The 241,849-nt window shown below is 39.0% G+C and overlaps 3 protein-coding genes across 5 annotated transcripts; 1 reads left to right on the forward strand and 2 right to left on the reverse strand.

The window, feature by feature from the left end:
• Positions 1 to 68,476: 68,476 nt before the first annotated feature.
• Positions 68,477 to 115,908, reverse strand: MCM9 (minichromosome maintenance 9 homologous recombination repair factor). The gene is made up of 12 exons (XM_062488759.1): positions 115,599 to 115,908; positions 111,460 to 111,773; positions 109,733 to 109,814; positions 108,611 to 108,811; positions 106,304 to 106,429; positions 104,950 to 105,069; positions 82,137 to 82,311; positions 79,660 to 79,862; positions 78,340 to 78,543; positions 76,815 to 76,897; positions 72,214 to 72,359; positions 68,477 to 69,983 (listed from the first exon to the last, which is right to left on the reverse strand). The coding sequence occupies exons 1-12, from the start codon at positions 115,906 to 115,908 to the stop codon at positions 68,477 to 68,479; spliced, it is 3,471 nt and encodes a 1,156-aa protein (XP_062344743.1).
• Positions 85,647 to 96,878, forward strand: ASF1A (anti-silencing function 1A histone chaperone). Its single transcript, XM_062488758.1, has 4 exons — positions 85,647 to 85,805; positions 89,311 to 89,426; positions 93,859 to 94,035; positions 95,843 to 96,878. Exons 1-4 carry the CDS (start codon positions 85,697 to 85,699, stop codon positions 96,053 to 96,055), a joined length of 615 nt encoding a protein of 204 aa, XP_062344742.1. The 5' UTR covers positions 85,647 to 85,696; the 3' UTR covers positions 96,056 to 96,878.
• A 5,801-nt stretch (positions 115,909 to 121,709) lies between the features above and the next one.
• On the reverse strand, positions 121,710 to 193,449 carry FAM184A (family with sequence similarity 184 member A). 3 transcript variants are annotated; one of them, XM_062488760.1, is made up of 18 exons: positions 193,282 to 193,449; positions 167,062 to 167,916; positions 163,884 to 164,019; positions 161,239 to 161,420; positions 160,394 to 160,591; positions 156,961 to 157,083; positions 152,448 to 152,609; positions 150,545 to 150,670; positions 150,210 to 150,356; positions 135,826 to 136,038; positions 134,681 to 134,834; positions 134,145 to 134,272; positions 131,850 to 132,034; positions 131,217 to 131,363; positions 128,096 to 128,213; positions 127,306 to 127,410; positions 123,519 to 123,721; positions 121,710 to 121,791 (listed from the first exon to the last, which is right to left on the reverse strand). In XM_062488760.1, the coding sequence occupies exons 1-18, from the start codon at positions 193,447 to 193,449 to the stop codon at positions 121,710 to 121,712; spliced, it is 3,432 nt and encodes a 1,143-aa protein (XP_062344744.1). The 3 variants fall into 3 exon arrangements, with proteins under 3 accessions (XP_062344744.1, XP_062344745.1, XP_062344748.1); XM_062488761.1 differs by lacking the exons at positions 131,217 to 131,363; positions 193,282 to 193,449 and having other exon boundaries at positions 167,062 to 167,715; XM_062488764.1 differs by lacking the exons at positions 127,306 to 127,410; positions 131,217 to 131,363; positions 193,282 to 193,449 and having other exon boundaries at positions 167,062 to 167,715.
• Positions 193,450 to 241,849: the final 48,400 nt, after the last annotated feature.

The following is a 241,849-nucleotide window of genomic DNA, read 5'->3' on the forward strand; positions in this document are numbered from 1 at the left end:
GTGAAATGCCTGACTCCAGAGTTGCGGCATTGGAAATACCCAAGGCTACTATGCGCAGACTTTAGTAAGTAGAGTTCATAATAAAATCATTATCTTCCCCTACTTGTGTTTGTGTTAGTAAGAAAATGATGTGGAAATAAAGAAGAAACATGTCATCCGTTTGAACGATCAGTTCCACCGAAAGATCCACAGTAACATCAAAAAGTTTAAGCCACAGGACTGGGAACAAAACGCTCCTGTCAGCAATAATTCAAACCCAGTAAGAAGCACATCCCCTCTCCATGCTGCTTTGAGTCTGCTCCAAATACTTCAAAAGATAATTCTGCATAGCAGCCCTCCTGTTACTGTTGCTTGCAACTGCAGCCCAGTGGTTCCCCATGTAAACTACTTTCTGAAGAATACCCTGACTTAATCAGCAATCCACATCACCAGACAAAAACAGAAGGAGAAAACATTTGGATAGCATCTAACTTCAGCACAGCCATGACAAGATTACAAAATTCACACCCCCCAAAAGAAGAAAAGTAATGCTTCAGACAACATTGTAGATTATGATGGACATAATAGTTTTGGGGAGATGAGGTGAAACAGGATCAGGTCTGTGTTTGTGTGGAGACATTCATAATCAATAAATAAAATTGTGTTCAAACGTTTCCTGCTGACCCAGTGCATTGTTAATCAGTAGCTGATGATCACAAAACAGCTTTTATCTCTTCGGAAAGTTATATGTTTTGTTTCAGCACAAGTCATATTTTATTTATGCCTAGTTTGGTATTCATAATGTACTCAGTAAAACAGGCCTCAGAAGTACTGGCATGAACGTGTAGAAATGCTGTATGTTGTAATTTCGTGCTCTTTCTTATTGGTATAAAACCCTTGCATACTCACCAAAGACCTGACATGATGTGCATTCCTCACCAGCTTGTTTTAACTTCAGACTGTCAGTGGGTGTTCTGTAGGTAGAGTTGTAGAAACACAAACTTTAAATGTTACCAAATACTGGATAAAAAACCACAAATGGTAAAACTGCAGGACTGTCAGGACCTTCACACTCTTGCTAAAAGTCCATGAATGATAAAAGGTCAGAAGCATTTTCAAGAAGCCAGAACTACTAGTTTACAGCAGAACACCAAAGCAGGAACTAGACTTTTGTAAAATTGCAAAACTTTGAAGACACATACAAACAGCTTAGTTCAAGACCTCTTGAAAAGGACTTGGCTGTGTGTAACATTTCTAGAACACTCTTTTGTTGGATTAGCTTGAGTACTTAGCATATTTACATAGGAGGATGTGGTGAGCCCTGAGGAAGCTGAATTTAAAGACGGGGAAGGTACCTAGCTGCAGCTGAGAAGAAAAACTCCTGATGACTGCTAAGCTGTGGAGTTTGTGGTTCTGTCCTGAGATGCAGCTGCAAGAATCCAGAGGCATATCATGACTTCAAGAAAGCTATGTGCTTGGGAAAAGTGTGGTAATTGTTCTTTTAATAAATGTCACTGCAGTGGTTTTATGTAATTTGTATTACCATTCATGGAAGCTTTACAGTTTCTTATGTATCTCCTGTCTAGTCATGAACAATACCACAAAAGAAAAAAAAACAACATAAAAAGCCCAAGATCCAAGATGAGGGTGGCAGAACACAGCCAGATAGTCTGGTTGAATCCACTCTGACCACATGGCTGTGACTTCCAAGATGTCCCCACTGGGACATCTGTGCTTTTACTGCACTACTGCTCAAAGCAGAAAGAAAAAACAACTGTGCTTAAGTTTAAGCAGTCAGATAACAAAACTGGAGACACTTTCATTGTTATGATTGGATTTTAAGTTATTTTTATAGAAACTGAATGTAATTAGTAAAGCTTTTTCACTATAAATGACCGCAGTGTATCTGTCTGGAAACCAGGCCAAACTGAAGCCAGTAGTTTTAATCTATAAATAAATTTTAGCTTGCTACTGCTTTATTCTTAATCCAGAAATATTTTACAGCTGTAGTCTGCTTCTGTATACAGTTCTAGACCTGAAGCAGTATTTATTTTAGATTTTCAAAGATCTCTTGAAAAATTATGATGACTGGTCTGTACCTCCTGAAAAAAAAAGAAAAAAAAAGACAAAAAAGAGCTTGTACCATTTGATGCTGCTGAAGCAATCCCCTATTTTCATGTGGCTCTCTGCATGGCAATGCAGTGGGTTCTGAGGAAACCCCAAGTCCCTCTTCTTAACAAGTTTCTCTTGTCCCATGTGCGAGGCCCAACCATGCAGAGGTGGTGGGATGTGGGGTGTAATGGCTCTGGTCCATTTCCCGTGCCTTTGTCCCTCTGTCCCAAGGGAGCATACCTACACAAAGATGGCTTGCATGAGAGTAGAAACATGGAGTCATTAAGGTTGGAAAAGACATCTAAGATCATCCAGTTCAACTGCTTAGCTTGTCACGTCCTATATGCCTTGGGTTGATACAAATTAGAAGCATGACAATCTGTGTTCCAGTGCTGCCTCACTCAAGAGGGATATCAAGGTCCTTATACTCATAGAAAACAGTATGAGGGGAAATTCATGTAAGGTTACATGTAAATAAAACTGCAAGTGGAAACAGCCTGCATCCCCAGGAAATTATTGTGAAATATGATGCTCCAGACAGTGAGTGGACTCAGTTTCTTAGTGTCTGAAAAGCCTTCTCCCCACCTCTTTTTTTTTTTCTAATACAAACTCCACCTTCTTGGCAGAATGAACAGAGGGAAAAAACAGTAGAAAGTGACAGCTTAAGCACTGGTGCTAAACAGATGCTGTCTCACTAAGGTCAGCTGGAACATGTCTTATCTTGTGGTCTGTGATCCAGGTTGAGAAATCACATCCCTTTTTTCCCCCTCAGTAAAAACATAATGCTTGAAGGGGAATTAAGCTGAAGCATGACCTGTAAAAGCAGCATTTTCCTTTGATTAAAACCAGAAATAAGTTCATTTTTTCTTTTACATACTTGTTTTCACATTTAATAAAATTAAAATATTATTTAAAAAACCCAAATGCAAATATGTAAACATAGTTCTAAGAGAATGCAGACCATTTCCCCTATCTAATTAGGACATTAGGCATGTGTGCATTCTATCAAAAAACAACAACAGTATTTTTGCAAGCATATCTACATTGTAACTTACTTTGAAATTAAAATCACAAATTTGCTGTTATTGACTTGCTTCACTAAGTACAGCAATTCTTTCTCTCCACCCGCAACTTTTTCAGTTGAACACTGTGTCCTAGCAAAATCTTAGCAGCCTTTAAGAAGTCTTAGAACAGCACCTCCTGTTTTCCAAAAAAATAATTATGTATGCTACAAAGCAAGATGTTAAACTGTATTGGTAGTCACTATAATTAAGAACAGATTAGCTTACATAAGGAACTGCACACCTGCTGGTAGGGGCTGGCCTATAAAACACTGAAATGTTTTGTTCAAAGTGCATGGAGTGCGCTGCACAGCATTAACAATAAGTAGTGTCATCTAGTATCTGCAAAGTAGGCATTGTGAAATAACACTATGTATACAATGTTCTTATTTTTGCCTTTTCTACAAACAGATGAGAGTGCACATGTCTCACAGAGAAACACAGGCTGATAGCAGTTTGAATCTGCTTTGCACTGCGCTTTTACTAACGGCTTACACCATGGGAGAGAATCAAATTAAGAAGCTCACTGTTACCATACCTATAAACATAGCTGTGGTTTATTACCAACATCCTGAAATTGCAGATTCTTCTTAATGTTCCAGCTTTCAGAGTCAGATTTTCACCTGCAAAATTATTTACATCATTGCTAAAAGACCCCTTGGTGTCAGGAATTTTTCACCTTTTTTGTGTGTGTATCATATTAATTTAAAATAACTCACAGAGAATTAAATCAACTTTGTGTTATCAACTCAGATAGCACAGGAAGAACAAATGCAGGAGTGGCATCCAGTGGTGTCTAACCAGTGACTTATGATGATAAACAGGAATTTCCCAGGTATATTTTTCTCAAGGGGAAATTTATTGAGTTCTGCTATTCTATTTTCTCTTTCTTCCATCCTCCCTTCTTCCTAAAGGCAGTAGAAAAGAAGAGGAAATATAAATGGTTTGGGAGGAGATGGAGAGAATATGTAAAAACCAACAGGCCAGAGGTAGGTATTCTCCCAGGCTACCAAGTTTGGTTCCTATAAAGTTGAAGTACCTGTACCAGAGCCTCCCAGAGCAGCCAGGGAGCCTCTTCGCTTGCACTCACTAACACATCCAGCTTCTTTGCAAGACATGATTTCACTTTATTTTTTTAAACTCTTTATTTTATTCTACTGCTTGACTTTTTCACAGAATCACCAGTTCTCTTGTTCTTGAGCCCCCTTGAGTCACCTTCACTTTCTGTGAACACACTATGATTTTAGGAGCACTGATACTTTCTGTATTTGTTTCTCTGTGCTAAAACTTATGCTAAAGCCCAGGAAGCCCCAGCAGTGCTGCAGTTCAGGGTTTTGATCCCCCTGCCTCTGAAAATGCTCAAGTTTTTATAGCTGGCGTTTTGCTTCAAGGCAGATTTGTTTTAACTCCATGTTATATACAGACAAATGGGTGCAGAAGGATGATGCATACAAAACTGGATGATATCACTATGCAATAATTTGCAGGGTTTTTAAAGCTTCTTTATGTATGTTAAACTCCACCTCAAATGTGAAGTAAATGCTGTATTAGAAGCACAAAACCAGCATTTATCCTGACCTCTTTAAACCTACCTGCTTTAAAGGTTAATCAAAAAGCACCCCCATGTATGCAGTCACAAAAACAAAGGACCAGATCATGTAGTTCAGGTTCCTGGCCTTTTCCTGCCTCAGTGTTGAAAGGAGTAAATCCTGTTTTCCTTTTGCAACAAACATCCCCGATAAATTATATAACTTTGCAGTAAATCAGAATTTTAAATTATAAGCAACTGTTACAGGAAGGCCAAACATTCTATGGCACAACCAGCCAGCAATACAATGGTGTATTAATACTTTTCTTCTAAGTGGCCATCACTATCTGCTTATAGCCTAAAATGTGTTGTTTGTTTATTCCAAGTCAGAAATGCAACCTATGAACATTACCAGTCAGAAAATTGTCTGGTCTCTTGTGTTTGAGCCAAACCCAATATTGCTGCAAAGGGATGAAATTTCAGTAAAGTCAATGGAGTTATGCCAGTGCTTAGTTTAGTCAGCTCAGTACTGTCATATGCCCATACGTGTAAGTCAGATGGAAAAATTTATTTCATGCTGTAACTATAAATACTATAACTTAATGAGGCTCCCTAACCCATGTTTTTCTCCATTGACTTTTATTCTACAAAAGTCACTGTCATTGATTCTACAATAATTCATTACATACTATATGCTAGAATAATGTATCACTAGTATAATACTTTTTTTTCTCTCAGCAGTGAGAACTCCACAACTAAAATTACAAGGTATTCTATTCTATGCTGGAAGAATAAAATCCAGTTTAATTGGGCACTTCTATACTCGCCCATCACAACCTCTGCAGATCTCAGAAACAGCCTGTGCCCTGTACAATGCTCAAGGACCAGTGGTCATCAGCTACAGCACTGCTGGGAACTGCCCAGTGTGCAGGACAGGCAGCCTTAGAAAACACTCTGGGTTTGATATGCCTGGCTCTGTAAAGCATAATTTGCTTATGTCTTGTGCCTTGTATCTTTCTCACATGTAGAACATACATTTTTAGATAAACCCCTTTTACCCAAGAAGGTAGAAAATTACTGAAATGCACAAATTTGGCTTCACTGGTTTGTGCTGACCAGCAGCGCCTACCAGATTTGTTTTATGGGACCTCAGGGTTAGTATATGATGTGTATGAATCCACCACAGTATCCTTAGACTGTTTTGCTTTTGACTTAAAATTAACACAGACAAGAGTGCTTATTAAAAGTAACTTCTTGCAGCTCTGGCTTGGCTGTAAGATCATTCTACTTTTAACACATTACTTGAGTGACCAAACTGATCTGGGAGGAGTAAACATGTAACCTGATCTTTGGTCACTTAGAAAACAGCAAGAAATCAAGCTCCTAAGTGAGCATGTAACTTCCAATATATATGAGTAAAAGAAGCATAGAAGTTTAAGTACTGCAGCTTGAATTGTTGGGGACTGTCCCATTCATTTAGGAATCCCATGGTTTAAAAATTGCATATCATGTAGTTCATTGCTGTACCATTCCAATATTGTGAGTAAGAATATCTGGTTAAATCAATTAAAATGAAACTGAAGAAACACAATTGAATTTCTGTTTAGTGCAGGACAATATGGTAAAATATGCTTTATACTTTGACCATTTACTTCTTGGTCTTACTATTTTCTGAGCCAAGCATCATAAGGCCAACCCACACCACGAGAATGTCTCCAGGGCTTCTGAAGGAAAAGTAATTGCCATCTGTTTACAAGGTAAGAAGCTTGAAAGAGGCAAACAAAACACATTAATAGGAAAAGATAAATAGCTTAACTAAAAAATCTCGATCTGGCTGCATCTTTCCAAAACAACATTATGCACACGCTTCCAATGTGAAAATTACAAAAAAAAAAATATCCTGAAACAGGAGATAACAAGCAGTCAGGAATCCAAAATGGAGAGCAACAAAAATGTATTAAGGAAGGGAAAGAGGCAGTCATACATACAACTCCCATCTGCACACTACTCCAGTGAATGCTCCATAAAGTCAGTTCATTCATGGAAGTCCTTGCTCAGTGACACCCCTGACAATATGTTAACTGAGCCTTTCATGGTCTTGGCCCTGCTGGAACACAGCCCCAGCAGTCACCGTGACAAGATCTCTTCTTAGCACAGCCACTGCAGCTAACGGATAGAATAGGAAAAATAAGAAAAATAAGAAGACAGCTATAATAGAGTATATTGAAATACATGAAAATACTCCTTGTCTTTCACTTCCATGTTTGAAGGTGGTTGCAGCAAGGATAAACTCTCAAAATTTGGATTGAAAACACAAGAAAACCATGCATGCTGCATCATATTAAGGTGGAAATCAGGAACTAATTTTAAAAATTATAAATTGAATGATGAATTTCCAAAACACATTTGCTGCATTTTTATGTTACTGCTTTAGGATGTTACTGGTGGGCAGGAGCACATAACCTCTGAAAGCTGACTCTAGGAGACCTCTAGAGTAAATTGAAATATCTGAAGCCCTAGAAGTACGTTACAAACTCTAAAGGCTCTACAACATAACCCTATGTACTCAGTGCTATATATCTTTGAACTTACACATTCCAATTTAAGTAAACCAGTCTCCCTTGCAACAGAGATAAGGAAATTGAGCTGTGTAAAACAAAACTGAGGTGGTAAAAACTACCAACCATTCCACTGGAATCTATATTATTATTTGTTGCATCATGCTTTAATTGCTGAAACTGCCTCTACAAAAGCATTTAAAAATCACCAGAAAAAAAAAAAGCCACTATGAGGCACACTGAATGTTCAGAATAAAACTTCACCTTGAAAAATATACACATCAGTTCTGAAGCACAAAGAAGTTCTAAAATACCTCATGAATCATGAACATTTTGTTTCCATCATGTACATGCTCCCAATGTAAAAAATACAAAGAAAAAAATATACTGAAACCCTCTTGGAGCTCACCATCATGAACAAAACAGAATCTGTTGGGAGTTCAAATTTGCATGGACTGAGAGGAAAAGAAAATGTTGCAAGATTAGTTCCCTCTTAAAAAGAGCCGATAAGTTAGTAAATGCAGTAACTTCCATTGAGCTGGCAAGTGAGCCAAGTTGAATAAGCAGATCCAGATATCTAATTTGAGAGGCTGTGAATTGTGTTTCCTTGTCTAATGAAGTCACTTATTTTCCCTCACTGCTTTTTTAGCATACTTTTCATATGACTTTCAAATATAATTTTACATTAAGTATATATAGGTACTCAAACTGGACTATATGGTGAAAGACCGTTTGTATTTAAAATACAAGTGAACAGCCACTGAAGTGGATGGTTTTTGTAGAGTCCTGATCAGTCATATCTCCAGCTGCAAGGATTTGTCACAGAAATTCTTTTTGCTGTCCCAAGTAGTGACTGCAATATAGGGTTTTACAGCCCCTGAAACTCAGCCACTTCAAACATTTCCACAGCACAGGCCTCAGGCTGCATAGTGCAGGTCCTCCCTGCCCAGTGGTGATTCCATAAAGAGCAGCGCAATATGGACTGACAAGTTCTGAGGTTGGATTTACCAGAAAAACAGGAGCAGATAGAAGAGTTACTAGTTCCATGTTGCAGAGGACAAGGGCTCAAGGTCCTTGTGGCACTGGTCAGTGGGGAAGCTCTGCTTGATACATATGCAGGGTTTGCAAACGCACTTGCAAAGGCTTGAAAGGTGATTTTGTAGAACCATAGAATCACAGAATGGTTTGGGTTGGAAAGGACCTTAAAGATGACCTAGTTCCAACCCTCCTGCCACCTTGCACTAGACTGGGCTGTTCAAAGCTGTCCAGCCTGGCCTCAAACACTGCCAGGGATGGGATATCCACCACTTCCTAATATCTAATCTAAACCTGCCCTCTGTCAGTTTAAAGCCATCACTCTTTATCCTATCAGTTTAACTGAGTGGACCTCAGTAATGACTCCAATGATTGTATGAAGGATGAATAAGCATGTTAGGATCATAGAATAAATTATCAGATTAGTTGTGCAACTGAAATCATACAGTTTACCACCCCAGCAGAGGAGAGTTTTGAAGGAATTCAGGGTAAGGTTTTCCCAAGCCCTCATCCCCCATATGGTGAGCTCTTGCAAAATCTGTCAGAGAGAGAGTGTTCTCACAAAGAACAAAAAGCCAGATTTCTGAATGTGCTCTTCCCTCACCCACATCCTTATCTGCTCTATTTTTAAATACAAAGCTAGCTCCATAGAATCTCCTGAGATTTGTCAGCTGGTCACACTGTTACAGATTAAACACAAGAGTGGCAGACTTGGCTGGACTTGCTGCTCAGCACAGCAAAGAGGGAGACCTGCCCCTGCAAACATGTCACGGTGTCAGGAAGTAGCATTTGCTGGACCTGGACAGCACATGAACATGATGCAAGCCTGCCCCTGTTCAGGAGACATGACACAAAGCCTTTCATCATATTTCAGATTTGATGAAGGCACTGCCAACAGCTTTAGCCCTGATCATCTACTGCAAATGAGTAGGCAACTGATTTACTGGCTTGCTTGTATCTGCAGAATAGCTGCCAAGTGCATCATCAGAGTTATTCATGACAATCCGTGTGTGGGTGTGTGTTGAGGCTTTCAAAGAGATGGTGTAAAATATCTGTTCCTTCAGGCCTTTATTGTATAGAGCCTCTCCTCAAAATCTTTCACTCTCGTTCTGCCTTGTGGTTTCAGACATCACTTCCAAACTTGTGGGAGTGAGGTCTGCTGTGGCCATTTCAAAGATGATGAAAACTGAGCACACAGCAGCCCACTATGGAGTTGGGGAGGGAGTCCAGGCCTCTCCAGTTTTAATGTTTTCCTGTTAGACAGTGCTGAATGTGCATACTGCCCATAGATTTGTTTATTCATAGCTCAGTGAACTGATGTTTTGTTTAAAATTGATTTTGTTGCCACAGTGCTGTCACTTCTATTAACCAGTTTCAATTCCTTGAAAAATAAACAGGGAGTTTATATCCAAGCAGTTCAGTTACCTCTGTGCTGTGCATGGCTGTTAGAAAAAGTATCAAATTATAGATAAAATTAATGCCCTTTTTAGAAAATTACTGTTTTCTTAATGCAATTAAATACTATTGTCTGAACCCTTTAATACTACTCAGTGGGCTAATAGAGAAAGAACGGTTATATTAGACAGAATTTTTTTATTAAAGACAGCTTTAGTTTTTCAAACAGCACAGGTTTTTCTGGCTGGCAGAGTAGCAGCTTGCCTAGTGAAAACTGTTTTCCCTCGGAAATAAGAGACAGGTATAGGATGTACCCAAGAAAAGACAATTCCTCCTGGCTGACCTAGGCAGAAGTATTGGCTTGGGTCTCTGAAATGAGTTCTTTCTACTGCTGGTAAGTTCAACAGCTACACAGATGGACTGTTTTCTTGTTTGGGTTGTTTTTTGGGGTTGTTTTCTTGGGGTTTGGTGGAGGATTGGGGGGTCGGGGGTGGGGGGGGTTGTCTGGATTTGGTGTTTGGTTTTGGTTTTGTTTTGATTCCCCAAAAGAAAAAATAGGGAGGTTGAAATTAGCTGCAAGCTCATAACAGATTTTGGAACCTTAGCAGATGGTAATGAACAGATTCGTGGGAGATATAGTAAAGAAGATGATTTTCCACATCTGCACAATAAGAATGATGGAAATTAAGATGACAATTCTGAAATAACATTAATTCTCAGACCAAAATTAAGGCATAGTTAGTTTTTCAGAAATAAGAAACAGGCTCCTGGTAGGAGGTCTGAATTTTCATTTGCCTCTTGAACATCATGAAGTATGCTGTCTGTTCTCACTGAATAGTAACAGTCAAGTGTAATGTTCTGGATGCTACACAGAAACATATATATGTACCATGAAGTACTAGGAATGTGACAGTGTCATGTTTTGGAGCTTTCATGTCCTCTTCAAAAACTCTTCAGTTCAGAAACTATTCCAACTTTTTTTGATGCAGAAGTTTTAGGCAGAAAAAATAAATAGTTTGATAAGCCTTTACTTGCTTGCTTTCATGAGGTCTGGGAAGAAAGAAAGAAAGAAAGAAAGAAAGAAAGAAAGAAAGAAAGAAAGAAAGAAAGAAAGAAAGAAAGAAAGAAAGAAAGAAAGAAAGAAAGAAAGAAAGAAAGAAAGAAAGAAAGAAAGAAAGAAAGAAAGAAAGAAAGAAAGAAAGAAAGAAAGAAAGAAAGAAAGAAAGAAAGAAAGAAAGAAAGAGAAAGAGAAAGGAGAAGAGAAAGAAAAGAAAAGAAAAGAAAAGAAAAGAAAAGAAAAGAAAAGAAAAGAAAAGAAAAGAAAAGAAAAGAAAAGAAAAGAAAAGAAAAGAAAAGAAAAGAAAAGAAAAGAAAAGAAAAGAAAGAAGAAAATGAGAAAAAGAGTGAGAAGAAAACTCTGAAAACATGCAGATTTGCTTCATCTTGGAGAGGGTAGGAGAGAAGTTTGGAGAGTAACATTATACTAATTCCTCTTTGGAATAATTTATAAAATTGGATATGCAGATAATTCACATACTGTAAGCAAAATTGGCCTGGAGACCACACAACCCAGCAGACTGCAGAGCTTCCAGAAAGCCCAGCTGTTCCTGCCCTTCAGAACACATCCTTGCTCAGTGCTTTGCTTACAAGCCGAGGTCTTTTTTGTCATTGTAAACAAAGAGAAATTCAAACCAAGCAGCCAAGCCTGCCCACTGTCTGTACATAGGGATTTCTGAGAAAGATGAAGAACAATCCCAGCTAGTCTGAAAGCAAAAGGACACTGCTTAAAGACAGTTATTTCCTTCCTTCAATTTGCATTGTCCTTACTCTTACTTGTATATGGATCATTGTTAAATTGAGAGAAAGATAAAATTGAAAGCCATGGATAAAACCTAATAGACATATTCCCTTCTGGGCATTAACATGAACAATGAAGAAGTTACTTTGGTTACCTTGTTTGTGATCTGTCCTTGTTCTCATCAGAAAGGCTTGCAATTCCTTTTACAGAGTCCCCCTCCATAGTGAAACAGTGTTCAAACACAATTATGCATTTCCAAGTGGCAAGATAGCAACCACATGTTAACAATTTCATTCTCAAGACCTAGATGCTGCAAGTGAAAAATCATGCCTTGGCTTTCTGCCTGCTTCTGTCTGGCTTAATTAGCTCATCACACCAACAATCTCAGCTAAAATGATTCTCAGTAAAATGGTAGGGGGGAGCTGCTTGAGCAGAACTGGGTGAAGCTTTACCCTAGCAAGATCCAAGAAGAAAGGATCAAGGGCTTTGGCTCAGCACCTTCCTTGTCCAGACACCATTTGAATTTTTGGAGACTGAAAGCAGGATTCGGAATAAAACCTGATGCCTTCTAAAACTGCAGTAACTGCAGCTACACAAGTTCAGACACTGGTTTTGGGGGATTGTTCCAGTCACCGTAGAGAAAGAGAACCATGTAAAACTGAGAGCAAATCTTTAGCACAATCTCCCAAAGTGCTTTAGATTTAGAATCACTTTGTAGCAGTGAAAATTACATTGAAAAGGAAGAATCATAAGTATTTGCTCCATTGTCCTAGCTTTATTTTTTTTCCAGTGACTGTGTGTCATCAGCTCAGTCATAATAATTATATTTTCCCTACCTTTTTACTACTTGGTAGTGGCACTACACAGCATAGTAGCCCCACTTCTGTAGTATATTCACCAGCACAGAACTCATGTTTCTGTGCTCTGCCTGGAGGACTGTACAAAATAAAGTTTTCCATGGTAATCAAGTCAAAATGACATGTCCCCATTTCCTAATGCTACCCTGAAAGTGCTGAAATAGCAGTAAAACAAATACTTAATAGCATTTATGGTTTAAACACACTTACAGATACTAAAGCTTTTACAAAAACAAACTGCACTTCACAACTATCTTGCTGGAATTTTACAGTGTCCACCACAAAGATTTTCCAGCTATGGATTAATTCTAGTTCAAATTTAAACTTGGTAATTTAAGGCATAAAGACTGAAAGTGCATCCAATTAGCATAGTCAGTTTAAATGGTTTGATTTTTTTTTTTTCCCCAATTAAACACATCATACATAGATCTCCAGTGAAGACATGATGGTTTATTCACATCATCCTGCAGCCTAAGAGAATCCCATGTGTTTATTCGGTGCAGGGCTGGTTTACTTCAGCAGAGGAGTGCATATTAGCAAACTGAAAAGGAATGCAGCGAGCCATCTCCTATAAACACCATTTGGCTATTTAAGCCTACACTGCACTAGAAATAGAATTATATCTCACAAACACCACCAAATGCCAGAGCATATAATTTATCCACTGCACGCAAATTATTTTCAAATCAGATTTTATCTGTCTCTTACTATATAAAGATGGGAAAATATTTTCATACACATGGAACACTTCTGCACTGAGGAATTATATCACATTGGAATCAATTTACAGGCAATGCATTGAAGATCAAACTACAAGACAGATTCAGATTTTGACCTGGATCTTGCTTCTGGTTCAGTGACTGACCTCAGACACGTTCCCCAGCATTTGTTTTTCACATTGCCTTTCACTGAGACTTTGCTGGCTCTGCTTTCCTGTCTTATACCACTGTTGCCTACCACTGTCCTATACCTTCTGTTGCCACCTCTCATATCTCCTGCTTGCTTAAACACAGCCTCTGGAATGTTGTTTTCTCCAAGCTAACAACAAGCATCTCCAGTATCTCTTAACATTCCCACAAACTCCGTTCATACAGGTGAAGACCATGCAGTCAGGTCTGTAGTCTGCAAACCTTCTTACAAATGCTCCCTTCTTTTGGCCAAGTAAGGACCATAATCCATTTGAGTGCCTCAACATGTAAAGATGATTCAAATTAAAAAATAAAAAAAGAAGAAAAAAGGAAAAAAAAAAGGTTACATTTGATGCAGGCAGATAATGAAACCTTAGGACACAACCCTGTCTAATCCATCTATTTCAAATTGCTTGTTTCAAATATACTTCGGACTGTGTACAGTTTTGCACACAGAAGATATGCTCTGATCTTTTATGCCTCCTTCTTTAGTTAAGCTAGGTTCTCGCACCGACAGCAGAGCTATTGTGTGCATGACATTTACTGCTGGAAATGGATGCTGTGTCTTGGCAATGAATGGAAAATCTGAGCATTAGCAATGAAAAGATATCTTCAGAGTATTCTTGGTCTCTTGTTAGTCATTCAACGTAGAGGAATTCAGCACAGAGGAAACACGCTGGGTGAATGTCAGTGTTCCCAGCTCTGCCTGAAGAAAGAAAAATCCTGCTATAAAACAGAGTATGGGCACTGAGCATGACAAGATCCAGATTTTCAGTGCACACCAATGAAAACCTTCCTGACAGCAGAGTTCCAGCAACCCAGCTGGGGTTAGTTTGGGAAACGTGCAGTTTTCCACATAGGAAAATAAATTGGAATGTTTGTTTTCAGGTTGTATGGAAAAATCTAATTGTTCTGACTAATTTGTATTTAGATGCAGCTTTGTAGCCTGCAGCAAGAAGACAGTCAACAGGCTGGAAAGTATAGTGTCATCTGAACCAGAATTTTCCCATTTTTTATAACCTCCCTTAAGAATGGTGTCCATGGTCTGTGTCTGACTGGATTCCCAGGAGACAACACAAGCTCTTTGTACAGGTACTGCTCTCATGCTTTGCATTTGCTCACTCTTTCACCAGGTATACCTCACTTGCCAACTTCACCTGAGTCTGCTTTACTGTCTATCTGGATCAGTGTCCTCTGTTGAGACAGCAAACCCATTCCCAGGTGAAGACAATTCCCACCATGCAACCTTTCAAAAAGTAATTCACAGCCTGGGTGACATCCCAAATGCTGAGTGCGTGCCTGGCCACTGTGTGCACAGACTGGCACCACAAGGGGACTGGAGCCAGCGCCAAGCTCTGCCTGCCACAGACTCTCTCTGGATCTGATGCATGCGCAGGGGTCCACAGCTTTATTCCTTGCAGTGGCTTTGCAGGTAACAACCTGAGGATGTACAGAATAAGCCACAGAACCTATGCAATTTAAAACTAACCTGGGTTACTCACAAAAGCATGTAATACACTGGATTTCTAATTTAGGATATGTATGTCTTTCAATCCAGAGCCAAATAAAAAGAAAGGGCTTAGACCAGGCACAAGATGGTTGTTGTTATCTCCCTGCCCTTAGCAATGCCATGAGGATGATGCTCTTCTGACTGATGTGTTGTGTAATGATATTTTGCATATGATTATTCATGCAATTAGATGGACAGGTGCTGTCTAAAAAGATCTGTTGAACATTTATGTCCTGTGTTTTCTCATTTTATTAGTCTTGAAAAATAGGGAATATATCCAGCCAGTCAAGGTGACACTCAAAGTTGCTCTTTTTGCAGTACCATCCATTATAAATGTTACTTACAGCAGCTGTATTTAACTTCATGCTGGCAACATAGATTAAAAAAGAACTCACATTTCAGTTGTTTACAGATTCGAAACTAAGGATAATTATTTGGCTATGGGAAAATGATCTACCAACTTATCTAAAACCTGCTTCCTTCAGAGTTTCAAGAACTCAAGGAGGGAGAGGGAGGAATTTAGTGAAAATTCTTTGCAGTTCTTAAAGAAGACTAAACTTAAGCAGAAGCAATCAAGGATCTGACTTTCAGAAATTTCTATTTTAATTCATGTTAAGAAAGATTAAAAGCTTTATGTCATTATTACAGTATACCATTACACATGAGCTTTTTGTTAGACAAAATTTTCCTGGTGAATCATGATGAGGTATAGCTTTGGCTCTTAAGTTATATATAATTATTTAATTACATTTTTTCGCACATTTTTTTGCTAAACAAATTCTAGTACTCACTGAACAGTGTGTTTACTGCATGATGCAGTTTTAAAACATGCAAAAAACAATTCTGCACACAAATGTTTCTGTGGGAGAGTTAAAGCTGTAGTATTTTGGCACCAGAGCAACAGTATGTGAAGCAAGGTTTTGTATTGGACAAGCAAGAAAATGTGGTTATTTGAAAGAAGTAATTTAGGATAAATAAAATATTTACACAAGACAAAATCTAATCAAGGTGCTTGTTTCAAGAAGTGTATTTACATGGGTGCTAGTATACTAAAAAAACCCTCAAAGGACACACATGAACAGAAAATGAGACAAATGCATTTACAAATCACGTTACAGGTCAGTGAACAAAGGATGTTGCCCTTGACACATAGTCACTGGTCTATAAAGAGAGATGTGTGTTTAATCTTAGCCTGATTTCCAGTGGACAGACAGCATTATTTTGCAAAGCCTGTGGTATCACAAGGCCTTACATCAATATTGCCACATCTGTAAAGTAACAATTCCCTAATAGATAACAGGTTCCAGACTTGGTGATTTTTACTCTTAGAACTCCCCAGAAGGATACATGGGAATATTAATGGAAGGCAGCACTGCTGCCTTTTTGGATGCTGCACTCCTGTTCACTTTGTTGTCCATCAAGTGCAGCATGAATGGGCAATGCTGTGCAGCTCCCCAGGACACTGCAGAGAGGAGAGAGAACCATCAGAGAAAATTACATCAGCTGCCCTGCATAGCATGAACGATAGAGCCAGCAGGGCCCAGTGCACCTTGCTTTATGCCATCATGATGCCATTTGATGGAAACCAGATGCTCTGGTCATGTTCTTCACACTATACCCAGCCCCGCCACCAGAACATGCAGACAAGACCCAATGCCTGATGCTCTTATGCTTTATTTTGTTTTCAGTAATTTCATGTACTTATGTAGATTGATGTTCTTGTAATTAAAAGAAAGAATCACTATCAACAAATCTCTCAGACCTTTAACAAAATTTAAACTGGTTTCCATGAGCTATGGCAGCATTGACAATACAGTATTAAACCTAGTAAAAAAGACTTCTAAAAATTTATCTGGCCATTTCACAAGGAAACACATCTGAATACATCTTTAGTGGCACTCTAGTTATTCAGAAACTTCCTGTCAGAAATTAATTCTCTTGGCTTGCTCTACCAGAGGAATTGCTGCATACATGCCAAATCAACAAATCACGGGGTAATTCATAATGATGGCTTAGCAAGTGACTGATAGAAAGTGTTGAATGTGTAGGAGGACTAGACTAATCTTAGAGAAGAGAGGGATAAATGTGCAACACTCCATTCCTAGATCTGCATTATTAGTGCCCTAATTGATGCCTAACATCAGTGGGATAACACTTTTTTATGGTGTTTTTTTTGGTTTTGTTTTTTTGTTTTTTTTTTTTTCTTTTTTTGCTGAGGAAAACAAATCAAGATCAGTTTGGATGTGGCTTTGCTCTCAGCTGAGATAGGGGTGGATCCCTGGCTGTCCTAACAGATAACCTGTTCCTTGAGCTGCACAGGGTCCTGGGGAAGTCCCTGCCCCCAAAACTTCCCCACAGCTGCCTCCCAGACTTATATTCCAGGGGAAAAGTTGCCCCTTGTGCTGCCTGGATGCCCACTGGAGCATGGGTGGCCTGGCAGCAGACTGAGCCAGCAGGCAGAGAGCCACATCATGAGAAAAGTCAGCTCTGAGCCAGGCTGCCTCCTCACTTGCTTCTTTGCTGAACTTGAAAGCAAAATGGACATCTTGCTGTGGAAAACCTCAATGCCAGTGCATGAAGTGTTCTCCCGCTGGAGACGCCTGCCAAGAAGCTCCCCCAAAATGCTCCCGCGGCCTGGCAGAGCCACTGTGGCATAGAAAGATGTCCAGCCAAACGAGGGACAAGCTTTATACCCCTGGAGCAGTGGGCTTTTTGATGGGAGTCATACTGCTCCTGGGCCAGGAAATGCCTGGGAACAGTGTTCTTTCCTCCTCAGAATGCACATCTGCATCTTGTCTGCCTAACTGGTCTGTCTCAAAAAGTGATTGTCACCCTAAATTCTCCCAGGAGGAAGAGAATTTTTTTTAATTTGTAGAAACAAAAGAGACTTCAGAAAAAAATCTTCTGTGATTATTTTTCTGGAGCACGCACAAAAGCTGTTGTGTTTGGCAATGAATTTAACAGTCACTTGTGTTGTTCAACTCTTTACCTTTAAATAACACTCCTTAATACTCCTGTTCTGTTTTATCTGCCTGTTCCATGATGCTTCTGCAGGAAAAATTACCTCATATATTTGCACCTCCCATATTTGCACATTGTAAAGTTCATAATCAGAAAATAAACAGGAAAAACCCTTTGAATTTTGCACAGCCTAAAGCATCTCTCAAAACAAGAGCGCTGAACAAAACCTTCCTGTCATTTTATTTTTTACTTCCAGGGCTAGGTTTGGAGCATTTTTTTGTACACATATCAGTGTACAGTACAGGAAGTGCAGAAAGGCAGGAGCTGCAGTCTGCTCAGTAGTGGTAAGACTCTATAGGTCCAATCTAGAGAAAACCATGTAGGAATCCCAAGAAAGAGATGTTGTTTTACATGGACTGCATGTCTATTACACCAGTAGCTTTCTAGTTTCTTTCTCCACTTCTATGTTCTACATCATTCCTCTTAGTACTGAAAAAAAAATCAGGCTTAGGATCTAAATCCCGGGACTCCTGTGAAAGTTTTAATGCAGACCTGCATACAAGCCAAATGTGAAGCCAAATGTGATTTCTATGATTCTGTGATTTTTTGTTCTTTGTTCAATTCTCACCTTTTACCATGTTCTTCATAAGCAGTTATACAGAAGTGCAGGATTTGTTTTACACCTCAAATCAAATTTCATTTTCAGCTGCTTCAGAAAAGGAACAGACCACTTGTTCTGAAAGTCATCTCCTCCTGCTGCCTTTGCTTCCTCAGCACATTTCTATCCTGAAGCAAAGGGCCCTGCCATTTCTTCTGTGTGATCTGAGGTGGTGAAAGTGCTTTGTTATCTGATTGCCAAAAAATCCCAAGTCGGCAAACCCAGGGATCTTAACTAGCTCAAAAATAACTTAACAGACCAGGCTCCTGTGGAGAGCTGCTCCTTCTCCAAAGGATTTATGTCTTTCTCTACAGATCACAAAAATATATAATGGATCAAGAAGATAACCACAACTATAAAGAGAAAAGGTATGTACTCTTACATCCTATTCTAAAACGTCCTACATACAAAACTATTTACTGTAATCCCTACATGAAACATTCACTAGTTTTATACACTGTTGTAGGAACACCAGAAAACATTTCTGCATATTAAACAGTGTTGAAGCTTTTGCTTTTTTATCCTGTAGCTAGTATTTTATGGGTTTGCATGCTGAGTCTCTTCTTTAAAATTATTCTGTGCAAGTGGCTGACAAGTGTATAATATCTGCACAGTGAAAATAAAGCATCTAAAATCATGGAGCCATATTCTGCACACACTTAGTGTATTGCAAATCCCAAGTAACTCTGCTGACTTCATTGCATTTAAACTAGATTTATAATGAAATTCAGAAATTGGCCTGTACTTCCACTGATTAAGCTTCAAAGTCATTTGCTTATGACCTTTTCTGAGTACAAAGACATTTTAGACAGTGTTACATAAGTATCTTGCTAGATACAGTATGACTTCAGTTAAAAAACAGTGATGGCAACAATTACAGTTTCTCCTTCAATCTTCTTTAGTACTGACGGAAATAGAAAAAATACTACCTTTTTTGAAACCTCTACAATATTATTTTCACTTATGATCCTGTTCTCTGGCTCAAAGAAACACAAAAGGTAGATCTAAAAGCAACTTACTTGGTAATATAGTCAATCCCCTGCAAAATATCATGTTTGTTTTTTTTTTTCTTTAACATTATTGTCTTCAGCATCCTCTCATATGTCCTGAAGAATACAGCTTCTAGTATTTCTCAAGGAACTAATCTACAGACTTGCCAGGATCTCAGTATGCTGACCTGGGAACTGTGAAATAGGAGCCCAGTCCAGGGCAGTATCTTTCTCTTAGCAGTAAAAAAAAGCAGGAATGAAGTAAGACAAGCCCCAAACCCTAAACCAAGACCAAGCCCTTGAGATCTACCTGAGACAATACTATCAATGCTACCTCTAGAATTGTATTGCTTTGCACTACCCCAAATGTTTGCCCTCTGGAAAGCACTCTCCATAGTCTCTGTCATGGAGCACTGAATCCATCTCATAGCTTCACTAGGTGATAATAGACCCACCAACATTCCTAAAAGGATAGATAGGCCCTGAAAAAAAAAAACAACTGAAAAACAAGCCCTGGCTTGTTTTTGACACCTCAGATGCACAACTCATTCAGAGCTGGAAGCAGTTTTGATGTGGAGTTTTGCAGTGCCAGTGTAATGGGGTGGTGCATTCAAGCAGAGGTTGCACAGCACAGGGTTTGTAACAGGATTATAGAAAGTGGAGACCAGAAAGATCATTAATTCATACATGTAAACACATACTTCATTCTCTGACTCCCTTATTTTTTTCCTAGTCAGTGATTGGTAGCAACTTTTCAATCTGCATGGAAAGTATTTTGAACTTGGGAAGTCCTTTCAGCTACATGGAAAAGGAATTACTCTGTGTTATGCTTCCATTCATGCTACTGATCAAGTTGGACTAATCAGAATCACAGAACAAGCTGTATTGGAAGGGACCCTCAAAGATCATTGAGTCTCACTCCCAGCCTGACACAGCATCATCCCAAGCTTTTTTCAGTCACTTTCCATGGCAAAATAAATTGCTGCTACTACAAACCCATGTGCATTACATACTGTGTGTTTTTACCCCTTCACCTCAGCATTTACTTTTACCATGCTATTTAATTTGGTCTCAGCATTTATTCACTGCAGGAAACTATTAACACATGAAACCTCCCTTTTTACAGATATGATCTCCTAATTAAACACATAGTTAATTATCTCAGCCTTTATAACTGTAATTAATTCCAACCAATTAACCTTTATTTTCCTTCTATGCTCAATGCATAGGGAACTGCTTTGGGTGCTTGCTTATCCCACTAAAACCCTCTCCCTAAATACTGTCTCCAAGTAATAGCTCTCCAGAAGTTTGAGGAAGGAGGGACTGGTTGTCTCCACAGGAGCTTTTTGCTCTCTAGCTCTGCAAGTCCTCCAAATCCAGAAGCCTGGGCCAAACAGAGAATAGGCTGAAGAAAGATGCCTCCTATCTCAGCTTCACAGTTACTTCTTCAAGTCCTGGCAATGTGAGCCAAAAGTTCCCTGACACACAAGAAGCAAGAAGGGCTTAGGAAATACAAATGGCAGACAGCTCCAGCCAAAACACAAAATGCTGCTTGAATTTTGATGGAAGAATTGTATCTCACATGTGACAGGTGTCCTGAATATGAGTTAAGAAAGACTTGGAACTTGGCCTTTGTGTGTCTCCAGTTAAGAGCTGCCAAAGCTCATCTGACAGGACACCTACAATGACACAACCAATTCAGAACTACAGAATTATTTAGGTTGGAAAAGACCTTTAAGATCGTCAGCTACAGCCATAAATCTAACATTTCCAAGACCACCAGTTGAAATTGATTACATTTCAATTATTGTTATTTTTCTGCTTCTATTTTGAAACCATTTAGAGCTACCCACTGCAGCTGATGCCTGATCATAGCAGAACTACAAGCTCAAGCAAATTAACTTAATCTGTGCAAAGGAGAGCTGATGGTTTAAGATGGGGTCTGTCTACAGTGAGTAATTTAGTGTGCAGTAGCCAGAGTGAATTTGCAGCCCACAAACTCATCCTGCACAAGGCATTTTCATAGTCACTGGGAAAGCAGAGTAAGTTACTGTAATATATATTGTATACTAAGAACACCCATAAAGAATAGAGTTCAAAGTTGCTAATGAACTATATATTCACATCCTAAGTGAATATATCCACTACGTATCCACTTATTTGTTCCATGTATTAGAGTACAACCGAAATTAGAAACCATATGAGTTGGTGAACCCCATGTTTCCTTTTGTGCCACGGCAAAAATAAAACCAGAAGCACTAATAGGTTAAGGTAGCAACAGGAGAGGAGGGACCTGAACTCCAGTAATCCACACAAGCACCAGCACTCAGTTCTTCTCCCACCCAGCTTCTCCCTTTGTTCTCCCCTGCACCAAAGCTGTGTCTTGCCCCATGGCTCAGGTGTCCAGCCCTTTTCCCTGGTTTGGTCACTCACTTCCCTGCTTCTTCAGGGCTGACTGAAGCCCAGCAATGGCCCCAGCCTGGCCCAGCAGAGCAGCCTGTTTCCTGCATGCCTCCTAACTTTCCACTGAACTGCCCTATGATCATCACAGTTAAACAAATAAAAGAATTTCCAGGTTAGATAATTTAATTATCTTTGATTTAATGCTTGTCAGAAGTTTTTTCCTCCTGATATAACTAATGTGAAATTCCAGGAAATGATCAGTTAAACCCAAGGAGAGTCTGAGTGGACACTTGTGTTGGCTGGACACACCAATAGAGCATCCATCCAGGACAATCCCAGCATACATCACCATGTTAGAGCATGCTGCTTGAAGTTTTCATAATAATGATTTCTGCCATATTCTATATCATAATATTCATTTTTTTTCTCTGCCTCCTGAAACCACAGTCATGGGATCTCACCGGTTCCTGGCCCTGTGGGAGAAGGGTGAGGTGGGTACCCCACACTGGGTACCCCATGGAGGTGTTACATATGACTTGGCCTCCAGCCTGGGATATGTGCCTCTCCAGATGCCAGTGCCAGGCCAGGAGTCCTGATACAGGAAGCGTGGCCCTTGTGGCATCTGCTCTGCTTCCCAGGCTTAAAAGCAGGGAATGAAAGGAGAATAAAAGCCCTTCTCCAAAGCAGACTCTTCCTGACACGCCGTGTCTGTATAATCTCAGTCTCTTGGCTAGGGCATGTGGAGCAGTGCCAGCAGGAATACCAACACAGGGTTACTCTTTCTCACCACCTCCAGCAATACTGCTCACCAGAGATGTATTTCTTTTACATCTGTAAGATAATTTCCAAAACAAAAGATTTAAATGCATATTATTAACCTTATTTGGATTCTACCCAGAAGAACTAAACAAAAGCCTTTTAAATAATAAGATAAAAATAGCAAAATCATACTATTTTATTTTAGAAATATTTATTTAAAACTGTAAGAAATAACTGTTCAGAATATTCAGGCATGTACCAGAAATTCTATCATTTGGGAGCATATTTTATGGGGTTTTTTTGAGACTAACCCTTTGATTATATTTATTTTCTGCTCAGTTTCTCATAAGCCTGGCTGCTTTTCCCCTTTCCTTGCCCCTCTGTGTTTAATCACATTCTCTTTACAGCTTCCTCCTCATTCTACTTGGATGTCCTCTTCTGAGGTCAGTCATGCCTTCACCTTCTCACTATCTGCCTTGCTTGGTTGTTTGCTCAGATAAGATTTTCTTGCTAGGGGATCTCTGAACTGATGGCCCTCTCTGCTCCCCTCCAGCTCTGCCCCCAGGAGCTTTGGAAAACTGAATTAATGAGTGTGGACAGTATAATTTTGAAAGGTGCCAGGCAATTTACATAAGATGGAAAGATTCACTTTTACAGCATCGAAGCATCTGCAGGAGTAAAGACACCTCTTGGTCTGAAAACAGAGCTCTTTTACAAGAGTTTTTGTGCTTAACTTTTTATAATGTTTTGTTCTTTAAATTACAATAAAACTGAATTCTGATATTTGAAACACTGACTGAGGAGGCTGTTATGTAAAAGGGGGTCAGAAAAGGGTAAACTGTTTCCCTGAATGTCCAGCAGAAGGATAGGGTTGTGTCCCACAAAAATCAGGCCAGTCATGTGTCCAGGAGGCTTTTGTTTCCTGCCTTTATTCTTCCACATAATGTGCATTTTACGTGCAAGGTAGCTCTCCAAACACCATTTGTACTGATTCGTGCTGCTATTCTATAGGAAATGATGACTGCTGTGCAGAGTGTTTCCAGCAGATTAATGGCTGGATGGGAGCAAATGGTGGTCCATAAGTAAGGTGAAGGTTATTAACTCCAAGCAGTCACTAAATCTTTAGGAAATGCCCTGACCTCTGTTGCTTATTGCTATACAAACGGGGAAGAAAAATCCCAGACATTTTTTCTCTATGACATAACCACCACTGGTATGCATAGAATATATATTAGTACATCCTTTGGCTCTCTCTCTGTACTCTAGTCATCATAATTTGCTATTTTGGAGAAAATACATGCTAATGTGCTTGGAAGAGTGAGGGAAGGAAACCATAATTGCTTTGAAAACCACAATCAGAAATGAAGGCTCAGTTTCTCATTTTCTAAAGTGTTTTTACTTCCCTTAGCATCACTTTTTAAATTCTTATTATTGTTTCGGACTTTAGTCTCCAATCCTTGGAGCCATTTACTCCATTCCTTCCCGTGGGTAGCTCCTGTTATTTTTATCTTGCAGGATTCACCAGAGTACAGCCATAGGATGTTTGTGTGCCAGATGTGTGTGCAGAGGAGGAAATGAGGGCAGAAATGCATCATCAGCATTTGGAAGGGATGTTGTGGCACAGACAACCAGCAAGTAGCTCTGGATGTAAATGGTGATGGACAAAGTGGGCAAAACTCTGCTTCAAGAGGGAGTTATAAAAGTGAGAAGCTTTTAGGAAAGGTAGCTTCCTAATTCTTAGTGCTTCACTGATGTCTTTATTGTGCAACCTTTTCTCCTGTGTGCATTTCATCCAGTGTGTGCTCTTCCTACTAATGCTTTATGGACATTTGATTGCTTTTAAGAACCTCTCAGAAGACTTATTCAGCATATGTGAGGACTAATGAGATTTCAATGCCCTGTGTCCTTGTTCCTCACTAGACATCACAGCACAAACTATTCCAAGGAATTCTTTCAGAATGTGATACCATGCTGCTGCCCATAAATCTAAGGACAGCAGATGGAAAAAATAGAACTGTGATGACACCAAGTGATACAAGTTAATTAAATAAGGCAGAGGAGTATTTTAACAAATGCTATCCCACCACACAAGTCAGCAGTATTTTAAAGATATTGCTATTGTATTTCCATCAGAGTCAGCAGTAGATGCAACAGCCCTTGGATAAGAATCCCAGCCTCCTGGCAGGCTATTGAGAAGGAGATGGAGGCAAAACCAGTGCCTGAAATGACTTGGAGGATGATGAAAGCATTGTTTAGTCCAGCCCAAATTCAGGTACTGATGATACACATTGGAAAATATCTTGTCTTTAAAAGCTTTGGTAGCAACATTTTTGACTGAAGGCAAACACTAGGTCTGTATTATTAGAGCAACTTTTGTTTCAGGGTCCAGGGAGAGTTGCAAGATCTTACATATTTGCTCCATTCATTTATAGATGTAACTAAATTGCAACATAGGCCACTCTCTCTATCCTTTTTTTTGTTAACCATCTTTTCTCTTTTCTCAAGACCATTCACAAATGCTAAATTCACTGACTGTGAAACTTGCATTTTTACAGGTGCCTGCATGGACTTAGAATCATAGAACCACAGAATAAGCTGCGCTGGAAATGACCCATCAGGATCATCAAGACACCCCTGCACAAGACACCCCAAGAGTCTCACCATGTGCCTGAGAATGTTCTCCAAACATTTCTTGAATTCTGTCAGGCTGGTACCATTTCCCTGTTCCAGTGCCCATTAGTCCATGCATTCCCAGGGGCTTGTAAACCACAGGATGAAAGTTGGTAATCTCTCCCTCTGTAGTGACCTTACATGAGCCAAGAACACCTCCACTGTACAATCACTCATGGTTTCCTTAAATAATTTCTATCTTCTGCAATCAAGATGCCTTTGCACAAAAGGTGATCCACCTCAGCCACAGCACTGCCTTATTACTATCCTTATAATTTTCATTTGTCCACTGCCACTGTTTTTGCCAGGCTTTCTACATACTAATCAGCACTTCAACTCACCAGCCTGCAGAAGCTGTTGCCTTTAGTCTTCAAACCTCTATCCTCTGTGTTCACGAAACAAATCTTGCTAATGTGACCCTTTCTGCCATTATAACTCCATTAATGAGTTCCTCCAAGAAGGCTAGGAAAGTGCTGAGAGATAACAGGCATCCTATCTACTGCTAGTTACCACCTTGAACAAATTGCTTGGCCTGTGTTGTTTGCCAAGACCACTGATCTTACCACACCTGAGAAGTTTTTGGGAGCCAAGTTTATCTGCATCCACTGATTCCACAGCAGTGCTTGGTGCACCACAAAGTGCTTTACTAAGGCAGACCTAACAGCTCCAAGTTGATTGAAAAGGACATAATTTCACTGATCAACCATCTCTGGTGATTTGTGCAGTTTAGCATTTCACTTTTCTTAGGCACTAACAGCACAATTTACTTTCCTCATTCTTTATTTAAGAATAATTTTTTCTTTCTGCACATTATATAACCCATATACTTTCCTGAACAGAACAGCTTCTTGTCCCCTGGATCATTTTGCTCAGAGCCAACCAATCTTTGGATCTTTCATTTTCACTGATTTCTGGATGGCACTCAATTTCTTTGCTACAATGTAATCCTCATCATCATCATTCTGCTTGTGGTTTTCTATATTTTGAATATTATCTTGTCTTTAGAGTGTCTTTTCCTGAGATCATCAGATGTTCAGCATTGGTGTTCTGGGGTCTGCTGTGTAGTGCTTCCTTCTTAGTCCTTACTGCTTTGAATATCTCCCTCACCTTGAAAAATCTGAAGATAATTCTGCAATTTCAAAGTTCCTCAAAAAACAGTTTATTTCCATTTTATCTGTTGGCTTGCATTTAATGTAAAGTTTTAGGGGTTTAGTTTGAGCATAACAATGCACATGTAGATGTAATAGAAGCTTTTGAAGAGAAACAATCATTTACTTACTGGGTTTTGGTTTTGGCTGCAGTTACTCCTGCAAGCTCTCAGCACCTGGGTATTTCAAACAGCACATGGTACACAAACATTTCTCTCAAACTGCTTTCTAGACCCCTTGCAGCAGAGCCATTTGGTCTCCTGAAGCACACAGATAATATAAACGGATTTCATATAGATGAGGCACACCACAGACACAGAACAGCTAAACTCTGAGCTCTTCTAGGACCTTTGCAACTTCTTTCAAAACAGAAACTGTGCATGACAGAGACAAGGGGCTTACCAACATCAAGCTTCATTATCTCATAAAAAAACAACAAACAAACAAAAACCAAACAAAAAAACCTGCCCAAAACAAAGCAACAAAACCTAAAAAACATCACATTACTAAAATTTCAGAGAGACTTCGTAAAATAAATAAAGGTTTTTGCTTTGTATGACACTGCTCTGTATAAACTCTTAGTAGAACATCTGAATTACACTGAACATCTAGTTCAGAGTAGGCATGACTTCTATGAAAGGTACAGCAAAGAATCTAAACTTACATGGACTGTGATACAAAACCCATTTTGTGAATTAGAAGAGCACTGGGCAAAGAAACAAGGACAGAATCATGTGGCAGACCAAACGCATTATTTATTATTTAGTAGGGCTTCTGTAATACAATTCTGTACATTGACTTATTTATGAAGTGAACTAAGAAAGAAATTGAATTCTTGTGTGAAGAAAATGAGGTTTTATATTCACCTACTATGCCAGCAAAAATTGAAACTAGCAAACATGAGCTGAAAAGATACTGTAATGTTCTCAGTCACTGCTTAAGAAATATTGACTGCAGCACATCAAAGCAAATGAAGGAAGTTGTATACTGTAATGGTGAAACATGACACCCAGCTTCTGGTTTCTCAGGTTGCCAAAGAGATTGTGCATTAAAGGCAGCAGGAATGAGAGCTCCCTTTTGTGTGAAACTCATCCTCCTCTTGAGCATTCATGGCAAACCATGCACACCACTGCCAGGCTTGGCACTGACCGAGATTTGGGCTGGCATCACCAACACTAAGCTTAAAAAATCCTTTAAAATAAAATTTGCCACCAGGCAGCCAGAAGGTGACTCAGAGTGCAAGATCTGTTCTCCACACTTGTCTGACCATGAGACCCTGCTGGTACTGTCAATGGTGATGCCCAAGAGCACTAAATCTAATGGTAGTTTCTCTTACACTAAGCCTTTTAGAGAGTCACAGGAGGCAGGGGAGACAAGATGAATAGTGGCATCGAAAAGCACCCTCTCTCCTCTTCACATCAGAGTGTCCATGTAGTGTCTCTCCTAGAGAGCAGCTTTCTGGGTTCCCACTGTCTGGCATTGTATTCCTCATTCTGTAGCTGAAGTACCTAACCCTCACAGTTCACTGAAATACTGAAATGATGTCCAAGGTCTGTATATTTCAGTCTACTTGGTCTCAGAAATGGAAATTAGTCCCTATTACTAAGGCTACCATTATAAGGCTCTGCATTTTGCAATTCTTCACATAAACTACAGGGACTGTCTTGGGCCTTCACATGTCACTCCATGATTTAAATAAGTGTGTTTAGGGGAGTATTTTACTTTATTTAACCTTAAGCAGAATGAATCTTTAAAGTGATGCTGCAACAAAACCTGAAGTATCACTGATGAGCATACAGCTAAAGAATTTATTTTCCCTATTATTCTTTTCACTCACTAAATAATAATAATTTTTACTGTCTTTTTTTTGGCCACTTTTCAGGTTAATGGCTCTCTTTCCTTTTCTAAACCTCACTTTTTCTAGAAGTGACAACAGAAGATTTGCTTGAGTAAATGGAAACTTAAAAACGGATCAGACACATGTTACAGAAATTAAAACTCTTTGGGTGAGTGGAAAGAAGAGTGCCACAATTGATTTATCAGTTTTAAAAGTGGTGGTACATGGCATCAAGGGCTTCCAGATGGTCAGACACGGAGGAAAACTCAGATGCAAAGAAGAGGCTGAGGCTCCGCTCTTCTGCAGCCTGAAAAGAACGGCCCCTCTGTGGCTTTCTCTGTGCTGGCTTAGTTCCCACATTACCAGCAAAACAACTGCCTAGCAACTCAGCTTTTCCCACAACATTTCCTGTGTGCCCAGAAAAAAGAAAAAGGATAGTACCTAATATTCTCTCTGGATAATCCCCTTGCTTCAGAGCCACATCCAGCCCTCTGTACATATGGGAGCTGTAACCAACAAAGCAACTGCTATCGTGACAGAGAGGACAGGCAAATTCAATCCAGTCCCCGATCCCTGCTGCAAGTTGTGCAGGTTATCTGCTCATCAGACACACAGCAAACTTGCTGCTTCTCTCCACTGCAACATCTCCCCAGACAAAGGCAGGAAGCCATGGCTGTCAGCAAAAAGGTACAGACATCCTTCCTATTGAGAACCCTGTTTTGTGAACTGCCAGGGAGCTCTCTAGCACACACTTCACAACTGTTGGGAGAGTCCATGTGAAGGCGTAAATAATTCAGCACTTTAAAAAAAATTGGGCTGGCTTGAAGACGTGAAATTGCTTTTTTCAGTTACTGCCTTTAAGCAACGTCTACAGTCATAGAGCAGATTTACTAATAGTTACATTTTCTTATCTGACATCACAGCTGCAGCAGCGTCCTGCAACTCAATATTTAAGTCACTTCCCTCACAGTTTCAGCACCAGTGAAAAAAGAGCTGCCTTGAATCTTCTGCAGCTGTTTCTGAGCAACATGCTGAGGGGACTGCAGAATACACAGCTTTGCCCATATGTCCTCTGGAAGCACAAGCTTCTGATCCCTCCAAATGTTTGAGAAGCACTGTAAATAAGCTCTAGCCAGCATAATTAAGAAAGAACTCTTAACCAAACACGCAGAAATTAGGGCAGCAACTTACTTGCAGTCTTCATAACTTCCTCAGGAACATTGTCTTTTCAAATGAGTGCAACAGGAAATTGTGGTGATTACGGGAGAGCTGCACACGACTGCAGCTCAAACCACGCACTGCAAAGTGCAGAGGCAGCCAGCACTGAACTGGTAACAACAGGCAGCCACCTCCCCTTCTTCTTGTGCTTTGCATGTAAATCTTAAACTGACGCCATGTGGAGGGAAGGGACTTTAACAAAGATCTCGTAGAAATATGTCTGTGAAATGCTTTATTACTCAGAGCTCTGTGCTCAGAATTGCAGTGCTTACCTCTGTGAAGTGCTTGGAGACCTACAGAAGAAAAGCATCCTAGGACTGCTACCGTTGAACACTGGTTTTATCTGGACAGGAGATCCCGGTCTTTATTAAAGGCAATACTGACCCTTAGTTCCTCTTTGTCACACGGGGATGAACTCGGACCTCTCTTGCCCTGCCTTTTGCTGCAGCGTGGCAGAGATGTGCACGCTCGAGGTTTAATAGGTCCACAGACACCTCCACAAGCACTTGCATTCTCTGCTGAGGCAGAACAAACATCGTCCGTAAGTTAATCGGGACCCTGCTCCTACCTTCTTAAACAGGGTTGCATAGTAGGGCAGACAGCTCACTGAATCTGTGCCAGTGTCCCACAGCCTTTTAGACAGGAATTATAGTGTCTTTTCTTGTTTCTGAATTAGCATCTGACAGATGCAGAAAGCTGCCACTAATATCCAGTTTAGAGAAATATGCATGTAAGACTGGGAACTCATGGAAAAGCTCTGATAGCATCAGATACTGCAGGCATGTGGCATGTCTTTGATAACTGGATTGCCTCACCAGGGTTTATACTTTCAGCTCTGCATTTTTGTCGGTCAGTTTAGTATCCACTGAATAGTTAGATAAGGTAGAGATTAGCAGCAGAGCAACAAATTATTCATGCAAGCGGATGAAAAATTGACAACCAAGTTATAACTGCAAGGACAGTTGAAAAATCTTGCAGAGATGTTGTGGTTGCCAAAGACATCAGAATTACAGAAAAGAGCAGTTGTACAGGACTGCTGAAGGGCAGGTCTAGCCTACAGAACCTGTGTTTCTGGGCATGAGTCAAGAAACTTGCAGAATTCCTCAGGAACTCCATCTGACGCCGCAGGGTTGGTGAATAGGGAAAAGTGTTTGTTTGCAAGCTGAGTCAGCTCCATGACACAGACTCCAGGAGGTCCTGCTTACACAGCTACATGTCAGACTAAAAATCACTGGAGACACACATGTAAAAGGAAACATCTGTGCCAGCAAGTGAGCAATGCTGTCTTGCACAACATAAGTCAAAAGGGAAGGAGAAGTTTTACCTAGCTTCAGTGAAATCCATCTGGTTTCTTTGCACTTTTCTCATTTAAACATAGCCAGTCTTTCCTTGCTGCATCTGCAGGTAGTCTGAACAGCAGTGTCTGGAAAAATATGGTTTGAACTTCCATAGAACCCCTGCCTGCACCAAGCACACCTGCTGTGTGGGTTATTTGACACCCCAGGTGATTTTGCCACTTTTTGAAGAGCCTGAAAATGCAGAAAAGAGTAAGCATTTCCCCACTACATCTACTACCATCTTATCAGCAGATAACAGCAGCAGATGATTTGACAAGAATGGTAGATATTACTCACTGGCTGAAGTGAAGAGGCTGGCCCCTGGCAAGTCAGACACCTCTGAAATTGATCCAGAATTAAAGGTCCTTTTGTCCTTGAGTTTCAGCTTCCATTTCCTGACTGGGTTCTTCTTATTGCCTTAACCCTCTCTTTCCTTTTCAAGTGACTCTTCACTTTCCAGCTTCCTCACTTTCCTCTTATTCCTAGGATCACACAATAGTTTCTGTTGGACTGCACTTCTAAATGTCATGTAGTCCAAACCATGAACTGAGCAGGGGCATCTTCCACTGAACCAGGTGGCTCAGAGCTCTGTCCAACACAACCCTGAATATTTCCAGGGAGGGTGCCTCCACCACCTTCTGAACAATCTGTGCCAGTGTTTCACCATAAAAAATTTGCTCCATATATGTAATCTAAATCCACCCTCTTTCAGTTTAAAACCATTGCTTCTTGTCCCATTGCCACAGGCCCTACTAAATAGTTTGACCTCCTGCATGACCTCCTCTTACTAGGAAGACTTCTAGTAAAAATTTCTTTAAAAATAAAAAGCCATTTTGTATTTTGATTGTCTCCCTTTCTCCCCACGTTCTTGCCTTCAGAATGGACTGTATAATGCAATCTTTGTGATTGCTCTCTCCCTTCTCTCCTCATTCCCCCACCTTTTTCAGGTATAACCATCATTTATCTTTCTTCAGTTTAACATTGCTGACCCTCTGTGGAAGTTCATCCAGCTGTCCTGTCCTCTCTCTCAACCCATCACTCTGGCCAAGGATTACCAGTTATTTTGAACTGTACTGCTGGAATGCAACTGACCTGCAGTGTGAGAGGGGAAAGAGGATCCAGCTGCAACATGCTAGGGACCAGCTTCCCAAAATAATCTCGGCTTTCAAATGACTGGCTTTCTATTTAACTTCAGAGTTAAATAGAATTCTTACAAGAAACCCTGACAGCTAAAGGAAAAGGCACCTGAACTGTTACAAGTTCAGTTCACAGGGAAAAGATGCCAACACAGCTGCAGAAGAGGTACCAACTTTGGCCTCAGCATGGGATGGGGTTCTCTTAATTCCTTGTGTTGGAAGTGTTGCTCTTTGCATTGAATATTTACACATTTACTGTGTCTCTTCTTGCTCTTGATGTTTAAGCATTCATGGGTTTGGGGAAACCCATTTACTGTTTGAATACTTGATGATTCACAAGAGTAGATGGAAGAACCTAAGTGTTCTTCTCCTCCCCTAATCTAGACAAGTGGTCTAGTCATAAAGTTATTGCCTTTCTCTAATTACTACATAAAGCTGTCCCATTTTGCAATGAAAATCTTAAAACTACCTCCTAAAGCATTTTGTAGCTAATTTAGGCATTCATAATAGATGTGAGTTCAAAAACTCATGGCTAGAAAATGAACTTGAACTTACACAGGTGTTTGAACTATTGTTTAAGGGGCAAATTATCGTGTACATTGAACTAGATTCATTGAATACCAAATGTACCTGGTCTTACCACTGAGTTCAGTGTATATTTGCTTAAAGTAGAGATCTCAGTGTATCTTAGCTACATGTACTAGGTAACAACAGACTGTACACAAAACATACACTTAACTCCTGAGGGAACTTCACTGCTGGAAAATTGGCATGGAGGAGCTCCCTTTTGTGCTGTACAGAAGTACTGCAGGGGTTTTGAAGACATAAATTTTTAACTCTGATATACAAGTCTTTGTTTTTCTGATGCAATACTCTTGAGGCTAAATGAAACTCTGAAATATGTTTCCTTGCTGGGAGATACACCTCCTCATGGGATTAATGGGGTTTACACACTGCTGCTTTCTCTTGGGATCCAGACAATTGTTCCAGATAATTATTGTTAAGATAAATACTGATCTAGCTACCACTGATTACATTTGAGTAATGTTAAGACATTACCTGCTTGTGGATCCCTCCACTGCATTTATACAACTCCTTTCACTTGGTGAAACACCTTGTTGTCCTCACCCAAATAAAGGTTACTGCAAATACAGCTGGAACAAATGGATCAAATTCTTTGGAATAAATTTTTCTTTGGAATAAATTCTTACCGTTCTCTGAATGATCAGATCAGCTAAACCAGATCTCGAGCTCAGGTTTATAATTTACCTCTGGAAGTAGAGACTGTAGAAATTCACTGGATGCAAAGACAAATATCTGTGGACTAAATAATAACTCTTAAGAGTCTGCATTGATAAACGCTGCTTGAAACAAAAGCAAACCACAGGAATTCATATTAAAATCATGGTTCTCCAGAGCTGATAGTACTATCTATAGTAAATAGGGGTTTATACAAGCTTACTTTTGGAATGGATAAAGAATTGTTTTGGAGTACAGCCTTTTTGTAATGTGAAGTTCTTTCTTTACATTAGCTATTCTCATTAATGGATGCATTCCTGAGCAACATTTTAAAAATACAGTTATTGCTTTGTACTTTGTCTCTTTAATTCAAACCATATGGGTTGAGTGTGGGGGAAAAGACAGGGATAAATTTAAAACCAAACATGGCATCAAGTCCTGCACTTTTTAAAAAAAGGGAATGATTTTCATTTGAAATACCCTTCTTAAAGAAAAACTTCAGAAGATATGAATCACAGAAATGTTTCAGGACTGCTCCTCCATTCATGATAAAGATTTGTTTCCCACAGAATAACTGCTAGTTCTTTGCAATCAATAAAAGACACCTCCTTTAAAAATTCAAAATTGATTTTTGGAGAGTTAAAAGACAACATCCAAACAATTCCTTGTCATCTTTTCGGAAAATTTATTAACACAGCTGGAAATAACCACTCATTCAACAGGAATCCCCATAGTGCATCTTACAGAAAAAAAAGAAAGAAAGAAAGAAAGAAAAGCAGAAAGGTTTGTCTCACTAGAACAATTCAAGCATTGTAAAGGAATGGTTAAAAAATTAGTGACTTTTAGAAATGTGGCCACACTAACATTGTGATACAAAAATATGTGTAACACAAAGAAAATCCCACTTCTTTTGTTCACCTCAGCAAGAACGAAATGTGGAATGTTATATTTCTGTTATTTCACTTTGCTGGTTGCATATCTGTTTATTTTGACCTTTCTCAGTCTGAGCACGAGTTCAAATTCCAATGTTTTAAAACATGTCTTTATGCAGAAAGTTGTCAGGAAGGGCCACACTTCTGTGGTTTTGCTTTTCACAGACTTGTTGTTAATTGCATTGTTTTCACTGACAACTTAAGTTTCTGTGCTTTTCTAATTTCTTGAGACCCATGGAGACCGCATGAGAAAGAGGGAGCCATTGATCCTACTCCATATTGTCTGTGATTATAAATCTTTTAATTTGGTCCTTTTCACTTGCAATTTACAGAAAGCAGTGCAACTCACAGTATTCCCCGGGTTTCTTTTGAGTGTAACTTCACTTCAAAGGCATACTTGATTGTTACGGGCAATTCTTGAAAATTCAGGTACCAAAGAGTTTTGGCATCCCATACTTCTGTTTCTTCCTATAATATTTGATTCAGTAGAATAACTCCCTTTTAGTGGGAGGCAAACACGGAACCTAAAATTGTAGAGAAATGATTCAGAGAAGACACATATATTAAATAGCACTCCTTTATTAATATCTGTGAGGGTTTTTTACGTATGGATTTCCTTAAGAACTTATGAAATGGTATTGAATTACTGGGGTAACCGCAGAGTTGGAAATCAAATTTGTTTCAACAGGAATATCCACTTCATCTGATGACAAAATGTTACCTATGGAACATATTCAGGTGCTGAAACTTTTTTATGGTGTAGAACATCCAACAAAAATATAGGTAGGACCTATTGTCTTATATATAAAATCCTCTTTCTAGGAAATGCAGAATTTAATGTGAAATGTGAATTTAATGTGAAAAGCTTATACTCCAATTAAACCCACTCTTTCTCTCAACCCACTATTTTTGTCAGAACTTAGGTCTACAAAGAGACATAGCAAAATATTTACAGGCATAGAGAATCTCAACATTACAACTAATTTCAAACATTAAGAAATACATTTTGCATTTCTAAATCCAGGCACGTTCTATATTTCTCTTCTCTAGTGAAGGACTACATGGCTTTTGCAGAATCAGAGCTTCAGATATCTTTTACCAGTTAACAGTACCAGATAAAATTTCCACCCCAAAGTCATATGGTCATAAAATATTTGATGTTTCTCTTGTTATCTTTCATCCAATTTTTCAGTCACGTTCTCTTTATCATTGTTCTCTGAGATTCTTAGTATTGGACAATATTGCTTCAAAGTGAGGTTCTTTGAATATTAACAAGTGATCACACCAAGGATTTAAAACATAGATCATCAGCATTTTGGCATCAATAGCTTGCCTCCCTCATCCACTCCCAGTGACAGTAATTTCTGTTTTTTAAAGATGCACTTTGCATTTCAAACTCATAGTGTATGCTTCAAATTAAGTGAAAGTTATTCAAGTGACAAAATGTTTTAGTACTACTAACTAACACAAAATGATGGCATAAATAGCAGTGCATGATCCTGTAGTGGCCAAGATGAAGTAATGAATTTAAAAAGCAGTCTTGCTGCAGCCTGAAGCAGCTTCTCTCTGCTAACACCCCAGTACATGGTATGTCAGTGTTGTCTGCTGCCATAGTTTTGCCCGAGTAAGAGGCTGACCTTTGAAATCATGATTTCTCAGGTATCAATATAAATGAATACAGGAACACCTATCCAGGCCAATTCACTCTGGGCCTGCCAGTTATTATATTTCAAGGTAGAAGTAAGTCAGAAATAAAGAAACACAGGGTGCTGTGACAATCACTGGCAGCTCCCACTGCTAACACTTGGTTGTAGGGTCTTTTTGCAGCTGCTGGGAAACAATTCAGGCTGGGAGTGCAGGAACTTCCTGTCAGTGAATTTTTTTACCAATTGTAAGTTATTGATTGAGTGAATAAATAGAGAATCACAATAACTGTTTATGTTAAAGTGTTATTGCCAACCTTTTATTTATGGAGAATTCGCTGTGTGAAGTAAAATCAATTGCAAAGCAATGGGCCATGAAAAGAAACTAGAAAGTGCAGGATGTGGGAACAGTAAGAAATGTGCGTATTGGAGTCAGTCAGACTCAGTTAATGGCTGGACCTGATGATCTTAAAAGTCCTTTCCAACCTAAATGGTTCTGTGATTCTATGTGCAACTGCTAGAGACAGGCACTCTGCCTGAGGGCAATGAAGTCCTCAGAGCCTAATTATAGATACAAAGAAAGACAGGAAAATTAACTACTTTTAACTACTGTACGTTTACTTTTGTGGTTTCCTAGTCAGTGCTCACTGCAATGTTAAGCCCTATAATGTGGTCCGAGGGGACCAGGAATGGAGCTTGCAATGGATAAACTTTTAAATTGTTGTTACAGGAATTACTGTACCAAATCCACCTGAACAATGGAGAAGAAGCATTACAAGGAGCAGTGCAAGAGCAGCAGTGACCCCACCCAAGCTGACTTTGGTGCCCAGTGACCCCACACAACAAACCCACAACAGCTGCCCTACCCTGAGTGATCACCATAATCGAGGGAGTAAGAAGCCATGGACTAAATGAACTCTGTGGACATTAGTGGACACCTTATGGACATTTTACAGGCATCATCCATAAACTAAAGGAATTACATCTGTGTATTATACCAAAGAATGGAAAGGGGCATGGTGGTTAACAACAATGTATTAGATAATGTGAGATCTAACCATCATGTAAATGGTCTGGAATAAGGGGTGGAGAATGTAATGGTTTTGGCCAGGATAGATTTCATTTTCTTCATAGTATGCAGTGTGAGGCTGTGTTTTGGATTTGTGTTGGAATCACTACTGATGATAGGTGGAATGTTTTTGTTATTGCTGAGCTGGTCTTACACAGAATAAAGTCCTTTCTGCCTTTCTCTCCACCAGTGAGTAGGCTGGGGGTGGACAAGCATTGGAGAGGAGACATAGCTGGAACAGCTGATTTCAAGGACTTATTCCTTTGAGTCAGAAGGGTTATTCCATACAACATGGCATCATGGCCAGCATACAAATAAAAGAGAAAGAAGAAAGAAGGGGCAGGGGACACATGCAGAGTGATGGTGCTTGTCTTCCCAAGTAACCACCACACATGATGGGGCTCTGCTTTCCTGGGGATGTCTGAATACCTTCCTGCCTGTAGGAAGTGGTGAATGAATTCCGTATTTTGTTTTGCTTGTGCCTGCACGGCTTTTGTTTTATCTATTAAACTTTATCTCAACCCACAAGTTGTTCTCATTTTTACTCCTCTGATTCTCTTTCCTGTTCTCCTGGAGATCTGTGGGGCCATTATTTCTGTGTATGGCCAAGAAAGATTATCAAACTGAAATGCAAGTCACTTCTAAAGAGAGTCCCACATTGGTAAAGTCCTTTCATCATCTGGTTTAATGGCCAGATGACCAAAAGCCCGTACCCAACAGCTGTAAAAGCCACATTTATTTCTTAATAAATTCCCCGAGTCTGAGGACCTTCTCTGTAAACAATTTTACTAGTAGTGTTATAAGTAAAATGCCATTTGGGAATTCTTATTCTACATTGGCAATTTGATCAGAAAAGGACTGTGAAACAACTTACCAGAGATGATTTAGCAGGGCAGTGATAAAAACAACCATGACAGAAATCAGGTCTGCTGGTCCTTTTCCTTCTCTGTTTCCTAGAGCACATGATTGGGAAGATTTATTACCAAAGGTATTTGCTTGCAGACCAATTACTATTGCTGACTCCTTTAGGGAATCAGCTGCTTTAAATGTACCACCAGCTCTGTCCTACTGAAAAGAGTTACATCTACACAGCATAAAGTGAAAAAGATTATTCTCTCTAGAGGCTCTGGAAGCAATTGCCCAGTTCTGCTCTCAAGGTCTGTGTTGTTACTCTCTGGTGTGAAAGGGCTCTGCAGGACATTGTCTGCTGTCCCAGGGACTTTGGAGTGGGAAGCTACTGGGATAGACACGGATCTCTCCTCTCACACAGATGAGAGTCACATTAAACTTGCTGGAATCAGATAAATGCTTCAAATCAGAATTTAGCTTTTGCACTAAATTGGGCTGACATGTGGGGCAGTGGCATGGTTTAACCTAATCATTGTAAGCAAAACTTGGTTGCAACCACACATAGCTTGAACAGAAAAACTGAAAAGAAGAGAGAGGGGAAGAAAGAGAAAAGAAGGAAGGAGGTATACATCAAAGAAAAGTGGTCATCATAACACATGTATTTGTAAGTAGGAAACACTGGAGCCAGGCAAGAAAAGAGCCAAAAAGATAAACCAGAAGCCAAATCCTCTGCTTGTAAAAAAGGGCAAAAACATCAATATTGAACTGGTATGTCCATATCTTCCAGCTGCTGGGGTCTGCCCAGGAGGAACTCATGACCCCACTGCAGAGCATGGGATGGCAGGGGTACAGCACAGCTGGCAGGAATACCTTCTGTGCCAGACCCAGCAAAAATTCCCAACAGCCTCCTTCCTACTTCCTCCTGCAGCTCTGTGTTCCATTTCCACTTAAATATCAAGTGGGGGACTTCATTGCAACTATTGCAACTAATTACAAACACAAAGATAGCGGGATTTTCTGTGAACAGCCTGGAAAGACCAAAGTGACATTTGTTTTATTTAATTTAAAAAGCTGTTATTTTTCTCAGTTCCAAGAAAATAAAGTGATGGCAAGAAATGTGATGTGCAGATTGCCTGAACTGGTGTTAATTATTTTTTAATCACTGAAAATTAAATTAGGTTTTAAATAGACATTATTAATTCTTGTCTGGGTTGTCCAAAGACAGTGTAACAAGCTAACAGATATTGAATTGTAATTACAAGAACGTATAGTTATATCAATTTTAGAGACTACAAGAAAGATATACTGGCTGCTCAATACAGAATTTGATCAATTTACAGCACAGATTATTTAAACAAAACAAGTCTTAAAACAAAACAATTTTATGTAAAATATCTTTCATCCTAAATTATTTTGTTTATTGCATTTCATTTTTAACTACCTTAGAGGGCCTGTTTCTATGTTTCTATGCACTGCTGTCATGGTTTAACCTCAGCCATCAATTAAAGACTTATTTTTCTACCAGTTTTACAAATCTGATGGGTTTTGGTCATGACCATCAGGAAAAAGGAATTGTTAGGTGTCTGGATACTGATAACAGCAGCCTCGGACGGTTTAGTCAGCACAGCTTGTGTGGATCCATTCTGCTCCATAGCACTTCCATGGTCATAGAACTTTGTGGAGTACATGGATGCCTGGTTTAGAAAATTGATCCCATTTTAATAAAAATAATAACTCTCTATTTAATGGCATTAGATTATTGAATTTTGAGGGAGATGAACAGCAGTCTGCATCTGGTTCCACAAAAGTCAGTGTCAGTATTTAATATCAGGCGTAGGAAACAGACTGGTCAGACTCAAGTAATTCTTAGATCTCTGATTATAGTACAGTTGAACAAAGATGAGTACAAATGAGATACTCAGGAGATTCAGTTTTCAGTGCTTTATCTTCTTCAGACACTGAGAAAATAGAAAGAGAATAAAGCACTGGAAGTGCTCCCAAGAACAGGACCCTCTGACAGTGCCTTTCATCAGTTGTATGCAAAGAAAGATCACTCAGAGAATCTGAAAGCTGATCTCCTAGGTGAGCCTGATATCAGCTGGCAGCCATCAAGGATCATGCTAGAGACCTTGTTTCCTACCTGGATCTGAGGTTAAAGTAACAGCAAACACTTCCATGGCATGTCTGGGATGTTTTTTTTGCCTATGAAATGCAATTGTGATATGCCTATTAATTCCCTTCTGAACTCTTGGAGAATGCCTCCACAAATTTCGTTCTCTGTAGAGGGATTAAGAAGGACCCATCTAGATTTCTCTAGATTGCCACCTGTACCACACTATGTGAGTAATGTCACACAAGCCATGATTCAAAGTGCATGGGCAACAGCTGACAAATCCAGGTAGATACTCTGCAAAGACTTCTGTAGTATCTGGGCAATATAAGTAAGAGGGAGAAAAAAAGGAGGGAAGGAGAAAGCAACCTTCTTTTCTCCCACTACCAATCATATATCACTCCTGATCACTCTTAAGACCTGGAGAAAAAATCTGCAATGAACTGGGCATTGTGTGGAATGACACTCAATCTACAATGGGGAAGATATATCCATTGTCTTCTGGGGTGCCACGATGCCAGAGGCACTGCGTGTGACAGACTAGAGCACTAATTTTCTCTGACAAATCCCTCTGCAACCACTGCAAAAACCAGCAGAGGCCAGATTAATATCTAGGAATGCTGCAATTTTTCTGGTCATTATTGGTCTAGCACATATTTAACAAAATGCAAAGCCTTCTGAATTTCTCATTAAAGGGTACAAGGGTATTCTCAGAAGATGAATAAGAAATACTGGTATGTAACAGATGCAGTTTTGAAAGTAGTCCAGCATTAAATTCCATCTGAAAAAAACCCCAAAAAACACAAAACAAACAATCAACAAAAAACCCCAATACATTTCTACAAGCAGAAAGAAAGTGGAAAAGAAATGCTTTTTTTTCTTTTTAAAAAATCCTCTAACTGCTGACCTTGAGCTTCACTGAAGACGTGTGAAAGACAAGAGAAGAAACTTCATCTAAACAAATATAAAGCTGATTTGCAGTCCATTTGTTGACAGCCCCGTAACGCTGTCTGGCAAACAGATACCAATCTGGATAAGAAATCTGTTCTATTAGCATGGAAAGATGGCTACAGATGGAAGTGGCTGTGTGGAGGAGCCCAGCCAGCCAGTGACAGGGCTGCTTTCCTTAGGAGGTCCAAAGATGGAAACAAAATGATGGGCCCAAAATTTTGTTTTGTATCAAAGCATGTCATGATTTGCAGCCATCTGCACCCCACTGTTCTCATGAGAGACAGCAACCTTTGACATGCCAGGTTTTGCTAGAAGAAGAGGAGTGGCTAATTGGATTCCTAATCCATTAATACTAATCTTTTCACTGAAGTACCAGCAAGTGTGATCTATATCATCTTTGCTCCCTCTGCTGCTTTGTGAGGCTCTGTAAAACTGGAGCACAGAGCTGGTTGCTGCTGCTCACACTCCACTGGTGTGGTCTCCAAAGGCTCTGCATAACCTGAACTAATGACCTAAGAGATGGTGCAGAAGTCTCTGACCAAATTCAGCCATATAGGGACAGGATTTACTTGTTGGTAAATCCATGCTCTGGTACTTTGGAAGAAGTAATGCATATTTACATAGGAACTGAATTTGGTGTACAGTTTTAAAATTCCTGTCCGAGTGTTATTTATTGCAAATCACAGAAATGAAAAGTGGTTTGGGACTTTTTTCCTAGGTAGGGATGAGCAGGTTTTATAAATGAGCTTGTATAATTAAACTTTTTTCCTTTGTTCCTTAGATGGAAAGACGAAAATTATGCAAAGTATATTGCAGCTTTACTCCTTTAATAATTCAACCACATATTGGTAATTTCATTATGAAGCTGCATTTTGTTCAATTTCAGTTGTTCAATTTTGAAAAATTCTTGTTCAAAAGAGCAAGCAGGGATACATTGGAAGCATCCATGAGCCCAGATTATGCAAGGCATGTGCACATAGATAATCTGAACCCCTCAAAATTACTCCCATTCTGCTCTTTCATTCATTCCCACAACTAGTGAAGCACAGTTTGCCCTCAGTTCTCATTCTAAGCATAGGAAAAAAATGTTGGAGGAGAGAAAAGATGCTATTATAGTTCAAGATCTACAGGTAAAATGTATAAAACAGAGCTAAATGTTTAAAAACACCATACATTTAGAGAAGTCTCAGATGATGTCACTGAAACATCCATGTTGAAGCAAAACTTTCCAGCATTCACTTGAATGTCTGAGGGTTTATGGATTTAAGAACTGATTTTTAGAAGGATGTATCACTAACAGCAGTCACATTTGGGGAGCTCACAGTCTGAGAATTCTTTTTTGTAGAGCATTACAGTGCTGGCTCACCTGAAATGAGTTAAAAAGCCTGAATAATGAAGGGAGAATATGAACAAATAACAAAAAAGGGAGATGAGGGTACCCAAGCCAACACAAGAAGCCATATGCCAGTGATGAAATAAATGCTGCTGGTCACATCTGCAGGGGGAAGCTGAGGCAGAAGCACTGGCTAAATGGTCTTGGAACATGGTCCTGTATGTAACAGACCAGCAGCTGTCTGCAGTGTCTCCAGTGTGGCTTCCCCTGTGCTATGACCTGGTTGTAACTGATGACAGAACTACCAGGAAATCTCAAACCAGGACAAGAATTGAGGTTATTCAGACAAGCCTGCGATAAGATGAGGACAGCAGCAAGGTCAGCTGGATGGAATCAGACTACAAGAAAAGCTTGGTTTCCTGTCTTGGAGCAAAAATAGTAACTTCTACACTGCCAGCCCCCACTCTCATTTTTTGTAAGCAAACTGAAGTTCTCAAACTACAGTCTCTGCAGCAGTTTAGGGATTTCCTGGTAGAAAGTTGAAAAGTAGGTATCCTTATCTGAAGCTAGAAATGTGCTACCTGCACATCCACAAACAAGTTTTTATAACTTTTAGAAATGACACATGCTCCAGCAGTAGACTCACTGAGCTGGAAGAGCAGAAACGGTGGCACTGGAGACACTCAGAAATGCTGCAGCCTGGGCCACCCTCAGACTGGATTCTCTGAGCATCCCCACAAAGGAAGTTGGGTCTCTGTTATGAGTGACAGTGACTGATGTAAGAGACACTGACTGACACAGCACCAGGTCTAGGGTCATGACTGAAATAAAGGATGGGGCATACCAGCACTCTGTCCTGCCAGTCTAGAGGTGGCTGTGATGTTCTGTGACTTTAGCAAGGTCATGGGGAATTTCTTTCTTCAAAACACATAGCAGTGCTATGAAGGGAAGACCTAGTCAATCTGGCATGGAGCTCCCACTCTCAGAGGGAGCAGGAAGAGTGCTCACAAATGTGCGTATGGACTAGAATCTCTTTCTGCCCTAACACCTAAGCTGGTTTTGAAGGTTTAAGGGGTCTTTTTTGGTTGTCTAGGGAAACCAGCACTGTTTGTACTCTGAGTCCCATGGCCAGTGATAGACCTGGTTTTAAACTAGATACTTGCATGATGTTAGCAGGATAGCTGTGGAAGTGCAGAAACCAATGTGTGCTGCAACATCTACCTGAGAAGCTCAGAAACTTGTCAAACTGTTAGTTTTAAGATGGCTTTGGCATGACCACATAAACTGCAATAACAATGTATTTTGCCACAGTCCTGCTTATTCCTGCTTATTCACCTTTTGGTAGTATCCTTCTTGTTTACACAGAACACAGTATGTCCTGCTGTCCTTTACCACAGGAGTGAATGTAATATTAGACATTTTCATCAGCCAGCATTAGATAGCCCAGTACATACTTAAACCCCAGTGCTGCAAGCCTGGGATATTCAGTTACTGAAAAGAGCTTGATTGCTTTTTATGCTTGTCTCTTATGTCCACCAGTCTCAGTTGCAATTTAGCTATTTCCCCAGCTGAACAATGCTAATGACTTTGAAAGGCAGTTAAGTGGAAGATAAATTTCAATTAGCAGGTAAAACCCTTAAGGTAAGCTGTGGTAGGGCATTTTTTCTTTTGTTTGTTTGAACTGTTCATACAAATTACTATTTATAACTGTGTGGTGTACTGTGAAGAGGAAAGAATGTCCTCCTTCCCCAGTTTCTAGCCACCTCTACCAAAATTCAATTATCTCCCACACCTTCCCAGGGCATTAGCATAGAGCTGAGGGGAAAAAAATGTAAATCACAGGATCATTAAGGTTGGAAAAGACTTCCAAGATCATCTAGTCCAAGCTTTGACAGAGCACCATCATATCAACTAAACCGTAGCACTAAGTGCCACATCCAGCAGTTTCTTGAGCTGGAAGGATGAAAATACATTCTTCCATAATGCTGCCATTCCTAACTGGGCTGCCAAGTTCTAGTTGGGCTTCCAGATCTAAATGCTTGAGAGGGCAGCAGAATGAGTGCTAGTTATTATGTGTAATGGGTATGGTTTCATGTGATCATCACTGAAAAAATTGCTCAAAATCCAGTACGAGGTTTTAGCCACAGAAATTCCATTGGACAGACACAAGAAATTACTACTCTCCAAGAGGAGCAAACTGCTAACACTCATTGTGCAGCAGTCTAATTCACAGCAGTATCAGAATAACTTGAGGATTATACCTCTGCCTCCTCATGTTACAGAACACAGTCCAGACTCTAATTCTGGGGATGGAGGGAACTTCTAGAGATTATTTCATTACAGATCAGAGTGAGTTTTTGCCTTTGATGTTGGCTAATGTCCTTTTTTCCCCCCAATCTTCTTTTCCTTATACTGGCCACAGAACTGAGCAGTGAACACACACATGACACTGACTTCTGTTTTCTGGTTTAATAAAAGCCAGAAATTAGAGTATAGTTCAATAGGAGGTGAGGCAGACAAAAGCATTTGCAAAGAGAGGCACAAAATGGATGAAAGGGCATATACAAAATTCCACCATGCTGGAGTGCAACCTGTGCTGTTTTGCAGGAAGCAACTCCAGGAAGGACTCCATGGAGAAAAATCTTCCGTGTGCTGAAGAGGGTGAATTCATAGAGTTGTTACTCTCCCTTTTCCTCCTGTCAGATAAATGAATAGCAGTGAATGTAGGAAACTGTATTTGTGTGAAGGACTCTGTGTCCTGGCCCATGGAATGATCAGATAAGTAACAGGAGCTCTAAAAAAAGCATATTTTTAGAAAGTGCGTCATCTGAACAGATGCAGTGCTGTTAAAGTGCACTGGATAAACTAGGTTTTATTTTCTACAGCATCTCTTTAAATACAGTAACAAGAAGTCATCAGGTTCATGGGTGCATGCCCACTGGAATGTTTTGCTGCACATTTAATAACTCCACAGCACGAGGTTCCAGCTACGTTGGCCAAAACAAACATAAAACAGTTTTTGGTTCCAATCCCACATATCACCTCTGGGAATTACGCTGAAACTTCCTGTTTTCCCCACTACCTGCCATGCATCTCACTGCCTACAAATGCGAGCTAGTGAAGAGCTTTCAGCTTTCCTTCCTTGGAAGGAAACCAAAGAGCAAGAAAACAGCTTCAGACTAACACAAATGGCTGAGAAGCCTGTCTGTGAAATATGGGCAGGAAAAGGGGCTTATGTATGAAAAGGACATAATTCATCCAGGATTCCTTTTCAAAGCAGCAAGGTCCTCTCACTGAACTCCAACACAGCAGTGCACCCCAACAGCCTCCTGTGTCTTCACAGACATCTCCATCATACTCTGAGCCTGCAGGCACTGAGAGGAACAGCAGTGTTGTCCCTGCTCTGTGATTTTAGACGAAAGTGGAAACAAACATTTGCCTTGCTGAACAGTGATACTTCTCCATATACAAATACCTCGATTGGGCTCCAGGTACTGCATGTTGTCTGTTCTTTCCTTGCTTCTGTATCAGCACAGGGGAAGGAGAGTCTGAAATTCTGGGGTGGCCACTTATGATACAATCATTGAATCACAGAAATCATAGAATGGCCTGGGTTGGACCTTCCAACATTGAAGATCATCTAGTTCCAACCCCCCTGTTGTGAGCAGGAACACCTTCCTCTAGACCACCTTGCTCAGAGCTCCTTCAACCTGGCCTTGAACACTTCCACAGATGGGGCATCCACAAGTTCTCTGAGCAGCCTGTTTCAGTGCCTCACCGCCTTCACAGTAAAGATTTTTGTCCTAATATTGAATCTAAATCTACCCTCTTTCAGTCTGAAGTTGTTCTCCCTTGTGTTACTACATGCTCTTGTAAATAATCCCTTTCCCCTTAACAATCACCATTATTGATTTTCTACAGAGTAGATTTCCACTTTATTAAAAAAATATTATAATGTCCAACAAACCTTTGGTGAGCAGTGGGATGCTATTCCACATCAATTCAGTCAGTAGTGAGGGAGTGTAAAGTCTCAAATGGTTTTGTGTTTCTTCATGTAGTAAACTTCAGTTTGACTGGGCTTCAGAGGCTGCTACTTTGCTGTTTAGGACCTGATGTCTTAAACATGCAAAACCTTGTGCACAGCCTGGGGACTACCACCACACAACTAGCCTAAAAGTTGGGCCACTTTTCAAATCGCAGAATCATAGAACATGGTGAGTTGGAAGGGACCCACAAGGATCACTGAAGTCCAACTCCTGGCCCTGCACAGGACACCCCAAAAATCACATCATGTACCTTTCAAACACCTCTTGAGTTCTGTCAGGCTGGTGCTGTAACCACTTCCCTGGGAAGCCTTTTCCAGTGCTCAACCACCTTCGGGGTGAAGAACCTTTTTATAATATTTAATCAAAACCTCTTTATTTCCTTACTTTAAACAAAGGAAAAAATTTATTAGTAGCAGTGAAAAATTTCACATGCTCAAAACATTTTAAGGCAGCTTTGGCCCCAAAAAATCATCACCATCTTTCCCTATAGGATATAAACCTCATGAGTATTTTTAAATCTGCTCCACTTTTTCGGTCCCCAATTCAGAAAAAAAAATAGGACATTAATTTATGGCCTATTTTCTATTATTAGGAACCAATCAGTTTGCAGTAATAACAGATAACAGAGTCCAATGCCATGATAACAGGAAAGACAACATATTGACATTCATTGCAATAAAAATACATCCACAGAAAACTTTTTTACAGCTTCTGGGAGGCAGATGGTTGCTATACCAATACAAACAAATACAAAAAAAAAATCAGGTAGAAATTTTTTATTTTCCTGAACACGAAAGATTCTTTTAATCACAAGAGCAATTGTATTTCTGTGGTGGGTTGACCCTGTGTGGGTTTCAGGTGTACACCAAAGCTGCTCTCTTTTGCCTGTGATGGTAACTGGTGAGTGATTTGTCCCTGTCCTTATCCCACCCCATGAGCCTTTCTCTGTGTTGGTCTTGGGCATGTTCAGCATCTGATGGAGCCCCATGTCCAGTCCTTTTCTTTTGTGAACTTCTGAGCCTCTCACCTGCTTCTCTCCAGAGGAGTACTTCCAGTTCATTTGCTTCCTGCTCCAGCAGGACTCTCTCCTGACCTAAGCAGATCCATTTTGGGGTCCTCCCCATTCATTCCCACAACCCGTCAGCCTCTGTCCCTGCCCATTGGAGCAAGCACTTGCACTGAGACCTCTCTCTACCACCTCAGGACATCTTGCAACTATTTCCCTTCTCCCAGTTTTCGATTTTTCTACAGCATCTACTCTTTCTGTAATGGCCTTGTTCAGCTCACTGACATACAAAACCTGGGCTAGATAGACCTTTGGTCAGGTCCTCCATCACTGCTTTAATGCATGTCTGTCCCTGAGCCTTCCAGGTCCCTTCATTCTGTCCCTGCATACCTGCAAGCATTTACAAGAAAAGAAGGGGTACAGAAATTCTGGCCTTTGTTTTCTTCAGTCTCTCCCAGCATGTCTGGTAAAAACTGTCCTTCTCTTTGGCACTCTTATAAACCACTTTGGAAGTGGTGCCTTTGTTGGGGATCCAGTTGGCTGCACTTCCCCAGGAGGAAGGGATGTGTGCCAAGGAGCGTGGCCAGGCAAGGCTGAAAACCTCCCTCTGAAACCTCTTTTATCTTTGCTGAGGGCTCCAACGAGGGACATACCCATGTGACTGGCAGTCCTGAATGCAGGGGCATTGCAGGAAGTGAAGAATGCTTTGCCAGAGTGCTACCCACATCTCTCTCCCAGGGAGGAAACCACCAGGCAATGGGGGTTAAAGTGACTCATGCCCTGCTCGTGTATTTCAAAAATTCATCATCTGTGCCTCTCTTGAGGCATAAAATAAAATGTTATTCACAATACCAGTTTCTAAAAATATTCCCTTTAAGGTCCTGAAGGGAAAATAATGCTGAGTGTCAATGTAGATAAGTTTCACAAATCTGAAATCTCCATATTGTAACCAGGGAGCCTGTGATGTGAGTACCCTTCTCTCTGTAGCACCTCAGTTACTAGAGGTATTTTTTCTTCACTACTAGATAAGTGAGTAGTTAATGATGTTTTACCACTGTCCTACTAATATAAAATGAACTCTTTAAGAGAGTTCCCTGATTTTTGATAAAGCTACCAAACAAGGACAAACTGACTGATTCCTGGCAGGTCTGTCTGGAACAAATAGTGGAGGCAGCTCTGTTGTCTGCAGACTTGCTGTGTTCCTACATAGGAATTCTCTTTACCAGCTTGACTAAATTACAGCAGAATGCTACCAAGGAATTTACAGTTACAAGGAGGTTTATAATAAAGAGAATAATGCAGAAAAAAAAAATAAAGTGACTTTTTGAAGATTACCAGCAAGCAAAGTCCACAGCAGAGGCATTGCTGTGACTGTAGATATTGCAGATGCAACTAACCTAGCATTAAAAGTTTCCAGCAGCCTAGCAACAGCATGACAAATGTTCAGAGCCCCACACTGATGCTATTCTGTAAAATCAGTGGCAGCACTAAGAGTAAAACTCTGAGGCTACATCTCCAGTAGTAAATAAAACAGGCTAGACACTTTTCTGTAACCTGAAGCAATGCAGCATGGCCTGGCACATGTTCACAAATCTAAACTGTTCCCTTTTGCCTCCAGACATGATGGTCATATCCGAACCATCCATTAGGAAAGGTCTGAGGCATCCAATCCTTTTTGTTTCCAGCAATATTGCTAGCTGGCATGGACCAAATCTGTTCCACAGAGCATTGTAGCAATTAAACAAAACACACGATTGCAGACCAGTGCCCAGGTCCTGTTCTACTTTCTAGTATAGAGACATAGCCTGTGGGTATTCTGTGGCCTTCTAAAGCCTTTTAAAAGCCTCTCTACTTTATCAGTTTTAGTTGCTTACCCCAATGGATCCTCAGACCTTGCCTGAGAAAACAGGAGTGCTTTACATCTCACTCATAAATAGATAAAGGGCTTCTCTCACTCAGAAAGAAACATCGAGCCATGAACAATTCTTAGAGCATCACACATCAACCATATCAAACAACCAAAGAGGAATCTATGTTAGAAAACAGAGCTAATAACCATGGTTGCCTAGTCTGTGAGAAGATTTGGAAATGAGAAGTAACTGGAAGAAGTTAATAGGATAATTTTGGTGAACAGTCCCCACTGGATCCCGGGGTTAGGATGTGAATATCTTTGTAACAGCATGGACTTGTCATAATGATGAGCTCCAGCAGAGAAATCCCCTCATTCACCCATTCCTTCTAGGGATATTACAGGTGCATCCCCAGCTGTTTTGCTAAACCCAGCCATACTTCACAAGGGACATCTTCCCTCTCTGTGATGTGAGGTGATGCAGCTTGTTGGAAAAACATATCAAAGGTGCCGTGCATGTGGTTGGTTTGGCTTTTTTTTAAATCACCATTTTGCATATTCCTATAAGCTCTAAAAAGTTATATAGAAACCAAGTAGAAAACCTGAAATGTTTCTGAACTTTCAGCTTTCTGTATTTCTCTAGACCAGAAATAAGTATGGATAAAACACAATTCTCTCATTCTCGTGGTGTTATTGCTAACACACAAACTGATGACTGGATTCAAAGCTTGCTGAATTTAAGAAGAGCTTTAACACCACGAAAATGGCCTCAGCTTCCTGACTATTGCTGTGCTCGTTTTGAAAACCTCAACATTCATGAATCTGTGGGCTTCTGAGACTTAGCGCTTAAAACTAGCGAGAACAATAATAAAAAAACTGTGTGTCTAATTGCATTTATTAAGGGTCAGTTCAGTTTTGAATCTACCTTTTGAATCTGCTGGGAAAAGAAATGTACAATTGAATTAGGATTCGATGACAGCAGTGCTGATGCCAGAGGCACAGCCCCTATCCCCTCAGGAAGGGCAGGAGCTTCTCCGCTGAAAGGCCTGATGTGCATTAGTGCAATGGTTTGTGGGCTGCTGAAAGCTTTTAAATTACATGTTTCCAGAGTAAGAGGGTATGCATGGGGAAAGAAAAATGGAAATAAGAAGGGAAAAAAAAAATCAGAAAATACTCTGTCTCAGGGTGCTTGGGGTTGGAGAGCAGGCTGGGGCTGCCTGCACAGGTGCAGTGGCATTTGGGGACACAAGGATCACAGGGATCCTATTCCAGCTGTGCCGTGTGTGGGGTGAGTGTGGAGCCCATGTTTGGCACAGGCTGAGGTCAGGCCGTGGGAATATAAGAGAAGAGGAGGCAGATCAAAAGCAGGGTCTCTTCTATGTGTTTCTCCCTCAAACCCCATGCTCAGAGGGCAGGGTTGTTGGACTGGGTATTTCAGATACAGTGAGCTGGAAAATTGCAGTACTGGAGATTACACAGCTGCAAATTAGTTAAGAACCAGGCACAGAGCTCTAAACTAATGAAAAAGAGGAACAACAATAGAAAATAGATGCCTAATGAAGTGAACATTTACCTTTTTAACACTGATCTTAAGGACTGATTGGATGGTGGAAGCAGAAGTGAGGGAAAAGTTATAGAAGAAAAATGATCTTGAGAACACCTTGATTTTTCGAAAGAATATTCCTTATGGGCAGGCATGATGTAAGACCGAGTGAACTTGAGGAGCTAATTCTGAAATTAGCCCAGCTGAAAAGTACTTGAAGAGTGAATTCAGCTGTGGTTTGAGAGCACAAGGACTTCCAGGAATTAATCTGAGCTCTGCCTGTCACCAAGTCAGAGGGAGAGGAGCTAGGAGGTAAGCAGGCTTTGAGCTGAAAGTATCAGATGGAAGTCTTGCTTCTCTATTCTCTGTAAGACAGGCTGACATCAGAAAGCACCACATTTAACAGAAATAGTTTGTGACACAACTTTAACACTTTTAAAATGCAGAAAAAAATCAGAACCTAACGGTTTAGTAATTACACTTTGCAGTGTGACAAACAATGTTTCAATATTTTCATTCCCAGGCAACAGTAAACATCTTGAAAAATAAGCCTAAAGCACTAAACTTACACCTAAATTAGTGGCTTGCTTTTGAGATATCCAAGGTGCCCAGCTATCATCCTGACTACAGAGGAAGCTCTTGGAAGTAAATCAAAAAGGATAGTGGAAGAGGGGAACAAAACAGATTGTTGGAGGCAGATCCTGCTTTCTGATTGTTTGGGCCCAACACAGTCACCATGCAGTCAGGAGTTGGTGATGGGAAGCTCCAAATTGCACAAATGGCTTTCAGCTCTCAATTTTTTATTTTTTTTCTCTTTGGTAGAGTAGAGCGTGCAGAAATGGAGCAGCCGGCAGCAAATCAAACATTTTACTGTCTCCTTGTCTGCAAAATGAACACTGACACAGCCTCCTGCATCTGGGGCTGCCTCAGCACGAGCAGAGCCGTGAAGGAGTGCAGGATGACATGAATTCTTTGGCAGAACAAGGAGGCACATCGGGGGCACTCCCACACCTCTTCAGAAGGACATTCATCACCCCCACAGCTGTCTGGACCCCTTTGTGCACAGAGAGCAGCTGATGAGGGAGTGCACAGCCAGTCCTCAGGAGCTTGCTCCCGTTATGTCTCACCCGAGATAAAGAAGAAACCCCATCAGACTGGGTTTTAGTGGTGTGACATGACCAGGAGCAAAACACCATCTGTCTTCTGTCTTCATTGTAATAAAAGTTGAGGGCAGCAGACATGGCTTTTTACAAAGTTCCCGATGCTCAAAAGCCTTGGCAAAATCAAGAAAATTAAGATGAAGCCAAAAGGGAGAGCCGAGCGTGGTTTTCTGTCCACACTTCACTAACTTGGCATTTCTGTCACTGGGATCTGCTTCTCCACAGAGACAAAGGTTTAAGTGCTGTGAAGAAGGTGCTGGTTTTTTTCCTTCATTTTAACCTAAACAAAATGTATTTACTGGAGGACATCTGTGAGGGCAATAGCATACCAATGGCATCTTACACCACATATTAAATGAATACCTGTTAAATTAGTAGTTAAGCAGTAGCAGAAGCAAGAAAGTGGCATCAAGATTTGCAGCTATTGTTCAATGAATTTGAACAACGAGGAAGAGAGTTTAAACTTACATAATCTGCTTCATCTGGGACCAGCTGACTTGACTAACCAGAAGATGAAACAAATGAAATGGAATTTATATAATGAAATAAGCTTTTCTCATTTGCTGAGCTGGAAGAAGTTTCACATGGAAATTTAGGAAAATGTACATTAATAGTTCCTATTATTTCATTTATTTTTTTCTAGAAAAGATGAACAGAAATACTTTAAATAAATGGCATGCAAAAAATTTGCCAATTTCTGCCTTAAAATTTAAGTTGAAATTAACTTAAATATATAAAAATTGTTTTAGAATATTAGGACAGTCTAAAAAAATATCATTCTGCAGTGACAAATTCTGACATAATTTTAGTATTGAGGATTGTTAAGAGAGAAAGAGAGGAATTCCTAACAGAAGGGAATTAAAATCGTCAAAGGATTTATATGTTAACAAATAGGATTCTACCAAAGATCATCTATTTCAGAGAAAAGTACCATCTGTCACCCTCACACACAAAAAGCATGAGAAAAAAAAAAAAAGAGAGAGAGAAAAAGAGAGAGTGTATATATAAAAAACCAGATTTTGGAGCTCCCTCTGCTGGAAGCAGTTACTTTTCTTTGGCTTTCCCTCTGTGCACCTACCGCAAACACTTAAAAAACCCACCACCTTTTCAGCAATAAACAGCACATTTCATTTTACACGTGATACCAAGGAAGAAGAGATTTCTTTCCTCTCTACACGAGAAGATCAAATGCACGCAAACCAGTACTGCTTACTCCACAACTGGGAAAAAAAACCTACAAGCAGGACTTAAAGATTGACTGTACTACAACTGGGATTTCTTTTGCTGTTTTTCCTCTCTTTTTTTGAACGTAGGAATTCATACTTACAAAGCTTCTCCCACCACAACCATGGTCCTCTTTTTTCTCTGTACCAAATCAACAGGGAATCAGCAAATTACTGTTTAAAAGCACAAAAGGGCATTCTCAATAACATCTCCCCAGGAACAAGCCTTAAAAATACCATAGCAAACACTGTATGACTCACGGTAGTCATGCAGCAGAGCTGACACAGCTGCGGTAAATTCACACCTAAAATTGTATCTGTAAGTGTAATTGGGCAGTGCCCCAAATGCCTGGTTTAGCTCTAGGAGCCCTGCAAGACTAATATTTTGGGATTTTTTTGGAGCACGTCAGAAGTGTGTCAGCTCAGGCAGAGTGCAGTTTTAAACAGGTGTCTTACAACAGAATGAAGAACTCAGCAGAAGGAGATTTCTTTACCAAACACAAAATGCATTTAAGTGCCTTCCACAACGGGGTCTTTTGTCATGTTTTTATCACCTCTGTCCTTTTTTCTTCCAGCCTGTTTTCTGCAGACAGGCAAGGCTGCTCGCTTCGGCTACCCAGTGCATCAGCTGCCCTGCTCAGAGCATCACCATTTAGCTCAGTGGCTGCCTAACCAGGCTGGTGTGCAACACACTTGGCACAGCTCACTGGCAGCCCTGGGTATGCTCAACTTCACAGGGATTTAAAAAAATCCAGTATGTTCATCATCTGGGATCCAGCATATACACATACACATGTGTGCATTCTGCCAGTGCAGAATGGATACAAACCCACAGTGGAAGAGGTAAGAAGTGAAAAAGCATTCCTGGGGACATGCACAAGTGCCTGCTTCCAGGAGACAGATCCAGGATGAAAAAAGCTGTGTAAAAAATAGGTCATAAAAGCACAGAGTCATAGATTGAGGTTACGAGGGCAGCACAAAAGAAAGTGAAAAATGATGTGAGAAGTGGAAAATGGGGTCAGTGAGAAGGAATTGAAGGTGGAACAACAAAGGCTGGAAGGAGGGACAAAGGAAGAATGCCACCACAGCTTACAGTCCCTTTCCTGAGAACTCCCCTCTGTACCCCTGCATCAACCTACACAGAAAGGAACATGAGAAGTCACTTGTTTCTTTTCTAGACAAGAGTGACTTCTCTTATGCTTTTTAGCTTTTTGTTACTTTTCATCATTTATTCCCACAAGTACTAACCCTCCCTTTTAATGTTGGGTTTAAATACTTTGCTGCAAACCTGAAAACTCTGTGTGGTAAGTTTTGGCCATTAACATTATTCACTGCTATATTGTAAATATTGTCCAAGATGTGATGATACCAACAGATCTAACCCACTGCCAGCAGATGCACTGCTGCTACAAATTAAGAGAGAGTGGCTTAAATCAATACACTACTAAACAGACCACATTCCACTTTAATAATTGCATTAGACTGTTGAATTTATAATATTATTGTAGTGACACTGGTTCTTTGAATATAAGATCATGTCTGATAACTTCGTTCAACTTTATTTAGTTCACTCTATTCAAGATGATTAGTAATAGGGATGTAATCTCCAGGACAGCTGTTAAAGACTAATATTTATTTCTTGAGTACAATTACTTACAGAAGATAGACTTACAGAAGGGTCATACTACTGCTTAAGGTTAGGGGTCAATGTGCATTACTTCTGGGAATTTCATCCTTTTATCCTTCCTCTCCCTTTAAGTGTCAAATGCAAAAGAAATATATAACTACTAAAAGTATCACCTTGACACTTAATCACAGGAGAAGAATGAACTCAAATAGTGAGAACAGGACACATAGAGTGAGTCAGAAGAGAAGACTGCACTTTTCCCTTTAGTCAGTACTGATTCTCCCTGGTGGGCAGACCAACAATTGATTCATATCTTCAGGATACTATTTTCACTTGCGGCTGCCAAGCTGGGTCCATTCTTGGGATCCTCTTGGATACAGCTGGTGGCTGCAGCTGCCAGCAGCTGCTTCAGCAGACTGCAGCTTGGAGCACCACCGCACGGCCAAGAGAAAGCCCCAAGGAACAAAACCTGCTGTTCCCAAACAGGTGTTTTTTTCCCAACCTCCTGACCCAAGTTCTATTTCCAACACACAAGCATGGTTCAGAGAGTTATATTTTGTTGTGCTGCCATTTCCATTACATCTGGCTTCGGTAGTTATTTTGCCCTGCTCAATCAAATCTGTGGGTGGGATAGCACAGGAAACGGATCTGCCTGAGAGAGCCTGAATGTTAATTGATGGACTGACCTTTAAATCCATGGAATCATAGGATTTTTTGGGTTGAAAGGGACTTTAAAGATCATCTAAAGATCATCCTGCCCATGGCAGGAGCACCTCCCACTAGACCAGGTTGCTAAAAGTCCCATCCAACCTGATCTGGAATCCAGGTATATATGTGGGACTGTATTCTACTTTGCTGCCCCCAAAAACTGTGGGTATTCTTCAGAGAGGCCATGGCATAGGGAGGATGCCTTATTTTCAAGTTCTGCTGGGAATGGTAGCTGTTCAGACTCCTAACAGATCAACTGAGCCTTCACTGGTTATTTTTGAAAACCCAGAGGAGGCAAATACTGCCAGTTCAGTGGCTCAGTGGTTGTTGTTGTTGTTGTTGTCATGTTCAGGGGGCAAATTCCTGGTAGTCATATTAAACAGCAACAGCTAAACTTGATTTATTCCTCATCAAGAATTCCCTGTTTCGTAGACACCAAAATAAAAGGGTATCTACTGGGACACTAGATATTGACTAACAAAAATAAGGATTATACAGAAAGTGTGACAATATGTGTGACAATAGGTGACAAGAATTCTTTAAGGAAGTTGGTATCAGATGCTGATATATCATCAGCTTCTGTTTGATTACAAGTATTGGAAGATTACACAGTGTAGAACATACTTTGGAAGAAAACAATGGAGAGTCCACATTATCAGCAAGTTATCAGCTCACATGAAAGAGAGATGCTGTCTGCTGGCCTTTATATTTTGGCAGGTTTATTTTCACACCAGTTCCTTAAGAAACATCCAGTTCCAAGAAGCTGAAAGAATATAGGGAAAAAACACCTATTTTAACTCCAATCATTTTTGTCATCAATGCCCTAGATTTTATTGTCTGAGTGAGCATACTCTGAGTAATGCAGTCTAAAAATAAGGCCATACAAAATATTTAGTACCAGAAAATAAAAATCTTTAGTGCAGGAAGAACATATTAACTGCTATTCTTACTGATTCCATCAAGCTTTTAAAACTAAACTTAGCTGGGTTTGAGTTACTTTTCCTTTCCAGTCTATTTCTCACATGTTCTCCACTATTTTCTCCCCAGAAGGTCACCAGCCTCCTCACCAGAACATTCTGCAACCTGAGGCAACAGAGAAAGCACAAAGTTTTCACATCCCAAGATGTTACGAGCTGCAGTGAAGGAAACGTGTTTCTTGTGACCTCCCCTTACAATATCATGGAAGAGAAGCTTCCTAGTGGAGTCACTTTCCCCTCAATTCTCCCATCAGACTTCAGCCATAAAGGCAGAAAGGCTGCTTGACACTGTTAAGTGTCGAATTTACTTTCCCCAAAAGCAAAAAATGATGGTGAGCATGACAGGGACTGTGTAAGAATAATCTTAAGAAGGAGTATTGTTAAACAAGATCTCACTTTAGAGGGAGTGCTCTAACCCCTATGTTTCAGGGGATTTCATAGCTGAATTCCTGACAGAACTTTGTAGTGCTGCCTTCCAGAGGTGCATCCATATTTTGCCCGGGGAATCAAGCACATGGACTAATGAAAAGGAATTGTGCATGTTAACTTCTAAACAGGACAAAGATGGGATGCCTTTGGGGCATGTTCCTAGACCCAGGACATAGAAAGTGCTCCCATTTCCTATAATTTAGGCATATATCCAAGTATCTAAGTAACACCTGCAAATTCATGTTGTATGCACCTCAAAAATGTTCTTTTGCATAACTTTTTTTTTTATTATTTATCTAGTCAACTCCTCCAAATTGCAGCCAGAACAAGCCATCTATATGCTTGCAGAATATCAGTTCTGAAAGCCACCCCTTTCTTCAGCTTCTGCTTGGTCTTATAATTGAGATAATACAATAAATACTTTAATTCTGACTGCCACTTCATTTTCTGTATGAATTTCAGCATACTGGTTTTGATTAATTTAAAACCCAGTGTGTCTGCTTCTGCTCTCTCTTAGCAAACAGACATTCCAGATTCAGAAACAGGCAGTTACATTTAATAAACATGTAATGCTCATCTCCTGTACAATTTAAACTGACACCATGAACCCAATTAAGCTTTTTCGCATCAAAAACACTCTCAGTTTAGGGAGGGTGGTGGTTCTCTGGCAGTAATAGGAACCAGATATTACTTGTATTGTTTGTCTGGTTTAAACATCTCAAAGAGAACATTTAAGAGGCTCCAACAGTGGCAGTTTGGACAAAGAAGTAAAATTAAATTAGGCTGAGAGTCTATCAGCAATATCAACCTGGGGACATTGTGAGTTCATGAAGCAATTGTTTTCACATAGTTTAGATTCCCTGATATGAGTTCAGCACATTAAGGCTAAAAATAAAGATTATATCTGGATTTTTTTAAAACATGTATGTGATGTTTGGATTAAATCCCTGAATTTTCTTAATAAACTAGATAAGGTGCTTCCTATAATTAATCTTTTAAAATTAGTTAGAGATTTGAAGTTAAAATATCCATCACTCATGAATTCTAATCACAAAGCCTGTTGGGAACATAATTTTAACTTGGATATATGAGGAATATGTTTAAAACAAATCACACTAACTCACTCACATTCTCAAAAGAAACCACGTTATCTTGAGTCCTGAACCATCAATAGAAACAGTTCATTGACTCAGAATGGGAATTGTTCAGTGAATGAATAATGAACTGTTTAAAATCTGCAACTTGTGTGTCTTTGTACAAGGCACACAGCTGGCAAATACACGGCACAATGGGATACAATACCTAAAGATTTATCTGTACTGGAATACCTCTGTATCTGTAGGCACCTATGATACGTGTGAAAGGAAGGGAAGCTCTGGAGTGAACCCAGTGGTGCACTGTCCTCTCCCAAGACAGGCTAATGCTTGTTTAATTTAAAACCTTCAGTGATGACACTGCCACAGTCTCTCTATGGTCACTGACGGCTGAACTCTGCACTGAAATCACCTGCACAAGCTCTGCTCAGGGATCTGCTGGTGGGCAGATCTCCAGTGTCCTCAGGCTTGCACCTGGATGTGACACACAGCCACAGAGCCACTAAGGCTGGAAAGAACCTCCAAGATCATCCACTCCAACCTTTGACCAAATACTAACCACCATATCAACTAGACCATGGCATTGTCACGTACAGTCATTTCTTGAACACTTCCAGTGGTGGGGACTGCCACTTCCCTGGGCAGCCCATTTCAGTGCTTAACCTTCACCCTTTCAGTGAAGAAATTCTTCCTGATATCCAATCTGAACCTCACCTGAATGTCTGGAGCCTGTGCTGAAATGTCAGGTACAGGCTCCCCAGGCCCTGCTCGTGCTTGGGGCCACACCTGAGTGCCCAAACCAGCAGGCAGATCTGGTTCCCAGCACAGCCTGAGAGCCAAGTTCAGCCAGCAGGGTAGAACTGCCTGTTGGGAGGGACTGCCAGCAAAGCACTGAAGGCCCACTGATCTGTTGAAACTGCTGAAAACTTTTAAACTGAAGTTAAAAGCAATCAGGGTTGTGTTACAGATACAATCCAGATGCTGGAGTTTCAATTTACACCTCATATTAGTGCAAGGCAAAAGCCTTGATAATTCTGTCCCCAGACCCCAGAGGTCCCAGCCCAGTCTTGCTGATGAGCTACTGTCATCACTTCTGGGTGTGTTAGATAAGTGTGGGAGGGAGCAAACTGGCTGAGTTCTGCTTGTTCACCAAACAAGCTTTTGAAAGGCAGGGAAGCTTGAGGGTTTAGTAACTGTCTCCTTAGCCAAAACATTCATGAGCCACAGGAAAAAAAAGCTGGGGAGTGATAGCTACTTCACCAGAAACCAGGAGCAAAGAAATACAAATATTACCAGGTACAGAAGGTATGTTACTATTGTCTAAACTTGGAAGAAGGAAGTTGGCAAAGAAATATAATACAGAGCAGTTGGCAATACTCCTCTAAAGATCTTGCATTATAGTAGTGGTCAAAGCTGTTTGATTATAACTCAGAAACTTTAGTGGGCTGCTATCAGAAAAAAAGAGAATAACTTGTTTTGTTTATGGTTTTGTTTTTGGTTTTTTTTTTTTCCCAGAGAGAGAAAAAGTCTCCCACCATAATATTCAAGGAGAAAGTTTTCAAGAGCATTCAGCTCAAACCTGAATTGCTACCAATTAAGCTCATGTTAGTCAGCTTAATGCCCGTGCTAATGCATAAGCATATTATTGATGAAAGGATGAGAAGTACCAAAGCCATCCTTGCCTTGGACACTGCTGACAAGGAGATTTAAATTGTGCAGCTCTCAGTGATAACACATTGTGCTGAGTGGGTATTTATTGTCTCTCCAGTTCCTTATCCTGAAAGAAAAAAATAAGGATAGAAGCAGTCCATAACTACATTAGCAAAGAGATCTGGAAAACACCTGTCCAGCTCATTCTGCAACAATGTGGGTTTTCAGTCTGAGATTTTGAGAGTAAAATAATTTTCAGTAAATGTTCCTCCTTGGTCAGGACAGTTTCTTGCCCAGAGCTGAGGAAGGTGGAATGCCCAAAGGTCCAGGTCTGTCTGAGTCCATGGCAGGGAGAACTGCTGAGGTATATTAGTTTTGGGGGTTTTTTTGCCTGATTATAGAACCATAGAATTGTTTGGATTGGGAAATAACTTAAATGTTATCTAGTTCCAGCCCCTCTGCATATGGGCAGGGATTATCTTCCACTAGGTCATGCTCCTTAAAGCTCCATCCATTAGACTTGGCCAGTTCCATGGAAGGGACACCCACAGCTTCTCCGGACAATCTGTGCTCACCACCCTCACAGTGAAGAAGTTTTTCCTAATATCTAATCTAAATCTATCTTCTTTCAGTTTGAAGCCATTGTCCTTTGTCCTGTCACTACTGTGCTTGTACCAAGTCCCTCTCCAGCTCTCTTGCAGCTCCTCTTTAGGTACTGGAAGGTGCTCCAAGGTCTGCCCAGAGCCCTCTCTTCTATAGGCTGAACAACCTGCACTCTCTTAGCCTGTCTTCACAGGACAGGTACGGTCCAGAGAAATCTCATCATCTTTGTGGCCTCCTCTGGACCTCTCCAAACAGGTCCACAACCTTTGTAAGCTGGGGGCCCCAGAGCTGGAAGAAGCACTGCAGGTGGAGTCTTGCCAGAGTAGAAGAGAGGAGGGAGAACCACCTCCCTCCACCTGCTGGCCATTCTTCTTTTGATGCAGCACAAGAAGAAAACACTCCATACCTGACTCCATGCTCCAGGTTCCTTCAGTCCACTCATAATATTGGAACTAATTCTAAAAATAAGAAAACATGCTGTCACCCAGGCCAGGCACTCTGTTTAAATATCACGTCTTAGTTTGGAAAAGAGTATTTAAGGTCAAAGTATCTCTTCATCATGGCTTACTCGGAAGTGCAGTGGTTTCAGGTAACAAGGGCAGTGATGACATGCAATATATAAAGGAAGAGTTTAGCATATCCTTTGATAAGTTGAGATTCTTATAATTATACTATGATTATTTCTTCAAAATTACATTTTTAGCATGTCAGGAGAGTATTCCTACCCAAGGAAACGTGATATTATTTTGCTGTTGTGATTCCCAGGACCAGGGAAGAAGCAGTGCAGACAGCCACTGTGTTCAGTGACCAACGAGTATTTTTCTCAACAGTTGGTTTCAAGGACGTTTCCCCTCCACCAAAAAGAAATAATTGAAATTTTGGAGCTCCCTCTGCTGGTTCTATGGAGAGGGTTCTACGGCAACTTTCAGGTAATCACTTTCCCTTCTCTCTGATTGTTCATTATCATTTAAATAATTAACTTCAGGTATTGCTGTATTAAAAAAAAAATAAAGCTACTACACTGCTTATTGGATCACGTGTCTGTGGTAGCTGATGTTATATTGGAGAAAAATCTGACATTCCTCTAACAAGAGAGAAAAGGTTCTTCTCTTGCAAATGCAGTCTAATGCATGCAAGTGTTTAGTGGAAGCATATATCCCTATCACTCCATTTTCCAAAAGATGCCTAATATGTGTGCATCCGTGTTATGTGACTGCTTTTATACATGTTACAGTCTGCCTTACAAAGTACAAACAAGGTAAACCAGAAAGCCAGCACATGTAAAAACACTGCATCCTTTATACACCTTATTTAACTGTTACATGGTTAAGAATTTCCTTTATTTTTATTAAAAAAAAAAAATTCTTACTGTCACGTATGTAAATGGCACTACAAGGTTTCCTTTCAGAGTTTGCTGCTCTAAGATGGCTCACTGTGCCACACAACACAATCACATGGGTACTTCACGTGCACCTGTTTAAAAACCAGCCAAACAACAGAGAGAACACAGACATCAGGAACAGGGTTTTTCCAAGGCATTGCTCAGGTTTCATTGTCTTCTTCATTACCTTTAAAGAGAGCTCAGGGTCCTTAACTTTAAAAGGTAAAATTTCATTATATCCAAGTATTTTCTGAATGGATTCTGAATGGTGTCTGAAAATAGATTGTACAACTTATCTTCCTGGTTTTTTGTAGCTAACACACTGGTTTCACAGTTAAGCTGCCATAAGTTCCAACCAACCTGAGCTCTGCACATCAACGGTATCCTATAAAAAAAAAAAAACAGTGGAGGTACACAGCTCTCAACAGGGCAAATAAAATACTAATGGGAGAGCAATAATGTAATTACAGGAACAGCTGATTAAAGCAAGATAGCACTTAACAGAATAAGGTAATTCCAAATCTAATCATTATATTAGATTATATCATCATTTCAGTGACACCACTGGGAGGTGATTAGAGATGGAACTTTAACTTTCAACTTTTTATCAGTTTAATTACTAATATAGAAAAAAACTTTCTATTTTCTCTATGTTCATTGAGAGAACAGCTTATTTTCAGTTCCAGTTTTCTTGAAGAAAAGGTCTCTTTCAAAAGATTAGAAAGGTACTTTGTTTTGAATATTGACAGCTGGATAATGGACCTGTATGTACATGCTGCTGAGCTGAATCTTGTGAAGGTCATTACAAAAATTATCCCACTGACGTCACTGGAAACATTCTTTCTGATTCTGGCAAAAACTGGAATGACCCACTAGTGACTTCATAGTTTTCAATCTTCCCAACATTTTATGATGTATTTAAAATAATTTTGGCTTGGCTCTTTGTTATTTGTTTAAACAAGAAAAAGATCTTTCAGTGATGCTGTTAATCACTAGCTATAGAGTATAGCAGAGATGTCAGACATAGAAATTCAGAAACTATAAGCCAGACACTGTAAAAGCATTTTTTACCAAAAAAGTTAACTTGCTGTAGGGAAATTCATTCTACCTCTCACTACAAAAGTTTCTGAGGTCAGTCTGTGATCCAAAAGAACCACTTAAAATTCATAGCTGTAAAGCATACAGACCTATGCATTCAATGACATTTTTACACCTCCACCTCACCATGAAAGTGGGAATGGAGTAAAGCTGCTGTCCTACTGGTAGTCTTGAGTGGGAGTGAAGCTGGTGAAGCTCCATGATTCCTTCTAGTAGAGCTGTGCTTCCAGACCACTGAGATGGACTAGAAGCAGAGCTGCAGGTGCAACTGCTCAAGTTTCTGACTGCCTCTCTCATGTTGAAGCTGCAGAAGTGTTACTTTTCTTCCTTGTGATGTTTTGTTCTGACAGATGAACAGTGGCTTGTGGTGAGTAGATGCCTTGAGTGGAGAAGGAAAATTCTTACAGAGAAAGATAAGCAACATTTCTGGAAAAATGTGGTGCACTCACCTAGGATTTGGCAGTGAATATAAGCAACATAAGGATGCTGCTGAACACAGAAGATGACTACATCAGGGAACTTGCAGCTCCCACTGTTCTTCACCCCTGCTTTCAGTTGCCAGGGAGAGCAGAGTTAGAATAATGTTGACAGCAGTAACAGGATGATTTGGAACCTGGTACCTGCTACTTAGAAGGTGCCAACACCTTGTGAGTGATAATGGTCATGTAGGTATTTCAGGTACAAGCTTTTCTGTTGGGGACTGTGATGACACATACTTCTTCCCTTGCCTTTTTACATGTGGGAACTCTCTTATGCCTATTTAGTTCAAGTTAGGAAATGTTACTGATTGAAAACTCACTGCTCCAAAGGACATCTCTTCCTAAACTGCATTGCAACAATACATCTTATTTGTACAATAACACTGGCATTTTTAAACAATATGCTCTTGTTATGCATATATTGTGCATGTAGTTATACAATGATATATACAGAAATATTATGTGCACAATTGTAATTGCATGTATTGGCTCAGAATAATAAAACTTAACAAAAAACACATTTTCATTCTTTTCTAAAATAGCTGTGCTCTTCATTATGTAAAGGACAACATTATTCCTTTGAACTACTAATATTCTTCTGTCTAACAGGAAGAAAAGTATTGATAAGCAAAGGCACACCAGATACCTAAGGGAGATGACATAATTATTATTCATTATTAATGAAGCTATTGCCTCATTCACATGAGCTACAGAGCACTTAATACTCTATCTACCTCATCTTCCCATCAATAAATACATTCTCTCTAGAATGGGATACTATATATCCTCACTTGGGACATCTGTTGACATGGAATCCACTAATCCGAAGTTTCAGTTCAGTTTGACTTTGCCTTGTCTTTGACTTTAGCTTACTCGGTTTTGTAATCCTGATGTACATCACATTATGATATTTAACCCATTAATCTATGTATCCAACAAGAATCACAACACTCAGACCACTTAAGAATAATATGAACAACAAGCAAGCTCAGCCATGTAGAGTTTTCTTCTGCTTGCCAGCTATTTAGAATGAAAAGCATTCAAAAGACTGGCTGGAGGTTAGCATAAGAGCATGTCAGTAGAGTAGCTCAGCCATATGTGGCACACACTCCCTTCTCAGTTCAACTTCTGCCACAGTTTTTGTGGCATGTTTACCATTTCCATACTGCTGGAAAGAACTGAAGGCTGTTTTTGCAAGACGTTTACATGGCAAGTGATTCCTATTTTGGGTGTTTTTACAAGCTTAAGAACTAGGTATCTGTCCCAGAAGTGCCTTAAATAGGATGGGCACTACCTCCCAGGGGATCTTTGGAGGGAGCTGCACCAACACTGGAGGACCAGGCAGTGACAGGAATCCTGCATTTTGGAGAAAGGTGGCAACAAGGGTGTGGGAGGAAGAGAAAGATGTGAGGAGGCACCTCTAGAGGAGGGTAAGAAACCAGCGGCAGTAGTCACAGGCCATGTCTGATAAGGTCTGACAGTGGTCTCCAGCAAAACTTGACTATAAGAAGGATATAAAGCACAATTTTGTCCTCCTAAAGGATCCTGCTAGATCATGAAACGTAACAAATACCCACATATTCTGCTGTCTTTATAAAGAATTTCAGGTGATCCTGAAGGATCAGAGATGATTAAGTGTAACTTAATAATGCAGCTGTTTAAATTAAAGAAGTCAAAAATACTAGAAGAAAACTGGATATAAAATCATCTGCTTTCTGTCTCACTGCCTTTTCATTTTGGGGAAATTTTTCATAAATGTCTCTGGATTATACTGTTTTAAATGTCAGTTTTGCAGTGATGCTTCAATAGACAGGTGACAAATACTAGACTGCTGCATCCTGAGACTCATCTGCAAGTGAGATGATAAATGAAGAGATGAATTAAGGTGAAATGAAAATATTACTAAAAAGATTTAAAAAAAAAAGGAATTAAAAAACCCCAAAAACAAATAAACAGGTAAAAAGCCCAGTAGAGATGTGGAAATAACTGGAGGCTGTATAACCAGGAATAGTTTTGTAGTTTGTCTTCATCTTATGAAGACTGTGGTCATTAGCATCTAACCCAGAAAACAAGCCTGAGGCACAGGTGATAACCTGTTTCTGTAAGTGGGAAGTAGAAAGGAAGACTCCTTAGGAAGAGTCTTTCAGCAGGAATTTTCTGCTATGAAAGTGAGGAGACAGGTCATCGGAGAGATCCGTACATCAATCAGTGTAGTATGTAATCACAGAGAACAATTGCTCACAGCTTCCCCTTCCCAAGTACTGGCAAATGAGAAGTGATTCAGGTATTAAGCAGAGCTACCTCATGATGGTTTAAAATATCATATCATCTAAGCTCCTAATTCAGAGGGGTGTGGGTCTCCAGTCGAGTCTTGATTTAGCCAAGGTTGTAAAAGTACCATGCATGCAGCAGGATTTAAAAAATTATCATGAAGTATTTTTTTACACAAAAATATAACGAATATATAATTAAAATGTTGAGGATTTTTGCTTTCCACCTCCTTTTTGACTCATCAGCATGTCTGCTTGGGCTATTCAGAAGACTATGGGACATGATCTTCTCCCACACCGACTTGATGAAATCTGGTTTCAGCCAAGGTAATATCTAACAGCATTTCACAGCTGCTCACAAATGAGGGCCTGACCAACACACTGCTAGAACCAGTGGCTTCTGATGTTTGGTTCAACTGAATACAAGGACAGCTACATATATATTCAACTTCCATGAACACAGCTTAATAAAATACTAGTCTATTCAGTAAAAATCGATAGACCATAGACTCAGAGAGGCAAGTGTTAAAACAGATAATGGCTCAATGCATGGCCAGGAAAACAGGCTGAAATGAAGTGACTCATCTGCCCCTTGACTGCACATAGTGCTCAAAAAAAAATTAATCTGTAGGTTAGCTCAGCAGACCGCCACAGCCTTGGTGCTTCAGATCCTCCAATCACTGTAGCACTCAAAAAGCATTAAAGCTTGTGATTACTTGTGGGGGAAGTTGGTTTATAAAGGGAAAGGAAAGAAGTTAGCAATGTTCCCTGCCAAAACACTGATAAATGGGTTCTGTAGCAATGGCAACAGTTAAGGAGAGAGTAAATCAGCAGCAGGTATCATTTTCTTATTACTGTGAGCTCCTCATTTATCTTGGATGCTCTGAATTCATGCTATGAATCAGAAGCAGTACCACAACAGTAGTATTTCAACTGGTCTGGTAAACAACGATCTCAGCAGTATCTGCTTTTCCAGATTTATTCTTTGGTTACTTACCCTTCACACTTGGGTGAGTAGGACTTGTTTGCAGACAGTTTGGAAAGGTAATAGTACTTTTCCTCTGATAGTATAGAAAAGATGGGCCTTTCTGCAAGTTCAGTGGAATGTCCCTGTACCTTATTTTCTTTGCTTCCAACTGGGAAACAAGGCCCAAGTGGCCTTCTAGGCAGAGTGACCTCAAAGTGGCTGGATTTTTCAGTCTACTTCTTTGATTCTTTTGGGACTTTGTTCCATTTCCCATGTTACACAAAACAGAGAAGCAGAACCCTAAAATCTCAAAAACCTCTGCTCAGTAAAGAACAGAGTAAAACTGTTCCATTTCATAATGTAGTACACTGACTAGTTCTAATCAGGGGAGTCTGAAAACTTCATTTTTTATGGGTATACTATCTAGCATATTATCCCACAAGAATTAATCACCAGTAAAACACTACCAAAAATGACAAATTCACTCTTCCTAAATTCTACAGTCTATGTTTGGATTTAGCTGCCTAAAACATATCTAAATGGCAAATAGCAACCCAACCATGCTCTTTCCAGAAAATCTCCAAAGTCTCCAGGGCATTAGCAAACTTGTCCTAACATGCTCAAACATTGTTTTGAGGGTTGGAAATAAAGACTTTGCTAGTAAAGACAGTAGCTATGTTCTGGCTTTGCACTGGCCAGCTACTAACATCCATCAAACCAAAGACCTAGGAAAGAGGATTTCTGACTGTAACTGAGACAACCATGCAAGCGGCTGACGCGAAGAATTCAAGTAGGAACACCATCAAAAACGTTCATAGGGCCAGAATTCTTTAACCTTCCTTCAGTGCAGACAAAGCACCCTGTAGGACATCTGATTTTCATGGGCAGTAGGTCATGGATGCATGTCAACCTCACCCAGGCATAGGTATGAGAAGGAACATGATAGTGTGGCTCTGTGCTTTGGGAGAGAGGTGAATAAACTCCACTTGTTTTGGTGCATGGCATGTTTCCAGTGGAGGAACTACCACACAGTCAGTCTGGACAGCAATGTTCCTGTCATTTTGGCAAACTCTGAACAGTAAGCCAACACTATCCTTAGTTTTCTCATTATTTCACTGTACCACCCCAAAATACTTGGGCCTCACACTCCCTCAATTCTCTGAAATTCTGCAGTATTTTAACTCACTTGGTTTCAGAGGAACTACTTCCAAACAAATCAAGAGAGAACCAGATCTTTTCTGCTAGAAAGTTTCCCAAGGGGTTTACTCTGCTGTAAGCAACCACTCTATTCTCTGTTAACCTTGCAGGCAATAACAAGAATATTCTGTGGAGAATTCAAACACAGAAGAAACATACCAGGCAGGACACTAGAAGAAAATTAAGGCTTACCTCTCTCTGTAAACATGTAATACATTAGTAGATTAACTTCCCATTAGACAAATGGATGACACAAGATGCAGCATGCCTCAGAAGACAAACTACGTATCAGATGCAGTAAAACTCTAATCATAACTAAAGTATCCAAATAAATATTATCTGACTCAGAACAAGCTACACTTGGGAAGCTCCTCACTGTGCTACTAGGTTTGAAGTGTAGTTTATCTGCTAGGGCTTAATGCCTGCATTAAAGTTACCCTGGCTACAGACAACTCCCATTCAATCACCTGAAACTTGTTGTCTCTGCAGTGAAGAACTATGTGTTTATTACAGGGTTGGGTTTTGATAAAATGACCCAGAATACAGATACAGACACCAGTGTATTTAACACCAAAACTAAAAAATAGAAACAAAAAAACTCTCGATCCATGTTTTCAACACCAGCTGTGTGACAAGCAGTACAGAAATCAGAGATGAAGCAAAATTGTCATGATATTGATAATACAGAAACACCATAGCATGATGATAGATCACAATATTGGTAACTATGCTGAGACAAATAGCACATATAGATGAATAAAATAAATGACATAGCTTGAGCACCATCATTTTCCTAAAGTGGCGCAGTCACTTGGAAGGACAATCTGAATAATGTGCAGTTCTAACCATTACATGAAATAAAGGATAAAGTCAATTAAGACTGCTCTTCTGCCACGGTCCCTCATTCTGGACACACAAACATAGCTATACAAGTCTTTAGGATTCATCAGCTCAATCAAAACAGTGAACTGAGACAAACAGTCTTGGGAAGAGTTTAGAAAACTAAAAGACAAATCGGGCCTGCAGCACACGCAGTCCTTGCTTATGTGAAGTAAATGGCCCTTAAAGAAAGTATCTTCACAGGTCCAGGATGATTCTATGAAGTGCTTTGAAAACCATGGATACAAGTGTTAGAAGAGTGAAGACTCAGAAGAAACTGCACGTTAAATAATTGGGAAGATACATGTTACATGCTTGGATTTTTCCTAATCTCTTTATCCCAATCAAAGTCTAATGTAGCATCATCCAATTCTGCTATGGAGAAGAGAGATGTCTTTGTGACCACTCTGGCTTTACTAGAATTTCCCAGTGCAAAACTCTTCCTTTTGCTAGGATTGCCCATGTGCACCTTCAGTGATGGGCTGTGGCATTCCTTGCTGGTGTCATTCCTAATGGCAGGTGAGGTTTCTGATTTTGCCTCAGGATGTGATACAAAAGAGAATGTTGACAGCTTAGCTAATGTGCTGGAGTGCACCTTCCCTGTGCTTGGACCACCAAGTTTGTCCTCTCTCTCCCTTTGCTTCTCAGTGGGTGGAGGTGACACAGCATCAAACCTGACACCAGAGCGTATCGTTGCATTTTCTTGGATCTCTTTCCCTAAGGCCTGACTCTGCTGCTCTTCTTTACCTTTATTATCAATTGATCCTTTTTCCAAACTACATTTTCCTAAACGAGTCGATGTCATCTTGCTTTTCTCACGTGGGGAGCATTCTTCTGGGAGCTGCTCTCCCTGGAGCTTCTCTCCCGGCTTACAAATAGTTTCACTTGGAAAAAGAGAAAATTCTTCATTTGTCTTCTCTGAAGAATGACCAAGCTTTGCTCTTGATCTGAAAGAAAATTTAGCTAGTTTAGCAGCTGGGGGACTTTCACCTTCTTGCTCGTGGGAACTTACTACCTTTGTTTCCTTCACTACCTGATCTTTACTCCTTTTTCTTATGGAAACTGCAGTACTTCTTGCTGCTATTGATATGCTGTCCTCTTCTCCTGGCACAGCAGCTTCACTTCTTGAGAGATCTGGCAGGCCAGAGGCAGGTAATTCTGAAGGAAGGGCCTTTGCCTCAGGATCCTGTGTACTTGTAAAGAATCCATATGACTTCTCCCTATGCAGCCTCTGCCAGCTTCTAGAAGCATGCTGTCTAATAACTGAATCCTGCACACCAGCACTCGGTGCTGGGTCTGCAATACTATCCTCTGAAGAACAGTTGTGTTCTTCAGTCCTTTTCCTCCTTAACTTGGAAACTTTGTCCTTTTGTTTCAGAGGAGCATGCAGATCCACAGCTGCTAGTGACTCTCTTACTCCATTTTGCTTACTTGGTATTGAAGCAGATCCTTGTTCATAACTTGAAGTTTTTGAAGCCGAGTTATTCGGAGATATGTTGGCCACTGGAGACTTCCTCAGAGAATTTTCTCCAGCATCAATGCTGCTCCCTTCCACACTGTCAAACCATGCCAGACTGTTTGTATTTTTGTTATTACCACGTGCTTGGCTGCACAAGGGTTCTAGATGAATATTCCCTTCATAGCTGCCTTCAAGCAAAGGTGTCTGTGGCCCAGAGTTATCCTCTTCTTGATTTGAAGGTTCTGACTGAGACCTTTGCTTTGACTGCCCAATTGCATCCTCATTTGAGCACCTTGTGGTAGTACTGAAATTTGCTTCTTCAGGCTGTTGCTGGCATGAATTTTCCTTTTGCAATCTATACAATGAAAAAAAATAAACAATAGTAAGTTAATTTTCTTCATTTTTCTTTCTTCATTGCATTAGTGATACATAATTTGCATGACTGGTGGAAAGCTACAAATAATGTAGGTCACAAAAGTATATTATTAATTTTCACATACAACTCTGAAAGCTGGTGTTGCAGACTGTGATCGTTCAACACCTTAGACAGTGAGTGGCAGAATTTAGTGTCCCCAGTAGAAGATAGGCAGATGGACAAAGAAAGAAATAATTTAAACTACATTTCCTTGGGAAACCAACCAAACAAACAAAGAAAAAAAAACCAAACAAACAAAAATCCCCCCAAACAAATAGCTTTGCATTACTTACAATCATTGCTAGAGGCCCTGACAGATTTTACATGTTCTGTAAGTCTATTTTCTAGAACAGGAACGTAATTAAATCTTATCCTGAACTAGGTAAGTCTCAAATGAGTTATTGGAATGGAGAACCTAGATATTACTTGGAATAGCGGTTGTTTTTTGATTTCTCTCATAATCACTATATACACAACATATTAAAAATGTGATAGGATGAAAGCATCTCAAATCACTTATAGAATTTAATTATCACTGTCTGTGGCTATCAATATTATCAGGGCCCTCCAAAACAACAGAGGTGCTTGAGGGTTCCCTCCAATCTCAGAATAGCTGATGTTCTGTCTATTGTACCTAAACACGTATTTTCCAAGGCAGAGAGCATTCTGTTTTTTTGCTAAACAGTGATACAAACCATGAGTGAAAAGGAGCCACCTTCCATCCCAAAAGTGACTGCATTTGTCTAGAAGAAATTATTCTTAAGCATTATTAACAGTTTCTCCACTCTGGGACAGATATAACTCTATACAGACATGTTTAGAACAATTACTACCATTGTTTACTAACATGTCTATTCTTATTTTTTTAATGGAAGGTGGCAGAAATTATATGACTCATCAAGAAAGGATGAGATATACGATACATGCTTGTTTTATTGACATATACTTTAGGGGGAATGTATGGAACAAGTCTTCTAATACAGAATGGGTTGTTTTAAAGAGGACATTCATTTTGTATTCCCTAAGATGCTTAAGAGAAGGAAAAAGAAATCAGCTTAATTTGCAGCACAGGCCATTTGGTGGGATATTGGGAAAACCTTTATAAGCCTTGGGTGGGGCAATCATGGAACAGACTACAGAATGGCAAAAGAAAATCCTCATCATTAGAAGGCTATAGAGCAGACAATGTGAGCTCCTACCAGGAAGGTCAAATGCAGACTTGATCCTCTCTTTGTATTTGATCTCCCATCCCATCCTACATTTCTATGATACCTATGAATTACCTCTGATTCAAAACTAGGTGTCTGTTGAAGATATCCCACTTTCATCTGTTTCTGATGACTCTGGTTATTTAACACATCATTACTTTAAGTTACAAAATAAGTCTCAAAAATATTCAAAGGAAAAGAGAATTCTCCCTGCTGTTTCCATTATTTTCAACACCATTAACCTTTTATCTTCCTTTAACAGTAAGAAAAAACAACTTTCTTTAAAGCCTAATCTCATTTCAGGAATAAAAGGTGGTTGCCTTTTTTTTTTATTTTATTTTATTTTATTTCCTTCCAATTCTATGGGTTTTCTCTCAGGTTCAGTGCATTAGAAGTTTCCTGTTAATAACAACAAATAGCTGAAAACTAGAGATATGACAGTGAAAATTCCAGCATGTAAAGAAGAAAAATCACCCAAAAGAACAGAACGTTGATTCAGGCTTACATTTTCCATTAACAGAAAGGGAAGGATCTTGATAAGCCCAATACAAAAGGCAGCTTAAAAAATCAGAAGCAGATAATCTTAAAATCATCTTTAAAAATCAGAAGCAAATCTGCTGTATTTTACTAAACAAGTAGCAAAAAGTTACATAAAATTATTTGCTCAGCTACAGAATTTAGAATTTCGACTCTAAGAAGCACTTTTGAAACATATCTGAGCATAATACTGGGATATGAGTTGGAACTCATTAAAGTATTTGTAAATTCTATAACCCAGAGGCAGAAATGATCTTGTGATGATCTCAGAGGGCTACTTTAAAACTATCTCCCTGATTACCCATGTCCTCTAAAGAAAGAGTGCCTTCCCAATGTCAGAACTATTTTTAGACCATCTCCAGATATTATTGTGAAACAAATTCTGTTTCCCTTCTGAATTAGTTTGTTACTTTGTGTTTTATAACCTGTCAAGTCTTTGTAGCTCTTTGTGCAGAAGATCTTTCAGCTCCAGCCGCTCCAATATGATTTCACACTGTGTTCGGTATTGCTCCATTGGATTTTCTGGAAATGAGGTGTGTAAGGCATTGATGCCTCCAAGAAGTGCACCCCCCTATGGAACCAAGGAGATTAAAAAAAAAAAATAGGAAACTACCTTTATTATTAAGCAGCAAAATTAAACAACAGAGACTATATTATTTTGAAATTCTCCCTTAGATATTTTAAAGCTTAAGGTAGCAAATATTTGCTAACTGTATCCACACAAACAACCCCATTAGATCTGCTCACATGGCCAAAATTGCTCATAAACATAAAGCAATTACATGATCAAGCCTGCAGTTTACTCATACTTATTTTTATTGATATGTGGAATGGGAAGCCCACTTAAAGCTTGAGAACATCATGACTGAAAACCAAAATTAACATTGAAGATATTTTCCAAATACCTTGTAAAAATTGTGCACATGTGGGGAACATTTTTAACTGAAGAAGTTCTGACTGGTACAAGTTTTTATTAGCTTTGCCTAATTTCTTAAATGAAAAGACCTGGATATTAAGACTTGTCAACACAGGGTAAACTATTGTGCAGAAATATTTCTGAATAGCACTTTAGGAATAACTTACTATTTGTGAATAATTACAGTGAATTGTAAGTGATTTTAATCTGGGACAATTTTTGCTGTGCCTTGTAAAAATGAAGTAATTTTTATTCGGAACAGAGCATCTGCAGAGTGATTTGTTCAACAACAAATAATCTAGAATAGCTCTATAGTTAATTTCTCTTCGGAAAAAAGCACTTCACACCACAAATCATCTATTTTGCCACAGATCAGTTAGCATTTACCATTCCTGTCTAATCTATAAAGCACAACACAACAAATGAACAAGATGCCCAGTGCCATGGGCACAGTAGCAGAAGTCAGTGAAGTCTGTAGATCCAGAAATTGCTACCTATGGCATCACATAGATTACATGTTTTCAATTGTGGTAATTTCTGGTTGTCCCATTTCTCAATGTTAAAATATTCTATTTAAAAAATAACACTGAAAAGCAACACTCTGTGGCTAATTAAAGCTCCCTAAAACTACAACATGCTAAATTAAGGCCGTCCGTGCAACCTTTAATGCATCCCACTGAAGTTTTTTCACCCATCATTTCAGGAACTGGAAGATTCATAGGCAAATGAGGCAGGAACTCAGTCTCTTGGTTAGAACAATTAAAAGCAGACAAGGAGGACCAGATTCCATCTCAGATGCTATGTTCCAGTTCTTGTGATTCAGAAAGAACCAGACAAGAAAAGAAAGAAAATAAATCTCTCAGTGGGATGTGGTGTGTGCATGGAAGGAAACTGAAAACAACAGGAAAAGTGCTCAAACACTCAAAGTGCTACTACTCTGAAACTGGGGCCCCAACTATCTCTTGGGGGTCTGATCTAGTGGACAATTTCATCTGGACTGTACATAATTCAGCCCCAGATCAGAGGAGTAGCATCATCCCATTACTTGGCAAGGACTGTGTGAAGATAGGTGAATTGATATTTCTGAAATATTCAAGGCCACTGGAGATGAACTGCAAAGAGAAATATGTTAAGAAATTGAGAATATTACCTTTAGAACAGCAAGCAACAAACAAAATATTGAGCTAAACACTGACAAAAGATGCTTGCTTTCGGACTGAGTTCTGTCAACCTGTGACTAAGGACCCAGTGGAAAAAAAGAGGACTATGTGGTTATATATCCTGAGATATACAGCCATGAGCTATAACAATGTCTTGGCCTCACTGACATTTCAGTCTTTTATTTGGCCATCACAAGGAACTTCTTTTAAATACTGTGTGTGCACATGAAATTCCAAATGAATTTAAGACACCTATGAAGTTTCATTCCTGTGCTGGTCTTCTGAGATACCTGCCCCTGTGAGATTCTGAGATGCCATTTTGAATAAAGGAAGGAAACCATTTGACAAAACCACTGCAAACTGAGGAAAGAGGATCTAAAACAGAGAGAGCAAGTATTACAGGGAAAGTCAGTGGAAAGAAAAGGTGTAAAATGCCTAGGGATGGAAAGACAAATTATAAAAAGGAGTAAAAGGAGAGGGATTGGAAAGAGAATAAAACAAGGATGGAAACGACCAAGAAAAGGGAGACAATGCTAGTAAGAGAACATGAGGCAAAGAAAAGATCCATCCAGGGGCGTTTGGAACATGCTTACAAAAACATAGTAAAGAGAAATATAAAGGTGAATTAGAGCACAAAACAAAACAAAAAACTCCAATGAAATAAGTTGATGATGAAAATGTGATAATCTTCCTTCCCATGAGAGCTCACAACAAATGCCCAGTCACAGAACTGCAAACTTTAATTTTATACTGGCAAAAACATGGTTTATTGAAGTTGCAAAGTGTCAAAGAGGAAGTTTGCCAAGCTAAAAGGTGGCAGCCAGTCCTTCCAGAATGGTACTGGCACTTCCTCATTACAACCTCATTCTAGAGACTGACAAATAGGCAGGAAACGAAATGTATCTGTACAAAATGTATCTGTACAAAATGTAGGGTTATTTTTTTCTAGAGAAGGAATCTATTTCTGAAAATAGACTTTTGCATGCTACTTCTATGTATTTTAATAAAACAAATAAACCTCTTTCTTCAAAAAGAAACTATTTCAGTGATTATTTGTACATTCCAGGAGAAAAGTAAAATCTAACCTTAAATAGCAAATCTCAAATTTGCATTTTCCTCGCAAAAAATTAACGTTTGCCTGGTTGCTCATTAGAAGCTTAGAGTGGAGCAAAAGTGGAGCAAAGATGATAACCATACCACGTACTCCCAGGTTATCCTCTGCAGTCATAATTCAGGCAAATTTCTCACTGATTCTTATCACACAAAAATTTGTTACACAATGTTGTGGGTTGACCCTGACCAGGTCAACCTGCAGCCCTTGAGGGCAGGACTCTATAAAAACAGTGACTCACAGTTAAAGCAATCCTTTTACATTTACTTCTGCTGATCAGGTAGAAAGACACATAAGGGATAATACACATTCATTATTATTATATACATACTCTTTCACATTTCACTTTTTGATGTGTTACCAAAAACCCCCCCTAGTATTTCATATTCTTATATTCAAAACCCTATTAATTTGGAACCACTGTCCCATCAATTTTCCATATAGTTAATTACAGGTTTAATTACAGCTAATGAAGACTATAGTGGTATCTTCTGCAGTTTCAACAGCTTCATATTTTAACTTTGATGCAGTGCTGTCATTGAAAAGCTGAGCTCTTCAAAACAGTGCAAGATAATTGCAGAACACAGTGAAATAATCTTTTCCTACTTAATAAGGTCAGGCCCTGTAGTATTTTTGATATATATTCCGTTTGCAGTGTTGTGCAATAGATTACCTGTGGCACAAACTGCAATTAGTCTCTCAACCCTCACTGAAAGGACAAGGGAGATCACAAGTGCCTACCTGCCATATGTGACTTTGTCTCCCAAAAAAAGGAGCATATCTACTTCCACAAAGGTCTTTCATTGAACTAATAGGTACTCTGTAAAACTGCTTTAATTTGAAAGTATTCAAATGAACCTATAGAAGAACATAGGAAATGCCATTTTGGACCAGACCAGTCAGCTGAGTAGCAGAGTACACCATCTCTGACAGAGCCAAACCCAAATATTTCAGATGTGCTAAAAACCCCCATACATAAAACTTTGGATAATCTGCTTATGGTATTTTTTTCCTACTTCAAAGCATGAAGATTCATTTATTTTAAAAATACTCTGTCTGAAGTAATAATGTCTATATTATTTTCCACATTTCTACTAAAAATAGCCTTCTTCTCAGATTCACATTTCTTTTACTAATTCTAAATGTGCTGCTTTCTCAACATCCTAATAATAATAATATTACAGTAAACTAAAATCTAACCTTTCACATTTTTTCAATGCCTCTTTGCATAGAAACATTACATAAATCCATGTGATAATTGGAATGCACGATTTTCAGTCCAACAAAACTTTTGGAATTTTAAGGTTTCTAAGAATAAAATTAATCTTCTAAATGTTCTGAGTTTTACTATTACTACCAACATAGTTTAAAATTCTTTAATGGCAAAATAAATTGTAGGTCTAGGAAACTGTTTGAACTTGTTCCAAAGAATGATTTGGTTCTCTCATACCTAATTAATGAGTGACTATATAACATCATGGAAGAAAAACCTGTCAGAGGCTATTAAACATGGTGATATACATACAATTTCTGTCTCAAAATGTCTTTAAAATGTAGACTACCAAAAGCCAAAAACTTCACTTAGACTGCGAAGTCTATAACAAAAAAAGGTAGCAGGCGTTTATCCTATTCCAGATTTTTCAGTATAATCTCTGTTTAAGGATTTTAACAATCAAGATGGACTAAAAAAGACCTTGTCAAGGTCTCTGATTACCTACTTTGCATGAATCTATAAAATCCTTTCCAAATAGAAGAAGGGAGCTGGCACATGTCTACATGTAAAACTGAACCGCTTAAATGTGGAATTGCAGCAATAACAATGTCTACAAGAAACCTTACCTGCATAGAAGATTCCATCACTGATACCACAGTTACAGCATCTTCCAAAGTCACAGTATCCCTAAACATCAACCGGGCATGAGCTATCAAAAATAAATGGGTGCAAGGGTTACCAAAGTTAAAAAACAATTTTTGTGGTTTTTTTACTAGAAGGAACAAGGTATTTCTTCAAATTTCTTCAGCCCTCACTCATGCATGGGCATAACTTAAAAATAAATACAGTAATTTTGATTTCAGTGTCAATTTCCACACCAACTGGAAGGATTAGCTTTTCTAGAGAACAGTGGGGATGTAATTTTCAAATTGCATTACAGTGACAGAATAAAGATGCTTAAAATTCTGCAGTAAAAAATGTAAAGTGCTGGATATCACAACAAAGAGTGTGATATGAAACATCCTTATCTACACAGGCACATATCATCACCATAGAGTAAAAAATAAGGTCTAATTTTCATCACAGATCAGAAAAAATTTATTCATCTACCTGGTCTGTGTCAGAGATTTGGTATTACTGAAAATATTTTCTTCTTCCTTCTCTTTCTTCAGTCACCAAAATGAAAGTGATTTTTGTAAATAAATACAATGCAAATTTACCACATGAAGCCTTTTTCCTAACTGGCCATGGAAACACATTCAGTTCTTATTCAACAATAGAAAGACAGGTTAGTTAATACTAAGAACAAAATCCTACTAAAAGCCCCAGTCTCATGAACTGATAAGAAGGGAAGAAACACTGAATGGGAAAATAACATGTGAATCTCAAAAAGTTAGGAATGCCTTTTGCTTAAATGGAGAATGTATTTCCCTCAAAATAGAGAACAAAACATAAACACCTATATTAGGAGGCACTACACTGCCATTTATGCCTGCTAAACAAAATATAGTACATTCTATTAAATTCCTTCTGAAAACATTTGATATGCCATTTTATAAAATAAAACCATGTTAAGACAGAGACATACTGCTTCCTTTGGGTTTTTTCTTATAAATGAAATATGACTTGAACTCAGAGTTGGAATTTTTTAAGTTTATGGCAAAATACAGGCTGGATTACTAAAACTTCAGGAAACAAAAAATATGTTATCTTTTATGTGATATTAATTTCAGGATTATAAATGCTTTAAAAAATATGCTTATTTTGTTATATTAATTTCAGAGTAGAAGCAAATATTTGACTCAAATGGAGCCAAGTAAATCCTGAGATTGCCTTTCATAAAGACATGCAATTTCTGAGATTTTTCTCTTGAATGTGACTCCTTGCAGAAGTTTTAACATTTAATATATACACGAGAATATCAAAATTAAAACTGGTTTTGATAGTCTAAATGTAACACCCTTTCTCACACTCAAAATCTCCAACCCCCAGGCTCTTGAGACGAGAAAGACAAAACAATATGAGAATCACCTATCCCTACCTCCATGGAAAAGCTGCTACTTGGCTTACTGGCTGTAATTATACTCCACATATATATAATTTCATAAAGGCTAATTGTTAGCCCAAAAATAAAAAATGCTAAGGCCTTACCTTCTGCGAGGCGTATCAGACTCTCTAGCAGGCGGATGGTGGTGCGGGCAGCATTCCTGCAGTCGCTCTGACGCTGCATTTGATAGTAGCGAACAAGGATCAGGTTGCTCTCATCAGACAATTTTGGCTGGATGGTTTTTATAAGACAGAAGTAGGTCTTCATCCTTTCCATGCTCCAGAGCTTTTCTGATTTGCTTGGGCAGCCTGTGTAACAACACCCTTGTCAGTAATTCTGTAACAACAGACATCAAGCTTCTTCCTAAGCACTCCTGTTAAACAGACAGGTGACTATAAAAGACACATCACTGCACTTTTGGGGCATACTCGCTGTCTGTACACAAGGCCTCAAGGACTTGGTCGAATTCCAGTGCAGAATTTTACACACTAGTCCCTCCAGTATCAAAATCCATAGTAAAACCTCCAGTAATTTCAATAGAACTGCTGTCAGCCTCACTGCCCACCAGATGGTACAGGCAGCGCCAAGTGCTTTGGAACTTCTTAAAATGAGAGATGCTGCATGGGTGTATGCACCTCCTCTGGCTGTTTTACCTACTCTGCTGGAGCCTACCTGCCATACTCTGAACGTTTTTGTGGGGAAATATTTTGGAAAGGGAATAAAGCTAGCTGAAGAAGCTTCCTCTAACCACTTCTTCTGTAATGGGGATCAAAGCCATGTTCCTTGACGTGGATGAGGAAGGGGCTGGTCAAAACCAAATCATACTGCCTTCCCTCATTCCAGAGTATACAAAGCTCCACATGGGGAATGCTATCGCTCATTCTTTGAGCCCTGCAGCACATGTATCTCTGGTCTGTTCTGCCTGAATCAAGTTTCTGATTAACAGCAAGTATAGTTGCAAGGTGTATAGGATCTGCAGATCCAACACCATCAAGTTGTGAGATGGAAACAATCCACTTACTGAGCAGCCTGGGCTAAAATCTCTGATAAATGAATCAGGAGTAAAAGCAGAGTGTTCTCAGCTCACTCCTCTTAATTAATTAGTGATCTCTGTCTTACTCCTACTTGAAGAACAACCATACAGCAGAAAACCACCATGACAAAAATGCAAACACTGATTAATTTGAAAGATTCAAGAATAACAAACTAAAAGCTGGAGGAAAATTAAAACAAACAAACAAACATACCTCCAAAGAAACAAACAACAAACCAGAAACCAATCAACAAAAAAACCCCAAAAAACAAAACAAAACAAAAAAACAAAACAAAAACAAAAACAAAAAAAAGGAACAAAAAAATCCCAAAAAACCAAAAACCCCAACCCAACAAAACACCTTATGATTAAAAAAGACTACTACTCTTACCTTTATTTTGCAAGATAAAGGATGAAATTATGTGGTCCCATTCCTCATTCTTTGTATCTAACAATACCAAGACCAGGTCAAATCTGCTCAACAGGGGACTGCCGAGAGCTATGTTGACAGAGACAGACTCATTGGGGTCATAATGGCCTTTAGGGTTTGTTGCTGCCAGGATAGTTGTCCTCGTGCTAAGCTTGCACACCAAGCTAGAGAAAGGTATGGCAAACATTATGGTTGAATTAAATTGGGTAGGGAAAAGGATTACAAAGTGTTTAAAAACTTTTGTGGTTTTATCCTGTAAAGAGCACATCTTATCTTGAAAGACTATAAGAGCTAAACAATGTACACAATTTTTGTATTAATATTTATTATATGCATAGCATTTTTCGGTCAGAGGATAGCAACTAGACAGACAGTGATCTGGATACCAAAAGTCACCAACCAACATTGCCACAAATAATCTCTATATACAGCTAGATCCTTAAACAGTGAAAACCAACACTACTTATCAGAATAAATATTACACTGTGGCTCCGTACAATATACAAACACTTTTGAATGCTGGAAAGCAACATTTTAGCTTAATTCACTTTTTAAGAGAACAAAATTAAATGCGACAGAAATGTATGTTTTATTCCTGTATATAAACATGAATATGAACCCAAGGTAACAGTGATGGCAGCCATACCAACTGAAACAGCCATTTTCTTCTCTTAACCATGATGTCCTGGCATGTGCTTGTAGATGTGGGGAGAGATTGTTTTTACTCTAGTAGTCCAAATGCACTCCTTTTGGGTAAGGCAGCAGCAGAAGCATTCTAACTTTGGTTTGTCACAGAGCTATTTCTAGTCAGCTCCTGAGTAACTGCTGCCTCACGTCCAAAGTTCTTCTGTAACTGAGAGGAAGGACCACAGATCTTCCCCTTGCTTATATCCAACAGGTAAAACACTTACTCTCCCATGCACCAAAATAAGACCTAAATTAAAAAGGTGCTTAACCTCTGTGTGCTAAATTACTACTCAAAAAATCCTCATTATATGTAGTCCTTAAAAGTGACCAACTCGGCATATATGCGGAAGTTAGCAAACTTTGTTTGGGTCTATCAAATCCAAACAACTGCAACAAGGAACTCAGCTGAAATATGTCCCTGTCTTGCCAAGGAGACAGGACCATATTGATTCCAAGTATTTGTGCCCAGCTGGCAAAGACTGGTAATGACCCAGGTGAGAGCAACATGACCCTGAGATTAGCTCAGTTCGTAAGTACATGGTGCTAAAAACACCAAAGTTGTGGGTTTAATCCCCATACAGGCATTCAATTAAGAATTATATTTGATGATCCTTGTGGGTTCCTTTAAAATATTCTGTGATTATTAGTCCACTGTCTGACGAAGAGGATGGAGATGCTCAGAATAAGGGAAGGACATGATCAGTTAGAGGAGCCAGGATGTGACTGGAACAAGATCTGAGTAGAAGGTAACAAGAAGGAATGTGAAAAGAGTGATGCTTTTGAGTAACAGAGATTTCAGAAATATCAGCCAGGAAATATTTTGCGCCTGAATAACTGCTGCAAAATTTGGGCCTGAATAAGACTGACAAATTGAAATATGAGCTCAAAGATCCAAGTGATGGGTGCAGGTAGTGGGGAGGTTATAAGTAGATTTGAACACACACTACTCTGAAAAAAGAAAGGGGAGAACTTAAAGTAAGTAGGAGTTTATATTTATGCCACACCCAAGGTATAAAATTCAGCAGCCCACAAATCTCTTGGAAAATACAGAAGCCTGGAAATCTCTTGATGTGCTTCGGTTACCAAGCAATATTACTGTATTTTACAGGACAAGAAGACATAGACTCAAGCTGTGCCAGAAGAGGTTCAGGTTGGACATCAGGAAGAATTTCTTCACTGGAAGGGTGGTCAGGCATTGGAATAGGCTGCCCAGGGAGGTGGTAGAGTCACTATCCCTGAAGGTGTTCAAGAATTGACTGGACATGGCACTTAGTGCCATGGTCTAGTTGACAAGGTGGTGATCAGTCATAGGTTGGACTTGATGATCTTTGAGGTCTTTTTTAAACTTAATGATTCTGTGTTTTTGTGGTTTTGGAAAAATGAAGCCCCACTTGCTAAGTTGCAAAAAAAGTCACAAAGCTCCTCGTTTCACATAGGATTACTACAATCACTTGCAGCAAAGGACAAGAAAAAGGATGCCAAGTCTTTGTAGGAAAGTGTCCTGGTCTATAGCAGTAGATTGAAAACCCAGCAGTAAAGAGGCTATATATTTATTCTGATTGCTTGCAGCCTCTGCTCCAGAGCACTGCCCTTTGAAATGCTGACTCGTCTAGTTTAGGAATATTGTTGACAACAAAACTATTACATACAATGAAAAAAACCAGATATATTTAATCAGCATCCCTCCAACATGTAAGTACAAGTAAAAAAATCTCATGCTGTTTTCTCACATATGCTAACATGCCACTTACCCTGCCTTTGCAACACTGATGGTTTGTTGCTCCATTGCCTCATGGATACTGGTTCTGTCATGTTCTTTGATACTATTGAACTCATCAATGCAACAGAGGCCTCCATCTGCAAGCACCAGTGCTCCAGCTTCCAAATTCCACTCCCCAAATTCCTTTACAGCAGTCACTGTCAAACCTGAAGAATCAAATAATTCAGTCAGTCTCTTCCTTAAAATGCAGGAGTGAACTTGAGTGAAAGAAAGTGACCCAGCACAGTGGCTTGAGCCATGGACAGATGGCAAATCAGCAGGGAAGCTCCATCATGTACTTCTACCACGTAACTTAACTCACTTTATAGGTACCAGCAAGCAATCCCACTAGTACTGAGGGAGGTTAGCCTGGAGCTGTGGAGCAGATTCTGTTAAGCTTCCCATGTTTGGATTATGACTTGCTTTAGGACTTCTCTAAATGAAGAAAAGGGATTCTTCTAGGGTATGAAGACTAGATCTGTCAGATCATACTGAAAACTGGGGCAAAGATTGCAAAGATTGCAAAATTATAGAACAGATCCATTCAGGTCCTCCTCTTCATCAGCTACTAAGACGGACAGAAATTTTGGATCTGCAAAGCAAAATTTGGAAAAAAAATAGATTGACAATAGAATGACAATTTAACTCATTTAAGTCATTCAACTCATGGCCCCAGAAAGTGGAGTCAAATTCTTCCCTTAAGCTAAAGAAATTAAATTTCTTTAAATTTTTTTGGTTTCCTCTAAGCATTAAGCAAAAACGAAAACGCAAAGGATGAAATGGGGGAAGAAATAATAGCAATAATAATAATAATAATAATAATCATAATCATAATCATAATTTCCCAGTAAATCTATACATGGTAAAACACTGGGCGGAATGGCAAGTCAAAACCCCCGCACAACTGTGGAAACAGGCACACATTAGCAAGTATGTGCAGCTCCCTCCAATCCTTCTATTCCCTATTTCCCAGCTTCTTCTCTATCTTTAGCCCTTCTTTTTCACTCCAGTATTCAGCTCAAAATATCCTAGTAGTTGACAAGCTGAAACCAGCCTAAAATCTCCTGGAACTCTATGGGAAAACCAGCACAAGGATCCCTCGCTACCTCACCATTTGGTTCAAGGCTGCAAAGACTCTCATCACTGTGCAGCCCACCACAGTGCCTATTTGTTTGCAAATGACCACCAAAAAATTACCGGAATTAAATGCTTCCTGCTAACTTTATGTGTACTTCAACTTGTAGTAAGGAATCTGCTCCACCGTGTCCAGTCTTTCCCAGTTTTCCTGGACACCGTGCCCAGCAAGGTGGGCACTCAGTCATATAGGAGAAGTATGGAAACACAGAATACTGGGCAGTACTGGAGCCTGGCCGCGCATTTATTTCTGAATGCTCTGCGGTGGGGGTACACAAGTCGCACCCTGGGAGCCGTGGGCAGTTTCTGCTGTCCCCCCGGGTCGTGAGGGAGGTCACTGGCACTGCAGTGCTGTGTCACCCTGCCCCGTGCTGTCCCCAGCGCACAGCAGCCCTGAGATGGCCCCTCCTGCAGGAACCCCACGAGATGGCTTCCCCCGCCGCACACAGGGCCCTCCCGCTGGCCGTGCTGCCACACAGGCAAAATGGCCCGTCTTGGAGCTCTTCAGGGTACCCAAGCCTTCCACAAGCAGAGGAAGGGGATGGCTTCCTGACAGCACGGCCGTGTGACGGGCACGCTTGTGCCCCTTTGGGTGGCCTGTCCAGCAGCAGCGCTCGGGGCCGTGCAGACAGCCCGCCCTGCCCGGGGCACCCAGCACCCCAGCAGCAGGCCCTGCTTTGCTCAGGGGGCTCCCCAGCCAGCCAGCTGCTGTATCCCAGCATGGATATCCCTTGCCATCAGCCAAGAGGTCACTGCCATGGGCTGCAGGCTCGGGCTCATGAGCCTGGCACCAGGGCCAGCCCTACTGCCCTGAGCCGGGGGTGCTCCTGGCACCCGGGACCCCACCAGCACCCAGCACAGAAACAGGAAAAAGAACCCATCAAACAAAGCGTGCCAAAACCCCAAAGAGCTGAAACGGCCCCAAACTGAACGTGCCCCTTGGCACGTGGTGCAGTCCCACAGGCAAGATGCTTTAGCCTGTAAGTGAATCACTGCTTTAATTCTTAGGGCATGCTGAAAGTTTAATGCACCTTCCTGCTTGATTAGACTAGTTTTGTGCATTCTGACAGTAAAAGTGGTTGTTTTGAGAGGTGCTGGAACAATTGCATCATGAGTGCAGGACTGAGTTTTCCACTCTTCCCAAGCAGTCAGCTGTTTATACAATACTGCACAATCTTTGCATATTAAAAAAACACTTAGGATTGTTTCAAACAATTCTGAATTTTCCCTTTTATAAATATGATTAAATAAAGCTTTAAAACTAATTCTAGTTGCAAGCAGTTTCTCTTGTTGAAATACAGTGCTTCTTTAACTTTTTGCTTGAAGTGAATGGACAAAAGATTAAGTTTTGTTCCTGTTCTACCCATGGTTCTAATTTAGTTATGGTATTTTGCCCTACTATTCTTCCAGCCTCCATTTTCAGCTTAAGGCACTTTCCAAGCTGGATATAGTCTTACATTGTTTACAACTTGCAGAGGGTGAACATTTTGAAAGGAAATTAATTTCTTCTTCATCCCATATGGTTCACAACTTTAAGCATATGCTGACAAAAGAAGTTATCTTCTATATATGAATCTAAAGCTTATCCATTTTAATAAAAGTTATTGTGATAGGCAGGATAAATAATAGTCCCATAAGCTATATGCCAGCAATTGAAATAAAGTCACATCTTAGGACTTCGTTTTTTCCTTTAAATAAAATCACTGCAAGGCAGCAGCTTTGGAAGTAATGTACAGAGTTCCTCTCGGTCACGAATGGAGACCTGACTAGCTGCGTGATGAGACCTTTCCTCCTGATTTTCCCCTTGCCTGGATTTTAATCTCCTTCATGCATACAGGAGGAAAAAAAAAAGTAAAAAGAAAGAAAAGGCTATTGATAAGCTCTCGGTCCCTTTCCCGCAAATCAGAGACGCAGACTCCACGGCTCTCCCCAGCCCGCCCGGATCATCCCCGCCCAGGCCCCGCCCCCACATGCCCCGCCCCTCACAGGCCCCGCCCCCTCCGCCCGTTGGCCGTTGCCGGCGCGCGCCGGGAGGGGGCGCTGCGGCGGGGGCGGCGCGGGGCGGGCGCGCGCGGAGGCCGCTCTGGCCGGCGCTCGGTGCCCGCCGTGCCCGCGGAGGGAGGGCCCTCGCCCGGCGAGTGGCCAATCCGGGCGGGCGCTGGCGGCGAGCAGGGGCAGAATGGGCTGTAGTTGAGCGAAATAGGGAAAGCGGCGAACAGTGTGGAGCGTTCCCCGGTGTAAATAAAAGGGGGGGGCGAAAGGAAAAAAAAAAAAAAAAAAAGTTTGTGGAAGTCGCCGCCCTGCAGCCTCGCTCGGGCAGCGGCGCGGGGGCTTGTGCGGCGCGGGAGCCCGGCACGGAGGACTTTAGTGCGCGGCGTTAACACGCTCTGCCTATTGTTTGTGTTTTTTTTCCAAAATATGGCAAAGGTTCAGGTGAACAATGTAGTGGTGTTGGATAATCCTTCTCCTTTCTACAATCCTTTCCAGTTCGAAATCACATTCGAGTGCATAGAGGACCTGTCTGAAGGTGAGTAGAATTTTTCTCCCCGATACGGATTTTGCAACCCTGGGCTCTGAGCTCGGGGCATTTAAGGCTTAAACTTTGCACAGGCCTGCGCCTACAATTTAACAGTCTCTCCACCTCGGCCGCATCGCCGTGCCGAGCCGAGGGGATGTGCCGGCCGGCCGAGGGGATGTGCCGCTCCCGCCGAGCCCGGCGCCGGGGAAAGTTGGCGGCGTCCGCCCGGTCTGGGTGCCGAGCCGGGCCCGCCGCCTCTCCCCGCCATCGGCGAGGCGGCGAGCTGCCGCAAGTTGCGAGGAACTTGTTAGAGTGGAGGTAGCCATGTTGCCAGCTTTGTGTGTGCGTGGGGGGAGCGAGCGGGAGAGAGGAGGGTTGAACCGGGCTCGGCGGCCGCGCATCCCCGCGGGCACACGGGATGCTGCGCGGTTGGCCCCGGCGGTAGTCGGAGCGCGGAAAACGCTCCGCGGGGATGCGTTTCGCTGGCCTCGTGCTCCATTTTAATACGGGGGAAAAAAATAATTAAAAATCACGGTGGAAGGCAGGGGCGGGCAGGCTGGCTGGCTGGCCCCGCATGCCGGCACCAGACAGCCGCGCTAGGTGCGCGGGGCCGCGGGCATGGCTCGGAGGGGAGCGCTGGCTGCGGGAGCCCCGCCGCGGGGGAGGGGGCCGCCCGCCTGCCACTATTTTTGGAAGTCACTCGAAAGTTACAGGGAGCCGCTAGCGGGTGGGGGGCGGCCCCGGCCTTGCCGCTCCACGGGGACCCCCGTCCTGAGCCGGGGCCGGGGCCGCCGCCGCGCTCCCACCGCGCTCCCGCCTTCCCCCCGAGTCGGGCGGGCCGCGAGCCGCCCTCGCCCCGGCCGCGCTCCGCAGCGCCGCCCCCCGGCCGGCCGCGGGACGCGCCCCGAGAGGCCGCGCGTCGCCCCGCGGGCGGGAGTTTCGAACGGCTCGGGACGAGGGAAGGAATGCGGGGCGCTCCTGCCCGCCGGCTGCTGCCCCGGGAGCAGGAGGAGGCCGCCCGGCTGGGCTGCCTGTGAGCGGGAGAGGACACTGCCTGGCCGGCACTCGGAGGAGCTCAGCGCCGCCTGCTCGCCAGAGAGCCCTGCGGGCGAAGGGGCGAAGGCAGGGCTGAGAAGGGGAGTTGCGTGCTGTCCTGGCGAAGGTGCCCTGGCAGGCTCGTTATCGCTGCATTTCTTTTTAACTCGTTTCACCCCGCCTGCCTCTGCAGCGGCGCGTACTCGTGCGTGCCGGCGGGATGGTGACAGCGCGGGGAGGGAAGGAGGGAGGGACGGAGGGCCGCCGTGGCGGGAACTTCGGAGGAAGTCTAGCCTGAGCCAGGGCTTCCTCTAGGCCTCCTCCGCCCGTCTCCTGCCTTCCTGCAACTGACCGACGCACTAGCTGGAGCTGTGCTCCAGGCCCGTAGCCTCATTTCTGGCTGCATCTCTCCGGTTAGCCTGGCCCCATGGTCCGAGGTGCAGCATCGGACCCCCTCCGTGGCAACTGCTATGGCAGGTGGCAGTGCCCATCACAGGGGCTCCGTGCAAGATGTTAGGCTTTTCCTTCCACTTGTGCACAGCTGTGTGTCATGTGCTCCTCGCACTCAGGATTTATGTTAAAGTTAATACTGGACACGACTGAACAGTCATGATGAGAAAGAATTATAGATGGTCCAGTGCAGAATTCTCAGTTCCTTTCCCCCACCAACATACAAGTTAGACTGTAGGATAAATTGGGGATGAACGCTTTTATCTTTCACAATTTTAAAATAAGGTTAAATACAGCCATTGTATACTTGATGAAAAGTAATTTCTTTAGCTTTTCTGTGCTAATACATCTGTTAACTGTGCTGTTTTCACCCTGTCCTCTGCAACACTGATCCTAAAACTGAATCCATGAACTCTAGCCCTCTCCTTCCTAAAGCTGTCGTTCTGTATCAATACACTTAACATTTAAAATCTATTTTTTAAAAAGTCTAGTTTTAGTACTAAATACTAGGAGTTGTTTAGAATAAGTTTTATACTGTTCTCCTAGGATAATGGCACAGGATGGTGTGATAGTCTTAAGCAATTTAGCCTAAAAGTACTCACTTCTTGTGAGTAGTAATTTGTCCTGAGACGCAGACAAGAAAATTCTTTAATTAGCCTGGATGAGTACCCTGCAATACTGGCAACAGCTAGTACTTCATGCTTAAAAGGTAAATAAAACCTCTAGGAAACTGCTATGTCCTACAGAGGAGTAAAATCTCTTCCCAAGCCCTGTTTATTATGATAGTTAAGCTTGCAAAACCTGCACTGATGGTAAACAAAATAACCAGGAAGAATTCGCTAATGAGGAAAGAGGGTTGCAATCTCAAAGCAGTTAAGTTTGTTCAAGTGCTATTTTTTTCTATGCTTAAATTCCATTCCTGCATGCAGAAACTGAGGCAGACCTTTGGATTTTGCTGAGTGTACTAATCAAGTTAATGCAATAGCTTAATAGCTTACAGGTTTGTGCTTTTGCAAAGGCAGTCAGTACATTGTTAACAAGGCGGGTAAAAAAAAAATACGCCATGTAAGTTTTTAAGGTACAGTTCGGAAACAACACCTTAATTAAGAAGTGTTTCAGTGTTTTGTAATGGTGGTCTTTTTTTTACCTCTTGTTTTAATAACCCCAGAATGACTTGCAAGATTAGTTTCATACGTGTGAATAATACTGTTTTTGAACCAAAAAGGGAAGGTGAAAAGCTGACCCAGGAAGAGCTAATTTGGGATAATATGCAGTTTCAACTTGAAAACATCTGTGGGGGAGAGGCTGAGTTAGAAAAAACTGAATTGTAATAAATGTTGGGGTTTAGTGCATGGCTTTAAGAAGAAAAATGCTACACTTTCTATATTTTTTTCCTATAATTCTGTTTCAGGATGTAGATAAGATCCAAGCGTCACTATCTTTAAGAATATGGCCCAGTCATGCTGTCACAGTTTTATGTAATTTCCTGGTAATACAAGTTATGCATGAAGGAGTGGGGGTATAAACTTAGTGTGCCTGGAGTTTACCGAGTGGGTTTCTTACTACTTGCCATAATCTGTGTAATTTAAGCTGTGAGGTGTGTATGTGAAAGGGGGGGGGGATTTGGTTTTGGGAGGCTAGTTGGTGTTCAAGGATGTGATGATTTGTAGGTATCATCCCTCTGCTGCTGCCATTCTGACAGACTTTGAGAAGATGCTCAACACAGGTCCCAGTTATTGAAAGGGCCCTGGTCTCTGTATAAATTTGAAAATTAACCTCACTGTGAAAAATACAGGCATTCCTGTGGTACAACTGTTTAGAGAGAGAAAGTGGGATGATCTGGTTCATGAGGACATGGTCAGGCATCAGTAAATTTCTCTGAGGAAGACAGGTCCTTGTTATTTTGGGCTTGTTGCCAAAGAAGTAATTTTAGGCAATGCAAAATGGTAAGATGGGCGAGAGTGGAAGATTCCTAACTGTAATGATAAATAATGTTTGTTTTTTCTTTTTTCCCTTTTTTTAAATGTAGATTTGGAATGGAAAATAATTTATGTGGGTTCAGCTGAAAGTGAAGAGTATGATCAGGTGTTAGACTCTGTTTTAGTTGGACCTGTTCCTGCGGGAAGACACATGTTTGTATTTCAGGTAAGTCTGATTTAGCCATTTCTAAAATAGTTGTGCTGATTTATTTAGGGATAACTGTATCCAACTAAGAGGCACTTGAAAAATAATGGTAAAAAAATACTGTAGTGAGTTACTACTCAGGTATGATATACCTCCCTTTAAAGTCTGTTCTTGAGCTTGTACTTCTTTCCCCTGATACTTCTTGTTTATATTTTTTTATTTGTGGTATCAATAATAACTGATAAAAGCACATTTCCCATAACTACTGGTAATTTTAACCAGTCTGGTTCATAATCAGCAGTGCCAGTTGCCTGGTTTACACCAGCACCATCAGGCTCACCTCTTCTGCCGCCGGTAGCAGTTTCAGACAATCAAGAGCACTAGGTTAATTTAGACAACACCTTCAGAGGATCAAGCCAACAAACTAATTGTAAAGCTCAGCCAGAACAATCAAGAAGTTTGTTTCTGTTTGGCTGAACACATGTTCAGCTGTGATGTTTGGCTGAGCATGCTATATCATAACAAAATACAGTGATTTCTAAAATAAAGATAGAAGTTCAGTGGTAAATGGATGATATTTAGGACACAAATGTGTAGATCAACACTGTGCAAAAAAGTCTAGAGCATGTGAGAGTCCTATAAAATACTGCTGTTGTAACCAAAAGCTAATGAGGAATAATGAAGGAAAAGTAAAGAGGGAAAGAGCAACACTAAGATGGCTTACTGGCCTGGTCTTGTTTCCATTTTAATTCAGTGAGAGGCAGAGGGAAAACCTGAAGTGGGCTTGTCTGAATTACTGCAGAAGCTTTCTTTTGTTTGGGATAAGTTTGTTCGTGGTGGTGGTTTTTGTTTGTTTTTTATTCAAAACTGTAATTTTTATTAAAATGAACACATATTTCTCTATGAAATACTAGATTTTTTTTCTTGTAAATTGACAGCAAACTCCATTGGATGAAAAATCAGATAGAAACAGTATGTCTTATTGTATAAGAACCCTGCTATTTTCCCAAATACTATAAACTCACTTAACTAATGGCAAACACATGCTGAAGTATGAGCATTAAAATCCAAAGTGCTGGTGAATACACTCCCTTATTTCTCATGGTTGCTGTAACTGGTTTAAAATAATATCAACATTTGTGAGGCATCCTGATCAATCCTGTAAGTTCCAGGAAAGGTAGTTTATTTGGCATTTTGTGGTGTGTGTTTGTTTATTCTGGGCCTTTTTATTTTGGCTTTTTACTTAAAGGACTGGCTTAAGGAATAGGATTGGACTGGAGGTTGCAGCATTTATCAACCACATACATGCAAATCAGTGTTGAAATGTTTCTGTTTGGTTTTGGAGCCAGGCCTAGTTCTTCTGCACTACAAATAAAGCAGATGTGTAACGAATCATCATTTATTAACAGTTTTTCCATTATCAAGCCATTATAGTTCATGGCATTAATTGGTCAGAAATAGGTGATGCTCTATTGCTCTCTGAGGGGCTACCTTGTGTTTGTGTGTTGGAAAATCAGCTGGCATGTGCATTTCTAATTTAAAAGATGCACTGTTCTTAATCAAAGGTCCAAAGATTCCTTGTTGGTTGTGATGGGAAAGAACAAGAAGCAGGTGCCTAAAAAAGGCATGTTTTAGCTGTATGATTGGGCAGGTCTCAAATTAAATTTAATGGTCTTGCAGTTTCTGTGGCATGGACTCAGCAATTGTATCCTGGTTATAAATGACATTACAGCTAAAATAGGAGGAGATGGGTAGAGATTTTGCTTAGATTGGAGTAGGGTCCTGTAAGAGATTTCTTCTGTTAAAATATCCTTTTTATTATGGAAGTATGGTTGGGTCTGAGTGTTATGCTTCAAAGGCTCTGGATTTCAGGTAAGGGTAGGACTAAGCTCATGTGTACACAGGAGGCTACCAAAACCCAAAGTGCTGCAATGCACTTTGCTGATGACTGAAGCAGCGTGGGATACAGAGAAAGAAACAAGCAAGGGAAGACAAGAATGGGGCAAAGCACAGAACTACAGGAGGCATGTGATACAAAGAAAAGAGACTATGTTCATGGGTAATAGCGTAAGGAAAGGACCTTAGGAGAGGAGTATAAAATTTCCAGATAATCTGCTGTAGATTTTTCTAGATAGGAAAATGGCTGAAATAGAAGCTAAAATGGAGTACCACACAGATAGATTGCCAAGGATGATAAAAATACCTTAGATGAAAAAAAGATGTGGGTCAGGTTGGGAATTCAGCCTTACAGGAAGATGGACAATTATTGTGATTTTCACACTTACAAAAGTAGCTTTTTGTTTTAAAACCCCAAAGTACTGCCTTTAAAAGGGTTTCAATAGTAAAGGCCCACAGTTTGGCTTGCTTGTTTCTAAATGCGAAGATACATGTAGTAAAACCTGATTCCTTCTCAGTTCTCTTGGGAATTTGTAATAAAATCACTTCTTTTTGAGCATATAAGGACATAAATAATTTACTGTCCTTAAGTGGGCATATAACCTTTGATACCTACTCTGCAGCAACAGCTATGTGAACAAATATCATGTGGAAAAAAGCAAGATAATTCAAGGCAACATACACACAGGCTGATTTAATAAAATTCTTATGTAATTTATAGCATAATAATGGCACATTAAGGCAGTGATTTCTATGCAAAAATTTATGTACTGCCTCTGCCCACCAAAATACCTGTTTGCAGATAATCTGCTTATGTATCATTTGGTCATACTAAGCTCTTCCTTTTTTCTTCCACCTGTATATGATCCTGAGTAATTAAGAGGTTTGACAAAAATAGGAAGTTGAAAATTAGAGAAAATGGTTCTAAACAGTCTTCAGTGTCTTTTTCATGCAGCAAAACAATGCTTGAGAGATAAGTGGGATTAGAACAGAGTATTTCCTTGGGTTCAGAACTGTGTCATAGGATATTACAAGACAGAAAATGACAGTGGGAACCTGGAAAACTAAGATCCTACATTAAAATGTGAGTTGAGTTTAATGGGGAGTTAAATGAAACATGGTCCTTTTGTTGCCCATTACTGTGGAGTTTGAAGTGATCAGTTATTTCTGGGCACTGTTAGAACAAGACTACTGAATTAATGATTCAATCTGTATTGGCAGTTCTTGTGCTTTCCTCAGGCTTCTCCACTTTTTCTGCTCCTTGGCCATCTTTTCCATTGCCCTCTGGTAGTTGTAAAGCCATTCACAGTCATTTTCTATTTCCTTCAGGGCTGGAGGAAGATGAGTTCTACCTGATTCCCAGGTTTCTTCTCCTCCCTTTGGTGTATTTCTACCTGAGAGGTCTGACCCACCTAATTCTTCTGCAAAGTGCCTACAGCTTCTCACAAAAAGCTAGACTAGTTTGAAGGCTTAGAATTGAAGTGGCAAAGAGTAGACGCCAATGCTGCATGAGCAGCAGCTTCCAAATTTCACCATGCTGGAACATATTCCTACTTTTCTGTAGTATTTATGAGAGGAATAACAGGAATTAATTCCATTCATCCTCTGTCACTAGGCAAGGTTTGTTGCACCCAAATAATCTGAACACACGTTAACACTAACTTGTTCTCACAACATGGGTATACATTGTTGACTTCAGAGCTTCACGTGGAATTGTAAATATGAAGCTGTTTTACTATGCCTGGATTGCTGTTACTTTAAATCCTGAAGCAGACTCAGGCATTACATTTTATCAATAGATGTGGTAGTTAGGAGGCATTTTAGGAGACTGATGTAAGGCACATTTTATGAGGTAAATTTTATTGATACGTAACTGCAGCTATGGTAAGTAAGGACATTGAGGAAGACTGAATCATTTGCTTATTAATTAAGTTTGCATACTGGCTGAAAATGTTCATCTGTCTTGGAGAGATGGTGCATTACACTGCATATATTTTAGTGAACATGGGTATTAGGAATGAAGCTAGAGATAGTCCTTCATTTCCTTCCCTGGAAATCTGTGGAACAGCTCAAACCTTATCATAGCCTGTCCCTTTTCTTGCTGAAGTATAATTTGCAGTCTGTAGCTTCAAGGATTTAGTCTTAAGAGCACACATGCTGACCAATTCAACCTTGAGGGTGTATGAGGAAAATAATCTTGCTCTACTAGATTACCAAGATGGGCTGGAGAACTGTGGCACTGTAGAACTGGAGTAATGTTGGAACCCCTGTCTGAACAATGGTTTAGCTGGTCATATATTTAAAAGGATTTTTGGATCAAACCTGGCCAATCACTATGAGAAATGTCTGCAAACAATTTTACTGTATTCCAATTCTGTCGTTAGAGGATGGTGTTCTAAATCTAGGGTTGATGTTGTGAAAGCAGTATACTTTCTGGTTAACTTGAACAATTTTAAATATAGTCACTACTTAGCTGCTGAAACACACTACTTGAGATTCCCCTACTAGGTAGGCGTGTGCTATCAATTTTAATTTATTTTTCCCCTTTCACATTTAGGCTGATGCACCTAACCCAGGGCTTATTCCAGATGCAGATGCAGTAGGTGTAACAGTTGTGCTAATTACATGCACTTACCGAGGTCAAGAATTTATTAGAGTCGGCTACTATGTAAACAATGAATATACTGAAACAGAACTGAGAGAGAATCCACCAGTAAAGCCAGATTTTTCTAAGGTAAGGCATGTTTTATTTTAGTCATGTATCAGAAGTATGCTTATGAAAGAGGTTTTTAAGAAACAAACCAAACCCCAAGTGATTTCATAAAGTGCATGGAATGAGGCATCAAATAATGGAAAATACTTGGGAGGACTAACTAGAAGTGCCATGTAGTTGTCATAAATTCAGGTAATACTGAGAAACCATCAAAAATTTTCACCATCTTGAAGACTTGGCTGTACTTTCACACTGACTGTGAAATAAACCATTGGATTTATTTGCACCTGCACCACTGTTTACAAACTGGCTCTGTTCTTCAGAGAAACGGAATGATGTTTTTCTAGGCCCATCAACCTGGAAATAAGTTGTAGACATGTATTTACTACAGTTGTTACTCAGCTGTTCTAGTGTCAGAGCTACAGTTTGTGCAGAACTTTAACGAACAAACTGAGGAACAAATTAGGTGTACAATGAGAGAACATGGGTAGCCAGCCTGGTTGGATGATTATCTGATTAATGTCTAATTTGACAAAAGTATACACATAAAGTTATAAAAACTTATATCCTTCATGTTAACAAACCAGGACTGGAATTAACACATGAAGTGAATGTGAACATGTTTAACTTAATTTTCAGTGATGATACTAAGTATGTTCTGAAAATTACAGTAAAGTTTGAGGATTTTTAAACTTAGTTATGATACTATCTTCTTTATTTCTTTGACTTATAACAACCTATTTGTTATGTTGGTTGTCAATGCCAAAATGATGACTCTCTTTAAGCACTTGAATTTAGAATGCCTAGAACTACTTGTCTTCATTCTCTGTTTATATAAAGAGCTCTCATTGCTGCTATGGAAGAGAACAGCAAAAGCTATCATATATTTGCATACAGAGTCCTTAATGTGACTTGGGGACAAAAAAGGTTATTAAAGCAATTGATTAATTATTTGGTAAAAAGCTCTACTAGGTTCTGAAAAAGAAAGTCTTTTTAGTTCGCATAAGGGGTAAGGAAATACTTAGTAAGAGTACTACACTTTCTTGAAGAATAAAATTGACAAAGCAAACCTTTGCCATGATCGGTTGTAACTGTCACTGAGTGTCTGCTAGCACTAAGTTGCCATCCTCTGGGTAATTATATATAATTTTTCACCCCTTTTTCAAAAGAAAATCAGCTTTTTTTTTTCTTTTTCCTGCATACATAAACAAATGCAATATGTTTTCAAGGGAACATGAAGGCCAGCCATGAGAATAAGGTAGATGACTAATCATGTCCACTGCCAGAGTGTTAGTGCCTTCCAAATATAAATGTTTTTATTTTAAAACTTTGGTAGTTAAATCCTCTTAGTGAAATCAGTCTAAAGGATATGACTGTACTTTTAAATGAAGATGAGAAGTTGATGGAATTGATGGGTATTGCAAATACCATGAAGTTGATGCAAAATTAGATGAAGTACTGTGGTTTGCAAAATCCTTATGCAGGTTGAAGTTATTTGCTTTACTAAAAGCTGGATAAAATAATAAACACTTGCACTTTAGTTGTAGATCTCTTTCCCAGCCTTGCTTTGTGGAACAGTTAAAATAATCTCTTGAGAAAGTGGTTGTTTTGCTGAGTAGAATATTAGGGAAAATTAGTAAGTGGTGTACTGTAAGCACATTTCTGATCCATAGGTAGTAGCTATAGATTCACACTGATGTGAATTCCCTTTTTAAACAAGTTGTTTTATGCAAACAAGGCTATAGGGACTAAAAGGAAAAATCTATATGCATATATACTCCAGTTTGAGATGTACACATTACAATCCATATATTTTCTTCTTTCCCAGCTTCAAAGGAATATTTTGGCATCTAATCCCAGAGTCACAAGATTCCACATTAACTGGGAGGACAACACTGAAAAACTGGAAGATGCAGAGAGCAGTAACCCAAATCTACAGTCCTTGCTTTCCACAGATGCATTACCTTCAGCATCAAAGGGGTGGTCAACATCAGAAAATTCACTAAATGTTATGTTAGAATCTCATATGGACTGCATGTGACTAACCACCATCCTTTTGGTACTGTATATGTGTTAAACTGTAAAAACAACCAGAACTATTTCCTTCAAATTCCATAAGTAGGTAGTTGAAGCAATGTGAAGAACTTGTTTTAAAACATCCTGTAGAAAGTTTATAAAAAAAAAAAACAAAACAAAAAAACCCAAACAAACAGTATTTGAGCAGATTGTGAAATATAAATACAACTATTTTTAAGTAATTGCCTTTTTTTTCTAATGTGTTATTCTGTGTGGTCTAAACCAAACCTGATTAAAGTATATGCATTCTCTCCCCTCCCCCCTTACTTTGTAAACACTATTAAAAGCTAAAAAAAGTTTAAAAGTTAAAACATTCAGGCAAAATGAAGGAATAATGCCATGTCTTCATCTCTGCTATCCAGATTGCCAAATATAAAGTGCCCTTTAATAGCATCTTAAGAACAAAACTGTCATTAGATGAAGTGCAAAGAAAGAATCTCTTAATAACAAACAAAAAAGTCCAAAATTGTCCTTTTGCTCTGAAAGCAGACAGCACAGTATAATTTTAGGTGCAAGCTTCTTTTCCTTTCAAGGCACATAGTTGTTACTTAAAGCCTGCAATTTCAGATTTACCATCTGCTATCTTGGATTTTAGGACTTTTTTTTTTTTTTTTTTTTTTTTAAATCTCCTCCTGCTGCTGTTTAGTCTAACTGTGGTTTTGTTCAGGACAGCATTTCATGTGGATTGGGGTGGGTACCTCAGGAAAGAACCCTTTTTCAGCCCCCCTAATAGTATACACGAGTGGTTGGAAGGATGCATGCAATTACTAGATGATTCTAAGCCTCAAAAGCAGTAGTGTGAATATCCCAAATATGCTCTTCTGCAAGACTATTATGGATAACTACTGGCTAGTATGTTTACTTTCAGGCATGCTTTATTGTAGTTTTTTTTAGTAGTAGTAAGGAGCCTGGGTGTTTTTTCATTGTTTTTGAAACACCTGGAATTTTCAACTTCTCTGTTTTTTCTCTAGCCTTTAAGGCAAACCTAGTTACTGCTATAAACCCTGCTGTGGCAGGCCTGACACACTCAGGAATACATTACTTGCCCTGAAGAGCTTGCAGTGAGACATCCCTATTACCTGAGGCATCCTTGAAGATAAAAGGAAGTAAGCAGTAACCTGTAAAGACTCAAGACATTATTATGAGACTTAAGAATTTAGTTATTCCTTCCAACCCTCATTAGCCTTATTTCTGTTTGTTGTGCCTGTATGTGCAATTAAGTTGTAATCTGTCATACCAGATTACAGGAATATAGTTCTACTATTTACTAGTCACTGCCTAAATTGTAGGTTCTGGGCCTTCCAAAAAAGGGCAGATTTCTGATGATTGACAGTGTAGCTCTGAATGAAAATAGAATGCTTTCCATTCTCTTTCTGCATTCTCTAATGGGGATGAAGATGTCCCAGACAGCTGTTCTGTCTTTCCACATTACTAGTGAAATTGTCTGCATTTCAGATGTGTTTTTCAAACTGGAAAGGACCTGATGTGAATGTTTTTCTTGTATGGAAACTCAGCAGTACCTATCTGGAGAAGATGAATGAATTAATGAATTCCATTAATATTTGGAGTCCTAGTTCTAATATGTGCTCTTAACAACCTCTCTTTAATTGTTTCAAGTGATAACCAGAAATCTAGAAATATTAACACACAGTGGTATGACTTAACACAAATAACTGGTTCCTGGAGCTAGCAGTTACTTCACTTGAGAGCTGAAATTCAGTGAACTTTATCTTTGATTTTCAATTATATTGCAACTTTTAGGTCTGCAGTGACATTTTAAGATTCTTCATGCACTTTATGTTCTAAGTCTGTTTAAGATATCTCATAAATGTAAGCATGTAAATAACAGTTATCGGCTGAAGGATTGGCAGGCTTGTGACGTCTGCCTTGAATTAAGGCTACTGTAGTAGTATCTCAAACTCTTGCCTCTACTGAATATTCAAATGAAAACATGAGCCTAGTACAAGCTGTAACCAGAATTCATCCACTGGTAGCATGAAGGCTTTTTTGAAGCATATGCCACAAAGTGATGGAAGCAAACCGTTATTACTGCTATTGCAAAACCAACTACACCATTTAGTCAGCAAAACTATGTCACCCAGCAACCCAGTTAATTTAGAGGAAGGGAAAAGTGAAGCTCTGTTGTCAATCTAAAAAGTCATCTGTGCATGAGAACTTGGGTGCAATAAACTTCAGGCTTGACTGTGGCAGAATGCTGTAGAGTTTGGCCACCACCTTACCTAATACACTCATGTGGCCTGGATAGAGCTGGCTTACCCCAAGCAGGAAGAAGAATGCTATGCTTGGTGAAAAGCAGAGACTAACAACTCTACCTCATGATCGTTGCAAGATAAATGGCATTTCTGTGTGTTTTGAGAGGCTGGGTGCCTCAAGTCTTTGCAACTTTGTCTAAATCTTAGCAATCCATACACCCTGACTTCTGAGTATTGCATTTCTTGACAAAACCACATTCCAGAGACATAGAATTTGAGGAACCAACTTCCAGTCCCCCAGAGAATTCAGGCAATGTCACAGCACAAACTTAGTGGTATTAAAAGATAGAATGTATGTAGGGCATCTGTAAAGACTTGTCCCTGATCTCTGAACATTTTAGAACAGCAGGTTTGTGCATGTGACACAGCCAACCAGTGATGACAGCACAGCATTACAGTTTCAAGGTTGAAAATGTATTCACCTTACCACAAACCTTTACTTGCAGAGGCCACCAAGATGCAAAGGAATGCTACAGATTCTGCTGATAGGACTAGTGATGTATCTCACTGTGTTTTCATCTCAGACGGGCAGACCATTAGAAGACTGTCATAATGCTTATCAGAGGTTATTCATGTACAAAGAACCAAGTGGATCAGACAAGGTAACATGGATGAAAAATGTGTGCGGTTTTTATGTCTAGCTTGAAAAAAAGTTGTCCCTCAGCTTATAATCACTGATTTATTCAGGTATCACCTTCAATCCAAATTACTATGACCTGTAAATTTGAAGGATGGAAAATGGTTCCAGCTCTATCAAAATGGAGACTAATAAAATTTAATCTTTCCAGTGGCTTTACAAAGCTCCAATGAAAAAGCCAACCCTTACTACCAGTCTTCACCAATGAAGCAACTAAGAACTTCGCTACAACAATCACAGTAACTTAGTTTATGGCTTACCAGACACTATTATTGAAATGGGAGTCAAAGAAATCTGGTGATCTGACAGTCCATTATTTTCTTCGGAGTGCCTCAGCTGCTGGTTTTCTGGAAGTCAGTTCAGACTGAAACGTAGCCACTTGAAGCTAGACTGATCATCTGACATCTAAAAATGCTGATAGGAAGGAAAAAAGGAAAGACCCCGAGCGTGCTATGCGTGTATACTAGGAAATCCTCATTTATCAGAGACAGAAAAGGGCAAAGTTAACTAAATCTGGCTTCTGTTGGGACACCTGCAGATCCTTCACATACCTAACTACTCTACTCCTTATCCACAGCACAGTGGTCAGCAAGAGTACGGATTATCTTAATCATTTTGAGAGCCACAGAAGTTTGGTCAGGAAATTATGGGTTAATTGTTGCTGTGGTTGCTGGTTGGGGGGCCTCTGTTAAGTGCCAGCCAGGAAGATGCAGCAAAACTGACAACTACATGTAAGGGCTGGCAATGTGTGTGGAATTCATCTTCCTAGGCCCTCCCATCTCCCAGTTACAGTTCTGCTTCTTAAAAGCTGGTCTTGCAGTGTGTGATAATGAGAGAAGGGTTGGAGAAAGTGGATGGAGGGCTTTCTCCTTGATTTTTGATCAAGGCAAGAATGACACAAGGAGGAGCCAGCTGGAGGCATATGGAAGGCTTGCTTAAAGGCAACCAAAGGCTTGTACATGGAACTTAGGGAGTCATTTCAGGAGGAGATGGAAGGAGGATACACTTAAACATTTCTAGCTTAAGGTAATGCAGTTTTGGAGGCAGCACTGGATAGTCGGTGTCCAGGGCCTGAGGGGTGTGACTGCAGACAAGAGGAAGTCAGAGGAAGGAGGTGTGTGTGCGGCACAAGGGCCACACCAGATGCAGAGATGAAGAGACAACAGCTACATGTTACCAGCACTGATAAGAACTGGCTGAACTGAACTGGCAGAAACTTCTTTTGGAGTTCTTTGGTCTCCCTCCAAAACTCCCTTGGACCATAAGGCCAACCTTTCAAAATAGGGGTATCCTCTGGTCCTTTCTCACTAGGAAGATGGGGTTAGACCTACACTTACATGAACTGGAAAGAAGAAGGGGGCTTCACAGCATGGTAAAGGAAATGCTGAAGACATCTGTTCTCCATCCAAAAATCAACTGCTTGAAATGCCTGCCATTTCAACAGCAGGATGAAAATGTCTGATGAAGGCTGGCCTGGAGGTATTAGAAGTGTATAAGACCTGAAACTTTCAAACCAACATGACAAGATTTTGTTCCTGCAGTACTTCCCCTCCAATGTTAACTATGGACCTTCAGGTATTAAGATGTTTGAAAAAGCCAAAATTTTTGAAGGTCACTATCTCTTTGGCTAAATAATCTCTGTCATGCAGGTAGTCAAGGTAAGCTCTCTCAGGACAAAGCCGTTCTGGAACTGCATTATTGAGAAGTAATTAAGGGAACTAAAGAAAAGATGAGACATTGTTACAGATGGGGCATATCTGACAATGCTTGATCACAGCTTCAAATTTCATTCAACAAGTTTAGTAGACTTCCTATAGAGCTAAAACCTTTCCAGCTTGAGGCCCAGCTGTTGAAGGAGCAGCCAGTGAAACCATGCTCTCAAGAAAATATTTTCAGGTTACATACTGATAGAAAATACTTTGAGTTCATATAGAATTATAAACATTAAGGAAAACAATCCCATGGTAGAAGTGATGATCAGAGAAAAATGGCCTAGAGGCTGCATCTGTATTAATAACTATCAGGGACAAGATATGAATCCATGGTGGAGAATGGTTTCCTGGCACTACTTTGGCTTATATCAACTAGGGAAGGCATAGGGACAGCCTGGGGATCTACAGAGAGGGGAAAAATATCTCCAGTTTCAGTCTTGCATACCTCAGGATACTGACACCATATACTCTATTTATAACCACAGCTGGATGGCTCATGTCAGTGGCTTTGGATTGGTTTCTAATGGATCAGAAGAGAGACACCTGTAAGCAACTGAAGCCTGCCTAGCAGGGGAAGGCTTACTATGAAAGAAGAAAAGAGGGAGTTTCCCCTTGCATCAGTTCCCTTCAACGAAAAGAAAGGAAATCAGTAGCACACTGCTGTTGGCATGACATGGACGGTGTTAGACATGGCAAAATACCAGCAAAAAGGCAGTACTTGCAAGAGGCTTTGAGAGGCCAGAAGGGTGCATGTCACACAGCTCAGAAAGGCATGTTATACAGAGCTGGAGATCTGGAGAAACAGCTGATAGTCTCCCAGAATTTCAGGCAAGCTGTTCTAAATACAGTTCACGAAATTCTTTAAGCAATCCATCTGCAGAGGAACGCAGCACCAAACAAAATTTTCAGAAATTTGAACAGTAAAATATGCACAAGAAAGCAGCAGAATGACTCTGGCCCGGATGTCCACGAGCTCCAGACCTGCCAGCAGCTGGCACGTGTTGGTTCCTGTTGCACACCACTTGATCACTGCAAATCTCAAGCTCCAGAGGTAAATTAAATATTTTCTTACAAGTGATTATCTTATCTAACTATACATAAGCGTCACTGTGCCTCTGGGGACTGCAAAACAGTTTATTTAACTCAGTAGTAAGGTGAGAACCCCCAGAGAGATCTTGTTAAGCCTCCTTAAGTCTCTATCTTTATGGAAAACTGTGTATCAATTTCTAAAAATAAAAGGTAACTGAATGACTCCCTGTGATTCTCAGAAGAGAGAAAAGTCAGGGAGAATAAACCGGGTCTGTAAAAAAACCAGTATAGACAGAATAAAACAGTGGGACAGATGGTTCCCCCATCTTTCATTTACAGATCACAAAGTCCTACAGTGGTCAATTTTCTGCCATTGAGTTTTTGTGTGTGGGCTGGTCTGCCTGCCAACTGTCATTAAAGAGTTGTGGGAGGAACAAACCCCAGTTCCTCATGTAAGTCCTAAACTTTTACAGAATTTGCAATAGAAAATTTCTGCTGCTTGAAAGAAAGGCAACTTAATTAAACAAGTAAGCTCAGAAACTTATTCACTGAGTGGAGGTAAAGTTCTGGTTTTTTTTGAAACAAAGAATAAATTATCTGTCATTTGTAAGGGCTGTTTGCAGCAAGAGGACAACTTGAGCCTGTGGGTGAGACAGAAAGATGAAGGTCTTCCAAACCTTCATCAAGAAAGCAGTGTTTTCTCCTGGATCGTACTTTCTGAATCAGGTAAAACAGCACAGACTTTGTTTAGAAAGTTTAGGGGAAGGCAGGAACCTGACTGAAAGAGCAGAGGGCCAACAGCAAATTAAGCTGCAGGAGTTAGGTCAGTGTTTTCTTAAAATTCTGCTTGCCAATTCCAGTCACATCTGTATGAGTTAATGGGCTGCAGCAGGCACATAACACTGCAGGGGCACAAAGTATAGTGGATCTCCGAGCACACGATACCTAAGATAGACCGGGAAAGAAAGAATTTTGGCACAAGGAGTATGTTCGTTACCTAATATGCTGTCCTGGTACAAATAAATGCTTGTACAGAAAACCAAGTAAAACTCATATGATGCAGTTTGGGATGAAGAATTCTAATTCAATGCTTGTTAAAAAGCTTGTGTCCTAAAACAGCACCAGATGGATAAAGGGCACAAGGTATGTCAGTGCACACGGAATCTTACTAAAGACTGGTTAGATACCAACAGTTTTCTCTAAAAGAGGGACCCCTGCTTTCAGGAGTTTTTCAGGGTTTACCCAATCTCAGGTGTGTCTTTTGGCCTATGTGGACTGTAATCCCAGAGCCATCAATTAAATGCAATTCAGACTGCTTTTTATATACAGTAAGGAACTAGCTGAAAGTGAAACTTACAGATTTAATATTTGTACGCTGGAGGGAAGAATGTGCATTAGAACTGTCCTCTCACAGGAAAGCAGAAACTGATAATTCAAAGTGTTCAGTTACGACAAGGAAAGTAAAGCAGTTTAATAGCTCTGCAAACTAATTTGAAGCTTCTGAACAGAGAGCAAGTTGACAAAAATCGCTGTTAGGTACAAGCAGATTCATAAGACACTCCTTGCACAGGAAAAGAAAAAAAAAATAGCAACTGCAAAAACAACCAAACTCCTGGTCTAGAAATTAATACCTTAGTCCAGCAGTTCTAGCCATGGAAAGGTTCCCTGAAATTAAAGTAGGGTTAATAAGATTCCTTGCTAGGCACTCAAGTTTCCCTTGTGATAATGGTCCTGAAGAATTCTAAAGTAGAAATTTGGTGCTGCTGTCAGATTTTGGAAAAAAAGACTGAGAAGTTTTTTAAAAATAAGGAACATTTAAGTAAAATATAAATGATATAAAGGCCCAAGACAATCCTTTCATGAGATGAAACTTCATCTCCACACATCATTAGTGCACATATACTACAGTAAGCATATTAACTGCAACGTTTGTTTGCAGGGAAATGTCTCTGAACCTAGCCATCATGGCTGAGCTGGAAATCAGATCATGTGGAAGGTGACGCATGGGAGGGAGATGTGCTGAAGAAGGCAACAGCAACATCAGAGACTGAGAGCAACTGACACAGGAAATCACTACTTACAAAAATGGGCAAAGTCACATTGAAATACATGGCAAAATTTCACTCCAGGTCACTGCGAGTCCCCTAGCAAATCTGAAATTATCCAGACTGTTCTCAATTCCTTACACGGAACAAAAAGTGGAGAAAAGATTAAGCTAACCAAATTTTTCTCTCTGGCTTCTCTCCTATTAAGAGTTTGAATGGAAAGTCAGAGGCATATGTGTTTCATAACAAGTTCCCTGCACACAGGAGTGTATATGCTCAACATCATGTTCCACTTCCACAGCTATGGAAGTCTCAGTATATACATAGGCGTGGAACTGGGGAAGATTTATCCTCTGGTTCTCCCATGTACAAACAATGCTGTTTCCCAGACATAAAATGATAAGCAGCACTCTCTGAGAAATATTCAAGTTACACATGCTAGCTGAGACACTTGGATTTGACCCGAATTATTTTGTGATTTTTGAACATACAAGTAGTGTATTAATTTGTTCAAATAAAGCCACTGGCAGAAGTAATCTGACCCTGTACACTGTCCCCAGAAGAGCTTGCAAAGACGTCTGGCATTCAGAGCCAGGTGAGACCTAAATTTAACAAAAGGAAGAAAGAGAAAAAAGGAAAAAGAAGAAAAAAAACCCCACTTGCTCTCTCCAACCATTTTAAAGCCATCTTCATGAGTAAGAAATAATTCCTCAACACAGGGGTGAATATCCAGAAAGCAAACAGAAATCAAACTGGCACCCAGACAGAACACATAAAAGAACAGAAGAGAGGAGATTATCTGTTCAGGAGAAACCAAATGATGCTAGCTCATCACACAGTGTGAGCTCTGGAAAGATGTAATATTTGTCATAGCTGAGAAATGCTAAAAATACAGCTCCAGATCACTCTCTGCTAGCAAAGCACTGAGAGGTACTTCTGGATGAAGCTTGTGAGGTTCCCTGCTAGAAGCTCATCACAGTCTCATGGATACAGACAAAGGCCCAAGACTGCAGAGAGTCAGATCAGGCCTGATATGCCTCCACTGCAGTTCTCTGCTTCAACTGTCATAACAACATGAGCACATATGTTCACATACATAGAAGGCTTCTATATAAACATACCTGAGTGAAGAGATAACCTGTTACAGCTGAAGAAGCACATACCTGCACTTGTAGATCCAATTCCTGCTGTAAGCACAGAGCGTGGCATAATCTTAACTGCATACTTGAGGAACTGAGATTTCCCTGTACCTGGGTCTCCAACTAACAGAAGATGGGATTCACCTTGGGGCAAAAGAGTGAGGTAGGAGTAGACAGTTCATATACAGACAAATATCAGCACAAAATGCTCAGATTAGATAGTATTTGTCATATTCATCTAAAATTTAGCACAATATAAAAATTAAAATATGTAATTCTCCACTATTTATTTGGTATGATAAATACATTGTTTAATAAAGTTGTGTAGACAAAAATATTTACAATGAAATATTTGTGAAGTATTAGCAGGTATTTGATACACTTCCTGTAGTGAGTTCTTACATTTTAGAATGCTCATTTCTCAGACTCAGCTCATTCTTGAATATGAAACAGAAGGATACCAGGCTTTAGTTACCATTCCACTACTCAGTTATATATATTATTGCAAAATGGACTAATAAAATCAGCAGGTTGTTTTGCTTAATTAATTCTTTGTCAACAGTTAAATAACTCTAATTTCATAACAATGAAATTAGAGAAGTAAATAATTTGGCCGCTACAACGTCAATAAAATGCTCTAAATTTTTTTCACTGTTTTCTACAGAATACAACTTTAATTCAGATATAAAGTCTATAATCTTATTCAGCTTTTGGAGCATTAAGAAAATCCTGTATTTGTATGCAGAGACATACTTTTTAAAATTTTCGTGACCTACATAGATTACGACCTGTGTACCACCTGGCACATGGCATATTTGCCATCTAATAACAACAGAAGGAAAATCAGCAGGCAGGTAACTTGGAGTTACAAGACTAAGTGGGATGTGCTGACAATTACAGATGGAAAAGTTTGGCATTAGGAAGTAAAATGAATCCTTTAATTTTCCCTTTTAACGTATTATAGTGATCCGCATTAAGGAAACATTAAGATTCCATCCTTTGATGCCAAATACTGCTGGGAATATTCTACTAGAAATAAATTCAAAATGTCACTTATACAATAAAAAGTGAGATGTTTTAGATAAAACAGCTGCCTTGAATATTCTACCTAATGGAAACCTGAAAGCCTGCCTCTATTGGGTTTTATTTTGGAAAAATTAAAAAGAGGAAGTCTAGACACCCACTTTAACTTGTCTAAGATTTTGGAAGAATAGTCAGAACTGATTAAAACTTGTTCTCACTCAAGAAAATGGGACAATTATGCTTCCAAATTCTTACTGGTTTGCTTTTGGAAGGAGGGGGTGGGGGGGATGTGGGTGAGGACAGGGATGGGAATGACTGTTCCAAAGGATGTGATACTGTTAGAAACAGTACAAACCTCTGGTTCGAGTTCCGGCAGCATCAGTCCTCTGCACACCACCAGCAAGCACCATGGCTACTGCCAGCTTCACCAGGTACAGTCCAAAAACTTGAGGACATAAGCTAGCCAAAATTTCATTCCTCCCTAAAACAGGAACAAAAATGGCACTCAGCAGAGTTAACACTACCATGGACTCTCATGTATATTGACAAATAATTTGGGCAAGAAGAGTAGGGTAGGAAGGAGATTTAATTTTTTTTTCTTTAAATTGGACCTAGAGCAGTTGTTTAATCCAAACTTCCTTCATTATAGACAAGTTATACACAAGCAGCAAAGCCAATCCTATTGCAATTTAAGGAATGTATGATGTGGATAGCAAGATAAAAGGCACTAATGAAATGCCATCATGCAAATTCTTTTGTTCCACATTTACAAGTGTAGAAGCTATGAAACCTATAAGTTTATAGATTTCAAAATGTTCCCTTGAAAACTGGTGTCTTGTACATTTAAGAAAAGTAGGAAAACTTCTAACACCTATTTTGCCTTAAACCTGTGCACACATAGTGTGCTCATTTTCTCATTGTTACCTTCCTTCTCCTTTGATCCTTCTGTGTCACAGGTCCCTCTCCTCCCCCTACTATAGTCTTTTTCCAGCAGCAAAATATTTCAATCTGCTCTGCAAATGCTAGTGGTGTGGAAGATATGTAACAGGATTAATTCTGTCCTTTGAGATTCTGACACTATCACCACTTAAGGGGGCTCAGGTTATATGCCATGTGTTACTTCCATTGCTAGGGAATAAAAGAAAGTAACCCATTTTGAGAGCTTAACTTCATGTTTTAAATTTAGATGCAAGTACATGATACGGGCAAATTATAGGCATCTAATGGATGACTTAAGGTGTATGTGTTTCATTTGTAGGCTTCCTAGAGGAATTAACACACCTTTATATATCCAAAAGTGAAATGTTCAACCATGCCCAGCTCAAGATTTAACTCCACAGTTGGGAGTTAGCATCACTGAGTGACTGACATAAAATGCAGTAGTAGCCATCATTATCTCTTGAAAAAACAGTCCAGGTACACACACATTCTGTGGCCTCAGACTCCTTAGTCAGATTTGATCTCTGCCCTCAATTTCAACTCAAATTCAGACAATGATGACAACAGATATCTGTTTCAGGCATCTTGGGTAGTCAGAGTTCTTCTAATTTCCACATCAACATTCTTGTAGCCACTTCATATTTATTTATTCAGAATGGGTAATATTACATAAAATCACATTGCTCCCTGCAGGCTTCCAAAAACTGTCCTGAGAATGAAAGATTAAAAGGAACCTTCAAAGAAGACCCTGAATTACTTTCTGAACAGTTCTAATGACAGTGATAAGAAATATTCTCATTCCAAACAGCAGAAAGAAGAAATGTCATCATTCCCACCAGCAGGAAGCTAGCAATTAAATTACTTTCCAGGAAATGCAGTTCTGAAAAATCTTTGACATTGACAGGATCTACACTCTTATTGTGAGGAGGCTCACTTGAAGGAGGTTCCCACCTGCTTTTCCTCATTCTCCTTAAAGAAGAAAGACTAAGCCTTTTCCAGGGTTTTACAAGACAGACTGTCAGCCTAATAAAGTTCACTGATGAAGACCCTAAAGAATCCATTGAGCTTCTGCACAGTTGAGGAAAAGGCACTCATATTATGGAGAGGGACAGAGTTACAGACAGAACTCCCAGTAATTCCAAGTTGGCTGACTGTGGACCTTCATAAGTACAGGACCCAGCATGCTGAACCCTGACTGTTCTGGAAGCCATGTGAACTGGGAGGCTCCCCTGCACCTAACTCAAGGGCCTGGGCATCCAAGAGCTATGATTGTAAAGATTCAGAGCTCAATTTGGGATGCAGAGACAGTGTGTCAGCTCTCTCACCCCAGAGGCAACAGCTGTGCTGACTAAAGGCAGATCTGGTCCACCCTATTTCTTCTGAGAAGTATGCTGCTTCTTCCTTGATTCTAAAACACTACTCCCCCTCTTTTTTTTTCTCTGATATTAACATTCTTTCTCATTTCTTATTAATGAATGTTTGAAGAAAGACTTGAACAGAAAACTCAAAGAATGAAGATCAGTGCAGTAAGTTTGGCACTTCACCCCCACCCCAGTAAGATTAAAGTAAGAATTTCACATTCTTATAGTGGAAAAATATATTCTTGATGAATGGGTGATGAAATAGGATAATGGGGAGAAAATGTGTTCAGTCACTGTATTTTCACTCCTAACTTCAACTCTATCCAATCAAGTGCCCTGCTTAAAAGCTTTCAATTACTAACCTGCTAGGGGATCATTCTTATGCCTTTCCCAGAAGTCTTCAAATTCCTTACGAACTTCTTCATCAATTACAACCCCTGCTAGCTGCTCATTGTTCACTTTAACATAGTTGGCTTTTAAAACAAGCTCCAGGTCACAGCGTGCACCCTCGTGGAAAGGTTTCCACCTCTGCATTACCACTCCATACACTGTGATGTCATCTCCTAGAGGTAACAACAAAAATTAGTAAAATGAAATCCAACTTGAGACATGCAGATACTTCAGCTAGCTGTAATGCACAATAATGTGATCTAGATCCTGTGTTACAGTTAACAAGGTTAATAAAAAACCTAACAACAAGAAGTAAAACCTCCTGTAGTTACCAGAAGTCTAAAACAAAGATAAGGTAAACTGCTTAAGTCTGTGGTAGGAAGTTATATTTTTCCACTTCTCTTTAAGGGAGATGAATTCTTCAAAATATACCTCTGCTTGTTTCTCTTTTAGAAGAGAGGAATTCCTGATACTGTAGAAGCTCTTTCAATTAGATTACTAATTAAAAAAAAAAGCCAAAACTTACTTGGCTTCTGGTAACTCCTGTGATGAACCCCAGAATCACTTGTTAACATTCTGAGTGTTCTTCTGAGAAAGTACAAACACAAATTAATTTATTGTGGGAATGTGCTTATCTGAGAATTTTTAGTCCACTCTTCATTCATCATCCTGCCAATTAGCTTCTTTGAATGCCAAGTAGCTTTTTCCACCCGTAGTACTCCTTAGATAGGAGGTCAGGTTTCCTGGCTCTCCAAATCTATGGAGGGGCACCTCATGCTGTGTGACCCAATCTCCTGGGGAGGTTTGGTGTTCTACACTAACAAGATTTAATGTATTTGCTGTATGTCACAACACATTACTTATTGAAACTGATCTGTCAAACAGTCAAGATGTAACCTGGGTGTGCATGACAATTTATAGAATGATCATCAGCTGCCATGCTAACATTCAGTCTGAAACAGCAATGTGACAGATGAACACACCTCATTCGAGGAGCTCCCAGTACTGACAGCCACTGGACAGAGTTTAATCTCAAATGGAAAACTAAAAATGATTGTGGGTACAAACATAGGTAATTTATGCTATATCCTCACCAGACTTGCAACTGTCCACCAAATCATCTTCCAGAACAACCACCATGCAACGAGGGATGCTTCCAACAGACAGCCTCTGAACCTAGGTGATGGGAAGGAAAAGCACTTCTTAAGAACTTCACCTTTCAAAAGCCTTTAATTTACAGCTGCTCTGGCCTACAGTCCTTTCCTGGAACTGAGGTCAGCTCTTGCTTTTTACCACAAAGCTTACAGTAAGGATGCCAATGCTGTCCTGAACTTAACAATGAAAGTTTAATGCTGATACTAATGGAAATGGGATTGCATATTAAATTAGCAGAAACTGCTTGGTGCTGGGAGATCTTGTGTGATTTCAGTATCTTGCTGAAGAAAGCTCTCTAAAAGAGGTTGTTAGAAAGACCTGATCTTTTTTTAAATTATCATTTGAGTTATTACTAGATACTTCTTCAATATGTAAAGTTGACTTTGGATACTGAAGCATGTGCATGGGTTAGATAACCCTTTACTGAAATATATATATGGAGAGAATAGTCTCTATATTTTTCTGGTATTTAACTAGGACTTGACAGTTTGACATTAAGTTTACACCTAGGTGTCACAGATTAAATCAAAAACAGGAAAACCCAAACACATATTGACAAATGTGCCAATAACTCCTGTAATTCTTCTTCTTTTCTCCAGGGCAAAATCTGTGCAATCTTGTCACAGTCCATTTCCAACCAGCAATCTTTCCATTGACACTTAGAGCTTGCAACAGTTTTGAGAGCATCCACTGCACAAGAACAGTCTGAAGTAGCTTTTCATTCTGCAGCACAGGTCATACATGCTAGAATTCTGAATGTATTCACTCTCTGGTGCCTAGGAAGGTTAATTCACCCTTGTGTATTATCAAAATAGCCACAGGCAGTTCAAATCACTGTCAGTACTGATGGCACAGGCACAGTTATTTGCAGCGATCAGTAGGAAACACAAGGGAAATTCACTCCTAGTTTAACTTTACTTGTTTTAATAAGCTCATGTTGCTGAGAATCCTTCCTACCAGTGCGATCTGTGTATCACACAGTATAAATACAGGTCATAGAGATTTCCCATATGTCAGAAACAATCATTATTTGTTCATTCAATGTAGGGCTTGTTTCCTAGAAAGTTTTATTATCTTACTTTTTTTGGTATTCTGAACCTTTAAGGCCTTAATTTATAACTTCATATAGTTCTCCTCCACCTTATCTATACTTCCACCCAGGGCTACCATCAGAAAACAAACACAAATTCTGTATGCAGGTTCTGTAAGGATCACATGTGCAGTAATTGTTGAGTTCAATATTTGCTGAAGGAAAGAACATTTGCAGACACCATGTACTGACCACACTGCACAGTTATAGCTGGCCCTGGCCAACACTGGGCTAGCTTTAGTCCTCAGAAGCAGTGTTGAACATCAGCATAATGTACAGGAAGTGCTTAGAGAAACAATGCACAGTTGGGTGATAAAGGGATTCAATGTGAATGGAATTTAATCTATGGAAATTTTATCTATCCACTGGCCGCTGGTGTTTGGTACAATATTGAACGGAATTACCCAATAACAGAAGTCTGGTCTACAGGTTGGCTTAATTTTTTTAAGTCTTTGAAAGGAAATCTCTGACTAATGGGTTGCCTGGCTTCTTTGGGTCTTCTTGGGAATTTGTTTTAAACAATAGGAGACATGTGTACTTTAATACCTTCCCTTTCTGTCTATTTTTTTTCCTTACCTGTTCCTGAATTTTGATTTCTTGATAGTCCCTGCAGCAGGTAGGAGAAGACGTTCCAGAGAGACACATGAATTTGGTTGAGTTGCAGCCTTCTTCATTGAGACAGGCTGCTGGACGACAGAATGCATAGTACTGCTCAAAGTCAGCCTTGACAACAAACACGTGCTTGCACTTGTTGCAGATGTAACTCCGTTCAAACTCCAAGACCTTCACCGAACTGGTACGTATGACAGTCCCAGTAACAGACAAAAAGTGTCCCACATCCTTGGATTTAGGAATGTGCTCTCGAGTCAGCTCTGGGCAAACAGGCAAACCTGTTAGACAAAAATATGTGCAGCATAAGGCTATGCTTATCAAACAAGGATTTACAATGCAGTTAAACATAGAAAACATGCCAGACATATGAACAGTAGCCATTGTTATTACTGTTCAATAAACATGATTCAACTATTCATCTGTTGCACCATAAATCTGATTCATTGTCCTCAGATGGTGAAAATCATCAAACACTGAGCACCAGCTGAAAATGTTGCCATTTTACTCTCCCACTCTTGCCAAGGGGTGAATAGTCATGGACAGTTTCCATTCTTGGAAACAGATCCTGATGTTCTCATATCTTCATTAATTCAGGTGTTCTTTTTGCAGATGCCATTTATTCTACAACTGGTTCATCTGAATGACAAATTTTTAGTTATGCTACTTAATTGTGGTTCAGTGTTATTCCCGCAGTTAAACAGGCGTAGTTCCTAATCTTGTGCGAATTCTCAAGTCTAAGCAAATTCATAGTCGGAGAGCATTTGACCTGAAATCCACATCACATACCAGTAAACCTCAAGCACAAGGAAGACAGCATAAAAAGAATGTATAGGGGTAATGAACACAGCCAAAGCAAATTCACTTGTACATTCAAATGCTTAGTGACAGGACACTTTCCACTTGCTCTCCTTTAATTTCACCCCAGCAACCAGTTCAGTCGTGTGCTGATCCTGCTCTAGTGTTCAGTCATCATTTGGCACTAGGGTGGCTGAAATCGTCAGGAAGATTAATCTCAACAACCTACAAAGTCTTTATAAAAATAAATAGTCTTGAAATGCTCACCTGAGAAAAATATTTCCTATTCAGAAATTGAACTACAAGATACTAATAATTATAAACTTAATTTCTTAGCTTTACTTCCAAAATAGAGCTAGGAAACAGAGATTTAAAACTACAAAACTGCTAGGAAATTATGTTCCTAAGGGGATTGAAACTATTTGCGTGTTTAAGTCAAGTCTTCTCAGTGGCTTTGGCTGCTAAAAAAAGAAAAAAAAATCATATTGTCATATTTACTTCAGTGTTTTCAACTCCAAATTTCTTATTAAAACCCTTATTTCAGACATGCAGAAACACTCTAGTTTGATGCTTTTAAGTAACACTTGACCTTCTGCTTTTGTTCAAAGAAAAGATTTTTAACTATTAAACTAGTTTTAAAAGATAAGAGAATAAAGTAGAAAAAGAATAATTAAATAATCAGGAAAAGGAAGTATTTTGTAAAATTGCAAACAGTTTTTCTGTTTGACTCTAATAAAACTATTTAAATGTTCTACTGAGCCTGTTGAAATTTTCATTCTACCACAGATTTGCATTTCTAGTCAGTTCAGGGGAAGAAAAAATCCGTTATTTCTCCACCTGTTTTGGCATTTTTTCCTTTGTTCAGTATTGCTGCCCCTGAAAAAGCTTTGCAAAATGAATCACATTGGACACTAGAGAGAGCTGCAGCACTGTTGTCAGGACCATCTCTGACAATTCTGAAGAGACAAGAGTCTAAATGTGACAGTAAGAGCCTTCATTCTGATCACACTAGACTGCTTGACAAGCTCTTTAATCGAGTATATGCCTCTGTGAACCACCTATACTGTATTAGTCACAAAAAAGCTATTAGAAAATATCAGAAGCAGCTTGGCCTTCAGTAACAGACATAGTGGTGCTCAAGCTAATGATAAGTATGGAAAAATCATTTCATGGATTAGTAGCAAAAAGTAGGAGCTATATAATCAAATTCCTACAATGCTGAAATTCATATAAAGAACTTCATCTTTTACTTTCTTCAGTGAACTCAGGGTAATAATCATCCATTATTAATTACTGCATACCCACACTCCTTCAACCTTTTTCTGAACTCCTAGATGCCTTGTCCATATTGGTAGAAGGTGTTGAGATTGTTTCTTACACCTGGTGTATGCAAAATCACTTTTCTTCACTTAATTCCAAGCCTGACACACAGATGCCACCACCTGCACTCCTGGTAGTTGCCTGCTGCTCCCACCAAGAACAGTGCATCACCTTCTCATTCCCTCCTTATCTGACACGGAAATGGGAAGTGGCAGTCCAAGATGAGAATCCTGAAGGTAATCCAAACTCAGCATCCACTTAAAAGGTAACAGTATCATGGGAAAATTTTGGTGGAAAAAAGGCTATTGAAAATTTAGGTTATTTCTTCTGCAGCAAGCCTTTTGGTGGTAGAGATCATTAGCCAAATTCCATGGACAGATGTTATTTTGATCCAGCTGTACCTCTCAAGCTTAACTCCCTCTGTTCTTCACCAATTTCTCTCCAGCTTAAGGAGGGAATTATCTGTCAGTCTGCTGACTGAATTATTCTACCAATGATCAGTCAGGCTTGCTTTTATCAGTTATTAAAACTATTTGATCAAGGGGCCTAATTTTGCTGGAAGTTAATAAGGGAATATTTAGACAAAACATCACTGTGGAAGGAATGATCAGCTCCACCAAGAAGCTGATAAGAGGAAAAGGAATGACTTAAAGACACCAAGAATGCATACAGATTCTCTCCTTGCTGTACTCCTTCTAACGCTTCCTGGCAGCTTTTCAAATAATCATACTTGGACTCTTTTCATGCTGAAGCCCTGAATGATGTAAATGCATCTTAGAACACTAGGAGGAAAGTTTTACTTCATTCCTGCTTTCACAGGTACAGGAAAGTGCCCCAGGTCAAATTCTAATAAAGCACAGAGGCCATCCTTTTACCTTACATACTCAGCAGCTGTGTACAAGTTCCTCAGCTCCTGAATACCACAGGCTAAATATATTTCTGATGTATGCATTGTCATCACAATGTTTTTGTGGAAACTCACTGGAACGAAACACTGATCTATTTAACAACTGTGATTTATCCAAATTCAAGCTGCCAAAAGACTTAGTGATCATAAGCCACGGCACAACAGGGAAGGGGAGGGAAACACAGGCTGCCAGCTCTTGGCTTTGCAGACTACTGCTCCAAATTGTTATGATCAGAAATGACCAGAAGGGACGGTGCCACTGCTGACCCAGTTTCCCACAACAGGCAAAAAAGATATTTCAACCCCAGAACCTGCACTCCGCATTTCCCAAACCTCAAAGCCACTAAAACTTCCCAAATAATAAGGAATAATGATATATCATCTTGCAGTGAAAAAAATTACCGAATCCTCCATTAATGATCACGCCTTCCAAAAACTCATTCTGATTTTATGACAAGCAATTTTATAATAGTTAAGCATAAAATTCAACAGTTTTGGGTGAAATTGTTACAAGAGAACTCAAAATTTAGGTTTTGCCTCTTCTAGAAGATGGCTGAACCCGATAAGGACTGAGAGCCAACTGGCAGGTAGGAAAGTCAACCTGCAGTAAAACTTAGGAACTATGTATCCTCCCCTAAAACTTTTTCCAGGACCTTTTTTTTCCTTCTTTCTTTTTCTTCTCTTTAAACCTTCTGTCTAAAAGAAATAATGTAAGACCATCTACTGCTTTGAGGAGTCTTTGCCCTAGAAAGACTTTAGTTTAAGCCCTGACCCAGCGAGAGACACCAACGATTGCACGCAGGCCAGTGGGGATGGCCACAGCTTTTCTTTTGGGAGTTAAATCTACACACATCCACGTGTTTACACGTGTCCTTTGCCGCTTAATAAACAGTCAGGATTCCCCGCTGCAGCAAACTGCTTCAAACGCTGGAACGGCAAGACTCAAACTTGTTCATTCCACGGCGCCCCGATAGTTTGTTACAGAGTACGGAAATTCTGGCGGCTTCCCTGAAGAGCCAAGAAATGTTGGCAGTCCCGGCTGGGAGGTGCAGCTCGCTGCAGCCCCCGCCCGAGCACTCACCCGAGACCCTGGCGTGGAGGTTCTGCTTGAGGCTGAGCTGCGCCGGGTCCGCGCTCTCCTGCAGCGCTGCCAGCGCAGCCCGCCGCAGCGCGCTGTCGAAAACCGGGAGCACCTGGCTGGGGAAGGCGTTGAAGTACTCCCCGATCTCCATGTTGGTCTCGAAGAGCGTCAAGGCGTCGACGACGACGGGGTAGTGCGCCTGCTCGTCCGCCTCCCTCAGGATGCCCAGGATTTCGTCCCTGTGGTGCTCCAGCACGTAGGACTCGAACACCTGCCCGATGAGGCTCACCTGGTCCGCGCTCAGCCCCATGGTGTCCCTGCGGGGACAAGGCGCGGGGGGGCGGTCACACAGCGGCGCTTCCCGGTACGGCCGCGCGCCGGGCGGGAAACTTTGTCTTTCCCTACGAAAAGCCCATCGCGGAGCCAGGCGGGGCGGGGCGGGGCTCACGAGCTCGGGCAGGGAAACCTCGTCACGGCAGCACCTCCACCCCGCCGCTGCTCCACACCGGGACCGCGCCGGGTCGGCGGGGCCGGCCCCAGCCCCCCACCCCTCAGCGACGGCTCCCGCCGACCCGACCCGGCCCGGCCCGCCCCGCCGGCGTGGGAGGGGAGCGGGCGGGACGCTCCTCCCCGGTAGTGGGAGGAGCGAAGGCGGGCGGCTGAGCTTTCCCTCGCTGTGCAGGCGATGAAGGCCGGCAGCTGCCGCAGCGCCTTGCTCGCTCTCCCGCTCCGGCCGCTTCCACCACGGCAAGTTTTGAAAACGGCCAGGCGGGCGCGTCCCGTCCCGTCCTGTCCCTCCTCAGCGCCGGGCAGCGAGGGATGCGCTGCGCTCCCTGCACCCCGCCAGGCCGCCCCTCTCCCGCCGCTTCCCGGCGCGCCGAGGCAGCGGCCGCAGCTCCCTCACCTGGCGGGAGGAGCGGCTCCGTCCCCGCCCTCCGCGCCGCTCCACGCCCGGGCCCGGCGGCCCTCAGCAGGGAGGGGCGGGACGGGACGGGACGGGACGGGATGGGATGGGATGCCGGGGCGCTTCCCGCGGGGGAACCGGCCCTCCAGGGAGTAGGCGAAGGGCGGCAAGCCCGGCACGAGGGACGCTCCAGCCGGCCGGCTTCTCGGGAACAAAAGATCCAGCTGCGGGCTCTGCGTGCAGCCGTGGCACTGTCCGCACCCCGTGGAGAGAGACGCTGCTCCGGCACGGCGTGGGGGATTGCCGGGCGCGGGAAAGGGGCTGCGGGCAGGGGTAGCCCCGAGGTAGCTGAAACTGCTTCATACAAGTTCCCTCTCCACTCCCGCGGGTTACACCTCAAAGTCTAAATTTGGCTTCTGTAGAGAGAGCTGCACGACAAACCAGCCACTTCCCCGTTGTTCATGAGGGCATAACACAGTCTGAGGAGCTTGGGGATTTTATTCTTATCGTAGCCGAAAAACAGTGTTTTCTGCATGCTCTGTAGCTTTTGCATTTGCCTAGAATTTACAGTATGGTATTTTGAATAGTTTCTTATCTGTATTATTATTCCCTGTGTATAACCATCCAGTGACATGCTCTACAATTATTTAAAATATTTGAGGTATTTTAGCTAATTATGCATCAAAATTGTGTTCCAGGCTATTACAATCTGGTTTAAACCCAGAAGAGCAAATAAAACTAAGTCTTTATATATATAAACAGAAAGAACAAAAATACTCAGATTATACCTAAAAGCATGAATAAAACCAAACGAGGTTAAAGGTTGGTGCAAAACAAAAAGATATGTATTTTTTTATAGTAAAAGAGGCAAAGAAAAGAAAGGAGAAAAGAAACAAAAAAAAGTGTGCTTGGGGGGTGGGGGTGACAGGGAGAAAGTAACAGAGGTTAGGTAGAAATACATTGCCTTTCTGAGGGTACCAGCAATTGTCTTCTGAGTTACTTGTGTATTTTCTTGGTACCTCTGAAAAGGCATTTGAATCTTTTTCATATGTCCATTCAAGTCTTGCAGTATCACAGAGCACAGCCTAATGTCACCATAACTTCAAAGTGCTTGAGTGATCTTTAAACTTTTCTCAGTTAAGCTTCTCACTCCCAGGGCCTCCCACTGTTAGCCTGTATTAATGATGAATTCTTGATAGACACTCAAAACAAAAATCACTGCCCATGTAAGATCTTAACCAAAAAGTGTACTACAATAACACCAATAGTTCTATAATAAAAATGTGTCAGAAGAAATATACACAGTTCATATTTTAATACAAAGTTTTACAGTTGGTGGAGGGGCCGATCAACACTTTTCAAACAAAAATATCCTTTAGATGCCTTATCAAGTTATGATGTATGGCTTGAATAAATAAAATAATCAGTGCCTTAATAAAACTAAGATAAGTAATTTTAATGACTAGTATGCTGGGGTTCTTTCCTTCCTATTTAAAAGTGATTTTAACGAATAAGAAAGCTGCGGTGGTTACTTCAACTCTTGATAATATTATGTTACTATCTGTGGGTTCATCTGAAAAATGTTTGGCCAGCAGAGAAGGGAATGGTTTGGGAATGTTTTGGGGGAAAAATTATGTGGAACTCCACAGGTGCTCTAAATTACAAAACAGACGTCTCTGAATTGCTACTCCACGTGCTATCAGAAGAGAATTTCTGCATAGGACTCCTGTCTGGCAAATCAGTGGAGGGAACTTCAGTTACCTCTCTTGCATTGCTTGTCAATACAAACTTCAGGGTACTTGTAGATGTGCCTAAATCCTCACCTGAAGGAAACAGTGTTTCCAGCGAAAGACTGCTTCATGGGGATTATAAAGAGGAAGTGTTTTAACCCCTAGGTATGTCTCTAGAAGAAAAATACATTTTTGTTTTATAAAATGGTCCTGTTGTAACCAATTTAACATCTGCAAAGGCACTGCTGAGATCTGCACTTAAAATATAAATTGATCACTATGCAAATTCAAAACAAGCCTTTTCTCTGGCATATGTTTTTAGTGCCAACTTTAATCAGTTTATAGTGCTGGTTTTGCAAGGTACAAAACCAGGCTGCTATTTTCTAATGATGGGACACAGTTGTTGCTGCACATTTGTTAGCACAGTTACCTGGCTTCTGGTGTGACAAAGCTGTCAAATCTCTGAATTCCCGGAGGTGTCCATGTGTGCTTCCTCAGACTGGGTTTGTAGTCTAAATAACCAGTGCAGCTGCCTGCAGGTGGGGCAGCTGTTTTTTCATCTACAGAGCAAGTAGCAGATACTGGTATGTAAAGGCTATGATCAGACAGTGGTTCCTACAAGAAAACACTCAAATTTCTTAACAACTTACTATTATCTAACAACAACCAGTAACTGTTACGTGCATAGGTAAGTAATGAAGAAATGTTTACTCAACAAGAAGTTATCAAAAAATTTATTAGGCCCTTTTGAAAATCCATGAAATAGCCTTTTTTTGAAATCATGGTGCAAAAAAAAGACAGGAAAAAGTAGTTGTTTCAAACTAGTGGATGGACAGAATGCTGGCACTTACCAGCCTGAAAAGTTGTCTTGTCCTGAGCTCAGAACACTTGCCTGGTCTGGCTTTGCTTTCCACTTGGAATAATGGCTTTCTTACATAAACCAGTATTACTATTTTTGTTTCAGTTCCTCCTGATAGTCTTGGGTGGTAATGAAGACAAAGACTTAAAGCTGCTCTGTTTTTCAGTTTTACAGAATACAGAGTGTGCCCTCAATCTGGGTTTGTTCTGTTCCAGGAGAGCACAAGAACTGCCCATTAATACTGTGGTCAGGGTAGTGGTACAGTGTGCTATTTGGACACTGCCAGCAAGGCTGCACAAAGCTGAGAAGGGCTCACGGATCCCACAGGTTAGGGAAAGATTTAGACCAGGCAGCATGAATATGGTGGGATGTCCACGTGGCTGGAAAACTTGGGCTCCAGACCCTACCCTAAAGTGCATCTCTTGGCAGCCGAGGCTGAAGCTGCTTATGAACTCATGAATCCGTGCACCTTTAGCATTTTTCAGACTACCAGATACTGCAAGGATCAGAAACACAATGGCACAGCCATCACACAAGTTCCTTAATCCCAAGAGCCAGATACTGGGTTCTTCTACAAATATGAGTTACAGAGTTCTTAATGCCATTTGGTAGAAAAAAAATTTGTTCCTAGTTTCCTCTAGTTGTTTTTTTTGGGGGCATTTTATTTTTGGTTGGTTTTGGGACTTTTTTTTTTGGTGGTTTTTTAGTTTGAGGAAACTGATAAGGCAGTAGTACAACTGCTGCTAACTGAGTGCTTCTTAACATTCAGATGACTACTAGTAAAAAAACAATGAGTACACCTTTCACTGAATAGGTAAATGTAAAGATCATTATCTTCATATTCCTGATGCAGCTATTCATTCCATATGTGAAAATGCACAAATGAAGTTGAGGATGGGAGAAGGCAGCTGATCCCTTGCAAAGCATGCAAGAAAAAATACGCAACACTCACTTCAGAACATTGTAACAAAATGATCTAGTGAATTTTATTTTGGGTAACAGCCAAGAAATCTGACATTTTGCCCAATATGGCTTTTTTCTAAAATTAAAAAGTTGCATATTCCTACAGTTGAGTCCACCAGCTACAGAAAATCTGATATATACATTTTTAATCCATGGCAGCATCACCAGAATACAGCTTTCAGTGGTGTTTTCAAGGTGAATTATATGATAGAAGTTTTTAAATGTGCATTTAGAAGATTTTTATATTGTTTATATGAAAACATACAAATTTTTCATTTATACATATAGTACATATAAAACTCATTGTAATTAGCAAGTATCTTCATCTGGGTATTTACCTTTGTGCATATAGCAAAAAAAGAATGCAGTTAGGGCTTTAGATTAAATATTAAAATTCAAGACCTTTGTATATGCTAACTAGAATCTTATTCAAATAACTCAGACATATTTTTCCTGCTTTTAAAAGATAAGAGATTCAGCTTAAAAATACATTCATAAAACAAAGACAATATTCTCCCTGAGACTACCAGTGTGAGTTAATTTGTGGTAATCTTTGAATGAAAAAATATAAAAAAGACAATAAGCTCTGGTTTTCCCTATGCTGCAACAAATTTCTTGAGCAATACTGACATCATAAAAGGTATAGATTGGGGAATCATGCTCACTAGCTGAAAAACAGCTTCATATATCAGTTTAAGAAAAAAAAATTAATATAGACAAGGGAAGGTAAGTTTTAATGAAAGATCTGTATCTGTAGTATGTATTAATGGGAAAAAGCTGTGTAGTTGGTTTTTGTTTGTGGCTTAGTTTTCTTTTTAAGACATGAATTTTATCCAAAGCAAGACTATATGCTCATAATATAGATTCTTGATTTACACAGAAATACCTAGAACAGTTTTCTAAATATTTCAAGCATTTTTTTTTTGATGTTCATGAAAGAAATACAGAACCTGTGGGAATAATTTATGCTTAAATTCAATGATAACATTTTTGATTATAACTAGATGGTGAAGTCTCTTAAGCAGTATGTGAGGAGACAAGCCCTCTTCCCAAAGAACAGCTCCTGGTTTGTGGCTTTTTTAATCTTCTACCAGAATCCATCTGCTCTGAAGGCCAGCAGCTACACACTAGTTTTATATAGCATTCTTCCTTTTAAATGTTAGCCAGAGAAGGTTTTTAAACTGCTACAAAGTAATAGCACCAAGGTGCATTAAACATATCCCACCCAAATTGGAGAGAATGAGAGATAAATATTTTTCCTTTTACAATTTAATTTGTATTTATAGTAACCATGCAATTATGTTATTTGGGGGTAAAATCCTTACCTGAAATCAAAGAAAACACATTTATAGGAAAAAGGGGAAAAGCATTATGTTTGTTCTACCAAAATTTATTATGTAGTAATTACAAAGTTTAAAGATTCTTCAATTTAAAATAAAAATAATAGTTATAATTACACGCATTATATAGTACCATGTCAGGTGATTCCAACACATAACATGAAATACAGTGCAGTTTCAAATCAGAAAGACAAATACTTTCTCATTCACAGTGTTTGACAAATTACAGGAAAGCTTGTTCACATGAGGGTTTACTTAAGGTCATGCTCTTATAAACAGTCCACATCACGCTGTGCCACAAAAACAAATCATCTCTCAGAATGTAAAGTATCGGGCAAACCACTCCTGGCGTTGTGGGTCTGGTGAAGCCACTGGTGAGGCATCAGTCTGAGGAGGGCTAAATTCACAGAAAGAAAGAAAAAAAACATTTATCCTACAACTACGTGAAAAGTACAACTGTTAGGAGAAGGGGAAAAAATCACAGAGAAGATTCAGTTATGAACACAGTCTGTTTTTCCATGGATTAATTGTCAGTGAACCTTAGGATGTGATTTAATGTCTCCCTATGGAATCTGTGATCATCCACTCCATTGGAGAGCACCAGCAGCACAAATCAGTTCATAATCCACATTACAGGGTGGGCAAATAATATTTTGGAAAACAATTTTAAATCTCATAAATAGCTGTAGTTTTCAGGAAGAATAAAAACTTTTCTCTTGGAAAAGCATGACTGTTGAAGGTCCTCTTTTAGCATCCTTTTCCTGTGGTAAAGTTAATTGTGAAAAATATGATGCGAACATCATATTTGTAGACATGTGCTCACAAAGACTGACTCAACTGAACAGAAATACACACTTCTGTAATAATTAATACCCATCACAAATACCACTTGCAATTGTTCATGCACATGCTTAAAATATGCCAAGATACTAGAAAAAACAAGCTGCTGTGTTGCAAGCAGCATTTGGCTCCTCCTTGAACACTTAACATTCTCACAAAATGAGCAGGAAAGAATAATTTAATTGCACAAGTTCTTTTATCAATAAAAATTGGTAATAAAAAAATCTCTGCTATAGGATAACACAGAGCACAAAACAATTTGGAGTGGAAACTCCAGCATCACAGGCCATGGGGTCATGCACATGCATTTTTATAGATACTTGAGCATATTCATGCACATAACATGCAGAGGAGAAAAAAATAGCAACAGTACTTTTTGTTTTAAAAAAATATTTTCTTGAAAAATACTGTTTTTCGTTATCTATTTTAGATTCTATCATTTGTTTCCCTTTATAATTATCAGCGGCTAGGTATGTGAACTTTTACACTGAACCAAAGGAGAGAACAACCAACCAGCTGTGGAACAAGTAATTACATTTCTCTTTAAGTTGGCAACTTAAGAGGTAGATCAGCACCTACTAGATACAAAGTACAACACTTCGTTGCATTTAATATGTGGTTGTATCAAGATAAAAGATTAAAATCCTGCCTCTAAAATGCCATTTTTAAGTTATTCAATTCAGTAGATTATTTTGTGAGGGAATTACTTGAGACTTTAATGCTGGTTTTGATTACTGGAAGCTCAGCATCAAGCACCCAAGCCTGTATATTTCCTGTTGCTGTAGTAAGGTTACTCCTATGAAACAATGTCATACAGGTGAGGAAAGAGGAAACACAAAACATTCAACTAGCACAGAAAATAATTTTCTTACATAAAAATCTTTATCACATAATATTAAATAAAAAAATCTCTGTGCTAGTATCAATTTCTAAATGAAAATCAGTAAATAACACAAACACCTGAATCCATTGTTCATATATGTAAACAATTGGAAGCACATGGATTCTGTTAAGGTACTTATAAAGATTTTCGAAGTCAAGGCTTAGGAAAAAGTGAGAGAATATTTCACATTTCAGTAAGGTCTACAATAAAAAGGAGTACTATAAAGAGGTTATAATTATAATATAAAAATTAAAAATGCCACAAGAGTACTTGTACCTCTGAAAGGCTGATAAAGCAAGTGGTATTCAGCTCAGTAAGAATGCAAAATTTTCCAAAGTTAAGCAAAAAAAAAAAAAAAAAAAAAAAGCAAAAAAAAAAAAGATTGGTGAGGCAGTGCTCACCTCAAAAACGTCTTGGGCTCTTTGGGTGGCATTGGCTGTGGTAGTGGTTTGCTGCTGTTGAACTCAATATCGTGGATGGGTGAGTTAGGAATGGGGTCCAGGCGGTTTGGATGTCCATTGCCCACCACTCCGCTAGATTCCAGAGCACTTAGATTGGGGACACTCACAAACCTGTTTGTTGATTTATCGTTCTTCTTCTTTTGCTGCATTAAAAATAACAAATGTAAGGAAGGCTTCTTGCACCAGGACAGATGAGGACATTGGCTAATTTAGAAGTTTTATTGATGGCTGGTTTGGAGGTTTTTTTGAAGGACAGGAATTTTTACAGTTGTAGTTTTCTGTTTGCTTTGACCTGAACACCACAAATTTTCACAGGAAAAATCAAATTTCTAATAAAAATGATTAAATTATTATTATTTAGTGTTATAATCAATGAGTATACCACATGAGTATATGATCTTTCAATATAACATTTTGGTTATATTGAATCATAGGTTCATTTAAACATGTATTGGTTCTATTTAAACACTGGAGGTTGACAATCTTGTGCAAAATTTCCTTTCAGTCTGTTAAACCTTTCATGTTTACTTAAATCTTTTCTTCATATCTGTGAAACAGCTCCACTATGAAATGCAATTACAGCAAATTTGAATGATAAAAAAATTGGTTTCTGCAACACATTTCACTCCATCACTGAGGCACATTTTGGTAACTGGACCATGAAACCTATAAAGACACCTACACTTCATTTACAACAATTACACCCTCTCAGTAAGAAAAGCATTACAGCAATACACTAAAGATAAAAATATGACTGTACAGGAGTCCAGGTTTTTTTGCACAAAGTAAAGGCCTGGCTTTGATGCTAATACAGCTGCCACTTCTAGACGCCAGATGGCACAACTGAACATGTTTGGGTTTTTTTTGGTTTTTTTTACAGTACTCTCTGTACTTACTTTGATACTATTATAAATACTATTACTATTTTACATTCTAGAACAGATCATACAAGGGAGTCAGTGATCCTCTCTGTTTTTATAGAAATTTTAATGCAGAAGGATGTTTCAAATGATTCCATTGCTTTTCTTTTAAATGGCTGACAGGACGTGTATTTTTCTGGCTTCATCACATTTTTCATGTCCACAATAAAATACTAAAATTGAAAGTGCCTTATTTCCAAAAATAGGAGTTTTTGACATATCCAGAGCAATTAAAAATCCCTTGCTCAAAAATACAATAAATTACGCATTATTTGAATATAACAAAGCAGCTAGGAGAAAAACCCCTAAAGGGCTTATTAACTGCATATATTTGAACTACATAAAATGAAAGACAAGTGGACTCTCATGTTGTTTCTATATAATATTTTCCAGCAGAATTCCACCTGGAACAGGAGAGCTGCTCTATTTGAGGTTGGACATGAGTTCAGCTAGAGACAGACAGTCTCCTATTATTTGTTTGCACTTTCTTCTCTTAGGCTTTCTACTAGCTTTGATTTCAGTGCCTGACCTCTCCAGGGTTGGCATATGTAAACAATACTAATTGCAGACACATACTCTTAGTTGTGTTTGGCAATATACAATTAAAACACCCTGACAATTTAACAGAGAGCTATAATAGAAAAAAAGTGGGTTTTAAGCATCACAGTGAGTGATCATCAGATACAAAGGATTAAACTAAGACTGCCCCATACATATCTGGTGTAGTAGTAAAGAAACAAGAAATAGTTTGGTGAAAGTAACCAACTGCATGTAAAATACACCTGCAAGACAATACATGCTGTAATTAAAACAGTGTGTTAAACGAACTGTAATTAAATCTGTGTGCTCTACAGGTGGCTCATTTCTGGAAAATTAATGTTAGCCACATAACTGCATAGAAAAATACTATTATTTATATAATATTCTCTATAAAACAATCTTTGCTTCTGAAGCAGTCAAATCTGGAGAGAGAGAAAACTGTATGTATTGTTCCCATGAAATTCATGCAAAGTATTAAGAAGCTTTAGATGTAGGGACGTAGTATTACACTAAACAGATCAATTGCAGAAATTAGGGAAGCTCTAACACATACTGCAGTGGCTGTAATTTTGCATTAATATGCAAAGCCTGTAGTAACTCATAATTTCTTTTTTTTTTTTTTACGAAAAAAAAGAAAAGAGAATGAGATTTTCAGTTTCTTTGTAATTCATTCTCTAATAACACAGTACGTGCTTTGACAAAATAAAGTAACATAGTCCACAAGTTATGAAATGAAAGACCAGAATGTTCTGGCATACAAGACACTTTAAAAGTTTAAACATTTTAAGTGATAGAAGCATATTATAAAAATATGTGATTTGTCACTATGGAAATCTGATGCTGAAGTACTTTTCCCAAACACTTCAGACTTCACACAAAACAAGGTTATATACCAAATAGTTACATTTTACATCTTTGTAAATGGGTGGTTCAGACAGACTTCAACATTTTCAACCAACCACTGAAATTGTATCTGGAACTCCTGCTATTGTCTCTAATGGGCCCTACATTTCTTTTATGCAGTTAGCATAAAAATTAGGCACCTTGAAAAGCTTGAGAGAGCTGCTGGGCTCATGAAAATCATAAGAAAATATTGACATTTTGCAGCAGAGTTTGTGCAGAACTGTGAAATATGCTGATCTGATGTGAAACTGCAGTAAGGCTAGCTAAAAAACACAGCCTGATCTCAAATAATGGGGCTAGACCTCCTTTTAAATAACCTGAACCTTGACCACTGAAGCTCTTGAGCATCTGAGCTGCTCAGGTTGTGCCCCTTGGGTTTTAGCCTCTGCTTCAGAACCTTCCCAACTTCTTTTGTCTCTACAGCTGGCACAAATCCCTTCCCCCTCCATGCAAGTGAAATAACCTGTAGGTTATCACAAGGAGGAAGGAAATGTCAGAGGACTCACTCCTGAAGTGGTGAAAAGGAATAGTATTTAGACTAGAACAGACTGACTGGATTAGACTACCACAGTCTATTCACAATCCTCAAGAAGGAATGCTGCTGGCTTTTGAAGTCACAGGAAGGCTACTATGCCGGTGTGTACAGTAGCCTTCCCTGGCTGCTATTCTGCAGGATGGAGAGAACTGGCAAATGCTGCTACTCAAGTTCCTTCATTTGTATAGGTGGTGACAGTAACTAAGAAGGCTTGAGACTGACTTCAGTCTCTTGCAGCCTCCACTGTCCATACTGGTTTGCCACTCCACTCCTCTAATCTTACTCTACGTCTTTCCCCCTTCAGAATCATTCCACACCATTTACAAATGCTTCCCCTCCCCCTTTTACCCTTATTCCCTTCTTTTTACTGTCCCCTCTTCTTGTCTTTCTAATGCTCTTCCACCCTGAGAGCTTCCCAAAAAGTGCAAAGTGCCCTTGCACTTTCCATAATACCCAAGAAAAATTAAAAAACTAAAATCGGTTAGGGGTGTCACTGCTCTCTATTGCATGATACAGTTCTACCCTTTATAGCCTTTCTTTCATTTTTCCATTTTAAATTTGCAGTTTTGTGATAAGGAAGTGTGTTTTATGTCACACATGTCAAGCAAACCAGGGCAACAGCATCAGTGGATCTCTCAACAACACAGAAGAAACAAACCTACACAAAAATAAGTAGACAAATGGAAAACTATGTTCCTTGTTTTGAACAGGTCTGTTAAGAGTGATTTATGTATAGATGCAGGCACACACACACGCACATATATCTCTTCTTTTTACTATCTTTAGATTTCTTTTTCTTTACTTTAGCAATGAAGTCCATGGAACATACCTTCACCAATGGATTAATAACACCAACATTAGGGCTTGCATTAAGCATTTTGTTGTAGTTAGTCTCCCTGTTTACTAGTTCCAGCTGATAGAACTTTTTGTCCTCCTAAAAAGAATAACAGATAGAAACTCCTTTTTATGCATTTTCAACCAGTTAGTGGCCAAATCTGCCTGTAAAATGTTCTCAAATAAATTTATACTTACATGTAAAAATAATCTGGTCATTCCAAAAATTGCATTTTATGTTTATATATTATTATATGGAATAATCTAAATAATTTCTATTTATGCAGTTCCATGGTCCTGAGAGTGAGCACACCCTAATGGATTATGCCTAATGCAAAAGACTCAGTAAATTCTGTAATCAGTTTTGATTTCCTCATTCCTTCTTGCTTCTTAATTAGGTTCTAATTAGACTAACCCAAGTCAGGGTGTTGTGCTCTAAATTTGTAAAACTCAGTGGGTCAGGATCTTGGTAGGAACTCCACAGAAGAAACTACTTCTTACATGGCTTACATGGCTGGTTTGTCCCAGGGATGGAGGCAGGAGACATCTGATAAAGGACGTACCAAAATACTTCCAGTAATAATGTATTATGTTTGATTTTGGAAAACACTCTGTATCTAATTAGTTTTACTATTATGAGTCATTGAAACCAGAGCAATAGTGTGTCAAAGAATATGAATAAAAAACTAGCAGGATTGGTTCTTTAAATACATTTCAAACACTTGGAATCAGATTAACTTTTGTATTTGTCAAGACATTACACCAAGAGAGCATAGAAGTCTTACAATCAATTTCTTTATGAGTTGGTCCCGCTCTGCAATAAGGTCTTTCAGTTCTGAGATAAGCTGCAAGTCTTCTGGTCTTGATTCTCTGTTTTTATATTTTTCTTCCATTTCTTCTAAACTTTATAGAAAAGAAGAATATCCCCTTTAGCCTGATCCAGTGTTAAATGATGAGTGAATTGTCACATTTTTGATAAGCACAGAAGAGAGTTTAGGGAGTAAAAATAGAGGATGACTTTCTTACCACCTTGAAGGAAATTAATTTCTACATTCTCCTTCCACTTTAGATAGTTAAGAAACAAAACAAAACAAAGCAAAAAAAACCCCAAAAAACACCCCAACAAAAAACAAAATAAAAAACTAAAAACCCCCAACAACAGCAAAAAAAACCAAAAAAACCAAAAAAACCAAACCAAAACAAAAAAAACCCCCAAAAACAACAACAACAACAACAAAACAAAACAAACAAGCAAACAAAAAAAAACTAGAAACTTTTGCTCCAGCAACTAATAATATAGGGAACACTCTAAAAACTTAACATCCTTCCTGTGCATGCACTACTGCATTTTAGAAAAGGACCACTTGTAAGTCAGGCTAAAAATAAGGCATTCAAAACCACAGCATCTTGCTCAGTTCATGTGGAACATACTGGAACAGAAGATACCCAAGAACGTTGAAGACTAATAGGTAACTAACTCCTCTCCACAAAAGCTACTTAGTACCATCAGAGATGAAATAAAGGAATGAGCTGCAAAACAAAAGGAATAACACTTGGATATTAGGAAATCTAATGTAACAACTGATAAACATTTGAAAAAAAAAAACTAAGAGGAAATTTGAAATGCCTGGTGGGAAAGCATTAAAGGAGAGAAGTGAAATAAGCCAACTGAGAGAGGAATTGTACAAATAACTGCATAAATATCCCTTTTTCTTAAAGAACAAGTTCTGAAGACATGACAGTTTCGAATTATTGTGTCTCCTTTAAACTAATAACATGCTCATGATACTAAATATAGTTTCAAACGAAAGTACTAAAATATGTCTCTCACATATTCAGCCCTCACGTAGAGTAGTGAACAAAGTATCAGTATCAGAACAGATTCAGAAAAATTAAAAACACTAAGTGGAAAAAAGAAAAGGAATCCGAAACGCTGAGGAAAATCTATGCATTATATTGAATCTGAACCAGGTCAAGCTTGATTCCACAAGAATTAAACAAACTGTAGATACCTGGAAGTAGACATAATTTTTTACTTCACATAAGTATTTTCTATTCAAAAGCCACTATGGGATTTTTACTTTGATTTGAAGCTGAAAAAGCAGTTAATATTAAATTATATTGATAATTTAATAACCTTCAAATAACCTGGACCTATTCTGAGGAGATTATATAATGTATTTACATAAAACAATATGAATGAGAACAACATCATTGTTTTTACTTGCAGAGAAGGCATTTGACTCAGCAGAATAAAAATAGCCTCAGCTGGCTTAATTTTTATGCATACTTTTTATGCTGGGTTAAGCTATGGTGCATAGATTCCCACAGTATAGTAGATAGTTACACACAGCTGCCATTTTATTTCCAAATACTTAAGAGAACTGGGCTTTTTTTCTGTTTCAAATAGATAATTTGTAATTTAAAGAGTTTAGTTGTACAGCCTTATTAATGACACCCCCTCTCAAATATTCCAAGACAGATTCTCTATTTCACAAACATTCCTGAGGCCACACTTTAGATGAGGTTGAACCTGTGAACAGTTACTTAAGAAACAGCTGCATAAAAATTCCCTGGGTTGAGGAAGTTTTTGGGTTTTGTTTGGTTTTTGGTTTTGGGGATTTTTTTTTTTTGTTTGCTTGTTTGGTTTTGCTTTTGTTTGGTTTGGTTTGGTTTTTTACATTTCTTTGCCTTTCTACATAGTTTCCTCTTTGGACAGCTTCTTGCTTCAGCATAAACAGAGAAATAACACACTGAAAGCCCAGTCAGGGCACCCTTGATGATGCTCGCTGATTTTAGGCCAGTGGCCACCTCCTCAGAGCTCTAAATTGAGCAAGAGTGAGGAGTAGAAAACCAGCTAAATTCAGAAAATTCCCTTACACTGAGAAGCAAACAACTTAATGCAGAAAACACTTAGGGTAAACAGTTCCAAAACAGTTCTGGTGGAGTCATAGGCCTGTTTCTCATACAAGATAAATGCAGCAAACAGGAGGTAGCTCACATCTAATTTACTGAACAGAAAGGTACCACATTTATCAGCACACAAGAGCGTGCATGCAGTTACAAGGGGGTGAAAACTAGAATTTTTCTAACCATTTTATTTGAAGGAAATTTCTGACGACTCATTATCCAGAAAAAGCTAGCTGCATTTTGGCTTTACTGTCCATTTGTAACTGATACTTAGAAAAGCTTTCTATCAAAAACTTAGAACCAATTTATTCTCTCTGCCATAAATCTTTCGTGCTGCAAATACAAATCCCTTAGTGACAACTTTGTGGCAGGAAGCCTCGCCAATGTGCTATGAAACCTGAGCCAGAAACTGTGACCAAATGGGTAGCACCACAGAGACAGAGAATGAAGGATGTGGAAGACAGGAAAACACTGGTTGGTGACATTCTATTACATCACTTCTGCCACCATTAGGTGGTCTAATCCCTGGTGGCATTTTTATTCAGAGAAACTCTTAAGCCTTTTGTTACTGTTATGTTCATACAATCAGTTTCAGACACTATTTCTCCTTATGCTACCAAATCTGAAAATGTTCGCAACACTCATGCTACAATCTCACTTCTTAGTAGTGGTAAATACTGTACTGTTTATAAACTATTTTAAGATATTCTTGTGCTCTCAAAAAAGGTGTTTTCTCTGGTTTTCTGGGAACTGCACAGATTTAATCTTTCCCACCTGAAATTCTTTGGTCTCAAACCCTTAACAATTTACCTCATTACATTCCCCTAAAGATTACAGAACTGTGCTGCCTAAAGAATGCAAGATTAGCCACCGTACTTTATTGAGGTATCTGTACATCTGCATCTCTGCAGTATCTTCAGGAGTTTACGGACACCAGAATAAACTATTCACTTAAATGCAGCTACATACAATTTTTTTTAATGCAACAAAACTTACGAAATTTGTAAAGCTGAATTAATTTCCTTGAGCAGTTCTTGGGTCTTATTAAAATCTGCCAGCATGCTTTGTTTCTCTCTGATGTGATCTGCTGTCAAGACATCCAGCTCTTTTTCATGTTTCTTGCTTAAATCTTGCTCATGCATCCTGTTTAATTTAGTTTTTGTTAAAAAAAGAGTTATTCTAAAATCAGACTTTTTTGTTCATCATGAGTTTCTGCCGTGCTTCTAATGGCTTTCACATAGTATCAGACAACACAGAAGGAATTACTAATTCATCAAAACCTAGTACTTACTGTTCTCCAATCTTCTAGCTTATTTCATGGAAAATGCATCTCCTTTAATGCTTTTTAAAATAAACAAACGTAATGAATTTGAAAAAATCCCACCAAAAAACAACACTTGAGTGAACTGTTACTAAGATACACCAAAATGTGTCACTGAAATGCCACTTAACTGCATAGCATAGCCACTAACTTTACCAGTAAAGGACATAGCTTTACTGAAGAAGACTAAATGGTATGTAAAATGACTTGATTAAGAGGCTTAATTTAAAACTGCAAATGGTAATTTTTTAAAGTAAAACAGAACGTGAAACAATACAGGCTTGAATTTAGAGTGGGAAAATTCATACCTGATCTGTTGATTGGATTCACTGTGTATTCTAAGAATTTCTTTTCCTTTAAACTCTAATTCCTTCGTCAATGCACTTATATTTTCGTGAAGATGCAGAATCTCTTTGTCCAGTTCAGCTATATGATGGTCTCGGTGTCTCAGGTCATCTTGTAGATCTGATATTCGGCATAAAAATTCTTTTTCCTATGATATAAATAGCAGCAGCAAATAATATTTTAGATAGACTTGTTTCTCAGAGGTGATGCCTAGAATACTTGCTTTTGGAAGACAACAGCTGAGCAGAATTTTCCATCCAATAGAAAATTCTTTCAGTTTTTGAAGTTGACATGAATTATAATCAAACAAAGGGCTTTTTATTGTGTACAAGTACAAACAAAGAAGAAATCAAAGTTATGTAATAAATTATTTCCACTTGCAAGAAAAGTTAAAACCCATGATTATCACCGCCTGTTAAAATTGGTGTAGCTCGTCACATTTTCCTTTTGCCCACACATACAAGAAAAAAAGCAGGTATCATTAAGATCTAGGGCCTGGACATTTCGTTTTCTCTGTCTCGTCAGCATACTATCCAGAGAAACATTTTGTCCCCTTAGAGCCTCATTCAATGGAAGAAAATTGCTCAAGATGTATGCCCTGCACAAACAGAAACTGATTCAGAACTCTCCTAATTTACAAATATATACAAAGGTCATAAGTATCTTACTGCAGTATATGTGTTAAACAGTTTACATTATATTTATATTATGTCCAACTAATCAAGGGTTGTTTGTTTTTTTTTGCATAAGAAATTCCAATGAAGTTACTATCTGGGAAACTCAGCTAGAGCCTGTTCCAATGGCTTTGGTAATGAGCCCCCTTGGTTTAGAAATGTCTGTAATGAAAACAACTTTTCCACAGTTTTCTATTTCCATCTATTCCACTTCTTACAGTTTCACAATAATTAATGACCACATAGCTTGCAGAGAGAAAATCAGCAGATATTCCAAAGTAGTTCTATGTGTAATTGTGTTTTGTGCCTTCATGCCTCCAGGAAATACAAATACATCCTTGTCCACAATTTCATAGGGCATCCTTAGGAGCAGACAATTAAAAATAACTATGTATCTTATAGACTATGTTAAAGTTATAATAAAAAGAAGAAGAAAAATTTACATCCACACACATAAATATTTCAAGGAGTAGCAAATATAATCATCCTGATCAGACCACTCTCCATCTCATTCAACCCTGATCCTGTGAACTGATGAGCATTTTAACACGGGAATTCTCAGTAACTGCTTTGCCCTCAGTACAACCAAAGTTCGTGTTTAGCAGATCATTATACTGAGACGAAAAGTAGACCCTGTCTGGCTGGATGAAACACCAGTTCTTGTAATTTAAACTTTTTTTCCTGGCATCTCATATACGTGGCAGATTCTGGGCTTTAACAACACATGACTAACTATATCCTCCTAAATCCTGCATGACAGCACCATGTTTTTGCCTCTAGTGCCCACACTGCTCAACCAGCAAGGAATAGCTACAAAAGGGCTCATCTTCGATTGTCTCTGTTTTGGTGTAAAGGTGATGTCCAACAAATCCTTTTTCCTCTGTTAATATATTTCTAAACCAGCTTCTCCTGGTGCTGGAATATCAGTAAACCAATCTTGAAAAGCCTACTATGTAGGCAAATAAAGAGGAAATCTTCCGGTCCTCTAATTTACAAGACTCTGGCTTTCAACATAGCTTAAACTTTGAATTTTTAGCTTCTAGGAGAAAAACTGATTGTGTATAAAATGAAAAATGAAAGACAAGTGAATTAATCAGTTTGCTACTGAAAGCAAAGGTAGCTCATACTGGTTTTGGGGATTTGATTTTGGTGGGGTTTGTTTTGCATAATTTTTCTTCAGTTTGAAGCAATCATTTGATTACAAGCAACCACTTCTTTTGCCCTATCTCTTAGGCTTCAAAGAGAAACAGCTTTTTCCTTCCTGCTGGCAGCTGAAGATGAGTAAAATTTTGCAAGAATGGACACTTGCACCCTGTGGCAAGCCAAGGTGCTCCCACAAGGCTGCATAGTTCTGAGAGGAAACTACCTGGATATGGGAGCCTTTTCTAGGCTTTTAATGATAAAGCAGAAAAAGCTAAGCAAGGTAGTTTAGAAAACTGATAGGAACACATTAGCTGCTGGTCCTGGATGATTTCAAAGGATTACATGTTTGTTGTCTGTTCACAACAGTTCTTACCTCCAGCAAAGGGAAAAATGAATATTGATCATGCCATTTTACAGCCAATTGCCAGCCATGCCTCCTACCTGTCGCCTGCCGAGTTCTATGCTTCTTTCAAGCTCCATTTTGGCAGCTACCAGTTCTTGTTGATGGTTGTGCCTCAGCTGGTCAATTGCTGCTGCATGTTGGTGGTTGAGCTCTGAGCGCAAAGAAGCTGGTTACCATGAACAAACAGAAAAGTTTATTTTGGACATATTTACATTAATTAACAGTAACAGTCCAGCTCCATCTAGTATTGCTGCTGACCTAAACACACTTTACATCAGTTAAGTAACTGTCCTGTATTTTACTCCTGTTGCTTTTTGCAAACATCAGTTCTCCATCAGGAACTTTGGTCATTTACTCCTTCTAATAGAGGCTTAAGGGTGAGATATTTTGAAAGTGAAGAGTCTATGCTTACCTGTTAAAGCTTATAGTGATTTTAAGAGGAACACTTAAGTCAACACTGAATGACTCAGAGACACTACAGTGTTATAATATATACATACGCACACATGCATATGTATTTGCATGAGTAGAAAAAGTGGTTTTGAACTCATTTTCAAATTTCAAAATAGTATACCTAACATAGCTTTTCCTTCATCCTCAAGCTCAAATCGTAGAGTCTGAAGTTCCTGTTCCATCTCCAATTTAAAACCTTCCATGGCTTGTTTATGTGTTTCTTTCAATGCATGAAGTTCTTCTGAGTGCTTCTGTTGTAAACGTTCTTCTAATTCCTATGAAATCAAAATTGAAAGAAATTGTTCTTCACCAAGTTGGGGAATGTATAAATCATTACACAATAAACAACACTGACATACTCTAAGAAAAAAAACACACTAGTATTACTCAGAATTTTCTTATCCTCCCAACATATTTTTCTTTTCAGTGGTTGATAGTTACCAAGACTACATGTGCACAAAATGCGTTTGGCTCACAGCTGGAAAATAGAAAAAAAAAATCAATCCATGGTTATATGTACAAAAGCAAGTAATTCAATAAGGTGCAGATTCATAGATGGGTTTAGTGTGCACGCATTTGGGAACTTCTGCTTCCTAAGGACACCCATGTTTACACCCTATGGAATTGTATGAAGCATAATATTCCTGCTACATATCTTCCGGGCTCATAGTGGGAAAACTGACTGCAAAGGCACACTCTGGAGCTGAACTTAAAAAACCTTAAGATTATGAATTATGTACCATGCAATACCAAAATTCCAATTTTAAAGCCAGTTTCATCAAGGTTTTAAATACAGCATCTTGAGTGGGGCATGAAGATTTTCTTGCAAGTCACAGAACATGACTCACACAATTTTTAACATAAGGAAAATATAAAATACATTTTAAAGTCTATTGACAGAAAAAACCATGCAAAATTAACTATAATGGAAAATTCCTACTCAAAATCAAAACAAGAATATAATATTAATGGCAACAATGTCAATCTACCATAAAGAAATGCATGTATTGATAATAATTTTACATATATATACACACACACCTATATATGTGCATGTAAACCAAGACATGAAAAAATGCCTGTATTAGAAAATATTTTCAATATGTCTTGTTCAGATTTAACTGGATAACAGTATTACTGAAACACATCAGCTGAAAAGGAAATTTAGTAGTTAGGCAGATACTTTTTTACTAACTCCAACTGTGCACGCAAAATGCTAAAATGGCAACATTCTCTACAGAATCTGGAATAACCACATGAACATGCCTTTTGCTCTTGCTCTTTTGTTTCTTCCATGTTTTGAAAGGCAAGGATATGGGCTTCCTGAAGTGACTTATGCCTTTGCTGATGCTCTTCTTCCAATTCCTGGATCTCCTGAGTCAGTCTCTGTCGCTCCTGACTGAACTGGGCTTGTAGCTGTTGCAAAGAGCTCTGTGACTGGGAAAGCTGCATCTCCAGATTCTGCTTCAGTAAGGAGATCTAACCCACAACAGAACAGCAAATATTCATTAGTCATTAATACTAACATCAGCTGTAAAGAAGACATTCAGAAGAAGAAACCAATTGAAATTTTAGAGCCAGATCGTTAGCTAAAAGACAGACAAGCAATGTCATCCATCTACTGAATTTGTTGTTAATGTTACATCGTGTATCATCAGAGATATAAAAATGGTATTTTAGTAGTTTTGTAAGGGTTATCACATTGGTTAGTTCATATTGCAGCACTACCTGTAATACAGTTTTTAATGGCCAAATTATGAAAGATTATTTAGATTATATATAAAAGATCAATAAAAATGACACTATCAAGGTCTGAAATCAAACACTAGATTGCTAAACTATTCTTCAGGGGAACACCCATTCTGCAAGGATAATCTTGCACTTAGAATAGGGGAGGACAGCCTGTGACATCTACATTGGTTTTTATATTTTTTTTGTACCCTATGGTCCCACCTTACTAGTGGTTTTCTCATTCAGAAAGAAATGGTAACACTCAACATCACAAATGAAAAGTGACACTTGATGGATTTCCCATCACACACTTTTTTGTTAGTTCAGTAAGACTATGAGAGTGATTTTTATGCTTGTTTCCAAGATCTAAACAATCTGAGTCACAAATAACTAATTTTCTTAGAAATACTTGATTTTACAAACTATGCTTTTCACCCAACAAGCATTATAGTACTCTATATTCCTTTTTTAGTCCTGTTTTCTTTTTATAATATTGTACTTTGTTCTCTCCACATCACAGAGCATCTTTTCAGACTGAAAGTACTAAACCTTTATAGCTTGTACCTATACCTTTTCAGACTGAAAGTATTCCCTTTATAGCCCTTATAACACAAGAGACACCCTCCAGTTCTGGAAACATTTTGCTGCAGTGACTCCAAGGAAGGAAAATAAAATTGCCAAGTGACAAGGAATTTGAATCAGTAAGGATACTTTTCAAGCCTCACAGCATCGCATAATATGGAATTATAAATGAAAGTCTGATAGTGTCATTTGATTCAGGATATGTTAAAATTAATTATGTCAAATTTGTAATGACATTGCACATCAAATTATTGCGTTAGAGAACATTAAATCCACTAGTTAGCAAAAAAATTGACAGCAGCATATCAAGTACAACTTCTAGCATGAACATTGCTGCCGAACATGTGGGTTAAGTTTTTTTTTTTTCCAAAAGGACATAGCTTAAGCAGATTTGAAAGAAAAAAAGCTACAGAAACAAAAACTAGCAGTAAAACAAAATAAAACAAAAATCAAACTAATCTAAATGAAATAAGCACAGCTTGTTATATTTCTGATTCACCAGGTCTTTGTGGCTGAGAATATAAACTCTACCTTCAACATACACTGTATAAACAGTATTATACTTCAGATACCTTTGAAAGAGATTAGCTGCAATTAAAGGAGTGTAGGGAAGGCCCACACCACATTCTGCAAAACCTTTTACTAAATACATTAAATGTAAATTTCACATTAAAACTGGATAGTGTCAGACCAAAGTTTTGTCTGATCTCTGGTTCTGCCTGCAGAAAGCACCAACCAGGTTTACCCTAGGAAAAAAACACCAAGCATAAATGTAGAGAGCTTGACTCTGCAGTGTACTTGGAGCTAGCAATCTTTCTTAAACCAGAAGAGGTATTTTGGAGCAAATTTATAGGAGAAATAAGAACCATTATCTAGCCCATAAAAACTTTTAGTATGCACAATATCCTGTGTCAAGATCCATGCAGACATGCCAATTTGACATGACAATCTTCAATACTTGTAATGGAAAAGAGTCAAAAGAAGTTCCCTTTTCATTTGCTGTATTCTACTCATGTTCCTAAAGCTCTCCATCATTTCTTTCCTTACACACTTTGCCATACTGAACTGGTTTGGCTTAAAAAGTTGCTCCTTGTATGAAAGTTATTGCATATCTATGATCACATTTCTCCCACTTTTATCCCATTTCTACAATTTTTTTAAGATAAGGGGGCCAAAACAGCACAGGTTATTTGAAACAAGAGTAAACTGTTTTTACGTGTGATTTATATGGTTTTACATATTATCTTCTCTGTTTCTCTCCTATATTCCTGAAGTTTTATTTGCTTTTGAGACTCCCACTGAGCACTGAGGTGATGTTTTCATATAATTATGTATCACAGTCCCCAAACCTACTTTCCAGTTGTAACAGGTCAAGGTAAGGCTCACAGTTTTACAGAGCTGCATTTTTTTCCCTGCGTATAATTCTGCATTTATCTACACTGGATTTCATCTGCCATTTTATTGTCAAGTCCCTTGGCCTTTGACAGCCTCATTCTATTCTGAATAAACTTTTATAAGCTGCAAAGCTTCCTACCTTACGTCTCAATGACCTGTAAAAGAAATATTTTGAGCATCAGTGTAACTCTACTGATAAGCTACCTTCACTGTGGTAAGAATTTATTTAATATCTACATATAATACATACTGTATTTTTTCTCTTCACCCCTAGAAACTCACTCCACTGAAGTGGTGAGTTTGCACCATGCACCTGCCAGCATGGCCAGCTCTGAATTTTCATATGTATGTATCATCTTCTTGTACTGCAATGTGCTATTGTCTTCCTTCTCCAGGAAAAAAATAAACTATCTTACCCAAACTTCCCTTTGGTCTGGTCAGATCGTCATCTACTCTAATTCATCCCATATTCACCACTGGGCCCTTCTCTCCTTCCCACCTTTCTGTAACCTCATACTTATGTGGTCCTTCTCTTCATCCGTAAGCCCACTCTTGCTTGTCCCTTGGACCATGTTTCTGTCCCTCAGGTTTCTTGGCACTGTCCTGTCCCATTCACCTTGGCCAACAGGAGGTACAATTCTAGGGGAAAGCCCACCCACTTCTGCAGAACCTCAGAAAATTTAGTGATCACACACTAACAAGCCTGTCATGATAACAGTCAAATGGAGTCAACCATGGTAACCTGGGCAAATTTTTATTAAAATAACATGAAAAAATGTATTTATGGCTTGAAGTTAAATCTCTCACTTAAGCCCCTGCTCCAAATTCTGACAATTATCAATATATATTTTATAAATATGTTGAGCATGGGCCAAAGGCAAAACGATTTTGTTTTCATTTCTGTCTTGGAAATGCAGAAAACATTTTAACTGAGATGACCAAGAGAAGTCTGACATCTGGGCAGGAAGCCATCTCTGAAGAGATCAGGAATAAGCAAGAGCAGTTCATCTTTCCACCAGATTAAAGTGACTGCAAAAACCACAGCCTGAAATGAGTCAATGTCTGGAGATGTCTATTTGCATCAATAGACTACACAGAAAATAAAGGACAATGAGGACTAAATGATTCTAGCAAGCAAGTCGGATTAGTCTACTCTTCTAATAATTTGTTTTGATGTTGAAAAGTACAAAAAAAAGTTAAAATATCAGTCTTTTTAGAGGAGCATGTGATTTTAAATATTATTTTGATTATTCAGTGCATAGACTGATATCCTTAAGAGCATGTTTTGAGAACATTAGTGCCTCTTTTTGTACTGCCTCTTTGGACTACCCTTTCTGTACATCTCTGTGCTGAGGATTCAAAAGAAAACAGCTCTAAACACTATTCTCTGAACTTCCAGTACTTTTATCCCAGGTTTTCAGCACATTCAAAACATCAGTGAGAATTAAAATTTAAAAAAAAAAAAGAAAGAATAGTTTGGCTACAATTATGAAATACACTGCAAAACTGCAAATTATAATAGAGCATCAATTCCATGCTTTGTAGAAAGCTCTGCCACACACATCTGCACTGCCCACAAGCTTGCTTGCATTAACAATGACATAAAAATGCTGCTCATGTTATGACCACGTACACAGTGTCCGATGCCAGTGGTACACACATAATCACACAGATGAGGGGATGCACTACACAAGCTTTTGATAGCAGCACATGTTCTCGTCTCAAATAGTCCCATGTCTCCCATTTCACGGGCTTAAGCTGTAAAGCAGTACTGCAGGATATGCAGGTTGATTAGTGCAAGCATGCCCTGTTCACAAGCTGTAAGTGCAAATCACTTACATTGCTGATAGATTTATGCAAAGCTTCACCGAGACAGTGCCGCTATGAAGGAAAGATCACAGGAATAAAGGGAAACATTCAGAAATCAAATAATTAAAGGAAAAAGGGATAAGGAAGGAAGGGTAAACATAGAACATTAATTATAATTTGACCAGATAAAAATAAGTTGAAAGCCATCTGGAAAAAATATGAATATGTTGCTTTGACTTAGTCTGTAAGCTAGTGAACACAGAACAGAATGACGTGGTTTACCATGTTATGTTTCTGACATACAGTTTAGCATTGTCTATTTAACATAATGTTACTATATAGACACATATCACACAGCTGAACACTTTTGAAGTTATCCTCTTGTTTTCTCTTCTCCTTTATGGCAAAACAATTTTGGAAAGAAATCATTAAGTATGTGAACAGACGCTATATAAGAGCACAATCAACAATCAGCTTTGTCTCAAATATCACAAGCATATTAAATACGTCATATTAAAGATCAATTGCTAAAGGGCAGAAAATTAGTTTAGTCTTTAATGATAACATTTCTATTAGAATACTTCTATCTTTCTTAAAATTCAGAACCAAATGGGTACATAGAAGACTATTTCTGAAAGTCTCCAGCAATAAGATCACTTAATGTACCACTTATACTGGTGGTGATAACTAATGAAAAGCAAAAAATCCCAACATATTGCCAAGTAAATGCTCTATGAAATATTATTGACCATACAAATAAGATACATAATTCATACATAAATAAAAACTCCTGTGTGCTTATATATATGAATTGTGTAGATAAGCACACATGCACAGAACAGAGTCATCAAAAATTAAGCTAAAGCAATTTCAAATCCGGCAGGACAACTTTCCCCTTTTGTCACAGGTTGGTCAAGAAATTAGCTTTCTCCAGGAAAGAGCAGGTACCACCTGCCTGAAAGTCTATAGGTGGGAAATATTAGATAACACTTTGCAAAAATACAAAAAATAAATAGTTATTCAGCCTCAAGAATCAAAAAAAAGGGCACAGCATAAAAATACATTATTGTGAAATATCCAAAATGAGCTTATTAAAATTCTAAGAGAGTTATAAGCAATAATTTTCTGTGCAGAAGTGGAATACTAGGAGGGCATCATACTCCAACAGACAAGGCAAGAGACCAGCATCCAACAGCTCTGATTCCAACACAAGACTTTTACACTGCCAGTCTGAACAAATCCACCCAATTTTTCTGTGCTTCCTTTCACATCTGTTTGGTTTGTTTAGGGAGGAAACTGTTACGAGCAGGAATGATCTCCTGCTAAATAAATGTTCACTTTTGAGAACACTTGAGATTTCATACTGGTGGACATATCTATGCAGTGCTGTGGTACAACTAAGAAATATTTAGATTTTACACCTGAAGCAGAAAAGTTATCATTGCACTTCACTGAAGAGAAGTTCCAAGTAAAAACAGGATTATACAGGCTAATCAACTGGAATGGGAGCTCATTCCAGCAAAACATGCAGAAATTTAATCAGATGCAGCTTCGTATTCAAAAGTATGTAGAACACATTCAGAATGCAGAACTCCAAAATAACACTGGCTTAAGTGTTTTTAAGAAATTTCATAAAAATCCCAGACATCCTTATGGGTACTTCCATAGCAATGTTCATCCATGTTCTGGAGAAAAAAAAAAAGTCAAGAACCAAAAAGAATGCAGGCATAATTATTACTGTCTGTACATCTATGATGGGGAAAAGTGATGATTAAAAAACAAGGAAGAAGGTGGGTTTAATATCACTATTTCTACAGGTTGGAATTCAAGATTTCATTTGTAATGTTACTGTGGTATAAGAAACCTTTGAGCAATCCTCTTTCAAACCTCCGGGCTGTACAAGCAAATTAATTTATTTCTTGAAAGTACAGAAATTTCTGAAAACACTGATTTCACATGATTTTGCTGTCTTGTTTTTCAGTACAAGTATTATCTTTACCTTCAGCCTGTGCAAAGCTAAGCCTCAGATGCAACCAAGAGAGCTTCATCATGACCCAGAGGAAGAGCAGAGATGCAGCATAGTGTGGTATCTGCATCTTTATATGCAGCATCTTTCAAATCCATTGATCATTGCAGGCTACTCAGCAGGACTGAAAGACTTGGCAAGCAATACAAGGAACAAGATTGGAATCCCCAGGCTCTCTTTCAACACCTCTCCTAGAAGAGCTGAGTTTTCAGTTTAATTGGGCAAATGTGTGTTGCAGTAAAGAACAGATTTAGTGATTTGAAATTATTCAAGGTTTGTGTTTGCTTTTTGGAATGAACAGTTGTTTGTGTTCCCATCACAACTGTCACAGGGGCCATTCTTGGTGATGAAATGGTGTCACTTTCCTCAAGAAGGACATTTACTGCACCGGTGGCATCTTCACACTTTCATGCAGTTACCTTGTCTCCTCCAGGACATTAATTTATTGAATGCATTGAAGTTCTCCTGTTTTATGGTTTCTCTGAACTAAAAATTACTTTCAACCAGATTACAGAGGAATGACACTTAATTTCAGCATCAGTCTTCACTTACCACCCAAACATCAGTTATGTAACACTTTTCCCTCACTGCCATTTCAATGTAACATTGTGTCACAATCTGACTTGGCTATATGGTTTACTGAATTTTCAAAACACTGCTGGAAAACAGGAATCCTCACGTAAAACCTGAGAACCTAACTGGGAAAGCTCCTACTTTATCTTTTTATCAAAGCAGATCTAGGTTGCTGCACACTCTTTGCTTTAACAACGACCACCCAGAGATGCTGCTTACCTTTCTGAAGAACAAATCCTACGTGCAGCCATCTGACGTTAGAGAAGGAAATGAGTTTCTGAAGTGCCTAGCACAGGAGCCAGAGGAACCTTTGGCATAAACCCATTTTATCCAGCTAATAATGGCAACAACCACCCTAAAACTCTCCCTCGAGATAGGTCTTTGAAGAGAAGGACTGGTTTGTCAGCAGATGTGCAGTCTCTGGCTGCACAGTGCTTACGTGGCAGATGACTCTGCAGAGATTTGGGAAGCAGCTGTTTGCTACTACAACGTTTTGTACTTGGCTCGAGGCTTGTGACACGCTAGAAATTGGAGAGCTACATCAAAGTTTGCCGTCTGTGACTGGTAAGAAAAAGAAGTATTTAGAGCCCTTTATCTCAAAACCCAACAGTTTTCCGATGAGGAAAATGAAGGCATTCTGAAATCTTTAATAATCTCTGGGATCTAATAGGTCTTGATTTCCTCCTGATTTTGGAGCAATTCCAGAGGAAAGGTACTATCTCCAGGATGCCAGAGAGTGGGAAACTCATCCTGCTGCTTAAAAAAGATGGCAATTTTTCTCTTTTCCAGTTCTAGGAATCTGTCAAACTTCTAGGCAAAATCACAGAATAGCATGGGTTGGCCTAGGTATTCTGCAGATTAGTATCCACTTGGATTTTACAATACATTTTTTAATCCAACAATCTGCAGGTTCAACGGTTGGAGAAAAACAAGTGGATCTCAATGCCCTGATAATTTTTAAAGGTTTTGGAAAGTGACTAGAGTTTCATTCATTTATTTATCATACTGCTGTCAGGATTATAAAGAATATATACACACCTTAATTAACTTTTCCTGGAGCACAGAAGTATCACTGCTTTTAATCTAGACTTTTAATTATGTACTGAATCTCAACCAGATTTTGTCCCACATGATAAGTTCTCTCTCATTTCTTCCAGGATCCACTGTTTTCATTGCTTTTGAACCAAAAGCAAAAGCTACTTGAACAAGTACAGAGCAAAGAGGCTAAGAGAAGTGTTTTAAAACTAGGTGCTTGCCAAAGTCTTTACCTTACATTTAAGAGAAAAATATACATAAATATAGGATTAAAATTTTGGATTGGGGATGGTAGTACTGTTGGATTTGTCTTAGATTTCTATTTACCATTCTTGGAAGTGTGAACTTCCAAATCTCACATTAAACCTTTTACTCATGCACAATACTTAGAATTTAATGCTCTCATCCACTGACAAATAGAATTAAAAGCCTTTCCATCTCCTCCAGATTTACTGCCAAACAAAAACTCATGACACTAAATTTCAATTAGAAGTTCAGGATCAGGTAGACAGGTTTCTTTGAATATGAAAACCTCAGACATTAGCCTAGATATATTTTTTAACTGAATTAAACACAACACCATGAGAGAAAAAAATTAAGAAGGAACAAAAAAGAGATGAAAAAGTCCAGCAAGACATTTATTATAAAACAGAGAACAAATTCACACTTTTTAGTATGCCTACTGTGTCCTAGTGAAAATACTTTGAAAACACTGATTTGTTCTGTTGCTTTTATTTGCCTGTTTTTCTGAGTAGCTCTTAATTGCAAATAGTCTTTAAATAATTTCCCCCGTTATATTCAGAATCTTTTAACAAAGAGTAAAATAATTATGAATGCGAGGTCTGGGCTGAACGGGTTCACCAAAACCAAAGGCTTGTAATGAACAGCTGAATGTTACGCATTTGTTTTCATGTCCAGGCTTCACACACCACTACAATGACCACTGTGGACAGAACAAATGCACCAACTCATCATCAGGATCACATCTCTGCAGAGAACAGGGATCCCAGAACAAGAGGGATTCCTTTTGGAGAAGTAGAAAGTCATGAAGGCAGGGGAAGCACCCTCAGTAGTTGGCCCTCTGCGGGCTGCAGTGAGTCCAGACTATGAGATTACCCACATGCTCCTGTGAACCAGTTTAAAGCATAGGTTTGCCACCTGGAATACAGGAGCACCAACTCTTCTAAAGCAGTGGTGACTGGCAGGAATCACACAAACAATCTAGGATCTAGGCAGAAACTCTCAAATCTCCCCTAATTCTGTGAGGCCTGCATGAGTAACAGCATAGTCCCTTTAAGACCACAGTTTTGAGAGCTGTATTAACCTGTCAAAGTTTTCAACAGTCAAAGAAAATATGCTCCTTCGGAAAAACAAGTATCTACAGATTGAGGAAGAGCCATAAAACATTACCCTGAACTGCATTCCAGGGTGCCCTCTGTTATTTTCTCCTTCCTTGGTACAAGTTTTCTTTTTATTCTTTTGGATTTCCACATTTTAGATTTTTAAATGCTTTTTAAACCTTGCCCAGCATCTCGTTCCATCCACTAGATGTCATGGTAGCCTTACTAGTATCACTGAATACAAGAATTGCCAAAGCAAATTAGGAGGGAGTTATTTGAAATTTACCTCTACTCTGTTTCTGACAGACAAGCCTTTAGACAGGGTGCTCAGGACAATATCAAGTGACAGGGAGCTCAGTAAAATGATTCTGTGCTGAAAGTTTATCTCAGTTCTTTCTGGACACTGATACAAGGTATGTGCAGGTTATTTCTTGTAGAAATTTCCAGCATCCATTTGACAGCAAATCTTCTAATGCAAGAATTACCCAGACTGTGAAAGAGGCCAGTAATCCTTGTGCTGGGGAAAGAAAATAGCATTTCCTGATTTTGCTAATGTGGATGCACATCAGCTCTGCAATAAGCACTTCTACATGGGCAAGTAAGGATGGAGCAGTAACTGCCTCTGGATGAAGCCTGATGAAAAGCCATTTATAGATGAGCACAGGAGCACAGGAACTTTTCTCAGCACTCCATCAACAGCAGAATACTCAGGATTTTTAGACCAGTATGTTGAGACCAAGTTTGTAATTTCCTGAAAACTTCTATTTGAATAATAACTACATCAGACAGAAATATTTACAAGTCAAAGTTACTCCTATTTACTCTTGACAGTTTAAAAAGGAGCATGCCATCACAGAACAAATGCCAAGAGAAAATCTCAACGTATTTTTCACAAAAAGGAGTCTTTGCAGTAGGAAAAACAAGTAACAGCTACTGAAATGTATGCAGTCCACTTTTGTCCATTCTTGCTGTACTACTTCTGCTATTTCCATTAATAGAAGACATATCTTTGGTGTGAAAAGTTGATAAAGTTGAGAAAGAAGAATGTCACACATGCTTGGACATGTATGAAGCTACTTAAGGATTAGAAAGCTACATGTGGGGAAAAATAATGACAACAACATTTACTCTACTGAAATGTTAACTGAAAAGTAAGGAAGATAGGAGAACCAATATTTGCTCAAATTTTGAAAAGCCCATCCAATGAGAACCCTTGATTCAGTCTGCTGAAAAAAAAAAACCTATCACAAGCAGAAACAGGTAAGAATACAAACTTTAACCTGTATGTTTCAGTGCCCAGAACATGAGAACATGCTCATGAGTTCAAAAAAAAGAAAGAAAGAAAATTCCAGCTATTTCGGCCCTGGCTGAAGCTTTCTCAGCAGTAAAATGTTTTTAAGAAAAGCCTTAAAACCCCATTATGGAGCTAAGAGGAATGGAAAGGAGCTAGCATATCTGAATTCACTGCATATTTCATTATGAAACTCTCATATGGATTGACGTAGAAGTACTTGGTGCAATTTATGGGGAAAAAAGGGAAAAGCACTTTCTTTTTTTGTCTTCTAGAATAATTTCTTGTATTAGAGATAAAAACTACATATTTGGTCTCTAGACACTGACCTAGTTAAAATACCAACCATATTTAAGTGTAGATGATGCTTTGCAACTGGCAAGAATGTGTTTAAGAACTTAATCAGCTGAATGGCATTTTATCTCAAGAAAATTATTTTATTCATAACAAAGCTATGGTGTTGGAGTAACAATAATCCTAAGTGCATTCTGTGAGGGACCAATTGGCATTACTTGTATGAAAGCAAAATTATTACCTATTAGCTTTCTGCAAGAGGTAGATTCCACCTATCAAATGTGCAACAAATAGTGGTAGAAGTTTGTAGATCAGAATAACCTAACTTAAAAAACCCACATCAGCTTAGTACACTATACGGGCATAATTTTTTAAAATTGAAACTGTTTGTTTTGCTTTTTTAATTAATATTTTTATCTGTGTCTGTTCATTCCGTTTTCCAGCACTAGTCAGCAGCATTCCCAGGTGGGCATACTCTACATTGTATTTTTCTACAGGGTAGGTAACTATATTTAAACCTGTTTTTTCAGCCCTTCAGCCCTGTATGATTATATAACTGTTCCTATACTTCAAGTTACATGACACACTTCTTTGTAGGTTGTTTTTAAATCAAATCAGAGATGCATCAACACAATATTAGAAAATTGCACCTCTACTGATGAGCATTTAATTTCTGAATTCAACCATCATAAACAGAAATTACACAACTAAGTGGTGAACCTCTAGACACTTTCTTAACAAAAAGAACACACATTGGCCACATTTGTTGTCAAAACAGGATTTAAAAATTATTTAGCAGAGACTCCGGTCTTGTTTTGATAAATCATTTTATAATACTACTGGCATAGAACAGATCACTATTTCAGGTGTAAAAATCTGAATTGCAGAAAGAGAAGCTGGATTCTCTCTCTTCCTAATTTTATACACCTTTCAAATGGATTTTAAATACATCTTCCTACAAATTAAAACCAGAATGTAACAAATCCACAATTTCACAGCCCTACTGCAATATCTTGGGCAGTTCTAGTTTAAGAGTAGAACTTCTAAGGCTTTCTGGGACCTGCTCATTTCAGCACTCTATCAGTTCGGGAGGAGGAGACAGAGGAGCATCCTTATGGAGTTGGTAGGTGACGTCAAGCTGGGAAGAATAAAGGTGGAGGGCAACCCAGTGGAATGGACACCATACATTGCAAGACAGGGCTGCCATCCAGAGGGCCCTATCTAAGTTATAACTACAGGCTGGCAGGAACCACACAAAATGCAGCAAAGAAAAATGCAAAGTCCAAGGACCCAAGAAGGACCAAACCCATATACTGGTCCATACTGGGTCACAGATCTGCTTTGCACAACCTTGTTAACAGTAGGCTGAACACGAGCCAGCAGCATGGTGTGGCAGCACCGAGTGCCAGCAGCACACAGGGCTGTAACAGCAACCAGTAGTTTGAGGGAAGGGATCAGTGCCTTCGACTTGGCCTTTACTGCACAACACCTGGAGGGCATATTCTGTCTCTTCCTCCAGCTCAATCAGCTTTGGTACACAACAAATGTCCATAAACTTGATCATATTCAGTGGAGAGCTACCACCAAGTAGGCTGGGACTGGAACAGATATCCTTCTGAGGTAACTCTGTTTGCTCAGGCTAAAGAACAACTAGCTTTTGTGGGACTTAAGACTTTTCCAGTACTAGTATGAGATGGTCACAGAGAAAGTGGACCAAGTCTTGTTACAATGGTGTGCAGCAGAACAATGAGAGGCTGCAATCCAACTGAAACAGAGAAGGTTCTGGCTAAATAGAAAGGAGAAGCTCACTATGAGGATAATTAAGCAATAAATGAGATTATTCAGAGACACTGTGGAATCTTCTTCCTTAGAGCTTATTCAAGAGCTGACTGAACAGAGCCCTAAGCAATCTGGTTCTAATTCAGTGCTGACTTATTTGAGCAGCCTCCTGAGGCCTCTTCCAGTATAAGCAAGTCTGTGATTCTGTGATCCAGGTTGCTACAAGTCTCAGAGACCACCTTTGTGTACTGCAGTCAGGAAGAACTTACTACAACAAATCCATTTCTCCAAGAGATTAGTTACTCATCCTTTACACTATGGTCTGAAATTCCCTCTCTTCCAGCTGTAATGGATAAAATACAGATTCTTACACAGTGAAAACTTAATTGCTTACTACCAACACTAACTTTTCAATCTTTCTAAAATACTTATCCAATTCAAACAGCAGTATGGAAAAGTCACATCTGGATTGAAAAAAAATAGTCCTCACATGCTATTAATCTCTTTGCATACAGTTCTTTGATACAGTAAAAGATATGAAGAAAAAAGAAAAATGCAACCATTTTTCATATGGAGACCATTTCCTGTCTGAAAATTCTCTAGTAAATTCTCCTTACTACAGTTAGCTTTCTGATGCCAAAATTTCTTGCATAGGTAGGAAAAAAAGAAGTTAACTTGCAAGACAGTAATTTTCCATTCTGAAACTGCAGGTTAGATTTAACATGTTATTTTTGAAAAGCAGAGATAAAAGTATGTTAAAACTATGGAAAGTTTAATATATCCCTTTCAAGACAAAATGCTATTTACAGGAAGAAGTAAAGAAAGTAAACAAAACTTGGGTAATGTGAAACTTAAATGAGTCGAATTCTTATTGTGTACACGTTGTAAAAAGTAACAGACCAAAAAACTTTGAAAACCTCCAGCTTTTATGAGTCCAAATGACAAGACTTCACAAGCTTAAATTCCCCAGTCAGCAAAATATATTGTGACGTGCTCCTGAGAGAGGCTGTATAATCAAATGCATGTTCAGTTATTAGACTTCACAAATTAGCCTGCAAATTAAAAGCCATCCCACAATAACACCCTAGAATCACAGTCATTTAATTAATTCCAAAACCTGTTATTCTTACTGTAAAGTGTGTTTGTTCATTATCAGCTATTTCTTCAAAATGGGGTCAATAAAACCAGTTTTACAGCATTTATGGTTCAGAAAAAGTACCAAGCAAGTATTTTCTTTGAGTTATCTAACAAAAGTGAGATTATAAATATGAGTTACCATTAAAAATGTATGCAAAATTATCCCAAAATAATGTGGAAAATCACTTAAGACATGGCTGTAATAAATGTGTCATAGAAACTGAGGGACATTTTGACTTCTCAGGGACTTGTACATTGTTATTCCTTTACACAGAGGGGATTATTATTTTTGCAAAGATAGGGGATACCTCTAAGTCCAAACAATTAGCATTGGTAGATATTTAACAGCAAAACAGGTGAACAGACAAAAACAAAACAATATTTTAGTGAAGAAGTAAGACTGTCAACATCCTCTCCCTCCTCCCCTCAAAACTATAAAAAGTTTTATTCACATTTGATGGAAAGAGCAACATTCATAAATTAAACTTATAGCTACACTTTATTTAAAATATTTGATCGTGATTAGGTTAAAAAGCCCTATGCTAATAAATTTCATTTAAAAGCCAGATATTACAATTGATTTAATTTACTTAGTTGGTAATAAGCCACAACAATTCAATTGTAATTGCTTTTCGGGTCTCAAAGATACCATAGTTACCTGGTCTAAAAGATCTTCAACCTTTTTTTGCCATCCATCCCTTGCTGCATTTTTCTCACGTTCCTTCAGCTGCAACAGCTGAGTCATGGCTGCTTTCTTGTCCTCTTCATGCTGCAGCCTCAGTTCTTCACGAAGCTTATTACATTCCTGTCTAAACACAAAGGTCAAATAACTAAAATGCAGTGGGACCTCGTGCAAGAAATTGTGAAAGAATTACGACCTCAGAAATAACTGGAAAATCTTAAATAACAGAAACCTTTGCTTTCTATTTCATTTGATAGCACATTTGCATATAATATATATCTCATTTCTCATTAAAGAATAAAAAAATATACTTGCCGAAGATTTTCTGTCCATTTTATTTCCAAGTCACGTGCCATTCTGTCAACTTTGAACTTTTCCTCCTCTCTCATGGCAGCAATCATTGCCTCGTGCTGTTGTCTCTCCTGATCTAGTTCTCCCTGCAAATACAAACTTTACAATAGAGACTGATCAGCAGCAAAAGTATACTTCAAACATTAGTGTATTTATAATAAATTATCAATTAAAATTTGCTTATAAATTTGAACTACAACTTCAACAGTGTGAAATGCCTACTTAAGCACAATTATTGTTTATACATCACCTGATATTTCTTACTTGTGAAAGAGAAGTCTGTAATCCTATAAAAAGCAGTTTTCCAATAAGTCATTCTGTAATATTTTGAAATACCATTACGTTGAATAACAAAATAATTTATGTTGCAAAGAACCTCAAAAGGTCAACAAGTCCCATGCACTGAAGGACACACTTCAGAATTAGAGCAGGTGGTTTAGGTCCTTTGTCAAGAATGCTTTGAATTTTGTTTTTAATTTTTTTTAAGCATCAAATATCCAGTATTTGAATTTCAAAGCCTGAACTATCTGTATATGATACAAAGTTCAAAGTCAATTTCTGTTTCTCAATGAGACAAGCCTGCTAGAGACAAGGCTTTACCAAGTCTGAACACAGAGAACATCATCTTTAAAATTCCCATCAATTTCTGCTGAAATTTTACCATCTTAGAATAGTATTAGGTACCACCTAGAAATCCTACTTACATGAATGTTGCTCAGCAGGGCTTGCTTCGTTCATGAGAAGCAAACATAATGCTCTAAACTGAATTAGTAATTTTTAAAATGAGACCTTCTCTGCAGCATTTTCATAAATTTTAGTATCTGTTAAGATAAATGTTATTGCCAGTAACATAAGAACATTTAGTTCATAAGAACATTTAGAAACATTGTCAAAAATACAGAAGCAGTTATAAACTATAACATTGTCCACCTCTAATGACTATAGCTGAAAGAAATTTAAAAAAAAATGTACCAATAACCTGTTTCAGGCTAGTTTTGTTAAGAAAGTATGAAAACATGTTTGGTGAAAGAAAAAAATTATAGTATTTCCTGCTCTATGTCGAATACATCTGAGATCTTGTAAATGTACATTCTTTACTAAGGAAACAAAAAGGACATGTTTACCCCATATTGCTGTCAATAAGCTATTGACAGACAGTTCTATTTGCATCTAAGCCAATTAAAATGACAATATATTTGTGACTAGACAAATTAATTGCTTAATGGTCTAATTTGGTCACATTTTCTACATGTGAGTCTGCTACCTTTAAAGATATCTTAACATATATCTAAAAATTATTCTCAAGTCTTTAGTGAAATTCTCAATTCAAGCCTGAAATGAAGACTGTGTCCATTATCCAAGCAAAACATGGCTTACATGTGTTCAACAAACTCATCAAAAAGATTTCTGTGAATTTCAGAGCTAGTAAGCTCTGGACCTGGTTTTGTATCATGACATGAACTGTCTGGAATCGCAAGTGTTAACTCACATCCTTTCATGAAATTCCATTAACGCTCTGAACGTATTTTGTATGGACAAAATATTGGACATATATGGACAATATATTCTGGCAGCTACAATTTCCATTAACCACACAAAGATATGCTTGCAGCACTACCTGTTAAATACTACAAACGTTCTGAAAACAAAAAATACCAACCCCAAAACAACCAACCAATAAAATAAGAATTAAAAAAAGCAAACTGCAAAACAGCCTATCCTAGTCTTCTGGTTTTAAAATTTTCTGCTCTAAACAGAAATCTCTAATGAAGCCATGTGTATCCCATAACAATTCTAGCCATTTCAAAAACAAGACCAAAATCATTGTACTTTGCACAATTTATTCTCCAACATCATGGTTACCTCAACACTATACAGTGAATCTGTGGTCTCTCGCAGTCTTGCTCTGGTTAGTTCCAGTTCTTTCTGGAGAATTTCCTGAGCTTCTTGAAGACTGGAGATGTGTCCTTCTGCAGTCCCAAGGCCTTGCTCACTTTTTCGTACTAGGTCTTGCAGACGACACACCTGTGACATTACAAGAAACCCTGTAATTTCCATAATTATTACTGATGGCAGCCAAGCTAAGCCATGGCGTTTTTCAGTGTTTCCTAATTCTGACCTAGACAAATTTTTAGTTACACTGCCTGTTGTTCTTCTTTAATATCACTTAATGTTTCTGTATTTAAAAACAAATTTCTGTAATATTATAGCAAAGACTCAAAGGATTTTTACAAGCAAAAAAATATATCCAATGTGTGTTTGATTGCAAGGAAAGGGGCTACATAAAAGTTCTGAAATTGCCTGTAAGTTTACTGTGAGAAAAAGCATGTTTTAAGCAAATTAACAAGAAATATTTCAAAATATATAAACTCTAATCTATTATATAAATTAATTTGTAGTAGGGTGGAAGTTTCTCTACCTTTAGATTGCTACCTGTCCAGCCTGTTTAAAACTCAACCTAGCAACTGTAGAGTATAATGTAATAATTTCCTTAACTGCTATGTAACCAAATTCTTTTTTTTCTGCCTGTTTGTGCTTCAGCACAACAACTCATCTGTAAAATGATGATACTACACTCATTTGCTCCAAATAAAAATATGAGAGACTGAACACTGCTCACCAGCTACAGGAAAGAAAAAGCTTTTTAAGTATGTAGGTTGGAAAAACAGAAAAATTAGAGGCAGGGAGGAACAAAGAACAGCAGCTAATTGGAAGTGAGTTTTTTGGCAAAGCAATGGTCTGTGCTATTGCCTTTGAATGTTGAGATAAATCCATTCACAATAGGACAAGTGTCACAGGGAAAGACTAGCCTTTGGTTTACAGGCATGGACAGGTTAAGAATTATAACCGCTCTTCCTGTTTGTTAGAATACTTACGTATAAACACTGTTTATAATACACACAGAGATACCACCCTCTCTCCAAGAACTCTGTCCCTCTGCCGACAACCTGTGAAATGTTTAAAAAGAGAAACTTCTCCTTTCCTCTCAAAAGGAATCCAAGATTTCTTTGGCATGAGGTATCTCAGCGAAAAACTCATGTGTGAGAGTCGGCTTGGCTGACATCCCCAGCCAGAGCAGTATTCTTGATGAGGAGTTGCCCCTCTGCCCCAGGCCTTGGAGGGTATTTGTTTAAGTTTATAATAGTTCCCAAGAAAGAAGGTTGTCAAAGGTTTTAAACTGTTGGTAGTAATGCTTTATAACCTTTATTTCCTATTGGTTGCCTTTATTCCCAGTTATGTCATCCCTTTTCTCCTCCCAATTCTGGAAAGTTCTTACATCCTTGTACCCCCATTGGTTTATGTTCACCACATTGTTCCACCCATCCTACCTTATCAGCTTCTGCCCTACATTGCTCCTCCTTTGCACCACTTTTCCCTTTGCCCATTGGATTCTGACTCTGGACCCACCTCTCACCATCCCTTATATATACACCTTGACTTTTCCCTCACCCTGGTCTTCGACCTGTAGTGTGTGTACGTGTTTTGGGCCTCGTCCCACATTTTCTTTTATAGTTACTAAAGTATTTATAGTTCCAGAGTTGTGTTGTGGGCCCGTTCATCATTTTGCCACCTTCACCCTGATATCAGGGAACCCTTAGATGTTGGTTGGGGAGACTACCCTCGAGTCTTGCACCTCAAATAAAAACTCCCGACACTCTTGTAAACTTGAGCACTTGTCTCAGTGCTCCTCTGAGTAATATTCAATCAACCAGTTTGAATTCCCTACAAAGCACTGCTACCTGAAGGAGAATCCCTACAAGAAAAACTGTCCCCAGACTGTATTGGTATCCTGGTAGTGCACTGCTGACTTTGACAGTAGCAAACCACTTGCATCCTATGAATAGCAGTCCTGTAGATGTAAAGGATATGGAAGCAGGCAGGAATGGGGCTCTTAGGGCTTAAGAGATATTCTGCTGCTCACAAAGCAGTGATGGAGGCTGTTTAAAATTATCTTCAGTAACAACATCAGTAATCTTTTGCATGTAGACAGCAAGTCCTTAGATGACTGTGCCGAGTGATACAAATGTATCAACATTCTAAAAGGCCTTGGCTGGTCTACAGTGAAAGGAAACAACTCTACAGAGTGAACAGCCAGTCTCATCCTGAGACACATATGAGAAAGCCACTAACTTGTCTTAACCCGAACTACCAAAAAAAGTCTCTGGCAAGTATTTAAGACTACACTGCCCTTAAATAGCTTAGTACTAGAAGCAAGCTTCAGTCTCTCCTCATCCTTTAGCTAAGATAACTGCCACCAGAAACTCTCTCAAAAAGAAAAGAAGATGGCATGGGTTCAAAAGCAGCTTTCTCAGCAGGGAAAATAGATCTGAACTAGCATCCAGAGGAAGTAATGAACACAAGCCTACTGTTAAATAACTTCTGTAACTTAAAGCAAACAAAAAAGAAAAGGAAGCAACAATAGCAATGTAAGAGTTAAGCTAATGATGTGTCAGATGTATCACAGGGAAGCTTTTTCTAGGTCAGTGAAGGCACTCAGAAACTGTTGTTAGTTGTCAACATAGGACTAAAGCCAAGCTGTGGCTGCAACTGAAGCACTTCTTTCACATGCTCAAGATAAATATAGCAATGAAATAAAACATATCTCCTCTGTACTACATGGAGTAGATTTACAGACTAATCCAAATTTATTGCCTGTATGTTTTCCCTCATTCTTTCACTATGCAAAATATGTAGTATTACATTTATCCTTACAAAGGATTGTATATAAACTCAAATATTGAGCTGCTGGACCTAGCTCCCTATTTTATTCTTCTGTTTCTTAGCTTTGCCTCTGTTTGGTTACCTCAGCATGAAGATCAGTTTTCCAAGCCTGATTTTGATAGCAGTTGGATAACTGAAATTCATTCTTAAAACATTTGAAGTTATTTCCTTCAAAGAAGAAGAAAGTTTTTTGCTCATGAACCCAAGAGAAGTTGATTAAAAAAAGAGTTAAATTTAAGCCTACAGTGTTAGATGACAGTGGTGCTCTACTCAGATCTAATCCTATAAAAATGAAAGCATACAATAGAGAAGTTAAAGCTAAAACCAAATAACTGAACTTCCTGTAATTTTGAACTGAAAAATAAAGCTGTGTATGATTTAAAGATATATAACAAATATGTCATTTTCATCAATTTGAATGCAGATAAGCACACTCTTAAAAGAGCAGTTCCAGCTGAAACCTGCACCTTCTCTAAGCTCTGAAAAAAATGACACTGGCAACCCTCAGGAGGAAGAACCCTCCTGTTTAAACAGCTACTCACAACTGACTGATCAGCAGAGCTGATGAATTCTAAACGTGGGAGGTCCAGCTGCTCTGATTGCGTACAATCTCTGGCATATCCATCTATCTGGTAGTCCTACTCTGAAAGTATATGTTAATATGTATTTTCAGAATATAAACCTTAATACATAATGATAAAGTACATTATAATCTTATTTATATATTACTGTATCAATATATTATGAATACAGTAATATATATTAACAAATAAAATCTATATTTGTATAAGTTTATCTATACTTTTGGAAGGGCAAACTTCCCCATTTAGTATATTAAAAACAGGTGGGTTTTTTTCTTAAGCTAGTTTAGCATTTGTGCAATATTCAAATCACCAGAATGAGACACCTGCTTTCTCCAGATGTTGTGCAGTATGGAAAGCAGTTATGAAAAATGTTGCTGCAAAATAATACTTAAATTCATGTTTAAGTCTTTCTTAAAGCACACACTGAAATCATGCATAGGGCTTGCTGAACAATAAACCTGGTGAAATATTTTCTTGAAACAAGGCAAAAGTTCCAAAGAAAAATGGTTTTATGTTTTTGATACCAGCAGAATGTACTTCTAGTTTCAAAATACTGTATTTTGAAAAGGTGCTGATTTCCAACTACAAAAAATTAAAACTGTCTCAAGATATGATGCATTTAGCATCGATTGAATATATCAAGGCATAGCGAATAATTTGGGTCTTGCTAAAAGTGTTTCATATCACCTTCTGATAAAAATACATGAAGACTATTTGCAAGTCAGGAAACCAACCCGAATTTGTGATAAGCTAACCATAACCAAATACGGGTTTATATGCAGTTAAATTTCCCTCTCTCCTGATACATTTTGTGTAGTGCTCTGTGTACCTAATGAAAAGATAAAAAGAATTAAAAATAAAGAGCTATTTACATCTCTTGCTTTGTTAATTTTGTAAAGGACAATAAAAATCATTGCTCAGAAGAAGTCAACTAACTTGCCATGTTTTAAGAATGTTTCACTCTAAACATAAGTAAGGCATTAAACACTCAATAGCATAGTCCTAGACCTGTCCTGGAGTCTAAGATCACTATTGATGAAATGTGGTAGCTGAAACAAATTAGTCCTTGCCTCCTGATTGGCAGAAGTCAGCTTTGTTGTCAGCTCTTCCTTTATGTTTTCCAGCTGCTGTCGGAGCTGATTCTTATCATCCTCCAAATGCAGTTTTTCCTTCTCAAACTGCTGCTCCAACTCCTACAGAAACAGGAAAGATGGAAGAAATATTAAATATTTGCCATACAGTTATTGCCAAGTACAGGTCTACCACATGGAAATAATTCTAACTGGCATAAATACTTGTGAGCTCAACTCTTCCTTAAACTGTTAAAGCATGAATACTTATTTCCTTTTACAACAGGTCTTAATTTTTCAGTTAATTTTATAATTTAATATCCTTGATTAATCACAGAAGAAAGTGAAAATAAAAGAAAAAGTTTTCCCGCAATTACTTCACAATTATCAAAAGCTTTAAAACTATATCTACAGTTTTTCAGTCTAAGTTGAAAGAAGAATTTTTCCATTTTTTATAAAATTACACCAATAAATCTGCATGTCATTGAGCCTTTACCCATCTATTTCCTACAAATAATCCCCACAGGAAAGAGTAAATCTTAAAATCCAGACTGAACTCTGAATACAGTAAATGAAAAAAAAATGCCCCACACCATATATCTATAAAATTTATGTAGAACCAGAAGAGATCAACAATTAATTTTCAAGTTTAACTGTATGGAAAGAATCAAGTAACATCCCTGTTTTCACTCAATCTTTATGGTGTAGTAGCCAAATTGTCAAAATAACTGCTGGATGAGTTGTATTTCTCTTACATGAGCCTATGTTGTGTGTGTGTGTGTGTGTGTGTGTGTGTATATATATATACACACACACACATAAATGTTAGAAACTATTACATTTTTTAAGGAAAATCACAAATTTAGACTTCAGCTTTATTAATATTCTGAACACATTTTCAGAAGAACAATTTCTTTCACAAGATACTTTAAAGCAAACATGTTAAAACTGAGAATTTTATTACTTATTTCAGTGAAACATACTACCTAACTCATAATACTGTGAAGGTTTAGTGAATAAAATTAAGGTTGCCAAGCAAGGTCATCCACATTCATGCCATACAAGGTTTTAAGGTTTTCTAGGGAGCTAGAGACTTTTTTTAACTCCTTCCTAGGGGCTTAGCTGAATTGATTAATCAATTAGCATTGATTCAGTGCCTCTATACAGACCTGGGCTCGGGTTTCTGAAAAAACAGTATTATGTCAGAAACAGCCATGAAAATACATAGACCAGAGCCAGCCTGAAACAAAAAGTACAGCTGGAAGTATTGGCGAAATTGGGGAAACAGGGAGAAAGAACTAAAGTATTAAAGAGGAAAAACAGTCACTAAAAGATATACAAGTCTAAGGAAACCCAAGGTCTCCTACTGCAAGACAGCAATGTAGTGTCACCCAGCCAACTCCAAGAAGCAACAGAGGCCAATAGAGGCTTCCTCCTCCAAACCCAAAGATGCCTCAAGTGTTTTGCAGGGGATGGTAAGCACATTAAGCAGCTTGTTAGTTGTAGAACTGCTTTAGGGTATGTGGTAGTCAACAATTTCTGCCTACACTGCTTGCACAACCTCTTCATTCATGGTAGTAGTTGGACAGAGTGACAAAACAGAGGGTTACACTGTAACCAGCACATTACTAAACAACATAACAAGTGCCTGCCTTCTTCAGTGGGTCCACATGAGACAACACGTGGCATGAATGCGCCTTGCTCAGTGAAACTTGATCAATTGGTCGTGTTCATGCTGAAATCTGCTGTCTGCAAAATTCCACTGGTGCTATTTAGACCCTATTCTGTAACACAGTAATTATTTCTCTGATGGTACTTGTCAGTACAGCTGTGCCGTACTGCAAAATTATTAGCAACTCTATTTTCATGATCCTCCTGATGCCATTTCTACAGCTCATTTTATAGATGGAAATACTGAAGCAAAAAGAAATATTTGAGCTATTTTTTGAGTCCTACTCTAATTCTGCTGAATTCTCTTCTGTTCCCCAAATGCATTTTCTCAAGCTTCCATTCCCAGTGAATTCTCATGTTCTCTATCCCAAGGTTCCTGGTACCATGCTTCTTCCTCATACAAAATTCAACACTGCTCTGCATTTAAGCTTGACTGTTTTATTCCTTGGATTACTTGATCACCACAACATGTGCTTAGTAAGACAGGTTTGACAGAGGAGACAGTGAAATCTGATTAGATTCAAAATCAGTGAAATCTGATTAGATTCACAATCAGTGAAATCTGATTAAAATTACGGGGACCTTGATCCTAAAATCTCTTCATAGCTAGTTTTTCCTTGTTAAAATAATTTCACATAAGCTAAATGTAGAGAGGTATTCCTTATTAAAACTAGTTTATTGATTTAAGGAACAAAAGTCTGTGATCTCCTTTTGTTTTATTCTCCACATTATTTTAATAACAAGCAAAACAAAAGAAAAAGAACCCCACATCTTACTGAAATAAAACAAAAAAACATACCCAGAAACCCTAAGAGACATTGTCTTTATAACAGGCATGTTTAAAGTTTTGAAGAAAATATGCCTGACATATCAGATGCCTATCTGTCTCTGAGAAATATTTCAATTACTGGGTGACAAAAAATATTTTGGATTTACTAAAAATTGAACTAAGAAGCAACATACTAGCAGAAGAAAAATTACAAAAACAAACCAAATCTGTCTGAGATGTACATCACTAACTATGACCATTTTCCTTGGTTGTAGCTAGTGATGTGCTCCAACAGGTATGTTTCCTGTGAATACATCAAAAGAAATATAACAAAGCCTTGAATTAAACACTTAATCCTGTATTTCCTGCGCAAGGCAAAATTTGTGCATAACACACAAAATCAGAGAAAGAAATAATAATTTAAAAATGGGGCTCACATCCTGAGAAAGAAAAAGCCAGATCTGTGAAACAAAAAAAAGCCTTTCAGTTTCAGGATACCAGTCGAAAATGTAAATGTATAGTTGCTAAAGAGTCAGTTGCTGCACAGTATGTAATTTTATGATGCAAGCTCAGAACAGCTATTGTCATCTTCTGAGTACATATAGAGCCAAATCCTAATAATATACCTTTCTGTATTTCTGGACACTCAATAAAAATTTCAAATGTTATAATAATATGATCTTTCATCTCCTTCAGAAGAACCGATCTTGATATGCCAACCCTTCTAAATATGGGTCACAAATCCCAGGAAAACAAAACTACTACACTTGAAAATAAATTTGTTTAAATGGAGAATTTCTCTTCTGTATGCAGACAAATGACAGTACAAGTGCTTTTTTTTCCCCCAAGATATTTATTCTTCTAAAGGCTAAGCAGTTTCTTCAGAGGCCTGCAGGTAATTCCAAATTAAATTTGCCATAAAACACCATGCAGTACAAGATGCAAACTGTAACAGTTGCTTTTTGTGTGATTACTAAGAAAATAAGAACATACCATCTGCAGTTTCTTCTTATCCTTATTAGCATTACTGTGTGCAGCCTCAATTGCAGTATGGTGTTTCCATGCCAATTCTTCTAAGGTCTTGGAATGAGCCTCCTTTAACTGTGCAGCCTCTCCTTCCAATCTTGCTTGTAATTTTACCAGCTCCTTTTCATAATATTCACGTTGTGTTTCCCGTGCTTCATTTACTTTCTATAAAGTTTAGAAAAATAAATCTATTCAATGGTAAAAAAATCTGAACAGTAGGAAGAAAAATAAATACAAAAACATTACTGATGACATAAATCCGCAAAAAAAAAAAAAATAACTTCCACATAAAACAAATTGCTCAAACACTAAGCACTGTCTACATGATACAGTAACCAAAATGGCAATTTTAAACGATCCATGCAAAACAATACATACTTGCTAAAAACCTAATTTTTCCTCTATTTAATCTGGGAAAACAACAATTAGGTATCAAGCCTATAGAGAAATTTCTGTTTAGTATATTCAAACATGTTCAATGCATTTTCAGCAAATGGCTTTCTAAACTGTTCTTTAATCATTTCACATTTGTTCTTCCTCAGACAATTCAGATACTAGGCATATACACACAAGGTCATAAATCAAATTATGTTGTTAACAGATTGTCCAAAGCAGTCAGAACATTTCATCTGACTTCCCTCTAATCTCACTTTATGTTCTACATTAGTCATTGTTTGTTGCTACATGAGATATACTTCAAACATACTGGTCCTAGTCTGGTCATATCAAACAAAAATTAGAGTATAATTTTTTTTTCCTGAGAATCCTATTTTTTTTTGTTTTATTCAGCTAAAGACAATAAGCTGTTTAACCTTCTCCAATGCCAGAATTTGCTGCCTTTGTCGCTCATCCAGACTCTGTGTTTTGCTTTGTAATAAATTTCTTTCCTCTTCCAGCTGGGACAATTTTTCCTTTAATCTAGACTTTTCTGATTCCAAGTCTCTGATTGTAACTTCTTGAGTCATTTGAGTAGCTTGAAGCATTCCAATGTGACCTAAAAACAAAACAGCTCTTTAAAACCTCATAGCATTGGTTTCATGCAATTGAAGTGCACATTCATATTCTAGTGATAGTACAAATCCAGTGGAAGCTTGCATATGGGTCTCCCTTGCAAGCTCTCTCTTCACTGCAATAATTATCTTCCTCTCCACTTGTCACTTGTTTAGTTTTGTTGGGCATTTTACAATAACAGTACAGCACTTGGTGCTGGAGTTCCTTTTGTTTCAATTTTCCTCATTCAAAGTTGCACGTTGACTCCCAGAGGAAAGCAGAAGTAGGCAGTTCTAAGAACACTGAAGAACTGATCCCACCTAAACCTGAATATTTCTACCCTAGAATAAGATGGACAACAGAAAGCAGAACACTGATGTCTAAAGATAAACATGTCCTTATTTTAACAAACTCATAATTTAGCTGGCATATGAGATACATAGCTTTATTGGCTGTAAAACTTATGGAATTACACTTTATTTTGCTAAAGGGATATGACTAAAAGATATAACAAAACTCTCTATATAGTAAAGTATGATCTAAATCCTTGCAGGTTGGAGGCTTCCTTTGAATTTCTTCATATATATTTATGAAAAAAAAGAACAAATGTAGTAAAATTGCAAACTACACAATATAAGTATCTGTCCCTCACATAACCAGCTGACAAAGGTTTATGACTTCAGAAATTTCTGTTTGTTCCTCTTGATGTATATACTATTGTAGGTAACTGGCTAAAGCAGTGGAATTTCCGTTATTTTGGGAGACACTTTAGAGTGAACAGAAGACTGTTTAGAAAAAGAGGATGCTTCTAGTTCGGTCCAACAGAAAGATGAGAGGTACTGTTTACTCAGAATAATTTTCTGCTGCTTTTTGTAGCCTCAATTTCTAGGAAAGACTGTTGTTTCCCCTCTCATTTTATTATAGCCTTCAAAAATGACAATTTAATGACAGTTCAGTTTCATAACAGAGCATTGCTTTTAAATTTAAGTCACTAAGAAATATCTATGAAAGTGGAGTATGTGCTGCTTCTCACATAACAAAAATTACTAAGCTTCATGATTCATTTCCATTTATTGTTAAAAGCAAGATGTGCCAAAAAGGAAACTGTTTTAGACTTTGTTGCCTGGGGACACAGATGTGAAAGGAAAAGCCATGAGAAAATGAAATAAAATTTGGAAATTTAAAATGTCTCAAAATTAATAGTAATTTCATTAAAAATTAACACCTCTAATGGTACTAAGCCCTGAAGAATTCTAACACTTCTCTCCACATTTTTGGTGGCACCACTGCAAACAGGGATCCTGGTTCTTGTTGCACAGCAATGCTCTGTAAAACAAAGATGCACTGCTGACAGCACCACTGAGCTTAGCAACAGCATGAACACACTGGACTGCTGGTAAAGCTGAAAACCACAATGCCAGAGGACACCAGAGCTGGCCTCAGTCACAGGCTAGTTGACTTCACGCCATCAGCAATACAGAAAATCCACCTGGCTGTTTATTTCCACTACATTTGGGGTGGCCCGGTGAAATCCTCCCATGCTTCTGCCTAAGGAATGAAACAGCAGCAGCTTTAGAGTGTATGAGAACAGGGCTCTCATACAGTCATTAATTTTTCTATGGCTGCCTCACAAAGCAGCTTTTGGAGGGTCAGATTCACATTTTACATACTCCCAACAGCAAGCCTATTCCTTTTAGTTGTTCAATCTAATAGGACCTTGCAGTCTTGGGCTCCCGCTGGTTGCTATTTAGTTCCAACTTGTGGCCTAGGCTACTCATGGGCTTGTGCTAATTTGTGTGGAAAACAATCAGGAATTGCTATAATTGGTCTACTTCAACAAGGCCAAAGATAAGCCAGGGGCCCCTTTTCAAGCCCAAGACCCTGCCTTTTGTATAGTTGTCCAAGTTCAAGTACTGGGGCCCATGCCTCCTACTGAGCACACTAGGGAGACAATGCCAAAGAGGGAAAAGAAAGCTGCAAGTGTAGAGCTAGGTCTTAAGCTATTCTTTGTGCCTTTCCATATGCCAGCAACTACAAAGGAGCAAAGAAAGCAGCTACAGAGAAAACTTTAAAGGGTTTATTATTCAATAAGCTGCAAATCTTCTGACAGTAGGTATAAAGCAAAGTACCACAGCATTACCAAAAAGAAAAGACAACTGAAAAAAGGTGAAAAAACAGGAAGCATGGCTCAGTTACTATGTGGAGAACAGATACAGAGCAGAATTGTTCTGTATGAGTGCAGTTCTAAGGCCTGGAAGATACGTACATGCCATAGACAAAAAAGGAAATTTAGGTACAATGCACGCAACAGAAAAAAGTTAAAAAACCCCAAAACTTGTTGGAAAACTCTATGGAAGGCATTAAACAGTCTTTAGGCATTCTACACCTGCATGAGACTGACAGAAAAAGGGAAGGCTAGAATAAAAGGATGAAGTTCATTTCCAGATTAAGTTACTGACATACATACTGGCTTTGAGAACAAGATCAGTGGCCTGCTGCTGTAAACGCTCTCTAGCAGCTGCAAGCTCACTTTCCACTTCTTTGTGTTTGCTTAACAATGACATCTCCTCCTCCTTCACATCATCTAGCTGTTTCTGAAGAACCTAGAGGAAACACAGAATACCTGTTACCATCATATACAATTGTGTCAATTTAAATGAGCATTAGGTTAAAAGGTAGAGAAGAGACCTTTCAGCAAACAACTTCTATTCACACAAAAGTTGGAAAAGTGCAATACCATTGCCATAGTCATTGTGCATTATATGTAATGCTTCAAAAATACTTTTTGAAGAATAAGATAGTGGGTACATGGCATGACAGTAACGCATAAGAGAAACGTGACAATATTCAAAAAGGTACATGAAAAAATAAAAACTATAAAATGGTCCACAGAGTTTGGGGATCAAGTTTGGAAACCTGTTTTCTGGTATCTGAGAGTTTTTCACATTAAAGAACACATTATGTGCTCAACAGCAGTTTAGTGTTCTTCGTTGCAATTCTGAGTGTTTACTACAGACCCAAATTAAGCTACGCATGGAGAACAATAAAATGAGAGCTGGGCAATTATATCAATTACATCAAAATGAGAACTAGGCAATTATATTCTCAGGTGTCACTATTAGGACCAGCACTTTTTAGCATGTTTCTCAGAAACATGGGCAGTGGGATCAGGTGCACCCTCAGCGAGTTCACTGATCACACCAAGCTGTGTAGTGCAGTCAACACGCTGAAGGAAAGAAATGTCTTAGAGAGGGACCTTGAGAGGTGGGACTGTGTGAACCTCATGGAGTTCAACGAGGCCAAGAGCAAGGTCCTGCACCTGGGTCAGGACAATCCAAAGCACAAGTACAGGATGGGTGGGAGACTAGCCCTGGGGAGAAGAACTCTGGGACAAAAAGCTCAATATGACTTGTGCACTCACAGCCCAGAAAGCCAATCATGCCTTGGGATGCATCAAAAGCAGTACAGCCAACAAATCACAGGAGGTGATTCTGTCACTCTGCTCAGCTCTTTTCAGACCCCACCCGCACTACTATGTGTCCATATGTGGGGGCCCCAACACAAGAAAGACAAGGACCTGTCAGAAAAAGTCCAGAGGAGGCCACTAAATCAATAACAGGGCTGGATCACTAATCCTATCAAGACAGGCTGAGATAATGATTATCCAGAAGAAGAAAAGATTCTTGGGGAGACCTTTAAGCAGCATTCCAGTATCTAAAGAAGGCCTAAAAGAGAGCTGGAAAAGGACTTTTGACAAAGACATGTACTGATAAGACAGAGGGGAGTTGCCTTTAGTTGAAGGAGCATAGGTTTAGATTAGATACTATGAAGAAATTCTTTTCTGTGAGGGTGGTGAGACTCTGGAACAGGTTGCTGACAATTGTGGACTCACAAGGCTGGATGGGACTCTAAGCAAGCTGGTCTAGTGCAAGGCATCCCTGCCCATGGCAGAGGGTTTGGAGATGGATGACCTTTACCGTCCCTTCCAACTTCCAACTTTTCTATAGTTCTATGATTCTAAACTTTTGTGATGCCTTAAATCAAATTACTGACTCACAATAGCATATCTTGGATAGTGTAATATAGTCTAGCTGGGCAGCAAGGGAAAGAAAATACTGTTCTGGTTAAAAAAGAAATATATATTTTGCATAATTCAAGTTACTGAAATAGTGAAGAGTCATTTCAGCAACTAAAGCAGAAGAGAGGACTGGGGAAAACACTGTACAGGATGTGTAATGAAACAGACACCAGATGTGGTAAGATTATGCATTTGACCACCTAATCCACAATGATCAGAGTAACATCTGACTTCAAAATCTGCTGCAGATACTGTACTAGACTCTTCCTCTTCTTTGGGAACAAAATTCCTTTACTGCAGGATTGATCAACATACAACTGGTTTAACCTTCACCGCAGCTTTCCATAAACCCACCTCCTGAAGCCCCTTGCAGAAGAGGCAGATGTGTGAAGAATTGACTGCAGGCCCCCTTCACTATCCCCCTGCATCAATGTAGGGGAAGAGGCTAGAGAATTGGAAATAAAGTTAAGCCCAGGAAGGGATGGGGAGAAAGTGCTCTTTTAAGATTCAGCTTTACTTCTTATTATCCTACTTTGATTTGATTGATAATAAATTAAATTCCTTTTTCCCAAGTCGAGCCTGTTTAGCCCATGATGGTAACTGATGAGTGATATCTCCCTCTTATCTCAACTCAGAAGCCTTTCATTATAGTCTCTCTCCTCTGTTCAGCTGGGGAGAAGGGTGATAAAGCACCTTTGGTGAGCACTTGGCATGCAGTCAGGGTCAACCCAACACATTAAATAAAACTATCGGAGTTTAAACAGTAAGCAGCTAAATATGACACTGTCACTTGCTCAGTCCTGCCAAAGTGGGACAGGAAAGGGAATTGGAAGGGTGAAAGTGGGAAAACTCATGGGTTGAGATGAAGACTGTTTGATAGATAAATGAAAAGCCACACACATACCAGCAAAGTAAAACAAGGAATTCATTCACCACTTCCCATGGGCAAGCAGATGTACAGCCATCCCCAGGAAAGCAGTGCTCCATCAGGCATAAGAGTGACTTGGGAAGGCAAACGCCATCCATCACTCCTTCCCCCAGGTTTATATGCTGAGCATTATGTCATATTATAAGGAATATTCCTGTGGACAGGTGGGGTCAGCTGTCCTGGCTGTGCTCCATTCCAGCTCCTTGTATACCCCCAGCATCTTCAATGGAAGAGTGGGACAAAAAGCCAAAAAGACCTTGACTCTGTGTAACCACAACTCAACAATAACTAAACCATTTCTGCATTACCATCACTCTTTCCAACACAAATCCAAAACATGGCACCCCACAAGCTGCTATGGAGAAATTAATTCTACCTGAGTTAACTCTATTGAGCCAAACCTAGTAACACAGTGAAAGAGTGTGCAGTACTTCAGTTGCTGCTAGTGAATATACGGCTAATTAAATAATTAATTTTAAAGTAGAAATATATGAAAAAAAATGGAGATGTCAAGCAAGTATGAGTGATAGAAAACTAAGTTTACACACTCCAGTATCCTCAACCTAACAGCCACATGGAAAGATTACTTCTATAGGAAAAGAAAATTCAGTCTTTGGAAGAACATATCACAAGTCTCACCTGAACATTGTTTTCTGCAGTACCAAGAGCCACCTGAAGTTTTTGGCATTTTTCCCGTAGGCTGGCAGCTTCGTCCTGGACCATTTGCAATTCAGTTTTAAGCTTTCCCAGATTCTTCCGTAACATACTTTCCTGGTTCTGAAATTCTTTTCTTAGCTCCACTTCTTTCTCTTTGCAAGCATGTAGACTTTCTGCTGTAAAAAGCTGAGATCTTTTCAAAGAGTCAAGTTCGTGTTCATAGAAAGACTGTGCTTTGCTGAGTTTGCCTTCATAGTCCTCAATGAGCTTTTTTCTTTCCAGCCTTAACTCTTCAACTTTATTGTTCAAGTCTTCCAGCTCCAGTCTATGCAATTCCTCCAGCTTCTCTTGCCCCTTACTTAAAGTAGCATTCTGACTCTGATGAGTCTTCAGAAGTTCTTGAATTTCAAGCCTGTGGGCAGCTTTTAAGTCTTCCAGAGCTGTACGCTTGTCCTTCTCATACTGTACTTGCAACTGTATGAAACTTCGTAGCTTTTCCTCAAATTTCTTTCTGATCTCTTCTACTTCCCTTGACATGGTCACTACACGTTGGACATGCTGAGCCTCTGCACAAAGTTGCATGTCTTCAACTCTATCTTTATATGCTTCAAATTCTGTTAAGGCCTGATGTTTCATCTTTTTGTGATCTTCCAATGACTCTTCCAAAACTTGAATCTTTCTCTTGAGATCCATTTCTTCTGCCACTTTACTTTTATACTGCAAGATCTTTTCTCTGGTCTCTGCAAGAATTTGTTGGATTTCTTCTTCATGAGCATCCTTAAGGGCTTGGATAGCTGCTTCATGTTCATCATTTTTAGTGTTCAAAGCATATATTACCTGCAAACATGAAATAATATTATATTAAGAGAAAAGGCATTCTGGTTCTCTGGTAAATCCTAAGAAATACATACCTAGGTACTCTGGAAGCCACTTCACTAATCTGGCTTGTTTTCATGACACAAATAAGACATCAAATGTTATTAAGGATGTAATTGCATAAATGCGGTATTAGTCATGATATTCATATACATTTTATAGAGTAGTTTTTCTGTTCTTCTTAAACCCCTAATTTTACTAATGAAAGCTTTGTCTTTATACCCATGTTGTTGCTGGAAATACACTGGGGAAAAAAAAAACACATTTAAAAATGCATTTTTAAAAACCCTGAATTTATTTAAAATAGTTCAAAGCACTGACTAAAAAAATTTAACATGGTCTTCTGTTGGAAAATAACAGAGTATATATCACAACAAGAAATTAACCAGGAAAAAAACCCCATATCTCAGATCCCTCCTTTCCAAAGGCTACAGGTTCTTAAATATTTAATTTCAGAAACATCTAAAATGCAAACACTACTTATTTTTGATTGCAATCTTGATGGTTGCCCAGACACAATTTCACTTTTGACATCTTATCTAGTAAGCATTCTGTGTATCCTAAGGTCTCTCACAATATAAATTCATCGACTTCCCAACTAGTAAGTCAGCTGAACAAAAAGTTCAGGGCAAGGCAGCCCAGGGAGCTAACAGTTCAAGAAGGCTGTGAAAGCAGCAAAACCACCAGCATTAAATGAAAGTTTTAAGATAACCAGATATATTCTCAAGAGATATTTCAACTGCACCACAACATAGTAGATCATCATCTCGGTTTTTAACTAGGAAGTACAGATAAGTATGTGTGTCTGTATCTGTGTAAATCAGTGAATAAACTATTCACGCAATAGGTGGGGTTAATGCAATCCTTTGCTTTAGAACTCCAGCAATTCCCCGCATACTTCCTAGATATACAGGCAGCAGTGCTATAAAACACATCTGAACAAAAAAAGTCTAAGTCTTCTGATCAGTGTAACTTGTGTATCTTAAAAATTAACAAGAAGCAACAAAAATGACCAACAAAGAAGCAGCAGGGAATTTTCTTTTTTCACTAATGACACTAGACCACTAATTTCACTAGACCACTCCTCCATCAGCACTGAACCAGGCAACAGAGGAAGGTTGCGTTGACATGCTCTAAAGGCTGGGAAATACAAAACAGGCACAGAATTGCTCTCCTGACACCAAGCAAAAGCCTCTATGCACTAGAGAAAGTGTCTACAAGTGTTCAGATGAGCTACAAAGCTCAAAAGAGTTCTCATAAGTGAAAGAGCAGATTCAAGACCTTGGCCATGGTGTTATTCTGTTTGTTTGTTTGAACAAAGGTCCGGCCACTTTATTCTAAATTTTATGCCTGAAATAACATACCCCATTCTGTTAATTGAGCCACAAAAATCACAAAAGGACAGGCTTTAGATTACAATTGAAAAGATAAAAAAGAAAAATAAAGATGTTCTGAAACAGCATTTGATGTAAAAAAAACAACCCCCTCTAGACTCATTTACCTTTATGCAAGGCTATAGATTTCTTTATAGCAAGAAATTAACTTTAAAATACCACAAAAACAATTTGACTTATTCTAACTCAATTTTTGAACATATATATGTGCCATTTAATGAAAGGGGGGAAAAAAATGTAGGCTTTCCATAGGTTTGGCAACTTATTTTTAGTGTTGCGTATGTATCTGCGGGTACCAAGGACACTTTTGGTTTTCTTCCTCCCCAGATATAAAAACAAAATTAAATTTCCTATTTTGAAGGAGTTTCATGGTACAAAGATTCACAAAACTCTACTAAAACATTGCAAAAGTTGACAACTAAACCACATGCAATTTCATTAGCAAAATCACAACTATCACTGAAATGCCCTTCACCAAGGTTTCAACCATTTATATTCTTATTGTTTTTGGTGATGCCAACGGTAATTTCTGATCACAAACTTTTCACATCTCTCCTGTTACCAACAGTCTCATCTACTGGATCCCAAAGGTTTGTCTTCCTGTTGGTTTAATGGCATATAGAGTTCAACTTCTTGGTTAATATCAAAAATCACTTGAAAGCAGAGGTTTTTGGATTTTTCTAAATGTTACGTGCATTATTTTGCATGAATAGGCCTTAGTTTTGGTTAGAGAAGCTGGACAGTATAATTTAAAAGGTACTATAAAAAAATAAATTTCACACTTGGGATCGGGTTATTATAATGAGCAATTGCAGAACACTAGGTCAAATCCCACACTCAAAACAGTCTTTGACTCTTGTCCTTGTGCACAGAAGAGCCATAATGTTCTTCACTTCAGGCAGTGTTCCAGTCTCAAGTTATGCACCACTACGATCTGCAGAAAGTATAAATCAAAAAGCATTTTCAAGAGTATTATGATTTAGCAGTGGAAACCTCACTGAAAACTCCAAGTGAAAAATAAATCCATGTGCAATGCCACATTTGGAAGATATCTTTAAACTCTCATCATTTACTTGCTCCCTACTAAAAGCACTGAACAGCAACAAATTCAATTCAAATTCAATCACGACTTGTTCCCTAAATGGAGGGCATTCGTATCTTACGGGAAATGTAAAAATAAAATGCATGCAACAGAATGTCTTGCACCATAATATATGCCTTATAGCAGCTTGAATTCCAGCTCCATCAAACTACTGTAGACCTAAGTATTTTTAAGGAAATTTTATAGTTATATCAGATTTTATCTTTGAGAATTTGATGCACTGTATAAATATAGAAACACAGCGAAAAGAAGTCTGTACTGACTGAAGCAAAAGCAACTTCACAGCACTTCAATGAAATGCAAGCAGAAATTGAAGTACCTTGGAGCAAATGAATACATCTAAAGTTCTAGCTAAAATTAATACTTCCTTCTTGAGTAAGTTTGTGAAAATTGTAAAGCAGTAAGGTTGCAAACATTGGAGGTAGATAAAACAAATTTTGCACTCTCTTCTTAAATGAGAGCATAAGATAAGCATGCTTGCAAATGCTTTTAAAAATTCTTTAAAAAACACCAGCAGCTTTTTTAGTACAACTGCATAATGCTAAGAACCATAAACTGCTTATTTGATTAATACTTTTCAGCTCTGTCCTAACTGCACATAACAATTATTATGACATAACAGGAAAAAAAAAATTCATGCTTTACTGTATTTTCAGTCAGCATATCATTTCAGAGGGCCAGACAGAACTATACTCTCTATAAGGATACAGAGATTGCCAGCTAATACTTTTTATACAAAACAGTAACTCAATTCTTAAGAAGAATCTACTGAAATACTGTGTGCATTGGTCTGAATAACTACAACAGAGTATGTTAGTACCAATAACAGCAATAACCTTGGTTATGCCAGTAATTACTGGATTGTTTAGTTACGTTCCACGTGGTAAGGTGAAGCAAGTCAGTCCCTGCGCTAGATTTGGTGTTTTGAGCTACAAGGAATACAAACAACAATTCCTATTCCACACTGTTTGTGACTGAAAGATGAAGGTTTGGCTGAGAAATATTTTTTATCCCAAACCAGATGTTATGCTTTGGAAAGCTGACCATGGTCAGCTGTACTTTGGGAATCTGCGCCTGCCAACAATTTAATCAGGATAGAATGCTTTTCTAATTACAAACGTGTAATTCACCTTAATACTAGAACTGATGCAAATTACTTTGCAGCACGGAAAACCATAGTCTATGATTCTATGAAAATAACCCAAAAAATGTGCATGCTTCATTTTCTCTAATTTCACATATAAACAAGACCTGACACCTATGAGAGAAAAACGTCACATCTTACACAAATGTCAATCTTATTACTTTGGTAAACCTCCATTTCAGACTTGATGTGTGGGTCCCTGGGTCAGAGCACCGTGTTCAGCCTTGTTTAGGTGAGCTCTTGTGCTCCCAGTGCTCCAAGGGTGCTGCTGCCTGAACACCAGTATGAAAAACCAGAGTCTCCAGAGGCATCCCCAGATTTTGTCAGTACTGCCTGTCTCTGGAATGAACCACACAAGTACAGTGCCAATAAGAAATACTAATGATTTAGATGTGGACCAGTGAGCCTGACCTACCCTTGCTCTCTCTAGGCAGGTAAGAATTACTTCACATCGGAAGCAGTAGCATATACTGAGAAACAGTAGAAAGCTCAGCAGATTGCAAACAGAAAAATTCAGTCTACAAAATCAGTAGGAAATATAAAAAATTACAAGCATTATCATTAATAAATTTTATGTAGAAATGTTTCCTCTATGATAGTCCAAAACAGTTATATTTTTTTGGTACATTTGGTATTGCATTTATTTTTCCCCCTTTCCTCCAGTTGACTAAATAATGTCAAAAAATGAGACATATGTTATATTTAAGCATTTAAAATTAACACATTATGAAAAATTTAAAACAAAATAAAATACCCAAGCTAATAGCCAGGAAAAGTTTGTTTTACAGGACAAATTCATTCTCCTTAGAGAATTGTATTACAAGAATACAATGATACAGGAAAGTACCTCAAAGCTACTTAAAACTGCTTTTCATAAAAGCTGACCACAATCACAGAGTACCGTCTTACAAATATGTTACAACATACAAAAGTAGACAGACAGTTATAACATGTATAGAAAAAAAATTCCAAACCTCAAAACCTATGTATGCCCATCTTTTTTTTTTTAATTCCAATTTTTAAAAACATCCATTTATCTAGAAAGATCTTTTGCTTCCCTATGAAAAACTTCACAAATAGAAGATGCTTTGTCAGTCAAGATCTTTGTATTGCTGATAACAAGCACAGAAACAAGCCTAGAACTTTAGGCCAGGATTTCTTAGACATCACAGAAAAGGTGGAAGGAAGACACCTGTTCTTCAGCTTCATAGTTCACTGCAAGTCTTTCTAAATACCTGGGCCAGTGCATTAGGGGCACAATACAATGAGCGGGGAAGGAATATGGTCTGCAGCTGCAAAATGAGTGTCCCCTGCCAATAGCAACTCCCCCCAAAAAGCTAGTCTAACTAGATCAGTCTCAGTCCTTCTTTGAGATAAAATCCACAGAGAGCAAGAACATGAAATTTTCTTCCTAAAAAAACCCACATTTTCACATGAAATTAATTATTACAATATCCTTTATGCTATTCAACAATCTTCATGTGTTAGCTCAATTTACGCCTCGGTGAAATTCGGTATTTTAGTCCTTTAGAAACTCTAAACACAAATACTGGATTCTTTTTACTACAGCAACTAGCTTTCCAAAGCCATCTCTAATGACATTTGTTTATAATTAATTATTTACAGAATGACACTATGAAGCTCAACATAATTTCTAAGTATTGAGGATTAACAGATATCCACTACTATCTAGGGCTTTACCTTCAGATAAGAAGAAATTTTTCATTTCCACATTTATTGATAGACACTTAATTTTCTGTAAAGAGGGTAAGTCCAAGGTCATGAGGTCATGCACGGCTCACCAACATCTACACTGAGAATAAAACACAAGGAAGAATTTTTTTTTTTTTTATTTTCAGGTTCCCTGATGTTTAATACTACATACAGTAGGTATAACACCTCACAGGGGCCCGTACACCTACAGGAGCTTTCTTCATGCTCCTAAATACCTGCTCCTCAAGTACCTGTAATCTGATAATCCATTTCTACTTTCAGAATGCCAAGTACAGATCGGTATCACATTTAACTACTTGACTTACAATCCTTCCGGAGTTTTGTTTATTTGTGTATGGCCCACACTGAAATATTAACTCTTTTGAATTTTCTGAGAATCCTACTGGTTTAGAAGATCTGTTCGCATTTACAGCTCAGCACGTTTATAAATTATTACAGTGCCTGTACCTTAAAATGTAATTATCAAAAAAAGCCATGCCACAGTCCAATTAATCATAGGACAGGAGATGTCCTCACTCAAAGAAAAGGTGCAGATCATGCCTTGACACAGGGACAGAGTAGTCAGTGTGGCCAAATAGGTCATTCATTCACTGTGGTCTCTCATTTCCCCTAGAGTTGTACCAGACAGCAAATGAGAGGTTTTCTGGGAGCTCATCAGGAGCTATATGCTACCACAGCCTATCTTGGAAATATGCACTTTGTCCAAATGCAGGAACAGGGATAGCCTTTATCAACCAAGTAGCACAAATCAAAATCATGGCAGCAAGTAAAGCCACAGCTACAGAGCACTCTGTAACCAGATTCAACAAGAGGAGCATGTTACCTGCACCTCTTTTGATAGCCCAACACACTGAGCAGCAACATCAGAGTGGAATTCACAAATTCAGGAGCCAGGCAGTCAAGAGTGGCTTAAACCTAAGGCCTCAGGGCCAGGACATAACAATTTGTGATCCTACAAGTGATTTTAGCAATCAGTAGTGAATCAAGAAGGAGCTCTCCCATGACATGAAGTCAAGTGGGCAATCAGGCCCTGTTGCTCCTTCTGCTCTAGCAGCTAGGTGCTTCCAAGACTAGGTCTCACTAGTGAAATACAACCATAGTGGGACAAAAGGGGATTTGACAGAGGCATCAGCACATATGTGAGAGTGACAGAAAGAGAGATTTGGGGGCAACCGCATTCCATTAAGCAGAATAAATAGAATACTGGATACAGGGACGGATGGCATCCTGATATGGTTAGAAGAAAATGCTTGTTTTTTCTTAAATGGCTATTTTGGATGTGCTGCAGAAAAGGAAAAAGTGGGGCATTTTTCTCATCACAACTAATTATAATGGAACAAAGGAATTTAATAACTGTACCCCATTTTCTGAGGAAGAAAAAGCACAGATTCCTCTTACGAATATGTATCAAAATAAAAGCAAAAATAGGAGGGAAAAGGAAGGAAAATAGTTTGCTTTAAAAAGGCTTTTAAAAGAATCATGACCTGACTAAGTTGCGACAGACAGATATAATGCTGCACCCACCCAAATGAGGAGGAATTTCTCATTGAGAGGGTTGTCAAGAATGGAAATGGGCTGCTCAGGGAAGTGGTGGAGTCACCATCCCCAGAGATGCTTAAGAAACAACTGGACATGGCTCTTAGTGCTGTGATCTAGTTGATATGATGGTGTTTGGTCGCAGATTGGTGATTGGTTGGGCTCAATCTTGGATGCCTTATCCCACACTAATGACTTTATGCCTCTATGATACAACCTTCAGAATATCTTCAGCTGAGGCAAAAATTCAGGTGCAAAACAAGCAGTTGTGATGTCAAACAAATGAGAAATACTAATTAAATGGGAATAGCTATATCAAGATAATATCACAGGACTATGAGAGACGGGTTGGATATGCAGTTGAGTAACACTACACATCTCTACACAGTGGCCAATATGGCCATTAAAGAATGCTGCAGATGGACAGGCAAGTGGCCAGATTGAATTAATCTAATTTTCAAGAGTAGAATACCTTAGAATTATATGTACAAGCCAGAACATAAATAATTTTTCCAGGAGGAAAGAAGCAGACTTGAAGATCTTGACAGAAAGACAAGAAGCAGCTGGATAGAATTGAAGTGCAACTCTTTACTATAAATCAAATTAGGGGAGACATCACCATTAGTGCTTTGTACAACCTGGCACTTAATCCCCTACTTGGCTACAACACGACATCTATTTCTGAGAGAAATGCTCAGCTGTTCTACACTGGCATTGCTGTCTCTAATGGAGTTACATAGGTTTACAGGGTTCAGCAATCCAGTTCTGCACATTTATGTTGCACTGTTCTCAAACAAAGCCATTTCTAAGCAATATATTTATTATTTGTGTGACTGACACATTTAGGTTTGTTAGCTGCACATAAGTTGCTTTCTGTGCCAAAGTGTAAAACCAGCTTGCATAATAAGTTAAAACAGAGTTCAATGTAAGTTTCAACCTCATTATGACATCAAAAATATTTTCATGATGACAGGTTAAAATATAATACATTGAAGAAAGACTTATGAAAGAGGGAAAATTGCTTAGAAAATCCTTCAAAAGTTAGTCAGAATGGGAACAAATTCTAGCAGAAAGCAGTTTAAATGTTTTGCAATGGCTCCTAGAAAAGCAACCCTTATTTTTAAACAAAACCAATACTTGTAAATCAAGTTGAGTGGTACTAAACTTCACACCTGCTTAACTGATAAGGAGAGCTCTACTATACAAATGTTATCAAAATATAACAGTTATTTACAATGCTTCTAAGACTACTTCAGCACTATGACTTAAAAATTATTTGTTCTTCCCAAATCATCAGCATTGTTTCAGAACTACATTACAGAGAAAACAGAGATGCCATATTTCCATCTGCTTTAATCACTTGCTAGCTACAGAAACTTTATCCTTTCCATTTCCAATTTCTGTATTTAGTACCATCAAATTACATCCTAATGGTCAGTCAAGCCACAGTTAATGAAGTTGGACTTTTTTTCCCCAATGTCATTCAGAAATTTCTCTCGCTCTATGTATTTTTAGAAGGAAAATACACTGTCTAATTCACCAGTTATTCCTTTTCTAAAAAAAAAAAAGAATAAATAAAAAGGCAAAAAAGCAAGCAATCTTGGTGCAAAATATGAGAGATGGCATTGAGGAAGTGGGTTGTCTTCAGCAGGATCAAATGCCTCAAAGGATGACATTCACCAACATTGCGACATTGAAGCAATGAGCGCTTAAATGGATGAACAGAAGTTGAAATTTTCTGCAAAGTATATTTCAATAATAAATCCATCACACTTAGAGAATCTCAATTTGGAGAGGAAAAAACCAATCATATAAAAGGGGTAAGATTAGTCAGCTGATTCCATTTATTGTCTGAAAGCAAAGCTTAAGTTTTTTCATTTTGTTCTAAAATCAATCCATTTTTTTGAAAAGGCCACTATAAGTAATGTCTAATTCAGTCATAAACAATTGTATTGATCTAAATTATAATTTAAGTCTTTTTTACTAAACTGAGCTAAATTATCCTCCAGACAATCACAATCTGTACTTTCACCTACTGTATTTTCATCAGAAAGAAACATTTAAGTCATGTAGTTATCTGCACTATATGGAGTATGTCATAACACTCAAAATAATCCAAATTCTAAAAAAAATTAATGTCCTGTTTCCTTCTGTATCTATTTCCTTGCGTTATCATTCAAGCTAACTTTCATTATAATTCAAGACTAAAAATTTGCTCTTAAATCTTAATCCATTTCACCTTCAAATCTAACCCCCTATTAACTTTCACCATCTGATGTGTCATGTTTTTAAACATTTATTTTTCACTAAATGTTTATGAGGAAAACATGTCTGGTCATTGCCTAGTTTTAGATTTTTCAATACATGGCTTAGAAACACATAGCTTTTTAATAACTAAGGGTATGAAAGCTGAGTTGTCCTACATTTAAGGAAAACATAATTTTTGTATAAATACCCATTAATATTGGGAACTGGCTTTAAATATTTAGAATGAAAGGGTTTTGTTTTTTTCTTTTATTTGGCAAGGGGGGGAAGAAAGGAAAGCAGGGATGATAGAGACAGAACAACAACTGAAGAAATGAAGCATCTCCATTTTGAAATCTGCTATACACAATATCCAAAGCAATATTTCTGAGTGCCATCACCTGAAAATGTCACAAGTACTTTTGGATAATTGTAAATGAAGTTGACACTAAAGAAAGATGATCTCTTTTGCTTTTAGTTAGCCTGTAAACCTGAAAGCAAGGCATAGTCAGCGTTATCATCACTCACACACACTATTCATCCTTACTGAAGAGTCCTCAAGTGTTGAGCTGATGAAAACATTTTTTTGTATTCAGTTTTCCCAAAAAAACCAGCAGTACTGTACGACAAGCCAAAGAAAAGGTTTCGTTTTCCCCACCAAAACAATGTTCATTTTTACACTCTCTCTGCCTGCAAGTCTTTTCCCCTCAATGCCTGATCTATTTTGAGTTTAATTTCCTCAAGAATTTCTGTAGACACTATGCAATTTGATTATCTAGTGGTTCCTCACAGCAGATGAGACCATGAAGATAAGAATATACCACTCAGCCCCTAATGGATCAAAGAAGAAATCTTCACCAGAGTTTTGAAAAGCAGTCTGGAAAACAAATCCACTGCTTGCTCATAATTGCATTTCTACTTTCCAGACTTGTTTAAGGAAGGAAAGGCATGGAGCCTTTCCAAGCAAGTACACAGTTATGCAGGAAAGAAATATTAGTGAAAAGCATATACTGCCATACTCCCAAGACAGTATTTCTATCTACATCATCCTTCCACTTCCTAGAAGGCATTATCTACAAATCACCTCTGGAAGTTCTAATGCTAAGTTTTCAGAATAAATAAAGGAAATTCCAACCAGAATAATGGAATTTTTATTAACTACAGAATAATTTGAGCTACTTTCCCAGAAAGAAAGTACATTGAAGTAATTTCCCTTCCTCTGGAAAAAAGAAACAACTCAACTTTTAAACAAAAAAAAAAAAATCTATGTTCATGCTAAGACTTATCATTAATTCCACTGTATTTTTAAAACAATTAGATTATAGAAGCAAAATCATAAAGTAAGCAGAAGGTGGCACAGTTACCACTTGAGAGTCCAGGTTTATTTTCAAAGCCAAACCCAAGATGAATCTAGGACAAGACTGTAGTGGCCTACTGGGATACTTTCCAGTAACCTACAGGTACCTACCATGCAATGGGAAAAAATTCTTAATTCTTAGCTACATCTCAGTATTTACACAATAATGACTATTAGTTTTGACATCTGACACTCACAGGTTGCAGGTTCGACACAGTAGCTATTATGGAAACCATGTACACAGAATCACAGAAAGGCTGAGGTCAAAAGACCCATCTGGCGGTTACCTAGTCCAGCCTAGAGCCTGAGCAAAACAGACTGTTCTGTTCCCCTGCTCTGGTGAGGATTTCAATGTCCCCAAGAATGACAAGGGCTCAACATCTCGGGGTAGCCTGTGCCAGAATTTAACTACCCTCACAGAAAAAAAAAAAAAAAAAAAAAAAAAAAAGGTTTTCTTATGTTTTTGTTTGTGCCTATTGCCTTCTGTTTTCATGAGACACCACTAAGAATATGCCTGCCCATTCCTTTTTACTCCTCACCATCTGGTGTACACACACACTGATAAGATCCCCGTGAGCCGTCCCTTCTCCAGGCTAAACAGTCGCAGCTCTCAGTCTCTCCCAGTATGACAGATGGTCCAGCCCCCTCAACACAGCGGCCTTTTGTTGGACTTTCTCCAGTATGTCTATGACTCTCCTATGGGAAAGCCTTAGAACCAGACCCAGCACTCCAGGTATGTTTTACCAGCTCAGAGCAGAGGGGAGGGATCACCTCCCTTGAACTGCCGTGACTCTCATTCCAGTGCAGTCCAGTGTGCCATTGACCTCCGCTGCCAAAGGCACGCTGCTGGCCCATGTCCGGCTCGTGTCTGTCAGGACCCCGGGGCCTTTAGTGCCCAGCTCTTTCCAGACAGTCGGTTTGAACCACGTCCTTGCTGCGCTGCCCCATTTTAACCAAGTCCTTGCTGCGCTGCCCCAGAGAGACTTTAGTGTGAGGTTCTTGTGCTGCATTCCTCCAGCCCATCCAGCTCTGAATGGCAAGACACCCATCTGTGTTATCAACCCCTTGTCCCACTTTTGTATTGGCTATGAACTTGCTGAGCGTGTGCTCTGTCTCATCACCCAGGTCATAACAAAGATGTTGAACAGATTGGCCTCTAGGGAACACTGTTAGTGACCAGCTCTCAACTGGGATTCATGCAACTGACCACAACACAAAGTCCAGAGGTTCAGCCACCTTTCAGTCCACTTTAATGTCTACTTGTCTAGCACACACTTGGAGAAAGCTCACAGGCACATGACAAAGAACAGTGGAGACAGAACTGATTTTAAATTTCCTTAAAAAACAACCCTAGCCCCTCCCCAGAAAAGAAAAAAACACCAAATACATTTTTTCTCATAGTATCTAGTCTATATACTTAAAGTTTGTGCAGCTCCTTCCACCACAAGTTTTCTAAACCATTCAATAAAAAGTGAAAAAAAAAGTTGTATACATAAATAGGAAAACTGTAGTGTCTCCATCAGAGGCCTACAAGAAAACTGATGCTCTGATGAAAGCATACAACTATACTGCTTTGTCCTAAAGCATCTCTTTTATTCTATTCATCCCAGCAAATGCAGTAAAAGTAGAATCCTGAACACTCAGTCCAGCTGCTATACTTTCTTACTATGGCCATCCAGTTGAATCCAAACCATCAGTGAGAATCTTCTGGATAGCCACCCTAGTGTATGTTCTTAAAAACTTATCTCACGCAATTGCAACGAAAGCTTCTACTATTGCTTCTGTTTGGCAGCTGGAAAACAACAAGCTTATTTTAAGAGTACTTACATTGCAAATGATTGGCCAGATTTGCCTCTTTTACAATACTTACTTTACTCCACATGAAATGGGAAACATTAACTGCTATTCTTTAAACAATTAATCATAGAGAATTATGTAGGTAAGACTGTTCAGAATTTTTCACTTCCAACAAAAATTCCCCATACCTGATGGGTCAGTCAAATAAGAATCTTCATCAAGACCTCAAGTTTTGGCTGTGATTCACTATACTGAGAAGAAAATCTGTGATAGCTAATATGATAAAAATGATTAAAGGAAAACCAAGAAGTCTTCTTTCTTCAGCATCTGTTACTTCCTGCTTTTTTAATTCAACAAATGAGAAAACTGTGGCAATCTTAAATCAAGGAATACACATGACTCAAACAAGTAATCTTGAGAGAAAGGAAAAAAAAAAATCACCAAGCACTTGTGTGCAACTTCATGTTAAATAATTAGCTCAAGGCCTCCGGTGGGTACAGGTCTGTATCACGCATCTGTCAGTTTATATATATTCAATCTCTCATATAAACATGCTTAGTTCTGACTACTACTGCAAAAACCTTCCATTTTTTACACAAAAAGGGAAGCAAAAAATAGGCTAAGTTGGTTGCATATTGCAAGATATATAATTAGTTAAGAGAAAAATTTAAGAATTATCTATGCAACTCATATACAAAGAACACATTGAGATATCATTACAAGGCCCATTTTAAGACTATTCTATGTACAATGCAGCTGTCAATACACCAGCTGCAATTAAATACAAAAAACTAACTCACATCTTAACTTGTTAAGGGACAGCATGGAACAATTCAGTTGTCAGACTTACACATTTAACATCAACAGCAAATTTCCTTAAGTTTTCCAATACTTCTTTGAAGTTGCATTTCAAATTAGCTAGCAAATACAATTTAAACTTTGGTTTGTTGGTGGGTTTTTAACATCATTTCTATGCACTAAGCACAAGTATCTTCAGCTACTGATTCACCACTGCTCCCATTACAGTCAGGAAAGGTTTTAATAAAGGTGAAAGTTTGGTATTTAGCTCTGTTCTGTTTCCAGCAGATCCTATCCCTAATTTTAATCTCCACTTTAAGAGAATTTCCATTGCTTTCTAACTATCTTTTAAGGGTTAAAGAGACTACAAACAATGCAGTTTCCAAAGCAAAATCTCTTCTGTGAAAGTGTAAGGATTTTTAGGGTAAATTCATTAAAAATTAACAAGCTCAGTGCATAAAACCAGAGCTATGTACATTTCAGAAAAGTCTCATTTTACAGATAAAAAGTTAAATATGTGCTTGTACTTGTCAGTTTTCCACAGTTTTCATTAAGATCTCAGTATACCACCTATATTTTGGGTAGTCTTCAATCACAGAACCAGACACAAAATACACTAGAACTCAACGCAGAGTATCCAACTAATTCATTGTATATACCAATTCATTATTCATTCAGCTGGAAACAACTATTTCCTCCTGTTACAGGCTCGCTTGGGATGGATGTACTTGCAACCACAAATCAATACCCTTGTGCTGGGATAGGTGTGGCAGTACTAACACCAAATCAAAACCCCTTTTCAGTTCTGGCAACCTCTATCAATCAGGTTATGCAAAAAAAAAAAATCATTACAAATCTGTAGCAGAGTAACTGCAGGCAATCTCTCAAGACAGTTAAATGTTGAGAAACATACTGAAGAAAAAAAAATATTTAGTGACAGATGTTCAAATTCCCCGATCTGCCTCCTTTTGAGAAAGATCCCATTTACCCTCTAATCACCTATCTACATTATAGTTGACACATCTGCTATACGACTAGACCTTAAATTTCTGCAAGGAAAATAGGATAGGCCAAGGGGCTATTCTCTAGTTGTGTTTGTGTCAGAGCTGCATTTCCTTTCAGATTTATTTCTTGAATATTTGCATATCTTATTTTAGCCTTGCAGGTACATAGATCCCTAGAAATCCTCATTCTATAAAATTACTCCACATACAAACAAATGAATTTTCATTCACAGCAGAGTAATATTAAGTTCCGAACTTCCAGAAACAAGAAGTAGTAACACCTAAATGGAAGAAAAGTGTGAAAATGGTATGCATCTTAGAAACCTGGTATCACTGTTTCTGATTAATCACCAAGTAAAGGGTTTTAGTAGTATGTTGTTTCAAGAGGCATTTTCCTCTTATTTTCAGGACTTGTGAACCTAAGATATGTTGGGCAACAACCAGAAATAAAAGACCTATCTTTAGTGAATTTTATGACAAGACAATTGCATTTCCAGTTTCTTAAGACCCTTAAAAGCTAAAAATGCAGTTATGTCAGAACAGAGTAAGACCAAATAATTAATCACCTTTTTTTTTTTTTGTATATTCTGTAAGTCAGCTTTTGACAATCAAACATAAATCCCTCTTTCAGAGTCCTGACAAAATTAAGAAAATGCTGCTATTCATTCAAATATTCTCAAACACTTGTTAATTTACTAACTGACAGAAGTCTGGAAAACACCAGTGCCTGTTTTAATTTTCACTTCTTTGTCCTTTTTTTTCTTTTTTTAACTCTGCCAAGTTTCTGGGAAGACACTACAAAACAGCATGGCACACACTTTCAGAGAAACACTTCAGAGAAATAATTCACTGCACTTACCTCCATAGTGTTCAGCAGAATCAATGTTATAGCTTGCCATACCGACTACATAAAACATTTGGGAAATTGTTGTTATATAAGCTGGGCCTCTAATGGGATCTTGCCCGTAGGGAACTGCACTGGTTTGCACAAACCAAATGATACCTGGTTGCTGTTGACACCAGTGCCAGTGAGGATAAGACGTGGAGGCAGCCCCACACTCGGTACCCTGGAGAGCTGCAGCTGTGGCCCACCCCTGCAGCCAAGGGGCAACACGGGTCAAGAGAAAAATCCAACACAGCCCACAGGCAAAGCGTCCCACAGGGCTCCCCTTCCCAAAGACAGCCTTGCAAGAAAAGCACCTACAGCCTCACACTTCACTAAATATATACAGATTGTGTTCTTTGCTAAAACTGGTAACTTCAGGTAAACTTAAAAGACTAGTTTCAATTCTTTGACAAAGTGAGTGGGTTTGTATGCTTCCAAGACCAGAGAAATTTCTTCATTCCTCTCTAAAAAATTTTAGAAATTCTCCCTTTTCTTATAAGAATTCCCTTTCCATACAGGAGAACAGATAAATATCAAGAACTGTAGTGAATGTAGAGTTGAATATAGCTTGTGAGTCAGGAGTTTAATTAAGGGAGCAACTTCATCAAAATTTCATATAGGCCTATACAGAAACTAGAGTTTATGATCAGTATGTAATTTTCCTAGAGTGAGAAGCCATGTTACTTCTGTCTACAATGTTACCAAGCTAACAGTTTTATGAAAGCAGGAAATTTAATTTCCCTCAAGACCAGGGAGCATAGATGCATAATGGAAAAAAACCCAGAAAACCAACAAAACCAAAACAAACAAACAAAAAAAAAACACACAAAAAAGAACCACAACAAAACCCCAACCAAAAACATTTTAAAATTTCCATTAGAGGAAAAATTTCCATTGTGTAATTGCCTATTACACAAACAGCTTTATAAAAACAAAACAAAAATCTCCAGCAACAAACAACACCCCTCACCCTCCTAATAATCTGGTCTTTGAAATCTAGTTTATTCTAGAGTATCAACTGACAGCTATGGAAAAGAACACAAACCATCAGAGGCTAAAATTGCTTCAGGCTCTTCACTTGTTCAGAACATACCCCCTAAAGCTGCATCTGCCCAAAGCTATAAGAATTACAAACTCATGCATTAGATATTTGGAGGCAAGGGAGAATATACTTAATACACCCAATATACCTTTTCAATCCACAGTCTGGACCATTCACAAGGTGTGAAACCGAGCACAGAAATAAAGGAAGACAAGAATCACAGGAATAGAAAGAATGGCCACAGAACACTTCCAGGTCAGCTTGAAGAATATGTAAACAGAGCTTTGTATCGAAGTCCAGCCTCAGAGTAATGCAAATGGAAGTATGATTTTGAAAGAAAATAAGAGAAGGGCGTTGGGGAACGGACTGGCTGAATTTTATGACACATAACTCTTAAGTTAATACTATAATGTTAGGCAATATATGGAAAGCTAGTGAACAACACAGACAAAATAACAGATGAAAAATTTCAAATAAATTTCCACCATTCTATGTCACAACACAAAATATTTTCTTCAATAAATGAGCTATGTTGACAAGACAGGTTGATGATGAGAAGAAAGACAGATTTTTAAGGTGTTTTGCTTTTTTTCTAAATAAACGTACAATTGATTACTTATTACAATGAGCAACAATAAACTACATTTTAAGTGTGAAACCTAAATTCACAATTACACAAAACAGTTTAAAAAAAGTCCTTTTTCTTAATCCTTATTAAAGAAATAATTACCCACAATCTTCATTTGTCAAATTTTAAAAGAACAAAGACAGTCACAGGAGATTCCTGCAATACATTTTAGTACAACCTATCCAAACACATCAGCATCCATAATGCAAAGTACTAGATCTGAGAAGGCAGTGTCAGACACCCTTTACTAAAAGTTATAGCTTTCAGTCACACTATGAGCAAAAACACTGTTCAAATAAAAATCTTTGGATTAGAGCATGCCTGTTTACTGAACACATTATAATTCAGGTTTCTAGAATTTCATATTTTAGGAAACTGGCTGAAAAGATTAAAGTAATCTCATGGAAATTAAAATAAAAAACTAGTAATTCTCATATTCACCTCATACTACTTGTAGCTAAAAGGTTGTCTTTCATTTATCGGCAGCATCTTGAAGAAGGACTTCATAAAATTTTTAACATTAGCTATTTTTAAAAGCTGTCATTTTGATCCTAGTCAAGGGACAACATCAGCAAAAGGTTCTTCTTCCTCCTCCTAAACTTCTAGATTCAGTTAGAAGATCCTGACTGAGGAAACAGAACCAGGTACTATGTATTAAGTAGGACAAGATGGTGAATAGCTTTAGACTGTTTTGTTTCTTCTGGTTATTTTTGGAATGCAATGCCTTTGGTTACTGGTATGACATCAGTCATTAGAAGAATACCCAGATGCCTGGCTTACTACAGCCAAACCTTTATCAGCCAAGAGACACATACAACTGATTTCATAATCTTATGTTGAGATTTGCTGGGTTTAGTTACTAGCAAGCCTGCAAACAATTAGAAAAATTTACTGACTACTTTAAGGTAATGCCCTCCTCCTCAGTACAGTTCAAAGGAGAATGAAGCTTCAATTGAGAATTGGAAGGGTGGAAAACAGTATTATCACTGACAAAATCACTGTTTTTATTAAAGCCAAAGCCTGAGTTCAGAGAATGAGATACTGAAATCATTTAAGTGCTTAAAAGCTACTCAAGGCTAGAAGCTGCTGTACCGAAACAATGGCTTATGACAAGTAACACTTCTATGTATGTATTAGATGCAGCAAACCTCTAATTGTACTTCTAGACATTAAAAAATAAAGTATGTATAACCAAGAGGTTCCATGACAATACAGAAATATTCAAACAAAGCAAAGCAATGTTGTTGCCAAATAGAATTTTACTGTTTGAAGAAAGCACAAAATGACAATGTTTAGTATTAATTTGCAATCTAACTCCTTGAAAAGAAGTGCTAAGTCTGCCAATTTGATACAATTTCTTTGCACATTCATGATATTTCAAACACCACCGACACAAAAAAAAACCCACTAGTTTCTCTTCTGTAAGACTTGTCAAATCAAAACTCCTTACAGGATTGAATACTTCAGAGTGCTGTGCCTATACTAATTTACAAGTGTATGAAATAATTCATCTATAAATACCTTGTACAGTTACAGAGTTCAACTACTGATTTCCTTTTTCAAATATACATAAAGGACTCTCCAGTTAACAACCTTTACATCTGAAGGAAAGCACTTCAGTATTGTGTCCTTAACTCTGAACTGCCAATTCCATCTAAAAAGAAAAGTACAAAAGCCTTCTTTCATAATGTAGCACTTTGCTGAAAACAGTAACAACAACAAAACCCCAAATCAATATATATTCAAAATATTTCTTATATTTCATAAGGCTTATATTATCCTATATAAAAGCAGCTAAAGGTTGGCAGATTTTGAACTTCATGGGTGTTGCAGTATCAGGTTCCATTTATATCCTGAATGTTCTTTCCTTAGTTTTTAAATGTTGACATGTTGTTGACATGTTGTTAACATTGATGTTTGTAGCAAAATCCATGTCTCTCCATGTTTAAAAAAATATCCTTAAAGTGTTGATGTATTTGATTTAACAGATGAAGTACAGACCGGCACAATAACATCTCAGTCTTCAGCTCCTTGTAACTCTATCTTATTTGATCTTAGCAGTGAATAATAAACAAGAGGATGCATACAGAATATTAAGAGTCATTAGGTTGCAACAGATCCTTAAGACCATCAAGTCCAACTGTAAATCTAACACTTGCAAGTCCACCACTAAACTATGTCCCCACTTGCCATGTCATATTATTTATCTTCTACCCAAATTTCTATATTTATCTCTTAATTTTATTATTCTTTTGGATGTTTGTAAAATGAGGAGAAAAAAAAATACAAACCAAAATAATCTCAGAGAAGCTGATACATGCACAAGGGTAGTAAAGAGGCATTTTAGACTAGTAACATATGTGAATGTGTGATCAGACAGTTTTTCAACATCACACTTTCAACTACACACACATACAGGGAATATCTTTAGAACAGTAAGGTAGCAGCAGCCCCAGAAGAACTATGAGTTACCAGTCAACCGTTAAAACTATGTGGGTGGAGAGCAAAGGAATTAATTTGAGTATATTTCTTTTTTATATTAAAAATATTTCATTCTTGTCCTCCTTCTTTCTTCTTGATGTCTTGTGATAAAAGACTGTAGTCATTGACCTAATTCACATATCTCAACACAGAGCTCTAAAATATACACATATCAGGTCAGCATAGAACCCCTGCAGGTTCACCTTATAGGTTTGCAATGATACTGAAGGGAAGAACCATTCGAGAGATACATGGTCCTTATTATCTAAACCACCAAATTCCTTAATTTTTGTCCTACAAAGTGTGGAAGGCAAGAAAGGCCTCTTCAGGTCAGAATTAGAAGCCTCAGCTGCTTTAAAGCAATTCATAGTGCATCAACTAGGAAGTACTCAGATAAAGACAATAACTGATGATTTTACTGAAGTTCTGAAGAACATATTGAGAGCCTGAAAGCTCTACTTTCTTCTTCTGAACTATACCAGATGTTCTTAAAGACATGACATTTTTAGCCAGATCCATCTTTCTCCTTATACTATCATGGGTACAGAAAACTTCTCTTCTGTGAATATCCCTTGCTAAGGCCATAATTACTGCAGAATAAGAACACAGTTGGAACACCACATGGAAAGAGTCTGACAGGGAAGATGCAGAGGCTATACTAGCATGATTTAAAAAAAGAAAAAACTTAAGACAGATGTACTGTTTCTGGAGCAAGTTTCTAATTTCCTACCTGAGAAATCTCTCCCTCCTTAGAGGGCTTACTTCAGCTATCTTTGGAATAATTAACACAAAACAAAGTTAAATATCTCCAGAGAAATGTAAATTAATGAATATCTAATATTACATTTTCAGATCTTTTAGTCCTTGCTACTATTTTTAATGTAGTAACATAATATTTATTCACACATTACCAATAGGAATAATATGGAAAATACTGACATTTAAATATGTACTTAAATCACACCCGCCTCAAAATTTCAGTTCTTTTCATGCAATCCTAGAACAGTTACAAATACTGGCCTACTGCCAGTGTTAACACACATTGGAGAGATGACATAAGGCTGCTTATAAAGCTAAATCCCAAGTTTTTACAAAACTGTTAATGGCAGCAACTACAACATGATGACAGCTAACATCAAAACAGTTCTACGTGGATTTTTAGATTCTCCTGTTTTCCCTGGTTTTAAGGGCTCTTTTTTTTTTTTTTTTTTTTAGTTTTCTTATAATTTTAGGCACAAGGAACCTTCTGCAAGATGTTCAGTTGTTTTGTTTCCCAAGGCAGAATACTTCCAAATAAAAACTAAGTTTCACTGGAAACATTTTGTTAAGAATCATTTATATAAGTTAAACCTTACAGCTCCTACTTCCATAAAACTGCATTCTGTGATAGCTGAGACCTTTAACCAGCCCAGAAAAAGAGTACATACAATAAAAAACAGAAGCATCTGAATTAAATATCATCAAATCTGGTCTTCAGTTTTTGAAATAAATATACTATATACACCCCCTGAGAAACTGAATGGATTAACAACAACACTAATGCCTATTGTCTAAATTCTTCTCTCTAACACAGGAAGACAGAAGGAAAATCAAAGATTTTGTTTCCCAAATATAGGCAAGAAGCTGTTGGAAGAATTGAGAACAGAAATCAGGTCTCAGGAGTCTTGGATTCTAGTTTTTGTTTACTCAAGGATGATGCAGCTTGGTTAACCTTGTTACCACCATCTTTGAACCCAGTTTTCTGGAACCTTTCCAGAAGTGAACCATCAACTTCTAATTATGTATCAAGGAAAAAGCATTAGTGTTTTATACAGTTTCTTTGTATTAAATAGCCAAAAATGCTAACTGTAGGGTAGAGATCATCTTCATGGCACTTACAGACTCTACTTCCAGAATCAGGGAACAGTATGGGTTGGAAAGGACCGTGTCCTTGTCATGGGCATGGACACCTTCCACTACACCACTTTGTTCAAAATCTCACCCAGCCTGGCCTCGAACATTTTGAGGGATGGGGCATCCACAGATTCTACAGATGACCTGTTCTAGTGCCTCATCACCCCCTCAATGCTGGGGACCCCAGCATCCAGGTGAGGTCTCAGGAGAGTAAAGTAGAGGGGGGAGAATCAGTTCCCTTGACCTGTTGCAGCCCTGCACACTGGGTTGGTTAGGCTGCAAGAGCACATTGGCAGGTTATATTTTCTCATCAATCCAGAATACCAAGTGTTTCTTTCTCATCAGAGCTGCTCCAGTTAATGTAAAAATTCTGCAACAAGTATCATACAACCAAACCAATACTGAATATTCTCTTTTTATAGTCCCAGCACAAACCATGCAGTTATTCTGTAGAAGTCAAAGATTTATGGTGATGTCATGCAACTTACACAACAGACTTTAACAGACACACTTAGGATATGGATTTCTCAATCACAAATGCTCAAGTTACAAACTACATCAGAGACAGAAAGAAAGATGAAACAAAACAAAACAAAAAAGCAACACCCCAACAAATCCAAAAGGAGAAACAAGCCACCTGAACTCTTGCGGGATATGTGAAAACTAATGCCATTCTCTCCTATTGATGTAAATATGGCCGCACCTTGCTTTTTGCTCTTAATCCAGTTGTCTTATGCAAACTAATTAAATATATATGTATATTTTCATCTGCAGCAGGCATAATTTAACACTGCATTAGCTCTCCTGCATGCAGTAGTACAAACACACATATGCAATCTCATAATCGCAGTTTATTTCTTGTTGGCTTTAATCTTTGTGTCAGACTCCACTTTATCCCAAACTGGTACACAGCTCTTCTGAAATGCCTGAAAGTAAGGAGCTTATACTGAAGAGGAAGACCTAAAATTGCTTCAGATACAATCTACTGCAGTCTTTGAACATGACATGAAGTATCATCTTGGTTTTTTAGACCTGCATTTCTAACCACTTGTTTTACCTTCCTATATGAATTAAGCATATTAAAGTTAAATAAAATAAACCTTTCTCTCCCACCTGAAAGTAAAAATTTAGTTAAGCACTTCAGAAGTGTTTTGCTTAGTGAAATGGATTCATACCTTATTTTGCCTCACTCTGAATTATTACTAAATCTGGTTATTAAACAAATTTCACCTTTTACTTTGTGTTCCTGTATTGTTTTGACTAAAACATCAGATTCCCTTTAAGTAATGTGAAAACATAAGTGAGTAGTCGTAATTTTGGAATTTTACATTTAATTAATGAGTGACCCTCATCTTCTGTGGGGAAAGCATTTTCTTTTGCTGCTACTCACAGCTCATAATGCAAACTGCACAAGCAGAGGCAAAAGTAAGCTATGGAGTCACATTTCTTTTGCCAGAAGACAGAAGCTGTCTGGATAACTGTGTGTATTCCTTTGACATTGAATACTTGGATTTTCTTTTACCACACTATATTGGTGGGTTTGTTTTAACTTGCTAAAGTGCCTTCTGATCTAAATCCACAGGGGGAATTACTATAGCTTCAAGACACTCTTAGGAAAGAGTTAGAACAAAAATTAAACAAACTGTTGTAAAACCGTTTACAAGCAAGAAGCACCTTATATATAAGACATTGAACAACTCAAGAAGCACAATTAAGAAGTGGTACTCCTAACAAATTCCCAGATTACTGAAGAGGAATTTTATGCACATATGCTGGTAAGCATTTCACAAAGCTAGAACAGCAGAATTTGGTCAAAAGACCTGAACAGAAATAGCCTAAAATCTTTTTTGCAACACCTTACTTCAAGTATCCTTCTGCAAAGTAAATTCTTCTCTGACAGTTAAGTCTCACTTAGGGAAATTAAATCCATTAGGTTTATATTTTTCCCCTGTAACTTGAGTCCTTTCCCAAGGATTAATTTCTGCAGCCATCAAATCAGTCTTCAGATTCTAGAGCAGGTTAGAAAGTTTAGATCATACTTTACCCAGAAGTTTCTATAATTCTTTCAAGCCCCCCTTACTGAAAGGTCAAGTAGGTCAACAGAATTGTAGGACCTGAGCCCTCCAGCTACAAAACTGTCAAAATGTGCAACTGTACCTCAATGAAATACATTTTAAACAGTACCTTTAATCTTAATCCTAATCTTTAAAGTCTCAGTTTTATTTTTGCAATAGGTGCAAGAGAAGTATTTTCATATATACCTTAGTTTACATTTTAAAGTACTATTATTCACTCCAGACCTTTGCTCAATAGAAAGATCAGCTGATTTCCCAAGCTTTCTCTTAAAACTTGAAAACAGAACACAATATACAAACTAAAACACTGCCAGAATCTGCAAGTCACCAGGAAACATACGAGACTTCGGCCCTGCAAAAGCCTAATTCACTTGTAAACTTGCATGAGCACATGGTTGGCAATTATTTGCAATACACAGAGAGAACTCGTAGGTTTTATTTACACTAATCTGAAGTCTTTGTCAGGACAGACTTGCATACAATATAGAGAATCTTAGATGAACTTTACTGTGAATCATAACAAAAAATGAAAAAAGAAGTATTTACTTTCAGTCTCTTTGCATTTTCCAACACAAGAGTTCACAATATTTCAGCACCATGCATTTAAATCCATAATTTACTCACATCCACCTCAAGATAACTGACGCATAATAAGTGAGAGCACACAGGGCACATGCCCACTGAAGTGGAACTCATGGGTAATACACAGACGACTTCCCATCAGAAGTGGAATGCTCTTTCTGAAATGAACTATAAACTGCTGGGTAATTTCCTAGAGAAAGTACGGGAAATATAGCAAAGGCACACACACAGATGTAAATTCTTCTTTGAAAGTGTTACTTTACATATGCACCTAGGCCTTAAACCTAAAACACATTTAGGGTCTCCAGGTGCTTTTTACACCTTTTAGGGAGCACAAAGCTGAAATAATATCTTTAATGTTTTACTTCCTTATTTGTATGCACATAGAGCAAGACCAAGGAGATTCTTCAGCTTATTTTAGTTCAGCTTTTCATTCAATTACAGTTCCACGGATGCTAACATCAAAAGAAACTGGACTTTGAATTCAAGGACAAGATACCCCTCAGTTATCAGCTTTCCAACACATTAAGGTGCACAGTGTGCCACGATAAATACTATTTTGAACTGGTCAGTGGTGCATCAACTGTACATAAATGTGAACTGTCTCTGCTGTGAGACTGCCAGCAATCTTCATTCTCTTCACTCTTAGTCCAATGAAATGTCACCTTCATCCATTTCAGCATACATGTTAAGAACACTGCCAGTTCCCACAGTGCTTTAAAATTACCTTTGAACACTCTAGCTATTAATTTCCTGACAAATTCTTCTGCTTTCTCTTTAATAAAGAGAATCTGCCTCTCATTTCCTAAATAATGTCATTTGCCTACAGCTTGAGCATCACACAAGAGAAATTACAGCACCAAAGCATTATTTTAAGTTATTGGAACTAAATCACAGCTATAGTCACATCTGAAACATTGGGCCTACCTGCCTTAGCGATAGGCTTTAAAAATAAAAACACCTAGCATGAGTCCAGCTGCTCACAAAGATACAATGTATTCTCTAGGCTGGGGGTGACATAATGAAAACTGTTCAATCAGCAAGAGCAGACCAGACATTTTCTCACACTTTCACCCTCACCATCTAAGGCATTTAAGCCAGAAACCTTAAATAACAGCACTTCATCAAAGGGAAGGCAAGCATCACTTGAATTTCTCCATTTAAAGAGACTCGCGGAACGGCATGTAACAGCGCCAGAAGAGATGCTACAATTTCCACACAATAAATAAGCAGTACCAGCCCATCAGTCGGGGATCCGCTCCCGCACACCGGGATACCTGGCTGTGCCAGGCGGGATTCGGACACCACGAACGGGGGCCGGCACTGCGGCAGCTCCCGCGCACGGCTCCTCTCCAGCCCCGCGGCTCCCGGACCACCGGAGCTCTCCCCGCGGGACCAGGGCGCGCTCCTGCCCGCCGCCACCGGGACAAGCTCCCGGGGACCGAGGGCGCTCCAGCCTCGGCCTCCGGGGTATAAATCCGGCCGCATCCCACCCGGATTTGCCATCAGCCCCGACAGTCCGCCACTCTCCAGGCCCATCGCTGCCCTCATGAGGGCAAGGAACTAAGGGAAACAGAGCGGAGGAGGAGGACACCCGAGGCGGCTGAGGACCCGGCGCGCCTGCCTCACCTTCGTCAGCTGGGCGATCTTCTTGCTCATTTTGAAGTGCAGGTCCGGGCTGTGCTCGGCGCCCAGCCCCGCCTGTGCCGAGCCCGAGCCGAGTTTTCCCGCGCCGGGCGCGGAGCCGCCGCCGTAGCTGTGCTGCGGCTGCTGCCAGCCCATGCCCGGGGTCGCCATCTTCACCGCCCGGCCGCCGCCGCCGCTCGGGCTCCGCCGCCGCCGCCTGCCTTACCGGGGACCGAGCCCGGCGCCCCGGCCGCGATCCGCTGCGCCAGGCGGTTCCGCCCGCCCCGGGCGCTTCCCTCGGCCGCCGCCTCCGCGGGGCTGCAGCGTCAAAGCTCTCGGGGACGCCGCGAGAAGAGGCGCCAGCCTCTCCTCTCCTCTCCTCTCCTCTCCTCTCCTCTCCTCTCCTCTCTTTCCGTCCCCGGGCGGGGCGGGTTCGGGCCGGGGGCCGCGGGCGCTGCGCGCGCTGTTTACGCCGCGCGCCCCGCGTCACTCGCCGGCCCCGCCCGCGCGCTCCCCGCCCGCGGCCGCGCGCGCCGCCCAGCGAGAGGGGCGCGCGCCGGGCTCCCCCTGGCCGCCCGCGCCGGGATCCGGGATCCGGGATCGGCCTTCCTGCGGGACGGGGCGGAGAGAGCCCCTTGGCCGCGGGGCTCGGGCACGGCGCGGGGGAGGGTCGGGGGGTCAGTCATCGCTGCCCCTCCGCCTGCGGCCAAACGCCCGAGGCTTCTCCTCGTGGGAAGGAAGCCCTGCCCGGGGCAGGGAACCGCGGTGCGGGGTGTGCGAGTGGACGGAGCTGGACCCCGGGATCGTAGCGGTGTGAGCGTAGGACGTGCCAGCAGCAGGAGGTGACACGGGCAAGGTGCCCCTGGAATTTGGAGCCGGGACCACGGAGCCGGCGCGGTTAGCTCGGGTTTTGAGGGAAGTTTGGGAAGTTTGACCTCTTCTGCCAGGCAATTAGCGACAGGATGAGGGGATAGAGTCTTAAGCTGCTCCGGGGAAGGTTTAAGATGGACATCAGGAGGAATTCCTTCCCAAAAAGGGTGGTAGATGTTGGAATGGACTGTGCAGGGAGGTAGAGGACGGTAGATGCCGTCCCTGGAGGTGTTAAAGAAAAGACTGGATGTGGCGCTGAGTGCCATGGTCGGGTTGACAAGGCGGTGTTCGCTCATAGGATGGACCCGATGGTCTCAAAGGCCTATTCCGACTGAGCTGGTTCTGTGATGGAACGCCTGCAAATGCTGGGGTGACCCGGCCAGGGAGTGGGAAGCATCCATCTGAGCCGGCCGGTGTCTCCTGGGTCACGGACACTGCTTGTGCAGCGCACAGCCGCGGGCCAGCATGGAACAAAGGTCCCCGCCAGAGGGGATTCACAGCTGGATTTAGCAGGACCTTTAGGTCCGGTTTGACTGCTCTCTTTTTCAGTTCCCATCCTGTGCAACTCCTGTGCAACTACCACCCTCTTTAAGAATTTAACATCTCCTTGCTAGGCCCTGGCCTTGTGAGAATATATGTATTAATGTGGTTGGACACATCTGAGTCCCAGATTAACTGCCTTTACAGAGTCCTTGGTACTCTCTTTTGAGTAGTTCATCTCTTTACTGCTTTTTTTTCCTCCTCTAAAAATCTCTTCTTTGCCGGCATTCTTTGTGGGCAGGCAGAGGTATCAAAGAGGCAAACCACAAAAATAAACAGCTAAGTCTGTAGTTCTCAGCAGTGTTATGGAGGAAGGCATCACTTAGACTTTGCAAATCATGGAGGTAGGTGGAATAGTAAAGTATAAGAGGAGATCCATATTTCAGAGCAATGTGCCTCACTTGCTAATGTAGATTTGTGCTTATGTTGTATAAATAACCAACTAAACCTGAGCTGCCAGTGCAAACCTGAGGTCGTGGGGTAAATGTGTAAACTGGTCACTGTCCAGAAGGCAAAATTAGATGTTGCTACTTTTGTACAGAGTGATTGTGAGAGTACCAGAGAAATACTGGCATTGAGTTCTGCAATTTCCATGCATCAAAACACTAGAAAGGTGTTCAAAAAAGTCAGAGGTAAAGTCAGAGGTTCTGGGTAAAGTCTCTTATAATGAAAAAAATAATTAATACAAACTATTTTGGATGACAAGGAGACTAAGAAATAATTTAATCAGAGTCTGAAGTAGCTGTGTTGCCTTAACTCAGAATTTGCATTGTCCGGGAAATTCTGACACTGATTTTTATTTTTTCCTTTTGAAGTGTCCCATTCTGGCAACAGAGAACAAAGGACAGATGGTGCCTACCGAGGCAGTGATTCATACAGATGAAATACAAGAGGAATAAAGAATATTAGGAGCATCTGTTACATATCTGTGTCCATAAATTACATCCATGAATAACACATACTGTTAATTCAGTTTTATCAAATTAAAAAATAATTCAGTGGCAGAAGAGACTGATTTTTCATGTCTAGGAAGGTCAAACGACTAATTAAATCAGTAGACTGGTTGTGGAGGCCTGGTAACAGGTAACGGTTGTATCTGGCAGCATGTGTGACATTGGGCAAACTGCTTAAATCTCATGTAAAAGGAAACGTTCTTTAATGTTCCTAATAATGCCCCAATATGAAGGAATGGCTGGTTCAATTTATTAGTGCTCCTAGAAACCTCAAGAGTTACAGAATATTTTAATTTTAACCTACACATTTAAAATATTTTTGATAGATTTATTTTTAAAATAAATTAGTGTAGTTTGGATTTGCTAACATTTCCTCTGAGACAAAGACTGGATTTTTTTTCAGTTTCTTTTAAGCAACCACTTTTGCTGTGGCTCATATTGGCCCCAAATCATAGTTTTGAAACATTTTGAAGTGACTTATATATGCTTATATATGTCTGACAAAACGTTCAAATGCATTCAATTTTTGTCTCCTTCTTCTACTGAGATGCCAAATACTAAGTTTTGTCTAGGTGATTTTAATTTTTTTTTAGAAGTGATTAAATATTCTTTGCCAATATTTCATGTGTCATTTAATAGTTAACTTACTCAGATTTTTTCAAGCTTCTCTTTACACATTTTATGCTTTTGGAGCTCAGAGGGTGACTGCTGAGCTCTTCTCCTTTCAGGTGTGCACGGGTAGGATAGAGCCTGTTTTCTTTGAGGTTGCTGATGTAAAGGAAGGCAATTCAGCAGCGCAGTCAGGGTCCTAGTGGGTTTTTTCCATGGTGGGATTTAATGTCTCACCAGTACAGTGGGATCTGTCGCAATGAAGGTCTCCCAGGGCTTGGGCTGAAGCCATCCAGAGGCAAAAGAGGAGACGGCGCTCAGGGTTTGCTGAAGGGTGTGCAAAGCATTGGAACAAGGCAGGGCTCCTGACGTGGATCGTTGCTCCCAGAGCTGCACAGTGAAACCTTTGGTGTCCCTGTCACCACAGGCTTACATAAGTGAGATACAGTTTGTATCTATCCTGTGTCTCCATGGAATTATGGACACTGTGTAGGAGTGCGCTTGGTGTAGGTGTATGGAACGTTTTTTATGATTTTGAAAATATGGTCAGTGAATATATGCTTTAAGATTGCATTTTTTAAACATTTGCTATGGATATCTAGTGGCATGTGGGAAGGACTTTATACTTTTGCTTTCTCTGATGGAAAATCACCAACACTACCTGTGTGGGAATCTACCTGTGCCTTTTTTTCTGTATCCTACTGCCTATCTATTTATTTGCATATTTGCAGTTCAAATGTTCTGGTATGTGTGTAATGTGTTCTAAAATTATTAAATACTATCACTGAGGTTTGAATAACCAGGAAAAAATTTCATTTACACTCAATCTGCTGGGAATATTATGGATTACAGATTTCTGTGTGCACTAACCCTCCTTTATTTACCTCATCACAGCTCTGACTAAGATAAATATGTGCAATCACTGTATGCCTCATTTTCAAGCCACAGGCACAAAACTCCCTCTCTGATTCTTTATAGACACAAAGTGTTACAAGGGCTGAGCTTGCTTTGTGCTAATGTCTTTTGACAACTCTGAAGATGTCAGGAAGTCGGCAGCTTTTTCTGAAGGGACAGTTAACGAAAAATATGACCCACTGGTCTTTGCAGGTTTGTGCTATTCAATTTATAAGCCTGCAGCTACAACTCCAAACAGAATTTTCAAAATTTTTTTTCATATGTGTATGAACAAAGTAACTAAATACTTTAAAATACTAAATATAGGAACTAGTTACTAAAAATACTGAGGTTCTTTAAAAACCCTCTTTATTTCTACCAGAATTCTAACTAATAATTTATTATATACATACCTTCAGTTTATATGTAGGTTTAATTATTTTCATAAATTAAGAATTCACCATCTAAAAGAACAGAATAAGATATTCAAAATAAGAACACAGCTTAAACATATCTATCATTCCTGCTTTAATTTTCTGGTCTAAACAAACCTGGTGGAATATAATAACTGAATAAGCCCATGGTGTCCTACTTTAACATAAAGACCTCATTGCTAAGGCTGAGGTTAATCTAGGATGCTGAGGTTTCTGTGTAAGAAATCATGCAAAACCATTTTGTTTCAAAAGTGTACAAGTAACAAAGGCTTCTTCTGTTAGGTGTAGATCATAATATACAGAGGCGTATTTCCTCATCTCTAAAGGATCAGAGTGCCCAAAATTGTCTTGCTATAGTCACAAATACAGTCATGAAGAATATGTGGGGGGAGGAAAAGAAACAAACAAAACTAAAAATTAAACACCCTAATGTCTTTGAAATAATCTCATGACCTTTTAATTTGTGGGTTAGCACAATTATGGAAGGTGAGCAATCAGATCAACATTTCAGGATACTCCATCTGAGTAGTTCAGTCATTACATTCTTGCTTCTGTGTATGCAAGTAAGATTTCAGTCAATATGACCCAGTAGCACAGGGTGACAGACACAGGTTTATGACTCTACCTGGTACATCTTTGGTTTTCACATCTTTTCTGGTTTTATAATTTTATGGCTCTACACTGATTTGGCCTTCAAAGCTTGTGAGACTCTACCCCTGCAAATCTTGAACTAATGTGTCTATAAAACCTGGCACAAATTGAATTTTTCAAATAAGAAAGCAGAGAATGGTAAACACTTTTCTGATACAGATAAAGTTGTCTTTATTATGTCTTTTTGCCCATCTAGGAAACTGTTAGCGTGAGGAAAATAATTTAGGTCGCCAAATCCTAAAAGGAATTATGCTATATCATGCATGTGTCCAAACTGGAACTACTGTCAAGATATGATGAAGGAGAGGATATTTTTACCTGCAACTTGTGAACAAGCATATTTGAAAGATGGGGGGTTTTTTGCTGATTCTTTGGAAAAAATAAAATCCAGATACTGTGAAGATGTGTAAGGATGCACAGAAAAAGATTCCCATGAGCAACTATCTCCAGATATTTCTCTCTTTCTTTAAATCCACTTATACATTGTCTTGACAATATTTTTATCCTCACCTGGAGGATATATCACATGCAGTGGGAGGCATATAGGTTTTAATTAGAAAAATTAACAATAATCCAGTCTTTCACATCAATTAGTTTTAATCAGTAAAGAATTTTTTATTTTAATTTCAAACAAAAAGGAATAGTTAAGGATGGAAAAGTTGAAGAAGATCAATAGGAAAAGTGTAAGGCTCTTTCTTCTGATATGGCTCTCTCTTTAAATACTTAAATTGTCTGCTTTTAAGCATGTACCTATTTTTTTCAGCAAAGAAGTTTTATTTTAAAGAAAATTAAGATTACAGACCTTTTTTACAGACAAAGCAAAAATAGAAACCCCAAAGCAGCAGAAGAAGCAGGAATGCAACTAATGCTTTGGGAAAAAATATCTCACTGCTTACACCTGACTGTCCTTTAGAGAGAGAAGTCACACAAAGGAAGTGTTGGTTGAATCCCTCAATGCTTTTCTGGAAGTTGCTGAGATACAGCTGGGGAAAAGATGCTTGAAGAATCTGCCTAGTGTAAAATATTTTTTCTCATGTTTCAGAAAAGATCTCATACATTTGTGTTCTCTTCAGCTGCACAAATGGGGAAGAGTGGATGAATCCTCAGTTAAGTATGAATCTTACTGCTACTACTGTTTCTGTTAGTTCTCATAACATTTTCCTTGTCAAATACTATTTCAGTCTGGTCCCTTTCTAGTTTATCAGGGCAGGAAAGCTTTTGCCAACATCAAGAAAGCAGCCACACACAAAAAAAAAAACAAAACAACTCTCTTGCTTTTCCCATCAAAACAGACAACTAAAGCTATCAGTGCTTACCACCAGACAGAAAATTAATGACAACTGGTCATTACAAAGCCAGAAGATTAATTTAAATGGTAATAGTACCTGTACAGAATATTTTGTGCCACCCATCTGCACCAAGATGCAGCATGTAACCCTATGGAACCTCTCAGCACAGGCTTTTGGTAAGGAGTCGCTTTATTTCTGGCTTAGAGACAGTATTTTGGATGGGAAAATATACTTTTTTGAGTTAGCCTTCTGACTCAAAATAATGTTTCATTTTGCCTTTTCAAGAGGTTTTTGGGCTTGTTTTTTTAACACATGGTGCACTTTTGGTTTAAGTTGTCAATAAAGTCCTTCAATAGAATGTGACAATCCTTGTAGTCTCTCATGTCACCTGCAAAGATTTAATAGATAAGCTACTCCTTCAATCTTCTTCTTAGTAAGTTTTCTCATTTTATGTTGTTCTCTTTTTTTAACTTATGGATATTTTTCAGATCTTAAAAATTAGACCTAAAACTGGGAAGCTGGAAGCTCAGCCAAAGGCAAGTACCTCAGAGGAATGGTAGATGGAGAGGAGGAAAGGAACAGAAGGGTCTTGTTGTTTAAGTTTTGGCCCTCTGGGGCAGGGTTGGCCTTTTTGATAAAGAATAAGAAGCCAAAGGATATGATTTTCAAATCAGGCCTGCCCAGCAGGACTCTTACAGTGAATTTAGCAGACGTGAAAAGAACTACCACCCTTTCCTGCACAACTTTTTAAAATCAACCTGGTTGATTTCACTCCCTGAAATACATCAGACCAAATCCTGACTTTAATGTTTCAAATCAATTTTTCTAGATTAATACTACAAATAAATTTAGGGATGCAGAGAAAGCTTAATTTAATTTCTCTGTTAAAACTCAAGTTGTAGGCACATTTCTGCACAAGAAAATGCAAATTTATCAATATATGTTAAATCTAGCATACTTTCTATTATGTGGAATTATCTACTGCAGAGGAGATGTCCGGTCTTGCATTCCACATTGGAATATAAATCTAATCATGTGCCTAAGACAGTTTTATTCAGTAGGTTAGAAAGCATTTTTGGTTTTGCTCATGGACAAAATAGCAGACAGAGCAAAATTTGATGTATTAAGTAAAGTTGAATTTGAAAGTCTTAATCACAGACTGTTAGTCTGTTACATTCTTATGCTCCTCTGATAATAACTCATTAAGGAGACTGTTCAGATTAGAAAATTAATACATTTCACTTAATTCAATTAATACAGTCATGTTAATATTCATTACAATGAAAGCATTCCTATTGAAAGGAACAATGACCTTTAGTAGACTATTGGAGTTTCTCCCAGGGATGCATTAAGTAATTTTGCTAACTTCTGCAATGTTTCTCTAAGGACTTAATTAAATGGGAGTGCCATGAGTGAGGCTGTATTTTTTTGTGATGGAAGTGCTACAGTGAGCTCAGTAAAGAAACAAATACAAGGAAGTCCGCTTGGCCTTTTAGTAGCAACTGGTAAAGATTACTTTGGTATATTAATGTGAATTGCTCATCTCAATCCTGACATTCCTTTAATATGCTGGATTTGTTGTACAGAAATGTAATGCACTTATTCTCTTTTTAGAGAAAATCAGCTTTATAGGTTAAAATACGAAAATCATTCTGACCAATAAAAATACTATTCAGATTAAAAATATGTGATAAAAAATCCTAAACAACTGTGATTAAGGCACTGACTTTCCTGGGAAAATCTGGCTGGTTGATGATGTTTGTTTGATTTTGGCATCATTATTGCCAGTTGATGTTTATTACATCTATTGTGCATTTTGAGGAAAAATCCTCAGTAGGAAAAAGCAGCTAGAGAGACTGTCCCCAGTTTCTGAATTATGCAGCTCTCAGCGCCTCGCTCTAACATCTCGTATCTGTCCATGGTGCTGGACACGACCCAGAAATGTGCATTCCCAGCCCAGAGAGTCAGTTGTATCCTGGGCTGCATCCAAAGCAGTGTGACCAGCGAAGACGATCAGAGGGATGGAGCACCTCTCCTGTGAGGAAAGGCTGAGTGAACTGGATTTGTTCAGCCTGGAGAAGAGTTGGCATAAAGGTGGCCTAATTGTGGCCTTCCAGTACCTAAAGGGAGCCTGAAAGAAAAATGAGAGGGATTTTATACAAGAGCATGTAGTGACAGACAAGAGAGAATGGCTTCAAAGTGAGAATATGTTTAGATTAGATGTCAGGAAGCAATTCTTTACTGTGTGGGTGGTGAGGCACTTGAAACTGGCTGCCCTGAGATGCTGTGAATGCCCCGCCCCTGACAGTGCTCAAGACCAGGCTGGGTGGGGCTCTGAGCAGCCTGCTTTAGTGAAAAGTGTCCCTGCCCATGGCAGGAGGGTTGGAACTCGGTGTTCTATAAGGTCTTTTTCAACCCAGGCCATTCTGTTATTCTGTGTTTATAGGAGCGTAGGTACAGAGTGAGGCAGGGCAAGGATTCAGTTCACTATTTTTTTATGCTGGCATTCATATTGTCCCATACATGTAGTCATTCAGATTTCAGGATGCCTATAAAACTCATGTGGTCTTGGAGCAGGCATATTGGATAAAATGTATTTTTTGTTTGTGAGGTCATCAGTGGAAGGTTGGATAGGACAGCTGAAAGCCATGCTGAGTTTTACTACAGTGCCTGTAAAGGCACCAAAAGCACCAGGACTGCTCAGGTTTTCATTTTCCTTCAGTGCCAATGGGATCAGTTGGAAGCAGCCACAGAAATGCTGCAGTTGGGAAGTTCAAATAGCTGGCTGGTGTAGCTCTGATCCTGCCCTCAGGGTTGTTCTGCAGAGCAACAGAGACAACATTTGTCATCTGTATTTCTCACTATGCTATTGGAAATGGAGATGGGTTGCTTGAAGGGTTTTACTTTGAATGTGGCTAATTAATCTCCAACATTGGTTCAGGATTTTCTGTTCCACATACTTATCTCTGGTCTATTCCTTGACACATATGAATTCAAATTGCTGTATCTTGCCAGTGTATTTTGGGGGATTTGAGCATACAGATTTGGAGACTTGAGAGGATTTTGGTTATGCTTCAAGAAGGAAGAAAGATAAACTGGCATATTCCCAGAAAATTGACAGTTGTACTAAAACTATGTTGAAGTCCCAAAAGCTGTGCACAAGTCTCAATGTTCAAGTAAAAAGGCTTTTGTAAAGGTTTTGTTACTATCAAATAGGCAATGGCCTCTTTTGAAATTAAATCTATTGAAAACTGCAGTATTTTAAGATTTATTTGCATATGCAGGTTGCTGACTGAAAGTGCCATTTTATAGAAGTGTTCCATGGAAATTGTGGTCAAGGGAGGATAAAGAAGAGTACATATAGATTATTACTAGTTTTCAATTAAGCTGTCAAAATCAAGAAGCACAGCTCTTGACTGTAGTGTAGTCTAATGAAACCGATACAGTAACTAAAACCATTAGGGGTAGAGAAAACAGAACAGTTATATCTGCCCCAAATCAGACAAACTGCAATTATTGTAGGTTCTAGTGCCTATGCTTATTATCTGGTGACTTTTCCATTATTATTCACAGTGGTGGTGATTTGAGACCTGCTTGCCAGACATCCAGATTTGAACTGAGGGGTGAATAAGTGTCATGTATCTGCATTAAAGTGCAGCAGGCTTGAAAATGTCCCATTAAGCTCTACTTCAAATCAGCAGCAGCACAGCTTGCATTCAGCAGAATGTAGGGTTCCCTGCTCCTGACAAGGAGCCTAAGTCCCTCAATAATACTTAAAACTTTGGAAGGGATCAAGATTAGTGTTGCATATGCGTGGTTCTGTAAGAGATTTACTTTGGGAAGGAGCTTCCCTCAAAAGCTAAAAATACATTTTACCCCAAATCAGCATAAACTTGTGTTTCAGTATATCATGCATATACATTTCATAAAGTGCGTCATATCCTGTTTGGTGCATAATCAAGCTAGTTTATAAACACCGAAATGTCAGTATTTATTATTAAGGGAAAAGTTTGTAAATGTATTGAAAATGTTCTTAGGAATAAAAGGTATAGATAATTTCCATTACAGAATAGTACTTAAAAACAAATAAGAGCTATGTTCTTCTTCACAAAGCATATAAAATGCTCATAAGCATCTTTTGAAATTTATAAACACTAGGGCGAAATTGTAAAAATTATGTATCACTGATAGTATTTTTTTACATCATTATTCATTTTTACATCTTAGTTACAAGTTTCCCTAATTATGATAATAAAATATAGTTTACTAGCTTGTAAACATATCCTGTTAGATATTAAGAAAATAATTCTGAAATAACTATTAAAACTCTTTGTATGCTGAGCTAGTTACTCACAGCAGTTTATCAATTTTCACATAAATCTATGTTTCGAACATTAAAAGTTTCACAATTTGTAGGACTAGAACTACATAAAGCTAAATAAATATTTATGATGCTTAGAAGGGCAAGCCATAAAACGAAGCATTTGAATATCAAGAGTTATCCACAAATAATTTTTTTAGTCAAAGAGTGTGACAGAGCAATGTGGTGTCTCTGAAATAGAAAACCTGAAGGGCAAGAAAAGGAATTAACTTCAAGTCTTCATCCACTTAGACTGAGCTTGGTGATTAGAGCCTCAATGCAGCAGGAATGTTCTTGGCTTTGAATATTCAATCCCGGTATTTAAGATCAGCTTTCACTTGATCAGAATCTTGCCACACACTACCAGCCAAATACAGAAACACATTCCAATGAGGGATTTTTGCTATCTAGTTTTTTGAGCCTGCCGTAACTTTCAGAGAGTTTTTGAAAGGAACTCAGAGCAATAAAAAATAATTAAATCTTTTAGTAGCCCACTTCCTAGCTGATATTTAGTCAAACAGTTTGTCAACAATTCACAGGAGGATAAAGTATTTTGATTTTGTTTTAATCAGGAGTATAATTTCTCCACAGTTATCTATAGCATTCTCAAACATCATTCAGGTATGACATTCATAGGGGTTAATATTAGTCCAAAGTTATTTGGTTTTGGTTTTTTTCTTGCCAAGCTTATCAGAACTGGTTAGTTATTTGAGACTGAAAATCCAAGAAGCACAGTAAACTTTCTAGGAATAATAACACCTTAATCTTATGGGTTCTAAAGATCTGTGAGCCTTTGAAACATAGTATTCAAAACAAACTGAAGAAAATAAGGTAATTCTAGTATTTTTGAAAAGTCCAGTTTATCTTTAAACACCCACGTTTCTTCTAAAGTACCTAGGAAGTCTACATGTGTAATTTCTAGTGCCAGGTTTCTGCACAGTTACTTGAGGACAAACTTTCATTTTCTAAAACCAGAGCACTGTTTTAAAGGTCTCCTGTAATAAACAAACCCCATATCTATGGAGAGGCTCTCTTCCTATGGGTTATGCAGCTGATTTCTGCACTGTTTGCCACAGAAGCGTTTTGGTGCTGGACTACAATTAACTGCTTAATGACTACCTACTGTCTTGGGAAATTTCCTGGGGAAGGAGGTCATACACTAGTTTCACACATTTATATTCTAAATCATGTCAGCCCTCATAAAGACATCTTAAATCTCGAGCACTTGGTTTATTTCAGGGTAAAAATTTGCCTTTCTGAACCCTTTTTTCTAAGCCAGATCTTCTGTTGCAGCACAAATGGGTCTGTCATAGTTGCAAGTAGCTCTCAATTTGGCATGCACCCAAACCAGAGTGCAAGGCCAAGTAGATATTGAGAGGTAAGTGACTGATTCTACCCCATGTAGCTGTCATACAGTGTGTTCTCTGGAGAGATGTCAAATTTGCCAGAGCAGGAATTGTAATAAAAATAGGCTCAGATCATGTCCTGCAGATATAGTGGAAAAAAACCTTGATGCTAAAAGATAAATCTCTGTAATATACTAGTGTTAAAAAACACCTTCAGGGTCACATGTAACCCATATATGTAAGGGGGAAGAATACTAACTTGTGCTTGCCTAGATGGAAAGCCACTCTAAGGAAACAGTGATTTCTATTATTGCTCATAACCACGCTATTTAAATTCACAGATAAATAGGGGCTTCCAGTTTAAATTATAATCTACTTGACATGCACAAGAATATGATACTTGTGCTCTAAAATAAAATTCTCGGAGTAAAAAGACTGTGGCACAATTCTTACTCTATTTTTGAGGAATGGGAACATCTAAGTCAAGTAAAAGATGTGATATTTAGAGAAAGAATATAGAGACTTTGTTGTCATCTGGTAGATATGCAAAATATGAAAACTACTGGAAAATATATACACAAGTGTTTGTTCATTAAAAGAGTATTTTAATTCTTCATGCAATAAATTAATATTTATTTGATAATACATAATTCAGCTGCTCCACTCTCATCTAACATCAGTCAGGGATAAAAGTGTCTGATCTAGAAATACTGCCCACCGCTCAAACTCACTTTTCATCACAAACCAGTTCTTTCAGAATTATCAGTCAGCCTTACATTATTATGCTCTTATCTTTGTGTTTAGTTTGTAAATTGCCTTCCATTTATTTTCCTTTTCAGTCATGAAGAATTGAGGAAACTATTCTACTGCCTATTTTTTATTCTAGTCCTCAAGTACTTTAGCTAGTTCATAAATAATTAGTTAAATTGATTGTAAATTTCTTGTTGTTTTTTTTTGTAAATATTTTGGTGTCAACAGCTGGGAGAGAGTCCAAATTAGTGTGCAGGTTAATGCCCTCTGTGTTGCAAAAAGAAAAAATTGTTTGAATGGGAATACATCATGTATTTACTTCCCTGCTAGACTTCCCCTTGGAGAAAGAAAGATATAATTCCAAATTGCACCTTAGAGAACTTGCTTAGCATTGCCAGATAGCAGTATTTAGGAAAAATTAAAAAAAATCAATGAACAGACACTAAAAAGAATATTAATATGCTTATTTTCAATTGTTTTTCTTATAAAAATATCAGGAACTTTCTAAATATTATGCCATCAGTAGGCTATCAATACCTTCAATTATAAACTATATTAAATGCATTTCCTTTTTATTAATAAGGTTTACAGATTATTATACCTTTGTATCTGTGTATAAATAAAAAACTCAATTCTATGCTTATATCTTAGAATTTCTATACTGTGCTGATGTATCTCACATCTGTCTTCATCATTATCAGGTACCCATGCTAAGGAAACAAATGCAATGCCAAAAACCCAAGTAATTTTAAAATAGTTTTATAATAAATTACTTGACATGTTTTATGGAATGTGCCATTGAAAACATGTGCTTCTCTCACACCATTTTTATAAAAATAAATGAGAGAGGAGAAAGCCATATGCAAAAAAGAAGATGCATTTTTACTCAGGAGAGATTAGTTCTGCAGCTTCAAACATTTCCATATTTGAGAAACTAAGTATGAAAAATGGAATGGGTTTGACATGTCTGAAGAGAAAAATACTAACCTCTATTTGAATTCCTGCAGCTTCTGCAGGAATTTTATTCCTCCTCAGTGAGCACAGTTCTGAAGTTGCCTTCACCAGATACTAGTCCTGGACTAGAGGAATGAGCCGAACATTATTTCATCCTAGGAAAGGACCAAAATAAACTACCAGCATTGTGTTCGATAGAGAGGTGATACAGAATACTACTGAGAAACCTCATTAACTGACATCCAGCACTTCAAAGAATCAGTAATTCTAATAGTATAGATCTAATTTAGAATATAGATGACACAGTTATTTTTTGGTTTGGCATAATATCAGAGTATCTAGTGAGACTGAATATCCTTCTTTTTCAAAGACAGTTTCAGATCTTCAGTTCAACCTGTATCACCTAGAGAAAACAGTTTTTACAATTCTCTCACAAGTTCTTACTGATACCAGTTTCATGTTATGATCCCAAGACAAGTGTACAGAGGAACATAATACTAATTATGAGTAATTACATAATACTAATGCAATCAAGATTTGATGTCCTAACAAGTGACAAATCCATCTTCATAATTTTACAATACTTGTCCACCAAGTATTACTACCTCACTATTATATAATGAAACAAAGATTTCTCTCTTTTCCTGGATCCTTTCCAATTCGTTGTGATATTTTTCTGTGCTTCCCAAACCCTTTAGGTAGGAAGAGTGTCTCTGTACAGTAGTGCCTTTGGACTGTAGAATGTTATTTTTCAGTCTTGCGCACATTAATTAAAAAACAAACAAACAAAAACTTAAAAAAAGAAAAAACCCTAAACCAAACCACAGTGGTAATGAACCTGTAATCTATTATTTCCTTCTAAGATATTTCTTTAATTATTATTTCCCTTCCCTATTTTTCTCCTCTGCAGCATTTCTACTTTGGTGCCTCTGTCCCACTTGAGAACAAACATATTTTCACACAAAAACTACAAATTTAAACTTAAAATTCATGGATCAGCTTTAAAGAAATGCACAGAAAGTTATATTTCAAATCATTTGGGAAATTACACTTGTAATGTTTTCTGGTAAAATGACTGCTAAAAGCAGGATTACATATCATAGAAATAATTTATATATGTCTATGTTAATCCATTTTTGCATGACTTACTCCCCCATAGTTCTAAGGCAATAGATGTGTCCAAGAAGGAAAGGAATTTCATGCATTATTATACGCAAAATTTATTTCATGCTTTTTTTTTTCTCCATGCCACTTGTAAGGAAAAGACAGGGTTACACATGGAAGACCAGGTGTTAGAGCAAACCATTTTTTACTGATGACAATTCCATTCTCTCATAGCTCCTACAATGTCTTATGTAATCTTAATACTAGACATGAAGTCAATAGACCACATCAGCCAAAAATCTCTTTATTAAGCCAAAAGACAATTTACTTAAAATATTTTTCATCTAAGTAGTTACAGCACAAAGTATTCATACCCAGACAGGTTTGTAATTCTAATCATTACTAGAGTCATTCAGTAATTCAGTAATTAGAGGGCCTCTGGACCAACTTTCTGCCTTAAACAGGCTCAGCTGTGAGGCCAAGCTGTGTCTGGTTAGGGCTGGAAAGCCTCCAGTGATGGAGGCAGCACAGCTTCCCTTGGCAGCCTGCTGATTCTCTGCCTGACTGTCCTCCTGGAGAAAGTTTTTCCTTACATACATCTGGAACCTCTCGTTTCCATCTATGCCACTGCCATAAATCCTTCTGCCATCCACCACTACAAGGCTCCATCTTCTTGGTAACTCCTTTGTAGGTATCGGCCCATTGCTGTTGGATCCCCTCTAAGCCCTCTCTTCTCCAGCCTGAGCTCACTCCAACAATGCATTTGCAAATCCATTCTGACTAGCTTCAAAAGAAAGTATTAGGAACAAGCACTATCTTGCATTATTTATGGTTTTGGCTTTGGTTTTATTTAAGGGTTATCTGACACGTCCCTCCCTCTGGTTCCTTGTTTTTGCTGGGATTGGTCAAACTCTACTTTTGGCATGTGGCTATTGGGTTAAGCAGCAGTGTATACTGCTGCAGCATTTATCCTGTAATCTTTAGCACATCTTGTACTAGCTGACGCATCATCCTATGTGATAAGCATTCCTTCTTCCTAGTAAAGGACAATATCCAAAGCAAAAGATGATAGTCTTAAAATAATAAAGTCGATAAAAAAATAATTTAACAAAACACCACTATTGTCTGTGACTTTGCTTCTCTTAATTTAAGAACTCAGTTAATTCCATCACCAGGGTTTGAGGAACAAGAGGAAAAGGAGAGCAAAAATCGAAAGATGGATTGTTTTTATTTGTATCAAGTCTTATGGAAAGCTTTTTTCCTTTAATTCTGTCTGTGTGGGAGGTGGAAAGATGACGGGAAGAGTTCTTTCTCAGACAGATATCCTGTATGTATAACACAGAAAAATGTTATACAAACAAAAGAATTGCTTCTTTCCCAGATGTGCAGGATGATACCAAAGTGGAGCCTGACCAGGACAACAGAAAAGCTTTCATATAAAGTCATCATATAAGGTGCAAGATGCCACTTTCTGTAGAGCTGTTGCTTCATAGCCCTGTATAATACTTGCTAGAGAGCCCAGAATCCACAGGTTTAAACTAGGGCTCTAGCCAAAATAAAAGCTTTCTCATCAAAGAAAATACTGTCATAGACAAGCCTTGACAACAGAGGTACCAGGAGAGTCACCTGCTGTCTCTCTTGGCAACAGGAAAGTGCAGGAAAAACTTAATAGTGTATTTCTAACATATTAAGTACTGTATTGGTGCACTACAAAACCAGTTACAGCTTGATGTAAACTTTCTCCCTTATTTTTGTAAGATTTTGGCAGAGGATATTGACAATAGACGTATCAACATAAAGTAGCTGGGATCTCTCTGGTAACTTTGGCTGAGACACCTTGTCAGCTTCATGTTCCTAATTCCATACAAGCAAGAATTAATTCATTCAGGGATATGAAGAACTGCTGTTGACTAACGAAGTGTCCACTGCAAACACTTGCATTGATAAAAACCCATCAAGTTTTTTTCAAGGTAGTACACTATTTTAAAAAATAATTGTGTCATTTGGCTGTCTCTTCCTGCTATAAAACTTCCTGTTTACCACTTCCAAATTTCAGTCTTTCTTATGACTTGTCAGAGAATTTTTACTGCTGCTCTGTGGTGAATATATAGGATGAAACTAGGTCACTTCAGTAACCTGGGGCTGTCTTTGCTCTGTCTCAGTGAACACTGTTGGTCCATGGTGAATGAATTATTTCTTTCCTTGACTGACAAGAGAAGAAATTATTTTAGGAAATTTTATGCCCATTTTAGACTGGTTATATATTAATGTGTAGACCACTAAGGCTTTGAAGACCAGAGTAGAATACAGTGGGCATTGCTCAGTAAAGACTACCTGGGAGAGCACCAGAGAGGTCAGTCTTTACATTTGCATAATTTTTATGTGAGCAAAAGTTGACAGATCTTGAACCCACGTACCACAGAGGTGAAGACAACACTCGGGTTCATCTCTCCTGACAACGATCAGGAATATGACAGCCATCAGGAAGGCAAAAAGGAAGCAAAATTTTTAGCCACAATGAGCTCTTTGCCCATGACACCCATGAATAATATTTTATATTCTGCATAGAAGAAATTATGGCACCCTGTGTTACAGAACTGACATCATCTAGAAAACAGTTATATTGTGTTCCCACAGGACTTCAGCATTTGGTCTGTAGCTAAAGTCAGCAGTTTAGGAAACAGCCTGATGTGAAACATGTATCAATGACAGTGATGGCTATGAGAAAAAGTAGCCTTTCACTATTCCTGACACTGGTTTCCTTCATGAATTCCCACATTAGGGTTTCAGTCCTTATTCTCAAAGTGCTTACATTCATACAATGCTTGTGAATATGAAAGTTTTCAGCCCAACTTAAAATGTTGAGAGGGATTTTTTTAGCACTATGGCAAAACCTTAGTGCTCCCTCCAGCCTCCCATGGGAGTCCTGTGCTGGAGCAGGCTCCTGGCACGCCTGCAGACCTGTGGAGAGAGGAGCCCATGCTGGAGCAGGTTTCCTGATTAGGACTTGTGACCCCATGGGGGATCCATGCTGGAACAGCCTGTCCTTGAAGGACCGCACCCCGTGGAAGAGTGACCCACCTTACAGCAGTTTGAGGGTGACTGTTCCTGTGGGATGGGCTCACACTGGAGTAGTTCATGAACTGTCTCCTGTGGGAGGGACCCCGCACTGGAGCAAGGAAAGGACTCCTCTCCCTGAGCAGTGGCAGAAACAACGTGTGATGAACTGACCATAATCCCCATTCCCTGTCTCCCTTGCAGCACTGGGGGAGGAGGTAGAGCTGGGAAAGAGGGAGTGGCATATGGTGTTTCTAAGGTCTTGTTCTGCTTCTAATTATCCTGCTCTGATTTTGTTAGGAATACATTCAGTTCATATCTCTAATTCAAGTCTGTTTTACCCCTGATGGTATTCAGTTAGTGATCTCCCTCTATCCCTACCTCAACTCATGAGCCCTTTGTTGTATTTTCTCTCCCCTATTCAGCTGTGGCTTTGGTGGGTGCCTGGCATCCAGCCAGCATCAACACACTACAGTGGGCATCCTGCAAACGCCTGTGTGCTATGGATAACAATTCCCAAATGTGATGGCTGAAAGGGCTGAAACAAAGCCCTTATCTGGTCACAACTTGCTTACTCCAGCTGGAATTGTCACCAATCCTTTCCAGCACCTCTTGTTTCTAAACAGTAACCACCAGGTCCATCTGAAATCAGAAAGAAGTGGCCAGATAGGGAAAAGAAGAGAATGGAATTTTTTATAAATTCAGGACTGTATCTCTCGCTGAGCTGAGGCATCCCACACAGTTTTAGCCCAAACAATTGAAGGCTTCCAAAATTTGTTCTTGTATTGCTCATTGCTGTAGTACACTACAATTTAGTTTGTTCAGTCATTACTAAAGCCATCCACCCACTTACAGCTATTCTTATAGAAAATAGCATCCTTTCCCACTGATGCACATAATTTGTATCTTCTGATAATTGTACATCTGATGCATGGAGAGAAGACAATAATAGACAAGGGATTCAACTTGATTTCTGACATACTGCTGAAAAAAGAGGCAATGGCTTTAGTTAATGTGTGCATACATTTTGCCTGAATGACAAAAAAGCAAGCGGAGAGCTTCAATTGCACTATTCATAGTGTCAGTAATGTTCTGAGTTAATGAGTGACTGAAATGCCATTGAATGGACATGGATATGCAGTCACATGCATAATGATTTTGCCTGTAAGTAGCTTGCAACTTTTAAAAGCTAAAAGTTAAAAAGCATGTCAGAGTATATAGATGCAGTTAAGAAGCCCAAATTTCTAAATAAAATGTGGTATGAAATAATCTTAACAAATGTATTTTCTTGTTAAAGGGAACATTAGTTTATATTTGGTAATACTATGAATTATGTGTTACTTACACAGTTTAATCTGTTTATCAGAATAATGAAGCACACATTTTTAAAAAAACCAAGACTTGTGCAAGCATTTGGAATTCAGAAATTCAGATGCTTAGAGAAAGAATGAGGAAACAAACGAAGAGCTATAAATCACAGGAGTTAGGAGGCTTGGAAGAATTTTCTGTGAGCTTCAAGAAGCACCTAGTGACTTCCACAAAGCAAATTAAAAATCTGAGGAGCTGAGATAAATAACTTCAAAATTAAGTTCTAGAATTATGGAATATGTATTTTAATGTCTGCCTATATCAACATAGAGTTCTTCTGTGTTCTAGATTCAGCTGACACGGCTGAGGACAAAGCAAGCTGTGCCTCCCACCTCTCCACACAGCTGCCTGACCACAGCTTGTGCCTTGCTTGGGGGCTGCTCCTGGCAGAATAAGGAGGTGTGCCTGACATGGTGCTCACTTGTCAGCTGCATTGGGGTGACTCCAGTTCCTGTGAGCAGCAGGTAGCTCCAGCCAGCCTGAATTCATGTGTGTAAGTTTGAAGTCTACAGACCTCCTCCTCAGAGCTGGCTTTGGCAACAGGGGAAAAAAAAGGGTTCACTAGAAAATCCTTTGCCGCTGTACATGGAAGGATATATGTTTATGCAGATATCAAGAAAAACACATCCTGTTGTCAGTACATATAATCACACACACTTTCATTTATGCACATTCCATTAAGTAACATAATACACTCTTTTCTGAATGTGATACAGAAAGTATAATGTCTTGTAATGCTGTGTGGAACTTTTCCTATGGAGTCCTCATGGAAGTTACATAGGTGGAAAGTACCAAATGTGTTGAAATTATATGTCGAAAAAAGAGGAAGGAAAGAAAATTTTTTTGCAAATGTAGGTCATCTATTTGTGCAAGTTAGTTTCACTGCCTAACCTCTTGCTATTTTACAAGCTTATAATTGCTAAGGAGTGTTGTATATCTAACCCAAAATGTATATGTGGTACTTAGGCTGTGTTAATGTTATTTAAATATATTCTTGAGGAATGAAATTGAGAGTAATACAGCTAAGTAATAAGAAATACACTGGACCATTAACATAATGAAGTTAGTGTAAGTATATAGGATTAAGTAATAAGTATAAAATGCCTCAAGTATTTTTACAGTTGTAGCAAATGCATAGTTGCATTATTTTACAAATGCCATGTGGCCGTATCTTCTAAAACTGCATTTTAATGTAGAAGCCAAAATTAACTTTTTGATGCTGTTTAGGCAATGGATATTAAAAAATATTCAAAATACATTCCTTGCACATGACAGTAGGGTACTACTTTTATATGTAGCTTTTTTATTGACTCTAGTCACAGAGTTCTTCCTGTGGAGGCCATTTAAATGTACTCATTTCAGAGACATAGGGCAACATTAGAAAGATATCAGAAATACCACAGCTTAGCACTGAATTTGCACTTTATTATGAAAAAAATATGTCACAATCTCAGATAGAACTGAAAAGTTATATTGGGAAATATGTCTTTTTTAACCTGGACTAGTTTTAACCTGGATCAGTAAGACTTGCTGGAGAGCAGCACAGGAATTGTCAGCCCCAGGTTGGGGGCTCAGTGGTGACAGAGGTGCTGCTTTTGGCAGCACTGCCCATCTCTTCTGCCTTAAGATGTTAATTTACCCACAGCTTGGGTGTGCAACTCCTTAGTGACAGAGGTCAGGCTAGGTTGGTGGTGGTCCAGTCCCATGGCATCTCCTTCCTGCTGTCAGCTGCATGCTTTCACCTTTCTTTCCCTTGGCACAGGAATTTTGCCCACCCTTTTTGTGAGCTAGTTGGGGTAGTAAAAGGAGCAGAGAACTGTACACTTTTCTTAGTGATTTATTTTTCTGCGAAGAGAGCCTACCAAACTGACATATCCAAAGGTCAATATGAACACTATGGGTGGCAGCATGAGAGCAACACAAAACTTTGGGTAGGGTTGCAGCATCTGACCTGAGTTGTCTTAAATTGTCTTGGAAGCCAAACTGTTTTGTGGCTGTCAAGGCTTACAGAGATTAAGCTACTGTAGTCCTGTGTTCATTTTCCTGGCTGCATGCTCTTGCACCTTCTTCCTGGAGACATTGGCATACATGGAAATTGCATTGGTCCAGGGATCAGCTGAGCTAGCTAATCTTTTTTGCTAAGTAAGATAAATTTGCAAACGGTCCAGCTCCTGAGCCAGCTTCTTTTCTGGCCACATACACACCCAGCTAGGCTTGTTTAAACTACCAAGGAATTGCATTTCAGGATGATGTGGTTTATTCACTGAAAAATGATCTCTGTTGCATGAAAGAGCCTGGAAGTGAAAGCAGCTAGAGACAAGAGCTCTGTATGGGTGCTTTCTCTTCCCAGAGGCAATGCCTGTGGGCCTCTGATATGTGTCCACTGAGCTTGAAGGATAACCAGGAGAAGTGTGTTCCCTGCTGAAACACGTGGAAGAACACAAGTTAGCATTCACAGCAACAGCTCCCAGTGTGTTCCTGCCTTTCCAAGCTCTCACCCGGTCCCTGGGTCTCTGGGGCATCAGTGCTGTCATCCACCCAGCAACGTGACAGGAGAAGGGTGGGTTTTGTTGTCCTGGGAGGGAAAGTGTTCTATGACCTGTGCACCTTCTTACAGACTGCAGGCCCAGCTGTGTTTCTGACTCACTGTCCCTAGGCAAAAAAATTAGACGCACCCTTGAACATACAAGTGCTGACAGCTACAAATAAGGCAGATTTTTCTAAAAAATCTGTCTTGTGAGCAATGTGGCTTCCAGGTACTGTGAGGCTTCCTTTTAAAAAGTGCCAATGGATATGCATAAACGTGCTTATGCTGAACATACATAAATAAATTGTGTATAGAGTGAGTTAACGGCAAGTGAGCACAAAGCAGAAAGAAAAGGAAAGGGAAAATGTGTATTGCTGGCACAAAATAATGCTGTGGAGTGAATCTGATATGTTTATGTGTTTCTAAGGGATCTAAGCATTTTGCTGGAAAAGCATATAAGATACACTGAATTTTAAGAGAAAATATTTTCTTTGTATTTACTGCCTCATACATACTAAACCACAGTTTCCCCTGAGGCTGTTTTATTTATAAATTCATGGTTATAATTTCCATAGAGTTACTCTGAAAAAAATTGCAAGACACAGTAAGAATAATTAAATTTAAATACAGTAATTTTAACAGGAAATACAATGAAATAATACCTGCAATTGCCTTATAAGCTACCCATTCTCACAGACTGTATTTAGAATATTAATAACACTGAAATTACAAATGTGGGAGTATCAGACTTTATCTTTTTTTCAAAACTTATTCCCTGGGGAAGGCATGTACTGTCCTTCTGCTGTTCTTCACACCAGGTATACCTGTGCTTAAACCCATTAATTGGTGTTGTAATGAGGCTCTGATTAAGAACCTGGGGGCTTCATAAGGAACCAGTTGTTTTGTTTCCAAGGAAATTTTCTCAGAAGTCTGCATCGACCCAGAAAAAGAAGTAATTGCATTTTTGCATTTTCAAATATGTAAGTAGGAACCTGTTTTATCTACCAATACTCTGTTATGTGTGACAACTGTGACATAGGTGTGTATGTGTCCCGTGTGTGTGTCATGATACCTTTCACCAGTTCTAGGCTGGCATTTCTCAACTGCTGTGTCAGGGGCATGCATGCTGCAATGAGCTGACTGAGGGTCAAAGACAAAAAGGGCCAGAGGACTGGCCCAGTAAGAACAAGACTGTAGTTTTTAACAGGTATTTAACAGGTTTATTATTATTTTTGAGGCATATTTTTTTTTCTCTAATGTTAATTCCAGTTAGGGTGCCCACTGCTAATGGTTTAGGCTCTTTCTCAGAGTGCTACAAACACAGACACGCATTCTCTTTTCCCACTGCTGCTGCTGGAGCAGCATACGCTGGCACAGGGACAGTGCAGTGCAGAGGCTTTGGATCTCCCTTCAAGATTTGCCAGAGGGCATCTGTCAGAGCCCAAAGAGGTAACAGCTGCACGGGGCAGGATGGAAAATTTTGAAAGAGAGCGAGTACTGATAAGGAAAAAGGACAGCAATTTTTATTTGCCTAGGGCAGCAAAAAACCTTGCATCAGCTCTGCTCAGTTTTATTACAGCTTTTTTTCTGGTTTTGTTCAGTTTTCTTAGGCAATGTTGTGATGTGCATTTGCATTGCATCTGCTCACCTTATTCAGTTTATGGAAAGGTATTCCAAGCAGAACACATTTTAGAATTGCTTTTCAGAATGTAAAGTACATCAACCTAATGAATTACCTCTGGAAGAGTCCTGCACCCAAAAGGCCACGTACACTGGCACCCAGCAGTTGGAAGGCAATATTTAGAGAAATTAAAAAGGTCACTGGTTCTAAAACATGTACTGGTTCTAAAACATGTACTAGGAAAGAGAATGAAAGCGATTTTAAAAAAAATAAAAAGTGTTGCCATTGTACACTGAGAGAAAGGTACATATCTGAAGATTGTCATCATTCAGTGGGAAGGTTTGACAAAAGCTGTGCTTTTCCTTCCTTACAAGAGCCTTGGTGTTTACTGAATAAGTTCAAGCCTGTAACTTTCAGAATTATTATAGGATGTAAAACAAAATAATGCAAGTCCAGTGTAGAGACATTAGCGTTAATGATCCTCTAGAAACTGCAGTCTCACAGTACTGTCCAGTAAGTAAAAAGAGTTGTCACTTTTGTTGTTCCATCAATTTGTTCAACTCCACACAGAGTCCTCCACACAGACAGAAATAAAATCAAGTGAACCTTAAAGATGCAGATTGGGTTTTTCCTTGAGTGTGCCATATCAAGCAATGACAGAAGTCTATATTACCTGCCAAGATGCTAAGGAAACTTCAGAGCTTCTTAGTTCTCATTATCCACTCACCATGAGTCTTTCTTACAGCAGTCCCACAACTCTAATGTGAGGAGTAAGGTCTCCTTGCCTTTCCTTGGAAAGCTCATAAGGAAGCTCTTCGTAATTAAATATACTTTTTCTTCATAATCAAATACTTTTCCTGTTTTTTTTCTTGTCTAGGCTCAGTGAGAGATTCTTGCTCCCTGTGGGAGGATGAGCTGGGTCCTGAGTGTTACTGCAGTGCTAGCCATGTCCTCATGGGTGGGTTTGCTTGACCATAGTGGGCAGAGCTGGGGGACTCCACAGGGTTCAATGACAGCTCCTGAGATAGATTGTGAAGAACCAGGGCCAGGGACAATCCAGCAGTTCCCATCAGGAGCTAAAGCAGAATGGGCTGGGGGCAGGACCTGAGATAATGCTGTGATGAAGGGTTTGAAGTTCATACAAGGGACAGGGACAGAGACTGTAAATGTGGTGCAGCATATAACCACAGGGGCCATCCAAGAAAAAATAGGTCCATGGATATCCAGGTGGCAGGGCCAGAGGCAGAGGTGGGAGATTGGCACTGACTGCTTCTGCACAGCCACGGGCAGGAGTGGAGGAAGGTCACAGGTGTAGCTGCTCAGTTCCATTTTAGCCTGTGGGTTCCCACAGGGCCCTGACATTTCCAAAAGAAACCTTCTTGAACTGTTCTTCCCATCACTCCCAATAGACACCCAAAAGATGTGGCTGCTCTCGTCTTACATCCTTCTCCTGTCACAGGAAGCAGCACTGACATGGTCAGACAGAGCTCCCAAGTCTCAGTTCCTGCTGAACTCTGTCCGCAGGAATCATGCTGAGGCAAGATACCAAGAAAAAGTGGATTAAAAGCAGAAAGATTTTTTGGGAAGCAGCAACTCCAAAGTCCTGCTGAGTTTCTACCAGCATGCTTTCTTTTTGTTTAGGAAGCAAAACATAAGCTGTTGCACCAATTGTCAGAGAGTTACTGGGTTTCAGATTTAGTATGAAATCCTCACTCCACTAACTTCAGCAGCAATTCTGGGATTGACTTCAATATTTTTTTTCTACCTGTTATCTTCTTAAATGTAATAGGATGCATTTGGTGCTGAGGAAGCTACAAAAGAAACCATTCATAAGTGCTGAGAATCAGCCCATAGGACTGTTTCTCAGCTGATGGGTTTAAAGCTCTGTTATATGATTTCTGAAATCAAACTGAATTTTCAATGCAAAAATTGCATTTTAATAATGCTTTGCATCATGGGTAAGGCACATTAAGGCTCCTGTGATCTCCTGGCCATCAAGAAAGAAAAGGAAATAAACCTAAATAAAGTTTAAATAGAAAACTTTGCTAGGGAAAATGTGCTAGGGAAAATGGTAGGTGTGTACATAAGAGGGAATAGAAGCAGCTGAGGTAAAAGGGAATGGAAAAGACAATAATGAAACGCGATCAATTAACCTACAACAATTAACTTTGCTAATAGTTACCTATAACTAGTACCTAATGGTTTAGGGGAGAGTGGATATGTGTCTCAAATACATATAGACCTGTCTGAATATGAAAAAAACTATATTCAGCAGTGTGGACAAATAGAAGTTTTGGCCTGGCTTTCAGTGATGCATGAACCCAGGGCTCCCCCTGTATGAAAGGATAATAAAAATGAGTCTTAAATTCCCCTCATGTGGTTTAAAATATGAGACCTGATTTGATTAGTGTTTACAGCTACATTGTCTCACTGCTCTTTTGCTTCAGTGATGGACTGAATGTTGCATCTCTGCTACCGTAAGTTGTCTCAGAAAAGTACAGAAACAAAAAGGCAGATGTTGAACTGATGAGACAAGCATGTCCTCATAGCCCAAGGCCATGAAACAATTTCATATATACACTCAAATACACTCTAGGAAAGCACCAGTTAGGCTGTATCCTGGGGTGAAACTTCTCCTTATTCTTCAAGACCCCCTTTTCACTAATGTACCCACTTAGCTGCTGCATTTAGTTTCAGATTATCACCCTGCTCTGTTCCAAGAATCTGCCAATGCCACATGTAGCACCTCCCCAACTCAGAGATTTCCATGCAAGCCCATCCCTCACTGTGGTCCATGCACTGTATCACACCATCTGTTTCCCCTGTGAAACCAGATGTGGATTGTCTCCCAGTGAACAGATGCTGAGGCCAGTCTTCTGGTCAAAAATTTTGCTGGCTCCATGTTGATTATTATTTATCTCAAAAACATTGTTCTAAGTAGATGTCCCCTGATTGTTTTGAATTAAATAATGAAGCAAAGACATGTAAATGTCCTGTTGTACCAGACTTTCTTCTTCATGCTGCTGAACTGAAGAGCTTCAGGAACTGCTAGAGGGCTTGACAGAAGGCAGAGAGAATCTACAGCCCATGCTCTCTGTCATTTTTTTCTGTGACTTTATGCAAGTGATTGGCACCTTCACTGGGAGAGCTGTCACCTCTCATCATCCTCTGACATTTGGATGTTTCCAAACAATTCTGCATGTTTCTGTGAGCTGTGTCACCTTCTAATTTAGCAAATGTGCTTTTCTCTTAAAATACTTTTTTTTTTTAATTTCTAATATGCTAGAAAATGTTTTTTTTCTTTCTTTGTATGTGGATCAAAGATTATCAGGGTGAGACTACATATATATTTGGGGGTTTGCTGCCACCTGCAGTTGAAACTTAATATTAATCCTAGTTTGCATGAGTGAATCATCCCTGTCTTCAAAGTCCTTCAAATCTCAGCAAGCAATAAAATGTACAATGGTGAACTGTCATTCTGTTTTGACTACTGAATTCCTGCTCCAGCAGAAGGAGGGAGAAGTTAAATTTATTTAACTCCTCCTGGCTGTAAAGTTCACTGACAAGCTGGATAGATAGTAAGCCCTTGTAGTCATCTCTTCAGCTCCATTTGGTCAATTTGTTCAGTTTCTAGTCCATACGCATTCAAGACACAATACCACTTTTTAAACTTTGATTGGGAGCTCTTCAGAAACTTTACAGCTGTAACACAGAACTTGAGTGGTTTGGCAGTGAGAGTTGACCATCAGCATTTCTGAGCTGGACTATCTCCTTGTTTAATCTCTAAAGGAAAGACAGCTGCTGATATAAGATATCTCCTCCCACACTACTGTATTGGATTTTCTCATTGACGTATATGGTGGATCCTAGTATAGAAGAGAAAGGCATTAAAGCTTGCTGTATAAAACAAAGGAAAGTAACTTTAATAGTAACTTTAGTAAAATTTACCTCTGCAATACTGAAATCATTCTAGGCACCAAAACATCCTGAAAAATTTACATGCATCATAAGATGTTTGAGATAATAAAAAAATCTAAACAAGCACCTCCTCAAACAAACCAACCACAAAACAACAAAAAAGCCCCACAAAAAACACTAAATTGACTTAATATTTCTAAATAAATAATGATTTGGTCAGTAATGCATATAGAATAGTAGGAGAGTAGTTCATGCAGTTTTTCACACATCCTGCAAGTAATTACAGAAACATGTAAGCCATTACATAAAAGAACAGGAATGGCACAAGGGGTTTGAGTAGATGTATTAAATTGTTGAGTCATGAACTGTTTTGTATTTTTTTTCAAATTAATATACCCAAGCAACTTTACTGAGGTTTCAGTGTAAGAAATTATTTTTTGACATTCTGCATAAGAAAGCTAAATAATAATTTCTATAATATTTAAAGGTCCTTCCTGCACTCCAATAAGGGAACTGCATCCCATTTCACAGGTATTGGTTTTAACTCCTCTATTAAGGCACATTTACCAGCTAAAAATCTCTGTACTCATAAGGATGTAGTATGACAATATCTTCTGATTTTCCTATCTCTGCAAACCATAGCAAAATTAAGAAGTATTATGTTTGATCCTCAAGTACCATAAATCACTCTGTCTCCTTGAAGCCAATGGAGCAGCACCAATTTGTAGAAAAATATCTACCCCTAGATTTTAAGTGTTTCATAAACACTTCACTCAAACTGAGAGATATAAATGATGATTCAAATGATAGTTTGCCTTCTGCATATTATAGTTTACGTTCTTTTGCCCAATTTGTGGTACTTAAAGTATCAACAAATATAATACAGTACAATATAACAGTGATCAGCATGAAGTACATCAAATTACTATAGTTAAATCATGAAGTGAACTGCCAGCTTGTTTTTGTAGTCACACAAAAGCAATGTCTTAATCTTTCCTGACAAATGGAGATAGTTACTTATGCAGATGGTGCATATATGAAACATGAGTGCTTAAATTTTGCCAACGTATCTTTTCCAAAAGAATACTTAACAGAGCAATCCTAAAGTTCACATAATAAAAAACTATTTCTCTGCTGAGATCTAGGTCAGAAATTGTAACCACTGTCAATCCAGTTGCAATAAGTTGTGTGTATGGTGGAGACTTTGTAGTAAGGTATTTCAGGGACTCTGCGAGTGCTTCTGTTCACTACCGAAAAGGACTTCATCTTTTTTACATTTATTTTCTCCACTTGCTGCTCATGGGAAGACTTCATAATCCTAAGATGTGCAGAAGTGCTCAGATTTCTTATTCAGTATCTGGGAATTGTGGGTTCAAGTCTGGGCTATCCTATAATTTACTGCTGGGCTTGGAGAACGTCACTTACCTTCTTTTTTAGTGTTTAAATTTAGGTGTCAATTTTTTAACTAGAAATTCAGTAATACCTGGATAACAAATGTATTACCAGCATCATAATTCTGTTGATGAAAATATTTTAACGTTTTTGCTTTAGTGTACCTTTAAAGCTCTTACTATGTGTTATGTAATTTGTGTATTGGTGAGGACATTCAGAATTAATAGATATAAATGAATCTGTAAAACTAGGCTAATAAATTAAAGTTTTTATTGCAATGAATTCAGATTATATCTTGAAAAAAAGGATAGATCAAAACACTTTTGCCAGATTGCATTAGTGAAGAGTATAACCTAAACAAATAGTGAAAGTAACTTTAGCTTGTCTGTTTATTAAATTATGGTATACTGCCAAGCGCCCTGCAACAACCTGGCAATAAAAAAATAAGGGGAGACAATACCTTACATTCTGTGTTACAGTTCTTAGTGACTAAAACCGGTGTTGTTTTGTCTAGTTCAGTACTACAAAGTTTAAACTACAAACTTTCTCAGAGACCATAAAGGTTTAGTTTACTGCCATAAGTTCAGTATGTGTGTTTTAGAACTTCAGCTTCACTTAGATTTAAGCTTTAGGTTTTGGTCATGTGTTCTGGCTTTTGAATGAAGAAAAAGACCTATCTTGAGGAGAGATCTATGACTCTTATTTTACATAAATCAAGCAAAACTCTCCTTTACTTCTTTTATGATCAGGTGCAGTCGACAATGTACATGACAAGGGAGAGAGAGAAAGAGGGAATAAAGTATTATCAGCTCATTTGAGAAAAAGGTGAGGTTACTCCCATTCCTCCAACACTTAACCAAGATAAAGAAGGAGGAGAGGAGGGATATAGAAAGTCCTTAAGTCTAATCTAAATTACAAGATTAGAAGTGGAAAGTAGAATGAGCTCTTAAAATTGTCCTAGAGGTCTGGAGAGAAAACATAAGTTTGAGTAAACAGAAGTAGGAGTTCAGAAAATTTTTAGAGAATAAAACTAAAGGTAGCTAAAAGGCAGCTGTGAAATCCTGTAACATAAATAATGGTGAGACTTTTTTTTTTTTTGAGAGTCAAGGCACTTGGTTTAATGTCCTTGGGAATATAAATAGATTTTGTCATGGAGCTAAGAGAGCAGGGGGAGTTCACAGAGCACGTGAAACAAAATCTACCAATTTGGTTTTATAGTCCTAGGTTTTCAGAGGCCAGGAAGAAGAAAGCTCACTAGAAAGTGTGTCCACATGAAGACTGAAGATTCTATGTGTAGCCCAGGCCTCTTGGAAGCTGTTAGCTCTCTGGAACAGCAGCTCTGACTGTGTGATGGGACAACTGACAGCATTTCTTGGGCATGTGGCTTTGCACCAAGCACTCACCTAGTCTGACACCCCTGGGAGCCAGTGCACCTCCTGTATATGTACTACAGGCAATGGAATCACAGGAATAATACTGTGAAGTGGTGGGTATTGTTGATTCCTGCAGGCCTGGACTGAGCACCCATGTGGTGGAAGCAGGACACTTGGCCCAACCCTCTGGGTGCACTCTACATAGGCAGGGAGAGCATCCTCAGCATTCCTGACCACTGCCATGTAACCAGCACAGGATGTTTTGTTCTTTGTCCTGCTCCAGCTGTGATGATCAAGTGTGGGTATGCATGACAGGTTCCCCCATACAGCAGCAGTGATCATTGCACAATTCTCTTTCCTGCTCCCCTGTCCCCTGCTTTGTTTCTGGCTGAAGAAAATTTGTTGGTTTGTTGTGTGGTGGCAGGTTTGATACAGATTTAGTTTCCTTTTGGGAGTTCCATGTTATGAATAAACTAATAACCTTGCAGCTGACTTGATGGGACTCCTTGTTTTTGCTGATAGAGCTAGATGCTGAGGGTAAATGGGGCAGAGCAGCTCAGGGAAAAGCTTTAGAAAGCCAAATAGCTGGCAATTACTGAGATGACTGAGGGATAGAAAGCAGTAAATAAGGATGTTTAGATGAAATTTGTTCTTGCTGAAGAGATAATTATCCTTTCTGAGGGCATAGTATTTTATCTGTAGGGTGTTTTTTTTTTTTTGCTTGGTTTGGTGATAATTCACACATTGTTTGAGAGCTGGATGCTGATGTAAAGGTGGAACCTTCGTAGCTGAGGCATCTGGAAGTATTTTATCTTGGGTAGCAGTTGCAAGACCTGATGAGTAAAAAGAAAGGGAAGAGCTGAACTAGGTAAAAGCAATTAAACCTAAAGTGGAATTAACTAATGTGGCCTATTAAGTGGACTGACATTTGGACAAAAGTTGCTGTAGCTGGTGTGCTTTGAAGGAGCAGTAAATAAAGAGAAGAAGGGGTGGTGTACTGGTACTGTGCAGTAGAAACAGGCTAGCAATTGGTGTTTGCATGGCAGCAGAACAGAGGGAGCAATTTGCCTTAGTTTTTAGTTAAGTAGTGCCATAAAGTACAGTTAGAACACAGTTAAATGAGGCTAAAATCAAAATTCTCTATGAGAATGTTTGGAAATAAAAGTTAATCTGAGTTTAAAAGCTTAGAGTCTATCCTAAAATATCAGGAAAATAGTACATATGCTACTAATCAAAGAAATGTAATCCATATTGCTATAGGCCTGCTTAACTGCCAAAACATAGTAGCCTTTATAATCAACTTTGAAATAAGGGTATGTGGGAACTTGAACATAAATAGAAAAGGAGATGAAATGTGATGTGTTTACTAGAACTACACTGTGTCAGGCTGACATGCTGTTTTTATTAGTCCTCCTCCTCACTTGATACAATTCTAGGGTGTAAATAATTACCTGAGAAGACCCAAATTAATAGAAAAATGTGGAACTGGTGGTAGAAGACAGCCCACACCTACAAGTGCACAGTGGTAGGAAGGAGGTGAAGGACACCTACTGCAACAAGGGAAATCTAATTAGATGTTTTTAAGAGTTTTGTTTTTTTGTTTTGTTTGTTTGTTTGTTTGTTTGTTTTTTGTTTTCCAAAGTGAGCGGTGTCAAACACTGGATCAAGTTGTCTGGACATAAAATTCCACCGTTGAAGAAGGTCAGAATTCTAGTGGAGATGAACCTGAGTCGTCAGATCTAATGTGTCCAAGCTGACCCTGCTCTGAGTGAGAGGTGGGACCAAATGATGTCCAGAGACCCCTTTTAAGTTAAATTATTCTATAATTCTTTGAAAGATCCTTTTTCAAGGCAAAATTTATGAATGAAAGGGTGCTATCAGTGTATTATTGCAAGCATGGATTTCTAGCTCTAGAATTCTGAGAAAATTTGGGAAACACTGCCTAGTGTAGGAAAATTAGTGTATAGATCAGAAACAATTCAGACTGTAGTTATAGCAGTGAAACCATTTGGTGCATTGCTACATAAAAAACTGGGAACAATAAGAATTTTAAGGGATGAAAGAGATCAAATATATTTGACTAGGGCTCTGAGGCTGATGAAGTCATGGGAAAGGCAGATATGGGTCTAAGATAACAGACAGGCACTTCCAGTGGCCATTATCAGGAAATAGGAGTTCAAACCTAAATAAATTAATCAGGCATTGAAGGATTGGAGAGCTTTTCTTGGAAGGACTTTACCTAGTTTAGGAAGATTAGACTGAAAACCAAAATGTTTAACAATTTGAAGTACACCAAAGTCCATCAAAGCTTTGTGATAGAAGAAAGCCTGTTTTAAGACACAGGATAAGATACTGGACTCAGAACTGTTAGGTATAAGATAAGTAAACATTGAATAAAGTTACAAACCATCACATTCAGCATTCAGCTACAGAAATAACTTCCCAGAAGAAGCAATAGGGCCTTGACTGATGCTTGATCTGCTGTTAAAATAAATTATTTGATATAGCTGTGGGGACAGCAAAGGACTTCGCAACATAAGACTGGAAAGGACATAGTCTTTCCAAAAATATAAGCAGAATATAAATATAAGCAGAGCAGTTTGATGAAATGCTACAGTAAATCACTCTGATTCTTAAATGTCATTAGTATTAAAGGGTTGTTATTTCTCCAAATGATCTAGGACATCTTGAGCCACTGAAAATATAAGAGATATTTATTACCAATGAGACTTAGACTCAAGAGCTGCCTGCACCAGCATCCATACAGCTGTCATGGCCTTCCACTGCATGGTAAATGGTTCTGTTCTGCCTTGGCCCAGGGGTAAGGTTCCTTCAGCTGAAGAATTGCTCTGCTTGCTGGTGTTGACAGAAGGCAGATTGTGTACAGGAATCCCTTTGTCTGAAGGACAGACTGCATCTGAACTAGACCTGTTTTAATAGTTGGCTCAGCCTTGTCCATTTAAAGCCATTACAAGGGTTCTGTCCTGCCAGGGAGATAGTGAGACCTGTTGAGTGCATCTAAGGAAAGCAAAGGTACTTAGGAACACAACAATAACAACAACAACAAAATATATCTGCATTTTGATTGTTTTCTTTTAGTCTAAGGTCTGGGCACTTGTCAGAAATTATTCTAAATATATAGTGCATTGAAAGTTTCCCTAAATTTCACTGCGCTGCATTGCTCATATTCTTATAAGCATCTCTTGTTTGCAAGGATTGCCTTGACATTTCCTGAAGGAAAATTTCACTTTTCTGTCTGACCACACAACATGTTTTTTTAATGTAAAACAAACTGAACTTCTACCACGACCAACTGAAATATGTAACTGTACAGTTTTTGAAGCAGCAGAAATCAAACCCCCTGCTTTTTGAAAATTATTTCAGTAGTCCTTAAGTAAGAGCTTGCAATGGCTCTGCTTAAGGGTTTGTAGGCACTGTTGTGAAATACTGTGATTTATTTTATTTGATATAAGTGCATGTGTATGTGGTAGCACTGAAGCCACCTTTAAACAGGCAAGCATAGAACATGTACATAGAAGCATACAGGTATGTACAAAGTGTAAACTTGATACGTTTGCTGTGTTGTCTGAATGAAAGAGTGCAAGACAACATTTTGGTGAGGGGTGCGGTGATGTCTTCAAGAGGATTATATTGTATTTCTTTTTCTTTCAGAATAAATTATAAATGTCACAGTTCTTCACAGCTGAAAACACTGAATTAATTAGTGTGTCACCTGAGAGCTTTCGCCCTTTCTGGGAAGGAATGAAGTGATTTGAAAGAGCACTGGAAAAGGCCCTCATCCTACTTGACCTTTCCAGAGACGGATCGATAGGGAAGTGACTGCAGTGAGCTGGCACCTTGCAGAGAGGGTGTACTTCAGAAGTGCCAGAACAGGTTATAAAAACATGGAGGCTGAATGCTTTGTTTTATGAAGAGGCTCTCCCTTTCTTTTGGTTAAGGCTGAGGTAGCATCCAACCATTTTGTCTGTACCCTGGCTTTATTTTATTTTAATTGTTTGCATCTTCATCAAAATCAAACCATTCCTCCTTCTAAAAGATTGGTGGTGAGAATTTATGATAGCTAGCTGGGGGGCTGAATGATCCCAGAAAATTGAAAATGTCTCTCTGAGGTAGAAGTTCTAAAGATAAATTGGACTTTCTATTATTGTTTTCCTCATATACTTTTTTTTGGGCTCAAAATCAAAGCTAAATGGCACCTCTGTAGAAAGTCCAAATGTAGAAAGTCCAAATCACCAATAAGAATTACTGATGACTGCAAGCACATGCACACACTGCTGCAAGGCTCATGCTCCCTCTGGGGTATTGATGCAGAGGTTTGATCCTGTGATCCTTGGCCAGCTGTTTCCTTGAGGGAAAATCATTATGTTTGAAAGTGTGCATGTTACATTCTTGGACTGAGGGTGAATTCCACCACATCAATCTTCTCTCCCAGACATTTGTCTCTTTCAGTGTTGAAGCCCACTTGTGAGGAGTGATGCAAAACAGCAAATAACATGTGGGTTTAGAGTGTGACACCTGAGATGCTGCTTCTGAATCCCCTTTGATGATCTTTCATGAAGTGAGGGTTTTAAAATATCTATTTGTAGGTTCAGGGAATCTTATTTTCAGAGCCTGCCCTGCCTTCTTCACTTGCTTCCCAACAAGTACATTTATATATTTAATGTTTGGCTTTAATAATTTTCTTGTATCAGTAGGCTCAGAACAGCTAACTGACCAGGGGAAAAAAAGAAGCATCAAGAGATGCAAGGCAAAACTAAGCAATTGCATTAATGACAGTAGACAAACCAGGTGTGTTTCTCCTAATCACTCCAAAAGGAGACCAGAATACCCAAAGTGAGTTAATAAGGAACCTTTGCAATATTAGCACCTTTCTAAATTTCAGTTTTCCAGCAGCTCAGAACTATGTGTCTGCTACACTTCTCAGTATTGGTGTGTATATGAGTGGCAGAGAAATGAGTGAACAGGAATCATAGATTGTGCCATACCAGCAGTAGCAGGGTAGCTGACAGAAGGTTCTTGGCCAGGCACAAGAAGTAGGACACAGTGATTGTGAGGATGATTAATATTTTATTTATAGATAATACATTATTCAAATATTGCCAACATATCTCAATAACAGCTCTGTTGTCTGTTACATGGATTTTAGTATAACCTATTCATGGTCCCTCCTGTTGAGTCGTGAGCTTTGGTGAGATATCCTCACTTCCTCAGCTTTTCATAGAAGTGTAAGTGTGGCTCAGTCCACCTAGTCTGAGATTTGTTCAACAGTCTGTGATTAAAGGGCTATAATATAAAAAGGTTGAGCAAGAAATGTATAGATTTACAGGTTTTGGCTGTAATCTTTTGCTGTAGATATGGCTGGTGGTCTGAAACAGCTGATACTATAGAGATTAGGCTCTGGCAGTATATACCTTTCTGTGTCGGAGTAGCCACGATCTCTTCTCAAAAACAGGAGACAAGCAGAATCTGATTGAAATAACAAACTCAGCTGTTGTCTAGTGTGTGTAATGATGAGGTCACTCACTTGGCAAGGTGATGCTGTCAGCTCTAGTCTTTGCTTTGAGGATTTTCTCTATTGAAATTAAACAAATAATGGCTAAGGTGAAGAGAATGAATCCTTTCCACCAATAGACTGGAACTGTAGCTTACAGTCAATGTGGAGCTGCAGTCTTTTATGCTCTTCTTCTGGCTCATTTAATCTTGATTTCCACTTATTTTATGCTGAGTGACTTGACCAGGAATAATGGACTGAGTCTTTACTTTTACAGACATCCTCCTGCACTGGTGATTAGGGCATTTGTTTGAAACAGGGATTTATAATTTATTCATATTGTACATCTAACTCTGACAAATTGTCTTGAGGGGTAAAATGAAGGATGAGGCTGAAATGACTGGATTTATAGCCCATGATTATATTGATAAGTTTAAAAGTTCAGTATTCTGTGATTTAATCTAGGACAGAAAGCTGGATACAGGAGGCCTACAGAAAGACCCAAGAGTTATTTGTATAAGCCAGCATACTGTGAATCCCACTGGTTATGGCAAATCCCACTTCTGGTGTGGCACTGGCAGAAGTTTTCAGTCTTATCTATTGAGAAATGATGATTAATGGCTACTGCCTTTCCAGGCATAAAACACTCCAAGGTAAACAGTTCTCATACTGAGAATAATATGGGTACCAAGGGAAAAGGTTTCCCTGCACATTCCCTCTGTGTACGAATGTATAAAGCTGTGACACTGTGTTGTTGTGATTTTTCACCCATTCTGTCTTCTGAATAATCACTTCAACTTTAAAACCTGCTGAAGGCTTTATGGGTGCTGCTGCCTTGGAACTTGTCCAACTTACTCAGTGTTGTGCTTTGTTTTGTGCTCTTGCCCTCTTCTGGGTGTGAGGAGGGCAATGCTCAATTACTTTAATCTTGAATTCCTCCCTCTTTAAAAAATAAAAATATGAAAACATTTCTTAGAATTTGTGCCTTTCTTATCAGTCTTTCTCTTAGAATAGAACACATCTATTTTCTGAGACACTGTTTTCTTTTGCATTGAAACAGAATCTTTCAGTTCTAATCTCCAACTTGTTGCTGCTGTTCTGTCACTGACGGAGATAATCTTCAGTGATCTGTGGAAATTGTGCAGAAACCAGAGAGGCTATTAATGCCCCCAAAGTCCAAGTTATTGCCTAAGAGGGATCTTGGCAGAGAAGAGCACTAGGTCTTCAGTGTAGAGACTATTAACTTACTGCATTGAAGTTGCAAAAGTACCTGAAAATTCTTATTATAGAGGTTCCTGCCTTAATCAGGCAAAATGGGAAATAACCTGAACTGCTGTTTTAAATGTAGAACAGTTTGAAGTTCTGTTTAAAAGATGGTATGAGGTAGCAGTGATACTTTCTGATCTGCTGGAAAGGAAAACATTTTATTTTCGTTTTTCTGTTAGAACTTGACACACAGTCCGATAAAATGTTAATAACTCCTCCAGGGTGAAATATAACCTACCTAAAAGTCTAGAACTGCTGCATGGGTACTTCACAGGTCAGTCACTGTGCCTCACATGGATTAATTTTTAACAGGATCTTCTATGTGTGGTGCTCCAGTTTAGTTTCCTAACTCACCTGTTTTCAATTTTTCTCCAGGAGTAAAAAAAAAAAAATCCAACCAATCCAATAAATTAGAAAATGAGAGAATTATACTGGAGGAACAGGAAGGCCTCCCCTGTGATATATGAGACTAAGGTTTGTATCTCCACTGAAGAGAGAAGCTCTGATCTCAGGTTTTTAGTATTAAATGTGAGGATACATGACTGGCTTGGAGAGAAAATACTGCAATACTAGAAAACCTGCACTGACTCATGATGTCTGTGCTGGGTTCCGGTGTGATGGAATTAATTTTCTCCATGGTAGCTGGCATGCTGCTGCGTTCTGGATTTGTGCTGGAAGCAGTGTTGATAATTCAGGGATGTTTTAGTTTCTGCTGAGCAGTGCTTGCGCAGTGTCAAGGCCTTTTCTGCCTCTCAGCAGAAGAGGTTGGAGGTGCACAAGGAGCTGATAGGGGACACAACCAGGACAACTGACCCTGGCAAATTTAATGGATTTTCCCTACCATATGGCATCATATTCAGCATATAAAGCCAGGGAAAGAAAGAGGGGTACAGAGTGATGACATTTGTCTTCCCAAATCACTGTTAGTGTGATGGAGCTGTCCTTTCCTGGGGATAGCTGAACACCTCCTACCCACGGGGAGTTACAGGGTCTATGCAAGATACACTGATGCCAACTTCTAGGCAGGCAACAAACTAACTTGTTTCTGTGGCTGTTCCTTTTCTAACATGTTTGTAACTGCTCAGGATTTAAAGTTCCTTTTGGTAAAACCTTTTGAACATAGGAATATATTATATTCAGGTGTAGTCTGTTGGAAGTTTGTTAGTGAAGAGTTGCTTTACTCAACCCTGAGGAATATGTGTGTAAACTGTGAAAAAACTTGTGGGTTTCTTCCCCCTTTTTTTCTTTTTTATAAAGTATGGCCTTTGCTTGTAGGAAAAAGTTATATTTACTGGTGTAGCCCTTTTCAGTTATCTGCACCGTGACATTAGTATGGAAATTGGTTATCTATTCCTTTTTAAAATCCTTTTTCACCTCCCTACTTTAGTAAGACATGTAATTTTCCAGCCTACTCATGCAGTTCAGAGTAAAGGAAAGAGAAGTTTGCTATGACATCCTCAAACTTTTTGGTTGTAAATCTTTTGAATGTAAACTTAGATATATAAATGATTAATGAATTGAAAATGATGGCTTACGAGGGAACTCTGTATCTCTTGAAGTGCAGTGTATAGAATCTTCCTTCTTGTTTTGTGTGAAATTGAAACCTTTTTGTCAGCCAAACTTTGGGGGCTCACAAACAATCTCTTAGAAGTTTGAGTCTTGGAGAAAACCTGATTTTTTGGAAACAATAATCAGGAAGGACTTTGCTTATAATTGACAACCCTCTCTACCACAGAAGACTTTGCACAAAGTTTTTCTTACACTTTAAGGCCACAGTATCAGGTACCTATATTTTATTTCTTTTTCTGCTGTATTTCTCCGAGTTTTCCTCCTTCCGAAAATCCAGACAGAACCTTGTTCCAAACTATTCACATGAGAATTACTGACATGGCAATGACGGAGCTACCTTTAGGATGCTATGTTTGAATCAAAGGTCTTTTAAGAGAAGAGCAACTGTGATGTCTGTGAATTGTTGCCCAATTTACAACAGCCCCAAATTTTCCTTCAGTCCTTTTGTTAAAAGGCCTTTCCATGTCTCACTCTATTACTAAAGCCTGTCTACACTATTTCACTGGGAGTTTCATCTGAAACAAGAAGAATCTTTAAGAGTATCAGCAGTAGTAATTTGCTTCTACCCATTCACCTATTCATACCATTCATTTGGAGGCCCTTCTGGGGTTTCCATAGGCTTAAGGGAAAACACTGTTACCCTGCTCTGATTCAGATTAGCAGCGTGAAACCTTCACTCCATTTGCACTGCACACATTGCATTTTACAGCCATTGTCTTGATTACTGAGCTGCAATTGATTTACTGGAGAGCAAATTGAAAAATTATCTCTAGGCTCCTCTGTAAAATAAGCTCTGATAGCAGGAGCATTAGACAGTGCCTTAGTACTAGCAGGAGGCTGTCAGCCTGTCACCTTCCCTGCCAGCTAAGTCTGACTGCTGGAAGAAAATTTAAGTCCAGCCTTAGAAGCGACAGGCACTGACAGATTGCCTCCTAACAATGGCAAACTATGGGATGGCAGGTTGGGAGGGAGGGAGGGAGGGAGGGAGACACTCACCTTGCTATATTTGAGCAATTTGGGTGTTCGGTTGGACCTTTAAATAATGGAGATGAAAAAGGTCATGCCAAAGTTGGTAGGAAAGGACAACATCCTTTTTATTTCAGCATCTGTGGTCTGCACACATATCTCCTGTAGTTAACTGCTACTCGTAAGCCTTTTTGTTCCCCTCACCAGGAGTAAGAGACACACCATAAAAGTCAGACAGCAGCTTTAGAGCAGAGGAGACAGTAGTCTTTCACACAGTATTCAGTGGACATGGAGACCTCATTGTTACAGGTGTTGTAGAAACTCAAAGTACAAATAACTTTTACATGGACGTGCAAATTTTTGTTTCCTTTTTTTCAATGTGTTCATGGAAGATAGAAGGTTGAGAACAGATTATTGACCCACAGGGAATGCTCAGCTGTCATGACTAAGTCTGCAAACATTTATGAATAAGGATGTAGTAGAACTAACAAACTGAGACAAGGTAAAATAAGTTAAACCTGACCAATACAGACTTCACCTAGGAAGATGCCACCTGGAATTTCAGAAGGGATTTTCTTGCTGAGAAGGATCAAAACTGAACTGGAAATAATTAGATAATAAGTATGATAGAGAAATGGTGTTGAGATAGTAGTTGCAGATAAAACCAGTGAAGCCTGAGGTTTATGCTGACAGCCAGAGGGGAAGGAATACAAAGTCAAGACCCTGATTTCATGCTGGTGGTGCACTTTGTGGTTTGGTTTGGAAAACCAAATATATTTGCAAGGAGAAAAATGGAAGGAGCTGTTCTGTGTCAGAGGGCCAGGAATATTCTGTCTTCTAAGAGCTACTTTGAAGTTGCTGTTGAGCAACAGGAGGAAAAAAGCAATATTTGCCTCTTTCTTAGGGTCAATGAATACAGGCTATTTTTGTACAAGGCTGTTTTTTTTCCTCTAGGAGAGAGGCTGCCATTGGTTTAAGTGAAAATGTTGATTCCCTTCTGCAGAAAATTTTATATACTAGTGGGGATGCAAATGAACACATGCATTACTCATATCTCCTGGGGCTTTCTAAGGGCTGTGATTTCAAGGTCTCCAAGTGGAGTCACTCCTATTACAGTTTTTACAACGTGTCTTTAGCCTCACAAGTCCATGCACAGTAGAATGTCTTTAGATCTCACCTTTACCTCTGTATGTGAGTGTGTGCACACAACTGTCCACTGCTTGGTATGTCCCTCACAGCTTGTGATAAAGCCACAAGCACCCACAAAGCTGACCTTCCTAACTGTAAGATGATAGTGGTTTTGTCATTCTGCTTGGCACGACTGGGAGCTGCAGCTGTGAAAGGGGAACGTGCTTTTCTGCCCTCTTCCACTTCCCACCCAAACAGAGCTTAGCAGCCTGCTAATGGGAGGCTGGCTTCAGCAACTGTGTAGTGACCTGTGGCTGATTTATGAACTCTTCCCCTGCCCAGGAAGGAGAGGCTGACGCTCTCCCTTGTGTTTTCTTTGAATTCCTTCCATAATTTCTGCTTTCTTTTCTTGCCAGACACTTTGACACCATGACTTATTTTTCCACTCTCAGCCGCTTTCTGCTGAGAGCCTAATGAGTGTAAAAGGGCACTTATGACTTCCAAACATTGAAAGGTGTAATAGTGCTGTGGGGGAGACAATCTGAAAATGAGCAGAAACAGCAAAACACTAAAGGGAAAATAGGATGCTGCAAAGCCATCTAGAAATAACTACATATCATGGAATGATTTTGTCCCACCCTGAAGGTCTTCCCCACCCCTTCCCTGTGTTTTGCAAAGCTCTGCCTAGGTGTTTCAAGTTAGGCTTCACAAAGCATTGGAGCACTGCTAACACCATGTAAAATCATCTCCATGTAAGTTTACTGCTGTATAATAAAACACTGTTAATGCTTGACAGCCTTTTGAGAAACAGTCAATTTTCTCTGGACTCCAGCTTATTGTTGTAGTTACAGTCTGTTTTTCCCCTTCCTGTGGAAAAAGAACACAAAAGAGAAAGTTTTATTGGCATTTATCCTTCTTTTCAGCTTAATGATCTGCTTTATGCACTCTTTTCAGAGCACACAGAATGCCTCAAAAGAGGCATTGGCAGTTCTTATGGAAAAGTGAGTTTAACAGACTGAAGGTGCTATTGGGCTGTTTATATTCTGCTCAGGTCTCCCATGTCACCAGCCACAGGGCTCCTTTCCTTGCTGCTACCTAGCTAGGCCAGAAAGGTGTGTATTTGACCTAGTTGCTACTCAGAGTATTTTAATCTAGTCTTTCTCATCAAGGTTCTTGATTTCTTCATAAAACCTGCTTAAACATGGAACTAGAGGAGTTATTTGGCATTGAATTGAAGGATTGGAGCCAGGCACTCTCTAGACAGGAAGGTGGAAGTTGCTTTGCCGTTGCTCTTGACTAAGATACTGCTCCATTCCTTAATGGTTTAGGGTCTGTGTTGTTTTTCAAATCTCCATCTACATTAACAGCTCCATCCTCCCTCACAAAATCACAAATGTGCAGTTGAAATCCTTCCAAAAGTCCAGTCTGGGAGAGGATCCTGTGGCAAAAGTAGCCCATTTCTCAATTTAATAGAAAATACCCAGGGCCAGTCAGTGCCTGTCAGTGTGGCAGGGAAGATCCTGAGCCTCTCTTTACAGTGACAAGCCTTGCAAAGCAGTGGTCCTTTGGGACATTTTGGGACTTGCAAAGGAAAGTGCCTTTCTCCACTTGTTTCAAACATGAGTCATACTGAATAAACACACCCTGAAATCCAGGAAACATACGGATGCAAAAATGCCTAAGTTTGTTTGTTTCTAAAGGCTATCACGGAGCAAATGTGGACTGATAAAGCAGACCTGGTGACCTTAAGGACCTAAACAATATCACCAGAGCAGAATTGGTTCTGTCCATATGAATGTGGGGTCAACTTTGGGTTTTGCTCTGGTTTTGACATGCTGAGTGCAGCTGCAGGTACCCACAAGCTGCTTCATCAAGGCTCTTCCTCTAAGACATTTTACTACAGGCCTCCAAATGGTGCTGCAACCACAGTGTCATGGATAGCATAGGATGCTCGGCAAGCCTTAATACGTTTGGGAAGTGTAACAAGATCCCTCATGCTCAGATAGCACATCAGCTGCTTGTATGATGTAGATTTTAACCTTCCCACATTCCCAGCTTGAAGAGAAGTTGATATCACCCCAATATTAACTGCTGATACTTGGAGGGCTGAGGACAGAGGGTGGCAGCACAGCCCTGTCAGAGCTCACCCACACACACTGCAGAGGCTGTGGCAGCGATGAGTGGGTGCTAAACATTTCACACACAATTGCTTCTAATTAAATGTGCTTAATGTGCTACTGGACCAGGTTGGAATTTTACAGTGCTGAGTGCAGGGCTAAACCAACCCCACACCCACCAATCCTAAGCCTCCTAAAATCAGATCTATGTACCCCATTGAAAAGCTGGTACAATCTTTGTTCCTCTCACACTTTCCCAGTTAAGTGTAATGACAGTGCTGGGCTGTTGATATAAATATAGACCATGCTATGAAAATATGCATATGTTGAAAACATTATTCCTGAATCCTCTTTGATGAAAACAAGTAGGATTACTGAAGTAGGATCATTCAGAGTTCTCAGTACTAATAAAAGGTTTCCTGAATGAATGTCAAAAATTATCTTTTCTTGAAAGAAGTTAGCAGAGCATTGAAAGGAAACCTTGCCCATTTCCTTCATTAACAGGAATAGTCTTTGTTTCACATGTTTTAAATGAGAGGTCAACTTTCAAACAGCAGACCAAAGTTTCTGGGGCACACTGGTCAAAGCTCAAACACAAAGTTTTGTATTGTTGAAAATTGGTGGTGTGATTGTATTGTTTTTAGTGCTTATATTGTGCTTATTTATATTGTTATGAATTGAAGTCGTCTGGACTTGTGTAATGCATTAATGTTGTAGCTTGAAATCCCTGCAAATCTGAGATAACAGACCTAATTACCAAATGATGGTTACTGGAACTCTATAAAAGCAAAATATAATTTATTTATGACTTGTGCTGTAATAAGAGCTTTGAAAATGAAGAAGCATACAGACAAACACTGGGCCTCTTTTACAAATGCCTTTGTCCTCATTCATTTTATTTAGCACTTCAATATTTCACTTAGATGAGATATTATGTCTTGCTTTTACATCTGTTGGTTTACTTAATCTTGTCTTGCTGGGCTTTTCTGGCTAATCAGGAAATGCATCACAATCTGTTTATTTGTGCAGATGAAACAATTATATGTCTGCTAATTTCAGGAGAGGCTGTTTCAATTCTGAATTGTCTCCAGACATCTTAAGTAGCTTACTGGGAAACAGAAACAATATTTATACCTATTTTGTACTGGTCATAATTTTAGATCAGAGGAATGTAAAAGACTATTCCTGAGCTGAAGATATACTGTGCCTTTTTTCAGCAGACAGATCATCTGAGTTTAAAACAACAGAGGAGAATATCTTCCACCTCAACTCTCTTTGCATATCAGCTCTCTAGATCCATTTAAAAAGACATTAAAAATCCTTGATAGGACAAAGGTCAGATCTGAATAGGCTAATTTATATATAAAAGAGAAAATGGTATCAGACAAGTCAAGACCTGATTGATAGAAGGCACAGCACATCTTTTCATTGGAACTTTATCTTCGTGAAAAGAATCTGAAATATTACTGAGATATCATTTCCAGTTATGCCTTTAAACAGCAATTTGATAATCTCATGCAGCTGTGCTAACATTAATGCCAGCACCCTATGCAGTTTTTTTGCTGACCTCACATTTCTTAAAAAGTATGCTCTGATCCTCACAAATCAGACAAGATGTTGAAAGAAATATTTGCAATGACCCATTTTCTGCAAATAAAGTATTGTCCATATTGTCCTTCCTATGAACCATTGTTTTAGAAAAGCTTTTTCTGCCAGAAGCTGGGTGGGGGTGTGTGTGTGAGAAGTTTCTCCAAAACATACATAAGTTGTAAATTGTGTACGATGACACACATTTCACTGCCCTTCCATTTCTGCAGGGAAGGGTCAAACAAAGTAGGAAAGCCCCTGATTTTGGGCAGGTTTGCTTTGTAAATGCCTGGTAGCAGTAACATTGTCCTGACTTGAAAGGTGGGTCCTTCACCTGGGGAAATGCATTTTTGGGATGGAAAGGTATGTGAGAAATACAGCCAAAGGCTGTGATGTGATGGTGGGGGCCAGGCAGGCGGGTGAATGTATCAAGCAGCTGTCTATGTTTCTTTGCTGCAAATAAGATTAGTTCTTAGGTAGGTTCGCTTCGTTCTGGGAGCCAGAGCAGCTGCCTAGAATTTAGAGAAGTCATTTGAGCCAAGTTTAGGAAGACTCAATAATTGTGCCCTTAGGTTCTGAAGAGCAAGAAATGTTTTGAAATAATTATTCCCAGTGGAAGCTGTAATGAGGTTAGGTTAGACACGATGAATAATTCTAATTCCTTACTGTGTAATGACACAATTTAAAATAGCATTTCAGACATGGGCCTCCTAGATAACTGGGTTAGATCAGTAATCTCCTGCTCTGATAGAAACTCTTCTACTCATTCCTCAGTGTTTTCTCTTTCTATGACTGACTGAACAAAGGCTTTCTCGGTTTCAGCACAGCAATCTGACTATCTTGTTTATTCATAATATTGAAACCATATTAATTTAGCAATAAAAAACTCCAGACAGCTTGTTGTTAGGAATATTTACATATGGTGCATGTTGAAGGGGATGGAGGAGGAAGTAGTGGCTCCATCCTGAGCGGTGACTAAACACTAGAGGAAACAATTCCTGGCTTTTTGTGGCCTGGAATATATTGCCTATATATTCTTCCTGTGACTGATGCTTATTTGAGGGCAAGGTGGAGTACAGTTTTCAATATAAATATTTCAGTTAGGGAAGAAAAACAACATCCTTGAAAGTGATTCAGGGCAGGAAGATCCTTTTGAGCAGCTGTATCCAAAGTTAGACAGAATAACTTCTACACCTTACCATTTTGTCAGCCTGGTGACTGAATTTTTTTTTCCTTACCAATGAAGTCTCCTTCCTCCAAGTAGTCTCTGAAGGGTCATCAATAAAACAGTATTCTCTTGCAAGAGAAAAGATGTGTATAAACTTTACAACAGAGACAATAACAGTTTGTCCACAGCAGCGATTAAATCTCTGCTCTTAACTACCGTAATATATGTGTAGGGCTCTCAGCGTGACTGAGTTGGCTGAGTCTTCCTCATACAAACTCTTGCTATCTGTCTTCTGCCCTCTCAAGCATCATTCAGCTACTGCTGGTCATAGACACTGAGCTCAGACCATGAGAGGCTTTAGGTTCTAGCTTCCCCTCTCTGCTGTACTTACTCAAGCACCTGCAATTCCTTACTGCTCTGCAAGGACTGGCTGGTACATGGGATTAGGAAGCCTGAAACCATGAAGAAAAGCTCAGGTGGTAATGGTTCATCCTTCTCCAAAGGAAAACAATTAGGAAGTAGTGAAGGCACCTGGATCATAGATGCATCTGTCTCAGTAAATTGCACAGACATGAGGGCCTGACCCCTGCTTGTTAAGTACCTGTGAGATCTGCGGTGTCCCTTAAATGTGAATCCAGCTTCAATAGAAGCAGAGCTTATTTCTTTCCTTCTGGAAGAGCTTGTGGAACTGTGTCTGCTAAACTTGAAGGCGGTGCAAGGACTGTAAAGTGAGCTCCCTTTGTGTGGAGAGAAAATGACTTTCATATTGCCACCTTTGCCCCAAGTATTCAAGCAAGTACCTCTTGATGAACTCCCTCCTCTTTTCCTGCTCTTAATTTCTGTTGGTCAAGTTTGTTTGTATAGGCAAAATTAATCTGTGTCCTGCACACCACGGCTCTTTAATAGCAGGCAGGCCTGGCCAGCTGAGGAAGTCAGTGATGTGACCTCTGTTGTGCCACCTTGGAGGCAAACCCAAATGCCCTCGGGTTCAGTAGTTTGCTGCCCAAGGTCACACATCAGTTCTAGGGCAGTGTGAAGAGTGGCGCATCTTCTGCTTGGGAAGGCAGAGTGTTCCTTGGCAGGCTCTCCAGAAGGCTCATCTAGATTTGTATCTGTTTGTCCTTGCTGTACCAATCACCTCGTGGTTAGTGCAGATGCCTCTTTCAGTCTCCTTAGTGGGGTCAGAGAGGGGAAACTTTTCAGATCTCCTTATTCCTCTGTTTGCCTTGGTTTTATCAACTTCACAGGGGAGATAGCAGCATGGAGACAGCCAAATATTTGCTTGTAGGAGTACATATCTTAATTAGCAGAGTCCTTTGAAAAACTGTCTGTGGCAAGTGCTCCAACAGCAAAGAGGAATCCTTCATGCTATAAAAAGCCTGGAATTGTTTCCTCTAGCTTTTAGTCACCTCTCAGGATGGAGATACTAGTTTCTCCTCCTCCCCCTTTAACGCAGACAGTATGTAAATAATCCTAACAACAAGCTGTCTGGAGTATTTTATTGCTCAATTAATATGGTTTCAATATTATGAATAAATAAGATCACATTCAGATTGTGAGCATAAAAAAGTTAAGGGGATACGATCCAAGAAGGAGTTTCAAATCCCTTCGCATCTGTTCCTCTATTTTGTTGGATTAATTTTATGTTCTAAATTAAATTATTCTTATGAGTTTGTTTCCTCTGATGTTCTGCCCTCCTCCCCCCATCTTTTCATCATCTGTCTGCTCAACACCTTTCCTGCTCTCTCGCACAGGGAAATAAAAGCCACTTGACAGCCCAGCTGGCAGAGCAGGTCTGTGCTGTTCCTCTCCATCCCTTGTGAGGCTGCTGAATATGATGGGTTTGGAAAGCTCTGGACTTATTAGTCTCTGTTTTCAGATGAATGCAGGCTTTCCAACTGGCATTCATTGTTACTTAGATCCAGGTTTTAATTGAAAACTGGGGAATTCTAAATCCATTGAACTGTAGTAGACTTACTTTTTAGTAAAAGGTCCTTTTCTTCCTCTCTTACCTGCCCTTAAATAAAACTAAAAAAACCAAAAAAACAAAAAAAACAAAAAAACAAAACAAAACAAAAACCTAAACAATTTCTAGGGCTTTGCTTATTTCTCTTTAGCGAAGGAGAAAAAATTGTTAAGTATTCATCTTCTTTATAGGGTTCTTACAAAGATTTTTTTTAACTTTTGGCAACAGGAATGCTGATGTGACTATAGTTTCCAATTTATCAAAGGTAAAAAAACAGTCTGAAAGACAGGGGAAGCAAAAAAAAACTTCATAGGCATAAGAGATGCTTATTTGGTAATTAAGACTTAATTTTCATTTTGTTAAATTATAAACTGCCAATGGAAGGAGTTTCCTCAGGCTAGGAGAAGAACCTGGCACATTTTGGGCATTCCCACAAGGGAAAAATAACTTGGTTGCAGGTATAGATGCTAAGGAGTTACTTGTTCTCTTTGGCTTAAAGAAGGGTTCAAAGGTTCTTCCTTAAAGATCTGACCTTGCACAGCACAACCTGCTTAGTTCCCTTGCTGCTGCCTCCAAAATGCTGCAGCTCCTGCTGGGGTGCAGCTGCCTGCCCACCCCTCCCTGATGTCCCTCTTGCTGAGAGCAACCAGCAGTGCTGCCATGAGTTACTGATGTCTGATTGTGGGGTTCCTATTTTTCCTAAAATGAGCAGCTCCATATTCCCAATTGATTTACCACCAGTACATTTGGTGGGATCAAAAGCTGTCATAAATCCCCTCTCCTTTTTCTTAATGTTCCATTTTTATGGTGTGCGATTGTTAGTGGAACTGGAGCACTTTATCTCTGGTAAAAAATAGTCTGATATCAACCTGAGAGGTTAGAAAGCCCTTGGAGAGATACAAACCAACATGGCCCGACTAAATCACCATTTAGAAATGGATTATGGATAGAAATCTAATGTTTTTCTAGGAGTGTTGTCAGGCCATGACCATTTACCTGCTGCCCTGTCTCATTGTGCATAGCGGAAGATGAAGACTGGTCTCTCCTGCTATCCCTTTGAGTATTTCTTTGCACCAATTTATTTATGGTTATTCTTGCACTCTTGTGCTGCCGACTCCTGGTTGCACCCAAATGCTCGTGGAGCAGTCTGCACGGTATTTGCCTTCCCTCTTTCCCTCACAGGGAATGCAAAGAAAGGATGCAGGAGGTGTCCTAAGTCGGTTCCCACATGTTGAGGGACATGTGCTGTGCTTGCTGCTACATGGTGTTATCTCTTTGAGTC

This window comes from Cinclus cinclus, chromosome 3 (genome assembly GCF_963662255.1).
Source record: "Cinclus cinclus chromosome 3, bCinCin1.1, whole genome shotgun sequence".
NCBI classification, from domain to species: domain Eukaryota; kingdom Metazoa; phylum Chordata; class Aves; order Passeriformes; family Cinclidae; genus Cinclus; species Cinclus cinclus.

What these genes read in the sequence shown, in the direction of transcription:
- ASF1A (XM_062488758.1), top strand. Translation starts at nt 85,697, where the DNA reads ATGGCAAAGGTTCAGGTGAACAATGTAGTGGTGTTGGATAATCCTTCT. An exon ending in CATAGAGGACCTGTCTGAAG is followed by an intron (nt 85,806 to 89,310) that starts GTGAGTAGAATT and finishes TTTTAAATGTAG; the next exon opens with ATTTGGAATGGAAAATAATT. An exon ending in GACACATGTTTGTATTTCAG is followed by an intron (nt 89,427 to 93,858) that starts GTAAGTCTGATT and finishes TTTCACATTTAG; the next exon opens with GCTGATGCACCTAACCCAGG.
- MCM9 (XM_062488759.1), bottom strand. Translation starts at nt 115,908, where the DNA reads ATGGGGCTGAGCGCGGACCAGGTGAGCCTCATCGGGCAGGTGTTCGAG. An exon ending in CCTCCACGCCAGGGTCTCGG is followed by an intron (nt 111,774 to 115,598) that starts GTGAGTGCTCGG and finishes TTTGTCTAACAG; the next exon opens with GTTTGCCTGTTTGCCCAGAG. An exon ending in GGTGGACAGTTGCAAGTCTG is followed by an intron (nt 108,812 to 109,732) that starts GTGAGGATATAG and finishes TGTTACCTCTAG; the next exon opens with GAGATGACATCACAGTGTAT.
- FAM184A (XM_062488760.1), bottom strand. Translation starts at nt 193,449, where the DNA reads ATGGCGACCCCGGGCATGGGCTGGCAGCAGCCGCAGCACAGCTACGGC. An exon ending in ATAAGAAGAAACTGCAGATG is followed by an intron (nt 157,084 to 160,393) that starts GTATGTTCTTAT and finishes CTGTTTCTGTAG; the next exon opens with GAGTTGGAGCAGCAGTTTGA. An exon ending in TGACTTCTGCCAATCAGGAG is followed by an intron (nt 152,610 to 156,960) that starts GCAAGGACTAAT and finishes GTAATGTCACAG; the next exon opens with GTGTGTCGTCTGCAAGACCT.